The 288358-nt window shown below is 35.9% G+C and overlaps 2 protein-coding genes and 1 long non-coding RNA gene across 13 annotated transcripts; 2 read left to right on the top strand and 1 right to left on the bottom strand.

Annotated features, from left to right (window-relative positions):
• Nucleotides 1-56042: 56042 nt before the first annotated feature.
• Nucleotides 56043-206519, top strand: LOC143224815 (protein TANC2-like). Of its 10 annotated transcripts, none has more exons than XM_076453145.1 (26): nt 92524-92661; nt 126551-126683; nt 155909-156085; nt 158223-158390; nt 162062-162124; nt 162587-162826; nt 167020-167184; nt 168382-168474; nt 169426-169547; nt 170503-170629; nt 172130-172379; nt 174101-174332; nt 174539-174741; nt 175891-176077; nt 176839-177095; nt 178442-178682; nt 179003-179239; nt 179385-179564; nt 180917-181244; nt 182314-182489; nt 182921-183053; nt 184313-184404; nt 185603-185752; nt 195114-195214; nt 204456-204674; nt 204978-206519. In XM_076453145.1, exons 2-26 carry the CDS (start codon nt 126671-126673, stop codon nt 205129-205131), a joined length of 4308 nt encoding a protein of 1435 aa, XP_076309260.1. In that variant the 5' UTR covers nt 92524-92661; nt 126551-126670; the 3' UTR covers nt 205132-206519. The 10 variants fall into 10 exon arrangements, with proteins under 10 accessions (XP_076309261.1, XP_076309260.1, XP_076309259.1 ...); XM_076453144.1 differs by having other exon boundaries at nt 126551-126689; XM_076453143.1 differs by having other exon boundaries at nt 126551-126697.
• Nucleotides 206520-241157: 34638 nt separating this feature from the next.
• Nucleotides 241158-274443, top strand: LOC143224812 (uncharacterized). Of its 2 annotated transcripts, none has more exons than XM_076453142.1 (4): nt 241158-241309; nt 262062-262184; nt 263741-264286; nt 274026-274443. In XM_076453142.1, exons 2-4 carry the CDS (start codon nt 262062-262064, stop codon nt 274029-274031), a joined length of 675 nt encoding a protein of 224 aa, XP_076309257.1. In that variant the 5' UTR covers nt 241158-241309; the 3' UTR covers nt 274032-274443. The 2 variants fall into 2 exon arrangements, with proteins under 2 accessions (XP_076309257.1, XP_076309256.1); XM_076453141.1 differs by having other exon boundaries at nt 263741-264302.
• Nucleotides 241468-287174, bottom strand: LOC143224813 (uncharacterized). The gene is made up of 3 exons (XR_013013457.1): nt 286905-287174; nt 242598-242727; nt 241468-241742 (listed from the first exon to the last, which is right to left on the bottom strand). It is a non-coding gene; the product is annotated as an uncharacterized LOC143224813 (long non-coding RNA).
• Nucleotides 287175-288358: the final 1184 nt, after the last annotated feature.

Below are 288358 nucleotides of genomic sequence, written 5' to 3'. Positions count from 1 at the left end.
TAGAATAGCACGATACTTACTCCATTATATAGTTTTGAGGTTATGTAATGGATGAATAGACATGTCGGGGAAGCAGTTTGTGCATCCTTGACTCATCAATTATCGCTTTCTAAAACGGATATTGTTCTTAAATATATTGCATAATGTTGCTTAGGCCACTCTTCTTTGTGTTTGTTGGATTTTCACCTGGTAAAAATTGTCACACTTTGTTTGTCATGGCTGAGGTACGACTCTTTGCTGGTCTTTTTTTTTTTTTTTTATAGTTCTGGTATCTCAAGTTGATTCATATTCCTTTTTTTCTTATGCCATTCAGTTCAAGAGATATCCCTGTTGGAAAGATCATCCTTATTATCTGAAGGCCCTCGCTTGTGTATAAGTGACTGGATCTTTCAGCAGGACAACGCTGCAATCCACAATGCCCGCAGGACAAAGGACTTTTTCATGGCGAATAACGTGATTCTTTTGGACCATTCAGTGTGTTCGCCCGAACTGAACCCCATTTAAAATGTTTGGGGTGGATGGCAAGGGAAGTCTATAGAAATGGACGTCAATTCCAAACAGTGCATGATCTTCGTGAAGCCATCTTCATCACTTGGAATAACATTCCAGTCATCCTTCTGCAAACACTTATATCGACCATGTCAAAGGGAATGTTTGAAGTGATTTGCAATGATGGCCGTGCAACTCACTACTGAGGTCTTTTGTTGGGCATTTCCTACCCTGTTTAGGACTTTTTTTTGGTATGGTCTTAACCTATTGACCAGCTAGTATTTAGGCTAATTTCATAGTGTTCACATTTTTCCTATTAAATGCTAAAAAGTTTTTTTTATTTTCCCTTTTCTTATTTTCATCTTTCAAAGTTCTACTCAAATAAGTGGTTGAGTCTAACAACGCAAAATGCATATTTTTTTCTTTATGTCCACTAACCTTAAGATTTTGGCCAGCAGTGTATGTGTGTGTGACGTTGTGTAAATGCTTAGAGATATTGAGAAAATATAACATGGTTATAATTATTACATGTTTTAATCTTTCTAATTTAAACTGTGATTAGTATCAATCAGATAAAGTGATTTATTTCAATGAGGTTTTCATTCAATTTGTTTCTTTGTTTTAAATTCAAGATATATTAAATAAATATTTTTATGAACGTCCTTAATCACATTTTGTTTAAAATAGACCATTCTTGTATGAATAAGGAACCGATATTTCTCTACCTTTTTGTTTAGTACATAATTTATCCTTGTTATAACAAGTCTATGTAGTGTGACGTCATTATTTACTTTTCCCTCGGGAAGGAATTATAACAACCTTTACTGACGCAAAATATTTTTTATACTATAACCATAAAGTTGCGTTCAAAAGAATGTAGGTGGTTAATAAGTTCGACTCGTAATCTGAGGGTCGCTGGTTCGAATCCCGGTCGCACCAAACATGCTCGTCCTTTCAGCCATTGGAGCGTTATAATGTGACCGTCAATCCCACTATTCGTTGGGAAAAGAGTAGCCCAAGAATTGGCGGTGGGTGGTGATGGCTAGGTGTCTTCCCTCTAGCCTTACACTGCTAAATAAGGGACGACAAACGCAAATAGTCCTCGTTGAGTTTTGCGCGAAATTCAGAAACAAACAAACAAACAAATCAAAACAGGAAAATATCTTCAAGTGAATGACATTAGAAAGAAATATGGATCAGCTTGAGATATCAGATATCAAGTCATAAATGTTTGGTTGAAGAAACTCAGTTACCAGTATAATAAGGATGATGCATCTTGTCCAATCACTTTTATTCTATTGTGATTTCTATCAATAAACCAAGAATATTGTGAATATGTACACACCAATTGAATGTTTCTAATTATAGTTACTGATGTGAAGGGGACTTACTAGGAAAATTAATACAACTGATTAGAGCTCCTTGGGTCTCTCAGGTATCAGGGGGTTAGGTTCCCCTCGGTGGACCTAACAGATAGCATGATGTATCTTAAAGGAAAGAATAACGTTTCGACCTTCATTTCTCAACCTGAAGATGACCTAGGAAGGTCGAAACGTTGTTCTCTCCTTATCAATAAAAGTGTTAATACCCATACCAGCCGTTCTGAGATAGAGTTTTATTTCAAGTTGGTTTCTCGTCATCAAGAGCTAGCATGATGTGCTATAAAACCACTACACACACGTTGTATATCCTCTCGGGTCCCCCTGGTGGAGCGCTGGTAATTCTTAGGATTTTCAATTAAGGGTCTGATGCAGTTTTGCTATAAACACACACACGCATTACAGATCCGAAGTAGTAGTCAAGTGTAAATAACATTCTAAATAAGACCCAGCATAGCCAGGTGGGTTAAGGCGTTCGACTCGTAATCTGAGGGTCGCGGGTTCGAATCCTGGTCACACCAAACATATTCGCCCTTTGAGCCGTTCGGGCGTTATAATGTGACGGTCAATCCCACTTTTCGTTGGTTAAAGAATAGCCCAAGAGATGGCGGTAGGTGGTGATGACTAGCTACCTTCCCTCTAGTCTTACACTGTTAAATTAGAGACGGCGAGCACAGATAGCCCACGAGTAGTTTTGCGCGAAATTAAAAAAAAAACGACTCTAAATGAGATGGAAGAAACATATCATTGCACACAATCTGACGTCACATTTAGGTGTATGTTTATAATTCCTGTTTATTTATTTTGATATTTAGGGTTACGGAAATAGCTTCCGTTTTTTTATGAAATATTTCCTGTGTATTTGTTGAATCAAGCAGCCGTTTCGCCTGTTGTGCCGACATGATAAAACGAAATCATTCATGACGCGAGTGGCAGCTAATTGTAACAATGAAGTATTGTGAGAAAAAATCACATTAACTTCACTTTAGAAGTTCAAGTGATAGGAGTGACAGTAAGAAAAACAAAGTTCAACTCTGATCATTCTGAAATGCAAGAGCGTCGGCTACACATATTACAGCTTCAAAGAGCCATTCGATTGTGTGTGTCATGCTGAGAAGGCATATTTCTTTCCTCGAGGCTTTCAATGACGAATTTGAAATTAGAGAAACAGAAGAAAGTGATCACGAATCACTAACTATTGGACGAATAACGTAAATTCTGTTCAGCACTTCTGTCTTCAGTCTTCGGGTAATGACGTAAACAGCTATTTAAATACCTTTAAACTCTATTCGCTCTGGGATTTAAGCCTATTCTTTAGGAAATGTTCATATTAACAATGTATTCTTCAAACACACTGCTTCTTCACGACGCTTGTTAGGTGTTGATATTGCTAATGTACAAACCGTTAAAAACTGCAAACTCGTGACTGTTTCCCTATCTCTCTACATCAAGAGATTGTATTCTTGAACATAAAGTTAAACGTTAACAAAACGTGAATTATGTCATGAGAAGGTTTCTGTAACTGTTATTTAACCTCTATTTAGAACTACAGTAAAAAGTACGGTTGAAATTCATTAATAGAGACGTCGCCTTATTATCGTGTGTTTCCTTTCTTATTATCGTATTATGCTGACGTATTATGTTGCATATCACAATTATGCAATTCTAGGTTTTAGGTCCTTAAAAAGGAAACAGTTTGCAATGTAATCACGTTTTTTCTAAATGTCTTTTGAAGTCATTTTGTAGCTGAAACAAATACTGTGATTTCTTATAACAAAGCCACCTCGGGCTATCTGCTGAGTCCACCAAGACTTACCACCGCACCAGCGCGTGAGAACAGGTACAGCCCACATGAAGAGATTTTCATTTTAAAGTTACAATTGAAAGTAGTAGGTAATTAGTCAGGCACAGCTATTTTCATATCAGGCCTAAATTATTAACATATAATACTTAGTATCTTTCCACAAAGTAAAAGTCTCAAACAGACAATATATTTTTTATAAATAATAGGTGAACCATGAGAAGTCATACTTTCATAAAGTCAATGGTTTCTGGAATGAGTTTTATACACAGAAAATGGGAAAATTCATTACCCCCATAGGTAAATATTCTCTCACCATGTTTGTCTTTCAGAATGAAATCTTGTGGACCAGGGATTATAAGACATACACGATTCTTATGTAAAAGCATTACGTCTGAAAATAAGCATATAGAGAAATATTTAGGCCCAGCATGGCCAGGTAGTTCAACACTTGACTCGTAATTCAGAAACAAACAAACAAATCAAAACAGGAAAATATCTTCAAGTGAATGACATTAGAAAGAAAGAAATATGGATCAGCTTGAGATATCAGATATCAAGTCATAAATGTTTGGTTGAAGAAATTCTGTTAGCAGTAGAATAAGGATGATGCATCTTGTCCAATCACTTTTATTCTATTGTGATTTCTATCAATAAATTAAGAATATTGTGAATATGTACATATGTATATTCTCAATGTAAACATAATTTTAAAATGTACAAGTTGGTGTGTCTGTTGTTTCTTTTGAGGGGAGGATTCCACATAATTTCGTCCATGATCAGAAGATTTACGCCATCACATGCACTACAAAAATACGATGAGAGAATGTTAATTTTTAATTTCTTACTTAACCTAGTATATATTGCATAAAACATGTTTTTTTATTAAATTCATTTTGGTGCATTATAAATGGGTACATTACCTAAAGATAACAGTGTTCAATAGAAGAACCAACAAAAACATGTTCATGTCTTTTTAGACTGTTACCTGGAAGTAACATTGTGGAATTGAAGAACCAACAAAACATAACTTTGTTTTGTCTAGACTGTTACCTGGAAGTAACATTGTTGAATTGAAGAACCAACACAAAATAACTTTGTTTTGTCTAGACTGTTACCTGGAAGTAACATTGTTGAATTGAAGAACCAACAAAAATAACTTTGTTTTGTCTAGACTGTTACCTGGAAGTAACATTGTTGAATTGAAGAACCAACACAAAATAACTTTGTTTTGTCTAGACTGTTACCTGGAAGTAACATTGTTGAATTGAAGAACCAACAAAAATAACTTTGTTTTGTCTAGACTGTTACTTGGAAGTAACATTGTTGAATTGAAGAACCAACACAAAATAACTTTGTTTTGTCTAGACTGTTACCTGGAAGTAACATTGTAAAATTGAAGAACCAACAAAAATAACTTTGTTTTGTCTAGACTGTTACCTGGAAGTAACATTGTTGAATTGAAGAACCAACAAAAATAACTTTGTTTTGTCTAGACTGTTACCTGGAAGTAACATTGTTGAATTGAAGAACCAACACAAAATAACTTTGTTTTGTCTAGACTGTTACCTGGAAGTAACATTGTTGAATTGAAGAACCAACACAAAATAACTTTGTTTTGTCTAGACTGTTTCCTGGAAGTGACATTGTTGAATTGAAGAACCAACACAAAATAACTTTGTTTTGTCTAGACTGTTTCCTGAAAGTGACATTGTTGAATTGAAGAACCAACACAAAATAACTTTGTTTTGTCTAGACTGTTTCCTGGAAGTAACATTAAACAAACAAACAAACAAACAAACAAACAATTAATATTTATTACGTTTAAGACGTGAGAGGGTACAAGAAAATGTGACATCCATAGTTTAAATTACAGCTTCATTAACAATAAAACTTTTAATGAGATACAAACATTTCTTCACAGTCTTCTATCATAGAACAACGTCTAAAAATTTTGTAAGGCCTAAGATATACATTAATAGTCACTTGTAGACATACTTTAATTAACATTTGAATGTTATCTCGGTGTGACTGGTTCTAAAGTTTAGCACTCTTTGCATATAAATCTGAACGCAATCAAACAACCCATCCATCATGGATGCAAATATTACCCATGGGGCCATATATTTTATTGCTCACTTCTCTGCTTACTTCGACACACTGGAATCAGATAACTTGGCTTATTATTTTATCTAGTTTTCTTATGGGTATCAAGTTTAATGGAATCGATCAATTATTTTCACCACGCCGAAGTTACTGAGATACATTTGTTAAAGACAGCTCGTTTCGTTTCGTGAAAGAAGTGGGACGTAAGTTCGTTTGTTTGTTTTTGAATTTCACGTAAAGCTACAGGAGGACTACCTGCGCTATCCGTCCCTAATTTAGCGATGTAAGACTAGAGGGAGGGTAGCTAGTCATCACCACCCACCGCCAACTCTTGGAATATTCTTTTACCAAGAAAGAGTGAGATTGACCGTAACATTATAACGCTCCCATGGCTGATAAAGCGAGCATGTTTAGTGTGACGGGATTCGAACTCGCAACCCTCAGATTACAAGTCGAGTGCCTTAACCACCTGTCACTTCTCTTCTATTGTAAGAGTATTTGATAAAGAATATTAAATTTATTGGCATAACACATGTCTTGCAGGTAGTTATAAGTTATTATGGCTTCTGAATAGGAGTCATCTGTTCATTTATGCTCAAAAAATATTATGTAATAATTACTCTTCGGAGTTGAAAATACACGAATGGGGCAGTTTTAATAAAAGTTACAAAGTGTCTGTCGTCATAAAGCAAGACTGAATAAAAAGTCTTCAGAAATAACCTTAGGTTTTATATTTATCAGATATTGAAATTAACATAAGTATTTGTTTGCTTGAAGTTAAGCACAAAGCTACACAATGGGCTGTCTGTGCTCTGCCCATCACGGGTATCGACATCTGGTTTCTACAATTATATGTCCGCATCCATTCCGATGTACCAATCGGAGAGGAGGAAGTTAACATAAAAAAATTGTATAGTGATTTGTGGTACATATTGTAGTAAAAATTGTATTAAAATGTACAATGATTTTAAACAATTAATAAACATGTTCATCTCCTCAACTAAATACCAATTTGAATATCGTAGCTACAAATGACTGAAATACTGTAAGATTTAAATTATTTTCCTTGTTGTTTCTCACACATGTGTCAGTAACGCATTTATTTTACAGGATTTGTAAATATAGTAAAGTAAAAGATGTGACACTAATTTTGGTGTGGTGAAGTAACGCATTTCTTCATGTGAGATGTTTCCTTGAAAGTGTTCTGTTAAAGTGTTCTGTTTTCACTTTATATGAATAAACCTCAAACATAAGTCACTTACTTTACATAAACAAATCCAAAAGTTTGTTTGTTTGTTTGTTTTGAATTTCGCACAAAGATACACGAGGGCTATCTGTGCTAACCGTCCCTAATTTAGCAGTGTAAGACTAGAGGGAAGGCAGCTAGTCATCACCACCCACCGCCAACTCTTGGGCTACTCTTTTACCAACGAATAGTGGGATTGATCGTAACATTATAACGCCCCCACGGCTGAAAGGGTGAGCATGTTTGGTGCGACCGGGATTCAAACCCGCGACTTTCAGATTACGAGTCGCACGCCTTAACACGCTTGGCCATGCCGGGCCCCAAAAGTAAATTTGTTACTTTGTAGTATCCTGCTGGGACAGCGGTAAGTCTTTGGATTTACAAAGCCAAAATCAGGGGTTTCATTCCCCTCGGTAAACACAGCAGATAGCCCGAAGCGGGTTTGCTATAAGAAGACATACACACAAACTATCACTTTATGAAAACCTCAAACTTAAATCTATTATATTATAAGTAAAACAATTTTTACTGCTTCCGTTTTATTAATGAGGCTTTTAAATCTATCATATAAGATCGTTTCTGGTATGTCTGATCCAACTAAAGGAAGAATATAGTTTTTTATATGTCGTTTCGTTTTTTAACCAAGACGAAACGGGATTTCGATGTCGTTTTGTTTTTTAACCAAGACGAAACGGCATTTCGAACTTTCAGAAAAAAAATATCCCACCCGTTAATCAGTCACACAAAAAGCATGACTGAAACGTTTCTCACATAGCAAACGATACAAAATATAACTGCTCATACAACGTTTCGTATGTTCTAGTAGTTAGAAAATCATTTGTTATTGTCTCATGAACGTTAACTATTATTACACCTGTTCTTTTATACGGTAATATAATAACATAATTGGTATTCTATAATGTTTCTAATAATAGTACAGACAGATGTTGCACAGTGTAATACTGTTAAAGTATAGTGGCACAAATAAGTTGCATATTGTTACAACCTTGCTGTAATAGTCATATTGTGATACACAGCTGTACGTTTTTGTAACATTGTTACAGTATTGTGTCACTGTTTCATGTATCGTTGCAACAATGCGAAAGTAGCGTGGTATTTATAGTGTCGAACAGCTATTTGTTCTGTCAAGAATTTTTAACAGTTACAAGTGAAATATCAGATAACATGTAAAGTTTCAATATTTCTAAATGTTTTATTTTATGTTAAACTCGTTAAAGATATAAATACTATTTTAATTATAGAACACGATTCCATTAGAATTACCATCTAATATATTAAATGTTTTCTGGATTACATGAACTCATTTTTTTTATAAAACTGATAACTGTCTGAAATTACCCTTATCTGACTTCGATCTTTGCTGGCTAATGCTGCTAGAAATGGAGTTTCGATACCATTGATGGGCAGAGCACAGATAACCATTTGTGCAGCTTTCTGATTAATAACAAAGTGCAACTACAACAACAACTCTAACAATATTTTCTTGGCACATCCACATGACAGACGAACTGGAGTATACAGGTAACAGCTGACGTCATCAGAAACGCCTTTACCAAATGTACCATTGACATACTTTTACTATATTCTGAGATTTACCAAACAAATATATATTTCTATGTTGTTTAGTAATATCATTCTATCATATATAAAAACATAATTATATCATGCAGAATTACTTAAACTCTCGCTAAGAAAAATAAACTTAATCATTTGGGGTTACGTTTAAGAGACTTAAATTCTTAGAACTTGTTTCATCTTAATGATGTGTTCACTGGTTGCTAAACGGTAAAATTGATAGGAAGTAACTCTAAAAAGCGGGCTTCGGTTTATTTATTTGAATTTGAATTTCGCGCAAAGCTACACGAGAGCTATCTGCGCTAGCCGACCCTAACTTACCAATGTAAGACTGGAGGGAAAGCACCTGGTCATCACCATTCACCTCCAGCTCTTGGGCTACTCTTTTACCAGCGAATAGTGGGATTAACCGTCATATTATAACGCCCCCCTGGACGGAAAAGCGAGCATGTTTGATATGATGAGGATTCGAACCCGCGACACTCAGATTACGAATCGAGCGTCCTAACCACCTGGCCATGCAGGGCTCAGGCTTCGAACTGAGCCGTAGGCACAGTGCAGACTTAGACAACTCATAACAAAGATAAAATTAACATGTCTAAAATAAAACGTTTTTCAATATTTTATTTTGTGCGACGTTTCGAGCAGACGTTTCATCGAGTTGTAAAAATAGAATTAGTTTCAGAACACGGTTTCTACAGCCCGACTAGAAAAAATGTTCGTTTATTCGCATAAGTTCATATCTTACTATCGTTTATCCAGATTTGTTTGCTTTCTCGTACGTTGTTTGAGGAACAACACTCAAACAGCGTACACTATTCTTGTGCAGTTTTCCCACTTAAGAACAAAATAAACAAACTTACAGTCCTAGTTCTAAAATGAAAACCTTATAGCCGTAGCGCTTTCGAAAGCGCCCTTTTTACTTTTTTGTCAAATGTGACAAGTACTTGATCGATCAAAAAATCACTTTAAATTTTGAAAATAAAGATTATCTCTTTCCTATCTTATTAACCTTTTCTTATAACATAAGAATAATCTTACTATTATACTCTCAGGCTAAAGTATGTGTCCTCTTGAAGGACAGCTGTAAGTTTATGGACTTACAACGCTAGAATTCGGGTTATATTCCCATGATAGATGCAGCAGTTAGCCTAGTGTGACTTTGATCCAAAAGAACAAGCAACTAAATCGCCCCCTCACTGGAATATTGGTAAATCCCATGACTTGGAACCCCGATATTCGGGTTCGATTACCCGAGGTGAACACAACAGACAGACTAATGTTGTTTTGTTCTAAGAACAACATCAACAAGTAACGTGAATTTTGTTATTATATACTAAGCTTCATTCCTGATAAAGTTTATGGTAACATTTCATGTAAGATGAGATACGTGGATGGCTGAAACACGTATTATATGACGTTAAGTAAAAACAACAACAAAAACAAACATAAACTCACACATCTTGAGGTTCAACCATCTAACTACATAACTCGTGGGACGTAAAACCATTATTTTGTTTCAAACCGGCTTTAATGTTAATGATTTAAACTTAGATTGTTGTAGATTTTTTATTCTTCTCTTATGGTACATAAGACCACCACAGCTTATTGTCGTTTTAATAACAATTATGTTCCAATGAAAGTTAGAGTAGCTGGAGTTAAATATTACTGAATGTGCTTTAATCGCCAAATATTGCCTTGACTGTAAGACTAATACATGACGAATCGACTTAATAATTTCTTGGCATGAATTGGTGTAATATCTGGATCAATGTTAAATTATACAACCAACCTTCTTCAGTAAAATAAAACTGTACTTCTTCGTTTTTTTGTTTTTAATCCGCGCATAAATATTCGAAAGCTGCCTGCGCAGGCCATCCATATTTAGCAGTGATAGATTAGAGTGGAGACAGCGAGTCAACACCACTTATCACTAACACTTGGGTTATTGTAACTGAATAGTAGGATTGACAGCACATTATAACGCCCACCGAGACTCAAATGGTGAGCAAATTCAGTGACAAGATTCGAAATCAAGACTCGCGTATTACGGGTTCACAGCTGTAACCATGTATTCAAGTTAAAACTAGAATAAATAAGGTGAGAGTACGTCTGAACAAATTGTTTGCAAAGATTTAAAAGAAAACCGCATTGCCAAAAGCAAAATACGAGAAGGATGGTAGTGAGGGAGACCTAGCAGAAAGAGTTAGAGAAACATTACTTAGTTTGTTTGTTTTTGAATTTCGCGCAAAGCTACACGAGGGCTATCTGTGCTAGCCGTCCCTAATTTAGCAGTGTAAGACTAGAGGGAAGGCAGCTAGTCATCACCACCCACCGCAAACTTTTAGGCTACTCTTTTACCAACGAATAAGTTGGATTAACCATCACATTATAACGCCCTCACGGATGAAAGGGCGAGCATGTTTGGTGTGACGGGGATTCGAACCCGCAACCCTCGTATTAGAAGTCGAGTGCCTTAACCACTTGGACATGCTGAGCCACCGAACATAGTTAAAATGCACCACAATATAAGTTAGTTTGATATAAATATTACACCAACCAAGACTGTAAAATAATATTAGTTCACGTATGCAGCAAGCAATACAAACAAACGATTGGAAAGTTTATCACAACAAAATAAATGTGTAGAAATGTAATCGTAACTGAAAATGTCAGCACAGACACTTACTAACATTTAACTGATTTTGAAACAAAATTGCGCCAGCTGTACTCATGAAAGCTAAAGTTTATAAAAAACCCACTGAAATTGAAATAAATCGATATATTTATATATCACAAAAGCACTAGCACAGCTTTCTTTAGATTATAGCTTTCAACGTTTGTTGGTAGCCCTAAACTTCACCAGCGCATTACACACTGTTTGCGAAATTCGAGGCCACTGTCTTACACACTTTTTGCAGTTCATATAAATCAATACTTTATGGCTGGTTACATCTCTTTTCAGGTTAAGATCAATCGAGAGCATTTCGGTCGAACTGAGATCATGCAAGCGAAAGGCAAGTGAAACCTTTCTCTGAGCAAACTTCACGGTTCATTTGACGTTATGTTTAGAGACGTTGTCGCAATGGAAACTGAACCGAAGGTACTATGGTACTTTCTAGGTACATGAAACGTACGTTCTTCATTCAAAATACCTTTCCCTCCTCCACCCCCGAGCGGCTTGGCGGCTTATCTGACGGCTTTAATACTAAAAAACAACAACAATTTATGATAGCCGTGGCTGACTGAGATAGATCATTGTGTAGTTTTGGTCTTGGCTGCAAACAAACTGAGCTACAAGAGTTTGATTGAAGTAACTTACAAAATTCTCAACATACTTCTTGGTGCGTCAAACACGGTTAAATGATGTCTATTAATACTTAATACATACTGATGCATGACATTATTTATATTTGACATTTTTCAAGGCTCGATATATATTAATTACTAACATTTGTTAATATTTGATATCTATTAATGTTCGACACGTATCAGTACTTGATATATATATTGATACTTGACATCTGTTAATATTTGTTATGGTTTAATGTTTGACAGCTATTATTGCATGACATCTATTACTGCTTGATGTCTATTAAAACTTGGGCTGCTTTTTTACCAAAGAATAGTGGGATTGACCGTCACATTATAACGTCTCCACGGCTGAAAGAGCGAGCATGTTTGGTGTGACGGGGATTCGAACTCGCGACCTTCAGATTACGATTCGAGTGCCTTAACCACTTGGCCAGGCATGGCCTCTTCCGGTTATGCGAAATCGCAGTTTTTACACTAATACATCTTCCGCACGTTGTTTTTGTTTTGTTTGCGTGGTTCAAGACTATTAAAATTTTACTCCAATAATATTATTTTCATTTGTTTTGTACATAGTTATCTTCAAATGTGCATACAGGTATCAATTATATTACATAACATAAGGAAGTTTTTAGTTACAAGAATACCTTGTTATTTTCTTGTTCGTACTAGACTGATATACTTTATCACTGAGAAGCTATGGGGGGCCTGGCATGGCCAAGCGCGTAAGGCGTGCGACTCGTAATCCGAGGGTCGCGGATTCGCGCCCGCGTCGCGCTAAATATGCTCGCCCTCCCAGCCGTGGGGGTGTATAATGTGACGGTCAATCCCACTATTCGTTGGTGAAAAAGTAGCCCAAGAGTTGGCGGTGGGTGGTGATGACTAGCTGCCTTCCCTCTAGTCTTACACTGCTAAATTAGGGACGGCTAGCACAGATAGCTCTCGTGTAGCTTTGTGCGAAATTCCCAAACAAACAAAAAATACAAGCTATGGCTTTGTTGTGACGCAATATATTCATGAATTTTAGCCGCGGCATAAAGCGGCTCGGAAAACGTCTCTGAATTTCCAAAGTACAAACTTTTAGCTCACAGAGGTGTCATTTCTTGATTGATTTTAGATCTAATTACAGTTTTGAACTCAAGCGGTCACACCCTTTTGATTGATGTATTTGACCACTCTCATGGCTTAATTTTACTCAAATTCATACACAGAACTTTATGTTTTTAAATTGGACAAAATGTTAGAAAAATCAGTTTGTTGGATAACAACACCTTAAAATCTTAGAATATTTGTGGACTTAAAATTATATTACATAATCTATTTCTTTCACAGCAAATTAAACAATATAATTTGAGCATTCTTAGTGGTTACAGCTGTATTGATGCTGGTTTAAGCTGTACAATAAGTACAATAATACACATGTATCAAGAATACTGTACGGCACAAAAGGATTATATGTACAGAATGGTATGCTATAATTATATTATGGCTCTAATTTAGCAGTGATAAACAAGAGGTAAGGCAGCTAGTCAACACCATCTGTCCTTTCACCCGTGGGGGCGTTGTAATGTTGTTCGTTGGTAAAAGCGTAGCCCAAGAGATGGCGCTGATGTTTAGCTGACTTTTTTCTAATCTCACACTGCTAAATTAGGGATGGTTATCACATATAGCCCTCGTGTAGCTTTAAGTGAAATTTAGAAAAGAAACAATCGAATAGTGGCATTGACAGTCATGTGATAACGCCCCAACGGCTGACAGTTGTGAAACCATACAAGGTGAGGTTATCATTTATAATAGTGCATAGTGAACGCATTTCGGTTAGTAACTCATTTGTTGGATGAAAAGCAAAGCCTAAACATTTATTTCACACTAAAACATCCATAAAAACTCAAACAGTTGATTTTTAATAGTTGAATAGGTTTATGTTTTAATGTTATCATCCTATGTTTGGCGGTAAACGCAACTCACAGCCCTAACTTTTTAGTTGAGAAATATATAAAACTTGAAATGTTTTTATAGGGGTGACTGAAAACTCTTCGAAAAAAAAAATATTTTCTATAAAAACTAAAGTCTGTTCTCACAACCGTTTAATGGTGAAAGCTACATAACTTAAAGCACAATAGAGAGGAATGTGTTAATGTTTTTTTGGAATTTAGCACAAAGCTATACAATGGGCTATCTGTGCTCTACCCACTAGGGGCATGGAAACTCGGCTTCTAGTAGTGCGAATCCGCACACGTACAGCTGTGTCACTTCAGAGGCCATAAGGGAAAATGGTATAGTTGTTAGTTTTGTTTAATTTGATTTTGAATTTCGCGCAAAGCTACTCGAGGACTATCTCCGCTAGCCGTCCCTAATTTAGCGATGTAAGACTAGAGGGAGGGTAGCTAGTCATCACCGCCCATCACTAACTCCTGGAATATTCTTTTACCAACGAAGAGTGGGATTGACCGTCACATTATAACGCCCCCACGGCTGTAAGTGCGAGCATGTTTGGTGCGACCGGGATTCGAACCCGCGACCCTCGGATTACGAGTCGAACGTAATCTAACCACTTAGCCATGCCGAGCCACCTGTGATTAAATCAATAAATGTTTCTCTATCTCTTAGGCGTAATGCACTTTATATTTTACTTTGCATTCTAGTCACAAAAGCACTGATGTTAAAATATAGAGACTACAATTTTGTATTAGACCAGCTGAAGTACCTGTCCTCTGGACAGAAGATATGTAAATTCCTGATTAATAAAAGGTTATCTTAGGACATGAAAAGTTCAATCCCTTATACGTAATTGTAAAACAAACAACGCGTAAACGTCCATGAAAACTACAAAACAAAAACATGAGAAACCCACAACCCTTAATGTCAAATTTGGTGAAGACCCATCATCAGTGTGCAAAGCAGTATTAAATAACGCATAAACGCCCATAAAGACCGCAAAACGCAAAATGCGAATGTGTAAATTCGTGTAGTCTCGTACGGAACTAGAAAAGTTATGCCAGACCCATCTACACCCTGCGAAGTGTTGTTTTTTTTGTTGTTGTTTTTTTTAAATTTCGTACAAAGCTACTCGAGGGCTATCTGTGCTAGCCGTCCCTAATTTAGCAGTGTAAGACTAGAGGGAAGGCAGCTAGTCATCACCACCCACCACCAACTCTTGGGCTACTCTTTTACCAACGAATAGTGGGACTGACCGTCACGTTATAACGCCCCCACGGCTGGGAGGGCGAGCATCTTTGGCGCAACGGGGATGCGAACCCGCGACCCTCAGATTACGAGTAGCACGCCCTAACACGCTTGGCCTGCCGGGCCCCCTGCGAAGTAGCTACGTGGACATACAACAGACAGTACTGTTGTATTTATATAGATGACATAGAAGAGACAGTACAATTTATAGAAATATAGAAAAATAAATATAATCTGGAGTTAAAACAATTTCTAGCTATTCTCTCAGACCTTGTTGTTGTTTTAAATATTATTCTATGACGTAAAATAAAATATATGTTATAGTGATTAAACACGTGCTTGATTTCGAGAGCTTTATATTGTAATTAGAAGATTTTGATGATTGTTTTTTGTAGTTTTATATTTGGATAAGTTTAATCTGATCTCTCGTCATTGCTTTATGTACATGATTCATTAAACTCGGGTTATGTTTTCATTGCGCTAGACTCAGTTCCATCACCACTGTATCTGAGTGGGTGTTCCATTATATACATAAATCTCTTTATGTCTGTTAACCATTTCTCTAAAACTATCATAGAAATGTTTATTGAATTTCATATCAAAGTTTGCGTCGTTCGTTTACCAAAATTAATTTCTCACTGCAAGTTTAAACGAGTTTGTTATGCTTGAAATTTCTGTTACGTTTTTATGACTATAATTTACAAAATAAACACTACAGCAATAACTAGTGCAGTATGAAACTTGAAGTCTATTTTAGTAAGGGGTTGTTGGCTGTTATATGGAGCCATTAGAGTTCTATTACGTAAGAAGGCTTACGTTCTCTCTCAAGAAATATTCGATATTTTAGTAAGAACATACTGAAGTGAAAATGAATAGGTTTCAATTAGTGTTAAGCATGTATCTAAAGCTAATGGTATATAATTAACACTCTAAGACAATTTACCTACTTATATTTTTATTGTTTTAGATTACTGTTGAATGACTTAAGTTTGTTTGCTTATAGTAAATTAGTTCGGTTTGTTTTGAATCTCGTGCAAAGCTACTCGAGGACTATCTGCGCTAGCCGTCTCTAATTTAGCAGTGTAACACCAGAGGGTATATCCCGGCATGGCCAAGTGTGTTAAAGCGTTCGACTCGTAATCCGAGGGTCGCGGGATCGAATCCCGGTCGCACCAAACATGCTCGCCCTTTCAGCCGTGGGGGCGTTATAATGTGACGGTCAATCCCACTATTCGTTGGTAAAAGAGTAGCCCAAGTGTTGGCGGTGGGTGGTGATGACTAGCTGCCTTCCCACTAGCCTTACACTGTTAAATTAGGGTCGGTTAGCGCAGATAGCCCTCGAGTAGCTTTGTGCGAAATTTAAAAAAAAAAGCAGAGGGAAGACAGCTTGTCATCACCAACGAATAGTGGCATTAACCGTCACATTATAACGCTCCCACGGTTGAAAGGGCGAGCATGTGAGGTATGACTGGGATTTGAACCCGCGACCCTCAGATTACGACTCAAGTCCCTTAACCTCATGACGAGTTCTAAATTGGAATAAATATATTCTTGTATTACTTAGCTAAGATTTCAGAAAGATATGCCATGGTCCGTGTAGAGCATTCAGATAATATTGGTTTCTCAAATAGTTCATTTATCCCCCTATCCATTCAGATATTTCAAGTTGTCAGTATTAATTTCTTTTTATAATAAAAAGACAAGTTGGATGGGTAAGAATCATTCCTTTTTATAAAATTAAACACAAATATAAACCAACTACTACATTTTTAGTGACAATTTAAAAATGACTTGTTTTCTCAAACGTAGAGAAGCAGCGTTGATATTGAGAAATCGTTTCAAGCATTTTTGTTTCTCTAAGTCAACACAGATTTTTGTTGTTTTCTCATATTTTTTTTTAATAACTTGGCGATCTGATTCAAGAGACGAGAACGAACGTTTTGCTCGCTAACAGATAAATCAAGATTATTAGACAACCCACTTGTTACTGGACGTAAACGTATATCCTGTCATAAATGTCGCTGGTGTAATCTAATACATTTAATGGAACTTTCGTGTTCCACAAACAAACATTAAAGTTTTTCATTTGTTGCTGGTTGTCTCGATTGCTTTAATCGTTGAAATGAAGCGAAAACCACTAGTATTAATTAGGATACGACATGGAACACTGTCTAATTACCTATTAATACAGTAAATATATAAATGTAATTCTAAACAGTGTTGTTAGAAGTTCTTGTCTGGTAATCATGCTTCACTGAAATTATCATTTACGTCACACATTGTTATTATTGTGTTTTGATTATAACAAGAAACAATTAGAATTCCTTTCAATAAAAAAAAGAAATTATGGATTTTTTTGAAGCATAAATAAAATAAATGTTACCATATCTTACATTCTATTCTGTCATGGGTGACTTATGGTTTGGTTTGGTTTGAATTTCGCGCAAAGTTAGACGAGGGTTATATGCGCTAGCCGTCCCTAATGTAGCAGTGTAACACTAGAAGGAAGGCAGCTAGTTACCACCACCCACCACCAACTCTTGGGCTACTCTTTTACCAATGAATAGTGGGATTGACCGTCAAATTATAACACCCCCACGGCTGAAAGGGCGAACATGTTTGGTGTGACAAGAATTCGAACCCGCTATCCTGAAATTACGAGTCATGCCGGGTCATGACTTGTGGAAATAGTTTTGTCATACATCAATGTTCCCTTTACTTTCTCTAACAAAAATGGGTTAGTTTTATTATATTAATTGTAGTTTGAAAACACATTAAGTTGAAACTATTCAATTGAATTATTTGTGGAAAAGTAAGAAAACTTATTTCTCAACGAATAAGTTCACATACAGTAGCTTTACTCTTTATAAGGCCCAGTATGGCCAGGTGGTTAAGGCGTTCGACTCGTAATCCGATCGTCTCGGGATCGAATCCCGGTCGCACCAAACATGCTCGCCCTTTCAGTCGCGGGGACGTTATAATGTAACGGTCAATCCCACTATTCGTTGACAAAAGAATATCCTAGTAGTTGGCGGTGGGTTGGGATGGCTAGATGCCTTTCTTCTATTCTTACATTTCTAATAAAAGGACGGCTAGCGTAAATAGCCCTCATGTAGCTTTGAGCGAAATTGAAAAACAAATAAACGAAACCCGATTTTCAGAGTTATTTGCTATCAGTTTTACCGCTCAGCAACCAAAGAACCAACAAACAAACGATTTATAAGCTATTCAGTTCCTCAGTATAAGATTACTTATTTCTGTGTTACAAACCCAGAAAATAAAAGATTTGCCAATCAGACTTTGAAAATCACTTTTTTTTTTCACATCAGCGTGTGTGTGTTTTTTTTTCTTACAGCAAAACCACAAAGGGCTATCTGCTCAGCCCACCGAGGGGAATCGAATCCCTGATTTTAGCGTTGTAAATCCGGAGACATACCGCTGTACTAGCGGAGGGCTTTTTACATCAGCGTAGCTATTGAAAAATCTTTATATTATATCATGCTACTTAATATACATCACCAAGAATTAATTAATGTACGTAAATTTAGGATTGCGTCTTGTATGTTCTATTAAAGGGAGAGTTTTGTGTTCAAATTATTATCTCTTTTTATTAATTCTACATTTTGAATCTTAGCTTTAAATTGCCTACTGTTCATAAACTGGACTTTATGAACAGGCCGAGCCATCAGTGTACTAGATGCTTGAGAAAAATATTTCACTGTTAAGACAATTAGCTAATTTACATCTTATAATATTTTTATATCACTGTTTTACAAAAGTATTGTAGCCCGTTTAAAGTGAAATAATTAATTAGTTTGTTAATGTTCTGTTCTTCCCCCGAAATAATTCTAAAATTTTAGAATAGAGTTTCTTTACTCTTTTGTAAGAAGAATCAGAAAGCGTAGGGTGGAGCTACATAAGATCATAAATCAAAGAACCATAGTACGATGTACTCCTAACGATATCAAAGAAGTATCAAACATGCGTGTGAAATATGGAAATAAAAAAGGAGGCTTAGGCAAAACATAAGGAACTGCCTTATCACGATGAAAAATTAATAGGCTTAGGCAAAACATAAGGAACTACTTTATCACGATGACAAATAAATAGGCTTAGGCAAAACATAAGTAACTACTTTATCTCGATGACAAATAAATAGGCTTAGGCAAAACATAAGTAACTACTTTATCTCGATGACAAATAAATAGGCTTAGGCAAAACATAAGGAACTACTTTATCTCGATGACAAATAAATAGGCTTATACAAAAAATAAGGAATTACCTTATCACGATGACAAATAAGTAGGCTTAGGCACAATATAAGAAACTAACTTATCAAGAGGACAATGGCTTGGAAAATAACATGAAATTCACGTATAAATTTTTCAATAAAGGCGTCGAAACAACAGTAGAAATACATTAACATAAAAAAAAATTATAGAAGCGAAGGCAAAGAAAATCCCTTCAACAACTGTTCCAAATATTTATTTAACTTACAAAAATAGAAAGTTTGTTTGTTTTCATTTTTCGCGCAAAGCTACACGAGAATTATCTGTACTAGTCGTCCCTATTTTAGCAATGTAAAACTAAAGGGAAGGCAGCTAGTAATCACCACTCCCCGCCAACTCTTTCTTGAGCTACTATTTTACCTACGAAACCTAGTAGGATTGACTGGCACATTATAACACCCTCACCCACTGAATATTAGTTCAGGGATTAAGTAGAACTGTCTTTATTATTTTTGATTATATATAGATATAGATATATATACAATTATCAGTGATAAAGTAATTGAAACAGTACAAAACAACTGTGTAAAACACCTAACGGCGGCCCTGCATGGTCAGGTGCGTTAAGGCGTGCGACTCGTAATCTGAGGGTCGCGGGTTCGCATCCTCGTCGCACCAAACATGCTCGCCCTTTCAGCCGTGGGGGCGTTATAACGTTACGGTCAATCCCACTATTCGTTGGTAAAAGAGTAGCCCAAGAGTTGGCGGTGGGTGATGATGACTAGCTGCCTTCCCTCTAGTCTCACACTGCTAAATTAGGGACGGCTAGCACAGATAGCCCTCGAGTAGCTTTGTGCGAAATTCAATAAACAAAAACAAACAAACATAGTGATAGCCTAGGACCGTTAACATTTAGAAGGAACGTTTGCAGGTTCATATAAAAAAATGTATTTCATTCAGGTAGTTTTGAAATACATTGTAAAAGCTATGTTATGGAGACAAAACTCATGGTTGAGAAAATAACCGGAGATCTATCGAATAAATATTATTTGTTTGAGCTAGCCGTCCGTAATTTAGCAGTGTAAGACTAAAGGGAAGGCAACCACCCACCGCCAACTCTTGGGCTACTCTTTTACCAAAGAATAGTGGGATTGATCGTTACATTATAACGCATCCCAGCTGAATGTGCGAGCCTGTTTTGTGTGATGGGGATTCGAATTCGGTGACCCTTCGATTACAAGTCTAGCACTTTAACCTTGCCGGGCTTCTCTAGCCTTGGACCTTTTGATCGGTTATCGTGTTACTTAAAAGAGTAATATACATGTAAATGTACATGTAAAACATCTAGTTAGGGTTGAGAAATTTTTATGTAGAAGAACGAACAACGTTTCGACCTTCTTTGGTCATCGCCAGGTTCACAAAGAAAGAAAGAGGTAACTGACCGGTACTGACCACATGTTTGAAGGGGGTTGTGTAACTGAGTATAGGAAATTGTGTTGGCTTTTTGCATTTTTAGTATTATATTGTTTAGTTGCGTTTCGTGTGTTTTTGTTAGTTTTATGTGTATTGGTTTAAATTTGTTAGTGTTTGATAGGATGTTCTTCATTTTTTGGATGTATTCATTCGTGTACATTATAACCATAGCGTTTCCTTTATCTGCTTTTAGAATTTTCTATGTTTTTGTCTTGTTTTAGGTTTTTAATGGAATTAATGTTTCTTTTTGTAAGATTGTTTCTTAGCTTTCTGTTTTGTGAAATTATGTTGATGGTTTTGTGAGAAAATTCTTTAAAATAATCGTTTAAGATGTTTTTAGGTGTTTCTGGAAAATATTAATTTTTAATTTTTTCTGGGAAGTTTGGCTGTTGGATGTCAATAGAATTGTCGAAGTTGTCTTCTTTCTGTTGGTTGTTTTTAGTTGTTTTCTTGTTTTTGTTTTCTGTAGAAAGTATCACAAGTCTCCTAGTTACGTGTTCTAAACATGTTTTAATTTCTAAGGTTGGAATGTACCTAGGTGCTATTGCGAAGTTGAGTCCTTTGTTAAGTAGATGTATCTCGTCTGTGTTTAATTGTCGGTCGGATCTGTTAATTATGAGGTTAGTCAACGGTTTGTTGTTGTGGTGTCTTTTATGTTGTTTGCATCTTAGTTTTTCTAGTTTTTTGTTGTGGCAGATCTTTTTGTCTCTGTCGTTCTTAGTATTGATTTGGTTTATGTTTCGTTGTATAAGTCCGTAAATCTCTGGTTTAATGCAGCATGACAGTTGATGATCTAGGTTCATTTTTTGTAAGTTATGTAGTTCTTTGTATTTTGTGTTCAACATGGCTTTAAGTGGATTTTTCTGTAAACTTTGGATATTGTTTGTGTATTTATTAAAATTTTTTGATAGTTTTACCTTTACAGTGTTAGGGGCTAGTTGTTTCTTTCTACATTGTTGAATGAAATAGATGTCATTTCTTCTATTGATAATTCTTTGGTTTAAGCACCGAAAAATCACCCATACTGGACTATACGTTCCTTGGGACTCAGCACATGAAACAAAACAAAAACTCAACATACTAAGAAACCAAATAAACACAGCCATAAAACTATGCTCACCAGATAAAATTAACGATGAATTAGACAAAATAAAACAATACTTCATCAACATCAATAAGTTTCCTCCACAAACCGTAGAAAAACATTATACGCACACACCTAGACAGAAAGCAAAATCAACCAACTAAAGTAAATATATCTCACGAATCAAAAAATCACGAAACCATATACTGCTGTATACCATAAATTCCCGACATCAGCAGAAAAATAACCAACATTTGGCAAAAACTAGTAACAAAATATGATACTCCTGCTAATACCAAATTTATTCAAAAACGAGACGCAAAACTGAGGTTTATACTTCGTAAAAACTACACTGACAAACACCATACGAACATTATTTATAAAATACAATGTGATAACTGACACGACTTTTATATTGGAGAAACAAGTAGAAAAATGGAAACCAGATTCAAAGAACACAAAAAAGTCACCTTCACATGTTTTCGAGCACTGCAAATCAAATAAACACAACATAACCATAGAAAACACCTAGATACTAAATAAAGAAACAAACATAAACAAACGCAAAATTAAAGAAACCTTACTTATACAACAACTCAAGCCCAAAATAAACTAATACAAAGGAACACCTTTATACCTATATTAATAAATATAATCAAATATCTAAACACGCCCTCTACATTCCTATACTCAGTCACACAACCCCCTTCAAACATGTGGTCAGTTTTCTGTCAGTTATCTCTTTCTTTCTTTATGAACCTGACGATGACCGAAGAAGGTCGAAACGTTGTTCGCTCCTGTTTGTTTGTTGGTTGGTTTTTGAATTTCGCACAAAGTTACTCGAGAGCTATCTGTGCTAGCCGTCCCTAATTTTGCAGTGAGGGAAGGCAGCTAGTCATCACCACCCACCGCCAACTCTTGGGCTACTCTTTTACCAACGAATAGTGGGATTGACCTTCACATAATAACGCCTCCACGGCTGAGAGAATGAGCATGTTTGGTGCGACGGGAATTCGAACCCGCGACCCTAGAATTACGAGTGGAGAGCCTTAACCATCTGGCCATGGCGGGCCGTGAAGGAAGGTATGTTTACAAGTTTGCTGCAACGCTCTGCTTAGTATAAATAATTACCGGTAACCATAAACTTATAATACGATGTACTTATGCAAATAATTTCATTAAGTATCAAACACAGGTTGGTTTCATCTATAAAAATGGGTTTCTGTCATGAACATTATAAAAAAGGTTTTGTGGTAAATTATTAAAAAACAAACAAACATTGTATTATTTCATAGCTACACCAACCATGTGTTCGACCAACACGAAGAACCATGCGGACTACATAATATAACACGGTTGATTCGTGATTATCAGAGACCCACTTGAAGTACAAATGTATCTCAAGACGGCTGGTATAGGTATTAACACTTTTATCAAAGTGAAGCAGAGAACAACGTTTCGACTTCCCTAAATCATCTTCAGGTTAAGAAAAAGATTTTTAAACAGTTACATGAATAACTTAATTAGAACGTTACCGAAAGAAAATTTATTTACAATAAATAAATACAAAACAAGAGGGAATTCTCAACAGCCGCAGCACTTGAAATTCTCTAATTAGAGTACCTTTGTGCGCCGGTGATACCAAGCCCGGAGCATGCGTACACCCGATTCGATTCTATTACTCATCAGTTTCTCTACCAGTCTACCCTCAAATTGAAATTCTTTTAGACAAGACTAGAATAAATTAATTTATGAGACCTTGGGTGTGGTAAAGCAATCAATCGACAAGGTTTGGACTCCTGAGTCCAAACTTGTAATTAGATCTTAAATCGGCCTAGAGATAACGGAGCTACGAGCTAAAAGATTGTACTCGAAAACAACAACAACATCAGAACCTTTCTACGAGTCTATACCGCGGTTAACAAACAAACTTTCAGTTGTATTTTGCTAGAATTGCTCATGGCAGTCACGAATGTCATTCTAACATACAACCATGAAAACAAACAATGAGAAAGAAAACCATACATAAACTGTTTATTCTATTACTGACCGAAATGCTAAACGCAGTAGTAATGTACAAGCCAAACTAAATTATACACTCTTGTAATGCTCTTACTGGTCAGTCAGTAATAACTTTCTAGACTTGCAATGTTAAACTCCTTAGCTCAATTCCACGTGGTAAACATAGCGTAGATAGTTCGTTATGAATATTTGTGATGAATTTTTTTACCAGATGTCCATAATTATATTCAGTATTATTATGATTATTTATTGCTTTCAAAGTCACTATAAACAGAATGCTTACAGTTTTCGGTGGCCATAAAATAATATGTAAAAAAAAACAACTGAAATATAGTGAAGCATAGATTAATGAGCCCTCGGCAGTTCTTTGGTAAGTAAAGAATTTTTGTTGTTTAAACTATTATCATTGTTACCGTGATGATTTATTACTCTGAAATTCATTATAATTAGATTGCTTCAAGACTGCATTTATCCTGCTAAATATCAGGCTTTGACACCAGGGGTAAGGACAACACAAATAGCCTATTGTGTAACTTTGTGCTCAATAACAAATAAACAAATGTATTAAAAGATATTTTTTAGCACCAGATCATTAACCACTCCATTCTGTTAATCTAATATATTGCATTGTTGGCAGTTTATTAGAAATTAAGCTTTGTTGTCAGTCAAGTGACAAAGGTATATTTTTGAAATAGTATTAATTTTCATGTTTTTATTTGTTGGATTTGTATATTAGGTTTCAGTTTTACCAAGACACTGGCTATCTATTTAGGGTGTTGAAAATTGATTTGAAGATACGAATGTTGTATTTCCTCCAAAGATGGCAGCACAAGTTTGGTTTCCTTAGGACTTTTAGAGCACCAACAGTTTAAATGTTCAGATGTGTAAATAAGTCAAATGACAGCCAGATGAAACAATCGGAGGGAAGGCGAACTAAAGAAAGTAGAGGTATATGATGTAAAAAGCACACCAAAAAAAGCCTTAGAATAGAAACCAAATTTTCGATGTTATCAGACTTTTAATATGAAAAGCATTGGAGTATGATAGGAAATATACCGCAGGAAATATTAATACGATTCAAAATTCCACGAGAAGAGATGTACATGAATTTTAGATTAATAATTACGGGAAGAATATATTTTATAATCTAAGTTTTCTTTGCTTAATATAACATTAGAAATGTTTTTATTCTGAAAATAAACAAAAATAACTAATACGTCATTGCTATCTCCTTTGGGATCACATTAAGTTAAATATTAATAACAATAGTCTGCCATTTTCCTGTGTTCCACATACTTTTCTCTAGTATTCGTAGTCTGCCATTTTTCTGTGTTTCACATTGTTTTCTCTTATATTTGTAGTCTGCCATTTTTTGTTTTCCACATATTTTTTCTGGTGTTGGTATTGTGACGCTGTTCTGTGTTCTACATAGTTTTCTCTGGTATTCCTCCTGTGACATTTTCCTGTGTTCCACATAGTTTTCTCTTGTATTCGTACTATGACATTTTTTTGTGTTCCACATAGTTTTCTCTAGTATTCGTAGTCTGCCATTTTTTGTGTTCCACATAGTTTTCTCTAGTATTCGTATTATGACATTTTTTGTGTTCCACATAGTTTTCTCTAGTATTCGTACTACGACATTTTTTGTGTTCCACATAGTTTTCTCTAGTATTCGTACTATGACATTTTTCTGTGTTCCACATAGTTTTCTCTAGTATTCGTACTATGACATTTTTTGTGTTCCACATAGTTTTCTCTAGTATTCGTACTATGACATTTTTTGTGTTCCACATAGTTTTCTATAGTATTCGTATTCTTCCATTTTTCTGTTTTGCTTATATTATTCTCAATTAATGTTAATTTAAAGCAACAGAAGAGTTGCAACTGGCTGACTTATGCCAAGTCATAGTTCTGAATCTTCGAATCCAGTAGAAGCCAGTTGACAGTTAAACAACATGATAAAGACAAAAGGTCAAACTGGTGAATAGTTAATAACAAATAGAAAATTAAGTTCTACTGCTGGAGAATTGCTGAGAAGTCTAGTGAAGTAAGAAAATACAATAAAAGTGTTTGAGTTACTTCAAAATTATGGAAATATTTCTCCTAACCAGATGATTGTATTTATTCATGTGAAAATCTATAGATGTATGTTTATAATATGTGAAGTTCTCTGTGATTAAAATTAAAACAAGTGGTTTTATGTAGTGATGGCTAACAATGAGACAAAAGACAAAATGGTGGAACACAGAAGATTATATAATGCACAGTCTTATATGAAACAATAAAATTCATTTTTGCTTTGAGGAATATTATTAAATAGTGTTTCATTTCTGTTAAAACTAAAACGATACTGATGTAAAAATACACACAAAAACTTTTTATTATTTGAGTCTGTTTATCTGTCTGTATGATATTTGTGTGAAGAAACCCCGCAAAACTGTCGTGAAATAACTGATACTAGTGCCATCTATCAGATATTGTGTCAGATGACGGATTATTGTAGATTTTTTTCCCAAAAACCTGCCGAAAAAATGAACACTAACAACATACATAAAACTTACTTTTTTTTCGTTTTGTTGACCAGAACAAATGTAACTCTTGTTTGTAAATTTATCAAATAGAGCATTATAATTAAAAATCTTGTTTTTAGAACAAAGTATACTGAGATTGTTAATATTGTATTTTGCACACGTTTTCTTCAGAAGCCATTTTTAAATTTTTAAAAAGCACCTTACATTTAAGATCGTATCAAAATCTCATATTTATTTGCAACCTTTTAATTATTTTCATTGTTTGCTTGTAAGATTATAATACTGAATGTTTAAAAAAGAAAGTTTAAGTTTATTATATTTAAATAATTAACTACTTACGCTCTTAAACAATCTTAATTCAGAGGTTTTCCACTGTCCTTTTTTAGTGCTAATGAGAAGATACTCTGTATTACATTTTAGGTAAGTTCTAGCATTTTCAATCAAGTAATTATGCCTACTTCTTATAAGGAGGAAACCTTATTGTATTTCTTTCTTCAAGTTTGGAAATAAAGTTGGAGAAACAATCGTTAGAAATAAGTTTGCTCGTTTTCTATTAACATTAATGTCAAAATGTCTACACATCTTCATTTTGGAAAAGAACAGATGTCTTTCTTCTACATCCAAGTATTGGAAATGTTTTCCAATACTTTCCTTCTGTGCCGTTCGTCTTGAAACTTGGAAGATGGGCCAGGCATGGCCAGGTGGGTTAAGGCGTTCGATTCGTAATCTGAGGGTCACGAGTTGGAATCCCCGTCACACCAAACATGCTCGCCCTCCCAGCCGTGGGGGCGTATAATGTGACGGTCAATCCCACTATTCGTTGGTAAAAGAGTAGCCCAAGAGTTGGTGGTGGGTGGTGATGACTAGCTGCCTTCCCTCTAGTCTTACACTGCTAAATTAGGGACGGCTAGCACACATAGCCCTCGAGTAGCTTTGTGCGAAATTCCAAAACAAACAAACTATCCGATTCAGTATTATTAGTCCAAACACTATGAATACGATATACATTTTTTTTTCTTTCATTGCAACTGACAAGGATCAAGCTATACCAAGAAGATAATCGTAAAAACTTTCACCATTGGTTGGTTGTTTTCGTATTACGTTCAGAATAATAAAGTATGTTAAGCTGCTTATGTGACGTCAAGACCTGTACAGATGACAGGCTTATTTATAAGTCAATGACTTATACTCTCAAACCCAGTTTGTTTTATACTATTGACCTTTCTTCAACTTGTATTTCAATTTTTTTCGTTTTCTTAGGTTCTTTTATGTTTTATTATTCATCTGGGGCACGTTTTTTTTTTTTACATTAGATATTAAGGAAATTAACTTTCAAAACAGTTTTGAAAATCAAAACTGTGAAAGATTACTTTTAGATCTTTAATAATTAACTGAATAACAACATTGGAAAACTTCCACTTCATTAAGTGATAAAGTGAAAACGTATATCTCAGAAAAATATATTAGAGATAGGTAGCTGAAAATGGTCTCGGTGTAGCCTTGCGCTAATATTCGAAACAGTCAACCAATCTTGAGAGCTTATAGCTTTACAATTTACAGTTTGATTTCTGGGAGTAAGCATACAGCGTATAGCCCATTCTTCTACTTTGCTGTTGAAATTGTTTTTGTTTTTTTTATTTCGCACAAAACTACACGAGTTAAATTTAACAGTGTAAGACAAGGGGAAAGGCAGTTAGTCATCACTACCCACCGCCAACTTTTTAGCTACTCTTTTACCAACGAATAGTTGGATTGACTGTCACATCATAACTTCCTCACTGCTGAAAGGGCGAGCATGTTTGGTGTGACGGGAATTCGAACCCGCTATCTTCAGATTACCAGTCGAGTGCCTTAACTCACTTGGCCATGCAGGGCTTAATAAAATATTTAATTAAGGTACTATCCGGTTGGCTGATGTGTTCAAAACTATTGAACATATTGAGGATTTACGAACCTAAATTTGAATCTTCAGTGAGAGCGAATAAATTAGAATATTATATAATCATGGAAGTCACTAGATTCGATACAACTTTCTTTCTAAATAATCTAAATGTTTTATCTCCCAGAAGTATCTTAATCAAATTCCTAATCTGCCACCTAAAAATATAATTTCACCTTAAAGTGCACTGTTCATACATTCGCTCTAAAATTAGCATTTTTTTTTATGTTTTACCAAAGAAGCAAACTAGAGTAAACTAATACCTGTCTAGTAACTAAGGGAACTGACTTAATGAGATTATTGTTAAACCGGTGTGGGTTCTTTTCATACTTAGCTGACTCACGCCTTATCAATGTTCACCACAATAAATAGGCTTAACGAAGATCGACATAGTTTTGAAAAGAACTTGTTTAAAAGTAACATAATACATAAAGAAGGTTAAGGAACAATTTAAGTCTCAACACTGCATTCTTAAAAATAGTAAAGAAGGAGAAACTTGAATGAAAATCTGTTCTTTAGGCTTAGCCCAAAACCTGTTTTGTAGATAATTTTAAGTTGTTGATTTCGCACGCTTGGGAATCTTTATATTTTTGAGGTCGTTATTTTTGTTTATTGTACCTCTTCGAGGTACTAATCTTAGTTTATGTTCTTGGCGCGTCCACGTAAACTGGATTAACACCGTTTTATTTCAGCTAGTTTTTTTTAAAATTTAAATGAAACGCTTTAAACCGGCGACAGAAATGTGAGAATAAGAACCATCGAAACGATTAATACCTTTATAGGAACGATGGTTACTCAAATTAATACATGTTAAAAAATACAATTAAAATGTGTTTAGAACATGTGGCTTTATAATGAGAGATACAGGAAAACCTGGAATGTTGTTAGAGTTGTGAGGAGGTTATTAAAAAGGAAAACGAAATTTTAAAAACCTGAATTTTATTAACATTTGGAGATTGTTGTTAAAAAGGAAACCTAAAGAAAAATAGAGAATCATGCTCGAATCTCTCAATATTTTGTTAATGTCTGTGATAGTTTGCAAAATGTTCATTGATCGCAAATGCATCTGAAGATTTCATTTCAAGATTAAACTACAAAAGCTATTAATACTTTTTATCACCAATATTTGCCAGGTATCAGAAGATTGAGCGGATACTCGTTACCCCAATAAAGCCGTATAAATGATTTTACAGCTTCGGTCTGGTTTGATTTGTTTTGAATTTCATCCGAAACTACACGAGGGCTATTTGCGCACAGCCACGGCACGTGAAGCTTTTTAAGACAGGGTTAAGTAAATTAATCTGTGTTTTCTTTTTTACAACTTACGACTATATTTTGTGTGTGCCAGGAATACCAACCGTGGATCGCGCGTGTTGTTCTGGATCGATTTTATTACTCATCAGGATCTCTACCAGTTTATTGAAACTATTTTAGGTGGGATTAAAAAATTTCATCTGTGAGACACTGGTCTGTGATCTATGATATATATATATCAAATATATCAATTGAAAAAAAAATAGGATTAACATTCTCAATCGAAAACCACAATAAGATTTCAAATTGGTTTTGGTTTTGGTTACGTTTTAATTTCGTGCAAAGCTATACGAGGGCTATCTGCGCTAGCCGTTCCTAATTTAGCAGTGTAGGACTAGACCGCCAACTCTTGGGCTACTCTATTGCCAACTAATAGTGGGATTTACCGTCACATTATAACGCCCCCACGGCTGAAAGAGCTAGCATATTTAGTGTGACTGGGATTCGAATCCGCGAGACTTTTCAAATTGGTCAAGAGAAGACGGAGCCGTGAGCTGTAAAATTTGAAGTCGAAAAACTCAGAGCCGTTGTGCGAGCCATTCAGCCGCGGCTAAAAATATGGGCAAATTGACTGAAATGAAATGAAACATATCACGTTTATATTTGGTTATTCTGGATATTTGTGGAAAGCTACATAAGGGTTATTTCTCCCTAATTTGAACTGATAGACTATAGAGAAAGCAGCTAGTCAACTCTTGAGCTACGATTTTCTGTCACCTTTATGTTGCATCAACGTCCCTAAAATGTGGAGCACGTCTACTTTTCTTCATTTTTCCTTGCGGTTACGGGACGCTATTGATGGACCCATATATCTTCGCTCGCGCACACCAAGAATTGGGCCACGCTATGCTTGCCAATAATCTTGTGTTATTCTCTCAGAGTTTTTGATGTAATAAATGTTTCCTACTTGTAATGCAGTGTGTGTGTGTGTGTGGTGGTAGTTTGTCAGCAAGATTTATAAAAAAAAATGGCTGAAAGTTCACATGCATTTGGACTATGACCCAGCTTAGAAGTGATTAATTTTGGAGGAAAACGCAAAGATGGTTAACAAATCTTCATTTGTTAACATGGTGACCGATTTCCAAACTGATATTGTTCTGTAACTTAGTCTAAGTTCTACACTTAGACACGTGTAGAATGTAATAACTCATTGTTCTATCAGAAATGATAATGACGGACATACAGACACATTTTCGTGTGTTTTTTTTCTGGATCGAATAGTATCAACGCTTCTTGGCGGAGGCATAGACACTACCGAATGTCCGTCTTATTACAGCTCTGTTATAGATCACAGATAGCACATTGTGTAGCTTTGTGCTTAATTCAAAACAACAACTGTCATTCGTACTGTTGTTGAACCTTCAAATTGTGGATTTTAAGGAGTTATTTTCACACCTACCATTTGTTACGTTGTATTCTTTCTACTATGATAAGTAGGGCATTACCATATCAACTGTTCCACTGCCTCACCGGGGACATTTTTCTTATTTGTTGTACAGCAAAGCCAAATTGGACTATCTACCGTATCCACCTCGGAGAATTTAGCCCCGGATTTTTAGCGTTGTAAATCCGTAGACTTACCCAGACGCTTTTAATTATTGTTGTTGTTTGTTAATAAGCACAAAGCTACACAGAAGGTTATTTGCGCTTTGCCCATCATGGATACTGAAACCCGGTTTACAGCAGTATAAGTATTCAGACATACCACTGTGCCACTGGGAAGTCTGGAAGCATTTAAAAACAGTACATAAGAATGTAATTGTATGTATCTAATTAAAAACAAACGATGTGTTCTACTTTCTTTATTGGCCCGGCACATAATCTGAGAGTTACGGGTTCGAATCCCCGTCACACCAAACATGTTCGCCATTTAAGCCGTGGGGGCGTTATAATGTTACGGTCAATCCCACTATTCGTTGGTAAAAGAGTAGTCCATGAGGTTGGCGGTGGGTGGTGATGACTAGCTGCCTTTCCTCTAGTCTTACACCACTAAGTTAGGGAGTACAGCGCAGATAACCCTCGTGTAGCTTTGCGCGAAATTCAAAAACAAAACCTTCTTTATACACAACAAATGAAATCGCGTTTTTGATTACTCGTAAAATTATGATATTTTAAAAATCTTAGATTTTTTTATTAAGATTGTTTAAAATCGAGAAAACGAGAGAGAATCGTCAGACGAATGAGGCTTAGATTTAAAATATAAAGATTAAAATTTAAGAAAAACGATATAAACAGAATCGTATAAAAAGAGGTTTGAATGATTTTGTTAAGTCATATTTGTTTTCTTGCATCATACAAAACTTGTGTGTGACGAAACCTTTATAATGGAAACCTAAGTGGGTGATTTCCTATGATGTGTTATATTTAGTTATCATTCTAGGACTAAAACGGTCATCTCTGCTTATCTGCTTATTTATCTACTTTTCGAATGGACTATCTGGTTGTTTTATTTCATATTGTTGACACATCATTTTATGAAGAATAATACTGCCTAATTATTATGTAATCTAGATGGCGCTGTTTCTCTTTCCTTTTTTTTAATAATTGTTTTTGTTTACTTGTTGTAAAATGATAAGAATAATTCTTAGTTGATAATATGTTGAGTTATCGCTTGCAGTTCATGTTGATATGCTAGTTAGACACCTGTTGGTAAGTTAGGACACGCTCTCAACATTCTACAGCTTATTAGGTTAAAACGAGGACAACTTTTAGGTGTGGTGAGCATAATAAGTACCCTAAATGACGGGACATCAAAACAAATAAAAAAGTTGTCAAACGGAGATAGGTAGTTTACATAAAGATTTGGTGATACAATGTTACACCCGAAGTAACGAATACTTCTCTACAGAAATTCTTTCTTTCTTTTTCCACTTCAGATTTTCAAAAATTTTTGCTCTAAGTAGAATGGCCACTATACTATTACCATTAAAATGTATGGTATACTTCTTCATAACTCCGAGTACAACAACGAAACGAAACACCATTAAAACCTGCAAGAATGAGAGGATATAAGCCAATTAATTTACCGTTGATCGTGATTCAGTTAAAAGATGAATGAAACATTACTTTAGTCTATAATGGTGGGGAATATATTATATTGTGAAAAACTGGTGGTTTGTGATGAAAGAAGTGTGTGTTTTCTTATATCAAAGCCACAATGAAGGGAATCGAACCCATGGTTTTGACGTCATCAGTCCGTAAACTTACCACTGTACCAGCCGGGGACGTGATAAAAGGAAAGTGAGACTGTTCCTATTTTGTTTCGCAATGCTCACTAAATGACTGGTCTTGATTTTTAGTTTCGTTATGATCCAGAACTAATTGCCCTGATGAATGTTTTCAATAAGAAGAAACGACCTGGAGTTACATATAAAAATGTATCTGTCATTTTCATGAACATGTGAACAAAAAGAACCACAGGTTTTCTGAATCAAATGCCCCCAAACTGAATCATGAACTTAACATTTACTGATGAAAAATCAGAAATTCCATATGATTAATGTCAAACAATCCCACAGTTATAACATACACAGATACATCTTAATATGGTTTCAATTTTTCTTTCCCAAACATTCCTAATCAAGTGCAAATTTCTCGAACAAAATAATCTACATATTCATGTGTATTCATTTTTCCTTTGTTTGTTTTTTATGCCGAGCAATAAATAAATGAAGTGTCAATTGATGCGAATTTATATGCACGTGAATAATTAACGATTTTATTCATTTTCTAACTTAAGGCCCGGCATGGCCAGGTGGGTTAAGGTGTTCGACTCGTAATCTGAAGGTCGCACCAAACATGCTCGCCCTTTCAGCCTTGGGGGCGTTATAATATGATAGACAATCCCACTATTTGTTGGTAAAAGAGTATTCCAAGCGTTGGCGGTGGGTGGTGATGAGTAACTGCCTTCTCTGCAGTGTAAGACTAGAGGGAAGGTAGTTAGTCATCACCACCCAACGCCAACTCTTGGGCTACTCCTTTACCATCGAAAAGTGGGATTGTCCGTCATATTATAACGCCCCCACGGGTGAAAGGGCAAGCATGTTTGGTGTGACGGGGATTCGAACCCGCGACCCTCAGATTACGAGTCGAATGCCTTGACCATGTGGCCGTGCCGGGCCTGCTGTTGAGTGTTGATCTGAGTATTAAAACCTTCTTAACTTTTAAAACTTGCGTATTTCAGAATGGTCTCACTGGTGATAGAAACGTCGTAATTGTTTTAAAAATTATTCTTCACTGCTGTAAAAGCTGTAAAAGCTTATATTAAAACTTTTTGATTGAACAACAGATCATTGAGTTCCATATCGCAAACGTTCGATCATGCTTTATCCGACCATTGCACGTTTTGACAATAGCTCAGCAGCTATTATCTCAAGGCTGACCTGTTTGAAGCAGACTGCTTCTCCACGCGTATTTTCCACAATTCTTGTGTTGTAATAAGACGATGATTTGTCCGTTTGAACAGAATTACATAGGTCTTGTATCTGGAGATTTGACTGGTATGTTTTGTTACGAATGTCTCAATTTATAGTTATTTACAGTATGTGAAAGTTGAAAGGAAAGTTTCAGTAACGGACGTATTTTAATGGATCACCTGTCCTATTGGACTCGTTTTAAGAGGAATATCTTTTTTGATAAATTTACCTATGGCACATGAACGTCTTTCTCCATTTTACCTTTGCGGTTTTCCACCTTTGCTTACCATGGATGAGATAAGACTGTGAAAAATATTAATGTATTAAAAAGAAAACGCTTCGGGCAGATCATCCAATAGGAATGATGATTAATAATGACGTCATAATTAGAATAAAATTCTCGTTCTTAACAAGATTAGTAGACTTGAAGAGCAGAAGAGAAACAAATTACCTGACGTTAAATTATCACCTTACACACATAAATGTATAAGACTATGAATCACGGTATTTGAAACTGTGTGGTCCACCGGCATTTCTATCAACTTACAGAATGATGAGATGCTAGAATCGCGAATAAATGAAACTAGATTGCAGGCCACCCTCACTTTGTACGAATGATTTTGCTCGTATAACTGTGTCAGTCGCCACTTTCTGCGGACGTGTTTCCTGATCTGCATGGGTGGCTAAGTTTAAACATGTTAATAGCATAACTAAATAAATTCATTCACGTGTGTGGTATAAATTTTGTGGTGCATAGAATTGTGTTGGAATATTTCTTTATCGTTGGCTTGTGGTTACAGTTGTAACAAATAAAGTCTTGAAGGAAATTAGCATCATTAAATATTTACCGAAATAGTAATAAAACACGTAACCTTCCTTTGTGGGTCCAAACCGTATGCATTTAATTTAACCTTTTAACCTGAATTCTGTTAAGTATAATAAATGTATATACAATATTAAACTTATCAATGATAAGTCTAAGAAATAGTACTCTGTATAATTAACTGAAAAACTAAAGAAACATCTATTGCACAGTACTCTGTGTAATTAACTGAAAAACTAAAGAAACATCTATTGCACAGTACTCTGTATAATTAACTGAAAAACTAAGGAAACATCTATTGCACAGTACTCTGTATAATTAACTGAAAAACTAAAGAAACATCTATTGCACAGTACTCTGTATAATTAACTGAAAAACTAAAGAAACATCTATTGCACAGTACTCTGTATAATTAACTGAAAAACTAAAGAAACATCTATTGCACAGTACTCTGTATAATTAACTGAAAAACTAAAGAAACATATATTGCACAGTACTCTGTATAATTAACTGAAAAACTAAGGAAACATCTATTGCACAGTACTCTGTATAATTAACTGAAAACTAAAGAAACATCTATTGCACAGTACTCTGTATAATTAACTGAAAACTAAAGAAACATCTATTGCACAGTACTCTGTATAATTAACTGAAAAACTAAAGAAACATCTATTGCACAGTACTCTGTATAATTAACTGAAAAACTAAAGAAACATCTATTGCACAGTACTCTGTATAATTAACTGAAAAACTAAAGAAACATCTATTGCACAGTACTCTGTATAATTAACTGAAAAACTAAAGAAACATCTATTGCACAGTACTCTGTATAAGTAACTGAAAAACTAAAGAAACACCTATTGCACAGTATTCTGTATAATTAACTGAAAAACTAAAGAAACATCTATTGCACAGTACTCTGTATAATTAACTGAAAAACTAAAGAAACATCTATTGCACAGTACTCTGTATAAGTAACTGAAAAACTAAAGAAACACCTATTGCACAGTACTCTGTATAATTAACTGAAAAACTAAAGAAACACCTATTGCACAGTACTCTGTATAATTAACTGAAAAACTAAAGAAACATCTATTGCACAGTGCTCTGTATAATTAACTGAAAAACTAAAGAAACATCTATTGCACAGTACTCTGTATAATTAACTGAAAAACTAAAGAAACACCTATTGCACAGTACTCTGTATAATTAACTGAAAAACTAAAGAAACACCTATTGCACAGTACTCTGTATAATTAACTGAAAAACTAAAGAAACACCTATTGCACAGTACTCTGTATAATTAACTGAAAAACTAAAGAAACACCTATTGCACAGTACTCTGTATAATTAACTGAAAAACTAAACACACCTATTGCACAGTACTCTGTATAATTAACTGAAAAACTAAAGAAACACCTATTGCACAGTATTCTGTATAATTAACTGAAAAACTAAAGAAACATCTATTGCACAGTACTCTGTATAATTAACTGAAAACTAAAGAAACATCTATTGCACAGTACTCTGTATAATTAACTGAAAACTAAAGAAACATCTATTGCACAGTACTCTGTATAATTAACTGCAAAACTAAAGAAACATCTATTGCACAGTACTCTGTATAATTAACTGAAAACTAAGGAAATATTTATTGCACAGTACTCTGTATAATTAGCTGAAAAACTAAGGAAACATCTTTTGCACAGTACTCTGTATAATTAACTGAAAAACTAAGGAAACAACTATTGCACAGTACTCTGTATAATTAACTGAAAAACTAAGGAAACATCTTTTGCACAGTACTCTGTATAATTAACTGAAAACTAAGGAAACATCTATTGCACAGTACTCTGTATAATTAACTGAAAAACTAAGGAAACACGTATTGCACAGTACTCTGTATATTTAACTGAAAAACTAAGGAAACACCTATTGCACAGTACTCTGTATAATTAACTGAAAAACTAAGGAAACATCTATTGCACAGTACTCTGTATAATTAACTGAAAAACTAAGGAAACATCTATTGCGCAGTAGTTTATAGTAGACAAATAACTAGTTTCTTTTATCTCTTTCTGAGTTTGTTCAGTTAAACGTAAATGTTCATCTGAAACTAGTATTTCAAAAAACATTATATAAAGTTTAAATAACATAGATATTAAAAGAAAAAAAACATTCAATGGTGCACAAAAAAGATTTGACAATTTGTTATCACTAGTAAAATATCTAATCACTAATTTAAAACCGTGAGATTGGATAAAACTTAACTGTCCACTGTAGATTTCCACTTCTAACTCGTTACAAATGTCTTTACATTTAAATTACTTTTAACCTGAAAGCTAGTTTTAAAACACGCGACATTCTTACTCAAGATTAAACTTTTATTTTCTGAAACATTAAAAATCCTATTAAACGTTAGGTGAGAAAATGATAAAGCCTTTCTTTCTGGTCTTCATGAGAAATTTCTTCGCAATTGAAGCTATGTCATCTGCAAGTTGTATCAGCTGAAGTCCTACTTTAACTAGCAATGAAATACGTTAGCAACGAAATCGAGTATGTCTGAAGAAGGGGCCCTAAACCCTTAGTGACGTTACACAATGACACCAGCGAATCACGTTTTAGTTAATGGTTATATCGATCGATAAGACACTGAGAAATATCGGGATTGAATAGAATGTGGGTCACGTTAAATAGAAAAGTTTCGTTTTTTAGATTTTAGAAAAACTAAATTACAATGCTCTAAAGAGCTTCTAATAAGAATAATAGGTTGATAAAATTAATAGGTTTATTTTAGAAAGGCTTTAATTAAAATATTTTTTTTAAATAGCTGACACTTAAAACTGTCGGTATTTGATGAAACTCAGTAATTACAGAATTTAAGGGAAACACAAAAAAAACAATTCACCGTTTCACTAAAACTTCATTTATTCACGACGTTATAATAATCATAAAAAAGTGTTAGTTGTAAGATAAACGTCAATAATAATCCATAAACGTGTCTTATCTCACAAGTCGTATCTTTTCCATTATAAATACCTGCTTATAATGTCATGAATGCACAGATAACTGATTTTAATATCTTTTTACATATGTAATTAAAATAGTATACTTCACTTACACAGGTGTGCGATTCTATACATAAACTTACTATATCTTACACTTACATAAGTGTGTGATTCTATAGATAAACTTACTATATCTTACATTTACATATGTGTGTGATTATATAGACAAGCTTAGTACATACTACACTTACATATGTGTGTGGTTATATAGACAAACGTACTATATACTAAACTTACATATGTGTGTGGTTATATAGACAAACGTACTATATATTCCACTTACATATCTGTGTGTGGTTCTATATACAAACGTACTATATATTCCACTTACATATGTGTGTGTGGTTCTATATACAAACGTACTATATATTCCACTTACATATGTGTGTGTGGTTCTATATACAAACGTACTATATACTCCACTTACATATGTGTGTGTGGTTCTATATACAAACGTACTATATATTCCACTTACATATGTGTGTGTGGTTATATAGACAAACGTACTATATACTCCACTTACATATGTGTGTAATTATATAGACAAACGTACTATATACTAAACTTACATATGTGTGTGGTTATATAGACAAACGTACTATATATTCCACTTACATATGTGTGTGTGGTTCTATATACAAACGTACTATATACTCCACTTACATATGTGTGTGTGGTTCTATATACAAACGTACTATATACTAAACTTACATATGTGTGTGGTTATATAGACAAACGTACTATATACTCCACTTACATATGTGTGTAATTATATAGACAAACGTACTATATACTAAACTTACATATGTGTGTGGTTATATAGACAAACGTACTATATATTCCACTTACATATGTGTGTGTGGTTATATAGACAAACGTACTATATATTCCACTTACATATGTGTGTGTGGTTCTATATACAAACGTACTATATACTCCACTTACATATGTGTGTGTGGTTCTATATACAAACGTACTATATACTAAACTTACATATGTGTGTGGTTATATAGACAAACGTACTATATACTCCTTACATATCTGTGTAATTATATAGACAAACGTACTATATACTAAACTTACATATGTGTGTGGTTATATAGACAAACGTACTATATATTCCACTTACATATGTGTGTGTGGTTCTATATACAAACGTACTATATACTCCACTTACATATGTGTGTGGTTATATAAACAAACGTACTATATACTAAACTTACATATGTGTGTGTGGTTCTATAGACAAGCTTACTATATATTCTACTTACATATGTGTGTGTGGTTCTATATACAAGCTTACTATATATTCTACTTACATATGTGTGTGTGGTTCTATATACAAGCTTACTATATATTCTACTTACATATGTGTGTGTGGTTCTATATACAAGCTTACTATATATTCTTCTTACATATGTGTGTGTGGTTCTATAGACAAACTTACTATATATTCTTCTTACATATGTGTGCGTGTTAAGGCGCGCGACTCGTAATCTGAGGGTCGCGGGTTCGCATCCTCTTTGCGCCAAATATGCTCGTCCTTTCAGCCGTGGGGGCGTTATAATGTGACGGTCAATCCCACTATTCGTTGGTAAAAGAGTAGCCCAAGAGTTGGCGGTGGGTGGTGATGACTAGCTGCCTTCCCTCTAGTCTTACACTGCTAAATTAGGGACGGCTAGCACAGATAGCCCTCGAGTAGCTTTGTGCGAAATTCCAAAAACCAAAACCAAACTTATCGATTCTTCAACATTAGTTATTACGTTACTATGATCTTTGTGGATTCTGGAACAACAGTTACTACGTTACTGTGATTTCTTGTAGAATCCAGGGCATTCTGTAACCTAGACTCTGAAAAGGTGTTTACATTGATAGACGAAGTACGTATAACAGTTGTAACGATACTGTGTCTATAGAGTATATGTATGTGTTTTCTTATAACAAAGTCACATCGGGCTATCTGCTGTGTCTACTGAAAAAATCTAACCCCTGGTTTTAGTGTTGTAAATTTGTAGGCTTACCGCTCTACCAGAGGGGAACTCGTATATTTGTTTGTTTTGAATTTCGCGCAAAGCTACACGAGGGCTATCTGCGCTAGCCGTCCCTATTTTTGCAGTGTAAGACTAGAAGGAAGGCAACTAGTTATCACCACCCACCGCCAACTATTGGGTTACTCTTTTACCAACGAATAATGGGATTGAACGTCACATTATAATGCTTAGACGGCTGAAATAACGAGCACGTTTGGTGTGACGGGGATTCGAACCCGCGACCCTCAGATTATGGGTCAAGCTCCTTAACCCCCTGGCCATCTCGGACCAAATATTTTTGCTTTAAGTCTCTTTGGACAAAGAGCGAAGATAATTATCGCTACAAAATGACATACTTGGGATATAATTTTTGTTTTTTTATTTATAAATTCCTATAAGATAAATCAACACAATAGACATCAAAACAGTTTTAATGTCTCTGGACAAGAACATTCTGGTAAAGTTTAACATTCGTTGTTAACCAATAGCCAGTATTAGTGGTTTGAAAACGTGAAGTATACAGAAAAAGAAAGCTCTTAAATTCTAATCAATCATCAAACAAGATAAATTTGAATCGAAGAACATCATAGCATATCATTAGCTTCCTCACCTAAACCTAACTCCCTTTATTTGCTCTAGAAACTAATAGCTGCATTGCTTCACGTTTTATCACAAATCTAGTCACGTAAAGTAAACACATACGCAGAAATCAGGTGTAACCTTTTGATGAATAGCAATCCCTAGATGCAACAACGATAACGTTCTTCTAGGTGTAATTTATTGACCAGAAGTAAGTATTTTGTAATGATGATAAAACGTTAAGAGATGTCATGGGATTAATTTCTGGGGGGGGCATGCAGCTGAATTCCTTATATAAAAACTCGAATTCCACATAATTTAACGTAAGCAGTTTCAATAGAATTCCAAAGTTTTTAGTGTTTCCTAATTTAAAGATTCTATTCTATTTACCACGTATTTTTTTTTTTATTTTGTTTATTCTATTAATAGATAGCATCGTCACTAAGAAGGATCATGTGAAGACAAATGCTTTATTAATTTTCTGGGATGGGAATACTTGTGTGAGGATGTTTTAAAATGCTAGAAATAAACGAGTTTTTAACTCTAAATTTATTTTCAACCATTCACTAAAACACTAACTGTAAGTGACAATAGAAAGATGACATAAACTAATAAAGGTTGGTACTGTCAGCTGCGGTTTGTGTGTTAACGAAACGCTTCTGAGGAAGCTGTAAAGCGAAACGTTGAGTGCCAAATTAAAAAAACAAAACAAATTTAACGTTTAAAGTTCGTTTATTTCTAGTTTCGTCTCCCAGTGGTTCAGCGGTGCGTCTGCGGACTTACAACGCTAAAAACCGGGTTTCGATACCCGTAGTGAGCAGAGCGCAGGTAGCCCATTGTGCAGCTTTGTGCTTAACTCAAAACAACAACAACTTCCAGTTTCAGAATGTCTTTGATAAACTACTATTCACCACAAAAGTTAAGAAATGGATTATTTCGGATGTCCATTTGACATTCTTTAATACCAACAAAAATGAAATTGTAATACCAAAATTTAAAATATCTCAGTTATCGTTTTATCCTGTTTGTTAAACAGCCCAATGTAACAGTTATATTTAAGTTTTTGGGAAACAGTAAAATAATTCAAAATATCACAAATTAATATTCACAAACGGCAATTCGAACACTTTAGTAGTAGACACGAAAAAACAAGTAAACAGACTGTATCAGAAAAGAGCTAAATTACATCTATCAATAATAATAATAATATATTAATAATGAAACTCAGCACTCGTATTGTATCTTGAAACTAAACCTCGAAAACCTTTTTTTTACTATTTTTACAAATTACAACTTAGCAAATATATTCCAACTACCACAGTTTATCAAGAAGCCATTATTATCTCTCACGTGAATGACAAGGGCTAGCTTTAATCTTTTTATTTAATAATTTTAGTTTTCAATTCTCTTTCAGGACTATCACAACCAACATTTTATTATGGCATTACATATTAATCCTCAACAGGATCTTTTAAAGTCCCTCCGCTAGTACAGCGGTATGTCTCCGGATTTATAACGCTAACATCAGCGGTTCGATTCCCCTCGGTGGGCTACGCAGATAGCCCTTTGTGGCGTGGCTATAAAAAAAAAAACGCTATTAAAGCCAACGCTTTTTTCATGATACTACAATTTACACATATTCTATTTAAACCAATGTTACTCCAGAATATTAGTCTTAAAGTGATTAAAATTAGAACTATTTATTTTGTATCCTAAACTTATATCCTTACATAGACAACTTTCCTTTTTTACTTCATGTTAATCTCTCTAATCATTCTTACACACTCAAAGAACTTATCGTCAGTTATATTAACCCTCTTTTAAAGATCTCACTCAAATTAGATTTTCTACTTGTAGTTAACATCAACTCTTTGATATTTCAATCAACCCATCACTTCTCCAATTATATTCCATACTAAGTTCTTTTCAAGACTTTAATCCAACAACATTTTAAAATGAATTATTCTAAGGGATTTAAAACAACAAACTCTTCATATCATATCCCTTATTATCCCTCTTTAATGATTCGAATTTAATCGGAGTGATTTTCATTATATTTAATTCTGGCCAGTTTCAAACATTACAGTTTAATAAACTCTTTTATTAATGTATTATTGGCCCGGCATGGTCAGGTGGTTAAGGCGCTCGACTCGCAATCTGAGAATCGCGGGTTCGAATACCCCTCACACCGAACACGCTCGCCCTTTCAGCTGTGGGGGCGTTATAACGTTACGGTCAATCCCACTATTCGTCGGCAAAAAGAGTAGCCCAAGAGTTGGCGGTGGGTGGTGATGACTAGCTGCCTTTCCTCTAGTCTTACACTGCTAAATTAGGGACGGCTAGCACAGATAGTTCTCGTGTCGTTGTGCGCGAATTTCACAAAAATATAAACTGTTGTGTTTTAACCAATTTTAAAGATTTCAAACCGGCCTGCTCTTCTTCGAATGATTTTAATTCAACCAAACTATCCTATTATACGTCTTATCAAACCTTTATCTAGATTATAATTCAATCAGCTTTCCCACCATTGCGGCTCGGTTAGAGCACTCGACTCGTAATCCGAGGGACGCGAGTTTGAATCTCCGCCACACCAAACATTTTCACCTTTTCAGCCGTGGGTGCGTTATAATGTAACAGTTAATCACACTATTCGTTGGTGAAAGAGTAGCCCAAGAGTTGGCGGTGAGTGGTGATGATTTACACTGCAAAATTAGGGACGACTAGCGCAGATATCCCTCGTGTAGCTTTTCGCGAAATTCAAACCAAAACCTCCATTATTTTAGGCTGTTCCTTATTATGTGACGGTCAATCCCACTTTTCGTTGGTAAAAGAGTAGCCCAAGAGTTGGCGGTGGGTGGTGATGACTAGCTGCCTTCCCTCTAGTCTTACACTGCAAAATTAGGGACGGCTAGCACAGATAGCCCTCGAGTAGCTTTGTGCGAAAATTCAAAACAAACAAGAACAATCCTTTTACACTTTACACGAGTAATATTTTAAATAATACATCTCTCTCTCTCTCGAGGCTGTGTATTCCACAGAAACCTTCATTACGGATTTCAGTTTAACCACATCTTTTCCCACTTATACTTTGGTTGACAACGAATAAAACTTCACTTTATATAAAATATAAAAAGAAACCTATAGTGGATAAAGTATGAAAAATAATTAAGAGAATCCTTTGTTAAATTACCAGTTGCTCTTGAATGCTTTAGAGTTGAGAGGGCGTACGTAATTAGACACGTGCGCTAAAAAATGAGTGCATTTCTAGAGAAAATTGTCTCTGTTCAAACTATAAATTATTAGAAACCATTTTGAAGGTGAAAATGAACTATCTAGGCGTAGTTTGTGTAAGAAGACTGCACGAAATAGGTTATGTTTTACAGTGCACTGAAAAAAAAAAATCTTAAGAACCGATTTTGCAAGCCACCCCATATTTTGACAGCATGGGACATCTCGGTTAACCGTTGGCCTCATAATTTGTAGGTGTTTCACGTGGCGTGAAGCAGGCTAACATTAAATATTTAAGAAAAACAATTCCAGTCTTCAGTATGTTTTTTATTACAATAAGGTATGGCAAGTAATAAGTTATGATTTTAAAATGGCTGTTTTGTTTGCTATTAAGCACGACTCTACACTCTGCATCATTTCTGTTCTGCTCCCGCTAGGTATCAGATTTTTAGCATTATAAACCCCAAGACTTACGGTTGAGTCACCAAAGTGGACTAAAGATGACACGCACTATTTTTTCGTAATTGTTTGTTTTGGATATTTGCACAAAGCTACCTAATTTTGAGCTAATAAAGAGAAGGAAAAGTATCTGATGAACAGAAAACACCGTTAGCTCTTGAGCTACTATAATGTATAACACATAAAGGCTCCAAAGCTAAACGCGCGATGTTTGTGGCAAAAAATAAAGACAAACAAACGAACAGATAGATGTTCTGGATGCTACACCAACTTCTGCGACACTCTCAATAAAACTGTAATTTAGTGTATGGGTGAGTTATGTACAAGATTGAAAACTAGTTTTGTGGTTTTAAACGTTTGAGAAATAAGGCAAGCATAGTTATGACAAATAAAGAAAATCAAATATTGGACGTAACTACTTTGTTATTAACCCTCGTATGTTGCGTGTTAAATGAATATATAAATATGGTTTATTATGTTTCGATATTTCAGAGACCCTAACGTAATATAAGATAATTAAATACTACGTAAGACATTGGTTCAAGTTAGGGTAAATAAACTTACTTTTACCACACAGAAAAAGTTAATTGAACGATTTTTTTACTCATGAACGCATATTTCTTACACCTGTCATCAATTTTTTTAAAAATTGGCATCTCGTATCTTTAAGCAAACCAAACTTGTCTGCTGGTGTCCTTGGAAGATTTGAGTGAGATAGACAGCTATAAATCTTCACGCTTCACACAAACCTTGACAGACGTTGAAATATCCAGAGTCAAACCTTAAACTAACAAAGCTGTCATCTTTTTTGATACGTTTACAAGTAACTTATGAAGCTGTGAAAATGGTATAACCTGAAAATGGACAGCTAAAGCAATCTAATTTATCAATCGGAATAAACAAAATCAGTTTTCTCATTTGGAAGATAATATTTCTATTAAAGTATAGTTTATATAGCTTGTTGTGGCAGCTCGTACAAAATTATTGCTATAAGAAACTATCAATAACGCCCCTAATTTATAATATATCCCAAGTTAGTTCGTTTTTGAATTTCGCGCAAAGCTACATGGGGGATATCTGCGCTAGCCGTATCTAATTTAGCAGTCTAAGTCTAGAGGGAAGGCAGCTAGTCATAACCACCAGTCGCCAACTTTTAAACTAATTTTTTATAAACGAATAGCGAGATTGAACGCAACATTATAACTCCCCTCGGCAACCCTCAGATTCCGAGTGAAGCGCCCTAACCACTTGGCCATGTTGGGCCACGTCTAAAGTCAACGTTCAACTACAAGTAGATCAACTTAAATTTGATGATTTATTACACTTCAATATTTCTACTTTTGTGGTATTATTACTATTATTAAACTTTCAGGTCCCTGAATTTGCTCTAGTTAAATTAGTCTAAGAGTATTTCGTTTTGGTTTCCTGAAGGTTTCAGTGAACACTAATCGTTGTTGGTTTTTTTAACCACATACATTGGTACTTAGTTATCATTGGCTCGTGGTAGATACTTAAATGACTCTGAGCATCATGGCTTTCAAAATTTAGAGAATTTTTTTTTTAATTTTGAAATACTTCGTAAGTGTCAATAAGGTCATTACTGTATTTTTATCACATGATTAACCCTCATTGTGCTTTCTAATGCTTTACAGGAAATGTGCCCCATTTCTCCTACACTCTAAACTCACAATTCTCTCGACCCTCAGATGATTCTCCTTTGTTGTGGTAATGTTTGACGGTGGTCTTCACAGAGAAATAAAGTATCTCTTGATTTCTACCCAATCAAATTTCTGTAATGAAACGAAAGGACCAACGATATTGGTGAATTACAACGAATGTAACAGCTCCAGATGAATTACAACGAATGTAACAGCTCCAGGTGAATTACAACGAAAAGTTCTTAAAAATATCGTGCAGCATATTTATATGTCAATTGAATTCCTAATTAAACTTTGACCTATTTTGTGTATACTTATGTGGCTCAATTGGACTATATATACCAATACTTTGGTAACAATGCACCACACTGTATTAAAGGTTTGGTTTGTTTCGAATTTCGCGCAAAGCTACACGAGGGCTATCTGTGCCAGCCGTCCCTAATTTAGCAGTGTAAGACTAGAGATTAGGCAGCTAGTCATCACCACCCACCGACAACTCTTTGGCTACTCTTTTACCAACGAATAATGGGATTGACCGTCACATTATAACGACCCCATGGCTGAAAGAGCGAGCATGTTTAGTGTGACGGGGATTCGAACCCGCGACTTTCAGATTACAAGTCAAGCGCCTGAACCACCTCGCCATCCGGGCCTGTATTAAAGGACTGCAAGACGTGAAAAACTTATTACAATAGATATCACAGAATGTTAAAACACGCGTTGGTAACAAAAATGTCTTATATTAGCTATATTTTGGAACTATGTAATTTGTGAGGCGTAACTGCTAAAATTACAAGAATACAGAATGCTTAGAATTTCCAAGCATGTATACTGGTAGTTAGAACTCATACAAAGAATAGATTGTGATGCACGTGAAGAAAGTGAGAAACAGCAAACTCTGAAAGTAGAAAAAAATTCCTTCTTTACAGTGAGCGAAACCAGATTAAAAGTTTGTGCTAATGAACGAATCTTGTACTCAAGGCCAGAAGGTAGGTGGCGCTCGACACTGCTGGTTGTGATTCATCCCTTGTCTACTTTGGAATTCATTACTTTATATCTTACACGTGACTGCTCTTAGTTCAAGCATCGACATTCAGCGATGGTTGTTTCCATATGTTTAATTTATAACCACAGGTTTTCTGTGATTATTGATGAAGCACGTGTGTCAAGAACGGCCATATTGGAGGTCTTGGTTTTTCTCACTGCCTTGAGTCGATCATGAATATTCAAATAATCACCAGTAGATGGGAATAACTTCGCCCACTCATCGCACGAGAGCCACCTGACGGTTTCAAGGACAAAACATGCAGCCTGCAGGATTTTGGTATTGAGATAACTACTTTTTCAGTCATCCATTAAATAAATAATTACACATTCTCACTTTGTTTGTAGATTTGTTTTAATTTCTCAACAAATAATCTCCACTATGCTGCCCCTCACTGGCACAGTGGTATGTCTGAGTTTCGATACCATTGGTGAGTACAACACAGAATTTTGTGTAATTTTGTGCTTAGTTCCAAACAAATAAACGATGTTTTGTTACGTGTTTTCTGGAACTCGTGTTGTTTTTCCTTAAGCCTAAAACTGTATAATTCGCTCTGTATCCACTATGAGGAGTCGATTGGTTCGTTTTGTTTTAAATTTCGCGCAAAGCTACACGAGCGTTACCTGCGCTAGCCGTCCCTAATTTGGCAGTGTAAGACTAGAGGGAAGGCAGCTAGTCATCACTACCCACCGTCAACTCTTGTGCTACTCTTTTGCCAAGGAATAGTGGAATTAACCGTCACATTATAACGCCCCACGGCTGAAAGGACGAGCATGTTGGTGTGACGGGGATTCGAATCCATGACCCTTGAATTGTGAGTCGAGCGCCTTAACCACCTGGCCATGCCGGGCCATGACGAATCGAACCCTGGATTATAACATGATAGAGTGTTAAACTTTCCGCAAGTCTTTAATGAGAAACATTTGAGAAGATTGAAGTTCCGTATAACTTTCTTTGCAACCAATAGAGTTAACTAATGTACACTAAAAGTTTCAGAGTAAAAAAAAACATTCTTAATAAATGTAATTTCAATGGTTAGTAAAAGAAAAAACATTCTTAATAAATGTAATTTCAATGGTTATTTTAATTCCTATATCAAATATAGTCAAAACAATTATTGGTTAAATGTTTTTTAAAGTATTCATGGCTTTTTGTGTAAGATATAACATCATTGGAACGAAGCTTAAGAATCATTTTTATGAGCATGGAACTGTCTCTGATGTTCGATTCCATCATACTTATTTCCCATTTAAACAAATGCATAGAGATTTGTATTATTTAACTGGATAATACAGGTCCACGACTTTAAAATTTGTAAAAGTTGTCTTGGTTTTAATAACGGATTCTCCATAATTCGACTACTCAGACTTGGAAAATAATGCTTTTTTTTTTCTATCACGTTAGGGCTTTCTTACAAATCAGACAAAAACGCCTTTATTTACATCAAATTATTATTTCTTTTACATAACGAATACTTTTCGTTGTTACAGTCGGATTCTAGAACGATCAATAAGACTCTGACGTCACTATTCGTCTAGAGAAATCTATAACCAGTGGTTGTCAATGTTTTAGACCTAACAAAATGTGACCCGATTTCAATGAAGATGATTCACTTATGAAAAATTACGTATAACGTGTTGTGAAAAATCTGAACATGATGAATTAAAATGGATATTATATTCAGATTCAGAGAGTCCCCCGCTACTACAGCGATGTATATTTGGATTTAAACGCTAAAATTAGGGGTTAGATTCCCCTCGGTGGACTCAGCAGATGACTCAAAGTCACTGAGGAGTTGATGCCTTTTCAGAGGATTATTTAAAGAGGGTAAAAGCTAATGGAGATGGATCTGAAACTGTTGTCATGTAATAAATAATAATATAAATTGAATTTAACAGCAAACCGCTCTTATCGGACTTTGTAAAATGTCTCTAAAACTTGGTTGATGGTTGTAAAATGTCTCTAAAACCTGGTTGATGGTTGTAAACGGTACGTAACCATTCTTGCCAGAGAAAAAAAATATTCGTAACAGAGGTTTTTAACTCATGCAGGTTAAAACACACAATATTCCGAAGAAGGTGGTATTGATCCTTCTCGAAGAAAGTGAAAAACCTGCACATTAGAAGTTTAGGACAGCATGGCTTCCGAAAACACACCTCCAAATCATCCTGAACCAATCAAAAGCAGTACCCTCGTCCCTAAAGTGAGGACTACGATTTCAAAAGAGAACTATGAATTATTGTAGCTGGTCATGTGTCCTGGTACAGTTAACGACATATAAAACAAAATAGAATAAAACCTCAGAAGTATCCCGACGAAACCTAAAAGTCAACGGTGGTTTGATGAAAAACAAGATGGCCGAAGGAACTGGAATTTCAGCAAATATAACGGAATTTCGTGTTTTGGCTGCTGAAGCGTAAATTTTGAAGAAGCATACATGTTCATAGAAACCTGTATGACTATACTAAAAGAAAATTAACATGGAAGTCCCTCGAAGAAGCCCGATCTTATGACGTCATCACTTCAGGGTCATTAGAGGCACGAGAAGCAGGTAGAGGGTGACCATCAGTACTAGTATGCAACAGGTAACCATGATTTTTAAAACGTGCAAATTACCTATTGTGTCCGAGTCTTGTTTAGGTTTTAGCATTTCAAAATGCAATTTTATACATAGAAACGAACATGGGCAATAAATCTCGTCTGCAGACTCACAACTAGTTTTCGACACTGTGGTGAACAAAGCACAGATAGTGCATTGTGGTGCTTTGTGCTTAACTACAAACATACAAACAATATATATTTTGCTTCTTATTACCTACCTTATTGGTTTGTTTTGAATTTCGTGCAAAGGTCCTCGAGGGTTATCTCTGTTAGCCGTCCATGATTTAGCAGGGTAACACCAGAGTGAAGGCAGCTAGTCATCACCAACGAATAGTGGGATTAACCGTCACATTACAACGCCCCCACGGCTGTAGAGTGAGCATGTTTGGTGTGACAGGGATTCGAACCCGCGGCCCTCGGATTACGAGTCGAGTGTCTTAACCACCTGGCCACGCTGGGCTTCCTACCCTATTTTGTGACACATTATTTATTATGATAGTTGGTTTTGGTAATCCATATACTAAACGTTTAAAACATTTAACGTTAAACTTGTAAAATCGAGATATGTTGTGGATCCAAAGGTTCGTGGTTTGCGACCCCTTGCTGTAAAATCACTCTTCGCACTTTCGAGCCATGTATGAGTTGTAAGAATGATAGTCAAATCCATCTGTCAGATCATAGTTACTCAAGAGAGAGCGCTGTTGACTTACTGTAACTTATTAGAATTACTTACTACCTTCTGCAAGAAATTTCTATAATCTTACATTTTATTTTTTTCACTATCAGTGGAGTTCTCAAACAGTCTTAACAAATTATTCGACAGCGTTAACATTAAACACGTTCTTGCAACATGGAGAGATGTGGGAAAATTAGGTTTATGGTAAAAAGAGCGTTATCAGTGAAACAATCAATATCTGTCCTCCTTTCTCATGGAATACTTTATTTCAATCTATTCGATCATCTAGATAAACAGAAATTAACGCTACCGAAAAAAAGTCATCCTTAAGTTTCACTCCTACACATGATAGTTCATCAGGATTTCAATCAGCTGTAACGGGGAAGTGTTACTTGAGAAAACCTGATTAAAGAACTTAATGGTCGGGCCTTCAGCATCAGTGTTTATAGGCCGACGTTGACCAGGCGGAAGACGCAGTTTCCATGTTTGTGTTTTCCTTATGTATTGATTGTTTCATGAGAAACATGTGTTACACGGAGCGTTCTCCTAATGTTCGCTGTCCCTTGTTTCCTAAGAGATAGTTAGTTTAGCTTAAAAGTAGGTGATCAAGTCATTCGATCAAACCTCAGCTGGGTGTAAAATAATCAACTCAGAAGGTGCTTTAATGTACAAACCTGTTAATCGTAGATGGCAGCCACAAGTATTGGATAGTTGCGAAGGTGGTAAGCTGGTTCTGGAGAAATACCAGAAGAACGAGTTGGCACAAACATTTATTAAAAAAGGAGATAATTCAAAACTTTTCTTTAGTTTTTCTCTAAAGACGTGAAATGTTCTGGTAGTTTAGGGCTAAGTTTATCAAAATTGATCTCTCCATAACTTGTATAAAGGCAGGAGCCTATTATGATTATCTTAAGTTTTTATTTTCCATTTAAAACTGTTGAAAACTTTTTAAAATACGTTTTAGAACAGTAGGTAATTAAATCATAAGCAATAGTAGTGTAGAGGTTAAACAACGTATTATATAATATATAGAGCCTCAAAAGAAATGTTACAATATATTCATTTTCACATTATTTCACTTTAGTTGAGCTGAGTTGTACCTCGGTAACTGAAAGATTCGATGGCTCCTACTTCGAAAGAGGTCCTTTTTATATTATTAGTAAAGTAACTTGAAATGTTTGGTTTGTTTTACGTTTACCGAATAAGAAATATTTGTTTGTTTGTGAATTTCGCACAAAGCTACTCGAGGGCTATCTGTGCTAGCCGTCCCTAATTTAGCAATGTAAGACTAGAGGGGAGGCAGCTAGTCATCACCACCCACCGCCAACCTCCTGGACTACTCTTTTACCAACGAATAGTGGGATTGATCGTAACATTATAACGCCCCCACGGCTGAAAGAGCGAGCATCACCACCCACCGCCAACTCTTGGGCTACTCTTTTACCAACGAATAGTGGGATTGATCATAACATTATAACGCCCCCACGGCTGAAAGGGCGAGCATGTTTGGCGCGACGGGGATGACATATGGTAATATACAGGTATATTGTTTGTAGCAACTCCTGTTATTTTTACTTTTACTTCAAATTACACTGAGTTGATTAAAATAGAACTAGGTCCTACATTTCCTAGCATTCAGAGATACTGTAATGACCAGAAATGACGTATTTCCACTTGTTTTCTTTTGGTTCCAAGCACATTAGCACAAGAAACTTAGCAGTGCTTATTCCTAGTCATCGAATGTGCACAATGAGTTGGATAGTGATTACTTCGTTTCTTGCTTTTGAGACACTTGGTGAGAAACTGTATTTTACATTCTCTGATGACATTGAAGTGGAAGGCAGGGAGCCTTCCGAGTTTTGCATTTTTCAGTTTCCAGTAATACTAAGGAGAAATTAAAGAGGTGAGGTCTTACTCTCTTTAACGTTAGTTTCTACTAATACAAGAACTGGTCAAGTAAGACGTGTTTCTAAATTATCTAGGCTTTTAGTGTAAAAAAGAAAATAATAATTTCTACATTCGTTGGTATCCTATAAATATATCAGGATGAGTAAGAAAGGAAACATGTTCTTTATTACATAGTATTTCATTGTTTGTAGTTTAGTAGAAAACTAGACAAATGGCTATCGGTGCTCTGTCCACTACAAACATTGAAACCTGGTTTCTACCATTGTAAGTTCGTAGGCATACCGATGTGCTACTGAGAGGCCTAGTCTTTTATTCTATCAGGTGAGTAAAAAGAAATGGATTTCCTCTTCGTTCTCTTGTTTTTATAGACAGTTAAAGGACTTAAGATAAATAAGTTTCAGTTTTGTTTGCTTGTATGTTTTAGCGAAAAAAAAACCATTTAATTGGATATGTGCGCTTTGTTCCCCTCGGAGAATCAAATCTTGGATTTTAGCGTGATAGATCCGTCAATGTACCTATGAGCCACCAGAGGGTGAAAAAAATCTGAAGAATTATTCTATTTCTTCCCTCTCTCGTGGTTGACATTGGATTGGTTTGGTTTGTTTTGAATTTCGCGTAAAGCTACTGAGGGTTATCTGCGCTAGCCGTCTCTAGTTGACAGTGTAAGACTATAGATTAGGCGGCTAGTCATCACCACCAACGCCAACTTTTGGGCTACTCTTTTACAAACGAATAGTGGGATTGACCGTAACAAAACAATGTCCCCACGGCTGAAAGGGCGAGCATGTTTGGTGTGGTTGACATTGGAACCAATAAAGTCATATAGACGTTTCTCCACCTAGTGGAGGATCATTAAAACTTTTTTCGTATAAACGCTGAAGAGATAATATATGTTAAATTGTATTTTGTTTCATTCGAGTCATTTTAATAAACCCGGCATGGCCAGGTTGGTTAAGGCGTGCGACTCGTAATCTGAGGGTCGCAGGTTTGAATCCCCACCATACCAAATATGCTCTCCATTTCAGCCATGAGGGCATTATGATGTAATGGTCAATCCCACTATTCGTTTGTGAAAGAGTAGCCCAAGAGTTGGCGGTGGGTGGTGATGACTAGCTGCCTTTCCTCTAGTCTTACACTGCTAAATTAGGGACGGCTAACAAAGATAGCCCTCGAGTAGCTTCCCGCGAATTTCAAAAACAAAAACATTTTCATAATTCATTGTTTCCTCTTTGTAACCACTAGTTGTAACCATTCTTTGTAACCACTAGTTTTGTCTGTTTTCTCTGCTCCAATTATTCAACGTTTTCGTCAGATTAATGCACATCACACGCGTATTCACAAAACTGGTTTAGTATTAATAATGTAACTTGTCTTTCTGTATGATTTTGACAGTAATCATCATTAGTAATCACTGGCTAATTTGGGATTTTGAAACAAGAGGCATTTCCTTTTATAATCTATTATGTAACAGTAGCGTGTATCACGACGTGGTTCTACAAATGTTAAATGGGGCCGTCTTGTGCCTCCCAATTAGAAGTCCGGGAACTTTAATGGCTTGAATTCTCATGAGGCGGAACGCCGTTCCGAGCAGCTCTACTCTAATTTAACACCTGGTGGTGCAATTATGCGTTAGTTATCTTATTTTGCTTCTCAGTCGTTCAAAATCGCCGTGGAAGCTGCTATATAGGGACTTTATTATCTTCTTTATGGAAAATGTTAATATGCCCACATTCTCAAATTTAACGCGTGGTAAGCCCTAGGGATACGTTATTTTCCGTCAAAGTCCTCTCTAAAATGGACCCATCTTGACCATTTTACTCGTGACACATACAACTGCAATTTCTTCAACAAACCCATGGAAAGTTTAAGTAACGTTAACACAATTATACAAGAGTATTTATTAAGTTTTTAGGCATCCCATTTGTCGTCCTTTTAAATAAATGCGAAATGTTAATACCATTACAACATTACTTAACTAAATGAAATATTCGTTCTACTGTTAACAGTATCTTTAGATCTTACTTCAACGTCAAATAATATGATTTTATGCTACGTTTTATTATGCATCAATGTTTCTTTTATCTCCTAACTTAATAAAACATAAAATTCTCCTCTGAATTTTCTCCTTAATCACAAAAATCCAACCTTTCGAAAGATCTCCTTTCTTGTTCCGCAATTAAAATTATGTCTAATTTCTATATAAAACGACTATATATATTATAAGAAAATTAATTAAATAATCAACAATAAATATTAACTGTTGTTAAGAAACTGGTCTCCTGGTAAATTCTGTGAGTTAAAGCATTCTTTATTTCTGAGATGTTCGCAATCGAACTAAATATCGAATTTATGTTTTGTATTAGGAATACTAATTTTGTCAAGGATAATCATTTAACACCTTCTTTCAGTTCAGTATCGAGTAACAAGGCATCAATTTAGGTTCTACAGGTTTTTCTTAAGTTCACAACAGTCAGCTTGGGTTCTACAGGTCTTTTCATTAATTCACAACAATCAGTTTAGGTTCTACAGGTCTTTTCATCAGTTCACAACAATCAATTTAGGTTCTACAGGTCTTTCTTAAGTTCACAACAGTCAATTTAGGTTCTACAGGTCTTTCTTAAGTTCACAACAGTCAGTTTGGGTTCTACAGGTCTTTTCATCAGTTCACAACAATCAGTTTAGGTTCTACAGGTCTTTCTTAAGTTCACAACAGTCAGTTTGGGTTCTACAGGTCTTTTCATCAATTCACAACAATCAATTTAGGTTCTACAGGTCTTTTCGTTAATTCACAACAATCAGTTTAGGTTCTACAGGTCTTTCGATCTAAACTTAACGAGCAAGAATAAAAATACGAATAACTAGTGTTCTTTTAGAGTGTCTTCCTTCAAAACTGAATCGTTACTAAAGTAATATTAACTCGTATTTTATTACTTCAAAGTAATATTACTTTTATTGGACGTAATGTTTCTCATTGAGTAAGAAAGTTTGTTAATGTCCCTCTTTTCTCGATCTGTTAAAGTTCGAGACGAATGTCCTTCATATATATTTAACATGTTAAAGAACTTACTAAAATCATTGAACGATAAATTACATATTAAAATATTTATATAACCTTAAGTAGTATTATAAGTTTGTATACATATATATATACAAAAAAAAACTTGATCAGAGTGGAACTGAGAGAAGAAAAAATGTTATTATACTCTGAAAAGAAATCTATTATGAAAAAAAGACCTTCAACTTAACGGACTTTCACATTATTCATACTAAAATTTCGTTTTGTTGTGTTTCTACATTCGCCTAGCATGCTAATCATGAATACATGCTACCAACAAAAGTGTTTACGAACTGTAGATAACACGCTTTGGTTTTCCAAGTTTTACCTAATTACAGAGTGCGAGCGCCTATCTTCGTCTAAGTTCCATCCGCTTCCACTGATATAACTAAGGTTTTGCGGCTTTTTCTTACGCAAGCCTGTCACATTTATTAGAATTTAGAGTTTGAACTAGCCCCAAGTACATGTAATCGCCGGCAGGTGGATAGTTTTTTTTGGTGTGAAAGTTACGAGGACAACAGAGTTTGCAGTAAAAAGACTCAGAATATTGTCTTACCCTTCTAACTATTTATCACATGTTTTCTTGTTAATGAAGTGGTTAATGTAAATAATCATATGTCTGTTATGTAATCTACCCTGTTCCTCTAACTTTGACTTTTACGTTTTCTGTACTTGTTTCCTCGAGACGTCTCGCTACATTGGTTCTGCACTGAAACTGTTGTATGTGGTTAACGTTACAACAGGTTTCCTTATGGTAAGCGTTCCAATGTGCTCGTGTAACCATGAGAATAGACTTATTATGTTCGTATAATGAGTTAGTTGTTGGACAAAATACAGTTATTACGTTACTGTAGTTAACACTAATATCTAGTATGAAAACCTTAACAACTGTTTATCTCTTTCGAAATAAAAATGGTTTTAGGAGACAGAAAACATCGAAACTTGCTTTAACTATGAAATCTTCATTACAACTGTAAGTCCACTACATTTACAGTGACTGGTCTAATCGACTACCCTGGAAACCAGAGCTCACCGCTCCATTGAGTTCTACCTTGCTTCCTACAACTCAGAGTTAATTCGTTCTGTGGTGAGCAGAGAACAAACAGAGAGCCCATTGTGTAGTTTTGTGTTCAAAACATACGAATAATATGTTTTCCCTTTACACGTGAAATACTCGTAAGACAAAATCAACTAAGATTATCGGACATATGGAATCAGGTAAGAATTTTTCTATTGATTTTAGAATGTTCAAGGAAAGTTTTCTTTTAATAAGGTTTATTATTTTTTGTTTATTTCTCACTTTTAAAGAAAAAAAACTCCAATGGTCATTTAAAGGTCCAGTTATTGTTGCAAACTTCTTATTACAGCAAGAAACCTATTTGGATTAAAGCTAACACTCAAACCAGTAACGAGTATCACTAATTAAATATACTTTTCCTATGTTCTTAATTTCTGAGATTAAAATGTGTTGGTTCAAGAATTTTTCTTTCTACGTATATTCAGTTGGAAGTTTAACATGAAGATACGTCAGTTCGTCTCTCCGGAAACGTCTCACCTCATTCAGCTAAGATATTCAGTTCGATCTTTGGAAGCTTTCCTCAGATAGCTTAGTCTCCATTAGTTGTAAATATGACGTTAAGAATTTATTAAAGAATAATGTAGGTGTAGTTTCATTAAGCGCTTTAAAAAAGGGCGGGAGGTAAAAACGAAACCGAGTGTTGAGAATCACGGTAGTTTTAAAAACTTGTTTTAATAAAACTATAAGAACGTTGTATTTCAACTCACAAACACTTTGTAAGTTGAAATACAAACATTTTTTATTGCCATTCGCCGACTTTCCTTGCATTCTAGCTGGACTAGTATCAGGTTTTGGGCGTCTACATCTTTCCTTGACAACATCATATAGGACAATGTGACCTAAAATAAGTCACAACTGTCACCTTCAACAGGCTTGGCATGTTAAGACCATTAATTACTGCTAGAACTGGCGTGTTTGTTTCTTGTTTTAGTACAGTTTTGATTTTATCATTTCAGTCTTCCGACTTGGCGATTTATTGTATCAGGTGCGACGCATAAGCCTTTTTTATTAACACCTGTGTTGTTGTTTTTAAAACCAGCTAGCAATCCAAGCCTTTTATTTAACAAAAATCTCTGTTTGGTAGTTTTTGAATGTCGGTACACTACTAAAGTGAGTGTAACAAAAGTTACAGTATAAAAATGATTTACTTTTAAAAAATGATTTATGTGTAACGTGTTTGTGTTTTTCTTATAGCAAAGCCACATCGGGCTATCTGCTCAGCCTACCGAGAGAAATCGAACCCCTGATTTTAGCGTTGTAAATCCGGAGACATACCGCTGTACTAGCGGGGGGTCTTATATGTAACATTGATCATTGGAGTCCATGTACAACCAAATACGAGTCATGTGAGCATGGCTGTATTAAATACACGTACAGCCTGATAAGATTTACTTTCATATGACTGTAATAGGAGCACGTACAGCTTCACCAGATTCACTTAAGTATGGCTCAATCAAAATCAGTGAATCTCCAACAAACCGTAGATTGAAAACACAAAAGGGTGTTTAATTATTAATAGTAAATAATAATTCAGCGATAGTTCTGTTAGAATAAATTAAAAGAGGACAGTTATATTTTCATTGTATAATAATTGGTGCAATATCTCATTATACAAGTATGAAAATAGCACGAGATATAATGTCATATATATGTAACATTTATATGATAACAAGAGACTGAATATAGTAAATTAACGACAGTCAGTACTGCAGCGAGTGCGGCATGGCCAGGTGGTTAAGGCACTCGACTCGTGATCAGAGAGTCGCGGCTTCGAATCCAAGTCACACCAAACATCTTCGACCTTTCAGCCGTAAGGGCGTTATAATGTGATGGCCAATTCTACTATTCGTTGGTAAAAGAGTAGCACAAGAGTTGGCGGTGGGTAGTGATGACTAGCTGCCTTCACTCTAGTCTTGCACTGCAAAATTATGGACGGCTAGAACAGATAGCCCTCGAGTAGCTTTGCACGAAATTCAAAACGTACCAAACCAGTACTGCAGAGTAGGAGTGTTGAAGGTTTCACATCAGTTAGTGAACGTTTATAGCGAAAGGTGGGTAAACTGATTCAATAGAAAATACAGTCAAGTAATGACCGACCATTGATACCATCCGAATGAAATTACTCAATAAAAAAATTAAATTTCTAATGAATAGCTGATCATTCCGTTCTCTTATATCAAAACACTTAAATTACAATATTTGCATCAAACAGAATTACTATAAAAATCAGCGTATTACAATAAACAATCTCTATTTAAAAACCTAAAGGTCAGTGGAATTTCGTACTATAGAGTTATTGGTACTTTCTCAGTGGTGTCCCCCACTGGTGCGGACTCACAACGCTAGAAACTGCGTTTCGATACCTGTTGTAAGCAGAGCATAGATAGTCCATTGTATAGCTTTGCGCACAACAAACAAACAACAACAAAATTTTCAGTGACTCAGCGGTAAGTCTGTATGCTTACGGCATTAAAAATTGAGTTTCGATACCCGTGATGGGCAAAGCACAGCTAGCCCCCTTACGTATCTTTCTGCTTAATAATGACTAAGCCAAACCGAGTGTTGTTGGTTTAAGCTTACAAGGAAGAGTCTGTTTTTGTAATGATCAACATAAAATATTGAGTAATAGCATGTATTCTTATTACTGTCTTTAAAGGTTATAAGACATTTTAAATCCGAAAGAATAATTCGAAACGAAGTCAGTGTGTCCAGAAAAATACGTAATTAAAAACAAGAGGTGGGACATGGCTTGTACAGAAGTTACCTCTGGGTAGGTTCTCCGAAACTTTTTTTCCTTACAAATCTTCAAACAAAAGAATAAAAACAATAATGCATTTTGAATACAGTTTATTACCATGATAAACTTACTTACACAAAACGTGTATACCCTCTGATAACATAGGCCTAGTTAGAACAATTGTTATCCATTGAAATGCCTACTCTTACTTTTCTGTCTCTCTTTTGTTTTGTTTTTTACTGCAAAGTGCTTCCGTTGTGAACCATCTCACGTTCGTTGTATAGATTTGAAGCTCATACCAATTAGAGGAGATATCAGCCTGGAGAAAATTCCAGTGATCAATAGCACAGTATTTACTTCCGTTTTTGCAACAATAACATTTTAAACAGCTATGCAGAACAAAGAACTTGGCTATAGCAGGGCCCCAGTGGCTCAGTAGCAACTATGAAGGCTTACAACGCTAAAAACCCATTTGTAGCTTCTCGCTTAACAGCAAACAAACAACCAAAAAAAGTTCTAATCAACAAAATCATGAACTTCTGTCTCTTTTTGTTCTTCTTTGCAAATGTGTTTATAGCAATTCTAACTTACGAAACTTAGAGGTAAGAATACAATGGGAAAGAAACAGCAGTTGAGTCGTTACTCAAGAAATAACAATAAATAATCAACTCGCTTCTTTTGGTTCTTTCTTTTGTGTATAATTAAGTATAAGACTACACAACGGGCTATCTGTGCTTGCCCACCACGGGTATCTAAACCATATTTCTAGCGTTATAAGTCCAAAGGCATACCGCTGTGTGACTGGGGGGAAGGACATTACCTCGTGACGTGACCCTAAAATTAACACATGGGGGTCCAATTATTAACTTACATCAAATTACTTAGTTAGTCAAACCATATTGAATCTTATCAGAAAAGTAAACCGGAAGAAAAGCACTGGTTTGAGAGTTACATATTTTTTTCATAAGATAATTTAATTGTACGATGAAAATATACGACTTTTCATAGTACTGCTAACATAACAACTATTAATAGTAGACCGTGACGTTGTGTGCCATATGCTCCAAAGCTTATTAGATTTGTATCCTTAAACTTTCTGCTTTCGTGGGTAGATACTCTTAAGTTATTAAAATATAAAATAATGTTAAACAGCCCATCCCACAAGTTCATTGGTAAGTAAAAGGGTATTTGATGACCAATCATGTGATCTGAAATGCGTTTTATCACTGAGCTTATGTTATATTGAGTCTCAGTTGCTACTATGCGATAAAATAGAAAGATTAAAGTGTTTTAAAGTGTTTATAGGCAACGGATTTCCCTCAAGGAAGAAATCTGGATGTCTGATTCATTTAGAAACCATAGACGGATGGGAGCCGACCAATTTAGTCAGTTGTATCCGACGTATAGACAAAGCAGACCATTATTAATAACATAAACAGACGACTGCTATCTGTCGATTTTCGCTTAACGCTACTACAGGGTACCTACTTCGAGACTGAATCAGATGCTTGTAATCACAACTGGACAAAATTTCAGTGCACAGCCAAACTCACAATCCTCATTTCTCTCACTTAACACATAAAATAGTTATAAAACCGTCTCTTCAGATAAAAGAACTTCATCAGGTTTCATTCCCATTGAAAATACCTTAGATGCTAATAGAGGTTTTATCGATTCTATTAATTACAAAGTTCCAGGCTCTAAAGGTAAGTAAATAACCTAGCAGTGGTCAAGGATACCTCAAGACCTCATCAATATATTGTGCTTACACAACATTAATTCAAGGCTATTTCTGGCGAACCTATCTATTTTGAGATTACATTTTGTGAGCTTTAAGTCATCTCTACAAAATGTTTATTTGCAAATTTGGATTAAATGGCAAATAATTAATATTTCACATAACATTATGGATCGTAAGATTCTATTTGTATAAAGATAAATTGATGGTTATTGGCATTATGTTATAAGAGTGCTGTTTGCCTTATCGTAGATATATTATAAATTTAATATCTCATAACAAAGTCATCAGTTGGTCTGGCTAATAAGTCGTAATTAAGTTTAATGAATTGTAACATAAGCCTTATAAGTACAACAGGTACTGATGACTCCAGACCGTAACAAAACAAGATAACAAAATGCAGAAGCAAGTAATAATAATGAAAAAGGACAGTGCAAACGAGTTTTTAAAAGCAGACTTGACTGTTTAATGCGTTTAAAAACAATCAGGATTAGGGGTAGGTGAAACTCTATTAATTAGATGTTCTACACTAACGAAAATAAATCGATTACGTAAAATGCAGGCAGTAAAAAAAGGGAGAATTTCAAATAGATCAGACTTTCTTCATTTCATTAAAAATATTTTAATTAATTAACAATACACAGGTTTGATTGGACTAAAGCGCTTGTAGAAAACTTTATCCCTGACTTGATACAAGCGATACCTTTTTGAATCGCGTTTTAATATTTACTTTTTATTTGTTGAATACGAAGCGTCATGATCTTTTGATAAAAGGCTTCACAACTTACTAATTTTCCAGTTGGTTAATGTATAACATTAATCTATCATCAGGAACAACGCTACGTTTTTCATCTACGCTTGTGAGAACAACAGTAGAGACACACACACAAACGTTTAAAAATAATTATGATTAATGTTTTATTCGTGTAACTGTATAAATATTAACACGTCAAAAGCAGGTTTAATGTTTATTTTCCTAATCTCGAGGCATATGCATATAAACTAGCGTAATTATTTCCGTGACCTTATAATACAATAGGCGTGAATTGACCTACCCTCGTTCCTTCTTAAGATTGGTTATGTTTGACATATCTCTTTATCTCTTGTGACACTTATAATAAGACGTCTTTATAATTTGTTCTGCTATACAAGACTGGTATGTCATGACATGGTAAACTCTTCTGTTCTCCAATGTGAATTAAGACAAAGAGTGACAGTATTATTTTATTGAAGGCCTTCTCTATAAACTGGTATTTTAAAATTCTATTATACTTTCAAAATGTCTTCAGTTACAATTTATCAATAGCTCATTATTTTGTTGTTTAATTTGTTATGTAAGACTATTTTATTTTAGAGAGACAGCTGGTAATTTCTTTCCAATTGTGTGTTGTCTTATAACAAAGTCACATTAGGCTATATGCTATGACCATCAAGGGGAATCGAACCCACGATTACAGCGTTGTAAATCCGAAGACTTACCTCTGTTCCACCGGATTCTTTCCACAATACAATCCAATACTTATTTGTTATAGGTATTTGCCAATACAAAGTTGTCGTTGTCAGTCATAAATTCAGTAGATAACAATATTGTAAGAGAAGATAATATTTTAATAAGAAATCTATAGAGTAAACAGAAGGAAATCTATAAAGTAAACAGAAGGAAATCTATAGAGTAAACAGAAGGTTTCCTATTGATAAAAATAAAACCATTTTCTGATCTGTTTTTACCAGATAGCGTAAACAGCATCTCAAATTTCACAAAATGATTCACTTTTGAATGAATGTGTGATGAACTCTGTGCTGTTTATCATCCTTTGGTTTAAAGTTTCAATAGCTTCTGGTCACCAAAAATCTGTAGTGAGACAGTCAATGATACCTTATTTGTGTTTTTAGTTAGTATAGCTATTGTGAACTCTTAATATGAAGTTGAGTTCTCTTAGAAAATTTGAAATTTTATCATTTATTAACCCCTTTCATTCGTAATGAAAGATGTCCAAAATGGTGAATTATTTTGCAGTATAACAGTGTGCAAGAGTTGCCTCTTCAGTCATACAGACGTTTACTTCAGTAATCCAGGAAATAAATACATATTGCCAATGTAATTCTACGACAGGTAAGGAAAATATTTATTATTTAGTCCTCCTCGCACCAAGGGATAAGGCCTCACCAGCGCCATCTATCTTGAACCATTACTTGAACCTTTTTCCAGATTAAGTTTACTTTGGTTTCACTCCGGTCGGCCTTCGTAATGTTTTCATTATTTTCCTTTTCCTTTAGGAGTCGGTAACAGAACCTCTTTTATAACACTACTGTACTTTTCTTAGCACGTTGCTAATTCACACCTATTTCCTACTTGTAATCTCATGATGCTTTCCTGTTTTATCGGTTATAAACATTCATTTCTTGCTAGTGATATATACCATGATTCCTTTCTGTCCTATTGGTTATATACATCCATTTCCTGCTACTGGTATCTACCATGATGCCTTCTTGTTCTGTCAGCTATATACATCCATTTCCTGCTAGTAGTATCTATCATGATACCTTCTTGTTCTTCCAATTATACACATCCATTTCCTGCTAGTAGTATCTATCATGATGCCTTCTTGTTCTGTCAGCTATATACATCCATTTCCTGATAGTAGTATCTATCATGATACCTTCTTGTTCTGCCAATTATACGCATCCATTTCCTGCTAGTAGTATCTATCATGATGCCTTCCTGTTCTGTCAGCTATATACATCCATTTCCTGCTAGTGGTACCTATCATGATGCCTTCCTGTCCTGTTGGCTATATACATCCATTTCCTGCTAGTGGTATCTATCATGATGCCTTCCTGTTCTGTCAGCTATATACATCCATTTCCTGCTAGTGGTACCTATCATGATGCCTTTCTGTCCTATTGGTTATATACATCCATTTCCTGCTACTGGTATCTACCATGATACCTTCTTGTTCTGCCAATTATACACATCCATTTCCTGCTAGTGGTACCTATCATGATGCCTTCTTGTTCTGTCAGCTATATACATCCATTTCCTGCTAGTGGTACCTATCATGATGCCTTCCTGTCCTGTTGGCTATATACATCCATTTCCTGCTAGTGGTATCTATCATGATGCCTTCTTGTTCTGTCAGCTATATACATCCATTTCCTGCTAGTGGTACCTATCATGATGCCTTCCTGTCCTGTTGGCTATATACATCCATTTCCTGCAAATGGTATCTATCATGATGTCTTCTTGTTCTGTCAGCTATATACATCCATTTCCTGATAGTAGTATCTACCGTGATGCCTTCCTGTCCTGCGTTAACACATCCATTTACTACTAGTGGCACCTATCATTATGCCTTCCTGTCTTGTCGGTTATACACATCCATTTTGCTAAGATATCGTGGATAAATACAATTATCTTCCTGTCACTTTTTTGACCGTTTTGTAGTTGTCTGATCCATAGAACAGTATGGATGTTTTACATTGGTAATGAAGAGCCGCAGTCTGGTCTTGAGAGAAATCTTCTAGGACCTTAATAATGGATTTAGTTGTGGCAATTCATATCTAGCATTGTTGATCCAAGCATTCACATCAACATCTCTTCCTCTTCACTTGTCATTTACGAATACCAGGTGTGTAAACCGGCTAATGACTTTTACTTATTTCCTGCCCATTTATTTGCAGCTGTAACTGTGACTTTACCTCAGTCTTCGCCAATTCTGTCATGATGATGCTAACTTTCAGACTGGTCCTCTGAGAGTTGCTGCTAACACTCGAGGTTTTTTGTTTCATCTGGCAAAAGGTATTGGATATGATAGTACGTAGTCCAGATAGTACGTAGATGTCCATCCGATGTTTGTGCGCATGTCCCTTGTGGACTCCTTCATGGCCCAGTCAGTAACAATGAACAATAGAGAGCATACATCCTTGTCTAGCACTAGCACTTACATCAATCAAGGTGAGGTGGGGGTCTTCTTCCACGTAATATACTGCACATAAAACCTTCATACAGTGCACTTATCATTTAGATTACTTAAACGGGAGTATCATACAGACACAAGATGCTCCATAGACTCTCCTGATGCACACTATCAGTAACTTTCTTAAAATCCACAAAGTTCAGACGTAGCAAAAACTGTCATTCCAAAGACCGTTTTATAGTATTCCTTAATACAAATATTTAACCATTACAACATCTACCCCTAGACTTGCGTCTTACATAATTGCAAAAACGTTTTATGCGATAATGAAATACGCTGCACACAGACAAATCGGTAAGGTGGTAAAGACTTCAGAAGGATAGAAAGATACACAATCTAAGTTCACAATGCAGTGCATCCGGATGAAAGTTTCACATATAAACAGTTTGCGGTTGAAGTTCTTTACCCTAACTTTTCAAAATTTTTCATTTATGTTCACACAAACACTGGATTTTTTTAGTTTTACTTCACGCAACTTAATAAAACATTGATCTCGTTTAATAGCATATTAGCAAATTCGGCAAAGGGATACTGTTTACATAGTTTTAGTGTGTAGTCCATCTTAATCTGGGAAAATGTGAGACACATTATTATGTGAGGATAAATAACGCCAAAACAATTATTAAAACAACAACTACTACAACTGTGTTATAAGGACTTTCACATTGCAACTGTTATAAGAACTTTCACATTAGAACTGTGTTATAAGAACTTTCACATTGCAACTGTGTTATAAGAACTTTCACATTGCAACTGTGTTATAAGAACTTTCACATTGCAACTGTGTTATAATAACTTTCACATTGAAACTGTGTTATAAGAACTTTCACATTACAACTGTGTTATAAGAACTTCACATTGCAACTGTGTTATAAGAACTTCACATTAGAACTGTGTTATAAGAACTTTCACATTGGAACTGTGTTATAAAAACTTTCACATCAGAACTGTGTCATAAGAACTTTCACATTACAACTGTATTATAAGAACTTTCACATTGAAACTGTGTTATAAGAACTTTCACATTACAACTGTGTTATAAGAACTTTCACAATACAACTGTGTTATAAGAACTTTCACATAACAACTGTGTTACAAGAACTTTCACATTACAACTGTGTTATAAGAACTTCCACATTGGAACTGTGTTATAAGAACTTTCACATTAGAACTGTGTTATAAGAACTTTCACAATACAACTGTGTTATAAGAACTTTCACATTACAACTGTGTTATAATAACTTTCACATTACAACTGTGTCATAAGAACTTTCACATTACAACTGTGTTATAAGAACTTTCACGTTGGAACTGTGTTATAAGAACTTTCACATTGGAACTGTGTTATAATAACTTTCACATTACAACTGTGTTATAAGAACTTTCACATTACAACTGTGTTATAAGAACTTTCACAATACAACTGTGTTATAAGAACTTTCACATTACAACTGTGTCATAAGAACTTTCACATTACAACTGTGCTATAAGAACTTTCACATTACAACTGTGTTATAAGAACTTTCACATTGGAGATGTTTTCTTTATCAGTAGAAAACAGTTGCGACCGTATTCGATTTACTTTAAGTTACTTGTTTACTTCTCAGTTGTTTGTATTATAATTTTCAGCTCAGATTTGTGTCACAGCTGAGGTAACTATTGTTTCGGTACGAAATGTTAGCCAGTTCCATGTACTTAACATTTATTTAAAATTAGGGTTATATAACTATCCTGAGGCATTCAGGAATTTCACAATAGCTTGAGAAGTTTGCTTGAGGATATTTGCCCCAGTTTATTTATGAAAATATCAAATTCTGTTGTTGTGGTCAGCTCAGTTTCCAATGGTTCTAGAGCTTTAGTATACGACAACAACAACTTCTGTCAGGAACTGTCCAATTCCTAGACTTTATATGGAGAAAGACACTATTGGAAGTTTTCATTGCCGAATGACTCACAGGCTAAGCTCTGAGATCTCAGTAGCCGCTGCTATCAGATGCTGTAGTCCAGAAATAGCAGATTGTATTTTGGAATATATCTCTAAGGATATAGTAAGACGTAAAGTACAAAAATACGTTTGTTACACAAGGAGTGAATTCAAGTGAAATATTGGAATGATATCGTATCCCATAAAGATAGTTGTTATTTTTGAAACATCTATGTATCAACTGTAACCAATCTGAAAAGAGATAGAACAAAAAATACACTATATTAAGTATCTCAATACACTTTTTTATCTTGTTACTTCTCCCTATAGTACTTTCTTTATTAAAGATCGTAGTACAGTATAATCACATTATTAATAACTGTAGTACAGTATAAACCCATTATTAATAATTGTAGTACTGTATAAACCCATTATTAATAATTGTAGTACAATATAACCACATTATTAATAATTGTAGTACAGTATAAACCCATTATTAATAATTGTAGTACAGTATAACCACATTATTAATAATTGTAGTACAGTATAACCACATTATTAATAATTGTAGTACAGTATAAACCCATTATTAATAATTGTAGTACAGTATAACCACATTATTAATAATTGTAGTACAGTATAACCACATTATTAATAATTGTAGTACAGTATAAACCCATTATTAATAATTGTAGTACAGTATAACCACATTATTAATAATTGTAGTACTGTATAACCACATTATTAATAATTGTAGTACAGTATAAACCCATTATTAATAATTGTAGTACAGTATAAACCCATTATTAATAATTGTAGTACAGTATAACCACATTATTAATAATTGTAGTACTGTATAACCACATTATTAATAATTGTAGTACTGTATAAACCCATTATTAATAATTGTAGTACAGTATATCCACATTATTAATAATTGTAGTACAGTATAAACCCATTATTAATAATTGTAGTACTGTATAACCACATTATTAATAATTGTAGTACAGTATAAACCCATTATTAATAATTGTAGTACAGTATAAACCCATTATTAATAATTGTAGTACAGTATAACCACATTATTAATAATTGTAGTACAGTATAAACCCATTATTAATAATTGTAGTACAGTATAAACCCATTATTAATAATTGTAGTACAGTATAACCACATTATTAATAATTGTAGTACAGTATAAACCCATTATTAATAATTATAGTACTGTATAACCACATTATTAATAATTGTAGTACAGTATAAACCCATTATTAATTATTGTAGTACTGTATAACCACACTATTAATAATTGTAGTACAGTATAAACCCATTATTAATAATTATAGTACAGTATAACCACATTATTAATAATTATAGTACTGTATAACCACATTATTAATAATTGTAGTACAGTATAAACCCATTATTAATTATTGTAGTACTGTATAACCACATTATTAATAATTGTAGTACAGTATAAACCCATTATTAATAATTGTAGTACAGTATAACCACATTATTAATAATTGTAGTACAGTATAACCACATTATTAATAATTGTAGTACAGTATAAACCCATTATTAATAATTGTAGTACAGTATAAACCCATTATTAATAATTGTAGTACAGTATAAACCCATTATTAATAATTGTAGTACAGTATAACCACATTATTAATAATTGTAGTACAGTATAAACCCATTATTAATTATTGTAGTACTGTATAACCACATTATTAATAATTGTAGTACAGTATAAACCCATTATTAATAATTATAGTACAGTATAAACCCATTATTAATAATTATAGTACTGTATAACCACATTATTAATAATTGTAGTACAGTATAACCACATTATTAATAATTGTAGTACAGTATAAACCCATTATTAATAATTGTAGTACAGTATAAACCCATTATTAATAATTGTAGTACAGTATAAACCCATTATTAATAATTATAGTACTGTATAACCACATTATTAATAATTGTAGTACTGTATAACCACATTATTAATAATTGTAGTACAGTATAAACCCATTATTAATAATTGTAGTACAGTATAAACCCATTATTAATTATTGTAGTACTGTATAACCACATTATTAATAATTGTAGTACAGTATAAACCCATTATTAATAATTATAGTACAGTATAAACCCATTATTAATAATTATAGTACTGTATAACCACATTATTAATAATTGTAGTACAGTATAACCACATTATTAATAATTGTAGTACAGTATAACCACATTATTAATAATTGTAGTACAGTATAAACCCATTATTAATTATTGTAGTACTGTATAACCACATTATTAATAATTGTAGTACAGTATAAACCCATTATTAATAATTATAGTACAGTATAAACCCATTATTAATAATTATAGTACTGTATAACCACATTATTAATAATTGTAGTACAGTATAACCACATTATTAATAATTGTAGTACAGTATAAACCCATTATTAATAATTGTAGTACAGTATAAACCCATTATTAATAATTGTAGTACAGTATAAACCCATTATTAATAATTATAGTACTGTATAACCACATTATTAATAATTGTAGTACTGTATAACCACATTATTAATAATTGTAGTACAGTATAAACCCATTATTAATAATTGTAGTACAGTATAACCACATTATTAATAATTGTAGTACTGTATAACCACATTATTAATAATTGTAGAACAGTATATCCACATTATTAACAATCTTATTTATTATTATTAATAAATATATATATACTATAATAGTATAATCTCAATATCAATAATCATAGAACAATATAACCCCATTATTAACAACTGTAGAACAGTATAACCCCATTATTAATAATTGTAGAACAGTATAACCACATTATTAATATTCCTAGGACAATGTAACCCAATTATAAGGGTCCGACATGGACAGGTGGCTAAGGCATTTGACTCGTAATCCAAGGGTCACGACTTTGAATTCCCGTCACAACAAACATGCTCGCCCTCGTACCCGGCGGCTTTATAAATGTGACGGTCAATCTCACTATTCGTTGATAAAAGAGTAGACCATAGTCTTACACTGCTAAATTATGGACGGCTAGCGCAGATAGTCCTCGTGTAGCTTTGCGCGAATTCAAAACAAACCAAACTGAATTATAAAGTATAATAAGTATACAAGTTCTACTATTTAAGTAATATTGTAATTGGGAGTTTCTATTTGTATATTAAGAGATGGGGTTATTTTAACAGATTTCGAGAAGCAGAAATTCATACAAAATGGAATGAGCACAAAAAACAAACTGTAAACAAACAAAAATAATATATCATTCCCAGAATTAAAACATTGTAAGAAAGAAAACAAAGTAATCTGAACAAAATTACATTCAGCGACTCATCTAAACCTAAATATCGTGTGTTATGTTTTACATTTATAATAATTCTTAGTGATGTCGAGAAAACCCACTTGTAGAGAAATATGTATGCAAAAACGACTCGTTTGGGTTGAGAAAATATTTTACATAGAAAACGAGTTGCTTTATTGTAAACTTGTACCGCCGCTGGAATCGAACTCCAAATTTTATAATTAAAGCTTTCAGACTTATCCTAAGTCACAACTAGAAAAGCAACATCAACTACATGAAGTCAATAAAAATTTAAAATATGCCACCAATGATATCATTTTAATTTCTGGTTGCGGTCACTCCAGTGGTTCAAGGGAAATTTAAAAGCTTAAAACAATAAAACACCGGTGTTCGATTCATCGTCGTGAACATAGCGTACATAATATATATGTAAAAACGGCTGGTATGGATAGAGAAAGCACTATATAGAGGAGCGAACAACGTTTCGACCTTCTTCGGTCATCGTCAGGTTCACAAAGAAAGAAAGAGATAACTGACCGATAGCTGACCACATGTTTGAAGGGGTTGTGTAACTGAGTGTCGGAATGTAGAGGGCGTGCTTGGATGTTTGAATATATAATTGCTTATTTTATTATTATTATTTATTATATTATTTTAATATAGGTATAAAGGTGTTCCTTTGTATTGGTTTATTTTGGGTTTACGTTGTTGTATAAGTAAGGCGTCTTTAATTTTGCGTTTGTTTATGTTTGTTTCTTTATTTAGTATTTGGATGTTTTCTATGGTTATGTTGTGTTTATTTGACTTGCAGTGTTCAAAAACGTGTGAAGGTGACTTTTTATGTTCTTTGAATCTGGTTTCCATTTTTCTACTTGTTTCTCCAATATAAAAGTCGTGGCAGTTATCACATTGTATTTTATAAATAATGTTGGTGTGGTGTTTGTCAGTGTCGTTTTACATAGTAAAGACCTCAGTTTTGTGCCTGGTTTTGAATAAATTTGGTATTAACTGGAATGTCATATTTTGTTACTAGTTTTTGCCAAATGTTGGTTATTTGTCTGCTGATGTCAGGAATATATGGTATACAGCAGTATATGGTTTCGTGATTTTTTTGATTCGTGAGATATATTTACTTTGTTGGTTGATTTTGCTTTCTGTCAAGATGTGTGCGTTTTCTACGTTTTATTGAGAAAACTTATTGATGTTGATGAGGTATTGTTTTATTTTGTCTAATTCATCGTTAATTTTATCTGGTGAGCATAGTTTTATGGCTGTGTTTATTTGGTTTCTTAGTATGCTGAGTTTTTGTTTTGTTTCATGTGCTGAGTCCCAAGGAATGTATAGTCCAGTATGGGTGATTTTTCGGTGGATTTCTCTTTTGAATTGTGTGTCGGTTCTTGTAATTTTGAGGTTAAGAAATGATATTTGATTGCTTTCTTCCTGTTCACATGTGAAGTTAATGTTAGGATGTATAGAGTTAATGTGATTGAAAAAATTAAGTGTGTGTTCTGTAGATCTGAATTTCGCAACCGTATCATCTACATATCTGTACCAGTATAGTGGTGGATGTAATGCTGTGTTAATTGCTTGTGTTTCAACTTGTGTAATAAAATTAAACCGACAATTAAACACAGACGAGATACATGTACTTAACAAAGGACTCAACTTCGCAATAGCACCTAGGTACATTCCAACCATAGAAATCAAAACATGTTTAGAAGACCTAGCCAGGAGACTTGTGATACTTTCTACAGAAAACAAAAACAAGGAAACAACCAAAAACAACCGACAGAAAGAAGACAACTTAGATAATTTTATTGTCGTCCAACAGCCAAACTTCCCAGGTAAAATTAAAAATTTATATTTTCCAGAAACACCTAAAAACAACATCTTAAACGATTTTTTCAAAGAATTTTCTCACAAAACCATCAACATAATTTCACAAAACAGAAAGATAAAAAAACAATCTTACAAAAAGAGACATTAATTCCATTAAAAACCTAAACCAAGACAAAAACGTAAAAATTCTAAAAGCAGATAAAGGTAACGTCATAGTCATAATCAGCCGGGTCTTTCTTATTTAGAATATTGCATATGTACTTGACAGGTCATTACCCAAGAGTGGCTGAGCCACGAACTTTTTCTGTAACGTTGGACACGTAAAATCCGGTTACTGGTTTAGGTGGAAGCTAATAAAGGCTAGGCTAGTGTGTTGAGTGCTCGTATTAACACTTGTCAACTAGTAATTCTGTGCGGAGCCACGTGGATAAAATATCGTTGGTGATATATCTATATTTAGCGACGCAGATAAACAGAATTCTTCGGATAAATATATTTAACAGAAAGTATTTCCAATTATAGGTATAAAAAATAAAACAAAATAACACAGAAGATCGAAAAAAAATGACTTCTTATAAAGAAAATAAAAAGACGGGTCAGGTCAAAGTCGTTTTTCAGCTGAAACCAGAAAAAAATATTGTTTTGGAGATGGGTTAATATATAATAAGACAAAAGCTACCTAAATTTAAATTATACGTTTGTTTAGAAGTACACAATGGTTTCTCTCGCGAGGATTTTGTGAAACATAAGTGAATTGTTTGTTTTAAGGTAAGCCACAATAGGTTATCTGCTCTGTGTATACCGTTTACCGATATCCCACAGTATAACCTCTTTATAACAGTTTAATGCCTGTTACTTCAGTGGGAGTCTCAGAAGGTCTGGTATTAGGTTGCCAGGTTGGTTATAGTGAAAGATGTTGGATATGCGACTTTTAAAGAAATATTTAGTTTGGCAAGCGTTATACGCACGTTTTGCGCTTTGGACACGACTGACCTGAGGCTACTCTTTGTTTCTGACATAACCTCTATTTACAAAGTACAGTATTGTTTTTATTATCATTCAACAATACGAAACCAAGGAGGTTAATTGGTTTGTTCCTCGATAACCCTCCATAGACATGCTCAGACAAAAAACACAACACTTTTCATTCCTCTGAGAGGTCTTTGAAATACAAGAATCGTTAAAGTCACTGGAAGAAAAACTATTTAGTCTTATCGAAAGTACAGTCTCTAAAATCTCCAAAGTTGTTTCATGCTCTGCTAATCTGTTCCAATACAGTTTAGCCATAGAATCTAATACACATCCTATCAATTCGTAGGGCCCGGCATGGCCAAGCGTGTTAAAGTGTGCGACTCGTAATCTGAGGGTTGCGGGTTCGCATCCCCGTCGCGCCAAACATGCTCGCCCTTTCAGCCGTGGGGGCGTTATAATGTGACTGTCAATCCCAGTATTCGTTGGTAAAGAGCAACCCAAGAGTTGGCGGTGGGTGGTGATGACTAGCTGCCTTCCCTCTAGTCTTACACTGCTAAATTAGGGGACGGCTAGCACAGATAGCCCTCGAGTAGCTTTGTGCGAAATTCAAAACAAACAAACAAATCAATTCGAATATTTTTGTCTCTTCTTGATATGAGAAAATATAGTATTGTTCACGTAAATTTAGTCTTATTGCCAGCGACTTTTCAATACTATATCGTATGTTACATTATATTACACGTTATGTAACGTGTACTAAACATTTTTGTAGGTAATAGGAATAGAATGGTGATCTCTATAAACGTGTAATATTATAAATGTGCCACGAAAAATGTGTTTCAGTGAAAAAAAAAAATTCACACTTCGGCCTAAGCTGTTTTATAGGTATATGGACAACTTGTTCAGTTCTTTTAGAGTTAGTTTTATTTTTATGGAAGTTTTCTCAAAGGACTATCTCTGTATAGTCGTACATACATTTGGACTACTCTTGTCCATTGAATAGTGAGATTTTACTGTTACTCTTATCATACACACAGGGCTCCAATCTACAGAGTTCGTATATGTGACAACAGGACGTGAATCAAGGGCCTCTGATTCTTAGTTCGAGCCCACTAGAACACGTCTGCCCCCTTTCGAATTTATTGTTATAATCGTATAATAAATATATATTTAAAGTTTGATTTTGAAAGTTCAGTTTGGTTCGATTAATTAGAAAGTGCAGTCTTTGTTCAAAGTTGACTGTTTTTAACACAGTTTATTAAAAAAAACGCACTAAACGTTTTGTAATGACGCTCATAATACAAGAGAACGAGAACTCCAAAACTGACTGGAGTGATTTGAGAAACAGAAAACCGTACGTGTGAAAAAAATTACAAACGGTTTTGTTGTACATCTCGTAACAGTTCGGTCGAATCTGAAACAAGATACGTAACATTGTTAACCAACGTAATTCTGAAGTTAACACAAATACTACAACAATTAACACGTTTAAATAAAGCTTTTTTGTGTCCTGATTTCGTTTCAGAGCAGAAACACGTTTCTGACTTTAAGGGCTTACTGTGATTAACATTGCGTTTTCGCAAATGACATACTGAGCATTTAACGTTGTTGATGTTAAAATGAACAGTTCTGAATACCTTCTAATATTTTTTTATTACTACCATTCATAAAACATACACATTTTGGACAGACATAACTGCTATATATTAATTACTAAATATATCTTAAGATGGCGCCTCAAATACATCGCTTGAATTAGTTTTAACACTGTGGTTCGTTAACATACATCACAATAATTATCCGGCACAAAACTATTTAAACCTTCCATATAGTACAGAACAGTTATTTATTTCTCTTATGCTATAAATAAAAAACAGAACTGCCAAATATTTTTTTTTATTTTGACGACAGCAGATTTTTTCATTCACTTGGACTGAATAAAAGTTGAACAAAAAGAGTTATTTTCTTAGTAAATTTTGTGCAAAGCTATACTAGGGCTACCTGCACTAGCCGTCCCTCATTTAGTATTGTAAGACTAAAGGGAAGGCAGGTAGTCAACTATTCGTTGGTAAGAGACCAGCCCAAGAGTTGGCGGTGGGTGGTGATGACTAGCTGCCTTCCCTCTAGTCTTACATTGCTAACTCTTGGGGTGCTCTTTTACCAAAAATAGTGGGATTGGCCGTCACATATAACGCTCCCACAGCTGAAAGGACGAGCATGTTTGGTGTGACATAGATTCGAACTCGCGATTCTCAGAGTACTAGTCATGTGCCTTAATCACCTGGCCATGCCAGACCTCTATGTCTTACTGACTTTGTGAATTATAACGCTAAAATGTCATGTTCGATCTCGCGGGGAATAGAGCACTAAGTCCAATACTATGTCATGCGTCCAAATAAATAGAGGTGGTTCTTACAATTATATTTTAAGGTTTAATTTGGGACTCTGGAGAATCCAAGGATGGTTTGGTTTGAAAGAAAGGCAGCTAGTCATCACCACCCACTGCCAACTCTTGGGCTACTCTTGTAGCAATGAATAGTGGGATTGACCGTCACATTATAACGCCCCACGGCTGAAAAGGCGAGCATGTTTGGTGTGATGGAGATTCGAACCCGCAACCCTCAGATTACGAGTCGCACGTCTTAACCTACCTGGCCGTGCCGGGCGTCCTTAACCCACCTGGCCGTGCCGGGTCTCTTACATAATTCATACAATATTTTTGTACCATTACTAAATTTTATTCTGAGTTCCTACACCCATAAGACGATTTGTGATTTGTCATAATTCAAAACGATTTATCTTCAGTAATACATAAGAAATACTTAAATACTTAATTTAATATTATAAATTGCGGGTCGCGGGTTCGAATCCTGTCATCGAACTTGCTCGCCCTATCAGCCGTTGGGGCGTAATAATGTGACGGTCAACTCTACTATTCGTTGGTAAGAGACCAGCCCAAGAGTTGGCGGTGGGTGGTGATGACTAGCTGCCTTCCCTCTAGTCTTACACTGCTAAATTAGGTACGGCTAGCACAGATAGCCTTCGAGTAGCTTTGTGCGAAATTCCAAAACAAACAAAACCAACGAATAGTGGGATTGACCGTAACATTATAACGCCCCCACGGCTGGGAGGGCGAGCATGTTTGGCACGACGCGGGCTCGAACCCGCGACCCTCGGATTACGAGTCGCACGCCTTACGCGTTAGGACATGCCGGGCCTTTACATAATAGAGCTATGATTAAATAAAGCTACTGCTAAAATAACTGTGTTCGACAAAGCAGGCTATTATTTGTTCTAGGACTTGTAAAGGTCAAACAGGAGCTGGTTTCCTTCAAGTTCGTATTGTATTTCCTGGTTCTATGTATTATTGTGACTATTTCTACACTAGACAAGAAAATGAACTTACGCTTTCTTACACGGTCACAATTCTAAGGGTGTTTTAACTCAATTATATTGAACTCAGTTGAACGTTCACAACTTCTTGTAATTCAAGTTTATGGGAACTAAGATTGATTCCATGTTCCCGATTGTGTCTCGATAGTTATAAAACGGCAATTGAAATATATAGCCGAACGCGAATTTTATCAGACACTTATTTTATTCGATTTACTTGAGCACGTGGTCAGCACTCTGACGGTTCATAGCCGCAATAACTTCCTGCGTGTGTATGTTTAGAATTGATTACCTCCTCTGTGTGAATCTGTTTAAAATTATTGCCTCCTGAACGTGAGTATGTCCAAAATTATTACTTCCTGAGTTTGAGTTTGTTCAAAATTATTACTTCCTGAGTTTGAGTTTGTCCAAAATTCACCAGTTATTCAATTTATTTTTATTACTGTTTGTTACAACAACCTCAAAAAAGTTGTTTTAAGGAACCCCCCTCAGTGGTACCACAATACATCTGCGGACTTGAAACGCTAGAAACCGAGTTTAGATACGTATGGTTGGCAGAGCACAGATAACCAATTGTGTAGCTTTGTGTTTAATTATAACCAAACAAATAAGAGATTTTAGGAACTAAATAGAACGTGTAATAATGTTTAACAAGTTTCATATTGAATCATTATTTGTTTATAACTCAATACTGTATTTATTCTGTATTATTATAACTCAATACTGTATTTATTCTGTATTATAAAGTTATCTTGATATTCAGATGTTAATTCGTTTATTTTTTTTGCATTTGATGATATTTTTGGATATTCTTGCTGATCGCATTATTCGAACATAATTATTTGAGGCCCCGGCATGGCCAGGTGGTTAAGGCACTCGACTCGCAATCTGAGGGTCGCGTGTTCGAATCCCTGTCACACCAGACATGCTCACCTTTTCAGCCGTGGGGGCGTTATAAACTCACTGTCAATCTCATTATTCGTTTGTAAAAGAGTAGCCCAAGAGTGTACAGTGGATGGTGATGACTAGCTGCCTTCCTCTTGTTTTACACTGGTAAATTAGGGACAGCTAGCGCAGATAACCCTCGTGTAGCTTTGCGCGAAATTCAAAACAAACCAAGCCAATAATATGGGAGAAGATATAAACGTAATTCAAACAATAATATACTGTATTTCTATTCATATTTTCCTGAAAAGCGTTTGTATTTTTTCTTATATCAAAGCAACACCAGCCTATCTGCTGAGTCCACCGAGGGGAATCGAACCGCTGATTTTAACGTCGTAAATCCGTAGACTTATCGCTGTACTAGCGGAGGACTTCCTAAAAAACATTTTAAAATATATTATTACGAATAGGAACAAATAACTATGACAAGCAATATCTCTAACTGCAATCTCATTGGAATGCAAATCTTATTGTAATTTGTGTATTTGTTTATATCAATGTCACACCTCATAGTAGTTAATTGACAACATGTTAAAACGAGTTGCTTTATTGTAAACTTGTACCGCCGCTGGGATCGAACTCCAAATTTTATAATTTATATATAAGCTTTCAGCCTTATCCTAAGTCACAAATAGAAAAGCAACATCAACTACATGAGGTCAATAAAAATTAAAAATATGCCACTAATGATATCATTTTAATTTCTGGTTGCGGTCCCTCCGGTGGTTCAAGGGAAATGTAAGAGCTTAAAACAATAAAACACCGGTGTTCGATTCATCGTCGTGAGCATAGGGAATGCGGTTTGTATATTTCCGAGAAGGTAGTTCCAAAGTATAACTATATACAAATGCTTAAGTTTTGTTCGAAGTTTAAGTATTTATAAATGAAGGTAATTAAGACAGTGAAGATATATTAACTATCCTGTAGCTTTTATACCCAGTACCAGTTAGGCCTTTTCATCAATACATGGACTCCTCAAGTCACCAAAATGACAGATGCAGTCGCTGATGATCATTTAGTTACATTAATTTTTTTTCCATGTTAAAAATTATTTATTATTTATATTACTTTCACTTATCAATAACCATCCTTCAGATGTACTGGCGAATCAGGAGCTTATACAGGTGTGAAATAATATAACACTAAGTAAGTGTGAAATGATTTACACGTAACTTGCTCCAATATGTATATATGCATTAATATGCGATTTCTTAAACTTTCAGTGTCGTGATAATATAATAACTAGTGTCGAAAAAAAACCTAATCTTTTTCATTGCAACTGCAAGGTGAATAATAATAAAAAACATGGCCAGGTAATTAAGATGCTCGACTTATAATCTGAGGGTCATGGGTTCGAGTCCCCGTCACACCAAACATGCTCGCCCTTTCAACTGTGGGACTTTTTTATGTGGTGGTCAACCTCACTAATTGTTGGTAAAAGGGTAGCCTAAGAGTTGGCGGTGGGTGGTGATGACTAGCTGCCTTCCATCTGGTTTTTACAACGCTAATATCAAGGGTTCGATTCCCTTCGGTGGACTCAGCAGATAGCCTAATGTGCTATAAGGAAACACACACACCCTCTAGCTTTACACTGCTAAATCAGGGACGGCTAGCGCAGATAGCCCTCGTGTAGCTTTGCGCGAAATTCGAAACAAACAAAACCAATAATAAATAAAACTTTATTTTAGTTAAGTTACAAAACTAAAACATTCAGTACACATTTCATAGCTCCCAGTGGCTCCGCGGTATGTCTACATGCTTACATGGCTAAAATCCGGCTTTCGATACCCGTGGTGGGCAGAGCACAGGTAGCCCATTGTGTAGCTTTTTGCTTAATTAAAAACACAAACATATTTTGTAACATTAAACTAGAAATTCACACAGTCAAGTGCTATTATTTACTTTTCCTGAATACACTGGTGATACGGTTGTTGAGTCATAGGGATATTTATAATTTATGTCGTACAGCCATTTATTTCTTTTGTACAGCCACCATTCTGAGCAGAATGGTGCTGCCACGTAGCATATTCATTCGCGTAATGTTTATATATCATACTGAAAACATATCATCAACTGTATAATGATATAGAACATTCGAGATTCAGAAAAATTATCTTTTGGACACTAGATTTTTATCCTGAAAGCAAATAATTAATATTCGCGCATAACTTACTTCGTTATGAGAATTTTCAAAAGTACAGATTTTAAGTAGGCACATACAATGAGTAATTCTGAAATTAACATACTCAGATTTATTTACATAAACATGCCAACGAAATAACAAAAAAAAAAAAAATAGAAACAGACATATGTTTATAACCTTATACTATCTGCGATTTCGGTCGTTGTCTTCTTTTTAAAAAATACTGTGAACTGTTTGTTTTTGTTTGAACTTCGCACAAAGCTACTCGAGGGCTATCTGTGCTAGCCGTCCCTAATTTAGCAGTGTAAGACTAGAGGAAAGGCAGCTAGTCATCACCACCCACCGCCAACTCTTGGGCTACTCTTTTACCAACGAATGATGGGATTGACCGTCATGTTATAACGCCCCCACGGCTGAAAGGGCGAGCATGTTTAACGCGACGGGGATGCGAACCCGCGACCCTCAGATTACGAGTCGCACGCCTGAACGCGCTTGGCCATGCCGGGCCCGCTGTGAACTGAGAAATCATTATTTATTCGGAGAGAAGCCGTTATTTTTGTTGTATTAATTTGCTGTTATTTAATTGTTTAAAATTTAGTATAAAATATGTGGAATTTGCTTACAGCGTTAATTTTTTAGTGCAATATGTTGTTTCAAAATTTTCGAATGGAATTTTGAAAAGCGGGCAACTTTAATGTAAAAAAAAACAATTATGTCATAGTGATGTTAAGTACACAATATTAAAATGCTTTTGAAGCTTCAATACGTTATAATAACCCATTTCTCCATGTTTCTATCTGAAGATATGCTACTGACAACAGCCATGTTTTATGGTTTGCATTGAAAAGGCTTAGTTGCTTGGCTTTTATGTCCAAAATACATCATATCTTTCTTCATTATTATACTGCACAGTGTTTCTCTGGAAAACTAAGTAGTTTGCAAATTACCTTTATGTTTGTTTTTAATTTTCACCTGTTTTAAAATACGCATTATTTTATTTATCATGTCTATGGTACGACTTGTTGCTTGTATTTTTGTAGGTGGTCCTGGTACCCCAAGTTGATCCTCATTTCTTTGTTTTATAATGCCTTTAAATACAGAGGATATATCTGTCTAGAAACTTTTACATGAGCACATCTTTACGTTTTGAGAATATGAAAACTCTAAGCCTAAAAGGGTACATACCCTGCACAAAAATGATCAGTTAGTAGTGACATCCTATAGCATACGAACGCCAAATGCGTTGTTGTCAGGCTACTTTCTCACAATTTGTATTCTAGAAAATATATACTGCATAAATGGTGATGCATACACGACGTTTAACTCCTACACACACGCATATACATGCACAGACATATACCACAGCAAAAATATAAGTTGAAAATCCAGAAATTACGTTATTCGTATTTTTCACTTTTCAAATATAACACTGTTTTGTGATCTTCATGGACCAAATACAACTTAAACACGCGTTTTATTCTTCATGCACAGAATATAAATGTATTTTGTGCTCGATGTACAATGTAAAGCGATCGTGAAAACAGGTTTGTTTTGATAAACAAACTATTGTGATCCTGAAAACACGTTTCGTTCTCAATGAACGAATCATAATGATGTAAAATCACGTGTTTCAAGGACAAGAGATGACGGTCCCAAATAACACAGGTCTGACATAGTCAGGTAACTAAAGTCCTCGACTCGTAATCTGAGGGACGTGGATTCGAATCCCCGTCACACCAAACATGCTCGCCCTTTCAGCCATGGAGACGGTATAATGTGACGGTCAATCCAACTATTTGTTGGTAAAAGACTAGCCCAAGAGTTGGCGGTGGGTGGTAATGATTAACTGCCTTTCCTCTAGTCTTACACTGCTAAATTAGGGACGGATAGCGCAAATAGCCCTCGTGTAGCATTACGAGTAATTCAAAACAAACCAAACTCATAAAAAAGTTTCTCAACCCAAACCAGGCGTTTTTATGTACATATTTTTCTCTGCAAGTGGATTTTCTCGTCATCATTGAAACCAAATTCGAAAAACAATGTTTTCTTTTTTGAATATTATTTATTGACACTAAACCACCTGTTGGTTATATATAGAATTAAGTGGCACAGTTACTCTCGTCATCATTGAAACCAAATTCGAACAACATTGTTTCTTTTTTGAATATTATTTATTGACACTAAACCACCTGTTGGTTATATATAGAATTAAGTAGCACAGTTACTCTCGTCATCAGAATTTTTGTTTAATTTGCTTCTTTTAAATACAATTGTGAGCTGAACATAATCCAATATCTTCAGTATATCACTGCTTGTCTTGAAGACATTGATTTTCAGTAATTTATCGAGGTCATTAAAACCCCATAGTCTCATTTATAAAAAGGGCATGATAAGGTAACGCGTTTCTTTTCCTCTTGTTCACATATGTTAGAAAGCCACAAGAAGTAGGGACTGTGGGCTGTCTCTTGTAGACATATGTTAGAAAGCCACAAGAAGTGGGGACTGTGGGCTGTTTCTTGTAGACATATGTTAGAAAGCCACAAGAAGTGGGGACTGTGGGCTGTCTCTTGTAGACATATGTTAGAAAGCCACAAGAAGTGGGGACTGTGGGCTGTCTCTTGTAGACATATGTTAGAACGCCACAAGAAGTGGGGACTGTGGGCTGTCTCTTGTAGACATATGTTAGAAAGCCACAAGAAGTGGGGACTGTGGGCTGTCTGTTGTTCACATATGTTAGAAAGCCACAAGAAGTGGGGACTGTGGGCTGTCTCTTGTTCACATATGTTAGAAAGCCACAAGAAGTGGGGACTGTGGGCTGTCTCTTGTTCACATATGTTAGAAAGCCACAAGAAGTGGGGACTGTGGGCTGTCTCTTGTAGACATATGTTAGAAAGCCACAAGAAGTGGGGACTGTGGGCTGTTTCTTGTAGACATATGTTAGAAAGCCACAAGAAGTGGGGACTGTGGGCTGTCTCTTGTAGACATATGTTAGAAAGCCACAAGAAGTGTGGACTGTGGGCTGTCTCTTGTAGATATATGTTAGAAAGCCACAAGAAGTGGGAACTGTGGGCTGTTTCTTGTAGACATATGTTAGAAAGCCACAAGAAATGGGGACTGTGGGCTGTTTCTTGTAGACATATATTAGAAAGCCACAAGAAGTGGGGACTGTGGGCTGTCTCTTGTTCACATATGTTAGAAAGTCACAAGAAGTGGGGACTGTGAGCTGTCTCTTGTTCACATATGTTAGAAAGCATGGCACAGAAGTGTCTGGGACTAGTGGGCTAAGTATGTCTCTTGTTTAATCACATATGTTAGCATATTAATTTTTTTTTACAAGTCTATGTACGTCATTCATTTTCAAGTTGATTTCTTTTAAAATACAAGTATGTATTTTAATGGTTGATGGATATTTTTTATTTCATATTATTATTTCCTATTTGATTTCTCATAATGTTAAGAATCTCACTTTTCTATAACTAACTCTTTTAGGATCGAAATGACGGAGATTGGTATTACTTTAATCGTTTTCATGAAACTTCTAATGCTTGAAGTTCTATCTTACAAACATTTATTGGTAGTCTCATCATACGGAAAGCCTCGCAAAAAATAAATGGTTTGGTTGGTTTGTTTTGAATTTCGCACAAAGCTACGCGAGGGCTAATTTCGCTAGCTGTCCTTAATTAAGACAAGAGGGAAGGCAGCTAGTCATCACCACCAATTCATGGGCTACTCTTTCATCAACGAATAGCGGGATTGTTCATCACATTGTAACGCCCATTCAGGCTTAAAAAGCGAGATTGTTTGGTGTGACGGGGATTTGTACCTGCGACCCTCAGATTACAAGTTGAATGCCTTAACCACATGACTATGCCGGACCATATAGGTAGATGTATGCGATATTTATTTCACAGTGAAACAGTCTTCAAGTTGAACGTGGTAAAACATGGCGTTCAAAAAACTGACTGGCCTCTTTAAACTTTAACTTATTATTTAACCCACATTTTATCAGCCTTCAGATTTTCTAGATATATAGCCAAAGGCACATCTCCAGAATACGTGACCTCTCTGTTTTATAGAGGTTAGATACTTTCGTGTCACTTTTTCGATTTTTAAATGTACCTTCCTCAGTGAAATAAAAACCTCTTATCGAAGGTCATGCTTCATGTAGCAAAAACACGTTTTCGAAGCCTAATTTTAGGTGTTTATCACGAAGGGAACTAGCAAACTTATTTAAACCTTGAAACTATGCGAAGCCAAATAATAAAACCTGAAGATAGAACACAAACTGGTTTCACAAAGTGTTTGTACTGTTATTACAGTACAGCGAAACTTTCGGCAAAATTTGCGAATTGTGTTGAGATATGTTGAACATTTTTTTACGTTAATATATTTTATTCAAAAAACAACAACTTTATTACAAAAATATATTATATGAAAAAAAGAACTATACATACATGTGTATATATATATATATATAAGCTCTAACTAATCATATATATAATAAATGTATCACCCTTTGGTTCGTTATAACGAACAATATCAAGATAAGTTTTATCCAAAGACTTTATCAGTGTTCTTGTACTTCTATATGAATTAACAAGCTTACTTATATTAGAATTCTGTGAGATATTTGAAACCAAATTATAAACAAACTTCGTTGGACACATTTGAATATGTATCTTTATTTGAATTTATTCGCATAATAAACACTTCTGTTAGAGACATCGTTAGTAAGATAGCATTCAACTGATTAGACAAACAGAAGCTGGTTTATTTTGTGACGAACCGAATTCGATTTCTTTGATTGTTATTTTAGCGCTACACTGTACAATATGCATTTAAAGAGAGAATCGTACCACTAATTTATATATATGTATATATATATTAATATTTACTTTAGATTCTTTTCCGTAGGCGGCGAAGCATGGCCAGGTAGTTAAGGCATTCGAATCGTAATCCAAGGGTCGAGGGTTCGAATCCCCATCACACTAAACATGCTTGCCCTTTCAGCCATGGAGACGTTATAATGTGACAGTCAATCTCACTATTCGTTGGTAAAAAAGTAGTCCAAGAGCTGGTTGTGGGTGATGAATGACCAGCACTCTTCCCCCTCTTGTCTTTCATTGCTAAATTAGGAACGGCTAGCTCAGATGGCTGTCGTGTAGCTTTGCGCAAAATTCAAAACATTATATAAAACTATTTTGAATAAGCATATCATCAATTTACGTAAAAACTACAGCCGATAAAAAGTCGCAGTGGAATGTTATGTATCAATATTATTTCTATCAATGTTGGGCTTTCGCAGATAGTGTCACACACCCTTTCCAAAATTTGTCAATTTTGGGAAAGGTGTGCAACAATCTTTCCGACACAAAATATTCGTGCATTCATATCATAAAAATTTGTTTTGATCAGGGTTTTATAATTTCCAGAACTTGAATATCCCCTCTACTAAACAACTCTGGAAATCAAATGAATATGTATCAACTTGAGAACCCAGAACTAATTCACAGAAAGACCTTCAACAAGTCTTGTTCTAATATATTCCCAATATAGGTATTAGCACTTCAATTAAAATATTAAAATAATGTACAGAAGAACGTTTCGACCTTCTTAGGTCATCTTCAGGTTAACCTAAGAAAGTCAAAACTTTGTTCTGTACATTATTTTAATGACAGTATTAATACCCATACCAACCGTCTTGACAATACATTTTTACTTCAAGTGGAATTTTGGTCATCACGAAGACGTATCTTAGCTGTCCTAAGCAAAGTACAGCTTCTTACAACAAGTGAGAATACACAAATACAAAGATCAGCTGCAAAAGTTGTCCATATATCCTAAGCAATAGTATGCAACGTAATGAAAAAGGATCTCGTCATGGAAAAGTACCATATGTCACTTATACATAGGCTTTTTTTTTCTACGATCCTTTTTTGTAAATCGCGTATCTCAAACAACTGGAAAATGACGCCGATGCCCATGTTACTTCATAAAGAAACACATTAGTTAAGTTGCAGGATTGTTGAAACGATCACTAGAAAGCTGTCATCTTAGGTGTCTTATGGAAAGCTTGTAAGGAGGAGTAGCACGCTTTAGACATGGCATCCTCTTAAAGCTAAAAATGCACCGCAGTCGCGATACAGTAGTTTAAAGTGACTTTCAGATATATGTGTATTAATAAATATAACACAAACGAAACGTTAAAATACGTCCAACTGAAAGAGAACTGCGGCGAAACGACTTTTCTAAATAAATTCTTCTTTACAATAACTCCGAATCGCTAGAACGTATTCACGTTTCTCTCTCTGTCTTTATAACAGAGGTAAATGACCCTTGTATATGTATGGATCTTTATCTTCTGCCCCTCAGTGATATATCTGCGGACTTGCAACTTTACCAGGTTTCAAGACCCGTGCTTGACATAGCATAGATACCTCATTGTTTGTATCTCTGTGCTTAACTACGAACTTGGCATGGCCAAGTGGTTAATGCATTCGACTCGTAATCCGAAAATCGCGGGTTCGAATCCCCGTCACACCAAACATGCTCGCTTTTTCAGCCGTGGGGGCACTACAATGTTACGGTAAATCCCACTTCATTGGTAAAAGAGTAGCCCAAGAGTTGGCGGTGGGTGGTGATGACTAGCTGTCTTCCGTCTAGTCTTACACTGCTTAATTAGGGACGGCTGGCGCAGATAGCACTTGAGTAGCTTTGCACTAAATTCGAAAGAAGAAAACAAAATACGAACAAGCAACCTTATATTTTGTGGTAGTTAAACACCGACTATATGTATAGGATATTAACGCTGAGCTTTTTGATCACGTTATTATTGCTAATCTAGACCGGACCGAGTTTCGTACAAAACCTATTTTATATTAATAATGAACGTCTAATTATGAAACTACTAGATATAGGCCTACTCTTAATAGGTATCATTGTTCTGCAAACATGGGATCTTCAGGTTCTCTGTGTAGATCAGACGAAAAGTGTTTTTTTTTTCCAAGAAAAAATTATTTTTCATGAAGAGAAGTCGCATATGGTTGAGTTAAAATTGCTTTAATTTATATTTATAAATGCTTGGAGGGAATAGGATTGCACGACAGATGGCGCTAGCGCATGCCAGTGCCCGTGTTTATTTGTTTGTAATTTAAGCTCAAAGCTACACATTGGGCTATCTGTGCTCTACGTGTCACAGCTATCGAAACCCCCAGTTCCTACCGTTGTAACTGTGAAGACACACCGCTGTGCCACTGGAGAGCTGCTGGTGTCTCGCACCCGGCTGTGCCCTTAGTGAATTATTAAGTGTTAACTACCTACGTGAGCTTAATTAAACGAAGTGAGAGTGTGGGTTGTAGGTAAAGGACAATGTTAAAGAATCATGTATTTGTCTGGGACAAGCTTGTTAGAGGCATGTAGTAATTAGTCAAGATATTAAAACAAAAGAAACATCGATCTGAAATGTCAGGTGTACAAGAAAATAAAAGTGAAACCAGTTTGTTATTGGCTAATTTATCTTACCTTATCAAAAATAAATATTTAACCAATTAAATCAGGCCTAGCAGCACTTGTACGACCGAAAACGTTTTATTGTCCAGAGAGTCGTTTCACGTGTTTTCTTGAGTGACGGTTTAGTATAAGATAACATTGTAATTGGTTAAAGACGCAAATCGCAAAGTTGTTTTTGCTTCAACGTTTTAGTGTTATGAAACTAACGGTTGGATTTACATGGAAGTTTCTAGAAGTCGTTGCGATCACCAAGTCTCCGCCTTTTAAAAAAATAAAGCTTATTTATGGAATTTAATAAAAATAAGCAAAATGCGTGGAACGAAAAACAAGCTAAAACAGACAAGTGTAAAATATATTAGGGGATATCTATGGAAGAAAAGAAACTGAAACAAACACGGGTAAAATATATCAGGGGGACATACGCGTAACACAAACTAAAATAAATTTTGAATAGAAACTCATATGAGATAACGCCCTCCTCACCTGTCTAGTGACTCAACAACAAGTATGAGTATTTTATAGCCTTAAATACGGGTTTTAATACCCGCGATGGGCGGGTATACATTGGAGCTCTGCGCTTGACAATAAACAAACAAAGCGATGACAAGAACACTGAAAGTTGGAGTAGATTTGGTTGGTTCTGAATTTCGCGCAAAGCTACATGGAGGCTATCTGCGCTAGCCATACTTAATTTAGCATTGAAATACTAGAAGGAAGGCAGCTAGTCATCACGACCCACCGTCAACTCTTGGGACACTCTTTTACGAAAGAATAATGGAATTGAACGAACATTACGACGCCTACGTGACGAAAAGGGCGAACATGTTCAATATGACGGAAATTAGAACTCTCGACCTCAGATGTGAATCGAGCTCCCTAACCACGTGGCCATACTTTCCTCTGTACAATGTAAGAAGTTAATTCATTAGAGTTAACTTCGGTACTACTTAAGGAGTTGTCATGAAGTTTAAAAACAACATAAACATATAGTTGTGAAAAAAAACAACAAAAATCAATCTTCAGTGTGTTTCTTGAAAAGGAACAATTATTAAAAATGCAACAGAAGTTTTAAATAATATCAAATATGTATTGAGGGCGATACGAGAAAATAAAGAACTAAATCACCTGATAAATACCTGTATATTTTCTGTATGTTTCTCTTAACATAGCGACATCTAGCTATCTGCTGTGTCCTTACTTGAATTTAGCATTATGAATCTGTGGACTTACCTCTGTCCTAGCGGTGGACTGATTTGTTGTTGCTACTTGTAAAGGTTTCTTTGTTAAATTTCGTGCAAATTTGCACAAGGACTATCTGCGCTAGCTATCCCTAATTTACCAGTGTAAGACTAGAGGGAAGGCAGCTAGTCATCATCTCTAACCGCCAACTTCTATTTTACCAGCTGATCGAACGTTACAACGCCTCCACAACTGAAAGGGCGAGCATGTTCAGTATGACGGGGATTCGAACCGAAGACCTCGGATATAAGTCGAGCATCCTAACCATCAAGATATACCAAAACTGCATAAGGTGTTCTATTTTTAGTTGATATATTAGAGACATCGTTATAAAATCAGAGGGTTATCATATTCGTTAAGTCCCACTTCGTGTACTTTGTGGAGATCGATCGTGAAAGTCCTTCAAATTTAAGTCAGTCACTTTTTATGCTAATTACAGTAGATTTTCCGTATAAGCGTATCATGAATCGCTTTGAATTTGAAATACTTGGACCGAAACAAAGCAACAAAATATCCGTTATATTTCTTGAGTAAACAGTCAGCTAGAATCTGTCCCTTAAACTTCACGATTCCATACCCCCATCCCACGTATGCGTCACGCCCCCTAGTGAACTTCTTCACGACTGTAGCCGGTTACAAACTGACTCATGTCCTTGGATGGTATTCGTTGTGAATTGTGTTATTGTTTATTTTATGTGTAAAAACCCCCTCATTATGTAAGCTAACACTACTCAAGTTTGTGGCGTGGCTGGCTTCTTACGTATTAAATGATTCATTTTAAAGTTGCATTGTTTGTATAACGCCTTTTAGCATTGCGTAATTCGAACTGAAAATTTAATTATGGAAAAGAAACTGTCGAGCTTGTCCAAAAAATTAAAATCTTTGTTGCGTTATGTTGTAATAAACGTTTCTTTCTCTTTATTTTATATTCAAGAGAAGTGAGATACGATGCGAACTTTAAATACACAGCTTACCTACAACATATTGAAAGCAAGTACTCATTTGAACTGTTCAGAAACGCTCAGAGGTACAGTTCTTTATGTGCGATGCCACATATGTAATGAACACGGTAAAAATCGTGCATGCGAACTTTGTAAGTACAAACAGTTTTAAGCTGTATCATATCGAAACGTTGTGATAGAAATCCATCTTCTGATTATTTTTTCCGTAATTTAAGCTGAGACTTTGGAGACTTTGGTTTCGTTTTGAATATTGCGAAAAACTACTTGAAAACTATCTGCTCTAGTCGACCGTAACTTAGCAATAACAGACTAGAGGAAAGGAGGCCAGTCGACATCACCCACAACCAACTCTTGAGCTATTCTTTATCAACGAATAATGTAATTGACCGTTATAAAATAAAGTCTTCACGGCTGCAAAGACTACGATGTCTGATATGACTGGAATTCGAACCTTCGACTCTCAAATTGCGAGTGAAGCGTCCTAAACATCTGGTCATTCCTGGTCAAGTCGAACACAACTTGTTGAACAATGGAGAAGACTAAAAGACAACTAGGCCCTTTAAGGCTTTATTGAGTCCATGTCTAGCATGGAAGAATGTAAAAACAACTCATGTGTTTTAGATCCTTACTAAGGCTATATCTAAACTGGAGAAATCTGAATGATAACTTGATTCTTTACTTCTTTACTAATTCCTGTTTTAGATCCTTACTAAGGCTATATCTAAACTGGAGAAATCTGAATGATAACTTGATTCTTTACTTCTTTACTAATTCCTGTTTTAGATCCTTACTAAGGCTATATCTAAACTGAAGAAATCTAAATGATAACTTGATTCTTTACTTCTTTACTAATTCCTGTTTTAGATCCTTACTAAGGCTATATCTAAACTGAAGAAATCTAAATGATAACTTGATTCTTTACTTCTTTACTAATTCCTGTTTTAGATCCTTACTAAGGCTCTATCTAAACTGGAGAAATCTGAATGATAACTTGATTCTTTACTTCTTTACTAAATCCTGTTTTAGTTCCTTACTAAGGCTGTATCTAAACTGGAGAAATCTGAATGATAACTTGATTCTTTTACTTTTTTACTAAATCCTGTTTTAGTACCATACCAAGGCTGTATCTAAACTGGAGAAATCTGAATGATAACTTGATTCTTTACCTTTTTACTAAATCCTGTTTTAGATCCTTACTAAGGCTATATCGAAACTGGAGAAATCTGAATGATAACTTGATTCTTTACTTTCTTACTAAATCCATATCTAACAAGGAAGAATGCAAAGAATAAACCAGTCCTTTAGCACCTTTTTGAGTCCATATCTAAAGAACTACTTGACTCTTCAGCGCCTCATTGAGTCCATGTTTGAGAGGATTACGTTTTGAAAAATCCTGGAAGTGAAACTAGTAAATTCTGCTATCATAGTTTCTAGTAGACTGTTGAGATATCTTTGGTTAAATTATGTTTAATAAAGTTTCCAAATTATGTTTGTTTAGTTATGTCTTATTCCTAAAATTCTAAGGTTATGCAAACCTTTTGGTCATAGTTACAAATGCAAATAAGATTATATATATACATGTACCACAAAGAGAGTGAAGATTACCATTGAGAAATATCGTACGATAGATAATAAATGTTTGTTTTAGTTGTCTCATTGAACAAGCCTCGACATGTTATCTGTTTTATCCACATGAATTGTGGTGCACTGACTGATAAGATTGACCGTTTTAAAAGATCTTTCATTATCTACAGTCGTAACCGTAATGTAAGCTGTTGCATCAGAATGGTTGTTACTACAAGTTAGAACTAGTTATATACATTTGCTATAATTTTACGAAGGCAAAAACAAAGATAGTGATTTGATAAAAAAAATCACAATTTGCAGTTTAATTTTTCTTTTTTAATCACCTGACGAATGAACATCAGATACAAAATCTCAACAACAGTCCTGTAGGTGAAGGGTTATATTACGTAAAGGAATATTCTCAAACTAGGTACATAAGCTTTAAGGTGAAATTATACGAGGGCTATCTGCGCATAGTCATCACTAATTTTCAACTGATAGACTAGAGACAAAGCAACTAATGAACAGCACCCGCCGCCAACTCTTAGAAGAGTGTATGCGTGTGTTTTTCTTTTTGCAAAGCCACATTGGGCTATCTACTGAGCCCACCGAGAGGAATGGAACCCCTGATTTTAGCGTTGTAAATCCGTAGACTTACCGCTGTACCAGCAGGAGATCCAACTCTTGGGCTATTTTTGTTTAACCATATAGTGTGATTTGACAGAAACTACTGTAGTGCAGCCACAGAGAGTATTTACTGCAGCAGTGGTAACAGAAACCAGGAATCCTCAGATTATCAGTCCGGACACCCTAACCACTATATCAGTTTGCCCTCCCTCCATAAAAAACAAATGAAAAAATGACAGATAATGGAAGCCCACTGAGACTTTGAGCACAGCTTTACTGGAGAAAAGAAAGCAAAACAAATTGCAGAAGTAAACACACAAGCTATCGACCAATAAGGACAATAGAACAACTTTTCCACTACACAAAATTCATAACAATGAAATGACGTGAGTTACGGTTTGGTTTGTTTTGAATTTCGCTCAAAGCTACACGAGGGCTATCTGCACTATCTGTCCCTAATTTAGCAGTGTAAGACTAGAGGAGAGGTATTTAGTCATCACCACTCACCGCCAACTGTTGGACTACTCTTTTACCAACAAGCAGTGGGATTAACTATAAAATTATAACGCCCCCACGGCTGAAAGGTCGAGTATGTTTGGTGTGACGGGGATTCGAACCCGCGACCCTCGTAATCACGAGTCGAGTGCCTTAACCGCCTGGCCATGCTCATAAAAATGAAAAGATGCGAGTTACGGCAAGAACAGGAGATAAGTCCTAATGTTTGTCGTTGTTGTCAACTCTTTATGAATGTCACAGTTTATCTGTAGTACTTTTTACGTTCACATTCATAATGCTCGACTGCTACCCGGAGCTCCGATTACAATATTTGCTGTTTTTCTGAGTATCGTATAACCAGCGTTATAATTCATTTGCTTCGAACATATTTTGAAAATTGACTCTTTTACGTATTAAACTTAAAAACTTTTTAACGCTTTGAAACGAGTTAATAATATTTTCTCAGGTATAGTATATTTACCGAAAAGCTTGCCTCCGTACAAGCAGTCCAGCGGACTTACACAGCTAGAAACCGAGTTTCGATACACGTAGTGGACAGAGCATAGATAGCCCATTAAATTTCCGTGTACTCAACTTCAAACAAAACTTAGTACAAGCTGCAGACTTTGGCTTATAAACACAGCACGTGTCAGAAGTAGATGCATTGACTCATCAAACTAGTGTGTGTTACTTTAAGCCTCTGAGGAAGAGACGCCTTTGAAACGTCACAGACATGCGCTCTAGAAATCCACGTGAACTAACGGGAGGTGAATGAGTCTGATCAAATATCTTCATTCACTTGTCGTCAGTGAGTGTGGAAGGAAGAGACGAGTACTGGTTATTTATTTTCCGTGATATTCATAAAGGTATTTCAGCTAAATTGGTTTAAAACCAAGCCAAGGTAAGCATAATATTTAAACCTGAATATTTGTTTTTAGGTTTTCTGTAAACTATACAGCTGACGGTTAATTTTCCGTTTTTGTTATTTTTCATCACTGTCAGTTTGACACTGATAACCGTGTCTGTTTATTGAGAAATAAATATAAGCACACATTTTCCGTATACGAATTACAAGTCTTGAGTAATTTTTACCGGTTGAGATACTGCGAAGTAAAACCTAAAATACTATATTTTTCTACGTTTTATTCTTAGGTAATGCAGCTATTTAATTGTGAGCTTTAACTCAAGGTGTATCGTTGATATCACTTCTCGTATTTTTAACTCATTTGCACATGTGTAAGAATACCTTGCGACTGTGACTTGTCTTTAATAAGTGAGGTATGTAGAGTGTTTTCAGGAGGTTGGAAGCAAAACATTTGAAATTTTCTTTAAACAGCTAAGAACATGAAATAAGCGTCTCTGGACTTATTTAAACAGCTAAGAACATGAAATAAGCGTCTCTGGACTTATTTAAACAGCTAAGTACATGAAATAAGCGTCTCTGGACTTATTTAAATAGCTAAGAACATGAAATAAGCGTCTCTAGACTTATTTAAACAGCTAAGTACATGAAATAAGCGTCTCTGGACTTATTTAAACAGCTAAGAACATGAAATAAGCATCTCTGGACTTATTTAAACAGCTAAGTACATGAAATAAGCGTCTCTGGACTTATTTAAACAGCTAAGAACATTAAATAAGCATCTCTGGACTTATTTAAACAGCTAAGTACATGAAATAAGCATCTCTGGACTTATTTAAACAGCTAAGTACATGAAGTAAGCGTCTCTAGACTTATTTAAACAGCTAAGTACATGAAATAAGCATCTCTGGACTTATTTAAACAGCTAAGTACATGAAGTAAGCGTCTCTAGACTTATTTAAACAGCTAAGAACATGAAATAAGCGTCTCTGGACTTATTTAAACAGCTAAATACATGAAATAAGTGTATCTGGACATTCTTAAATAACTAAATACATGAAATAAGTGTCACCGGACTTCTTTAAATAACTAAATACATGAAAAAACGTAACTGGACTTCTCTAAACAATAACCGTGCACGTTCTAGCAGCACGTTTCCAGCCGGTTTAAGAGAAGGATTTTTACTTTTATTAAGGTCTTTACATTTCCAAATTTTTCACCACAATTCGTCAACTGAAGGGACGATTGCTCCCTTCCCTTAGCTACACTACTGTATGATATGTTCTCGTAAATCTGATAATTTGAATTTATTTTTACCCAAAACCTTTTTTTATTTTAAACCGTGATTGGTCATACTGTACAATGATATCAACCAATCAGCTTGTTCAAACTTACTGTTAATATTGTACAACACAACTTATCATTGGCGTCATTTGTGAATTAGAAACATTTGTCATTTCTTATCATCCTCTTCGTGTGATAAGACATATTAAGAAAACATTTCAATATATATTCTATTTACTGCTCCACCGTTTGTCTTTCATTTTGCTTGATACATATATGTTTGTATGTTTTTTGAGTTTTTTTTTTAAATTTCGCGCAAAGCTACTCGAGGGCTATCTGTGCTAGCCGTCCCTAATTTAGCAGTGTAAGACTAGAGGGAAGGCAGCTAGTCATCACCACCCACCGCCAACTCTTGGGCTACTCTTTTACCAACGAATAGTGGGATTGACCGTCACATTATAATGCCCCCGTGGCTGAAAGGGCGGGCATGTTTGGTGCGTCGAGGATTCGAACCCACGACCCTCGAATGCTTTAACCCACCTGGCCATGTCGGGCCGTATTTATTTGTAAGTTCAGCTGTACCTTCAAAGATCTGGTTCTAGTCCAAGGATAGCTGGTAATCCTCAGGTTTGCGAAGTACCGCCTTCCATGAGTAAAACGTAACGACATAATAAAATTGAATTACTGTATTTATTGAAATTCTTTGTTTGTTTTTTTAGTGTCTTCGAAAATTTTATCGGATTCTAATTGCTTTGGCAGAGAGTTTTTATGTTTTTCACTGAAAAAGCCAGAATGTCTTGTAACGGTGCGAAATATATTTCCATTCTCTGAATTCTAGGCTACTGCGTAAAAGTAACCAAAATGGTAGTATTTGTAACCGTGCCAGGTGGTTCGAGTACCCGAACTCGCATTTTGACGATCGCGGGTTCGAATCCCCCATCCCATCAAATATGCTCGTCATTTCAGCTGTAGGAGCATTATAATGTAACTGTTACTCCCACCGTTCGTTGGTAAAAAAATAGCCCAAGAGTTGACGGAGGGTGTTGCTGAGTAGCTGCCTTTCCTCTAGTCTTACCTGTTGGATGAGGGACGGCTAATGCAGATAGCCCTCTTGTCGGTTTGCGCGAAATTCAAAAGACACCAAACTCTATGAAATATAACGTATATTAGAATATGAAGATTTAAAAATTATTATGTTAGCAAAACAAAAGGAAGTGAAGTTCATCATGGCCTTCCACAAAGGAAATGTATCGACCAATCATATGCTCGATTAGAAAAATGATAAGATGCCGTTAGAGTTATGACGTGGATACTGGATATAATAAACAAAATTTAACTGGTAAACAACCACAGTTTCTAACAACTACTTAATTAATAGATCGTATATGATATTGTATGTTTGCTTTTCTTCCCTCTTTATCTGAAATGTTTTATATAAGATTACTAAATGAAGTGATGCATACTAAATAAGGTAGTTTTGGTCGCACACTCCCTGGCTATTATTTATCTGAAAGGAAGAATGGACATTCCTTGGTTAATGTCGTGCCCACTCATTTTATTAATGATGGACAGTGGCGACCTTTTCCAACTGGAACGGTTCTTTTAAAAGGTGCGTTACCAGTGTGACTCGTATCTTCAGTTAGTTATACTGGCCAGTCACGTATACTCTGCTCGAGAGAAAGGATTCCAAAAACAAGCTATGAGAAATGCAAATATGGAATGCTGTGTTTTATAGTCAGGTTGTTTTCATGATGTTTTGTTGTTGTTAGCATGTTGTGAAAACGAATTCAATGTGAACTTCTGTGAAACATGATTTTATTACTTGAAATCTTGCTGATAAACTAACCAAAGGATTTCAGATCTGGTATGTGTTATAAACTTTGTGTAGGTTTGTTTGTAGTTAATCGCAAAGTTACACAATGAGCTATCCCTGCTGCGGCCAATACAAGTATCGAAACTCGAATTTTAGCGTTATAAACCTTCAAATTTACAAACGTGCTACAAGAAGGCAATCGTTTGTGTTTTTAATGCTGCCACGAAGTTGCACGAGGACTATTTGCACTAACCCTGTCTAATTTAGCAATAGAGATTCGACAGCGATTCGAACCAAAGACCCTCAGTTTACAAGTCGAGTGTCTTGATCATCAGGTCATGCTAAGCCTTGTACGTTTAGTAGTTCCACATTAAATATTTCAGCTTGTTTTACCTCAAGACCAAGTAAATAACCAGATCCTTGTTTGGGACTAGCGTTTCTACTGCAGCTGCACTTGAGCGTGAGACGAAACTTTTCTACTGTTGCACTTGAGCGTGAGACGTAACTGGCGTTTCTACTGCAGCTCTTGAGCGTAAGGCGAAACTGGCGTACTACAGCTGCACGTGAGCGTAAGGCGAAACTGGCGTTTTACTACAGCTGCACGTGAGCGTAAGAAACTGGCGTTTCTACTACAGCTGCACGTGAGCGTAAGGCGAAACTGGCGTTTCTACTGCAGCTGCACGTGAGCGTAAGGCGAAACTGGCGTTTCTACTGCAGCTGCACGTGAGCGTAAGGCGAAACTGGCGTTTCTACTGCAGCTGCACTTGAGCGTAAGGCGAAACTGGCGTTTCTACTGCAGCTGCACTTAAATATAAGACGAAACATGTATAGAAAGAAAGGATCTAATTTGTGTATCGTCAGAAATTAAATCAGAGATAGAGTTAAGTTTACGGATTTACAATGCTAAAGTCAGGGTTCGATTTCCCTCGGTAGACACAACAGATACATTTACATAAGTTCACTAGCTTGAAGGAAGGATTCATGAGATCAAACGTGACAGGTAACCTATTTATCCCTATTTTCTCTCTATTACTTACATCATGGCAAGTGAAGACTGACATACCAATCATTTTGTTTCACCCAACAACTTCTTGAGATTAAAACCATCTGTCAGATGAGTCATTTGCAATGTGATGAGTTGAGGTTTCATACCACATCGCTAACCCTTACTGAATACAGATCTCTACGGGGTAATAAAACTGAGTTTATTCTCGCCTGTCATTCTAATCATGACTGTCATCATAAAGTTAAAACTTACACTTTAAAACGAGAACGCTATATAAAGTAATCCTTTTTCCTCGCAAAGATATTAAATAATTTAGGGTAAACACGAGAATGTCACTTGTTTATATGTTCCACTTCCTAATCATTGTGTTGTAAATATGAAGTTTCACTTTTTAAACAGTGTAAACATGTTTAATTGTTTATAAGGAATTTCTATTAGCACCAACCTATTCCTTTTTTTTTTTTTGCGAAGGGAAACATTATTTTTGAATACTCAGTAAAGAAGCAAACCAAAAAAGCCACCTAAAACAATATAAAACCGATGGCTCTTATTAAAACTGCGCAAGCGCATTGATGTTATATTTACCATATTCTCACCTGTTGTCATAACGCTCTCACAAACTGAAACTAGATCTGGACTGTAACAGTTGGTGACCCTTTGTTGGTTTACTGCACCCACAAACACGAGGAAACGCGATTTAGCACCAGGGCACCCTGGAAGCAAATGTATTTTTCTCTGTACATCCATTCTCACACCTCAGTTTTCCCATCGTAGTAGTGTTGGCCAAGAAACAGTTTGGAACACTGATCCACCCATCCACCCTCCCTTCGTTCAGAAAAAGCTATGAAATTTGATACAGAAGGTCTCGAGCATAGAAACACACAAATCTCCCGGGACAGCGTAAAGAAATTGTTGGCTTTTTTGAGCAAGCTTTTAAAACTTAGTTTCGTTTTTTGTCAGCTTCGCAACTTACAGAGTTGTGAAACATTATAAAGTCTCTGTTTCTATATATATAACTCAGTTTTTTGTAGTTTTGAAGTTTTAGTTTCTATACTTTGTGTAACATTAAAACTTTCTATATTACTGTAGCTGGCTAGACTATATATGTACCGACCCCTATTCATCTTTATAAAATTTATTTGTATGTTGCATTATACTTGTTTATCTCCTAAGCGAGTTGTGATAGCTTGAGGGATTCTTAAGATCAGACACTGTAACCATTAAGTTTTCTGGCAAAACGAATAAAATGTAGAGGTCGCTTGTCGTATATGTTTCAAATAGAAATGAAATTAAATCTTCAGAGTTTAGAAGTTGTAAATAATTGGAAATGTTTTTATACAAAGATTCAGACAGATTTATGAGTGCAATAAAAACCATATTTCTGATTGTGTGGACAAATTAGGTTTTCACGTCTGTGTGCGTTTGTGTTTGTTTGTATATTTGTCAGCCAAATTCCTCGAAAACGGCTCAATGAACTTGGACGAAAGCTGGTATACATTTGGACTATGACCAAACTTAGGAGTAATTGGATTTTGGAAAGACAGAATCACAAAATCCAGAGATTCATATCTGTTAACACGAGGAAAGTTTTTTTACACTATTTTTGCCATGTAACTCAATCAAATTAAGTCATATTTTGATGAAACATAATGGACACATGAAGGATATTATTTCCCTTTGTTCTATAGAAATAACAACAGACATCGGATACATTTTCGTATTTCTTCGAGGTTGAATAGGATCAACCCTGCGTGACGGACGTAAGGGTTTACTGAGGGTCTATTAGCTGTATTTTTGTGTGCCAACAATACTAAGCGTAGGGCGCGCCTATACCAGCTTTGATTTTTATTCCCCATCAGGATCTCTACCAACCTACCCTGAAATCTAATTATACGTCTAAAGTAGTCCATCGTTTGTTTTATACATGTATATTACTATTCCTTTCGGTACCAGAAAGGAATCATTGGAACCACAGACGGAAAAGTTATTTGAAAGAATTATGATGTAGTATGCATATGTGGAAAAATCACTCACTTAAGTGAAAGTCCGTTGAAATAACGAAATTTCAATTCGCTACATGAAGCAAATGCATAGCGATCCAGGTCGCTTTGCAAGTACAAGCTTTCGGTTCAGCCAGTCGATACTGTGAAATAGGCATTAATATTAGACATTTTAATGTTGGTTTTAAACGGGCGATTTTTACAGTCATCATTTTGTTACCTCTCAATCCCTATTATTAAACACTCTCTACTTAATGATTAACACTAATATTTCTATTATTTATATATAATATTGCTACTAATATTCCTGTCCCTCCTATGTAAGAACACCAGCGATGTTTGCATATATATATATATGTATAAACAATACAGTTTTTATGTATTATTTATAGTAACCAGCAAGTGTTAATCTAACTGTATAATTAGACCTTTTATTACTGTAAAACAACAGCACGTGGAATTCAGATGTCAAGTGCCTTTATTTACTTGTTACCGACAGATTTATTATCGACTGAACTTAGTAAATAACAAGAAGTGATGGTGAGTTCAAACCTTCGAGATTTCGTTATGAGAAAGAAAATGTTTGTAACAGAAGGTTGATTTGAATTTATGGAAAAATAACAACCAATCTTTTGTTTCTAGAAGCAGACGCAACACCTTATCGTTCCTACGGTAACCAGTAGCAACAAGCTTTCTCCAGGGCACGAAAATGAAAACCTTACACGTGTCACATTTTACTAGTTTTCATATCGAAACGGTGTTTTACCACCTAATTAGAAATAATTATAATTTGTTATGAATCAAATTTTTATAATGTTATAATTAATAACGTACTGGAAAAAAGAATAGAAGGATATGCTTTTTTCATATTCGTGTAAGAAATAAAACAAACAAACCAACTGAATCTTTTTTTTGTTGTTGTTCTGGCAAATAAAAATAGACTGTAGAGGTCGCCTTTTCAAGGTCACTTGAAGTTTGTGTTTCCATTCGTGATAAAATTAATTTCTTCCAAGTTAAAAAAATTCTGAATAATTTGAAGCGTTGTAATAGTAACATTTGAAGAATTCAAAAATATATATATCTATGTCCTGTATATATTTTCTTGATTAAAGCCAAAGTAGCCAGTTTTCAGTATTTGATTAGATCCTATTAAACGTCTTGTAGTTAAAGAAATTATTAGTGTTAATAATTCACGTTTAAGGCACTTCCAGTTACGTATGTAAAGTTAATCGTGTGTGTTTATTTTAAACCGTGCTTGGAAGAGTTGGTTCTTATAATATTTTAATTTTACTTCTATGTAGCCTGGCTGCTTAGGCTCTTGACTCGCAAGAAGCGGATCGCTTGTTCGAATTCCGTTACCGAACATGCTTGCCTTTTAGTCGTGGGAGCATTATAATGTTTCTATCAATCTAACTTTTCGTCGCTAAAGAGTAGCTCATACGTTGGAGGTGGGTGGTGTATGGAATGGGCGCTTTCTGTCTCTAATTTATCATTTCAAATTTAGGGACGGCTAGAGCCTTCGAGAAGATTTTATGCAAAAGTCCTAAAACGAAAAATCCAGATTTTTATACTTGGATTCTTCTGCTGTGATTGGTTGATATAGGATGGATTCTTCTGCTGTGATTGGCTAATACAGGATGGATTCTTCTTCTGTGATTGGTTCATACAGGACTATGACGTACATATACACGAGATTTAAATATCAATTTTTCTTTTTTTCCTTCCTTCCAAAACCTAAAGATTAGTTACTTATAGAAGTTTGTAGTTTTCAGGTTTTATTCGTAATATCGAGAACATAAAGAGACTTCAAAGAAGGGGGCCCTTTGGGTAACCTAGGGTTGAACACTCCCACTGTTGCTGCTGGTACCTGTGGATGTGTAGGCTGCAAGGAATGATTACCCGAGGGGTTTGGCAAGGTGCGCATCGGGCTTTTTTTTTTTTTTTAACCAGTTTCCAGTCGACATTCACCCTCTGGGTTTTAAGTGAAACACGTAAATGTGAAACGAATGTCTGAGAAACAACAGACGACACAGGACGGAATTTCTGTTATAGGTTTGAGTTTTTGTAACTGCGAGCAGATATTAGGCTTAATTAATGGAAAAGATTAAGAACAGTTTCCTTAATTGCGTTCAGTCTAGATTTTTGTTCGAATAAATTAATTTTTTACGTCATCAGAAAGTAAAAATGAAATATATATCAATTTTAAAAGAACAATGTAATTTTAATGTGTTCGAGTATTATTTGTATTGGTATATTTTTCTCTGCCCTACCACTAATTTACCGCGAACGTGCTTAAACAGCGATTGAACGCTACAAAACTAATGCAAGAGATTTTACTAACAATCATTTTCAACGTCATCGTGATTAGGGATAATATTAATATAAGGCATAATTGTATTATTCTGTGTCAAACACACGTGACATTATGGACTCGTCATGTTTTTATTTATTTATTGTTGGGCATAGAGCTCTAGAGAACGGACTGTTTGTTCTGTGCCCACAACAAGTATCAAACCCTGTTTTTAGCATTAGAAATATTCAGGTTTAAGCTGAGCCTCTGGTGGGCCAAAACCCAGTCATAATGGCATTGCCAGCAACCTGTACAAACATTCACCTCTTCATTGGTAAAGGCCCGGCATGGCCAAGCGCGTTAAGGCGTGCGACTCGTAATCTGAGTGTCACAGGTTCGCATCCGCGTCGCGCCAAACATGCTCGCTCTCCCAGCCGTGGGGGCGTTATAATGTGACGGTCAATCCCACTATTCGTTGGTAAAAGATTAGCCCAAGAGTTGGCGGTGGGTGGTGATGACTAACTGCCTTCCCTCTAGTCTTACACTGCTAAATTAGGTACGGCTAGCACAGATAGCCTTCGAGTAGCTTTGTGCGAAATTCCAAAACAAACAAACAAACAAAACAAAATTTATTGGTAAAGATAATGAAATACTAAATATACGTTTGCATAAGGGTCAGTGACCTATGTTTATATAGTTTCTGACCAATATTTTATGGCTGTTGCGACTTGTAAATACATCAAATATCTGATCGTTCTCAAATATGCTTTTTCTTTCGTCTCATGTCATATTCTGACCATTATAGCACAGTGATAAGTCTTAGTGCTCATAACGTTTAAGATCGGGTTTCTATACCTCTAATGGGCACAGCACAAATAGCCCATTTGATAGCTTTGTACTTATGAACAATATGTTTTGTTTGTTGTATTGTCTCGTGTCGTATCTTGATTCCTAGTAGCTCAGCCATACGTCTTAGGGCTTACAACGGTAAAGATCGGGTTTTTATACCTCTAATGGGCACAGCACAAATAGCCCATTTGATAGCTTTGTACTTATGAACAATATGTTTTGTTTGTTGCATTGTCTCGTGTCGTATCTTGACTCCTAGTAGCTCAGCCATACGTCTTAGGGCTTACAACGGTAAAGATCGGGTTTTTATACCTCTAATGGGTACAGCACAAATAGCCCATTTGATAGCTTTGTACTTATGAACAATATGTTTTGTTTGTTGTATTGTCTCGTGTCGTATCTTGACCCCTAGTAGCTCAGCTATACGTCTTAGGGCTTACAACGGTAAAGATCGGGTTTTTATACCTCTAATGGGCACAGCACAAATAGCCCATTTGATAGCTTTGTACTTATGAACAATATGTTTTGTTTGTTGCATTTTCTCGTGTCGTATCTTGACCCCTAGTAGCTCAGCCATACGTCTTAGGGCTTACAACGGTAAAGATCGGGTTTTTATACCTCTAATGGGCACAACACAAATAGCCCATTTGATAGCTTTGTACTTATGAACAATATGTTTTGTTTGTTGTATTGTCTCGTGTCGTATCTTGACCCCTAGTAGCTCAGCCATACGTCTTAGGGCTTACAACGGTAAAGATCAGGTTTTTATACTAAACGTTTATTTTTCGTGATTATGTGTGTATATATATATACGTAATTCATGCTCATTTGACAATAGCCCTTGAAACGTAGATGTTTAACATTGTCAGTGACTACTAGGCTGTATCAAATTTTTACAATGTTCGTAAACATCAAAATCGGGATTTTGTAGAAATTTCCTCGTTTATCATAACAATTTTTGTTGTGCTTGTGACTCCTGTCTTCTCTCAGTATCTTTAAGGTTAGCTTTATATAGTTTTACTTCTAAGCTTAAATACAAATCATTTGCCTGGGCCCTTGATATCATTAAGTTCTTTGTCTTCTTTGTAAAACTGAATGATTGAAATGAAAGACATCACACACTATATTGATGTTTAAAACAGGACCACCCCTCATTAAGTGGTCAAACAATTTGCTTAATGTGACATCATTCGACTACAATTATTTATTTAGTTTTGTTTAGAGCAAAGTCACATTGAGGCCGTGTCCACCGCCTGGAATCGAACCATGGATGTTTGCGTTGTAAGTCTATATAGGCTTATTACTGTCTCAACTTGGACATTACAATCAGTGAAACTCAGTTTACGTTTATTATATCCTATTCCTGTTTACTTTCTGCCCAAACTCTTAATCGCACAACAGTGAGATGGCGCACTTATAATGCTAGAAACCGGGTTTCGATATCCGTGGTGGACACAGCACCAATAGACCATTGTGTAACTTTGCGCTCAACAAAGAACAAGCATATTCTTGCTTTCCCTCTTAATACCTTGACATTACATCGCTAAACTGTCTCTAAGAGCACGTGAAGAACAAAAACGTATGCAAACACGTGCTCTTGGTTACTAAAACAATATTATCTTTAAACGTCGATTTTCAACCATCGTACAAAACATTAAAACTACAAGCAGATGAGAAGTTAACCGGTACTGGGAGTAATGTACTCTTTAAGTCTCATTTTGTTGTTATCAGCTTACGTTTTTAGTGGTAAAAAGTAATTGTATTTGTTCCTTTGATATGTAGAAACAGACAGAGTGGTTATTTCTTTACATTACATACGGTTCATCTGATGTAGCCAAGAAGACTTTCACACCTAGTATCTGGATTATAAAATAAGAAGCGGGAATGAAACCAATATTTTTGGGAAAGCATTTGTAACGTTATTCATCTTCTGCAATCGGCGTCTCCAGACTGTTCACGATTGTTAAGCCTAAATGGAAAATTCGATACTTCTAATTATATCATATTCCATTTTCTGTTGTTATTTTTTCATAACTTGTGATGATGAATACTTTCAACACCCTTTAGGCTTCATATGTACAATCCAAAACGCCAACTTATCACGCATTCATGCATCTGTGATACGCGTACAAGTACGCAGATAATTGTATTTATGCAATATACAACTTGATTGTTTCTGTTTTCAATTTCGCGCTAAGCCTCTAATTTGGAAGTGAAAGGCTAAAGCTAAGGTAAACAGTCATCACTACCAACCGCCAGCTCTTGGGCTACTCTTTTACCAACAAAAAATAGGATTAACCATCGCTTTATAACGCCCTCACGGCTGAAAAGGCGAGTGCATTTGATGGCACTGGGATTTCAACCCGCGACCCTTAGATTATGAGTAAATCGTCCTAACCACCAGGCCATGTCGGATCATACAAAATGAATAAGGGTCAAGATGGCCTAGCGCCTGTGTGCCGGAATGTACCTCGAATGTCCAGATTAAAATGGTAGTGACGTTATGGTGCAATGTTAACAGATAGCTCGGTCTTCATGAAGTATTTTGTTATTACGGGCTGTTGGTAATCTGCGAGGTTAATAGGCCTTTGATGGGGTTGCTATAGAACATTCAGCATACAGTCTTAAACAGGCGTTTTTATTTTCTCAACGTTATCTGGCTTTCTAACATTCGATATGAATAATCTGGGATAGAACATAAAAATGCATGTTCTTCAGTTTCGTTTCCAACTCTAACTGGGTCAGGCATGGTCATGGGATTAGGGAACTCGACTCGCAATATGAGGGCCACGGGTTCGAATTCCCGTCCCATCCATCATACATGCTCGTCTTTTTAGCCATGGGAATTGTTTAATGTGACGGTCAGTCCCACTATTCGTTGATAAAAAAGTAGCCCAAGAGTTGACGGTGGGTGGTGATGACTAGCTCCCTTCCTTCTAGTACTTCACTGCTAAAATAGGTACGCCTAGCGCAGATAGCCCTCGCGAAATTCAAAACCAACCAGATCTACTCCAGCTTTAGTGCTTTTCATAACTTTGATCTCAGTTAATTTCATTTAGCTTTCATTGCTTTCTCGAGAGGGTTAAAGATGTCTGAAGAGGATGTTACATCATTGCTCCATTTGCTCATCCTGCAAAGGATTAGTTTCAACTTCCTTTCAATTTAAAACGGGGAAAAAAATTATCTTATCCACTTTCGTCCTATCCAGCCACTTCAGTAATTTATCTTTTAACCACCATGATGCAAGACAACAAAGGAACTTTTTTTTTTCTCATCTACTGAACCTGTGTTTTATCAAGAAAATCTTCTTTGTTCTTGTTTCTACATGTTTGCTTTTCAATTTACATATAATCTAGCGGAAACTACGTCACTTGACTATGTTTCGGAATTTTTGTAATATTATCTGTGTAACAACTGATAATGGGCCTTATCTCACTCACAATGAAAGTATTGAAACCTAGAGCTAGCCAGTACTTGTATGTTAGCTTGTTTCATGACTGAAATGATCACATGCTAACCTGTTTCATGACTAAAATGATCACATGCTAACCTGTTTCATGACTAAAAATGGTCACATGCTAACTAGTAGATCTATTTGAAATTACTTGTAGGTGTCCCAGTTCTGTTGTAAACTTTTACAGGTAGACAATTAAACTTTTTTATGAATGTATAAACAAACAAATGTTTTGCTGTAATAATCCGGGTCACAGCTTACATTTAACTTTGGTACAATTAAAAACAGATTATCTTGGTAAGTGTGTGATAAATATTGTACAAGTGAAACGTGGTAGCATGTCAATTTCAAGACACTGCAGTGTGTCGTGCGGCTGAAACGACTTGTAGGACACAGAAGTCTAAATAACAAAAATATAATAATATTCCATTTTTTGTAGCTTGGACTACAATAATCCAAACTATCATATATGTTTTACTGGGCAGTCTCTATTAGACCCTTACTTCACATACCAATTTTAAGGCAATCTATTAATAAATACAGAATATATAAAAATATCTACTATTGATTGAATTTGTTCCAATTCGTTTTTTTTTGCATGGAAAGTACCGGAACTTTATTTGATAGTAAAACATATGTAACTTACGTGGACTTTCTTTTCAAACGTGGTACACTGATCTATTCAGCCTGTAATTAGATTTCAAATTTGGTCTAAATATAAGCCACATGTACAATTTTATTCTACAAAATCCGTCTACTTTTGATTTAAAATGTTTGCAGGTGCCTACTCAAAAAATCATGTGACCTGTCGGGTAAAAGTGGACCATTTTTAGTTGTTGTCATTCGGATTAAAGACGGCTGATTTAAAGCAGCAAAACTATACTGATAAAGGGCGTGCAGATACAGAAATATTAGTTGGGCCAAGCAAAATAATTAGCGATTTTTAACGCAAGTTTTAAAAACTTATTAGGGTGGACGGTTATTATTCATTATCAACTTTTTAAGCTTAAATTTGCTAAATATTATAAACTTGTTCTAATTAAAGAGCGTTTAGTGTCACGTAATTATAGTTTAAGCAATTAGCGTAAATAGTAATGCTTGATAATGTTGTACCAAGTGTATGCGGGCGATTACATGAAACTGTTGATATATCTTCCTTGGTGTTACTATAAAGAAAAGGATGTTGCCCACAAGTGATACAGCAGTATGTCTGCGGAAGTACAATGCTAGAAACTGGGTTTTGATACCTGTGGTGGGCAGAGAAGAGGCAGACTTTTGTCTAGGTTTGTGTTTAACTACAAACAAACACATATAAATGGTGTTATTTAACACTGTTTTAGAGAGGAAAACTATAGCTATATATTTTAATGAATCTGGTTGGTTCTGTAAAGAGTAACTTTGTTTCGAATAATAGGATTATGATTCGAAACCTAATTTTGTTAACTACCGAATGTTTGTTTGTTGGTGTGTACTGACAAAAAATCATGATATCTAATAAGAAACAACTTTAAAAGTGAAAAAAAAAATGTACAAGTATACGACTTAAAGGAATAAAATGAAAACTGGCTACCAAACTGACAGTTACTCTTATTGTACTGATTACAAGTTTACAGCAAATATTTATTCATTAACCGGCTGGGTCAAGTAATTTCTTTCACCAACTATCATGCCCCAAGTTGAGCACAAAACACGGCCTGGCTGATTACTGGATATTTGCTGTAAACTTCTTATCTTTGACAGTTTTGAGTTCATTCCTTTAATAGGACCGGCATGGCCAGGTGGTTAAGGCACTCGACTCGTAATCTGAGGGTCGCGGGTTCGAATCCCCGTCACACGAAACAGGCTCGCCCATTCAGCCGTGGGGGCGTTACGGTCAATCCCATTATTCGTTGGTAAAAAAAAAGTAGCCCAAGAGTTGGCGGTGGGTGGTGATGACTAGCTGCCTTTCCTCTAGTCTTACACTGCTAAATTAGGGACGGCTAGCAGAGATAGCTATTGTGTAGCTTTGTGCAAAATTCAAAACAAACCAAACCACATCTGAAATATCAAATATTTCACGTAATTTCCCTCTCGCTAATTCTTATCTTATTCTTCTTTGCTACTTGTTACAAAATAGAAATGTGTAGGGGAAATAAAGTTTAATATAATTATAGTAATGAAGTAAAGGTAATATTCTAAAATAGGACTTGGTAAAGATACAGGACTACTTTAGAATTTCACAAGGTGGATGTTCTATATAAAACAAAACAGTATAGGAATGGGATATAAATCTTCCTTATGAATAATGTGCTTTTAATGTTTGTGAATTTTCATTTATATTTTACACAAATAATGCTTAAATGAAGTTTGGTGTAGTATAAACCAAATATTTTACAGTTACAATTGTAAAAATATATTTGGTAGTGTTTCAACTTAACCCATTTAATAGCGTTCTTAAAATGTTAACGATAGGTCTAAAATCTACCAAACTTTTCTACGTTTATAGGCAAAAAAGTTGCCTTAGTTTTTCCTCGTGTTACTCTAATTCTCGTGATTTCGATCTGTAGGTCACGGGTTCCAATCCCCATTCTACCAAACATGTTCTCGCATTCAGAATGGGGGCGTTATAATGTGACGGTCAATCACATTATTCGTTGGTAAAAGAGTAATCCAAGAGTTGACAGTGGGTGGTGTTGACTAGCTGCCTTTCCCCTAGTCTTACACTGCTAAATTAGGGACGGCTAGCGCAGATAGCCCTCGTGTAGCTTTGCGTAAAAGTAAAACAACAAAAAAACAAAATTGTTTCAAGTTTTTTTTACTCAGGATTATAACTACATTATTGAAATAAAATATGATGCAATTTCTCACAAGGCTTAACAAACAAGCACCTCAAACACATAAAAGAAAAAAAAAGTGTTTGCAGTGCCACCTAGGAGGAACCCCTAATAGTGTCAACATTTTCTTCATAAATAGTTTTTCTTTTTTGCGTGGGTTTCCTCTTTGTTGAAAACCATCAGATAAGTTGAAGTTTGTTTGAACACAGCAGACTGTGTTAGTCTAATAGTCTAACACTTTTTCTGTTTCTTTACAATAGAGCGCCTGTTTTTTCTTCATTGTGTATAAGAAACGTTCGCCATTTGGCCCTGCATGGCGAAGTGGGCTGAAGCGTTCGACTTCTACTCCGAGGGTCGCGGGTTCGAATCCCTTTTGCACCAAACATGCTCGCCCTTTCAGCCGTGGGGGCGTTATCATGTGACGGTCAATCTCACTATTCGTAGGTAAAAGAGTAGCTCAAGAGTTGGCGGTGGGTAGTGATGACTAGGTGTCTTCCCTCTTGTCTTACACTGCTAAATTAGGGACGGCTAGCGCAGATAGCCCTCGTGTATTTTTGCGCGTAATTCAAAAAACAAACAAACCTTCGCCATTATAGTGTGCATTTTTTATTACAACGGAAACATAATTTACAAAACGGCGCTAAACGTTGAAAGATACATTGAAGCTCTGCTTAGTCTATGTAATGAAATTCTCCATATTTACTTTGTAGAAATGGGTAGTCACAAGGAGTATATTATGATAGTCATGTGCTAGTATGCGTTTTTTAAGTTAGTTCATAAAGGTCTTTTATAGACATTTAGCCTTATCTTGATGGTTCTGTGCTATGAAGCATTCAAATATATCCACAAAAGCAAATCCCATACCACCTCCCACACACACACAGAAAATTCAGCCTTTGTTGTTTTTTCACATAATATCATATAAATGTTTGTTCTATACCGCACATTCATCTGGTACGATATTTGGCTTGTTGTATTTTGTCACGCACTTTTATCATAGTAGTTAAAATAATAAGCTTGGTTTTACTTCCAGTTATCGGATATAACAAAAGCACGTGAGAACTAACTACACAAGGGTGGTTCGCATCACACATAACCTAGTCTAATTTCCCTACACTACTGCCCTTTGAGGTGGATTCCTGTTCGTGGTGAGAAGATCTCCCAGAAAAGGTACTGTACCTTTAGTTTACCCTCTTCGGGATCTTAATGTCCACTCGCTTGTTTGCCGTGCGTGGCGACCACTGAAAGGGAGGGAAGGATTCTATTGGTTGAATGTAACCCACCACGTTCAATTGAGTGGCTCAGGTGGACTAGGGTCAGCTTGAGTACAAGTGTTGGGCGACTATTGTTGACATTGTATTTGATCCTGGTGTTCGGGTTGAGTGCTCGTGAAACCTAGGCGTAGTTGCAGTGTCTTTGTTTGGCATTGTAGTGCATCCCCTCGTAGGGGCTCCATAGTGAGTAGACTCTGAATATTTCTCCTTATTCTGAATATTCTCTCGTAATAAAGATAGAATAATATATTACAACACAAAGGTAGGAGAAGATACTGAATAGTAGTAACCATCCCATTCTACACCTGTACCTCGTTTTATTATAGAGCATTCTTTATGAGAAAAACATGAGAACAAATGTCTCCCTTTTTTATTCACAATGAAATGCAGGAACTTGCTGGCTCTACAAAGTCAGTCAAGATGCTACGTTCTGGGAACATCCTGGTGGAAACATCTGCACCAATATACAGTGAACTCCTCCTGTACTTAAAAGTCGTTGAAAATATACCAATTGAGATTACTCCCTCTGCTTCTTTGAATTGTTCCAGAGCAGAGGTCGTTGAGAGGGATTTGAAGAACATCCTAAACTTAGAGATCCCGGTTGGATTTTCCAGCCAAAGCATTTCTGCCGTGTCTCCAAGGTAAGGATGGAATTTTGCTGAATACAGTTAATTTTATTTTGACGTTTTCATCACCATGTTCGCTTGCCTTTGTTAGGGTAGGGTATTTGAACTGTATATATTCCTAACCCTCTTCAGTGTTTCCAGTTTCAGTGATTTGGACATTCAAAGATATCGTGGTTGTTTGAGGTGTGCTTGTTGTGGAGGCAAAGGCACGATGCCTACGAGTGTTAGCTGCACCCTCACTGCGTCAGTTTTAGTGGTTCCTAGTCCTCTTACATTCGTACTTAACATGAGTAGAGGAGAGAGAGCCACAGCATTTATAAACTGTTACATGCTTATACTTTGACTCGAACTTGTACGGCTATACTATGTTCTACGACTGTAGTGGGTTTGCAGACAGGTTGTCGTGTGAAGAGTCTTTTGACCTCAATGGTTAATCGAGTTGACGAGTCAAAATCTACTGCTGTCTCTGTCCCTATCATTCCTTCTGGTAACTGTCTGGGTCCACTTTCTTCAGCCATGGTTTCTGGTATTTGCTTGAGTCCATCTTCCTTGGCTTCAAAATGCAGAACAATTATTCACTCACTCTCTCAGTTGCTGAAATCTATGTCTACTGATAGAGACCTGCCCACTCGACTCAGAGCAGGTTCCAGGAAGGTCGTCAGGCCTCCTTCTACTAAATAAAAACAGCGTGGTCGTAAAAATAAAAGGTTCTCCACCCAGTTCTCCTTCACTTAAGTAAGTATGTCCACTTTGATTCAGTGAAAATATCGAGGTTTCTGTTTTAGTCCGGATGACATTAAGGCATTTATTGATTTTTATTATCCTGTGTGTCTTCCCTTACAAGAAAAAATCCTGAAATCTGCCGATACTGTCACATTTCAGCAGTTTTCTTTATACTGCTAATGACAGGTTGTATGATGTACGAGTGCATGGAGGGATGGCAATACTGGTCAGCCAGCACGTGCTCACCCTGTCTCTATCTCTCAATACACCCTTGGAGCAGAGGCTATAGCCATCGATGCTTCCTTGAGTCGTATCGTCACTGTTTCTACTCTCTACATGCCTTCTGGAGAGATTTACAATCAATCATACCTTGATTCTTTCATATAACAATTGTGGTCTCCTTTATAACCCTGGGAGACTTTAATGGACACAATCTCCTCTTAAGTGATGCTGATATTAATGAAAGGAGTCGTTCCGTGGAGTGCATGCCCCCAGATTACGACCTTTAGTACTGGTTCCTTTACTTACTTCATGCACATTGATCTATCTGTTCCACAGTTTTCTCTCTCATCTCTTGGAGGGTTGACAGTGATAATTTACTGCAGTTTTGAGAAAAATTGGTCGTGGTTTATACTTTCCGACCTAAATGTTACAGTTAAAGTTGAACCAGGCTAAATGTATCTGTTTCACCTCTATTTCAGAAATTGATCATCATCCAATGGTATCATCATCCCTGGTGATCTCCGTTATGCCAGTAGGCACAGAAGGCTCAGAACTGGGACTGGTATACCTTTTGCAAACCCATTGCTTCCCAGCCCATGCCGATATTTAATAGGTCAGACATTTAAACCAGAAAAATCTTGGTTTAAATTTATCACTAACATCTCTTCTACCAGTTCCAAAGTCATACTAGACAATATTCGGAAGATAATTTTGAGATATCTTTCCATTCTCTTTCAGTCTTGCTCTTCAATGGACAGAAAGTTTCTGATGTGTAGAACATTGACAATACTCTCGACGAAAACTTTGCTCATCTTTTCAACACATCTGTCTTTTTCCTAATGTCTTGGCAATCAAGTCTTGGGCAGAGCAAGTGCCTCTTTACTTTTGGGTGGATTGTTTCTTTGACTTTAATCGCCCTTTACACTGGTGGAACTCGAGCTTGCTCTTCATTGGTCTAGCAGTACATCAGCTGATCCTGATGATGTCCACTATAAAGTTCTGTACTGTCTCTGTTTTCTATCTTGCTCTTCTTCTGGTTCTTTTTAACCAAATCCAGCAGGAGAACGTTTTTCCTGATATTTGGAGAGAGTGGTTAATGATCATCTTGTTATTGAATCAAAGAACCTCCTCTCATCTATCCAATATGGATTCCATCAACTGTGCTCCACTGTGGGCCATCTGATTCGACTTGAAAAGTCGATCAGGGAAGCCTTCCTCAGAAGAAGACATCTTGCTTCTGTCTTATTCGATGTTGAGAAGACTTATGACACTAGATGTAGATACCCCATTTTGCTGGACCTCCATTAATATGGGTTGTGTGATCATTTGCTTATGGACCGCCATTAATATGGACCTCACTTTCTATTCATAATTTTTACTCGACAGGCGGTTCCAAGTCTGTGTGGGTTCAACGTTTTTCATTTCTTTCACACAGGAACTTGGGCTCCATCAGAGCTGTGCTTTAAGTGTTAAACTTTTCTGTGTCAAGATCAACGCTTGCACTACACAACTTCCTCCTACTGTTACAAATGTTGACGGCTTCCACATTTCGTGTTGGTCATTGAGTATGAGGTTTACTGAATGGCAACTTCAGATTGTCCTCAATCACTGGTTGAAGTGGACCACAGCAAACGGTTTTACCTTTCCTTTTTCCAAACTCATTTACAACTATTTTTGCCATTAAAGGGGTCCAGACTTGGATTATTAGCTCCATATTTCCGATATTGTTCTTTCAGTGGTCCCGAAGGCAAAGTTATTTTTGCTTATTATTGACTATAAGCATACTTTCATTCCTAACAGCTACGAGTCAAACGTACTAGGACACTGAACATCCTCCATGTTCTCTCTTCCATCTCTTAGGGAATTGATCAATGTCCTATGCTCAACGTAAATTATGCCCTCAATTTATTCAAACTGGATATTATGAGTCTTTGGCCTATAGTTCTGCTGGAATCTTGTCCTTGAAGATGCTGGACCCCATTCAAGGAATTTGGGTCTGTATGGGGTCTTTCTGCACTTTTTCACTTCAGAGTTTTTTCATTGAATCCCACGAACTTCTTATTCACCTCAGCCATTTGCAAACTGCTTCTAAACTGTGATCCTAACCACAACATTACACCCGTGGTTATGACTTCCTTTCTTAGTGGGAATAGGTTGTCTCATTCTTCCTTAGGGTCTTTGTATCCAGGCAAAACTGGCTAAACTGGGCCTGTTATTGGGTGACGTTGTTGTCTTCACTGATTATCCAATCCTACCATGGCTTATTAACATCCCCATCTGTTACCTTTCTTTGAATCATCTGAAGAATACAGATACTTCCAATATGGAAGTACCGTCTTATTTGTGCTGAACATCTTTCGAACCACCCTTCTATTCTATGGATGGTTTGAAATCAGGTATCTCTGTGGGCCCTGCTATGGTTTTTCATGACTTTGATGGTTGCTCACAGAATCCCCTCTCCTGTTCGCTATTTCTTTTGCACTGGATCACGTATAAGCTATGCAGTATACAGATTGTACTATTCGCACCATCTTTCTTAGCTTGCTACTGGCACTGGAATCTCTCTGTTGATATTCAAAAACTACTGGCCCATTTTTCTTTATCTTCTTCTGTTTCTATCCAGTTGACACCACAGCTAAGACGTCTTCTCTTGTGCTGTCATAGCCGTGTCTTTTACACATACGGACTACGGTTCTGTATTAAAGGCTCCATTGCAGTTGGCAGTCGACTCTGTGTTAGCAACATGATAACAAACTTTTCAAGATCAAACCTTCTATGGCTCCTGGGCCCCGGCATGGCCAGGTGGGTTAAGGAGTGCGACTAGTAATCCGAGGGTCGCGGGTTAGAACCCCCGTCGCACCAAACATGTTCACCCTTTCAGCCGTAGGGGCGTTATAATATTCCAGTCAATCCCACTATTCGTTGGTAAAGGAGTAGCCCAAGAGTTGGCGGTGGGTGGTGGTGACTAGTTGCCTTCCCTCTAGTCTTGCACTGCTAAATTAGGGACGGCTAGCACAGATAGCCTTCGAGTAGCTTTGCGCGAAATACAAACCAGACTGTTGTTTAGATGATTTCTCTATTTGTTTCCTTGCGGTAGGTGAAACTAGCTCGTAATGAATGTACATTTTTTTGTTTTCGTTTCGACAATAATGGTCAATTAATACGAACCACATATTAAAATATTCTTATGACCAAATAGGAAGTGAACTTTACGTTCTTTGTTACCGTACGTTCATTGTTAGCATGTGTGCATTGTTGCTTGTCCAAGATGCCCTTTGATTGAGCAAGCCAAGACTCGGTTGCCACTGGTTGCTTGATCGGGTTTCACCAGCTTGTATGGAAAAGAACGCTAAGGTCAAACACAGCATGAAAGTGTTATAATGACGCTACGGGAATCTTCCAGGCATTTCAATAAGAGCGATCCGCCCTAGCTCTATATTTACAAAAAAATATATGTTTAAAAAGATCCAGGTGTCGGCGTTCTATCAAAATGGCACGACAATCCTTTTGGAAAAAACAAACAATAAAAACTAAAAGTACACGTCTGTTAGCACTTTAGTAATAATCGCAGATAAGTTAAACTCTGTTAGCTTTAAATGTCGCGCAAAGAAGGCTATCTGCGCTAGCCGTCCTAGATTTAGCAGCGATAGATTAGATAGAAGGCAAGTAGTCGACACCATCTTCCGCCAACTCTTGGGCTACTCTTTTACCAACGAACACTAGGATTGATGGTAAGAGTACAACGCACTTTCGGTTGTTCTTTATGTGTTTCTCTTTATAACTTCCATAATTTTCAATACTACAACAAAATTACATTCATTATGACAGCAAACTTATGCGTTAAGCCTTTCAAGTAATTTGTATAAATCACCGTTTTAATTGTTAAGTTATAAAAGATATTAGTTGCTATTTGGTATATCTTGCTATAGCACTTCTACAAAGACAGGTATATCCTTGGAAAATAGCACTAAAAATCAGGTTTCGATACTCGCGGTGGGCATAGCGCACATATCCTTTTGTTGTATCTTTAGGCGTAGGAACAAGTAAAACAAAAACAAATATTTAATTTTAATTAATCCAGAATATTCAAAACATTGAATCAAACTGGCTTGGTCCAGTGGTGGATCAGTGGATTTCTTGCTCTTTAATTTAGTGAGTGTGTTATAAAAGTGACGGCTAATCCATAGATGGCGAATGGTAACGTGATACCGACTGGCTGCCTTCCCTCTGGTCAGTGGTTCAAAATTAAGAACTGTGGTCGAAAGATTTCGTAACTTCTCCATAAATGCAAAATACAGCATAGTGTAGTCCCAAATATAAACAGTTAGTGTATTTTTCTTTTTATAAAATTGGCATAAGTGGAATAAATATGTTTCACACATTTTCACCACGATCGCAGCAGAGTTCAATCGAAATAGTAATATAAATTTCTTGGTTTCCTTTTTTTGGTTGTAAATATGTTTATTGTACAACGAATTAATACCTTGTTAAAGCACAACTGTTCCAACGTTTTTGTACCAACAGCAGACTAATTCGTTTTTCGCACAGTTTACTCTGTGCTGTAGATGTGAAATGGTTCTCTGCTGATAAAAGAAACTGATGGAAGGTGTTTGACGTACGAATGAGAGATGGAGGTAAAGAGGGTGAGGTAGGAGATAAGAATCGCCTTCATAGACAAAAGTACTGGGGTATGTGTGTGTAGTAATAAACTTTCTTGTTTGGATATGGTGTCTTGTCTACTTTCCACAACCATAAAACGCCCAGTCTGGCTAAAGTTCATTGCCTATAAGTGTATTGTTTACATCTTGAAATTCTCAGTAGGTATCCATATTCACCTTTGACCCCTGCTTGTAAAACAACTTGTACGTCATTAGGTTGTTGTGATAGGAATGTCTGTGTGTGTGTGAAAAACAGTAAACAGCTTAATTCTAATTGTCACGAGATACTGGTATTAAACCTACTACACACACACACACACACATAATTTTTAACCTACGTTTTTTGTTTAGTCCTTTAGGGTGTTTTATTTTTTAAGAAAAAATGTACTTCCAGCTCATTATGTCTGCCACATCTACTTTTCGGCTCACAATACATCTCATCAGACAAGCTGAGCCACTGGTTTGGTTGCTTTTAAGAGCAAAGACAGACAATGGGCTATCTGTACAACACTCACTACGAATATTGAAACCTGAGTTTAACCATCGTAAAGTTACAGATTTACTTCTGAGTCAGAGGCGGGAAGGAGGAGATTGGGAGACAACGGACACTATTTATAAAAAAATCATTTGTTACAACAACAACTATATTGTGAATGCTTTATTCCAAGCTAGCGAAGAGTGGTTATAATTCGTGTTATAAAATATTCATATTTGGGCTATTATATATCGCAATAATTAAAATATTAGAGATGTAAAGAAACGCAATCAGACACCAAACTATTTAAACATAATTTAATTATTACACATATATCTAGGTAACACTTTGAGACTGATTAACTGTGTATACTATTACTTACATGTAGCACATAAGTTTTAAAGAATACATTTAGAAGAAGTAACCATTGCCTATTAGATGTCAAACAGACATTCCACCAATTATTAATTCTTTCAGATCCACTAACTTAAGTGAACAAACATTTTCACGTCAGATTCTGTGTGAATAATTTTGACAGCTGTTAATGCGTGTATTTTCAACCAAACGCATAATTATATTCAGATTTCAGTGATGTCGAGAAAACCCACTTGTAGAGAAAAGTTTATATGAAAAAACGGCTCGTTTGGGTTGAGAAAATATTTTACATAGAAGAACCTGACGATGACCGAAGAAGGTCGAAACGTTGTTCGCTCTTCTATAGAAGAACCTGACGATGACCGAAGAAGGTCGAAACTTTGTTCGCTCTTCTATGTGAAATATTTTCTCAACCCAAACGAGCCGTTTTTGCATATATATATATTCAGATTTATGGCGACACCAGCGCTTTCAACCAATCGGCGATAAGCACTCAACTGTGGAAAATCCCAGCTATATCCAGTGATCTTGCTAACGTTTTTTTCAAAGGCACTATTAACTTTACATTAGTGACTGCACGATGGTGTTCATTGGATGGAGTTTCATCCAAACAACATTCCGTTTATTTGTTGTTGATTTTAGTTAGTTTTTCTGAGGAAGGGAAATAAAAGAATATTTTTTGAAATTATCAATTCTACCCTCGCACGTTGACACAATTTAAGGAAAGTTGGTTTCACGTTTATCTTATGAAACTGAGGGATAAAAGATGTTTTTTTTTATTTAAATGTTACTTTTATAAGTCCTCCAGTATGAGTTGTCCCGTGTGGCTTACTTCATCCAAGGTAATCCACGCGTCTTTTTACAGACTACTGGTTTCTTTCATCTCTTTAAATTGAGGTCCGAGGTATGTTGTTATCAGCTTAAGAACTTCTATTTATGTAACACTACTGAATCTCGTTGTCTCCAATAAAGTAAACCAGTTATTTACATATATAATGTGTTTCTGACAATTTTGTCGATACACTTCTGTTTCTTGTTTATAAGGGCTTCTGAGAGTGTCTCGTTAAGGGATCACGAAGGACTATGTTAGGTAATTATTTTATTACAAATAACAGCTTTTAAAGTAACGAAAATTTGTATTTAGAACAGGTAGACGTTTCCATCACTGATGAGGCCCGGCATGGCCAGGTGGTTAAGGCACGTGACTCGTAATCCGAGGGTCGCGGATTCAAATCCTCGTCACACCAAACATGCTCGCCCTTTCAGGCATAGGTGCTTTATAATGTTACGCTCAATCTCACTAGTCGTTGGTAACAGAGCAGACCAAGAATTGGCGGTGGGTGGCGATAATTAGCTGCCTTCTCTCTAGTCTTATACTGCTAAATTAAGGACTACTAGCGCAGATAGCCCTCGTGTAGCTTTGCACGAAATTCAAAACAAACCAAACCATCACTGATGAGATCATTCTAGAATTATTACATTAGTAATCGAAACGCTGTTTTAAAAACTAATCTTCCTTACAACTTGTAATTAAATAACACTTTATTTAACGTTTTCGTTCCGAGTTTGTTTATTATGTTCCTTCTTTTGTAATTGATTACCTAATGACCAGGATAACCTGCTTTGTGAAAAGCAATAATAACTGGTTCATTTAAATGATTAGAAACTTGTCTTCACATTAAAACCCAAACGTTTATATAAAATATAATTGTACTTTGTTTCAGAATGTTCTTTATCACTTTTTGTGAGCTACGTTGAACAGCTCTCAATTAATATACCAAAAGGTGGTATAATTGTTTGGTTTGTTTTGAATTTCGCGCAAAACTACAGGAGGCCCGGAATGGCTAGGTGGTTAAGGTACTCGACTCGTAATCTTAGGGTCGCAGGTTTTAATCCCCGTCACACTAAACATTCTAACTCTTTCAGCCGTGAGGTGGTTATGATGTGACAGCCAATTCCACTTTGTTGGCAGAAAGGGTATCCCAAGAGTTGGCGGTGGGTGGCGATGACAAGCTGCCTTCCCTCTAGTCTTACAATGCTAAATTAGGGACGGCTAGCGCAGATAGTTCTCGAGTAGCTTTGCGCGAAATTCTAAAACACTTGTAGCACATCCACTGTCTGAAAGTGCAACTCACGGTCCTGGCACACTAACCACTAAGTCTACAAACATTTTGACGAGAAAATGAACTATGAAAAGCTGTTGTAAACCAAAACGTGGATCTAAATACAGTTTCAGTACGTTATATTAAAATAACTTCAGAGCTACACCAACTGTTAGAGTCCATTTTCCTATATTCTACTGACAATTGCCATCTTAAGAACAACCCTGTAGCATGGTTTTCATTGACAAAGAATTCGTTTCAAGACTAGTATGCCTAAAACATATCACTGTTCCCTGCATACGTTCCTTAATCCATTTTCTATACAAGAACGATAGCTTTCAAGCAGCTGTTTCAATAGTATGATCACAGAGGACTCAATAAACACTGCATTCGGTCATTTGATAGGCTCGTCTTTATATGAATAACACTAGCAGCAGTTTCATTCTCCAGTAGCACGTGATATAACCTCGTGATGAAGGAGCTCGGCTCCTATTCCGCTGGTAGCGGAAACCTGTTTTTGAACAAACTTCACTTTCAGTCGTACGCTTGTTATACGCAAGGTCAATCCCACTACTACGTCCTCCAACTAGATGAGGTTTGCAACAGTTAAATGAATGAATACGTCGTGAAAGAAATTTGTGTATACGTGACCGTGTTGCTTTTTGAGATTTTGGCCTATCGTGATTATGTTTAGAGCTGTGTTTGTAGATTCTTGTATGTTACAAGACGCCGCACTTACGACTTGTTTCAAGTCTGTTTCTGGATAGTTCTGGGTTTCCCAAGTTAATGCAGTATCCTTGTTTTTAATATCATTAAATTGTGAAAACTCCGATTTGTAAATTCTAAGTTCACCATCTGAACACAACTTTATGATCTGAGTGTATAAAGATTTTGTTACATACTTTTCCCTAAATCGATTAGTTTTTTCGGTGGCACAACATTACTTAGGTAACGGAAAGAAAAACGTCCATGGAATTATACTTCGAATTTACTGTGGTTGTCACGTGGCTTAATGATTTGCGTATTCAAAATCGCTTTAATATAATAAAATACTGAACACCATATTTGTATGAACGTTTCCTTTGTAAGTTCTAGCACAGTAGCCCCTTAGGCCTAAATTATGTGGTAATTAGTCGCGATCCCCTTAAACAAATTGCGATAATTTTCACGCCCTTTGCTTTAAGTTTCTTCACTCTATCATTTTCACGCACTGTATTTAAGCTACGCTTTCTTCCAGGCATTGAGTATTAGACTGATAAATATTGAGCTATTTGAACAAAGTTTATAAAGTTAAACAAACCAATTGGGAAGACGTAACTTTATTAAATAAAGTTTAATTACAAATTTAGTAAATACAAATGTAGTAAAAGTTTTTGTAGTAGTGTATGAAACAAACGAAGCTAAATTATTGCAAAGGAAAGTAAATATAAAACTATAATGAAGTCAAACTTAGCTAACTATGCAGAAACGTCTCAATGCGTGTTCAGTATAAACATATGGTTTTGAACCAATTGTGTGCATGCGTATTTTTGACCTATATCAGTCGAGAAAAAACCCAAGGCAATTGCATTTAGTATATATTCATTTTTTTTTAAAATTAAATGCAGGTTGAGTGTTATTTTCGTGAAATACTTTGAAAATAAAGAAACCTAAAGCTGAAATCGAAGCGAGTCGTCACGTGATGATAACAAAACTATGCCATTGTGAAGCATATTCGTTTCAATTCAGAGCTTCGCTAAGCTAAAAACAGGTAAGGTGATTCTGATTTGAAATGCTAATATGCAACATGGAATTTTCAAGCAAAGGACTTTCTAACGTCTAGCGTTTGATGGAGAAACTTGCGAGAAAAATCCCGGACGGACAAGTGCAAGCATGTTATTTATATAGACTTTCTCTCATCTTTTTTCACATATATATATCGTGTACAATTTTGAAAATGTTTGTTATTCAGTAGGCTGTAAACACTGTTTCAGTTTTCGTTTGAGACTAGAATATATTAGAATAAAAAATTAAGTAAAGGAACAAATAACAAAGTAACAATATTACAATATTCATTGTAATTCTTACTTTGAAAATAAATTGGTTAAAGGTAGAAATTTATAAGGCTCTGTTATTGTTATATGATATTCTACCTCAATTACGAGTTACAACACACACCAAACGCTATAATTTTTTAATGGAATCACGCTCATAATACGATAACTAATAATAATTTTTTATTTACTAACAGATAAGAACGTTCTGATCTCTAAACAGAAAGCAAAATAAATTTGTTTTTCTTTTGTCAGCGGCCCGGCATGGCCAAACGCGTTAAGGCGTGCGACTCGTAATCTGAGGGTCACGGGTTCGCATCCCCGTCGCGCCAAACATGCTCGCCCTTTCAGCCGTGGGGGCGTTATAATGTGACGGTCAATCCCACTATTCGTTGGTAAAAGAGTAGCCCAACAGTCGGCGGTGGGTGGTGATGACTAGCTGCCTTCCCTCTAGTCTTACACTGCTAAATTAGGGACGGCTAGCACAGATAGCCCTCGAGTAGCTTTGTGCGAAATTCAAAAACAAACAAACAAAAATCTTTTGTCAGTTGGCACGGTTTTTTTTTTTTATACGTCCTTTACTAGTTATTAATTTATAATTTTCTGAAAGAAGATTGCTTTTACGAACTTATTATTGGCTAATTCGTACACTAAATAGACGAAGTTTATAAACATGGAAACATTAAAGAGAAAGTAGACATTTTAAATCAATGTACCTATTGCGTATTTCCGACCATAGTAGAGCCCAGCATGGCCAGCTGGTTGAGGCACTCGATTCGTAATCTGAGGGTCGCGGGTTCGAAACCCCGTCACACCAAATATGCTCGTCCATTCAGTCATGAGGGCGTTATAAAGTTACGGTCAATCCCATTATTCGTTGGTTAAAAGAGTAGCCCATGAGTTGGTGGTTGGTGGTGGTGACACTACTAAGTTAGGGATGGGGTGGTGAGTGGTGGTGACTAGCTGCCTTCCCTCTCTTCTTACATTGCTAAGTTATGGATGGCTAGCGCAGATAGCTTTCGTGTAGCTTTGCGCGAAATTAAAAAAAAAAACAACGCAAAAACCAAACCTAAAAAGTACCATTTACAATACTTTAAACAACAATAAGGTATTTCAAATCAACATTAATGATACATTTAGCAGTTCACAGTGATAGTCTTAAAAATCGTGGTTTATTTATTAATTTTGAACACCGTTTCTTGAAGACTCAACGTGATTTGGTTTATGTTACGTTGCTAAAGATTATTAAATAGCAAGATATTAGCACTTTCGTAAGAAACATATTGACGTGTGATACATCATCACTTGTTATGTTTTTTGCTCAAGTTTAATACACCACATTTGTAATGAGTACGGTATCTAATAAATGTGTTGGTAATTGAATCTCTGTAAACCATCACTAATAGCACAATATAATTATATTTTTAAAAGTAATTATTTTTAAATGCAATTATTAACACTTCATTGTATTTGAGAGAACTTAACTATAACAGATAATAACTACTATATTGTAAGTATTTCGATTTATGTTCTTGTTAAACCAACAATGTATTTAGGCTAGTGTGAAGAGACTTTAAGAATTTCGTGTGTACGATATAGTCATGATGATTTATATATACACATGAAACGAAGGCCGACTCGCTACTTTTATTTAAAAGTATACCAAATAACACCTCTGGTTACAAGTAATGACAGGACTAGCAGGTTTTCTTTACTCTGTATTGTGCTTCGAACAAAGAGCTCCGCTTACGTAGATTGGTATTCACTCGGCGACGAAAATGTAACACCTACGTCATCAGATCTGTCATAGCTGGGTGGAGTGAAAATGTAATCATTATATTCCATACTGGTTTACCATTGGTGGGGGAAACATTAATGCCTTTCGAACTTATCTTTTGTTTTTTTTTTACCTGACCGTAGGAATGACAGGAGAGACAACATGGTCAAGTGTCTTCTTTTCACATCGTACGTGTGTAACTTCAAGTCCTTTGTTTACTGAGTTAAGGGTCAAGTACTTTCGAATGAATTTATTGAGACGCCTCGATTTTGGCTGGAAACCAATTTAGTCCAGAACTTGTATAAAAAGAAAATAAATTGCACAACATCTCATGAGCGATTTACTTTAAAAGATGCGTTCAGAGGAGAAACATGTTTAATGCTATTTACGATAAGGCACTCGCTGAATTACTTTTAGATTTGATGGTAAAATTAGTACGCCATGGACTGTGAAATGGAAAATACAAAATAGTTAATAACCAGATGATTTTGTTGTTAAAGTTTTCCGTTTAGTGTCGTTTTGTTTCTATTCGCTTTTTTAACTTTAACTTTATATGTGTGATTTACGGATCACGTGCTCTCTAATATAATATCATGATAAAATCAGATGAATTTGCGCCTTCAATTTTTAATCAATAGTTTAGTTTGGTTTGAATTTCGCTCAAAGATACTCGAAGGCTATCTGCGCTAGCCGTCCCTATTTTACAGTGTAAGACTAGAGGGAAGGCAGCTAGTCATCACCACCCACCGCCAACTCTTGGGCTACTCTTTTACTAACAAATAGTGAGACTGACCGTGACATTATAACACTCTCACGGCTGAAAGGGCGAGCATGTTTGGTGCGACGGAGATTCGAACCCGCGACCCTCAGATTACGAGTCGAGTGCCTTAACCACCTGGTCATGCCGGGTCTGATCAATAGTTCTCAAGGTTTTATTGTAGTTCGTTACCAAGAGTAACTTTCCAGAAAAATGTAACTGATAAACGTAGCCAATCCTCTAAAGGAACCTTTTATTAGTACAAAGAGAGTTGTAAACAGCACAATTTTATGTCATTTTTCCTATAATTTTCATAAAAGATTGATTTTTCAAATATAAATATAGATTAAAACAGTTAAAACAATTAAAATATCTATATTCAAAACTTCATATGTTGTATAAATTAAAGTACGAGTTTCCCAAATCTATTAGGCCCGGTATGGCCAGGTGATTAAGGGGCTCGACTTGTAATTCGAGGAAAGCAGGTTCGAATCCTGTCAAACTAAACACGCTCTCCCTTTCAGCCGTGAGGTCGTTATAATGTTACAGTCAATCCCACTATTCGTTGATAAAAGAGTAGCCCAAGAGTTGGCGGTGGGTGGTGATGACTAGCTGCCTTCCTTCTAGTCTTACACTGCTAAATTAGGACGGCTAACGCAGATAGACCTCGAGTAGCTTTGCGCGAAATTCAAAACAAACCAAATCCAGTTTTGACTGGATCTATCAATAGCTGACTTTTAAACACAGAAGCATGAAACCTGTAAATTTAAAATTAGGTCAAGCACTAAAAACTGTGCGCTAAACGGAGGCGGTGAACCAATGCGACAACCTAATGTATTGACAAAATCGAATAGTAAAGTGTTACTCCGCGATATACTTTAAGGGAAGTTAAACGAAGAAACAGGGCCGTCGATTTATAATTGCTTTAGTAATTTTATCTTTCAATTCAAAACACTAAGAACGTTGGCACTCAACTATTTTAAAGAATAGCTTAAAATAAATAAACGTTTTTTTTTTTTCATTTTGTTTTTTAAGGGACAAGTAGTTGTTCACATTTATTTTAGTTTGGAAAAATTACGATATTTAATTATTTCTTGTGTATTGGAAGTCTGCCAACCAATAAGAAAATATTTTTCTTCATCTAATATAGTGTAATAATACGTACTTAAATTCACGTTCATGTAATTTAGGTTTTCTATCTTTGTATATATTCTTATTTCACTTGAAAACTGTGACTTTACTGTGCTCACTGGTTTTATGTGGCCAATGCTGGGCCGAACGTAGCTAACGGTTCGTTTGTCTCATTCTGTGAATCCTTGGTTCGTGTCCCGTTGCCACAGTCTGACTCCATGCCTTAAGGTTTTAGTTGTGGTGTAATTGAAACGGTCAAATTCCACTATTCGATTAGAGTAGTCCAAAAAATATCGACAAGCTGCCTTCTCTCCATTCTAGGTCTTTAATATTTAACGTAGTATATATCTCAAGCCACCAGGTGGCACTGACGTATAGACATTATGTGACATAATTTAATGGAAAAGCTCTACAGTTATGATTGAAGATCAAAATTAACAAAACAGTTGTTTCTTTATTCAAAGCGTGAAGTTCAAAGTTTTGCTTATCTGTATCCGCTTTTTGAGTGAAACTGCCAACCGCTAGGTGTCAGTTTAGGAGCACCTTACAACGAATAATCCAACATATAGAAAAGTTCCTGTTAGATAATTCATTGAAAAAAATTGATAAGATATTTCTGTGTAAGGATAATGTCCATGGTTTTGGTCACGTGTGTATTTGTGGACGGGGTTAAGGAAAAGCAAACAGAAGTTGACGTCATTGAAGTTGACGTCATTAACTTTAATATTGAAACCCCAATAAGCCAGCTTGTTAGGTAGGTAATGGTGATTGGGAATCTATAGATTATAGGTACTCGGTGAGGCTTGTTTTAGTAGTCTTCGACACTTGAAATTGAATGCTAGACAACGGTCTTTGCTTTATGATACGTGGTGAATTTATCTTTCATTTTTCGCGTGTAAAAACAACAACAACAACAACAGAACCAGAAAAACAGTTGCTTGTTATCGTTAGATCTAATTTAAAAACTTTATAGATGAATAGTTCTTCTGTAGAAACTTTTCCAGGTGTGGCTCAGTGGTTATAATGTGCCGGGCTGTGAATCCAATGGTCCTAGGTTCGAGTCCCGTTACCGAAAAAAAAACTGCTCTCCGCATCTGGGAAACGTGGGTGCATTGTAAGAGTAACAGTTAAATCCCACCATTCCATTGGAATGCTAGAACAGTTTGTACGCTATCCGAAACATTATTAAAACATTTAGTAAAAAGTAGTACAATCTAATTATTAATGATTTTATGTTTTGACTGTTTTTTAATACTTCGAAAGAACTGAGAAAAAGTTGTAGTAAACTTATGTCCAACCAGCTGGTCCTCTTCTAAAAGCCACCATCCCCAGTGGCACAGCTGTATGTCTGCAGACTTACAATGCCAGAAAAACGGATTCCGTGGTGGGCAGAGCACAGATAGCCTATTGTGTAGTTTTGTGCTTATTTAAAAACAAACTCTTCCAAAACAATTGAAGTTTTATTATTAATTGATTGATTTTCTTAGTAGTTAATTCCTCATAAAATTAAATATTTCTTGCTCGTCTATGAGGATTTGAAACCATTTTATGAAACGGATATCGTTGGAGAACAGCAAAATACAGTTAAGTTACTCTGTCATGTACGTTACACAGACTTTTAATGTAAACTTGTATAATTCTCTTTTATTTAAATCCTTGTTTTAAAAAATAGGTGGTAGTTTACAGAAAATATCGCCATTTTTATTAGTAACCTGTAGGTATGGTTTGCATGTTGATGGGTTTTATGTAATTTCTATGTAATTGTTCTATAAAATATTTTAAATACGGCGTGTTGGTTTGTTTGTTTAGTTTGTTTTTAATTTCGCTCAAAGCTACTAGAGGGCTATCTGCGCTAGCCGTCCCTAATTTAGCAGTGTAAGTCTAGAGGCAAGGCAGCTAGTCATCACCAAACATGCTCATCCTTTCAGCCGTTATAATGTCACGGTCAATCCCACTATTCATTGGTAAAAGAGTAGCCCAAGTGTTGGCGGTGGGTGGAATTACGAGTCGATTGCCTTAACCACCTAGTTATGCCAGGCCCGGCGTGTTGGAATACAAGTCAATTGTTTTTATTAAAATTACCTACTTGTTCTGGAACTTGACTCGTGACTTATAATCACTTGAACTAAGTTTATACTCGCATAACGTGCAATTTCATAATTGTACGACATTTAAGGTTTGAAATATAAATTAAAATTCATTTTACTCGCGAGCGAATTAATAACTGACAATTAAAAAAAAAAAGTTTATATTTGTCTTCTTTCAGATTTGTGTACAGAATTGAAAAACGCCTGATGGGAACAACGTACATGTAACTATCATATTATCTAGATTACAGTAATATTTAGGATTCTTAACACCATCATGACTACAGTGAACGAAGCGGATGAAGACGACGGGTATTGGTATAATGGTTTGTAGAACTTTTGTTTAGTTGAACACGTGTCTTTCTGTGTGAGGTCCGGCATGGCCACGTGGTTAAGGCACTCGATTCGTAATCTGAGGGTCGCGGGTTCGAATCCTCGTCCCACCAAACACGCTTGCCCTTTCAGCCGTGGGGGCGTTTTAATGTGACGATCAATCCCACTGTTCGTTGGTAAAAGAGTAGCCCAAGAATTGGCGGTGGGTGGTGATGACTAGCTGTCTTCCCTCTAGCCTTACACTGCTAAATTAGGGACGGTAGCGCAGATAGCCCTCGATTCGCTTTGCGCGAAATTGAAAACAAACTAAATTCTGTATGCGTAAATATATTTCTCTCAGTGACGAAGACGTAAGACCTAGGTCATCAGATCTGTCATAGGTTGGTGTACACATTATATTTTACACTAATTTATTATTGACCATCGCAAGGTATAAGAAGGGATAACTAATTTCAAGATGAGCAGTTGAAATAGATTAATAATAACTTAATTTTTCGCAGGCCAGGTATGAGCTAGAGAATAGCGTGCTAGAGTACTTATCGGAAGATCCATGGTTCGAACTGCGATATATCGCAGAACGTGCTAACCTTTTCCCTTTTCTCATCTGTGGATATATAATAATAGTATTAGTTCTTAAAATGGAAAAACAAAACAAAACGAGACACCAAATGAATTATATATATATTAACTTAAGAAATATTTGGTCGGTATTTATATTTCACAGACTGTTTCTCAGTCGTTTGCTAATTTATTTGCCTTCAGTAGCGGCGAGGTATTTGTTGAAGTTTTAATTTTAGTTGCAATTTATTATTTTGATGTAAAAGTCCGGAATTTGAGGTGACGTAATTAAAGAGCGATAAAAGCTTTCATTTCATAAGCTTATATTAAGATCGTGACACACGACGCCCACGATGTCAGTGGTAAAGTACTAGAAACCTGAGGAGAGGAATCTACGACTTTGAGAAAGAAAAATGTTGTTTTCAACATTTACATTTTATATTAATACGTGTAAGACGCGCACCTCTCACATTTGTCTCTGCTGACTATATTGATGGACATCAGAGTTGGGTACTGGAAAATATAAAGTGGAAATGACCACTACTGACCAACAGTTGTTTGTTTTACTAATTTAATATATGAAAGTTAGTTAATAAAAATTAGAATGGGTTACATTAAAATATATATCGCATAATCGATCATCATTTTGCATGTTTGTTGTTAAGTACACAGTTACACAATGGGCTGTATGTGCTGTGTCCACTACAAGTATCGAGTCCCGTTTTTAGCGTCTGCAAACATATCGTTTATTTGTTTGTTTTAGTAATTTCTCGAGTAATATTTCCAAATAAACTAAATCTAAAATAATGAGTCAAACCAAGCTCAGTCCTTATTTGTTTGTCTTTCAGTAGTTTCAAGCGAGCGACTTGCACAGCCGAACTGGTTTCTTTAGTGCGTGATAGCCCCAGGTATCGTTTACTGCAGTGACTATTATTTGAAACTTTATTTTTTTATTTTTCACTTTGAACGACAAACCACGTAGCATACTCTGTAATCTGGACAATGATACCAGAAGGTTATTTCTTTTGTGCTGTGGCTGTATTCAGTTATCAGCCATTCATCAGTTGAAAGCAATCCGTCATCGTTAAGACAGAAGATGGAACAGTTAAGACAAGTTTCGTTGCTGACATGACAAACACACTTGTTGCTATTATGGATTTTCGCGTGTAGTTGATGTTAAAAAAAATCCTTGAAGCGATCGCTAATAAAAAAAAAAGTGCATGTTGTAAAGAAAAAAAACGCACACAATTACCTGTCAGTCCTTCAGTTCTGTGGGAATTTCAGTCTGTTCCCATATTCTGGTGCGATTGGTTGTTGTTAAGCACAGTGCTTCACAACGGGCTACCTGTGCTCTGCTAACAACGGGTATTGAAACCCGGATTCTAACGGTGTAAGTCCGCAGCCGTACCGTTCTGAAAAATCCTGGCTCGGCATGGCCAAGCGTGTTAAGGCGTGCGACTCGTAATCTGAGGGTCGCGGGTTCGCATCCCCGTCGCTCCTGAGAAGGTAAGGGAAAAATATAAACAAGAAATATAGAAGAAAAAGTAATAAAGTAACTCCCAGCCGAGGGGGCGTTATAATGTGACGGTCAATCCCACTATTCGTTGGTAAAAGAGTAGCCCAAGAGTCGGCGGTGGGTGGTTATGACTAGGTGCCTTCCCTCTAGTCTTACACTACTAAATTAAGGACGGCTAGCACAGATAGCCCTCGCATAGCTTTGTGCGAATTTCAAAAACAAAAAACATCTGAAAAATCCAGTTTATATTTGAAGATTCGAACGCTTTGTCACGTGATTGAAAATAATGAGGATGCAAGTTAGGATATTCTCATTTCCAGGTTTCCGGTCTCTCTCTCTCCAGTGGCACAACGGTATGTCTGCGGACTTACACAGTTACAATCCGGGTTTCGATTCCCGTTGTTAGCAGAGCACAGATAGCCCATTGTGTTGTTTTTTTGCTAAACTACAAACAAAATAAAACAAAAACCCAAATCTCCAGTGTAACCAGTTGTGAAGACGTAAGTTTTGTGTTTGAATGGTATGAAACTATTTCTCTTCGTTTCCATATTTACATGATGAAAACTGACGAAGCTAGAATGTATGTACTCTGCAAATAGTGATAACGACCTTTCGTTTGGCTGTTTATCTTCCTGGATAAAGCAACGCTGTTCCGAACCGTTTGGATTCACAGTGGAAATGAGTACAGTGACGTAAAGCGTCTATTTCCTTCAACAAGTCCATGAACTGTCGCTTGTAAAAACGTCTTTCGCCACAAATGCGTAGTGTGGTTCGATGTGTACTGTACTTCATATTGGTCAACATATAAGTAGTAATTTATAAGCCATGTATAAATTATCAGCATCTGGGATTAATTCTGCGTCACTGTAGCGTGTAGGCTTAGCGTTTTATTGTCTTCATTAGCCTACTTCTTGGTGGGTACGAAGCTCAATTAGGACCTAATGAAGACACTTTTGCAGGACTTCAACCGAGTTATAGCATCAACTTCTCGTTGATAATATATCATTGTACATGCGTTAGCGGGCTTAACGTCAGCGTAAAATGTTGCCTTATAGAGGCCACATTCTGAGCTAGTTCCTGGTTTAAAAAAAACAAACAAGTCTGCATATACCGATTTTCATTTTTTTATGCTAGTATACTGAAAACCTCATAATAACAGATATTTAATGTTTCCTTGCAGTATATTATTTGGACGTGGGTGATAGCTAACAATGTTGAACCATTATTTGTACATCGAGTGCTAGCTAACAATGTTGAACCATACTTTGTACAGGAGCGCTAGCTAACAATGTTGAACCATACTTTGTACAGGAGCGCTACCTAACAATGTTGAACCATACTTTGTACAGGAGCGCTACCTAACAGTGTTGAACCATACTTTGTACAGGAGCGCTACCTAACAGTGTTGAACCATACTTTGTACATCGAGTGCTAGCTAACAATGTTGAACCATACTTTGTACAGGAGCGCTACCTAACAGTGTTGAACCATTATTTGTACAGGAGCGCTAGCTAACAGTGTTGAACCATTATTTGTACAGGAGCGCTAGCTAACAATGTTGAACCATTATTTGTACAGGAGCGCTAGCTAACAGTGTTGAACCATTATTTGTACAGGAGCGCTAGCTAACAATGTTGAACCATACTTTGTACAGGAGCGCTAGCTAACAATGTTGAACCATACTTTGTACAGGAGCGCTAGCTAACAGTGTTGAACCATACTTTGTACAGGAGCGCTAGCTAACAATGTTGAACCATACTTTGTACACGAGCGCTAGCTAACAATGTTGAACCATTATTTGTACAGGAGCGCTAGCTAACAATGTTGAACCATTATTTGTACAGGAGCGCTAGCTAACAATGTTGAACCATTATTTGTACAGGAGCGCTAGCTAACAATGTTGAACCATTATTTGTACAGGAGCGCTAGCTAACAGTGTTGAACCATTACCCGAAGTAACACATTTTGTTTCTGGATAGTATGTGTTATTTCTTAATTGCTTATGTTGTAAAAGTACAGAAAATGGCCATTATTCCCTTCAAACGTTGCTTTTGTGACCTGGATAATGAAATTTAGAAATTAACCTATTTTCTATGTAAAAACGGTCAAATTTGCACATTTTCATTTACATAAGGTCTGAAGTTTAGAAGTAAGTATTTTTTCGAAATTTGCAACTGTAATGTAAATCACTTTCACGTATCAGCTCCCAAATATAGTCTCCCATCATGTTTTTGTTATACGCTTCCAGGTCACAAAAGAGAAAAATAGGTCTTTTCCATTTACTTTAGCCATAAGTAATTAAGAAATAACACTTTTTGCCCAGGAACAAGAAAAAGTCAAACTTTTGTTACATAGTGTAATTTATCCAAAGCCAGAAGTCTTTGGATCGAAATATCGAACCTTGTAAGTCATTTTCAACACACTCTGTATCTCAGTTCACTTTATTATACTTCCTTCCCGAACATCGACTTTAATGATTAAATTACCAACAAGTTAGATTTGCTTGTAGGTTTTCGTTATTTCTGATAATATTATTATAAACTCTCAAATTCTGAGCTCATTCCCAACATATGGTCTCTTGGGTTCGCAAACAGAATTGAAACTTGACACTGTGACAATATTAACGATGTTTGTCAGATACACAAACTTCCCTTTTTTAAGTATATTTTTATTTCAACAGTTTTTATTTATTTATTAAAACAACGTTTAAAGGTCCATAATACCTTAGGGACTGTTGAAGGTACCAATCTTTATTAAAATCTGCATTTTGCGATGGGTCAGAGACTCGCCATCATCAGGAAGAGAAACAACAATGAAAAAAAATACGTTGAGGTGTTTATGTTATAGTATTTTGCATGGTAGAAATACATTGAACAATCATATTATATGTACGGTGCTGCCACCTATTATTTCTCTTTAAAGAAAGGATTCCCAAAAATGAATTCCTACAATTAGTAAACCTGCACATCTATTTAAAGCTAGATATAAATTCTTAAATATTTTTGGTGATTTTATTATATTTAGTTCATATTTTTTATTAATATATTTAATTAATTTGATATTATTCTATTTCGCACTATGAGAAATATGATTCTTAGCAGCTGTATCTTCTGCTAAAGCCAACTCGTTCATTTTTCGTTTTCCCATAGCTTTAAATCATAATTTTAAATTTCTGCAAGTTTGGTTAACATAAATTAGGCCACAGTTACAGTTAGCTTTGTTTATGCCATACGTAATTATTGAAGTAATTTTATCTTTAAAATTTGCTTTAGAGCAAAGCCACTGTTCACCGTGAGGAATCAAACCTCGGATTTGAGCGATATAAGTCCGTTAACGTACCTTTACCGCAGCTGGGGAGGTCAAAACGCTACCTGATAGTTAGTATACTCCTCAGACACGTTACCATTGTAAGGAAAATATCATTTGGACATATGGTATACGAACATTCCAACCATCAACCTGAGTAACATTAAATCAGTAAATTCTGTCAAAAATGTTTTATTAAATCTTTTATCAAAGGCGATTTTTTTCGTATGAAAATCTAGCTGCCTTCTCTCTAGTCTTGCACTACTAAATTAGGGATGGCTAGCGCAGAAAGTTCTCGTTTAGCTTTTTCGCAAAGTTCCGAAAACAAACAAACACATCTCGTGAAAAGTGATGTTCTAATTCTGTGACAGTAGTCGATGTGTAATGGAACACACGTGATGACACCAGGGCTTATTTCGTGTAGACGTTAATGTAGTGACAAGAGGTGAACAAATTATAATTATTGTGAACCGAAATGAGTAAAATTTATATTTCAAATAAATTGAGAAAACAAACAACAGACACAGTGTGATCGGATATCGTCACTAGTACCCATTGCGTCTTATTTTAAGTCTCATCAATTGTGAACTATAAAAAAATGCAATATATGTATATTGTATTATCCCTGGTACAGACCTGGGTATTTTCTGGTAATGGAATTTATCTTGGTTGCGTTCGACTTTTACCACTTAGGATTGCTCGCATAATAACGGGAAAACCAGTGTTTATAAAGCCTTGAAAACAATATACTGGGTATTATTAATATGTCAAAAAATAAAATCATTTTTTACGGAAGAAAAAAACACACTTTTATTCCCCATGAATAGAGAAACTCGTGCACATAATCTGATTCGAAGTGGTAAAGTGTAAATTATACCATAACAACTACGTACACACACGCAAAAAAAAAATTAATACAGAAGTTTGTTAAAACGCAAATAATTCATAAATAGAAATATCGGAATAATATTGTTATAATTGTCGACTGACGCCCCCTGCTGGAACACCAGTTAATCTGCAATTTTTTAACGTTAAAATCGGAGGCTCGATTTTCCTCGGTGGACACAGCAGATGGACAGATATGGCCTTGCTTTGAAGAAAAAATACCCATATTAAATGAGGTGTTGTGGGCTTACCCCGTGATAATTAAGTCATTCAGGTCATGCCCTATGAATGTGTTATTAAAACGTATCATAAACCATAGCAAAGGTGTAGAGAATAATAAATAAGTTTTAAACTAAACGTTGTGACAACCACCCCACAACAACAGTTAAGGGTATACACAACACGTGAGGCACATATCCTAACTCCACATATTACGAAAAGGCAAATAAACGTTAATAACTGTGTTTGAAATGCTGTCCAGATGTGATGGCCCACATTGTTATCTTTCTTTCAAAAACAGTTTAAATGTAATTACAAAATAGCTTTTATCTCTCTCTCTACACATACACACACGCACGCAGGCACGCACGTGGCCCGGCATGGCTAGGTGGTTAAGGCATTCGATTCGTAATCTGAGGGTCGCGGGTTCGAATCCCCGTCACCTCAAACATGCTCGTCTTTTCAGCCATGGAGGTGTTATAAAGTGACAGTCAATCCCACTATTCGTTGGTAAAAGACTAACTGCCTTCCCTCTAGCTATGGAAGGCTAGCGTAGATAGCCTTCGTGTAGCTTTGCGCGAAATTCAAAACAAACAAACAAACACACACGCACGCACACACACTCCTGAATAATTTAGAAGAATACTGCCAGAAATATAGAATAAAAATAAATATTTCGAAAAACCAAGTAATATTATTTATCAGATTAAATAAACTGAAAAAAATAACGCATCACTTTTACAGACTGCTACTTCGGCTCAGTTTATTAGGATTAACTTATGATACCAAATTAACGTGGATACAGCATACTAACAATATCCTGACTAGAATCTGGAAAAGAGCAAATTATATAAGAAGTCTTTCAGGTACAAAATCAAGGCACATCACTGATAATATAAAAAAAATCTACAAAACATACATTAGACCTATAATAGAATAGGCATGTCCAGTCTGGATAAACATAACCCAAAAACAATTACAGAAACTACAAAAATACAAAATTCAATCTTAACATCAGCCTATACAGTACCACGTAGAACTTCATCCACATTCATACATAAGTATACAAATATAGATACAATATCTGTAAGACTTGCATAATGCACTAAAGTATTTTAATAACAATTGGCATAAAAATGACTTATTATGTGATCTCGACAGATACTACGTACATGATGAACATAGTCCTAAGTACCTCTCTCATACGAATATATATTTAAGAAATATAAATCAAGCTGACCACCGTGCACTAGACACTTAAAACTAGTATAATATTCAGTTGTTTTTTTGTATTATTATTATTTTTCTTTCTCTTTTTCCGTTAAATATATATATAAATATATAAAATAAGAAAATAAATAAAAAAGGCAACCCAAGACATTGCCCTGAATAGGGCCGAAGTACTGTGGGTCACTCTGGCCCTAAAGCACTACAACTACAGTTAGGGATGGAGGAAGAGGTCTTGTGTACCTGACCCTTCTGGGTATCTGACATACCCAATATATCTCCAGATTTACAACGCTAAAATCAGGGGTTAGATTCCCCTCGGTGGGCTCAGCAGATAGCCCGATGTGGCTTTGCTACAACAAAAACACAGACATACCCAAATAACCACAAAGAAGAAGCGAAGCGAACACACATACACACACCAATATAAATATTTATATATGTGTTTAAATATAGTTTGCTATTGTGTTATTGAATATTTACAGAGGAAAATATTAGATTTTGATTCGATTTCCTGGACTCTTGTTCATAAAAAGCTACTTGGTTTTCTTCGAAAGTTTATTCTTACGAGGGTTTGCATCGCTCTGCGAGCTCGAATTGAAGGTCGACGGAAGAGACCACGTGATTTAATTTGAATTCGGTTGCAAGAGAAGATAATGAATTATCTGAGCATCAGGATAATGATAATAGAAGATGTAAAGCTAACTGGAGAAAACCCTTTAACATAGACGACCACTCAGGCATGAAGACGCCAACTAATCATGAATCTTAGATGTCAGTTCACGTGGGAATCAGAATGCATTCTCTTTCGCACCAAATGACGTAGACTCGATAGATAATCACTGGAAGTATCACGTGACTGAAGATGGCAAAGCTTTTGTGATGGCCACACATCAACTAAACACAATTCAAAATTAAATTAAATGAGATTTTTAGTTTATGAAAGGTAAAGAACCAAGTGTTATACAGTTTAAAATTAATAATGTGTTGATAGAGATGTCAGTAACTGAAGCACGTGGTCTGGCTATATGGATTTAAAGAAGAAATATTCGGCTCGCCAGCACTAACGAGTTTCACTGAAAGGCATACTGAGAATATTACCTTATTAATGGAGTGTTCAGTCTAGCCTTGTGTCAATTTCAAAAATATGCTACAGTGCGTTAAATGTAATTCAGTATTTAAAGAACTGCCAACAAATATTGTGCTTTATTTATTCGGCACCTTTTTCTCTGCGTAAAATGCGTGTATTATTATTCTAAAAACAAGGGTGAAATTTCCCAGGCTTATTAGTTCAGGCGAATCCAGGTGTCTGTTGTCTGCTCGTATCAGTTAACTGAAAGAAACAAGTATTATGTTATCTTCGGAAGGGGCTTACCTGGTGTGATTAAGTGTTTTCGTTTTGTTATCACTTACGTGAAATGAAAATAAATTTTTTGTTGAAAACCAGCTGTTCGTTAATTGTAGGTGTTCGTTATTTATTCTAATGGTCGTGTAGAATTTTGGTGAATGTAAAATGTATTGGATTTAGAGATATTAATAGTGTTGAATTGAGAAATTCATAAAATGTATCTTGCGTTTTTGCAGCATTTACGTTCTGGTAGCTCAGAGGTAAGTTTCAGGGCTTATAGCTCTAGAATTCGAGGTTTAATCATTGTAACTGACACACTGCAAATCGCCAATTTTACGATAAAATAACAAAAAAAATATTAAATATAACTTGAAAAGCATGACGTGGAAAAACCTAAAGAGTGGGAAAAAAACCTTGTAATCCAGCATCTTTTGCTACGTGAAAAACAGTTGTTTTCTACGAGGTTTACTAAAAATTATAAATTATGTTAATATTCAGATTGTATATGACGTCAATACTCTCAAACCCTAGTCCGTTGGTGAAGGAAGCAAACGATCCCATAATTGTGCATGAATGCAAAGTTAAGTGTTTTCACATATTTTTGTTAACCAAAGTAATAATTACTACAACATGAAGTATCTTAATTATTATCCATGTACTACATCTTCTTACTTGATTCAAATTATGTGTCCTTGATTGTAATTTCGTGTTTTTTCTTTATGTTCATTGGCCTTAAGATTTTGGCCAGCAGTGTATATTGTTGGCATGCCACACGTTACTACCCAGGAAGCCTGTCGTTAATACCTCAAATCTTCAGCTGGGGTGGACAAAAACTCACTTAATGTTTTCGTATTAAACAATAGAAGGTTGGCAGAGGAACGAAACCAATAAACATGATGTTAGTGATAAAAATCACACCAGATTTGTGTTTGTTTGTTTGTCACAAAATAGATTATCCTAGGAAACGCCTGATAGACAAGATAGTTAGGTTTTCTACCCAAATCATTAATCGCATATTTATAAAGGGTGCAGGAGAATCCACTCCCGGTAATTTCACTCCATGTAAACTTACTCCCTGTTATAAATTAAAGTCAAAAAATATATTTGTGTTTGGTAATCACTGCTAGCTGCAGTATCTGATGGAATGAATGGGTTCTGTAAAAACATATTTCGACGGTTGCACCACTTAGAGGCACAATGGTATATCCACGGACCTGTGCTGCTAGAAACCGGGTTTTGATACCTGTGGTAGGTAGACCACAGATAACATTCGACGGTTCTTACTGACCACAGTTGGCAGCAGTAGCTGTGAGTTCTTGCCAGATATGATCCAAAAAAACAAAATGGACGCTTTAAGAGAAATAACCCACAACTGTCACAACGTTAATAAATGTTACTTTTATTGCTGATTATTTGAAATTAATAAAGTTTTACTGGGAGTCAAATTATCGGTCACACCATTTACAGATCCTGTGTATTTATTAGTAGGAAAACTTCTGTCAGTTCTATCTAGATGTCCATGTTTAGATATAAACTTTCTAAACGCTTGCTATGTACACGTCCGTCAATTGTTCAATACGCTATTAGACTTTACGTGTTCGTCACCAAAAATGTTGTTATAGTGTGTGTTCGTGAATCCTTTGAACTTTGACGATGAAAACGGGTATTTGGATTTTGAGTTAACCGGTAAATAAGTATATATGTTTCATGAGTTATTGAAACTATTCAACTAGATTATCGTCTCACAAACTTTAATATAAAACTTGTCCTTGAGATTTTCTGGAACATTTCTGTGACGATACCTGCCGACGTAGTGACGACGTCACTTGTCGAGTTAATGAAGAAGCGGGTGTGGCCTTCTCTTACGGCCCTAGTTAGGAAATTCCGAATTGTGTCTGTGTGGGGAAACGTACAGAGCCTTAAATTTTGTTTCGCCCAGTTTTTGCTCCTTGACTGTGATTACATTGTGGTTATTGGTGATCGTGTGGGCTTAATAGGACCTTTGTTCACGTGACCGGATTCTTAAGATCAGACTGACTAGTGAACCTGTATTTTAATGGAATACAGTCAAATATCTGACAGGCTTTTCTAATGTGTAACAGGTATGTTAATCTATCGTGAATAGCATAATACACAACAATTAATATAACTAAGGGAGACGTTGTCTTTATGACTTTTCTTATGAATATAACTAAGGGAGACGTTGTCTTTATGACTTTTGTTATGAATATAACTAAGGTAGACGTTGTCTTTATGACTTTTGTTATGAATATAACTAAGGGAGACGTTGTCTTAATGACTTTTCTTATGAAACTGGTATCGGAAGAAGTTTCTAGTGTTGTTTTTTATTACTAATGATTAGTTTAATATTCACTGTACCCTTGCTTTAAAGAAACTTTTCAACCACTTGTTATTTGTTTCATTAGTTTAAAAAATAAGAAACTCCATACACAGTTAAAAAAAAAAATTCCATAAGAATGTGTCGGCATCTACAGTTTAATAGCCTATAAAAATGAGTCGGCATCCATAGTCTAAAAAGCCTATAAAAAATGTGTCGGCATCCATAGTCTAATAAAACCTATAAAAAATGTGTTGCCATCAACAGTCTAAAAAACTACAAACATATATCGACATATTTATCCAACCAATTTTACGATACAGTGTACTTCCACCGTGATTTTACTGAAATAAGGGTTAACATGAAGCACAGTAGACAGAGATGTCTTAAATTACGGATTTATGGTATGTTTATTCCAGTCTTTCGGTGAACAGCCATAAGTCTTCGGATTTACAACACTAAAATTGGAGGTTCGATTCCGTTCCCAGCTAGCAAATATTGTAGCCTTACTGTAAGAACAAACGAACGAAGTCTGTTTGAAATATAGTCGTTTAAGTTGTTAATAAGTGTTGGAACTGTTCTCAAATATCTTTGTCTAACATTTGAAAACCCTCGAGAAATTCTTCCATAGATCCTTTTCAAACGAAGAACTGTTTCCCCCAATATTTAATAAATACTGAGTGTTTTTATGGTTCATAAATCGTAAAAAGCAATCAACCATTATTTTAGCAAAACTCATTTTGTGGATTGATACTTCTTTCTGACACTTGTTAGTATTATAACTTTAATTTAAAGCGTGCTTAATATCGGGAATCATCTATAATTTCAATCGAAGTACAATAAACGCCATTGTGCTCTCAAGATCACTAGAAGTCAAATCGAATAGCATTCCCTTATTAAGATATTTACTAAAATAATAGTTTCTGACTCATGACAATCGTTGTATGCTGAGCGTTAAAAGTTAGGCGGCTACGCACACCTACGGTCTTCCTGTGACGGCTAAAATAACCGGTTACACCTGTTGATGGCTGATTCGCGCCACAAATATGAAACGAACTTTGAAACTCTGGCAAACTGTGTGTGTGAAAACTCGTGGAAAAGAAGACTTGGATTAATTAACCATTTCTTATGAGGTTAAACACGAAGGGGTTCTAAGTTAAACACGAGATGGTTTAGGTATCTCTTCAGTTGGCCGTATGTTTCAAAAAGTCATAAAAACGGATTTTGAAGAAACTGCATCTTATGTTGAAATCAGTTTGAAAGAAAAAGTAAGTTTTATTGAATTTACTGGATATGTAGTTTCAACCATTGATCTTTAGTTTACGATTGGACGCGTGACAGTTTGTTTTTATGCCGAGATTTAAGAGTTATATGTGACGAACTGAACTGATATAATCTTCGTACAAGTAGTCTACCAGCGTATTCCTACGATTTTGTTCTATTTCCAGCTACTGTACTGTCATCACCTGATCTGAGAAACGAGTTAATAATTCTTGTAACTATTGAAAGATAATTATTAACTATTATTATTATTATGGATATTTAATTAATGCTGGGATAGCTATTTTTCTCCCATTTCATTAGCCCTTGTCTCTTGAAGATACTATTATGATATACTACGATGTAATTACAATGAATATTTTATTGAACTATCACGTGAATTAGTTAAGACTGTTTAGAAAAGAAATGCCGACAGGTGGCAGAAGTATTCAGTAGCTTGCAACTTTCTTAGAATACAATTATGTGTTGTCATAATGTTACGGAATATTTCTTTGTCATTTGCAGTCCTCAGCTCTTAAATTTGTGTAAAATTGGTCTTGTTTGGACCGCAATTGGCAAATAAAGCTGAACAAGTGTAACTCGTTGTGATAATACATTATTGTATTTTAATAATACAATCTTAATATAACTCATAATATTAAAAGAAGATCAAGGTGTTAGTGACAGAATTCAGAATGTTTTGAAAGCACTTAACTTTGATTTCACTAATCATTAATACACTAAAATTCCTCCGAAATATGAATTAACACGCGAAGGAAATGATCCAGAGTTTGATACCTGACATTTCAATAACATGGTTATAACAACAGGTATTCCATTTGTTTAGATCGTTTTGTTGGTTAACACGCATATGGTATATATTGATAACATTCTTAAAGAAATTCCGATGAAAATGTTTTTCTATTTATTTTATTAAATACATTCTAATTGAGATCCTGACGAAATAAGGCATCTTATTTTGTTTCGTACATCCACGTGAAAGATATATATTTTATGAAACATTCTTTTGTTTGCATTTTTATTACCTTACTACATGTAACACGTGTTTAATTGAGGATAAGGGTTAAAATGAGACAGACATGACTGGAGCGTCTTTAGTTGAGGAGCCACATCACTTTCTATTCCGATGGTAAGTATCCGCGTGAAAAATAAAACCAACCAGTAGATAAGTTTTAAGTGAATTACCAGTCGAAGCAACGCTAAAATCAGTCAGGGATTCGAATCCTCGAATCCCCTTGGTGGACTCAGCAGATGCCCGATGTGGCTTTGCTATAAGAAGACACACACACACACATATACCAGTAGAAGAAATCAGAAAAGTTGTCAAATTGTATTTAGGAGTTGTATCCGTATATTTAACGACTTTATTTGTTTAATTACGTTTCAAAGATGTTAAGAAAAAGAATGATACGAATACCTAAGAATCTATTTTTTTTGGGGGGAGGGTAAGTAATCCTTTATCAGAAGCTCTAACTGCTCAAGATTCCACAACACGTTTTGAAGTATCGGGGTAAGTAATCCTTTATCCGAAGCTCTTATTGCTCAAGATACCACAACACGTCTTTGAAGTATCGGGGGTAAGTAATCCTTTATCAGAAGCTCTAACTGCTCAAGATACCACAACACGTGTTTGAAGTATCGGGGGTAAGTAATCCTTTATCAGAAGTTCTAACTGCTCAAGATACACAACACGTCTTTGAAGTATCGGGGGTAAGTAATCCTTTATCAGAAGCTCTAACTGCTCAAGATACACAACACGTCTTTGAAGTATCGGGGGTAAGTAATCCTTTATCAGAAGCTCTAACTGCTCAAGATACACAACACGTCTTTGAAGTATCGGGGGTAAGTAATCCTTTATCAGAAGCTCTAACTGCTCAAGATACACAACACGTCTTTGAAATATCGGGGGTAAGTAATCCTTTATCCGAAGCTCTTACTGCCCAAGATACCACAACACGTCTTTGAAGTATCGGGGGTAAGTAATCTTTTATCAGAAGTTCTTACTGCTCAAGATACACAAGACGTCTTGAAGTATTAATACGTTTGAAAGAAGCGTAATTCGCTGTTATATTTACAGAGGAACCAGTTACTAGCACGTGTAAACACAGTGCTACGTATCACTACGTATTTGGTCCCCGAAAGCGTTCTGTTTCAAGAGTAAGCGAAACCAAAATTAAAAGTATAAAATAGTTTTATTTCTTACATTTTGACGTTCATTTGCCACGCTGTGCTGCAGCCTGCATATTGCATAATACTTCTCGTGCTTCGTGGCGTAAGTACGTATTACTGACGTCACGACAGTACAAATAACAACGTGAAGCGTCCCTTATGTGATGTCATTTCAGTGTCTATTGACTGACAAACAGACAAGGCACTACTGCTTAAAGGAGTGGTTAAAGGAAGCTATCCCTCCATGGAAATTACTGTGTATTGCCTTACATTATCGAACGAGTCCGGTTTACTTTTCGTAGCGTCATCAACGCCCTCTGTTAAATGTGTAGGAGTTAACGGTGACGAATCGCTACACTCGTTTGCTGTAGTTTAAGATTTTACCGAATCGGCAGTCAGTTGATCAAGGCTGATGAAGCTACGTCTATTCTCATAGGCACAAAATGAAATCAATATTAAATTAATAAATAACAACTTGTAAGCGCAATAACAGTAAGTTTGGTACCATAGATATCAGTGTCCACAGACAGTCGTTTAAGTTACTACCGTATTAGCATAATGTTATTTCCTAGCCAAGCACACGTTTAATTCCAAACCTAGTCCATTGAGATTCGACCACCGGCCAGTGAGCTTTACAGTATCAAAGAAATGTTATTTGACTCTAAGTTGTAATGTACAAAAAATAAATTTGTTATTAGTAGGTTTCTCGCTGACTAGTCGTACTGTGTCATCTCTGCGGGTATGGTTAATGGCTTGCAATATACCACTTCGTATGTTACTGGATACTAGTACAGTAATATTGTAACGCAAATTGTGTATCTTAATTGTTTCTTCTTAAGTTACAAGATTTTCTGTAAAACTATTTTTTGATTGTACTACGCAAACGATGTCACAGGAGTTTGAACTCGGTAAGAGTAAACAAAATTAATACAAGTTCAACACCAGCGTAATTAGGCATAGAACAGATAATAATAATAATAATAATAATAATAATAATAATAATACATCGCTGAGGCTATTAAATATCTTTATTTGACCTGGCATGGCCAGGTGGTCAGGGCACTCGACTGATAATCTGAGGGTCGCGGCTTCGAATCCCCGTAATACCAAACATGCTCGCCCTTTCAGTCGTGGTGCGTTATAAAGTGACGGTCAATCCCATTATTAGTTGGTAAAAGAGTAGCCCAAGAGTTGGCGGTGGGTGGTGGTGACTAGCCGCCTTCCCTCTAGTTTTACACTGCTAAATTAGGGACGGCTAGCGCTGATAGCCCTCGTTTAGTCTTGCGCGAAAATCCAAAACAAACAAATAAACAAATATGCTTATTTATAAATAATTAATGTTTATAATCTCTGCGTGATATATATGTGTAATTTATAGACTTACGAAATCAGTTAGCCGTGAGACCATAAGTAACAACGTCCTTCTAGTAAGGCTGAAGACATTATGTAATAATATTAGTCTTGAAATTATCGAGGGTTCAAGTTCTTTTGTTTGAAATGTTAAAGGTAATGAATAAGACATAGATAATATAAAAAAGTTTTTTTATTAGTTCTTGAACGTATAACAGGTTAATATCATACGGTAAACATTTTATTTATGTTAAATCTCACGTAAACTTGATCAAAGGTTACATGTTCCTAGTGTTAGTTTGGTAAACTACAGGTGAGGTAGCTAGTCCACACCACACGCCGCCAATTCTTTGGCTACGCTTGTTACACCTCAAAGTAGGATTTGACCTTCACTCCTATAACGCGCCTATTTTGAATTTTATTTTATTTTTGCTGTAACCAAAAACGAATCACGGAGCATAAGATATGAAGTATACCGCGCTAGGCCTAATATATTCTATAACAATAAATCAAGTAGTATAGTATCAAACTGTTACATAAGTAGAAGATGAATTTATGTAGAACTCTAATATTTCAAGTACAACCTTAAAAACCATGGGTATATTTAGTACACGTTTCATAGGGATGATGTTTCAGTCAATATTTCTGATTCTGTTATGTTACTCTTAACATGTTGGTAATTTCGAGTACCCATAAAACGCTATTGTTTGTTTGTTATTGAGCACAAAGCTTTGTTGTTGTTGTTTTGAATTAAGCACAAAGCTACACAATGGGCCATCTGTGCTCTGCCCACCACGGGTATCGAAACCCGGATTTTAGCGTATAAGTCCGCAGACATACCGCTGAGCCACTGGAGGACAAGAGCACAAAGCTAAACAAAGTAAAGCGATCTCTGTGTTCTGGTCACCACTGGTATCGAAAGCCGGCTTCTAGCAATGCAAGTCAACAGACATACCGCTGTGCCACTGGGTTGGTTCATATAAATGTTTCTGTACCCCCCTTTTCAGAGTAAAACATATTAAAACTTAAGATATTTGGACTTGTTCACATGAACTGCCAGTTCCATACATCCGTAACTTGCCCATGTATAAACCAACAAACATTTTACATTTATTTGGTAACCGTTGTTCATCATAGTTTTAGCTCATCGTGATTGTTTCAATTATTCGTGTGGTTACAGTTCCGGTGTGTGATACCCGGGCCATGTTTTACTCACTGTTTAACGTGACGTTATAGTTTGGCCCAAGTTTCACGCAGTGGTTAATGTGATGTGATATTTGGTCCAAGCTTTACGCAGTGGTTAACGTGACGTTATAGTTTGGCCCAAGTTTCACGCAGTGGTTAACGTGATGTGATATTCGGGCCAAGTTTTACCCAGTGGTTAACGTGAAGTGTTAGTTGGCCGAAGCTGTATGCAGCGGTTAACGTGACGTGTTAATTTGGTCCAACGATGATAGATGTTTATGGTGCCAGACTCAAATATCTCTTCAATTTAACTTTCGTCTGGTCGTCGTTACAAAATTAAGTTTATTTATATATATTTCTTAAAATTTCATGACTTAAATCCATTTGACAATTTAAATTAAAAACAAAACAAAACAAACTCGCTGTACAAATCGAATTATGAATCAGATTGGATAGTTAAAGATCATACATGAATTTGTTTCAATAAAACTATTCGTTCGTAAAATATTACCTCCTCACAAAAAAGTGAATGTCTTATTTGTTCAAAGATGAAGATCCTTATATATAACCAATAAGATTTCACGACCTCTTTACAAGTACGTAATTGGTCAGTTTCAAACATGTCCTGAGAATAATTTTGTACTATAGTATAAAAAAAGACACTCTCGACTTATAATGTAAATATACACTTTCGACACCTAATGGCAGAACGCACTTGGTTGTTAACCGACAGCATTTATTATCCATTGCTGTGGTTCTTACAGGTGTGTTTGTAACGGGTAGCTGCCGCAGTGAAAACCAGACGTTGTTATCAAATATCGAGAAATATGGTCTCTCTTCCCCCCCCCCTTCCCACATAAACCTACGACTTCCGTTATTTGGTAAATGTAGATAAATCGCAGCTTATTACTTGGGCTGTTGAAACGACGTTGCTTCGAGCCTTGTGTGAAGTCGTACATCGAGCGATTTTTAGGACTTGCGTATATTAAATCACATTTTACGATTTTGTTAACTGTTAATAGATGTTAAACACTTAGACAAACACGCTTATATCTACGAACTTCAAACCATTATGTTGAAAAAACTTGTTAACACTTGACTAAAATTGGTAGAAAACACGCAAAATTTATATTTTGTTCGATTGTTTGCTTTTCAATTTCGCGCAAAGCTACACGAGGGCTATCTACGCTAGCCGTCCCTAATTTAGCAGTGTAAGAAGAGAGGGAAGGCAGCTCGTCATCACCACCCACCGCCAACTCTTGGGCTACTCTTTTACCAATGAATAGTGGGATTTACCGTCACATTGTAACGCCCCCACGGCTGAAAGGGCCATTTTGTTCGAAAGACAAAAGGTTGATAGATTGGAATTAAACACGAGGCTACACAAAGGGCAACCTGCGCTTTGCCCATCACAGGTATCGAAATCGCGTTTTTAGCGGCATGAGTTCGCAGACGTGCTGTTGTGCCACTGGGGCCAAGATGAGAGGAACAACCTGAATTTGATACGTTATAGAAACACATTTAACACGTTAATATTTGAATTTTACGTTGTAAGCGTCTGAGAAACAAGTTCCAGGAATTCACGCGTATTTCATTAACTTCTGAGTTACGATTTACATGATTTTCAAGGTGATTATAAAAAATCTAAGAATTCAGAGAAATTTCAACTGAACAGGAATATTTCGTGTTCTAGAAATAACGAGATTTTCTTGTACTACGATAGCTCTTTCGTACAATTCTAGCCTAGCATGACATGGTGGTTAGGGCGCTCGACTCGTCATCAGAGGGTCGTGGATTCGAGTTCCTTTTTCTCCCAAACGTGCTCTCCCTTTCAGCCGCAGGGGGCGTTATAATATAACGGTGAGTCCCACTATTTGTTGGTAAAAAGAGTTGGCTATGGGTGACGTAGACGAGTTGTCTTTCCTCTTGTCTTAAACTGCTAAATTAGGGACGGCTAGCGCAGATAGCCTCCGTACAGCTTTGCGTGAAATTCAAGAACAAAACGATCGTAAATGTCTTCAGCAAATCTCGTTTTTTATTTCACTTACGAAATACGAAAAATCTTTGGGCAACTTTAGCGTGTTAATGTAACCCGAGTCTCCTAACACAAAGGCGACAGTACGAGTCATGTACAGACTTAATTCTCCTGTCTCTGCCATCACACACACACACACTCAACCAGCCCTAGCTGACGACCAACATCTGTTTAACACACGCTCGTAATATCACTCCTGAAAAAAACAAAAAAACGGTTTTGATCCTGTGAACGTCTCGGAATCATATCTGTTAAAGACTCTGATTTGTATGTGTAAATTATATTTTATAGAATACATGCAGTTTTATGGCCGTGACTTAAACTCTCACGTTTCCGAAAAGTAGATTTGTCTTTTCGGGAATTAGTAAGCGTTCACCACAAAGTCTTGTTGTTGTTGGTTTTTTCCGCGGCATAGTGGCTCATAGAATGGATCTGATCTTTTATATAACCCTTGATTTCACACATGACAGTATAAAAATATGTTCTTTCCAAACTGTGCATTAAACATATTAAATTAAAATGTAGACATAATAGAAAATATTAAAATAACAATAAAGCAAGAAGCAATTCAACCAATATTCTTATACGTAGTATAATGCTCGTCCAGCAAAAATGTTGCATAGAAACTGGCCGGAATGGCCAGGTGGTTAAAGCGCTCATTCGTAACCTGAGGGTTGCGGGTTTGAATCCTTGTCCCACCAAACATGTTCGTCCTTTTACTCGTGGGGGCTTTATAATGTGATGGTCAATCTCACTATTCGTTGGTAAAAGAGTAGCCCAAAAGTTGGCGGTGGGTGGTGATAAATAGTTTCCTTTCCTCTAGTCTTACACTGCAAAATTAGGGACGGCTAGCGCAGATAGCCCTCCTGTAGCTTTGCGCGAAATTCAAAACAAACCAAACCCTGTGGTCAGTAAGTTCGAAATTAAGGAATGACTATAAGTTAACCCTACTAGGTTTCATTTAATTAACCCACGTGGAAAATATCAAATTCCATACTTTAACCCGTTCCTTTAATGAAGAGTTTTTTACGTTATCATAAAGTCTAAACAACCAGTACGTTCCCTACTTTCACTAATAACGTTTGTTTGTTTGTTTTAATTTCGCGCAAAGCTACCCGAGGGCTATCTGCGCTAACAGTCCCTAATTTAGCAGTGTGACTAGAGGGAAGGTAACTAGTCATCGTCATCCACTACCAAAGTTTAGGCTATTCTTTTACCAACGAATATGGGATTGACTCTCCCATTATAATGGTCCCAGGGCTGAAAGGGCGAGGATGTTTGGTGTGATGGGGATTCGAACTCTCGACCCTCAGTTACGAGTGGAGCGCCCTAACCACCTGGCCATGCCGGGGCCTACCTGTTATTAGTTTCTGTTATCTTAATTGCATCTGACTCACTACTCTTCTACGTCATAAATTTTCAGATGTGAAACTAGAGGAAAGACAGAAAATATTCTTAGATTTCAGATCCGTTTTCACAAGACGCCATCATTAACGGGTTCCTTAAAAACTTGTCTTGCGGTGGTAAGGGCCATTCTAATGACTCACCATGGTTTTGTTGTTTTATGGATAGAAGTTAGAACTTTGTCTGGCAGTATTCCTGAAGTTTATGTTTAGTTACCACTGGCACTTGACTTAGGCTATTCACAATAAACCTTCTGCTTCTCACAGGTGAAAATAATCAACTGAACGGTCTTGTATTAAACGTGTGTTTGAAAAAATCTTTTTTTTCGCTCTTTCACTCTTATCGAAGTTCGTGTTTATGGAACACTGAAAAAAAAAATATAACGTAATATACAAACATTATATTTTTGTTATAGACTAACTAAAAGTACAGGTCTTTATCAGCGCGTTTTTCTTTTGTTATACTGTCCAATAATGTATTATCTAGGGTAATAACATTGTTCGTTTATGTTGATAAATTACATTTATACTGATAAATCACCTTTACTACTGAAAAATTCTTGCAAAAGGAAAGACAAACATTTAAATTCAATTTGTGAGACTAAAATAACCTTCGCACTGTTAGGTGGTTAAGGCACTTGACTCGTAATCTGAGGGTCGGGGGATTGAATCCCCGTCACACCAAATTTGCTCGTCCTTTCAATTGTGGGGGCGTTATAAAGTTACAGTAAATACCACTATTTATTGGTAAAAGAGTAGCCCATGAGTTAGCGATGGGTGGTGATGACTAGCTGCCTTTCCTCTAGTCTTACACTGCTAAATTAGGAACGGCTAGTGCAGATATCCCTCGTGTAGCTTTGCGCGAAATTCAAAACAAACAAACAAACAATATTAAAATAATTTCGCGCATCCGTGGTTATACCCTTTCGTGTACTCTGAATGATTATAATAATTAATTATCCGTGTTAAAAATAAATAACATTGTTATTATTCCAGATCTTAATTCTGCAAATGACTTAATAAAAAAGGAATTCTAGTTCACACCATGATATAAATAGCGTCTCGACACTGTGAACAAATACCCTGACAGAAGTTTTACTAAGAGAGAGATTCACAAGGTAGTTAATGAACAATATAATTATTGCTGCTTGTAACTTGATATTGTTATTGAAAGTTGTTGTTTTAATATTGTATTTGCTGTTTTATTATTATTATTTGAATTAATTTTTCTTTCTGGTTATTTTCTCCTGATTCTATTTTTATTAACTAGCGTAAGTACGGATTTTCGCTCGGATTATTATTGCTGATATATTATGGATGACTATATCAGTGTGTTTATTCTGAACCCGTTTAGCATAGAAGTACAACCAACATACTTTTCGTGCTAAGCAAGATGACATAAAATACATTGTTACCAAAACACACTGGCGTTTCTATATGTTTGGTTTCTATATGGCTTTTCGTTTGTTTGCCTCATTGAAAAGATGCGCATGCGCGATATTGAGCAATAATACTTAGGTGCAAACCCTCAGGGTCCACTTAGTATGTGTGCAAAATTTCAGTTGTCTGTTTTTTTTCATGTTGAATATATGGCAGCCACATATACACACCTACATGCGCATGTACATGTCTGTATTTTTGTATGTATGTGATTTTTATTTCTAATATGAAGAACCACTTTTTCTCTGATTTTTTTGCCACCTTGCATCATTCGAAAGATGCATATGAGCCCACGCAGGTAGATAAGTAATACGCAGGTGCACAGTCTCGGAGTCAGCTTAGTACAGGTGTAAAATGTGAGGTTTTTCTTGGAGATATGGTGATAACATATTTTCTTCTATGTGGTTTTGTTTGCTAACTTGCCTCATAAAGATTCGCACGCGCATCTAATAATATCCAGTTACACACCCTCTTTTATTATTATAGATTTATAAATATTTGTGATAAAGGGCTTATTAATATTATTGCGAAATCTTGGCCAAATAATTGTTTATTAACTATATTTTGCTAAGTGTTGAGTTTATTTTTAAGTTTTTGTTTTTGAACCCTGATTGTGGCGGCGTGTTCATTTTAGACCTTTACAACACTACTATAATGTTTGTCGCACAAGAAATGAACTAGGTTTAATTATAACTTAGCATTGTCAAATAATGCAGTAGCCAAACTTTGTTATATTCTAGCATTGCTAATAAACACAACACACAAGTTAGACTTGTCTGTGCTCTAGCATTATCAAGACGAGGAAGAAATTAGGCTTGCTGATACTCTAGCATTGTAAAAAAAAACAGCAGAATCCAGGTTTGGCTCTACTCTAGTATTGTGAAGATCAGGTGGAAACAAGGTTTCATTGTACTTTCGCATTGCCAAGACCAGACAGAAACCGGGTTTGGTTGTACTCCAGATTTGTCAAAAGAACACAAGCCAAATAATGAAATGTATTCTATATTTGGCTTTTTTCCAATAATACCAAATTATCGAACAATTACTATTTCTTTCTGTTGTTTAATCTCTTATAGGGAATGCATAATGCAAGCACATCAACATTACTTTCAGATAATGTCCTTCCTACCCAATAATTCTGTTACACTTCTGCATAAAAAAAAACTGTTTACTATTGAGATCACTGTAAACCGCTGCTTAGTAAGGTGATGACAACCATTGAACGTCAATATTATAATGTTAGTTATTCGTTTGTCACTGAACTTCTCCCACAGCTGTGGAGCTTGCGGGACAAAACTTGCCATGTGCACTCGGGTTAACCTGGGGGGAGGGAGGCCTCTTATATAATTGGCATAGTCCCCTTCCCCACTAAGAGGGTCTACAACGCGCCCAGGAGGTCGACCAAGCATTATGGAGGGTCTAGGACCACGTTTTCAGAGTCGCTGAATCCGAAACTGGCATCGAATGTTGTATTTTTGGTCCCCCCTGTATTCGTATCTCTACTCACAAACAACAATAATAATAACAAAGCCCATGTAATACTGTTAAGCTGAATAAATTGTGAAAAACAAGTTTCGAAAACCTAATAATTACAAAGTTATCGTGGTCTGATTTTCCATCGACAATTAAATCGTGTAGAGGCGAATTACAATTTTGCCCTCATAAAAAAAAATTGGTGGAAACTGAACTTCTGTTTTAATGTGTATTCATTATTGTGGAAAACTAGGTAGTATTAATTCACTGTTGTGGAAAACTAGGTAGTGTTAATTCACTATTGCGGAAAACTAGGTAGTGTTAATTCACTATTGTGGAAAACTAGGTAGTGTTAATTCACTGTTGCGGAAAACTAGGTAGTGTTAATTCACTATTGTGGAAAACTAGGTAGTGTTAATTCACTATTGTGGAAAACTAGGTAGTGTTAATTCACTATTGCGGAAAACTAGGTAGTGTTAATTCACTATTGTGGAAAACTAGGTAGTGTTAATTCACTATTGCGGAAAACTAGGTAGTATTACTTGCCAAAGTGCTAGTGCAAGGTAAATGTATTATATTCATGGTCACAGTCGAAACGAGCCTTTAGTGTTAAACATTATTTATGTTGTAATTACTGTTCTTTAGCACGAAGTTACCCAATGCGCCGAGTTCGTCACGTTGTAGATTTTATCAGGCTTTTGGAATAATTTGTTGCGTTTAAGCCGTATTGTTGCTTTGTAATAAACTTATGAAAACTAGTCTTATAAGTGGGAAAAATTATTGGGAAATAAACTATTTTATGAGTTTTTTTACAGATCCGAAACTTTTGAACAATATCTTGGGAAACTCAGAACCACTTCAGGGCTGCAACACGTGATTTACCATGTTAGGGTTCGTATCAAAGTGGGGGTGGTGATAATGTTTGTTTGTCTTTCTGGGTGTATTCTGTGTTGATTTGACCAAATATCTTCACAGTCGCTGATCAGTTAGCCTTGCAACATGCCAGTAAATAAGTTACTGACTTTGTTCAACCAACCATTTGTGTATTTGTAACTAGTGTATCCTACACAATGTAAAGATGTGTGGCATTATTTTTGTAGAGATTTGTTCGCTTTACTTTCCCAGTTTTCTTTAAGATTATACAAAAATAAATATAGAAACACAGCTGCAGAAATAGGTGAACATAGGTGAACTGCATATTACTCATCTGTGGTTTTAAATATATTATTAAACCGATATAAATTATAAACTTCAATGCGGTAATTTTTTGGATTCGTACGGCCGGTGGACAACATGAGAATATTTTCACTCGCTATTAATACCTGATTTTGATAAACTCGCGTATTTCAATGTTAACTAAAATTCCAACTCGCAATATTCAAGATCAAACAGTCTGAACGATACGTTAAATTAGAACAACACACATTTAAATGTAAAAACTTCTCGTGTAAAAACTTAAACCAGTGAATAATGTTTATCAAAAACGATAAAAATAGATAGATATTTTACTGAATGGTTATGAACCCGTTTGGAATGCCAAAATAAATCTAAAAATTCTAACCAAATTCTTAAATATATTTTTCTCGGTTAACATTAAGAACTTATGAATCCGATATATAACAAGATTTTCCATTTTAGTTAGCCTTATTTGTGTAGAATGTTCAATTCCTTCATTATTAATTTATAATTACGCAATGCTAAGTTTTCTTATTGTAGTTGAATATCCTCACTTGTAGTTTCTTTCTTTTCGGCCCCCCACTGGCTTAGCGGTATGTCTGCGGACTTACAACGCTAAAAACCGGGTTTCAATACCCGTGGTGGGCAGAGCACAGATAGCCCATTGTGTAGCTTTGTGCTTAATATAAAACAACAATAACTTTCTTTTCGATATATATATATATATATATACGAACCAGCCCTCCCCTTTCAGTGGCACAGCGGAATATCAGTGGGCTTACAACACTAGAATCTGGGTGGTGGGCAGAGCACAGGTAGCCCATTGTGTAGCTTTGTGCTTAATTCAAAACAACAATAACTTTCTTTTCGATATATATACGAACAGCCTCCCCCCCCCGTTTCAGTCGCACAGTGGAATATCAATGGTTTGTTTGTTTGTTTTTAATTTCGCACAAAGCTACTCAAGGCTATCTGCGCTAGCCGTCACTAATTTAGCAGTGTAAGACTAAAGGGAAGGCAACTAATCATCACTACCCAACGCCAACTCTTGGGCTACTCTTTTACCATCGAATAGTGGGATTGACCGTCACATTATAACGCCCCCATGGCTGAAAGGGCGAGCATGTTTGACGCGACGGGGATGCGAACCCGCGACCCTCGGATTACGAGTGACACGCCTTAACACGCTTGGCCATGCCGGGCGAATATCAGTGGACTTATAACACTAGAATCTGGGTGATGGGCAGATCACAGATAACCCATTGTGCAGCTTTGTGTTAAGTTAAAGCAAACAGAATATACACGAACAGTAAAATACTGTATGAACAATCATTTTGTTTTTGTTAACAGTTCGTAAGAGTAAACCAATATAGTACATTGAAGTTGTCTCTGAAATAATAATAAACAAAAAACGCCAAAATTATTCGCGAAAGTTAGCCACGAAACGACATGTTTTCTAGTCATTTCAGAAAGTAAAATCCACCCATGGAATATAGGAAACACCTTGTTCCCACCTGAAATACCCGTTCATGGCCAATACGCTCGCTACCCTGGTGCTAACTTATGTAACTAATATACAGACGACAACTTCCTGGTAATGTAAAGCGCCTTATGGAATGGAAAATCTATATGTCTGCGTTTCTGTAAGCACCGCGAAAAATATTTAAAATGCCGCTTTTATTATAGAACAAAACCATAAAGTTTCAGGGCGATTAAGTGTAATTGACTTCAACTCGGCTACTTGTGTAGCTCAGCAAGACAGATGTAGCCTTGGGAAAACAAAATGTTTCGTTGTGCTATAAACGGCACATTTATAAGCCATTGTGCTTCTAAGGTTTATTTGAAAACATCGATAAGTATAAAACTGGTCCAGTTTGGTTCTAGCAATGACAGAACCTCGTATTAAAATAATTGCCGTTGACGCTGACTGAGAAGCGAATGAAGGAAATGGATATGCTGTCCAAATTTTGTTTTTCTTAAAGAAGGTGGCTTACCTTCTAAAGTAAGCCAGTTTCACTAACCATTAATAAATTTCCTTTGTAACACAGAGATCTATAATTCTATTTCTCGTCTGCACCCTTTAGAATTGAAAGTGTAATATTATATGGGTCATTATTTTGATGTTCCACCATGAAAAATAATGAAATCAGAACCACGAAGTTTACTTTCAAATTTTAAAGGAAAATTGAACTGGAATAATTCATCTACGTACGTATATGTGAAACAATTTCCGTTAAAATATTTCTGTTTCGTGGAGATAAAATAAAATTACGTTAAAGGTAAAATAAGCGTTAATGCATTCCTCGTACAGTATTTATTGTAGGTAATTATATTCCAGTTTTATTATTATTATTCTATAGAGTGGTGTTGTAACAGTGGTTTATCAGTGAGCTGTTTGTTTTGGTAACTTAAAAACAGGCCCGGCATGGCCAAGCGTGTTAAGGCGTGCGACTCGTAATCTGAGGGTCGCGGGTTCGCATCCCCGTCGCGCCAAACATGCTCGCCCTTTCAGTCGTGGGGGCGTTATAATGTGACGGTCAATCCCACTATTCGTTGGTAAAAGAGTAGCCCAAGAGTTGGCGGTGGGTGGTGATGGCTAGCTGCCTTCCCTCTAATCTTACACTGCTAAATTAGGGACGGCTAGCATAGATAGTAGTCCTCGAGTAGCTTTGTGCGAAATTCCAAAACAAGCAAACAAACAAACTTAGAAACATGGGTGTGAGTGACTCTTTAAGTGACTTTGTCTAATTTGCATCGTTTTAATTTTGTGTAGCATTAACACCTCTTAATAAAACATACACCCAATTATCTTCTAATACAGTGGTTCCCAACCAGGGGTGCGAGATAACATTTGTTTTGGCCACCTTCACCTTTATTCTCAAATAAATAATTAGTGTGAAAGGTGCGAGAACATATTAAAATATTTTAGGGGTGCGGGGCATAGAAAAGGTTGGGAACCATTGATCTAATAGAACTACTGCTCTTTATGGCTCTCCTTTCACATTCTTTACAGACCCCTGTATGCACCCCTGTATAACACGTTTCATTCAACTGAATCCTGGTCCTCGTGTTATTTCTTAACGTCCTGTGTTATTATTATTATTATCCTGTATCGTATTATTTTTAACATCCTGTTAATACTGTTCGTGAAGCTGAAATATTTACGATGCCATACAGATTGCTGCTTACATCTGGCATGTAGTTGCCGCAGTCTTTATATCTAGAAATAAGTTACTATCTCTACTCTAAACAATTATCAAATATTTGCCGATACCGATTTTCAAGTGTATTGCCATCATCTTTAAAGGCTGCTGAGAAATTCATTTCAGTATCATATAAGAAATTAGAAGGGCAAACTGTCAAACTGATGGACTGTTACTATTGTATTTACACGTCATATGATATATATATGGTTGGCGTTTTTTTCAATAAGAGACTAATGAGAGATTTTTTTTTGATAATTTTGAGCTTTTGAAAATCTCTTTGTAATGGATGACATTACTAAAACATTACATATTTTATTTCAATAAAAGAAGTTAAAAAGAAAAATTCAAGTGTTGCTAACTTGTTTATCTGTTTTTAAGATTCGATATAATTTCGTTAGAACTTTAAAAGACCTCACTTATAAGTTTTTCATGTTTATGCTTGATTAAATTATCCTTTGCTGAGTTGTGAAGGTTTATCTAAAATGGAACTGCGTTATACGTGTAGACATTAAGTACTTCTACCCCCTACCCTACCCCAAAAGTCATTTTATCGACACAGCCTTTTTGGTCTTAAGTCCTTAAACTTACCACTTACCAGATATAGAGGGTTTTATGGAAAGTCATTTATAAAAGTTTAAAACATATCTTCAGTTATGACTTCTCTGTTTCTTTTAGCGCAAAACCAGAATGCATTTCTGTGCTCTTTCTACCTTTGGGAATCGAATCTCGGATTTTAGCATTGTAGGCTTTTAAACGTACCGCTGACTCATAGCTAGAGACATCTGTTACTGGAAAAGATAAATGTTTATATTTTGGGATATTCCGTTAATTACATTACCACGTATTATACACAGAAAATTAATTTAATGCATTTTCTTTGGTCAAGTCTCTTAAACTGCACATTATTACAGTGAGGACTATAAAATTGATTAATATTGTACAATACGTGGACTCCGACGGTATTGAACGGTGTGTAAATACATCAATGGAGTTAAGTTATGCATATGTTTAGAACATGTGATGAAAAAATTGCTTGTGGCTTGCACAAGATGGAATACTGAACACTTTGTGTACGTATTTGTTTTCAAGACATCCACAACGTCAGGAAAATGATGATAGGAGCCGATCCCAGTATTCCCAGGTGTCCATCTTGTCACATGCCCTTTGACAAAGGAAAAAAACGACGCCTCATCGACAACTGTGGCCACGAACGTTGCTACTCCTGCATGTTCAACTCTGACCGATGTCCACAATGTACACTGGAACGTGAGTACTATTCTCGCCATTTTCTTTGTACAACAGCAGAAGACAGCTGTAATAGAGGTTTTTATCACAACAAGCAACAAGTAAATTAATATACGATCTTCCAATGATGTAGCAGGACATCCACGAATGTTTAGCTAAGTCAGATGCTCTTGTTTAAGCCTTTTTATAAATAAGTTACCTCTTCGGATGAGTAAAATGACGCGCATGCTCACCAACAACAGATAATTCCATTAACGTCGAAATCGGTTATATAAAGATTAATTAAAATCCATTAACAATCCAGTTGTTTGTGAGGATATCAAGTAAAATCTATTAAGTTACATTTGTTTGTCCGATAAAGATCACTGAAAATGAGACGAGAAAGGTTTGCTTAATCTACATCCTCAGTTAATCTTATAATTGTACGACCTCCGATGTAGACAGTCGGAAACGTACGATATAGCGAGCACAACAAATCCGTCAGTTTACTTTTTAAAGTTTACAAATGTAGATTGCTTCATTTAGCTGTACGGATTACAATGTCAACCAAAGTATAGATTGAAAATCGTTTTAAAATGTATCCAACTGGTATCACTTTATTTGTTTGTGTACTTTTTATTTCAACATTTATTTTGTTTTGGATACTTCTTAAGGCATTTCTACAAATAACCAACAATTTCTAATTCATGTTAAAATTTTAATATATATTTTTTCCTATTGATTTATTTGTTCAGCTCTTATGTGTTCATGGCTTTGGCTTGGTGGTTAGAGCGCTCGACTCGTTATCTGAGGGTCACGGGTTTCGAATCTCCGTCGCACCAAACACGCTCGCCCTTTCAGCCGTTTGGACGTCATAATGTGATGGTCATTTCCACTGTTCGTTGATAAAATAGTAGCCCAAGAGTTGGCGGTGGGTGGTGACGACTAGCTGCCTTCCCTCTAATCTTACACTGCTAAATTTGGGGCGCTCGCGCAGATAGTGCTTGCATACCTTTGCGCGAAATTCAAAACAAACAAACCTATTTATTTAGCTCTTATATGTTCATGGCTTTGGCCCAGTGGTTAGGGCTCTGGACTCGTAATCTGAGTTATACATTAAGGAGACCTGTGAACTAGGAAAATTAAACAAATGTTGCATTGTTTTTGTTTTTTGTTTGTCGTTTTTTTTTTTTTATTTCCACGTTAACCAGAGCTCTGGTTTGTTCAGAAAGAGATATCTTGAATTACAGCATTTATTTAATAATTAGGACCTTTCAATAACAAATAAGATTATCATGTTTGTTGTATCTGTAGGATAAAACATAGGTTTAATAATATGACAATTTTGTAGTTTGTTTTCTTTTCAAGGACGCTGTCTAAATGCGCTTAAATGATTAGTTATTACGCTATTACGTAAAGTTAATTTTAAATAGTTACCTAGTGAAAAGCTGTTTCAGGAACGATCATCAAATGGTATTAGAGCACAATAAGAAAGCCGAGTACACTTAGAGCACGTCAAGAAAGCCGAGTACGCTTAGAGCACGTTAAGTACGCTTGAATAATCGTCTTTCAGGATTTTTGATTAGCCTCCATTACATTTAATCTGTACAAAACAAGTGTTTCCACAGAATAGTTTAAAACTCATAATGTATATGCGACAGTGATTCCAATATTCAGAACCGATCGTACATGTTTGTTGGTCGAATTTCGTGCAAAACTATTTGAGGGTACATCTGCGCTAGTCGTCTATAACTTAGAAGTGATAATCATAGAGGGAAGATCGTTAGTCAGTACCATCCGCTACTAAACTTTTAGGTAAGTCTAATCAAATAGTGAGATTCACCGTCACGTTATAACGCCCCCAACGCTGAAACGGTGAGCATATTTGGAAATGAGATTCTGACTTAGACCCGCACCGAACTACCAGACCAGGAAAGACCTCGACTACGCGTGAAAATATAGAAGTTTCAACGTGTAAATTGCTGCATCTTTAACGTAAGGGTGAACGATTTCAAAATCCTCCTCTGCCCCTATACTACAGCCATTATTAAAAGCCACAGTTGCACCGTGTTAAAATAAATTATTTTATTTTTGTTTTCTGTGGACGTATAAATGTGGTTTACATGTAATGTTTACACTCCGTCATTTTCTTACATTCTGTCATCACCATCTTTCTCAGGATCCCCTTCTCTACAACATCCAGATGACGATATCATGTTCAACCAGCCTTCATCAACACCTGTTCGATCAAGACTCAAAACAAATGGCCATTTTACAACGTTCATGCAAGCCCGATGTGACCCAGGAAAACCTTCTCTGTTCAGAAAAAGTACCGACACCCTTGACTGTAAGTGTTAAAGAAATTCTCGAGATACAGTTTGTACTGCGACGTCTCCAAACGAATTCGAACTCCAAAACAGCTGACTGCTCTATTATTATTTATGCTGTTACGTGGTGTTAATGTTGCCATCCTGTTTGTTTTTCAGTCAGGTTAATAAACTAAAAAAAATGACCAAGAATTATCATATTAAATTTCTTTTATTTTTAAACTACTTTAAAAGTGAAGTGTTTCAAAATATTTAGTTTACAGAGAATTTAATAGAAATTAACTTCACAAAGTCACATTTTTTATTATATCTTCGGAATCCAAGAAAAATATAGTTTTAGTAATTAACAAAAATGAGGCTTAAGGCATCTGAGTGTCTTATATATTACAAAAATATCGTGCTACGAAACATTTGAAAAAAATAATTCAGGTGCCCCTAGCCCTAATTGAAGAGTGAGATGGAACTACTGACAGTATTTCATTTACATCTAAATCTAAACACCTCGCTTGCTGTAACTTTCTGGTTTGTACGTAAAGTTGTCCAAAGCTGTTCCTCGTGTCTACTTCATGTTTTATTTTTACACGTTGTTTTTCATTGTGTTTACGTACACAACAATCGTAGTCGTCCTTTCCCCTAATTTATTGTTTTTTTTACAAAATAAGAACAAGTTTGTTTGATAAGAAGAATGCAGTTAAAGACAAAATGGGTCCATGATTTTTTTGTATGACCAACCAAGTTCAATTAAATTAGACAACTTTCTATTTATCACGAACAACAAACAAAACAAACAGCTTCACAGTTTACCAGAAAATATAACTCCTTCATAACTAATATTATACATCTCTATGTAAACAATTCTGCCAAACTGTCAGTCATTTATATACCAGAAGAATCTAAAGAAAATTATGACATTTTATCCAATCCACCCTCTGTAAGGTTAACTACTAAGTTCAAATACTATGCTTTGTTAGAACGTGTCTAAGTTGATTAGATTCGGCCACGATGCCCAATTATAGGTCTTCAAAAATCAGGGCAGAAACTTTATAGCTTCAGAATCCAAAGCAGATGTTTAGAAGAGATCCTGATGCGCTGTAATATCTCCTCAGAATCCAGGACAAATGTTTAGAGGGATTCTGGTGCTCAGCAATATCTTCTCAGAAATTAGAGCAGATGTTTAGAAGGGATTCTGATGCTCAGTAATATCTCCTCAGGAATGAGAGTAGAAATCGAAGAGTGACCACATGTCCAATTTTTTTTCAGTATTCAGGACAGATGCCTCTAGCAGAATTAGTTAAATAATACACATTTCCATAATATACTATAATGGCAAGATTATAATATCCTGTAATAATTACCACTGACCATGTAGTCATAATAAAACAGCTTTCATCAGGATTGTCCTTATCTTTTTTCTATGTCATGGCCGCACAAAAATTATTCTTCCACCGAAATTAGTTGCATTTCATATGTTTGTTGGACATTTTTGTAAAACAAAAACGACTTTGTATAAGAAGGTGGCGGATAATTTAAAAGTAAATAATAAAGGGTTGTGCCATTCGTTGCTAGGAGTCTTTAACTTAACTTCTTACGAACGACAAATTACAACATGGAAGTCCTTAGTACCACTCCTTGAAAGTTCTGTTCCTAGCAGATCGTGTTGATTGTTTTTCATATATAATGATTGATGCTAATTCCAAGAAAACTGAAACGTATTCATTTGCTAGTACAATAAAAGTAAAAACATGTTATTTGTACTGTTCAAACGAAATTAGCCTAATTTTATCTTGTGACATTAGTTTGCTATATTAAGTCTATACATATATGTATATATATACACGTGCGTACAATTTCCGGTTATTAAGTTATTTCCCTATCCAAAAGTGATCATAAGAGAAACCATTTGTAACATTTCCCGCTAGAGTCTATACATTTCTCCTCAGTTGTTAGCCCCTAGGAAATTAAAAAACAAACGAAACAACACAACAACAACAACAAACGTTGGCAGTCTACTAAAATGGGACCATCGGTTGGTTAGTCCGAGGGTTTATAATGATAAAAGCCTTGTTTCTATACCCGCTATGGGCAAAGCACAGACAGCCAATTGTATATTTTTGTTATCAATAACAAACAAACTACCAAAGTGATTAGAAATGAAAACTTGGTAAATCTTTAAAAAACTGTATCCATTGTTTAAGTTATACCAGCTTCACGTCACACAACGATACTTGGAGGTTTCAACCTTACGTGTAACTTGACTGAGAATAGTACAAATAAGGGATTGTTGAGCAGATAGAATAATAAGGAACTGAATTTGTTAGCCCTAATGGCCAACCTTAGCTTTTCGCGCACCAAATGTTTTATTCATTAACAGTTTCACACGATACTCACTCTTAAGAATGTTTCATACACGTATAGGGACAGGTCGGCCTAATGCACATTTTAAAATGTATAGCTCATATTTCTTGTTGCAGTAAATGTGTGAAAACTTGTAGATGTTAGGTGTACCCGCCAAATTTTCTATAATGTATCATGGCGATCAACATTCTACAAACACAACCTTCATTTGGTATAAACTTTGTTTCTTAAAACTTTATAATAATGTTCTAGTTGATAAGTTTGTTTGGCTTGTTTTGAATTTCGCGCAAAGCTACTCGAGGGCTATCTGCGCTAGCCGTCCCTAATTTAGCAGTGTAAGACTAGAGGGAAGGCAGCTAGTCATCACCACCCACTGCCAACTTTTTACCAACCAATAGTGGGATTGACTGTCACATTATAACGCCCCCATGGCTGAAAGGACGAACATGTTTGGCGCGATGGGGATGCGAACCCGCGATCCTGAGATAACGAGTCGAACGCCTTAACCCACCTGGCCATGCCGGGCCATAGCTGATAAGTATATAAATATATAAATTTATATATAAATATATAAATGTTTATACAGAACTAGCCTCATAGTTGTCTTTAAAATGTGGCATGGCCAAGCGTGTTAAGGGTGCGACTCGTAATCTGAGGGTCGCGGGTTCGCATCCCCATCGCGCCAAACATGCTCGCCCTTTCAGCCGTGAGGACGTTATAATGTGACGGTCAATTCCACTATTCGTTGGTAAAAGAGTAGCCCAAGAGTTGGCGGTGGGTGGTGATGACTAGCTGCCTTCCCTCTAGTCTTACACTGCTAAATTAGGGACGACTAGCACAGATAGTCCTCGAGTAGCTTTGTGCGAAATTCAAACACAAAAAACAAACAATCTTTAAATGTATGATTACAATAGATGTTTATCGAAGGTTTTGTGAAAATAGTAGAGTAGCATAACGAATTTTGTTTGTACATGTTTTATTAATTTTTACAGTAATCAAGTTCGTACTATAATCTCTAATTTCTTCATAATTGGAGACATTTCTTACGAAAGTAATTCAACAAAAAGTTACAAAAGCCTTTTATTTTTTGTTAAATTTGTGAATTGTGAACTCGTGTACCATTTCAATTGCTTTGTACTTAACATACATTTATGAGACTTCCCCAGAGGAATTTGGTGGTAAGCTTGAAGACTTAATAATACTAAAATTCAGGGTTTGATCCCTGTAATTGACACAGTACAGATAGCCTGTTGCGCAGCACGAAGGAAAGCTGTTTAACTAATGCTGTATTTATTCCAATACTGCTGTAAGATAAATTAAGTTTTTCGTGTTCTAGGGAACCAGAACAGCTGTGGACGGTCATTGAAAGTCAACGCAGAAGTACACGGTCCACTGTCAGGTGTGTCTTTTTTGTTTTTTTTATTTTTTTTACGCTGGTATCTCCTTTGTTTTGAACGTACAGAAATAAATAGATCCACTGTATGCTCTAAGTTAGACGCACTTGACAAACACATTAAAAAGGATTTATAAAATAAATGACTCATTAAGTTGAACATATTCAAATTATCGTACAAGTAATAACTAACAGTTTAAAATTACAAACGTTTTTCTCACGTTTAAAAGACCAAAGAATATCATTTGATGTTTTGGAAACTTGGTAAGAAAGAGAAAAATTAATTTATATATAAACTTAATTCGGTAGAAATATTCAACTACTTAAGCACTAATACCTTTATTTTTAGTTTTATAAGGCAGCGAGTTAAAATTTATCGTTTAATTTTAAATGCATTGTAATAATATAACGGTGTAGGTCGCCAGTCATTCTGTAATTTCATGACGGAAATCGATTTCTTGTTTGCAGATGAAGAAAATGTACCGTATTCTGCTGAAAGAAGCGAAGATACGGCGAAAAAAGATCTTTTCATACGGTTTGGTTTGTTGCCTGGTGACAGATCTGAAACTGACCGAAATGCTCCATCGCCTCGGTCTGGATCAACCAATCAAAGCAGCCATGAGTCATTTGCAAGCATTTCTTCATTAGCGAGTAGTGAGGCGAATATAGCAGTGTCTACAGACACTAGTCCTATATCAACGCTAACAGGTATTAGTTTTCTTTCGTGTTTTACATTCGAAAACTGTTTACATTTCACGTCCTATCAACAAACATTAAAATTTAGTAACGAGCTAAGGGTAACACCGAACAGACACCTGTTTTACTTTCGCAAGCATGTTCAATATCCAATATTTATTATTTGCTATTAACCATGATGGAGTTTCGCTTCCTAATATGCAGAAGCGCGCTTGAAGAGAAGAGAAAAATCTCTTTCAGAAAACATCCGTTGTTTTTGTCTGACCGTTTTGTTGTTTTAAATGGAGTGGTTACTTTTTCAAGAGATCCATTGTTTTTGTCTGACCGTTTTGTTGTTGTTTTACATGGAGTGGTTACTTTTTTAAGAGATCCGTTGTTTTTGTCTGACCGTTTTGTTGTTTTAAATGGAGTGGTTACTTTTTCAAGAGATCCGTTGTTTTTGTCTGACCGTTTTGTTGTTTTAAATGGAGTGGTTACTTTTTTAAGAGATCCGTTGTTTTTGTCTGACGGTTTTGTTGTTGTTTTAAATGGAGTGGTTACTTTTTTAAGAGATCCGTTGTTTTTGTCTGACCGTTTTGTTGTTTTACATGGAGTGGTTACTTTTTCAAGAGATCCGTTGTTTTTGTCTGACCGTTTTGTTGTTTTAAATGGAGTGGTTACTTTTTTAAGAGATCCGTTGTTTTTTTCTCCCCCTAAGCAGATCACAATCACTACTTTACTGGTTTTTATGTCCATAACATCTCCACCCCACCCACCCCCACACACACAAGCGAAATTGTATACATTTTACCAACGAATAGTGGAATTCGGTGTCACATCATAATGATCCCACATTTGTGTGGTATTCCAACAGGTATCCCAAAGCACTTTGTTTTTATTTTCTATCGGACATGTTCGTAAACTTTAGAAAATGTTGCCCAGTAAAATCACAGCCGAACGGTCGTGATAAATGACCCAATGTTGCCATAGGAACAGTACTAACAACAGAATTTTGAGTCGCGAAATTTCACATTAACCCTTTTAAATCTTAGCTTTTATTAGTGTTTAGTTATTGAAGCACATCGTAAAATATTTATAATAGCCCTTTTCGTGGATAGAAAGAATCTTCCACTGACGGCTTTGCTGCACTGTGTATTTGATACTATATATTTTAACTTCCAAAAAATTGTTAATAAGGTGTTGTTACTATTATTGTTTTGTGAAGGTAACATTTCCCAAATTTCTACTAAATAGTATTAGAATCTAGGAGTAATTAAAAACTAATTTTATAAATGGTTTGTTTATTTGTTTTGGAATTTCGCACAAAGCTACTCGAGGGCTATCTGTGCTAGCCGTCCCTAATTTAGCAGTGTAAGACTAGAGGGAAGGCAGCTCGTCACCACCACCCACCGCCAACTCTTGGGCTACTCTTTTACCAACGAAAAGTGGGATGGACCGTAACATTATAACGCCCCTACGGCTGGGAGGGCGAGCATGTTTAGCGCGACGCGGGCGCGAACCCGCGACCCTCGGATTACGAGTCGCGCGCCTTACGCGCTTGGCCATGCCGGGCCTTTATAAATGGAATGAGTAACATCTTTCTCAATAAGAGAAACGTATATAAGTGTAATTTTACTGAAGTTGCCCTCAGTGGCTTAGTGGAAAATCGGAAGACTTGCACCTCTACAAATCGAGTTTCAACACTCCTGGTGGGCTCGGTGCAGATAGCCCCTTGTGTAGCTTTGTGCTTAACAAGAACCAAATAAGAATCCACTGAATTTGAAGTTTTATAAATCGGGTAACTGTGTTGAAAGTTAAATAAATACTACCTAATATTACACAGGTCATAATTTCCAGTAAAATAAACATGTATTAGGACTGCCATAAGTCCATATAAGACTACAGGACGAAAGCGAAATTTGTAACAATCCATAATTATAAAGGAAGTTAAAAGGTCTGTTTAGTTTAACCTTAATTTCAGAACAGTTACATACGTAGATTATACTGACGGGGCCCGACATGGCCAAGTGGCTAGGGCGCTCGACTCGCAATCTTAGAGTCGCGGGTTCGAATCTCCGTCATATCAAACATGCTTGCTCTTTCAGCCGTGGGGACAATATAATGTTACGGTCAATCCTACTATTGTTTAGATTGCGAGATAGCGCACGCGTGAAGCAGATTGTGTAGAGAATGGTGCAGCCATTTTATTTCCTTGCTCATCTTTCTTCTAAATATGGCTGCCTACATAACTTTCTGGCATGTCTGTAATAAAGAAGTCAGTAATCCTGAACGATAAAATGCACCACCTATCCTCTTCATGATGAAAAAAATAAATAAATGAGTGAGAAACGCGATTCTTGCCGTATCCGACCTTCACACCACACTAATGTGTAGTCTACATTGAGTTTGAGCCACTCATGTTTTATTTTCACGCTACTCAAAACGCGGACCTCTTCGAGAACAATCGAGTTGCGCTATTTATCAGTTCAAACTGGGGTTATTTTAATAGCTGACTTTAAATTGTTTAAAGGTGGACAATAAGTAACAATATATGACGTATTAACTAGTAATTAGTGATTTCTGTTTAGCGTGGAATGTTTGAAGTAACCCAGTGGCTCAGTGGACTTACAACGCTAAAAACCGGGTTTCGATACCCGTAGTGGGCAGAGCACAGATAGCTCATTGAGTAGTAGCTGTGTGCTTGATTCAAAACAACAATTTAGCGAGTACACTTAACTAATAGATCGGTGGACCAAACGACAAACATACTACTTAGCTACAACTTGAAATGTCATGCTAAAAATAAACAATTTTGATCGCTGTCACCTAAATGCAGAAGTATAAATTTAACTAACAACTCGATTCTTTATCAGAGAACAATTTTTTCATTTATTTTAAGTCTAAAGGCCGAGAAATCAATCTCTTCTTTTTTTTTATCGCTAATCACATTAGTTGTTATATTTGTACTGACTTGTGGCTCAATGGTAAACTTCGTGGCTTGTAACTCTAAATATTAGGGTTCGATATCCTTTCTTTGAAGATTGATGAGAATATCTGAGCAGTTCGTTGTATGAATTAGTTTCACAAACACCAGTAGAGGGATGAAAGAGGAAATGTATTCTAGTAACAAGGTAGCAACGACGTATTTGTTTAGACGGCCACAGTCGTCTAGTACCATAAATAAAGTCATTTTTCCTTCTTGAGGAAAAGTGATTACGCTTTCTTTCGTAAACTTTACGTGATAAATGTTTATTGATTATTATTATTATTAATTCTGAATTAACTTTCAATCACAAGAACTGACAAATCAATCTTTTTGTCTCCGGAGCAGACGATGTAACCACAGCGTCAACAGAGTGAAAAATACATCAGTAATTTTAATATCCGTGGGCGACATCAAACGAGAATGTTTTATAATATGTCAACCGCTCTACATCTGCTTTATTTAGTGCCGACGAAGCCTTTTGCCCAATGCCAGAGCTCATCAGACCAGTTACGATGCGACAACTATTGTGTTTTCATCGACCATATATCTCCGGATTTAGAACGCTAAAATCAGGGGTTCGGTTCCCCTCGGTGGGCTCAGCAGATAGCCCAATGTGGCTTTGCTATAAGAAAACACAAGCACACACATTGTTTAAGCCAACATTTTCGGCCAGGCATGGCCAAGCGTGTTAAGGCGTGCGACTCGTAATCCGAGGGTCGCGGGTTCGCATCCCCATCGTGCCAAACATGCTCGCCCTTTAAGCCGTGGGGGCGTTATTATGTGACTGCCAATCCCACTATTCGTTGGTAAAAGAGTAGCCCAAGAGTTGGAGGTGGGTGGTGATGACTAGCTGCCTTCCCTCTAGTCTTACACTGCTAAATTAGGGACGGCTAGCACAGATAGCCCTCGAGTAGCTTTGCGCGAAATTCAAAAACAAACAAACAATTCATCGACCAATGTGGAAATTTTTTTCAATATATCAGTTTAAAAGTAAACTGTGACTCCAGATGAGGAAATGATTTTTTAAGTATAAGCGAATAACAGCACATGAACAACTAACACAAAGATTGTATGTTGGATACCCGATTTCTTGCGTTTCAGTTTCATTCAAAAAAAATAAAATTGGTTGTCAGTTCAACATTAAGCATTTCTTAGCAACATTTTTTTTAATGTTTCACACACACTTGTTATTTATGACATTTCTTTCATTTTTGTCTTGTTTATGTTTTCTGGCCTATAGGTTCCTCTGAAGCAGAAGCCATAGGATCACTGGTAGGTTACAGGGTCAATACCCGCGACACGAGTTCTGACAGCATAGGATCTTTGATGAGTACAAGTAACAGCACGTGTCAAAGTACTTCTCCTATTCCATTGTGCCCGACGTTTCATCGCCAGCTCAGTGAAAGTGAGTATGGTACTGAAATACCAGTTTTTATGAACAAAGGTACTGTGTCATATTTTCTGCTAAAATCAGGGGTTCGATTCACCTCGGTGGGTTGAGCAGATAGCCCGATGGGCCCGGCATGGTCAAGCGTGTTACGGCGTGCGATTCGTAATTTGAGGGTCGCGGATTCGCATCACCGTCGCGCCAAAAATGCTCGCTCTTTCAACCGTGCGGGCATTATAATATGACGGTCAATCCCACTCTTCGTTGGTAAAAGAGTAGCCCAAGAGTTGGCGGTGGGTGGTGATGACTAGATGCCTTCCCTCTAGTCTTGCACTGCTAAAATTAGGGACGGCTAGCACAGATAGCCCTCGAGTAGCTTTGTGCGAAATTCAAAACAAACTACAATATAATTCTATGTTGGCATTAAGTAAGTAACAGTGACAATTAAGCAGTCTTTAATACTTGTTACTTGACAGTAATCATGTTGTGTCGACAGTGGATCTTGTTACTTGACAGTAATCATGTTGTGTATACAGTGGATCTTGTCACTTGACAGTAATCATGTTGTGTATACAGTGGATCTTGTTACTTGACAGTAATCATGTTGTGTATACAGTGGATCTTGTCACTTGACAGTAATCATGTTGTGTATACAGTGGATCTTGTTACTTGACAGTAATCATGTTGTGTATACAGTGGATCTTGTTACTTGACAGTAATCATGTTGTGTATACAGTGGATCTTGTCACTTGACAGTAATCATGTTGTGTATACAGTGGATCTTGTTACTTGACAGTAATCATGTTGTGTATACAGTGGATCTTGTTACTTGACAGTAATCATGTTGTGTATACAGTGGATCTTGTTACTTGTAACATGTTGTGTACAGTGGATCTTGTTACTTGTTGTGTATACAGTGGATCTTGTTACTTGACAGTAATCATGTTGTGTATACAGTGGATCTTGTCACTTGACAGTAATCATGTTGTGTATACAGTGGATCTTGTTACTTGACAGTAATCATGTTGTGTATACAGTGGATCTTGTTACTTGACAGTAATCATGTTGTGTATACAGTGGATCTTGTCACTTGACAGTAATCATGTTGTGTTGACAGTGGATCTTGTTACTTGACAGTAATCATGTTGTGTATACAGTGGATCTTGTCACTTGACAGTAATCATGTTGTGTATACAGTGGATCTTTTCGTTTCAGGAATTAAGGAACATGGTTTGTTTAACAGGAGAAATTCTGCGATCAGACGATCTGATAGAAGTGTTAAAAGTACAAACTGTTTGGATTCCAGAGGTAAAATTCATACGAAATTATATAGAATTATAGCCTTAAAATGTGCAAGATGTTTGGTATTTGTAACTTGATTTTGATGTACCTAACTAAATCCAGAGTACATCTGCTAGAAAAATAATTAATTTCTGAAACTCGCAAGTTAATTAGCTGTCACCTTTAAAAAAACACTTCATCTCATCGTGAATAACAATCGTCTAAAACACGCGTTAAGCCTAAAAATATTATTTTCCTATATTTCAATTACTTAGAAGTTCAGTTTTAATTAGGGTTTTAAGAAAACGTGATTCAGTGTACGTAAAAACGAAGCTGTAAAAGTTTGGAAATGACTAGAAGAAGACGAAATCTTGTCGTGACGTCATTTATTATTTTGTCGTTATTCAATCAAGCCGTCTCAAATATTTTAATTTTTAAAAAGTACGTTTCTCGTTATCAAGATACTTGTCTTGGATACTTCAAGACGGAAGTTATGTTTCAATTTTGGCTTCAGTAAAACGTGATTCAGTGTACGTGCAAACGGAAGTTATGTTTCAGTTGTGACTTTATGAAAAACGTGATTCAGTGTACGTGCAAACGGAAGTTGTGCTTTAGTTGTGACTTTAGAAAAACGTGATTCTGCGTGCGTGCAAACGGAAGTTATTTTTCAGTTGTGATTTTTAAAAAATGTGATTCAGTGTACGTGCAAACGAAAGTTTTTAGTTATACAAGTTCTTGTTTCTTTTAAAGAAATTATATTTCCTCCAGAAGGACAAAGTTATTTACATTAAATTATTTTGTAGAAATAAAGTGCTAGTTTTACATTTTACATTTTTTCCTTTTTACTTATGTTTAGTTTTCGAAATATTATCTGGTACTGTTCAAACTGTGTATAGTTGTAGGTAAACAGTTTTGTTTTAAACATTTTAAATGGAAAAAAAGCGATTAATACAGTTTTGTTTCATTCATTGCATATAGGGCTCAGCCACAGCTACAAAGGATGGCAGGTCACGTTACAACCTTTATTTTTTGATGTGTCACAAAGTGAACCAGACCCCATCTTTGTCGGCAGAAATTGGCTGTTGAAGGAAATTGAACAGGTAGTTTGAATATTAATTTATGGAAAATAAAATGATCCAATGGCATTTCAGTATAAAACAGAAAAGATCATTAGCGGAAAAACAAACTTAGAATTATTTAAAAAGATATCAACAGACAGGAGCTGATTGGATGCTTTCCGAGACATATCAGTACACCTTAACATTAATCTATAGAGCCTTCAGGGTTGTCGTGATTTGCTGGCCCAGTGGTTAGAGTGCTCAACTCGCAATATACGGATCACGGGTTTGAATTCCGTTACCGAACATTATTACCCCATTCAGCCCATGGGGCGTGATACTGTAACGGTTAATCTCACTTTTCGTTTGTAAAGAGTTGCCCAAGAATGGGCGTTAATTAGTTGCCTTCCCTCTGGTCTACTAGCCCGACATGTCCAGGTGGTTAAGGGAATCGGCTCGTAATGCATGGGTCGCGGGTTCGAATCCCTGTCAAGCTAAACACGCTCGCTCTTTCAGCCGTGAGATCGTTATGAAGTAACAGTCCATCCCACTTCGTTGGTAAACGAGTAGCCCAAGAGTTGGCAGTGGGTGGTGATGACTAGCTGCTTTCTCTCTAGTCTTACACTGCTAAATTAGGGAAGGCTAGCGCAGATAATCCTCGAGTAGCTTTGTGCGAAATTCAAAACAAACAAACAAAACCTTTTTTATTGTTTTAGCTGGTTAAATCCTATAAACATCACAGAGAGCCACCGTGTTTATTTACCCTTGAAGTCATTTACCAACCGATATTGTAAACTCCCATTTCATAGTTGTATGTTTGTTTTTTTTGTTTTCAGCAATAATGCTTCGAAAATAATACACGTTATAATTAGCTTTTACACGTTAGTTCCATGAATTTTCACTATTCTGTAAAATAAATAGTAAACGCCCTCTTGTGACAAGAACATACATTTCGTACATTCTTCTAATTCAGTTAGTAATTTCTCAACTTTTCTAGGTAATGTCTTCTGATAGCAATGGCGTCGTACTAACCGGCGGGCCAGGAACTGGAAAAACAGCCATAACCCTACAAATTGTGGATCACAGCGCGTTTGGTTCTAAGAAAGAAGAACACATTTACCATGGTTTGTAATAGAAACATTAATTAAAACCTTATCTGTTTCTGGTTTTTGACAAGTGGCCATATAAATGTAATTTTTTTTTTATACAACGTTTTTTTTCTGTAATACTATTATTAGCAGTTACGAAGTTTACATATTAATATTCATTTCACTGATTAAAAAGAAATGTAATACGACATTAATACTTTACATATCAGAATGTTTTAATTTGATATTCAAAACGTACTTATGTTTACATATCGAACAATAATATTTGTCAGTTTACTGAAATCTATAAGAGAAAATTATTCATTATTCCATTTTATTAGTCACGTGATCATCTGTCTGCTAGAAATGCTCAAGTTACTGTTGTTTGAACGTTGATTTATTATTCGTCAGAAATTACGGTTTCGTGGCCAGAGCGCTTTTCCCTCAATCTGCAAGGCGGGAGTTCGAATTCTCCTCACCGAACATGCATGCCCTTTCAGCCGTGGTAGCGTTGTGATATGACTGTCAATTCCACTAGTAGTTGGTTAAGAAGTTGTCAACGAGTTACCAGTGGGTGATGGTGACTTACCTTTGGTCTGTCGTTCCTAAATTAGGAAGGACTACCGTAGACGGCCAGGCATGGCCAGGTGGGTTAAGGCGTTCAACTCGTAATCCGAGGGTCGCGGGTTCCAATCCCGTCACACCAAACATGATCGCCCTTTCAGCCATGGGAACGTTATAATGTTACGATCAAACCCACTATTCGTTGGTAAAAGAGTAGCCCAAGAATTGGCGTTGGCTGGTGATGACTAGCTGCCTTCCCTCTAGTCTTACACTGCTAAATTAGGGACGGCTAGCACAGATAATCCTCGTGTAGCTTTCCGCGAAATTCGGATCAAACCAGTCGTAAAAAAAAATATTAATTCATTTCAACATTACCACAGTGTTCATCTAATTTATTTTTTTATATAAGTCTTATAGGAAAATTACAAGCAGTACTCTAAAGTTTATAATGTATGAACATTGTGAGAGATAATATCTCTGTTGTCTGAAGTATTCATGGTTTTAATTATTATCCTTGTGGTCTACTTTGTGAGAACTTCCTGCATGACAGTTGAAAGTTTGCCCTTTAAAGGTGCGAACCATCATTAATATTACACATATCATGCATATATTAAGCTTGTCATTACTTGATTGGCTAGCTTGTATCCAATAGTTGCCATTCGTGGTGTTGGTTCTTTCTGTGTAAGTACAAAATCAGTCTTTTTTTTTTCTGTATTTTTCCTGTAAGTGTTTGACGACTTGTTTCTTACAGCAACCATACAATGTAACAGACCAGTTGTACTTTTCATTGATGAGACCAATGTTGGTTCACTTTACTGTGAAACTTTATACAATGCTTTTGAGAATATTTACTGTATTTAAAAGTATGGAGTTAATTGTTGTATTTCTTAACTCAAAATAATTTTGTGGTTTTTATTTCTTCAGTAAAATTGACTTGTACATTAATAGTTTTTTTGTTGTTTTTTTTCTCAGATTTATCCAATGAAAGTAGAGATTACATGTCAATCAACAGTAATTCTGGCGCGTACCTTTACCAATCACGACTCAGTTTAACTCAAGAGACAGCTCGATCTATTGGTGGCCACGTGGTAGCGTACCACTTCTGCCAGGTCGACAATAACGTTACTTGTCTGGTCCCAGATTTTGTTCATGGCATAGCTTCGCAACTTTGCCTCGCCCCACATTTGGTGGCTTATAGAGAATTCTTAGTGCAAGAACCAAGGTTTGTATCTTGCAAACTTGACAACAAAATAAAGTCTACTATACAGAACTTGTTAAGCCTTTTTACTTTTAGTGATTCAACGTTTCTTAAATGAATCTTGAATAGTTAATTACCTGTGTGTGCGCTAGTGGCTATATATATTTTACCCGCCATCTAGTGGTGAATTATGTAAGTTTAGCCTATTTTTCTACTCTACCAGCTAAGATTCTGAATAGCGCAGTAATTACTGTGCAGTTTATTGCTTTAGTTCAGTTATGGAGAGAGAACAAACCGTGGTAATATTTTTTGCACGTAAATTTTTCCGTGTGTAAAGTGGATGACGATCTTAAAATTTCATAAACTTGAGTTACAAATAATATATCTTAAACTTTTTTCATAAAGTTATTGAAAGCTAACATTATGGAAAGGAATAGGAGGAAATCTGAGTTGGTTTAATCACGTATTTTGCGACTGTTGGAAAAAAAAGGCAAAAAAATCCTAGAGCAGGCGCTTAAATTAGCTCTCTAGAAATAAGTCTAATAGTAACTACGATATAAGATCTAAAAATAAAGATATTAATCATGAATTCCAGGATTTTTTAAATGAATATAGAGTATTATTAAAGTAAAGCTTTCTTGGAAAGGCTATTTCCGTATTTGAAACATTCGTATCCACTCTAATATAGAATAGTTAAAATCCAAAAACGTTTTGCAAATGGTTGGTGTTTTAGTAAGAGCTACGCTGCATTGTGTCAACTGCTGAATTTTACAGTAGACTGCAAGATGTATTAGTTGAAGGAAAGATGTGAGTACAAAGGGTAAAGAATGTTATATAAAAATTTTTCTCAATATGTAGATCAATATATAAATACAGCCTATATAAAGTTACTGTGGAACAGAATGTACCAGTACTATATTTTGACATTGTTTGATATCACCCAGATAATGTGATGTCACAGAGAAGTAATTGCTTTGTGAGTGGTACGTAAAATGTATTACAGATGCAAAATGTTCATTCACCCGCATCATAAAACGTGTTCATAATGGCAATTTAAACTTTTCAAGACACAGGATATCCTTTGATGTAGTGGCATTGGAAGTAAAGGAATATGGATTAACTTGGGGCGCCTGGACCATTCAGAAAGATACCTGTAACAAATCGTATCGCAGCTGTGGTAACCAAAGTATAGTGTCTTGTAGAAGATGAGAATTCAATAAACACGAAGGTCAGTGGTAATAGCGATGTTTTCCAGGTAACAGTATACAATATAGCTGGAAGAGGATCTCCAGCTAGAAAAGTGATAGAAATCTTGTGTACACAAGCTGCTTCCACAACGCGTCCATCCAACCATCGTACTAGTCCAGCAGTTGGAGGACAAAATGAGTATTCATGTTATTACATACGAAGACATCTTAGTCAAGTTGCGAGGCACGGTGCCTGTGGCCCTGTGATAAGATCTTGAAACGGTTGTTCGGAAAAAACTGTTGTCCTCGTGTACTAAATAGACTATGGAAAGCTGGTAGGGAGGAGTGATGAGCTTTGGACATGATGACATTAAGATGAGACCTTTTTCAATGAAAACTACGCTGCGGAACTATTGTCAAGATGCGCAATCGCGATATAAACTGTAACTGTGTGATGAGGCTCTTAAATCGTTTTAATACAACGTATTCATACACTACATATGTGTGTATAGATTTTTTTTGAAAGTATAGTTATGTGTAATTTTGTGTTGGTTACAGGTATCAGCAGCTTTTGAGCATGACCTCCTGTATTAGCAATGCCTCAGAGGCTTTCGTACGTGGTGTTCTCGAGCCACTGAAGACGCTCAAAAGATTTGGTAAGATTCCTGACACCACGTGTCTTATGGTGGTTGATGGACTACATGAGGCAGAATACCACAAGCCAGACTTTGGTGACACCATTGCGTCTTTCCTATCTAGACACATACATCATTTTCCCTCTTGGTTGAAGGTCAGCGAAACAGTTTATATTTCTATCATTTAAGTTGCTTTCTAAGAAATTCTTATGTTTGAATAAATTATAAAAAAAAATTATTAAATTTCAATAGAACTTAATAATCGGTAAGAAGAAATGTTCAAGAGATATTAATTATTTTAATAATTAATTAAATTAATGTTGGAAGGAAAAATAAAACATTTGTGTGTGAAATTTTATAGGTAATCGTCACTATACGCACGGCTTATCAGGAAGTCATAAAGTTGCTTCCTTTCCACCGGATCTCACTGGATAAACTTTCAACTAACGACCATCTGAAACGTGATTTGTACGACTACGTTATGTATCGGCTGGGATCCAGCCGTTCTATTCGGGAAAATATTACAATAAATAAGGGGCAAGGAGGGGCAGCATCCCATACGAGGTAAGGATATACCCTTTTATTTATCCTATTAAGAACTTCAGTATTGATAGGTTTATTGCTACCGGCGCTAGTCGTTGTTAATTCTAACTTAATAGTGGAATTTACTATCGGCCCAGAGGAAGAGCGTGTTTGATGACGGGTTTCGATCCCGCGAGTATTTATATAAGTCAAATATTCTGTTACTTAGGTTATGTTTTATCTGAAAGAATGTACGTTTTAACACTTGTTTGTTTGAAGTTAAGCACAAAGCTGCACAATGGGCTATCTGTGCTCTTCTCACTACGGGTATCGAAACCATGTTTCCAGTGTGTAAGTCCCCGGACATACCGCTGTGCCACTCGATGAGTTTTAATGGAATTAGCCAAGTTACTCATCTTCGTCAGCGTTCACTTTGTTAACCTATTTTTATGAGTTAAATTTATTTACGTTTTTCGTAAAGTAATTTTTTTTACCATGTTAACTCTTATCAGTAAAAGTCCATTAATTACAATTCAATTTAAAGAATGTAACCTATATATCCACGTTATTGTTAGAAGAACTCGTATAGCAGTGGGTCTTAACAGATTTCGTTCAAAATTTATTTTGATATAACCTACTTTTATTAGTATATTCGAACGGCCTGGCGTGGCCATGTTGATAGGGGATCTCGACTCGCAATCTGGGGTTCAAAATTTTGGATTTTTGTTCCACCAAGTATACACGCCATTTAATCCGTGGGGGCGTTGTAATGTCACATTCAATTTCACTAACCGTAGATAAAAGATTAATCAAAGTAATGATAGGTCTAGTCTTCCACCACTAAATTACGGACGGCTATTACAGATAGCCCTCGTGTAACATTGCGAGAAATTCAAAACAAAAAACAAACATAAAAATTATATAAAATTGTAATGTTTTAAAATATGTTCACTAAATTAGGATCTCAGTAATATTATTTCATTTTCCACAATTTCTTAACCGTTGATCTATTACTAATGGTTTCAACAATCGGTGAAATCAAAATTAAATGCACATTAAACATATTAGCATACCGTTATTTATGTGTAATTTTAAATCATAAAAGAGAGAATTTTCCAGTTTTTCTTTCATTGAACAATATTATTTATCTTCACCTGTTTTTATAACAGTAATTTCTTTCGTGACCACTAGGTTTGCCAACCATCTGATGTCATTGAGCAAAGGCTGCATGCTGTACATAAAACTTGTACTAGATCTCATTGAGAAGGGCCATCTAGTGGTGAAAAGTAGTAGCTATAAAGTGATACCTGTGAGCTTGAGTGAAGTGTACTTACTATCCTTTAATCTCAAATTTACCACAGTCACGTCTTATGAAAGAGTGAGTCAGTTTTATACTTGCTTTCAAACGATTTGTATGTTTATAACAAATTTATCGCAGAAAGATGGACTAGAAACATTTGCCATATCTCATGCACCTGGTACTTTTACAATAATTTTAAGCGACTTTTAGGATGTTAATCTTTGAAAAAAAACAACAACAAAAAATATTTTTTTTCTCGCCAGTTTTATTACTCCCTTAAAATGTCCGGTTGAAATGTCAGCGACTGAGACATCCGTATGGTAATGAGAGCTTTCGTCAACTGAAAAATAAAGTAACGTTTTCGTTATCACATCAAAAAGCTCCATCTATCGGATTCTGTTGAACTTTGGAGCTTGTTTTTATTTGTTGTTGTTTTTTTTTTTTCAGTTCAAATATTCCAACGGAATTAATACTCGTTTAACTATAAAACAACTCTTGTATGGTAATGAAGAAATTACAATTTATGTAGTTTCAATCTAAGGTCAAATATGCCTTTTTCTGGAGGTAAAACTACGAGAACTAGTTACACTTTGATCAATGTTTGGTTGTGAAGTATTTATTTGAAAATAAACGTTTTATAGCAAAACCTTGTGAAATATACCAACACTATTCTAAATGAGTGTGACATTTAGATTTAATCGTATCCCCTTACAGATTATCCAACAAAGTTATTATAAAAGTGCCGTAAGGGAAAATACTGTAATTTTTATTTTTCATTTATCGATGATGTGGTGCAGTTTCACTCAAAGCATTCATTTTTTTACTCCCCTTTTCCATAGGTCAGCCCTTTACTGCAGGTCAGTATAGCATCTCTCTATCCTCTGAAGCCAGTTGAGTTGTTTCATAGCGTGAATGCTGGGAGTTTTGACCACTCTCTCACGTGGGAGAAATTCTGCCAACAACTAGATCTGCTGATCAGTGGTCAGTTTTTGGTCACTCGACAGGACCATTCTTTGATGTTCTCTCACCCATGCTTACGAGAGTGGCTAAAGAGCAGGGAAGGAAATGAAAGTACAAAGTTTTTATGTGATGTCAAGTACGTCAACCATTTATGTCACCTCTGTTTACCATAGAGTGTTTTATAGCTTTTGATTATTCCAGATTTTATCGAAATTGAAAAATATCTTAAACAGCAGGAACTATTTATTTTCCAGATGTATATTTCTCCAGTTACAATACAAACATGCAACGATATTTTATCAATGATTTTGTAAACTCTGGAGTTTTTATTTAAGTGGAATACAATGAATGAAAGTATACAAAAAGGCTTGCTCTACTTAAATTTAGGCCCGGCAAATTAGCCAGGTGGTTAAGGCACTCTCGAATCTCAGTCGCACCAAACATGGTGCGTGGGGATGTTATAATGTCATGATCAATCCAACTATTCGTTGGTAAAAGAATAGCCATAGAGTTGGTGGTGGATGGTTATGACTAGCTGCTTTCCCTCTAGTCTTACACTGCTAAATTAGGGACGACCAGCGCAGATAGCCCTCGTGTGGCTTTGTGCGAAATTTAAAAGAAACTAAAATCAACCACTTAACTTTTTCCTTTTTTCTTCCAGTAAATTATATCAAACCACTCATTCCATACAGGTTTCCTGTTGATAAGATTTGATGACTCAAAGTGCTTAATTTCCTAACTATTAATATACAAAACATAAAGAAATAATTAAGACACTATTTAACTTATTCTACTGCATATTATTTGAAACTTTATTGTCATAATATGATTTAATTTTCTCTCATTAAAAAATACACGGCTGTTTAGAAACGTTACGTTTTCTTAGGTATATGGGGGCCCGGCATGGCCAAGCGTGTTAAGGCATTTGACTCGTAATCCGAGGGTCGCGGGTTCGAATCCCGGTCGCATCAAACATGCTCGCCCTCCCAGCGTTATAATGTGACGGTCAATCCCACTATTCGTTGGTAAAAGAGTAATCCAAGAATTAGCGGTGGGTGGTGATGACTAGCTGCCATCCCTCTAGTTTTACACTGATAAATTAGGGACGGCTAGCGCAGATAGCCCTCTAGTAGCTTTGCGCGAAATTCAAAACAAAACAACTTAGATATATGGTATAACTTCTGGGATAACTTAAATCACTGATTTGTTTGCTTTGCTTTATTAATACCCAAAACATTTATGATGAGTTTAACTTAGGGTTTAAATGAATAACAGAAACAAAGTAATAAATATATATAGTGTGTGTTATTAAAATTAAACTCTTTATAAAAATGTATTTAATAGAAGAATACGTTCACTATTTCGTGTGCATGATAAGATAGCTTCTGTATTCATTACTTCCATTTGCATTAGTTTCTTTCCAAAGTTAAAATCGTTATTTAGTAATACTCTGTTTATTCTGCGATGCTTTATGTTTAACAGGAACGGTCATGCTATGATTTGTTTACGAATGAGTCGCTCAGAAGTACCTCTGACCCCAGAACAGTGTTTGGAGTTGGGCCATCATATGCTCATGGCACACATTTACAGATCAAGCGCTAGGGACACATTAATCCCAGAGTTAGCTCCTCGTGACTTGCAGGCGTACTGGATACACCAATGTACTGATGATGTTACAGCTGCTTTGACAGCTTCACGCAATGTGTACAGCCCCAATGTGAAGGTGACATTATTATTATATACTTACTAATGTGTGCTTTAACCTATGATTTATGATCACATTGTTATCAGAAATATTGTCTTGAAAGTTATTGGTATTTTGATTCAGAAACTCTGTGAGAGTCTGTGTAATTTTGAAACGACATCCTCTTCATCAGTAGATGGGCCTTATTTCGTTGTTTTAAAGAGGGCTTAATCGCCAGTATGTTCGTTATGGTGTTTTCTGGTTAAATATTATTACAGTGTGGTGTTTGACGTGTTATATTGGTGCAACTGACTAATACACGTGTTAGAGATGAAACATACCATCTCCTGTTATTGTAGGTTAGTCGATTACTTCTCTTGGCTAAGGCAGATCCAAATGGAAGAACTGGACAGATGGGAAATGCTCCACTTCTTGTAGTTGCTGCCTACGAAGGAATACTAGAAATGGTTGCAATTTTGCTTGAATTCGGTGCCAATCCTGGTGCTACTAATGACTTTGGCCAAGATGCTCTTTGTTTAGCCAGCCAGAGAGGTCACCTTGAGGTTATTTGTCTTTTGTTGAGCAGAGGAGCAAAGGTGAGAGGTTTATTTCGTATAAAACTAATAAAATAAAACATTTCAGATTTTATATTCAGTGTGTTAATTTTTTGTTTTATTTTTAACAGAAAATGTATTTTGAAAATAGTGTATTGTAATATAAATTCACAATCTAATTCAATAGATAAATCAAAATGACAAAGGAGGACAGTGTCCTTTGGTATATGCAGCTTTCCATAGACATCTAGAAGTCGTCAATTACCTTGTTCAGTATGACTGGTTATTGAACAGTACAGAAGGTCCTGAACTGGAAGAAGCTGTTCTTCAGTCTCTAGTATCGGCAGCTTTTAGTGGCCATATAGCGGTATGTTTACGTCATTGTTACGTCAAACCTTATTACGTCATGTAGCGGTATGTTTACGTCATTGTTACATCAAACCTTATTACATCATGTAGCATAAGGTCAACTCTGCTAAATCGTGTAGCATATGGTCAACTCTATTACATCATGTAACATATGGTCAACTCTATTAAATCACGTAACATATGGTCAACTCTATTAACTCACGTAACATATGGTCAACTCTGTTAAATCACGTAACATATGGTCAACTCTGCTAAATCACGTAATATATGGTCAACTCTGCTAAATCACGTAACATATGGTCAACTCTGTTAAATCACGTAACATATGGTCAACTCTGCTAAATCACGTAACATATGGTCAACTCTGCTAAATCACGTAACATATGGTCAACTCTGTTAAATCACGTAACATATGGTCAACTCTGCGAAATCGCGTAACATATGGTCAACTCTGCTAAATCACGTAACATATGGTCAACTCTGCAAAATCGTGTAGCATATGGTCGATTAGTAAAATGACATTGATTTGGAAACACCTACCATTCGCTGTTATGATATTAACCATTCATGTAACAATTTCCGAATACATTAATATGTTATTTTGAAACATTTGGATGTTTCATTTCCTTGTATGAAATTGTATGTTTCTCACACTATACTTTTATAAACGCTTTAATTTTGTTTCTTTTCAATCAAGGTTGCTGTTCTATGTCATGCTTATTTCAAGATAAAGTTATAGTTAAGGCTATCTGAAAGAGATTCCACCTAGTGATGACATTTTTCCAACTGCGTGATGTGACGGTAACGTATGTGTATCAATGATTTAAAACAAGGGTGACTGATTCTAATAGGCCCATGGCATGGCCTGGTGGTTAAGATGTTGGATACACAATCTGAGGGTCGCAGTTGCGAATTACCATCACCAAATATAATGCTATTTCAACGATAGAAACGTTATAATGTGACAGTCAATCCCATTATTTATCAATAAAATAGTAGCCAAGGGGTTAGTGCTGTTGATTATCTGCTTTCCATCTAGTCTTTCACTGCTAAATTACGTACGGCTAGCACAGATATCCCTCGTGAAGCATTGCGCAAAATTCAAAAGAAACCAAACCAAAACTGACTGAAAAGTGCCTGTTATTGATCTTGCATACTTTTATATTTGCACTCAGTGTTGTTTAGGATTCACCTGTTAACTCAAATATGACATCCTTACATAAATTAAGTCTTTATACATCTTTTGCGTTAAAAAAAAGGAAATTGGATCTTTAAAAAAATCCTCTTTTTTCGCGTTTAAAGTCCTAATTTTTATTTTCCATTCTATCCTTTTCTTCCATTCTTGTACAGGTTTGTGAACTTATATTAGACACAACCAATGTAGAAATTAACGATTCAGATGGCGTTACCGGTCAGACGCCTTTAACAGCAGCTTGTTTGTCAGGACAGAAGGAAGTTTGTAAAATGTTGCTTCGAAGAGGTGCAGCAGTCTCCATTACTGACCAGTTGGGAAAGCCACCACTTATGTGTGCTGTAGCTGATGACCACTGGGAAATAGCTGAACTTTTATTAAATCATAAAGCGTCTCTGGAACAACCCGACAAAACTGGCAAGACTTCGCTCATACTGGCTGCCAGTGAAGGACATTTAGGCCTTCTAGAACTACTACTAGCTAAAGGTATTAGAAAAAACAAAACTGGTTTTAACCTCCTGTTCTTTAATGTTATTTTTAGCCTTTAAAATATAAATAAACAAATATAGTAATATAACTTCCACATGTCCTGTGATGTGGTGATCCTGCTGTTTTTCCAAGTTCTTTAACTCGAATGTTATTTCTAGTCCATTTTGATTGTACTGATTGTTTTATATTGTTCTTGTTGTATATTATAAACAAACTGTGATGGTAGTACATTATTATAAGATACTCCAGACTGATGTTATTAGATTATTTGGTAATTGACTGATGTGTTATCTATCAATAATTTCATTTCATTGGTATTTATAATGCAAATGTATTATTTTACAATTGCTACTTTCACTGACAAGTAGACAGGGTTATCGTCTAGATTACAACACTTTCTCTGACAAGTAGACAGGGTTATCGTCTAGATTACAACACTTTCTCTGACAAGTAGACAGGGTTAAGATTACAACACTTTCTCTGACAGGGTTATCGTCTAGATTACAACACTTTCTCTGACAAGTAGACAGGGTTATCGTCTAGATTACAACACTTTCTCTGACAAGTAGACAGGGTTATCGTCTAGATTACAACACTTTCTCTGACAAGTAGACAGGGTTATCGTCTAGATTACAACACTTTCTCTGACAAGTAGACAGGGTTATCGTCTAGATTACAACACTTTCTCTGACAAATAGACAGGGTTATCGTCTAGATTACAACACTTTCTCTGACAAATAGACAGGGTTATCGTCTAGATTACAACACTTTCTCTGACAAGTAGACAGGGTTATTCTCCAGATTACAACACTTTCTCTGACAAGTAGACAGGGTTATCGTCTAGATTACAACACTTTCTCTGACAAGTAGACAGGGTTATCGTCTAGATTACAACACTTTCTCTGACAAATAGACAGGGTTATCGTCTAGATTACAACACTTTCTCTGACAAGTAGACAGGGTTATTCTCTAGATTACCACAATTTTTCTGAACGATAGACAGGGTTTATCTTCCCAATATTATAGGATCTGTATTGTTTGATCTGACAGTTCTTTTTATCTTTAGGTGCTCTTCCTAACAACACAGATAAAGATGAGTTAACTGCTCTGTCTTGGGCTTCTATTAAAGGACAGTTACAGGCTGTGCAATGTCTTTTAAACCATGGTGCCAACATAAATCACGTTGACAAAAATGGTCGAACACCGCTGGACCTGGCTGCTTACAATGGAGATCCGAGTATTGTAAGTCAACTGATAAGTAGTTTTAGTTGTTAAAACATAAGCAAGCTTTTACGTACTGTAATATTTGTAATATACATAGTTCTTCATATACTTAGTTTCCAGTATTTTTCAGTGACCTATGGGTTGTATATAACTTAATTATAAACAGAAATACAAGTTACTTGTTTGGCTTTCACAAAAAGTCCCATCTTTATTTTTCATAAACTAAAAATTACGTTTTTTTAGCCAGTATTATTTTTCCCATGTAGAAAAAAACGTGTTAAACTTGTGAACTATACTTTTTAATATGACTACAATAGTGATACTTCGTGAAGGTAAAATGAAGGTAATTTACATTTTTAAATTAACTACACGAAAAATAATTTATTTTATCAGTTCTAAGAAGTATGAATGTTTATAAACAGCTCTAACTATTATCCATTTCTGCGTAGGTAAAACTGTTGATGGATCAAGGTGCAGTTGTAGAACACGTGGATTACACTGGCACGAGACCTTTGGACCGAGCCATTAGTTGTCACAATTTGGCTGCAGTTAATTACTTTCTTCAGAGGGGGGCTAAAATTGGTAACAGTCCAGTTTTAAACTTGTAATTATAATCTATATTAAAAAGATTTTCTTCACAATAATGTTTTAAATGGATTTCAAAGAATATAAAATTAAGAGACCCGAGTGGTTCAGTGGTGCGTCTACGGACAACGGTAATAACCAAATCTTGAAACTCGTGATTGGCACACCTTGTAGCTTTCTGCGCAGCTCCGAACGAGGAAACAAACGAGCAAAATTAATGTTGTATTGTGGAAAGTTTTATTTTGAAAAACTATATCTCACGTTCTTGAGCGTGTATTAAACTGTATCGTGATATTCAACTTGTAGCGTAACGGATTTCAGACACACACACACACATAGAAACTCTCTTAACCTGTAAATATTGACAAGTTCAGTTTTAATAGTTGATCTTGGAAATACAAATGTTTGTTTGTTTGTTTTGGAATTTCGCACAAAGCTACTCGAGGGCTATCTGTGCTAGCCGTCCCTAATTTAGCAGTGTAAGACTAGAGGGAAGGCAGCTAGTCATCACCACCCACCGCCAACTCTTGGGCTACTCTTTCACCAACGAAAAGTGGGATTGACTGTCACATTATAACGCCCCCACGGCTGGGAGGGCGAACATGTTTCAGCGCGACGCGGGCGCGAACCCGCAACCCTCGGATTACGAGTCGCGCGCCTTACGCGCTTGGCCATGCTGGGCCTCAAATACAACTGATTTAATTACAATGTATAATAGATCTAGAAATGTGAATTCCTAGGCCTAATACTAGTGAAGAAAACCGCACTAATCTGTAGACGTTTTTCTTCGCAGTGAAACTGTAATGAGTTTACGGACTTACAATGTTAAAATCCGGGCCTCGATTCTCTACAGTTGGTACAGCAGATAAACCGATTTATATCTTATCCAGAAGAGACTAATAATTAAAAAAGTAGTATTTCAAAACAATAATGAATTAAGAAAAACATGTGGAAAAAGTCTTTCGAATCTGGTTTATTTTTACTACCATTATTAGGCCTAGCGGCTTCTCTGCTTTACCGGGTTTTGTTTATAAAATCATTACCTTAATCGCTAACTAGTTATCTGACCAGTTCTCACGCTGACAATTAGAATACTATATACGGTTAATATATTTGCTTATATTGTATTTATTTATATTGTATCTTACCCTTATCACACTTTTAAAACCACCAATATTAAGCACAGTTGACTATGATTGATGAATATTTATTTTTAACTGAAGCTCTGTAGTTATTGTGCTGCTATTTATTACTAGGCCCTCAGACCTGGGCTGTGACTGAGGGTAAGCCTGATATGTTGTTACTATTGCTGAAGAAACTTCATGAAGATGGGGTGACACTTTACAAGGTTAGTGTAGTTGCTTAATTTAACTTCTGGATGAGAAAATTGGAAGAACAGAGTAATTTCCGCATTAAAATATTAATAAGCAATTCTCAACGAAAGAAAATCAGTAAAAATTGAAGGCTTATAACGCTAGAAACAGGGTTGTGTTACACATGGTGAGTGCAGCATACAAACAAACCCAAGGAAGAAAATGAACATGGTGAGTGCAGCATAAGTAACTTATTATGCAATTGTGAGTTTAGCATACAAACAAACGTTAAAAAAAGTAGAATTATTTGTGTTACAACCTGAAATGTCTACATGAGATACTGATCATATCATAACACACGTTAAAAAAAAGTAGAATTATTTGTGTTACAACCTGAAATGTCTACATGAGATACTGATCATATCATAACACACGTTAAAAAAAAGTAGAATTATTTGTGTTACAACCTGAAATGTCTACATGAGATACTGATCATATCATAACACACGTTAAAAAAAAAGTAGAATTATTTGTGTTACAACCTGAAATGTCTACATGAGATAATGATCATATCATAACACACGTTAAAAAAAAAGTAGAATTATTTGTGTTACAACCTGAAATGTCTACATGAGATTGATCATATCATTTAAAAAAAAAAGTAGAATTATTTGTGTTACAATTGTCTACATGAGATACTGATCATATCATAACACACGTTTTAAAAAAAAAGTAGAATTATTTGTGTTACAACCTGAAATGTCTACATGAATACTGATCATATCATAACACACTGAAATGTCTACATGAGATACTGATCATAAAAAACGTTAAAAAAAGAATTATACAACCTGAAATGTCTACATGAGATACTGATCATATACTGATCATATCATAACACACGTTAAAAAAAAAGTAGAATTATTTGTGTTACAACCTGAAATGTCTACATGAGATACTGATCATATCATAACACAAAAAAAAGTAGAATTATTTGTTTATTTGTGTTACAACCTGAAATGTCTACATGAGATACTGATCATATCATAACACACGTTAAAAAAAAAAATGTAGAATTATTTGTGTTACAACCTGAAATGTCTCATTTGTTGATATATACAGAAGGAGTAAGAAATTCTAATACTTTGATTGCAACAGGTGCTTGGTATTGTGTATACATATGTCCAGTTCAGAGTGTCAGTTAGTGAACCATTTCAAACTTGTGCTTTGCAGAAGGGTCGACTTAAAGAAGCGGCTTATCGCTACCAGTATGCCTTGAAGAAATGTCCTGGTGAGGAAACCATGAAGGACTACCTCCAAGCGTTCCAACAAGTCAAGTTCCAGTTGTATGTGTTTCTGTCCAAATGCAAGCGGAAAATTAATGTAAGTGTTCATCTAGTTTTTCAAACATGTTAGTCTCAAATGGCCTGATGGGTAAAGCAATTGACTCACAATTCTGTGGTTTTGAATCCCGTCACAGAACGTGTTTGCCCTTTCAGCCGTGGGGATATTATGACGTAACGGTCAATTCCACTAGGTGTTGGTTAGGTATTTTCCCTTCGATCTATTCTTCCAAAACTATTGACGGCATGCACAGCTAGTACTCGTTTAGCTTTGCGCGAAATTCTACCAATAAACAAATCAAACGAGTTCTGCTTCTTTATTCCTTTTCCGTTCACGTAAGCCGATCGAGAGGGTGAGTAAGGCCAGGAGTGTTTCACTGATTTGTTTTTAATGAGATTAATGCTTCAATGTATGTTCTTTGTCAGTACAGCTTAGCTTCAAAAGTTAATATTTGGTAACTTTGTTGAAGCATTCTATAGGGGCAGAAAGTGTTATTTTCCAATTGCTTATGCCTAAAATAAATGGAAAATACCTATTTTTCTCTTCAAACTTTGCTTTTGTGACCTGGGAGCGTATAACGAAAACATGATGGGAGACTTTATTTGGGGGCTGATACGTCAAAGTGATTTACATTACAGTAGCAAATGTCGAAAAACTACTCGTTAAACATTTTTGTAAAACTTTAGTATAAATACATGTAAATCTTGATTCATATGTTGTTTTATTCAGACCTTATGTAAATTAAAATGTGCATATTTGCCCGTTTTTACAAAGAAAATACGTTAACTTCTAAATTTCATTATCCAGATCACAAAAGCAAAGTTTGAAGGGAATAATGACCATTTTCTGTACTTTTACAACATAAGTAATTAAGAAATAACACATACTATCCAGGAACAAAATTTGTGTTACATGATGTTATCAAATACTTTTCAAACTGTGTGGTCATGCATGTCCTTTACAGTTTAGCAGAAAATGGGTCACCAATATTATCTGAACTTCCAAATTATTCGGGGTATTTTTGTGGTTCTATAAGTAGACAGCTGTATACCATTCTCTGTCTTTCAAGACCCATTACCCCTCGGTGTGGATTCCTGTACGTGGTGAGAGGACCTCCCAGGGAAGGTTCTGTTCTGTCTGGTTACCTTCTCTGGGATCTAAACATCCATCCACGTGTTTGCCGTGCGTGGCGACCCGTGAAGGGGAGGAGAGCATCATGACAGTTGAGGGGTCCAACCTTAACACACCACTTTGGCCTTGAATTCCTGCAGACGGGCGTCCTTTGGGTGGCCCCCCTTGGGTCAATCGGCTGGTCCACTTGGGCTAGAGTCAACCAAGTACCAGTGTTGGAAGTTCTCAACGGGTGTTGTGGACATTGTGTCTGATGCTGGTGTTTGGGTATAGTGCTCACGAAACCCTGGCGTTGCTGCATTGCCCTTGTAGTGCGTCCCCTCGTAGGGCTCCATGGTGGGTGGGGTCAGTGGGTACCGAAATTTTCCTTTTTTCCTATGGATCCTCCTTCAAAAAATTTAAATAAAATAGTGAAAAAACAGTCAATAGGTAAGCGACCACGTCTTGAAGACTCTGAGCAGCAATCTTCAACATCTGTAACACATGTACCTCATTTTCTTATATTACACTCTCTTTCAGAAAAACCTTTAGGGCAATTATCCCCCTTTTTTATTCAGAAGGGACTAGAGGGACTTGCTGGCTCTCCAAGGTCAGTAAAGAAGCTTCGATCTGGAGACATATTAGTTGAAACATCCACATCCCAACACAGTGAACTCCTTTTGAATTCAACGGCAATTGAGGATATACCTAAACCCCTCCTACCTTGAATTCATCACGGCAATTGAGGATTTGAAGAATGTTCCCGAGTCAAAGATTCTCGTTGGTCTCTTCACTCGCAAAGATGGAGTTACGCTGCCAACAAATACCCTCGTTTTGACATTTACATCATCACGTGCACATGCCACCATCAAGGCAGGTTATCTAATTTGCGGGGTATGGCCATACATTCCAAACCCTCTCCAATGTTTTCAATGTTAGAGGTTCAGCCACTCAAAGACATCATATCGTGGTTCCCTGACATGTGCTCGTTGCGGTGGTAAGGACCACAATGTCTATGAATGTGACATGGACCCACATTGCGTCAACTGCAATAGTTCTCACCCTTCCTACTTTCGTTCTTGCCCAAAATGGTTGGAGTGAAAAGAGGTGCAGCATTTGAAAACGACTCATAACATTAGTTATCCTGAGGCTCGGAAATTGCTGTCCGCCACTCCATCTCGGACATATGCTGCTGCACTTCATTCCACAACTACAGTGGGAGTGCAGACAGATCTCTCTGTGCCTCCAAGAGAATCGTTTTCAAAACAAATGAAAAGCCTTTTGACCTTCATGGTTAAAAAGGTTGATAAATCGACTTCCACACCCATCTCTGTTCCTCCCACACCTTCCAACAAACCTCAAGATCCACGTCCTTCAGTTTCAAATACAGGTATTTCTTCTGATACATCTTTTTCTCCCACCCCAAGAGGCAAAACAATCATTTGTTCGTGTCCTCAGTTACTGGAATCCCCTTCCAACAACAAAGACCTGCCCAATTGACCCAGGGCAGGATCCATGGAGGTCGATAGAGCTCCTCTGAATAAGGACAGTAACGAAAAAGACATGGTCACAAACTAAAGGGTTCTCCAGATGGCCACCTTGATACAATGGGACAGTCAAGGTTTATATTCTAATCTGGATGATATCAAAACACTGATTGCTTCCTACCATCCTGTATGTCTTTCCTTACAAGAAAAATTTCTAAAACCTGCTGATACAGTCACCATTCGGCAGTTTTCTCTGTACAGAAATGACAGGCTGTGTGATGGACGAGTACATGGAAGGGTGGCACTATTGGTTGATCAGCATATGCCCATCCTGTCTTTGTCACTCAACACACCCCTGGAGGCCGTAAGGCCGTAGACATCCGTGTTTCCTTGGGTCATACAATCACTGTTTGTTCTCTCTACCTGTCCGCTTGAGAGACATATGATCAATCTGACCTTGATGCTCTCGTTGAACAGTTGCCGTCTCCCTTTCTACTCCTGGGGGACTTTAATGGACATCATCCCCTCTGGGGAAGTGCTGTTATTGATGGGAGGGGTCGCTCTGTAGAGCATATGCTCTCTGATCACAATCTTTCTCTTTTCAATACTGGTTCTTCCACTTATTTTCATGCACCTAGTCAGTCCTTTACCGCTATTGATCTCTCAGTTTGCTTCCCTTCATTATTCTCCCATTTTTCATGGAGGGTTGACAATAATCCACTAGGCAGTGATTATTTTCCTATACTTTTGAGAGAGACTGGCCGTGGTCGATGCCAACCTACCCGCGTGCCCCGGTGGAAGCTGGATCAGGCAGACTGGTCCACTTTCACTGCTCTCGCAGAACTTGATCCTGCCATCGTGAATCAGCCATCAATAGACGACTGTGTAGCAGCGGTAACTGACTGTATTACACAAGCAGCTGCTCAATGTATTTCTAAAACCTCGACACGTTTTCCACGATATCCTCGTCCGTGGTGGAATCCTGCTTGCCACTTAGCACGGAAGGCTCAAAAACGGGCCTGGGATACTTTTCGTAGATATCCCACACTTTCGAACCGCGTCGCTTTCCAACGGGCCCGTGCACGTGCTAGGTGAGTAAGACGTCAAAGCCAGAAGGAATCTTGAATTAAATTCACAACTAGCATATCTTCTACCACCAGTTCCAAGGTCATATGGGACAGGATTCGAAAGGTCAGTGAGCACTACAATTCTGTCCCCCCTCTCGATCTTACTCTCTGATGGTCAGGAGGTGGCTGATGTCCGGAGCATTGCTGATACTCTAGGTGAATGCTTTTGCCAGGTATCTAGCACTTCTGCTTGTTCCTCCACCTTCTTGGCCATCAAGATTCGGGCAGAGTGTTCACCTCTTTCCTTTCAAACTGACTGTCTCTTTGACTATAATTGTCCCTTTACACTGGTGGAACTGAAAATGGCCCTTCATCAGTTTGGCGGTACATCTGCTGGACCTGATGATGTACACTATGACATGCTGCGCTATCTCTCTCCTGCTTCTCTTGATGTCCTTCTAATTGTCTTTAGCCGGATCTGGCAGGAAAATGTTTTTCCTGATGCCTGGCGCCAGGCTATTATTTTACCTTTCTCTCAGCCAGGGAAAGATCCCAAGATTCCTTCAAACTACCGTCCAATTGCTTTGGCGAGCTGTCTCTGTAAGACCTTAGAAAGGATGGTTAATGCTCGTCTTGTTTGGTTCCTCGAATCACACAACCTCCTCAGTGGGTAATTCAGTGGGTTCTGCCATGGTTTGCTGCGGTTCGGTGGTTGCGCACAGAATCCCCTCTACAGCTTCTGTGTTCACTGCTGAACTGTATGCCATATCTCTTGCCCTGGATCATATTGAAGCTGAACAGTACTCCAACTGCAGACACTGCAGTTAAATCTATCTGCTCTGGCACTATCACCACTGTGCCTATTCCGTACATGAACTATGGTCTTGTATTCAAGGCTCGGCTCCGTGCCAGCTGGCAGTCCATTTGGAGTGAGCAACGTGACAACAAGCTTTTTCAAATAAAACCCTATATTGGGCTTTGGTCATCTAGCTATGGTAAGGTTCGGAAAGAGGAAGTTGTTCTAACTAGACTACACATTGGTCACAGTTTTAACTCATCATTTTCTTTTACCTGGAACTGATGCACCAGTGTGTAGTTTGTGTAACACTGAAATCACTGTAAGCCACATTTTACTTTCTTGCCATCGTTACAACTCTCAATGACAGCAATATTTTAAACATGTTCTTTCCCAGGGTTTATCTGTAACATTGGACAGTGTTATTGGTGATGGTGACTCTGTCCACCTTTATAAAGTTTTTAGTTTTTTAATGGGCATTAATCTTTTTAATCTCATTTAAGTGTTGGATATTTATTCATTACACCTTTTTTAATTGTGGTTCTCTTTTCACAGTTTCATTCTCTCTAGTTCAATTCGACATTGAAAAATGGCCAGAACATTACATAACTCGACACAAGGACTGGAAAGGCCAACTTCAGGTGACTATAGCTGCTGTTTGAACTATCCGTTAGTCGTCCTGGCGAGTTGTTATTCCAATTTTGCTACATGTCTTTTAAACTTTTATTACTTTACCCTTTGGTATTGGCCATAATGACACATAACTCGGAACCAGGACTGGAAAGACCAACTTCAGGTGACTGACGCTGCTTCTAGTACTTGCCTGTTAGTCTTCCTGGTGGGTTATGATCATTACCATTCTGCTACAGAAGTTCTTTACAACTTTGTAGACTGGATGTCAATATTGGTTTTATGCAGTTTTCTGTTTTTAATTGCTGTTTTGTTTTTACCTTCGTTTACTTTTACAAATTTTACTACATTTACTTTACTTTTACCTTTTTACTGGACATTTGGCTACTCATTATTACGATTTTGCGGAGTGTCTTTTAAAACTTCTATTATTTTACATTTTGATAATAGCTGCTATGACACATAACCCAGAACCAGGACTGGAAAGGCCAACTTCAGGTGATTGACGGTGGTTCTTGAACTTACCTGTTAGTCTTCCTGGCGGGTTATGATCATTACCTTTTTGCTAGAGTAAATACCTTACAACTTCTCTTACTCTGCTTTCTCTCTTAACATTGTAGACTTGGTGTCAACATTGGTTTTATACTTTTTCTGTTTTTCAGTGATGTTTTGTTTTACCTTCATTTCCTTTTCTGTATTTTACTACATTTAATTTATTTTTCTTTTACCGGACGTTTGGCGCAGATAGCCTAGCTGCTTTGTGCCATAAAACACTAAATCAATCAATCAATCAAGACCCATTATATGGCTTTATTGTTTCATCGAGTGCTTTTGGGTGCTATGGTAGCGCCATCTGTGAGTGCAGGAAAAGAACAAGGATGCTCATTTAATTTATTTTTATCTTTTTACCGGACGTTTGGCGCAGATAGCCTAGCTGCTTTGTGCCATAAAACACTAAATCAATCAATCATCAGTGATGTCGAGAAAACCCACTTGTAGAGAAATATATATGCAAACGAGCCGTTTTTGCATATATAAGGATGCTCTAAGGAAGGTTGCCCCACAGAAGGGTTTTTGCTGCACCAAAAGTCAATCAAAACAGTTTCTAGGGCAGTAGTTCATAACCTTTTTCATCGTCTTACCCCCTGAGACTCTTCAGGGTATTATCGTGACCCCTATAATAATTTTTGTAATGGTGAACTTTGCGAAAAGGTAGAATAAAACAAAACTATATAAAGATTCTAATTTATTGAAAATGTTAAAATAAATGACCTTGAGAAATGTTACAAGTGCTAAACAAATACAAAATCCATGGAATTACTGAACATTATACAAAACCAACTTATTCACTCAGTGTGAGGGTTAATACATATATATATATAATGAGAAGATATACTAAATACGATGGAAACTTTAATATTTAAGTTCGATATATTAATATTATATAGTTAAAAAAAGTTAGGCAATTTAAAACGTTGTAATATATGAAAATGTTTACTCAAAATTCAGGTGGTTGCGCAACAAGCATCTCGACGTGGTTCAACTGCCGCACTTCAGCGTGTTTCTCATTGTGGGCAGTTACAGGCACTTGCCACAAAAACTACAAACTGCTCCGTGATTTCCCCAATAATTCCCAAACCATCCGTGATCCCCCGAGAAACTTTAAACGACCCCCCAGGTTAAGAACCACTTCTCTAGGGTATGGAATCTCTTCCAAAAGACAGGAAGTTTGAACAGTGGTGGTGTTCAGTGAAGGGTGACAACGCATCAACATGACCGATACTTTATTACATCAGCAGATACAAAATGGATTTTGAATGCACAAGTCTTTGGAGAAACCTCAGAAATACTTCCGAAGTTACTGTATTCATCTAGACAGAGAGAAATAGACTCTATTTAGCCGACCTGAGCTCAAGAAGACCACGAGTTTGAGTTCCAATGAGAACCAGACACCAAAAACACAGGATTCAATGGTGTAGGGAACATCTGGACCAGTCACAGGATCTTTGGTGAAATGTTCTCTTCACAGAGAGGGTTTGGGATGGTATCAGTCTCAGGATTCATACAGACATGTAGATCGTCAGCAATGGGGCTTTGAACAGAGAAAGGTACACGGATGATATTCTAGATGTTTTTGTAAGGCTGTATGCTGAAGCTTGATGTCTAAATTTCATTTTAATGGTTGACAGTGCAAGACCACACAGGGTCAGGCTGGTGACCAAGTACTTGGAGGATGAAAATTTCGAGAGAATGGACTGACCAGCACTTCCACTTGACCTCCATCCTACTGAACACGCTTGGAACATACTGCGAGCAATATCATCATCTCGTTCATCTACTAGCTTGATGAAGTATGGAATTTCCCTCATGGAAGAATGGAACAATATGTCCTGACAGGCATTCACTGGATTAATGCAGGGCACGTGAAGACGTCGTCAGGGTGTCATTCATTAATACGCGGGGAGGACACACCCATTATTAAGTTCAAAACAGAACATCCTTTGCTGAATCTGTGGACTCTTTGGTATTTTCAATATTAACCATTACTTTTGGGGGGAAACCCAAGTTATGGACATTAATTTTGTTATTATGTCTATTTTTGCCAAAGTCGATTAGTGTCTTGTTGTCGAACGCAAGTAAACACTTTTACATTTTATTTGAACTGTTTAATATTCCTTGTAATATTGCAAACTTATGCTGTGATGCTCAAAAATATTTCGGTGGTGCGTTTGAGAGACACCATTAAATCATGCAGTTCCACTTCAACTAACGTTAGTTAGTGACTTTGGAAGAATGGATAAAAGAATATGTGAAAAATTAATGACATATTTCTACAAGGACTATCTTTCCTTTCTAAGACTCTCTCCATAATGAAATAAATTAATTTCCATTTAATGCAACATGAAAGTAATCAATTAATAAGTCGAAAAGCGTGAATTTTCACCTAAATAAAGAACTGATCGAAGCAAGAAAATCTGAACTTGACTTGCATATTAGAGATGTTTGATGCCAATTAACACTAATATTGTTAGTGCGTAGGGCAGGCAGTGTGGTGCCGTCACCAATTCCAAATTCGATCACTGGAACACCACCTGTTGGCAGCATTTACTTTTAGTTCTATACATTTTTATAACTCATTATGTTAGGTTAATGAAAAATTAAATTCATAAAATTTTAATAGTCCTCTAATAAATGCTAAATCTTTGATTTTGTTCTAAAGCAGAACATTAAAGATTGATAACTTACAAACGCACCACCGTTGAACGGAAATTATATATATTAACGCCGTTAGATGGGGCTACGTCAAGGTTGCGATTGGACATTGTTTTTTTTTTTGTTTTAACTTAACACCTTAAATCTTGAAAGATATATTTACTAAACAGTAATTAATGGTTAGTAATTAATTACTGCACTTCAGTAATGTAGTGCTTATGAAATACTTGTAGCAAACTAAAGTTTTCAAATGTTTAATTAATGTAATAAAGAACACATTTTGTATTTTATTACTTCATAATTATACTGTAATTATTACAATAACTTACTAATAGCAGGTTTCTTAATACGGTCGTTTCCTGAGCAAACCTCAAAATAATTTATATCTTTAAGAAACCTAATTGGAAAGAGTGACAAAAATAAATTAAATAATTTTATAATTAAAATCGATGTCAAATTAATTTGAGAACAGTTGAAATTATCGGCAGAAATGAAAATCAAGTATCTTTTTCTATTTACAGTATATATCAATGCTAGATGTCACTAGTGTAGTTCTCACTGGAAATCGTAATTAGTTGACAGTGAGGTGGCGTTTTAGTAGACTGATCAAAGTTAATTGTTGTTGAAGTGGTATTAATTATGTTGGTTATATTAATATTACAGTTGGGACTTAGCCGAAAGGGCCTGAAATTTCTTAATATCGGCTACATTTAACGCCCTCATGTGGTATAATTTTACTGTTACTTATAGCGAATTAATACAATTTCTGGTACAAGAGAGAACAAATTATCACGTTTTATATTTTTTTTCATTTTTATTACATTCATCAATATGCTAGTCGACGGTTCTAAAAGGCAACAAGGCTATGAAAAATTCATGTTTAAATCTTAAGTTTTTCACAACACAGAATAAAACCAAGTCACTATAAACTTTAAGAAAGTGTTTAACGAAGGGATAAAACTGACACTTGAAATTTAAACTCTCCTAATATAGACGTTTCGCAAAATAAGTATTTGTTAATTGTTTTTGTACGTTAGTGTCAGTGTACAGTAGACGTGTATAAACTGACACATGAGTTAATTGTATTGCCTTTACAGGACTTTGATGCTGCTATTGAAGCAGCTGATCAGGCGATTTTAATGAAACCGAAATCCATTGATGGTTATTACACCAGAGCACGTGCTAAGCATGAAGCAGGGTAAGTCTTTAAACATCTAAGTGGTAATATGTGTCTATTTGTATGTAAAGTGTGGTACATAAAGGAGAGTGAAATTTGTGCTAACGTTACCTTGTTTGTTTGTTTTTTTGAATTTCGCGCAAAGCTACACGAGGGCTATCTGCGCTAACCGTCCCTAATTTAGCAGTGTAAGACAAGAGGGAAGGCAGCTAGTCATCACCACCCACCGCTAACTCTTGGGCTAGTCTTTTACCAACGAATAGTGGGATTGACCGTGACGTTATAACTCCCCCACGGCTGAAAGGGCAAGCATGTTTGGTGCGACAAGGATTAGAACTCGCGACCCTCAGATTTCGAGTTGAACGCCTTAACCCACCCAGCCCTAACGTTACCTATCTATACATGTACAAAACATAAAAAGGAACTAGTTTTAAATGCATTTTTTCTTAAACATTGGTCGTTTCTTCTTTTACTACTTTCTTTTTAAAATTATTTTTCACATCATTGTCGGTGTATTAAAATAGAACCTTATTCAAAGCTTTTTTATGGTTCCTCTGGGATTTCTTCAGAGCAAGTGTGTAATTTAAGAAAAATATATTATTCACAAATATTAGTTCAAAATTGTGTTTTTCTGTTTTTCTTTTACATATTTGTACAATGTTCTATGATTTATTCACTCTTCAATGTAATTTCTATATTTATTAAAAAATAGAAATATTTTATTCCTAAACAATATACAATGCAGAGGTCGCTGCATAACCAATAACCACAACCTTTACTACAGCAATGCAAGTAAAATTTTCTACAATGTGTATGTTTCATTATTTGATTTCAGATCAATGAGCTATCCTAACAATTTGAGTTGTGAGTGTACTACATTGTGACGATAAGTAATTTGTTCTAGGTGAACAAATTATAATCACTTATAATTACTTTATTATGTCGATAGATTACAATGTGTAACCGAAATTTTGTTCGTGGATAGTATGTGTCATTTTTTAATTACTTATGTTGTAAAAGTACAGAAAATGGCCATTATTCCCTTCAAACTTTGCTTTTGTAACCTTAGAAATTAACCTATTTTCTATGTAAAAAACGGGCGAATTTACACATTTTCATTTACATAAGGTCTGAATAAAACAACATATGAATCAAGATGTGCATGTATTTATACTAAAGTTATACAGAAATGTTTAGAAGTGAGTAGTTTTTCAAGATTTCTAACTGTAATGTAAATCACTTTCACGTATCAGACCCTAACTATAGTCTCTGTATTCCACTTTGTTCGACCAAGATCTCTGATCAAGTCATTGAGGTCTCTTTGGTTGAGGTAGTATGGGTTTCTCTCACCAGCTGCACCTCTGGAATTGTAATCTGGATCTTCAAGGTTTATCTCATCTTCTGATTTGTTCCTCTCTTCTGAGGATGGCTGCTTTCTCTCTGGCAGAATGGGTACAGGGAGCTCAGGGCAGTGTGGCAGTGGGGCGATGGATGATGGAGGTCCAGATACATGATAACAGATGTATTCTTGCCAGCCTGACATTTGGAAGTGTCCACCATGCAAAAGTAGCAATTGTTTGAGTGGTCAGTGAGTTCATGCCAAATTCTTGGAATAGATAACTTCACGGCTCTCTTTTCCCTTCTGTACCATCCTGTAAAATAACAAAATAAAATTGTTATTATGAAGAATAAATTTATTTCATCCAGAACTAATGTGTAAGAGGTTCATGCAAAATATTTTATATGTGATATTTTTCTATACTATTGGAAATTTAAAAAAATTAAAATTTTAAAAGGTCAAAAATTTGAATAATACTTCAATACTTCTTACTATTCAAGCAAGCAAAAATTGTCCGTCTTACTTTCTGGAGTTTTTTTGCAGTGCTCGCAGGTAAAATGAGGTAACCAGGGTTTGTTTTGATCTCTGACAAGCATGTTGAAATATGCCTTGTAGGCTTCACATATTTTAGCAGACGCTGTCACAGAGTACTTTTTCACTGTTGTCTTGATAAATTGGCCACACATATAGCAGAATTTGTCTGGAGAATGCTTGCAGCTTCTTGATGCCATCTCTAATAAAATTAGATAGGTCTATGTGTTCACTTAGGCAGCTAGAACTAAACTGAAGTGGTGAGCCCCTGTATATATATATATATAGCTATGGAAAGGTCTAGAAAATTCTCGTAAGCTGTACAACATTCTAGAAAGTTTTTGAAAATTCTTGTAAGTTCGAGAAAATTCTCTATCAACTACTCAACACTGAGTCTACCTGGAATGTTCTGGAAAATGGGTAAATTTAAAAATTTCATTACCCAGGTCACAAAAGCAAAGTTTGAAGAAAAAAATAGGTCTTTTCCATTTACTTTAGGCATAAGCAATTGGGAAATAACACTTTCTGCCCAGGAACAAGAAAAAGTAAAAAAATTTTTGCATAGTGTTATCAGCCTATTTATCTGATGTGGTAAAGTGTGATAGAATTATAAATTAAAAATCACTACGTAAGAATAACTCGACAAGCACAAAAGATCAATCGTGTATTAACACGCATCACTAGATATATAATCCATCTCACTGCTGGTAACTTAGGAGAATAAGGGCTCTATACGTGTTAAGTCCTTACATTTCCTGGAAAGCTAAAGAGGATATTTGAATGAAAGGTTACCAAGTTTAATGCAGAAAAACAAAACAAAAAACAACAGTTAGTGAGTATTTTTAGATTACATATTGTCAACTTTCATGAAAAAAACTAACAAACACAGCTAATGAGTATTTTGTGAATGACCGATTACTAAGTTTCATGTAAAAAAACTCAAAAATGACTAGTGAGTATTTTTGAATGATCTATTGTCAAGTATCGTGGAAAAAACGCAACAAAAAAACAACTAGTGAGTATTTTTGAATGACCTACTACCAGGTTTCGTGGTTAAAAACACAACAAAAACAACTATTGAGTACTTTTGAATGACCTATTACCAAGTTTCGTGGAGAAACACACACAAAACGTATATGAAATCAATTCAAACTTACGACATGTGTATTTCTCATTTAATAAAAAGTTTAGATATGTTATTGGTAATTTAGGAATCGGTTTAGGAGCCCGGCATGGACAGGTGGGTTAAGGCGTGCGACTCGTAATCTGAAGGACGCGGTTTCGCACCAAACATTCTCGCCTTTTCAGTCGTGGGGACGTTATAATGTGACGGTCAATACCACTATTCGTTGGTAAAAGAGTAGTCCAAGAGTTTGCGGTTGGTGGTGATGACTAGTTGCCTCCCCTCTAGTCTTACATTAAATTAGGGACGGCTAGCGCAGATAGCCCTCGAATAGCTTTGCGCGAAATTAAAACAAAACGAATAAAACAAAATCGAACAAACAATAATCGGTTTAGGTACCGTACCACTAAGATTATTATTTGTAAGTAACTGATACTGTACCTAGTATTTCAAATTATTAGCATTTATTGTTTTAGGGATTTAAACTTTTACATTAGTACAAAAGTGAACTAATACCTAATACAACTAAAATAGCTCGTCAGTTCTTCTTAGTACGTTAATGTTATCACGTGGTTAGTTCGACCAAAATCTTTTTAAAATTCACAGGTTTTATTAATTTCTGCTCTTGGGATTTCTAAGAAGGTTCACTCTTTTTTTTTCTTACTTGTTACGTACACAGTAAAAACAAGAAAGAAATAATACAGACCTGACCCAGCTAAGATTCGTTCTTGGTAGCTTATTTTCACACTTTCATCGGTAAAATAAGTGACATGGCCATACAAGGTTGAATATGTTGTATTAAAACTATTTTAAGAGACTCCCCAAGACGTTACAGTCCATGTCACTACGTTCGGTCATGCTCTATCTGAAGACCATGCATTCTGACCCTGCATTGCAAAAGGCTCTGTGTTTTATTCTTCGAAGTTACAGTAACAGTTAAAATTAGGTATTGCTATTAACTGTTCTCATGCTTTTGCGCGTGTGTTTGTGTGTGTTTGAAGTGGAATTAGAGAAACTGACGCCAACTACTAATTAGATCTCTGTCAAAGAGATAGGTCAACTGCATGAACCTTTTTTCATATATTTATAAGTTACATAAAACCTGCTGTTATAACCTCCTCTTATCCAGAGTTCCATTTCCTGATTCTCTGCAGAATTATAGAGCGTGTTTGTATTGGGTGTGTCCCGTTGATTTTCAGTAAATATCGGTATTAATTTATTCAATTTCCCATTTCACTATGGACTAATTGCTTTTGGAATGTATGCACACACTAAACAACATTTAATAGTATCGCTAGAAAAATACAACGTGAATTATGAGGGAAATACATAAGTTGCTGATAAAAAAATACATAAGTTGCTGATAAAATGTTTTTGTATTCAAATTAGTTTGTCAAGTTTCTCCAGTTTCAAAAAACAACAACTAAAAACAATTTAATTAAACGTTTTAGGGAACGCCCATATTCAACTTCTGTCTCCCAGAAGTCAAGTGTTATATATCTCTGTGAGAAGCACAAAGTGTGTTCGTTTTTCATTTATCTATTCAAAAGTGGATTGCTTTGAATTGTACGACCGGTAAAACAAGTAAATATATTTACACGCTAAAGAAATCGAGATAAAATGAGTTTTTTTACCTCCAAATTTAGTGCGTTTTTATCCTTATATATATAGTGTTAGGAAAAGGTTAAAAATTAGATTTCAGACCTATTTTCAAAGAACAGTGTAAGGTAAATCACAGGTGAGACAACTGTGTAAGGTAAATCACAGGTGAGACAACAGTGTAAGGTAAATCACAGGTGAGACAACTGTGTAAGGTAAATCACAGGTGAGACAACAGTGTAAGGTAAATCACAGGTGAAACAACAGTGTAAGGTAAATCACAGGTGAGACAACTGTGTAAGGTAAATCACAGGTGAAACAATGTAAGGTAAATCACAGGTGAGACAATGTAAGGTAAATCACAGGTGAAACAATGTAAGGTAAATCACAGGTGAGACAATGTAAGGTAAATCACAGGTGAAACAATGTAAGGTAAATCACAGGTGAAACATCAAACATATCAATCTTCATATTTAGAAGAACAGAAACTGTGTGGACGTGCTTGAGTTCAGTTAACAGGTTATGACGAGAAACCCACTTGAAGTAAAAAGGTATCTCGAAACGGCTGGTATGGGTATTAAAACTTTTACTAATAAAGCAGAGAACAATGTTTCGACTTTCTTAGGTCATTTTCAGGTTGGTTTAAGAACTTCGAAACGTTCTTCTCTGCTATATTAGTAAAAGTGTTAATACCCATACCAACCATTCTGAGATAGAAACAGTTAATATTGTCTTCCATTTTTACTTTAATAACTGCAGAAAGTCTTTCAGGCATTGTTACAACATATTTAATCAAAGTGTTCTTTGTAAGTAAATTTGACTTGTCAAATGTTTGATCAGTCAAATCCCATATCTACTTGATTGGGTTAATACTGGGACTCTGTGTGGCCCATTGCACCATTTAATAATTCCAACAGCATCTTTCTTAGTTATGTAATTTCTATATAGATTGGATGAGTGTTTGGGGTCGTTATTTTCATTTTGTTGTTGTTATAGAATCATGTACCAATAATACACAAACCACTGGGTGTATACCATAACGGACCAATATATGATGGTACTTGCGCTATTCCATTGTTCCATCTATTTTGTGAATATTACCTGATGTCTCTGAAACAACAAACTAAAAAACACCCCCAAACCATCACACTGGCTCCCTCGTGCTTTATGGTAGGTGCTATAAATTGAGGTAAGTATATTTCACCATTCTTCCGCTGGATGTACAACCTACACTATGAACCAAATATTTCAAACGCGGACTCGTTCATCCATAACATCCTTTTCCAATTATCAACAGTCCAGTTTTTGTACTTTTTAGGAAGTTTCAATTTCTTGACAATATTTGAAAATCAAAGTAAAGTTGTTTTTTTAAAGTTGCTACATGATCAAATATTTCACTATCACGAGTCTTCTAGATACTGTAGATATGGACACTTTTCTATCATTTGGTACGTGGTTGTTTATTTCATGTTTGAAATCAGTAGTAGTCTTCCTTCTGTTCTGGAGGCTACATAAACAAAGATACTTAACATCAGTATCACTGAGTTTAGGTGTTCTGTCTCTTACTTTCTTATTTTCAAATTTACCTGTTTAGGTCTCACGATCTATGGTGTACTTGACAGTGTTTGGGGAGCATTTCAGGTCTGCAGCAGTTTCAGTGATGTCGAGAAACCCACTTGTTGAGAAATTTATATGCAAAAACGGCTCGTTTGGGTTGAGAAAATATTTTACATAGAAGAGCAAACAACGTTTCGACAAAGTGAACCTTTGTGAACCTGATGATGACCGAAGAAGGTCGAAACGTTGTTCGCTCTTCTATGTAAAATATTTTCTCAACCCAAACGAGCCGTTTTTGCATATAAATTTCTGCAGCAGTTTGTCTGAGGGTCCAACCAACATTACATAAATGTTTTATGCTAGTTCTCTTCTCTACTAGCAATTTTCTATGTAGGATGGTGGTATGACAACAGAACGTAATATATGGAGTTAAACACTGTTTTTATCAAGTTTATTTATGGAGTACTATTACATTGATTTCTTCTAGTATTGACTGAATATGCTAGCTTTTCTCTTACTTATTTCTCTATAGTTAAGACACTACATGGGGTACTATAACAGTTATTTCAGACACTAAACTTGATCAGTGTGATTATTCAACCAGAACCATTATAACATGCCCTTAGTACAAGAATATTGTAATTCAGAGATGCCAACTATTTCAAATGACTGAGCGTAATGATTGTAGACAGAGCCCTTTATCATTTGCGGCTTCTAGGCCTGACCAATGTCTCTAAGCTGTTTATTATTATATTATTATTATAACTGTTGTTATTTATTACTGCTATAGATTGCTCATTTATGACTGTGTTTTGTGTATTTAATAAATAAATTTTAAAATTTTTTTTTTGAAATTATGCCTTTTATTTAGTTCAGAGTAACAAACATACCGGTAAAACAACATTGAACATGCACAAACAGTAAGCAGAAAAAGCCTTTGTGTAAGGACTAGTTTATATCATGTTTATGACACTTATTGTAATAGTTTTGCAGCTGTTGCAGCCTTTGCTTACATGAGAATGTATCTGGATGGTTGGGAGTTATAACAACATTGTCCATTTGACTGCATACACATCTTGTGTGTTATAATACTGCTCAAAACTGAGGTGCTCAAGTTTGATCTGATCTTGCTTTTGTTTTTAGTCACTAAACTAAATATCCTTTCACTGTCAGCATTAGAATGGAAGATTGTAAGAATTCCAAGCATAACCCTACACAGAATGTCATACTTCTGATTACCATTTCCATCCTTAACTGTAGACAGCTGAACCCAAAGCTTGTCAACATTCAACTGAAGGACAGTTTCTGAGAAAGTATCAATTTGATAGTTCAAATATTGACCTTCCAACTTGTCAGTAGTGTCGTGCTCATGTGTATTGACAAGGACAGGATACCTGTCTGTGAAGAAGCGTAGAGAAGAGACATCTTTGCTGACTTGGATCAGCAACCTCTACGTGAATCAGAAGTTCATTATTTAGAGGGAAATGCTTGATCATGTAATTTGTAGCTGCAATATAGTATTTCTTGACACTGGTGTAGAAGCTGATCAGGTCCGGGTCCTTTAACAATGTATTCCTTGGCAGCATTTCCAATAGAAACTGCCTCATCAGATTTGTGTAAGGATTCATTGTTGTACTCAAGTTCAGTGATGTTACCTTCACTGGCTTGATGTATCTGACAAGTATATTTTAACTTGTGTAATCAGAGTTCTATGCATAATGTGTATGCAAGGTTCTTCTCTTTGCAATATCAAATTGGCTTGCTCAAATAGAGGAATTGGAGACTGAAGAAAAAGACAAAATAACAAGTTCATTTTGTTGTCCAAGAAAACTGTTAACTTATCTAACTTGCTCTGCACATAACTTTTCTTGGTTACTTCCTTGCTAGCTTTGGTTTTCTTCTCTTTTCTCATTGATTGTCTCTTCTTTAGTTCAAGGTCAGACTACCTAAACATATATTGAGTTATATCAAATGTTTCTTTGTCTGCTTTTGGAAACTCTTGTCTTGTGTCCCTGTGTAGCTGAGAGGATGTCTTAACTGTGTCCCTGTGTGGCTGAGAGGGTGTCTTGACTGTGTCCCTGTGTGGCTGAGAGGGTGTCATGACTGTGTCTCTGTGTGGCTGAGAGGGTGTCTTTACTGTGTCCCTGTGTGGCTGAGAGGGTGTCTTGACTGTGTCCCTGTGTGGCTGAGAGGGTGTCTTTACTGTGTCCCTGTGTGGCTGAGAGGATATCCTGACTGTTAAAGTCTTGCTGCCTGACTGAGCTGCACGTTTAGATCCTTTTGAATCTAGTTTCTCCTTTTCACAGTAAAAATACTTCTTCAATGACTTCCACATGTCCAATATTCTGTCGAAGCACACCCCAAGTGATAGCCATCTTGTGTTAACAAGTTGTAGAATTTTTCTTGTTTCTTTGTCATACAGTCCTAAAACTCTTTGAAATGTCGTTTTCTGCTAGCGCTTTTGTCCAGAAAATAGTAGATATCTATCAATATATCAGAAAGTAGCCATTTGGACTATGTCTTTTATTTATTATCAAAATTTATTTGTTTCTCACTAGAAATTTTCTTTTCACCCCTTTCAATCCCTGGGGTACAGTTTAACACTTTACTGTATAGACCTATATAATATATAATAATTTGGGAGTTGCAACAAGTCGTAATATTTGTCTGTATGAGCGTATAGTCGTAATGTATACACCAAAATCGTAATGATTACGCTTAAATCGTAATGGTTGGCATCTTTGGTAATTATAAATAATAATAAGTACTCTCACTCTGGTTCATTCAGTTGTCAACATGGATCAGTGAAGCGTTACCATAGTGTTGAAAGTTACAGTCTGTAATGATACGGAAGAATTAGGCCCATGAAAGGAAAGAATGATAAAATATTCCCTTGTCCTGATACAGTACTGTACTATATATACAGCTTTACAAACTACACACCGCCTGTTATACGGACACCTTAAGTCAATCACAAATTTGACTTAGGTTTAAACTCCTTGGCAATTACTGGGATGCCATTGAAGCTTTAGTAATGAAGTCGATCAAATGATTATTTTCAAGAATGGACATTTGTAAAAATCAGATTCTTTCTCATCGTCTTTCAATTTCAGCCAAACGGAATCCGCCCTTCAAGACATTGACGAATGTATACGTCTTACCAGTGTAAGTCACGAAGCAAGGAAAATTTTACTCAGATTTAAGGAAGAGATCAACAGCAGCCACGGAGGTACATCACTTCCGCCTAGCCACGAGTACATGTCACTTCCGCCTAGCTACCAGAGTGGAGAGGAAAGTTATGCAACAGATGAAAGTTCACGTGACCGAGAGAGGTAATGAGACAGTCAATAAATTATTAGTGCATCAGATTTATTTGACATTTAAAAAATCCTTCTGTCACTGTCAGAAACTGTTCATTGTCATCTAAATAGCTGACACTTGTTTTATAAATTACATTCTCCCAGATTCAGTTTTCTGTAATTAATTACATACAAACGTTTCTAAGACGTTACGATTTATTATACTAAGAAATCAATTGATATTAGGGAGCAAATCAGTTACTGGCAAATTAATGGCCTTTTACACGTTTCTTACAAATTAAGTGTAGTTACAAAATTAATTTTGCTTCATTTCAGTTCTAGAAGGCTGACTAACCTGAGAAGCTTCAGTGTATCTACGGACACTATTGACCATCTGTATAGTTTGATAATTGGACCCAGTGACTCCGCCCAGCGAGAGCCGAAACGATCAGTCGATCCGAAACTTCATGGTTTTGAAACAGTTATTTGAATGTTACAGTCAATATATCGTGTGGATGGATAAAAATTAACACTTGAAAACACGTGTTGGTGACTAAAATTGTGCATGTATTGGAAAAAAACCGACTATAGCACACGGTGCAGTTATTCTAAGTTATGTGTGCGTGTTGCTGTTTTTGTCTTAAGCTATTTTCCTGAAATATAATAGGCTGTCCTTATTTATTCACTAGTCTCAGAAGCATCTTCTCAGAGCTTGAGTGACAAAACTGAGTACCATATTTATAACTGTCGCTGGCGACAAAGTGTGGTCGTTCAGCTTGAACTGTTAAAAAAATAGGTTAAAATGAACTTCTCGATACATAAAGATTTTCGTGCGAATAGTTTTATGTTGTTTGTAGTAAGTAATAATGGCGTGGGTCACGTGGAACATTATTAGTTGAACCCGGTCCCTTGTTAATTGTATATGGTGCATTCCAATTAATCCATTAATAGATCAGATGTTGTGAGATGTCACTAGTGTATAGGTAGTTTAACTTCGTTCAAGTTTATCAGTTGTCTGATATCTCTTATATGTTAAATTTTTATCTCTACGCATTATGTGGAATCATTTGAATATAAATTGAATTTTAAAAGTGCATCCAAATAATAATGTTTAATAATGTTTTTAGAATAAGCTAAGTTTCGTCAACGCGTGCTTTGTACTTAAAATAATGTTGTGGACGAGAGTAGATTTAATCTTCTAGTGAAGGCTCACGTGACGTTAGCATGGAACCAATAATATAAAGCGATGTCCTGAAGCAGCAGTTGTATGTAGCATATGTTGCACAAATGACGTTTATTTTTTCCATAATGTATATAAAATGTCAGTGTTTGCTACTTTACGTAAAGCCATAAAAATGTATGGCAAAACGATTTTGCTTTCGTTAAAATCAATTTTTGTTTAGATAGTTTTATTTACTGGTTATTTCAGTTGGGATTTAAATAAAGTATAATTCTAGTAAGGTATATAAATCTGTGTATATGTAGTGTATCATGAATAATATGACTCAGCATGTATGTAACAAAGTTGGTAAATTCTGTTTTACGTTTATCCAGTTACTATTCTATTTTATATAAGCTTCTTTCAGATTAGACCACGTTATTGCATTGTAACTAATATGTGTATAGCCTTAGATCTCAGTTTTTTCGTGTTAGGAAGTATTCCAGTCACTATTCACCAATTATCCTTTTCTTCAAATTTTCGAAATTCATTAAAACAACATCAACTCATTAAGTGAAAAAGTGTGATGTTTTTAATACGTATAGATTTAATCTTATAAGAAATTGTTTCAATTGTTATGTATTGCAATCTCAAATAGTCTGAAACTGAATTAATTGATAGTTTAAATCTAAAAGTTAAATAAATGCCGATATGTACCCTGAATAATTTATTATATTTTCTTTTTTTAATACAATTATATTTTAATATACAGACAATAATACAATTTACAATAACGGATGTTACGGATAATGATCTACGGACGAAAGTTTTAGAAACTTACAGACAATATTGAATCTTTTATATTGTCTGGAACTTCCTTTATCTTAATGAGTGCTCATAATGAGTGAGCTTATTTCGAGTTGATGGAGGTATAATTCACTCAACAGGAAGATAGCTAGTTCTTTATTATTCGTTGATCACACGTCGAGTTTTTCACCGCTGAAGTTAAACGGTTTGTAATGTTCGAAATCTATAAACGCTCCTGGACAAATATCCGAATATCTCGACTAATAAGCGTTAATTGGAGTTACAGCTTCCGAGATTTATAATGTACCAGTTAATAGTAAACCAGTAATACATATATATGTAAAAACGGATCGTTTGTGTTGAGAAAATTTTTTACGTAGAGGAGCGAACAACGTTTCGACCTTCTTCGGTCATCGTCAGGTTCACAAAGAAAGGAAGAGGTAAGTGACTGGAAGCTGACCACATGTTTGAAAGGGGTTGTGTAACTGAGTGTCGGAATGTAGAGGGCGTGTTAGATGTTTGAATATATAATTTTATATTATTTATTTTATTATTATTATTTATTATATTATTTTTAATACAAGTATAAAGGTATACACGAATCGAAAAATCACGAAACCATATACTGTTGCATACCATACATTCCCGACATCAGCAGACAAATAACCAACATTTGGCAAAAACTAGTAACAAAATATGACATTCCAGTTAATACTAAATTCATTCAAAAACCAGGCACAAAACTGAGGTCTATACTACGTAAAAACTACACTAACAAACACCACACCAACATTATTTATAAAATACAATGTGATAACTGCCACGATTTCTATATTGGAGAAACAAGTAGAAAAATGGAAACCAGATTCAAATAACATAAAAAGTCACCTTCACACGTTTTCGAACACTGCAAATCAAATAAACACAACATAATCATAGAAAACACTCAAATACTAAATAAAGAAACAAGTTTGTTTGTTTGTCTTTGGAATTTCGCACAAAGCTACTCGAGGGCTATCTGTGCTAGCCGTCCCTAATTTAGCAGTGTAAGACTAGAGGGAAGGCAGCTAGTCATCACCACCCACCGCCAACTCTTGGGCTATTCTTTTACCAATGAAAAGTGGGATTGACCGTCACATTATAACGCCCCCACGGCTGAAAAGGGCGAGCATGTTTGGCGCGACCGGGATGCGAACCCGCGACCCTCAGTTTACGAGTCGCACGCCTTAACACGCTTGGCCATGCCGGGCCTAAGTAAAGAAACAAACATAAACAAACGCAAAATTAAAGAAGCCTTACTTATACAACTCAAGCCCAAAATAAACCAATACAAAGGAATACCTTTATACCTATATTAAAAATAATAAAATAATAATAATAAAATAAATAATATAAAAGTTTGTATTCAAACATCTAAGCACGCCCTCTACATTCCGACACTCAGTTACACAACCCCTTTCAAACATGTGGTCAGCTTCCGGTCACTAACCTTGTCCTTTCTTTGTGAACCTGACGTTGTTCGCTCCTCTACGCAAAACTTTTCTCAACCCAAACGAGCCGTTTTTACATATATATTGTTCTCTACAAGTGGGTTTTCTTGACATCACAAACCAGTAACACATACTGTCTTTGGGCGCGTCTTGATAATTACATTTATAGGCGTGAGGGGAGTTTCTAGAAATTCAATACCACAAAACAATACATACGATACGCTAATGTTTACGTACACACATATATTGTTGATTTTTATACTCGAAAATTCTTCACTCACTCGTGGTGGGCAGAGCACATATAGCCCATTGTGTAGCTTTGCGCTTAATTCAAGACAACAACATCAAAGTACAATATTTTTTTAGGCAAATTCGTATTGCGTGCCAAATAAATAGCCACTTCTATACGTTTCATTGGCGGTTTTATCCGCTAGGAGAACAGCTTATCTTGACGTGTACCTATTTTTTTGATAAATAAAGATCAATGCGTTACTTCAACAGGAACTTCAGGTTATTACAGCAATCAAACAGAAGCGTGAATTAGCCTGAAGATAGTAGCTGACCCTGTATTTTCTGTCAACTGAACAAACAATATTCCCCACCTTAGGTCTCGAAGTATCGAATTCTATTTGGTTTCCCAGAAAACTGTTTTCACAAGTTTTGTCGTTGCTGACAACATGAAATTGTCTTCGAAGGACAGTAACTCCTCAGTGTAGTTACAGTTAGGTTTTTCTTTAGTTTTTATTGCTTTGGGATCTAATTGAATACACGTTTTATAGCTCAACAAAAAAGATAAAACAAACGGTTTATGTTTATTGTATTTATGTCAAGACGCAAAAGAAGTACACAGTCACAACTGTCGTTTTTTGCTTTCGTTTCTCTCCATACGACATAAATTCAGATTTCTTTCATCTGTATAGATGTTTTTGAAACGATCTACTATAATGTAACATAGCCATTTATGTGTTCTTTACTATTTGGAATACAGACGAAATGTAAAAATACCTAATGCAAAAATCTTAGGTGAATATGGGCCTGGAATAAACGCTTTTTTATGAAGCATATTTCTAACGCCCTCGTATTTAATATGAACTTTACGTTTTCAAATGTAAACTGAACTTGCACTGATAAGTCTATTGCATATTTGATAATGTTAAGGTAAATATAATCATGTTTGTAAAACTATATTAACCAACGGATACTTAGCAGAAGTAAGATCCATGTATGTTCTCTTGGAATTAACAAACCTGAACATCGAGAAAAAAACAACTTAGAAAAATAAAATTTGTATGTCCTTCATGATCAGGGGCGTAGAGTTTTTACACCCGATGGGGGGGGGAATTTTGCAACCACTTATGTAGACTGTTCAATTTGCAAATTGATAATCTCTGATTACGTGAATCTGAAAGCTGTAAACATGCAGTCACAGAGTAATCTTGTTGCCACGATACTTGCATGTATACTTAGGCCTACTGACTGATACTTAAGAACTATCGCGTAGATCGAAAAGCTTAGAAGCACTCCTATATTAAATATGTACATTTCGGCTACTGAAAAAGCCTACATCTAGGCCTAATTATGTAATTCGATTGGTAAGAACACGAGAATCATAAGAACAAACACACAATTTGTAGGCCTGTGATGCAATAAAACATTTCAACAGACCAAACTGTAGGGGGGGATGATTGTATGCACCATACCCCCAACCTAAAATGAAGGCGGGATGTATCCCCCCCCCAGGATCTACGCCCCTGCCTTCATCTTACAGTGGTGCTTGTGATAACAACGTGATAGTCGTGTAGATCCGTCGAAGTTAAAAGGTTTGTAATGCTCTAAATCTATAAACGTTTCTGAACAAATATCTGTAGTTTTACGATTAATACGAATTATTCAGGGTTATAGCTTCCAAGGTACCTAGTATAGCAGTTCGTACTTTTAATACCAGTTAATACTGTTAATAGTACCAGTATAAGAATGATATTGGTACAATAATAACAGTAACAGTACCTAATATGTGAATTAAAATAAAGCTTCAACACAGATTGAATCCATAGGTATTTGAAAACAACAATTTCCTAAGAAAGTTACAGATTTTAATCAGCTAATATTAAGTACCAGACATATTGTTACACCAGTCGAGGTAAAATTAAATAACTTATTTCGTTTGGTACAGAAAATAAAGAATACTGGAAAAAACACGATGTGTTTGAAGAGGGTCTGTTGGTGATATTAAGGAGTGGTCACAATTTGGCCAAATTTTGAATGAAAATAACAGGGTCATAACCAAGTGGATGAGTACCTTTTCAGTTTGGCCAAATTTTGAATGAAAATAACAGGGTCATAACCAAGTGGATGAATACCTTTTCAGTTTGGCCAAATTTTGAATGAAAATAATAGGGTCATAACCAAGTGGATGAATACCTTTTCAGTTTGGCCAAATTTTGAATGAAAATAACAGGGTCATAAACAAGTGTGTAAGTTTAACAGTTCTGAAACTTGATAAAATTACCTTTAAAAAAAAAACTGGATTAATAATTGATATGTTTGAAAGTTTAACGTATTTATTTTGATATTGGCTCCATTTTAATACGAATTTTTCGGAACAAAATTTAATGTTAATTCACAAAATTTGTTGTAATTATACTCACCACCAAACTTTTCACTTATTTTTCAGTTTTCAAATTTTTTATTCATTTTCATTCTTATGCAACGTTTGTTTTATGTTTTAAATTATAACTTTTATAAATGATGACAACATGGCCACTTGACATCGCAATTTATTTTCGGAAACCTTTGGTAATATTCTTTGAATTGATAGGTAATTATTAATATGATATAGATTGGAACTTGTTGAGAGTAATACCAAATACTTTCTTGCAATGTAAACTTGTGTCTCTGATGATTTTAATTATAACCCTTAATTCATTCAGGACCCGTCGTAGCCAGGTGGTTAGGGCGCTCGACTCGCAATCCGAGGGTCGTGGGCTCGAATTGATTGTTTGTTTTTGATTCGCGCAAAGCTACACGAAGGCTAACTGCGCTAGCCGTCCGTAATTTAGCAGTTTAAGACTAGAAGAAAGGCAGCTAGCCATCACCACCCACCGTCGACTTTTGGGCTACTCTTTTAATAAGGAATAGTGAGACTGACCGTAAAATTATAACGCCCCCAAAGCTGAAAGGGCGAGCATGTTTAGCGGGACCAGGATTCGATCCCGAGACACTTAACAACCTGGCCATGGCGGGCAGGGTTCGAATTCCCTTTACACCAAACATGTTTGTCTTTTCGGCCGTGGGGGCGTTATAAAGTTACAGTAAATTCCACTGTTAGTTGGTAAGACTAAGTCTTTTACTATGTGAATAAGCAAATCTATCCAAAGTTATATAAAACAAAAATAATTATAATTTTCAAAATGTATTTTGTATGTGTGCACAAAAATAAGACCTCGGTAATACCATTATTTATTTTTTATTATTTGTTAATAAACCGGCAGTAGGCACAGCAGAGACGCCCAATAGATCACACTAACAGAAATGATATTTTGTTCTTCATGACAAGAAACCCATTGAAATAAAAATGTATCTCGGAACGGCTGGTATGAATGTTTACACTTTTGTGGATAAGCAGAGAACGTTTCGACCTTCCTGGGGTTAACAAAGAGTTAACCTGAAGATGACCTAGGAAGGTCGAAACGTTGTTCTCTGCTTATTAATAAAAGTGTTAATACCCATACCAGCCGTTCTGAGATGCATTTTTATTTCCTTTTGCTGTTTCAATGTAACAATCATATATCAAAGTTAATAGCGTTAGTTTAGCATTTTCCGCTGTTTTCGGCCCTGACTTGGCTTTGTTTTTAATTTAATCAAAGTGTGAATCTGACGATTTATATATAATTTACACCCTCTTGCCACAAAAACAAACAAACAAATCGCCTTCAGCACAGTGAAACAGTGGATGCTATATGAGGATGAATGGTGGGATTTGGCAGTTAATTGGACTAGACTTGACGGTGTGACCTTTCATTTATATAATAGTGTAGGTTTGAGGATGAATATGCGTAGATAGCCCTTGAGGAACTTCGCGCGAGAATCTAAATCAAACAGATCTCTACGTGATGCAATTCGTGAAGACGAGAAACCCACTTGAAGTAAAAATGTATCTCAGGATGGCTGGTATGGGTATCAATACTTTTACTAATAAAGCAGAGAACAATTTTCGACCTTCTTAGGTCATCTTCAGGTTAATAAAGAGAGTGTTTGCAACTGACCTTTGCCGCGCACACGTCTAAGGGATGAGAGTATAAACGGGTACGGGACCGTAGGGGGCGTTGAAGTTAGATGATTGGTTATTAATTAATTATTTTATATTTGTACAAAAGTGAAGTCCATACTGTGTAAAAACTGCACTGAGAAACACAACACCAACATGATTTATAAAATACAATGCAACAACTGTTACAACTTTTGTATTGGAGAAACAATAAAAAAAAAAAGAAATCAGATTCAAAGAACACCAGAAAAAGAGCCTTCACACGTTTTTGAACACTGAAAGTTAAATTAACATAACCATAGAAAAGACCCAGATACTAAGTAGGGAAACATATAGAAACAAACGCAAAATCAAATAAGCCCTACTTATACCACAACTAAACTAATATAAAAGGCGTGTGTGTGTGTGTGTTTTCTTACAGCAAAGCCACATCGGGTTATCTGATGAGCCTACTGAGAGGAATCGAACCGCTGATTTTAGCGTTGTAAATCCGTGGACTTACCGCTGTACTAGCAGAGGACCTAATATAAAGGAACGCCTTTATATCTATATTAATGAATAACCTAACATCTAACAGCAACGCCCCCTACAATTCCCTACCCGTTTGCACTTTCTTCCCTAAGACGAGTGCTCAATAACGGTCAGTTGCAAACTTTCTCTTTGCTAACCTGAAGGTCACCTAAGAAGGTCAAAACGTTGTTCTCTGCTTTATTTTGGAAAAGTGTTAATACCCATACCAGCCATCTTGACATAGAAACAAATATCTTATTTAATATGACATACCTATCAAGTACGTATGATAAATGTTTTTTTTAAAAAAAGCATATAATGTTAAGCTTTAAAAATCCACCTTTCCATGGAAAACAGTTTATTTCCATCAAGATATCGTGTTCGCAAAGTGTTCTAAGAACACGACTGTTTCACGTATTCCTTGATACATTAAGCAGTTGAATTTTCAAATAATTCCGAAAAAAAATGTTTTTGTTTGAAACTACAAACTGTTAGTGACAGGACAACATTGACCAGTTATTTTGTTCTGTACTTCTTGTTGATTTTGGTTTCAAACGAATATAAGTTTTATAACTCAAATAAGTGTTTCGAAGCTGAATTTTAAAATACTTTAGATGGGTTTCTATAAACCGCAGTATGTCATCGTAAAGGCTTTATTAGAAGTTTTAGATACATAAAATACGATATTCTATTTTATTACCAGTATACACACACACACACACATTTATATATACACAACACAAAGTATTTCGAACAAGACCATAAAACTAAGGTAGAGTCCATGACGTTAAATCAAATAAAGGCTTCATTATATGGCAATTAACAGTCGTCCCCTGTAACTCCGAAATGGCGTTATATGTTGTTAAACTTTCTAATCAAGAAAGCTTTCTCATTCACATATGAGGTTATTGTTTCACTGGAAGGTAGTTTTCTTTATACAAACTACAACATAGAGTCAACCTTGTTTATAGCATAATCTTTCATGGCATGGTACAGTTAATTCGAGATTTGTATTCAAAACGGTGTTCGTGAGGTAGCTGTCAATATAATAAGTAGAATATGGTGTAATGTTTCCTAGTATTTACTCTCTGTAATAATGGAGCTCCATTGATATTGGTGAACGATGTTAGGGTTTTCTATTGCGAAGTTAATAACTGTTTTGGTACGAACTACTTTTTCATAAATATGAAAGCTCGGTCTAAGCACAGGAATTAATATTTTCTGGAAAATATATACATTATATATCCTCGCTTTTCCTTTCTGGTTCCATTTTCGCTTTTCAGAATTTCTATTTTGGAAGTCACTGATAAACTCCATAGGAAGAAGACCACACTTTTTTTTTTTGTTAAATCCAGAAAATACAGTTGTTAGTTACTTTTCACATATTACACATACGATTAAAATATTTGTTTGCTTGGAATTTCGCGCAAAGCTACTCGAGGGCTATCTGCGCTAATCGTCCATATTTTTGCAGCGTAAGACTAGAGGGAAGGAAGCTAGTCATCACCGTCCACCGCCAACTCTTGGGCTACTATTTTACCAACGAATCGTGAGATTGAACGTTTTTTATGACGCCCTCACGGCTGAAAGGGTGAGCATGTTTGGTGCGACTGGGATTCGAACCCGCGACTCTCAGATTACGAGTCGAGTGTTTTGTTTTTGAATTTCGCACAAAGCTACTCGAGGGCTATCTGTGCTAGCCGTCCCTAATTTAGCAGTGTAAGACTAGAGGGAAGGCAGCTAGTCATCACCACCCACTGCCAACTCTTGGGCTACTCTTTTACCAATGAATAGTAGGATTGACCGTCACATTATAGCGCCCCAACGGCTGAAAGGGCGAGCATGTTTGGCGCAATGGGGATGCGAACCCGCGACCCTCAGATTACGAGTCGAGTGCCTTAACACACCTGACCACGCCGGGCCTAACAATTAAAACGACCATGATAAAGAATTATGACTTAACAAGATCTTAACGTAAAGAGTTTCCCAGTACACGTGCAGCTGATCCTCCGAAACGTAAAGAGTTTCCCAGTACACGTGCAGCTGATCCTCTGAAACGTAAAGAGTTTCCAGTACACGTGCAGCTGATCATCCGAAACGTAAAGAGTTTCCCAGTACACGTGCAGCTGATCATCCGAAACGTAAAGAGTTTCCCAGTAGACGTGCAGCTGATTATCCGAAACGTAAAGAGTTTCCCAGTACACGTGCAGCTGATCATCCGAAACGTAAAGAGTTTCCCAGTACACGTGCAGCTGATCATCCGAAACGTAAAGAGTTTCCCAGTAGACGTGCAGCTGATCATCCGAAACGTAAAGAGTTTCCCAGTACACGTGCAGCTGATCATCCGAAACGTAAAGAGTTTCCAGCACGAAAATATCGACATCGAAACCTAGACACGTATTTTCCTGCTGTTATTCTCAAGTGTAAAATTTTCCAAAAACCATAATTTAGATTATTATTCTGATCATTTTATATTATTATTATTATTATTATATTATTCAGTCAACCCAAAAAACACTTAAATCTCTTCTGCTCATATTTCATGACCACTTTGGAAAATTTTGTTTATATTATATGGAGATGAATACGCGAAAAATTGTGGGTAAAGGTTGAAAATCAATTGGCCATAGATATATATATATCATTGGATATAATTGTACTGGTACAATCTGCATTTTAATATAAAATACAATATCAGTTTCAGGGATATTGTCATTTTAATATGAAATACAATATCAGTTTCAGGGATATTGTCATTTTAATATGAAATACAATATCAGTTTAAGGGATATTGTCATTTTAATATGAAATACAATATCAGTTTAAGGGATATTATCATTTTAATATGAAATACAATATCAGTTTCAGGGATATTGTCATTTTAATATAAAATACAATACAAATATCAAGGATATTGTCATTTTAATGTGAAATACGATACCAATTTCAAGGGTAATGCCATTTTAATATAAAATACAACACTCATTTCAAGGACAATGTGATTTTTAATATGAAATGCGCGTTTTTTTATAGCAAAGTCTATCTGCTGAGCCCACCGAGGGGAATCGAACCGCTGATTTTAGCGTTGTAAATGCGTAGACTTACCGCTGTACTAGCGGGAGGTTATACGAAATGCAATACCCATTTTAAGGATGATATACAAACTTAATACACAAATTTAAATTGGGTTAAATACTGTACTTCCATGTGGCCCTACGAAACATTTCTTTATTTGTTGAATTTAGTGCAAAGCTGCTTGAATTATATCTAAGCTAAAAGAAAGGCAGTAAGTAGCATCACCATCGGCCAACTTTTGGACTACTCTTTAACAATAAATAGTGTCATTGCCCACTACAATTTTGTCGCTCCATGGCTTAAAGGAGGTCCATGTTCGATGACCCTCGATGACATGTGTAGTTACCTAACTGCTTGGTCAGCCAGGCCCTGACCCAAGTGCCATTTATATTTAAAAATCCTTCATCAGTTAAAGTAACGTTTTCACGTATTTCTCCAAGTAACTACAGTAGAATAAGAAATCGAAATTCTTAGATAAACAAACACGCCCCTTCCTTTTACATCTTGTTTGTTTGTTTGTTTCGAATTTCGCACAAAGCTACTCGAGGGTTATCTGTGCTAGCCGTCCATAATTTAGCAGTGTAAGACTAGATGGAAGGCAGCTAGTCATCACCACCCACCGCCAACTCTTGGGCTACTCGTTTACCAACCAATAGTGGGATTGACCGTAACATTATAAAGCCCCCACGGCTGAAAGGGCGAGCAGGTTTGGCGCGACGGGGATGCGAACTCGCGACCTTCAGATTACGAGTCGCACGCCTTAACACGCTTGGCCATGCTGGGCCCCCTTTTACGTCAGCAATCGTGTTCAAATAAAACTCTTATTACACTAAATAAAGCAGTAAAAAGACTGGTAATATTATTGACACAGCCTTTTGAAACACTACGATAACCGTTGTTTTCATTATGTGCCACTACATTTATAAAAAGATTCTTTACGTAAGTTTCGGATTCAACTACACACACGAGTTCTTTGAAAGGTACAAAAGACTGAAATTACTTTTAGTTTCGTCATTGTTTATAACTAAATTATCGTATGTAAAAATTGAATAACTGACTTCTTCTTTATTGGTGACTAGGCCTGTTTTTTACCAAGTCCTATTTTGGTGTTGTAAGTTCGTAGCCTTACCGCTGTTGCATCTCGAGGTTATTTCTTATTGAATCACAAATGGTGTCTTTGTAATGATTAAGAAACTATTCGCAGCGAAACGTTAGGCTTGTTTACCTTATTATTACTATTATATTTAAATGTATAATCAGTGTGAGAAGAACTGTTGATAAGAGAACAAAGAAACACAATGGATATAAAAATATAAAAGACGTGAAAGATTGTAAGCTCTTGATGTGAAGAGTGGATATGATATGAGAATAGTAAGAATTCTGAAAAGAGAACGAATAATCTGAGAATCATGCTTGGTTGACCAATTTGATGTTCTATGTTCTAAGCGGAGCAACAGAATAATTCGATGTGCAAAAATGGTTAGCTGTGTTGATGAACAATGCATTGTTCGTTTGAAGTTAAGCACAAAGAGATATCTGTATTCTGTCCACTACGGGTATCGAAACCCGTTTTCTCGCGTCGTAAGTCCGTAGACATACTTCTGTGCCACTAGGGGGATCAATGAATGAAGAATAATGATTCCTAAAAAGATTAATGTATAAGAAGGTAGGTAATATATACAAAAAATAACTATAGAAATTGACATAAACTGCAATACCATAAGTGTCTAAAATATAAGAACGACAATTTGGTTTATTTTGAATTTCGGACAAAGCTACACGAGAGCTATCTGCGCTAGCCGTTCTTAATTTAGCAGTATAAGAATAGAGGGAAGGCAGCTAGCCATCACCATCCACCGTCATATCTCGGGCTACCCTTTTATAAACGAAAACATTAAAACACATCCAAGTCGGAAAGGGCGATCATGTTTGGTACGATAGGGATTCGAACCCGTGATCATCAAATTACGAGTCAAGTCCCTTAACCACCTGGCCTATTGTTGTAGCAGCTCAACAAAACGAATGATAAAACAGTATGTTATGACTAGAGCACGATATTTTTCTTGTGGATTAAACATTAGTTATGTTCCTTATTTATCGATATTAACATTTGTAGTTATGGTCTGTTTTTCACGAAAATTAAATCAAGCAACAAACCATATTTTATGCTCTTATATTGATAACAAACATGAACAAAGTTCTAGGTTGTTAGTTCCTTTCGTTAAAGTGATAACAACCACACGTGCTGCTCTAGAATCATATTTATCTGAATATCCTTTACATCTGTCTTACGTAAGCCTCATATCTAGCTTGATGATAACCACACACGTGTTGCTTAAAACTCGTATTTAACTGGACATTAGTCACGTGTGTGTTACATAAATTCCTTGTCTAGTTTGATAACTACACGTGTATTAAAACTCGTATTTAACTGGACATTAGTCACGTGTGTGTTACATAAATTCCTTGTCTAGTTTGATAACTACACGTGTATTGCCTTAAATCTCTTATTAAAGTTTTTACAACTGTACTTCAATTAGTGAAAACAATAAATGATAACATTAATATTACCAGCTTTAGTACACACAATGTTTTTTACGAGATAAAAATAGTTACAATATCAAGAGGTTTTTGTAATAATTGTAATATTTCAAATATGTCAAGCCTTGTTTTAATTTACTTTCAAAGAAAAAGCATGACTGATTTAAATTAATAGATATATATGTATATGTCATTTTAGCAAATAAATAATATCCATCTTAAATGTGTATGTGTTTTTATAGCAAAGCCACATCGGGCTATCTGCTAAATCCACCGAGGGAGACTGAAACCCCTGATTTTAGCTTTGCACCATCTTAAACGAAGACGAATAGCAGTTAGACAACACTGTTTGTTTTTATATATTTGAACACTTATTTTCTGACTTATCGTTGCCTGGTGGTTACGGAGCTCAACTCGCAACATATGTGTGTGTGTGTGTGAGGAGTTTAAATCCCGATTAACGAATATGCTTGACCCATATGGTTGTTACTGGGGTACAAATATTCTTGGCCTACAAAAACAACGGCCGACCCCAAACTAGTTGTGATTAAGGTTGTAAAAAAAAAAAAAAAAAAACAAGCTGAAAAGAATCATTTTCTCTATGTGTTTTCTTATAGCAAAGTCACATCGATCTATCTGCTGCGTCCACCGAGAGGAATCGAACCTCTGATTGTAAATCCGAAGAGTCCCAGCTGTCCCAGCGGGGGACTTATTTTTCTGTACGCTGATATTTGAGCAAGAAACACATCATGCTAACATAATGATAAATAAGCAAATAACAATTTATAAGAGTAATTACGTGATCTTTTTGTGGCGAAATACATACCAGTGTTTCAACAGAACATTGGTCTCAATTCTTCTAACGACAAAGCAGCATCTCTGCTGACTTCTAACGTTAAAAATCGGGTTTCGATACCCGTGGTGGGCACAGCACAGATCGCCCATAGTTTAACTTCGTGATTAACTGTAGACAAACAAACCACCATAAATAAGCCACTTTAATATGCTTAGAGATCCTTTTCAGCCTACTTATTTGTATATTCAGATATAAACCGTCTACAGGAGACTGTCACAAAAGGACATGGCTGTTTCTCTTCAGGTATATTCAGATGTAAACCGTCTACAGGAGACTGTCACAAAAGGACATGGCTGTTTCTCTTCAGTTACTATAGAATGGTTGTTTTGTAACCCAAAGAGTAATACGTGAATGTGGAACCATGTATATTAATATTATATTATTATTATATGTATATTAATTATTCATGATGTTATACAGACCACGGAGGTTCAATGTTCCATCAAGTCTTGATGGAAATGATTAAACACCCTACAACTCGAGCGCTTTCGATAGGTGGACATTTCTACTTCAGGGGTAAATAAGAAAAAAGTACATTTTTAGAAAGTGCTCGGGTTATAGGGTTTTTTTTTCTTCGTGTCTATTAATTATTTCATCGAAAACAAAACTCCCTTTTTGAAACTACGAACAAACATACTAAGTACCTCAAAAAGTTTGTTTTTAACAGTCTATGTTGGTTATTCCTCTTCGTGAAGACAATCTTGATTTATAGGTTTAGCTGATAGGTTTTAGTTCTTACTACCATCAAACTTACAAAAAGAGATTTACAACAACCGAAGTATTAGAACAAAAGTTAATCCATTGAAATGGATTGATTTAAAATAGACAATTTTCTTTTTCCTTTAACAATATTCAAAGATTCCGTGTTCATCTGGACAGGATCCGATTAACGTTTGATACGTAGTCTTTGATTTAGATTTAGATTTTTCCCTACACTTTTTTTTTTGGTCCAGGAAAGTAATGTTAACCCTAAATATCCTAAAATCTTGTGTAACGTCTTTTCCATTTCCTTTTCATTCTAAGGGAATAATGCAGAATCAATCACAGATGACTGGATCGTGCAAATTTCAGTTTCTGAGAAGGATATCGTACGAGTCTAGCGGATGAGTACAATGCATTTGAAATTTTAATGACCTTCCTGAAAAGGAATTCTATTTAATTATTCATTGGTAAAAGATAGGTTTCTTTCATATCCTGTTCTGTACAACAAGTTCTTCATCAGCCTATCATATTCCAGCCAATAAGAAAGGGATGTTATGTGATATGTGTCAGAAACCACCAATGATAATGTTTGGTTTCACTTACCTATTATGTGCATAGTAAAATAATTATTATGAATGCGAAACAAACAGTATTTTATTAATATCCAGCTTGAATACAAAGACAATGTTCATAATTTGGTTTGAATTTCGCGCAAAGCTACACGAGGGCTATCTGCGTTAATCATCACAGCTTGTTTTCAGTTTCGTACTTTCTACGAGTTTATTTTGAAGGGTTGTTTGTTTTCACATTCTAAAGAATTGTTTTCGTATATTATGTAAGAGTTGGCGGTGGGGTTGGTAGTGATGACTAGCTACCTTCCCTCTATTCTTACACTGCTAAATTAGGGACGGCTAGCGCAGATAGCTCTCGTGTAGCTTTGCGCGAAATTCAAAACATACCAAACCACATCGTATATTGCAGAGTTTATTTCTCCAGACATAACTTGATAGAAAGTAAAGACAAATAAAGAAAAAAACCTACAAATGCTTCTCTTCCAAACACAAGCAAAAAAAACCAAGAACTAATTCGGTTGATTCTACGTAATGCAAATCGATTCAAAAAATTCGTTACGATGAATCAACAAAAGTACTTGTTATTTAAGTATAGAACTTCAATGATGTATATTTTCGTAGTCGCCATTACGGCTATGATTCATACCTTGCATATAACCGTAAAGTGTTTGATGGGAATATTTTTTTGTAAGAAAAACACACTGGTCTTTCCAAGCCCTGAAACAGATTTAAAAAGTTATATAACATTCAAAACTGCGCACGTGCTGTCAGCACATTCTCTGAAGTAAACGCCGTTATCTAGTCACCAACTTGTTTAATTCAACCAGTCAGAGAAAAAGGTTCTCGACAACTTTGCGTTTAATCTTGACATCACAATGTTTTGTTCGTTTTATAATGGAAATTGCGGGGCTAGTCGGTAGAAAGCGTTAGGACAGACCTACTACGATAAGTGTGCTTTCTTCTACAATTGACCACTTCTCTTCCTGACCACGTGCACTAACGTCAATAAGCGCTAACGCAGTTGTGTTACTTCTTTTATTGGTGACTGAAATACTGTGTTATACAACGGAAAAACTTTTAGTATTTCGTGAACATTTCCAATTTCTAGTAAACAACAGTAAGAACACTAATGTGTTTTAAAACATTAGTAATTCGAATGGAAGTTTAAGGTAGAACAAAAACAGGAAAAATTTTTAAAAATTGAAAAGTACATTCGTTATACGTAAGGGCCAGCAAACTTGAAGGACATGAAAATATATATTTCATTCAGATTACATAATCGTAAAAGAGCAAACATTTTGAGGAGAATATAGAACTGGCTTTCTGATACTCAAACTAATTTAGTTGCATGGAATGTGCTAAGCATATCTGAGTGTAGTATTTCTTTAGACACGTATATTAACCTAGTTAATAAAAACAAAACATGTGAATGTTCATGGTGCCATTTTGTAGTTTAGTTTAATTTTAACACTTTTAACCTGGTTAATAAAAACAAAACATGTGTATGTCCATGGTGCAATTTTGTAGTTTAGTTTAATTTTAACACTTTTAACCTAGTTAATAAAAACAAAACATGTGTATGTTCATGGTGCCATTTTGTAGTTTAGTTTAATTTTAACACTTTTAACTTAGTTAATAGAAACAAAACGTGTATGTTCATGGTGCCATTTTGTAGTTTAGTTTAACTTTAACACTTTTATCCTAGTTAATAAAAACAAAGCATGTGTATGTTTATGGTGCCATTTTATAGTTTAGTTTAATTTTAAATCATGTCCAAAGTTTTCATTAACTATTTTTATGCCTAGTAATGTCTCCCGCTGGTACAGCGGTAAGTCTACGTATTTAAAATCCGGGGATCGATTTACCTCGGTGGACTTAGCAGATAGCCTAATGTGGCTTTGCTGTAACAAAACACACATGCTTAATAATTTATTTATTTATCTAATTTCTATAGTCCTATTGCCAATAAAAATGAATATCTTGACAAAATAAGTAGGTATATTTCTTTATCTATCGACTTATTATACTTTTTAGTTTGTTGGTTGTTTTCTATTCTATTCATTCGTATAGAAACAGATCCAAATAGTCATAGATTTCACACACAAAAGGCGGTAGAATGATGGGTCAGCCAAATTTACGAATTTATGACAATGCAAAAATCCCAGGTTCGATTCCTTGTGGTAGACTAAGAAAACAAAATCAAGTTTCCCGAGCAGAGCACAATAGTAGCGTATTTTTAGTGTTATATAATTGCTTATTATCATAAACAATTTTATATTACAAAACTTAAAACACAAGTAACATGTTAGAGCGTGCCATTGAAGATGGTGCAGTGGGAAAGGGAATAAAAAAGAAATTAGTTATCAGATACGTGAAGAACTGTTTATAAATGCCTTTAGTGTTCACGTGTCGTGTTCAAATAGGGTCTAAGGTTATCGTAGTTGAAAAGATTGTGTAAAATAAATGGCGTAACACAAGATAATTTACAACTTACCTTAAAACATTCATTTTGTAACTGTGTAAACAGGCATTTCTTTAATTATATTTTGATATTTAACTTACATTCGTTTAGCAACAACGTAAAAACAGAAATAGGTATCAACAGAACTATAATATAAAACAGTCAAACAGCCACATGATTATTCGAAAAACAGAAACAGCATAGGATAGCATAAACATGGGATGAGAGATTATATATACCAAGTTTGCGACTTTAGCATGCACTGGATAGCAGGAGTGAAAACTGTTTATTGCTGTAATTTGCTGTTCACTCCGTCCCACCACCACCAGTGGCACAGTGATACGTCTGTGGACTTACGTCGATAGAAACCGGGTTTCGATACCCGTAGTGGGCAGAGCATAAATGGACCATTGTGTAGATTTGTGCTTAACTTGAAACAAACAAAGTGCTTGTTAGTCTAAGAACAAAGCCACACTGGACCAGCTACTATGTCCACCGCGAGGAATCGAGCCCTGGATTTTAGCGTTATACGTCCGCAAAATTACCGCTTACCAACGGTGAGCTGGTGTCTTACACATAAAAAAAAAAGGTACAAAGGTTTTGATCACACATATTACTCGATAAATAATATTGATAGGGTTTGTTTTATCTTGCTTTTTAGATAGTCATATCTAAACCGGAAACATCAGTAAATCCGTGAATTATTTTGCGGTTACCAGGTTCGGAAGGTACTCTTGACAGAAGAAGGTTTAAGGCGATCAGATACAGATAAAAACATGGGAGCAGCGTGTTGAACAGAAGACTCTGCTAATGCAACAACAATCAAACATAATACATAGATATGTGAAGTGGAGCCTTTCATTAAGAGTGGAACAGATAATTTGTTTTTCTATAACAAGAAATACGACATCAGTTATTTAGGAACGATTAGAGACTATTCAGATAATCTTGTTTGTTTGTTTGTTTGTTTGTTTTTGGAATTTCGCACAAAGCTACTCGAGGGCTATCTGTGCTAGCCGTCCCTAATTTAGCAGTGTAAGACTATAGGGAAGGCAGCTAATCATCATCACCCACCGCCAACTCTTGGGCTACTCTTTTATCAACGAATAGTGGGATTGACCGTAACATTATGACGCCCCCACGGCTGGGAGGGCGAGCATGTTTGGCGCGACGCGGGCGCGACCCTCGGATTACAAGTCGCACGCCTTACGCGCTCGGCCATGCCGGGCCCAACAGATAATCTTAAAAGAGAATTTTAAAATACTTGTATGTTCATACATTATAGGGCATATCAAAGAATATATTAAAATTAATTTATGATTAGTTGATGGTATAAACAGGCCTGGCATGGTCAAGCGCGTAAGGCGTGCGACTCGAAATCCGAAGGTCGCGGGTTCGTGCCCGCGTCGCGCCAAACATGCTCGCCCTCCCAGACGTGGGGGCGTTATAATGTTTGGGTCAATCCCACTATTCGTTGGTAAAAAAATAGCCCAAGAGTTGGCGGTGGGTGGTGATGACTAGCTGCCTTCCCTCTAGTCTTACACTGCTAAATTAGGGACGGCTCGGTGCAGTGGGCTAACAACCTACTTACTTAAAATACTTGTTGAAGAATCCGCAAGCGACTGCGGCCCTATGTTCCTAGATGGAATCTACTGGTGATAACTAACTAACTTATGTTATAAACAATTTCTCGCTAAAACATATGTAAGTAAAAAGACTTACATGACAACCTCGATGACAACCTGGGAGCACAGCAGACAGCCCCATGTTTAATGTAAACAGCCTCCAATCACTATTACCTCTGGAGTTATTTTCCAAACTATGTTTAGATTGGAATTTATCAGTATGCTGTTTGTTTGGTGATAAACTATTTCATATGAAAGAAAAAATCGTAATGTTAATAGTAGAAGAAATGCAAGGAATATTCTGCTTTAATTAATCAAAAATATTTCTTCGTCGGTGTCAAAAAATGATTTGTTATTTGTGTTAGGTAAAAATAAAATATTACTACACTAACTAATGTGGTGTTTCTATTGTCTTTTCTGGAGTTCGACCTTTGTGACTATTTATAAATATTTGAATATTACCTAGTTATTAGTGCATCTCGTGGTATTTCGTTAATAAAAGTAATAATTGTTTTTTGTTGTTTTTTTTAATTTCTTGCAAAACTACATGAGGATTATTTGCTCTGATCGCCCCTAATTTAGCAGTGTAAAACTAGTCTTAAACTTCTAAATTAGGGATGGTTATCGCAGATAACCTTATGTAGCCTTGCGAGAAATTCAAACCAAACCAAAACAATGTCCTTGATTTTATTATAGGTTAAATAATTGTCAAGTTTTTTTTTATACTTTTATTGAGAGACTATAACTTTTCGAGATGGCGCTCCCTGTCAGGTTGTGTAGTTTACAACGAAAAGCACGTCCCACCAAACATGCTCGCCTTTTCAGCCGTGGGGGCGTTATAATGTGACTGTCAATCTCACTCTTCCTTGGTAAAAGAGCAGTCCAAGAGCTGACGGCGGGTGGTGAAGACTAGCTGCCCTCCCACCAGTCCTACACTGCTAAATTATGGACGGTTAGCTTATATAGCCCTCGTGCAGCTTTGTGCGAAATTCAAAAACAAAGAAACAAAATACGACTAAAAGCGCCAGATCGAAACAACTTCCTCTTTAGACGAAAATAATAAAAACAGATTGTTTAACATATTTATTACTGATATCCTTATTACCTGTGAGATTAACCATATATATCTGTAGGTTTCCTTGATGCTTGTTAAAGTCACCCACCTAATAATTAGAATTAAATCAAATCACCTATCATATTTTCGTAGAAATGCCTGTCCCGCTGGTGGTACAGCGGTGAGTCTAGGGATTTGCAATGCTAAAATCAGGGGTTCGATTCCCCTCGGTGGACTCAGCAGATAGCTCAGTGTGGCTTTGCTATAAGAAACACACAATGCACAGAAAGGCCAAATTGTTTATTTAAATGGGTAATTCAGAGAAACACGTTTCACAAATATCGCGTAAAATCTGTGAAACAAAAACAAACCTCTCAGTACACAGAATAATAATTGATTGACGTTTTAACATGTTTTAAAAAATGAACTAAAATTAGCGATAAGATATAAAATAAGTGAGGGCTAAGGGGCAATAAAGCGGGTTGCATTAGGACATTATCAATACCTAACGGTTCAATCATAGGTCAGGATGGGCTGTGTTTTTGTTGTTATTTTTTAGCACTTTATAAAATCATACGGTGTTAATTTCAGTGTTTATATTAAACTAGTTTTTCCTGCCAATCCAAGTGAATACAGAGCACAAGTGTAATTTGGAACGTATTTACATTGTTAGTAAGGGTATTAATAACATACGGTAGCCGCGGTAAAATAACAACCTGACGTTTTCCCATCATTCCTTGTGGAAAAACTGAGTCACGTGACAAAACACTAAACGTGAAACGGTATAAATTGATTTTTATCAAACCAATGAGAAATGCTTGTTTTTGTTGTTATTGTTGTCAGTGTAGGAATATTAAAGATGGCGATCGAAAACAGATAACAGAGAAAGTTTTATTTTTTCTTTGCTCATCAACTGTTGAAATAAATGGACCTTTTTAAACGAGAAGAATCTTCAGTTTGAAATTTGGATTAAAATCCTCTACCCCGTTCCAGTGGCATTGGGAACCTATACTGTGTAAAATCGGGTTTCGATTCCCGTGGTGGGCAGAGCACAAATAGTCGTTTGTGTATTTTTGTGCTTAATAAAAAATATCACCACCTAAATAATTAATGTTTGTAGAATATCTGTGTGCGTGTTTCTTAACAACAAACAATAAATTCGGTTTAAAAAAAAACAACCTTAAAATTTGTTATTCTTTTCTTCTTCATATAAATATTTTGTTTACTATAAAAGACACAAATTTTATACCTATCTCTATGTGTGTGATGACTTACAAGTGTTCTCACGTTTTCAACAATATTTCGAAACCTTTAATATATATGTGTATACAGATATTTAAGGAATAACTTGTGATTTTTTAGTTTCCCCGAAATGGGGCCAAAGGCTGTCTCTGCTCACTTGTTTTAACCACCATACAGTAATGTGTTGTCTGTCAGTCAGTCAGTAGACGCTAAAATGAAGTCATACAAAGTACGCTTAATGTTGTAGTTTCTTCCTCGTGACGTTAGTGTAGCATGTATGCACACCCTATGAATCACGAGAAGAAATATGCACTTTGTAGACATACGAAACTTCAAAACGAAACCAAAACTATTAGTTACTCTTCATGTTCGTTTTGTTTGCTCGTGAAACAAAATACTTTTGTGAACCACGTGGAAGTATATATAGCCTATAGGTTGTACATGAGGCTAGAAAATAACTCAAAATGGCGGTTTATTTTGGTGCAAAGTCGCACAATGGACAATTGAATTATTTTCAACACGGAAAATCAAGATACGGATTTTAGTATTGTAAGTCCATAAGCTCACCATGGACACATCGAGATAAAATACGTACCGAGTTTTGGTTAGTTTGTTTATTTTTTGAGTTTCACGCAAAGCTACACGAGGGTTAGCTGCACTAGCCGTCCATAATTTAGCAGTGTAAGACAAGATGGAAGGCAGCTAGTCATCACCACCCACCGCCAACTCTTACCAACGAATAGTGGGATTAACCGAGGATAATATCGCCCCCACGGCTGAAAGGGCGAGCATGTTTTCTTATAGTTTCATTTAATCATATAACGTGAATGTAAAAATAAAGAAAAAGAAGTATTATTATTTTTACGTTCATTTTATATTTATATGTGTATTTTTATGTTAATTTTATATACGTATATGTATGTAAATATTTTCCATTTCAGGAGCATATAGAATAACGAAGTTTCCAAAGTTATACTGATAATACTAGAAATGTTTGATTGGAAGTGCTTCAAACATAGATTTTATGGTAAAATCGTATTTAAATGTTCCATACATCATTGTTATCAGCCGAGTTTATCATTGTTACAAAGTTTGCCAATCAGAAACTTCAAAATGTTCTTAACGTTGATCGTGTTATATGAGTATTTAATACAGGGGCTAGTAGAACATTCTAGAGGTTCGTGTATAAAAATAGGATATGGTCGAAAGGGGAAGTTTTGCAGTTTCAGTAAATGTCTGAAATCAGAAAACTTTAAATCAAAACTTTAGTGATTTTTTCTGTATCTGCTTCTATAACGGAATTAATTATCACCCACTTTGCTACAAGCATAACATCTAATATATCTTATAATAGGTTTTTATGGAGCTGCCACATCATGAACGATTGATGTCTCAAAATAGAAATGATGTCATTCGAGATAGAGCATATAAAGAAATAAGCATTTTAACTTTGATTTAAAGTTTCCTGATTTACAAAATTCGCGGATATCTCATTCGTTGTTCCCTGGATATGTCAGTTTCATTGTTAACCAGTTAAAGAAAATTTATCGAAAGGATATAGAAATCACTATCTTATGTTCAAAACTTGAACATATGTTTCTTATGTTCAGAAAGTAAATGCAAAACAAAAAGTTATGTTTCGGGTCATAAAAAAATTGAAAAAGAAATCCATTAATTTTTTTTAAATGTTCCGTGTCGTAAAAACTTTAAAAAATACATCCATTAATTTTTTGCTGTCTTGGTTAAAGCGTAATAAGTAGGCCTTGCTGTAAAATGTGTATGTTACTTTAATTCTAACATACATAAGCGACAAGAGCACTCTTATTTAATGAATCATTCGAAATATTACTGTATCAAAAATTATATTGTAATGCTTTCGTTCTCTAGGGCTGACGATAACAAAGTACTTTACAAACTGAGTTATTTAATATTCCATATACGACGTCTATAACAGGAAAACGACGAACCACTATGACGAGTGTGTTTGACTTTGTTTCCCGAAATATCAAACAGAATAATTTCCCTGGAAATCAACAGAACTATTCATCACTAATTTATTTCATTACAAAATGTTAAATTAATTTTAAAACTTCTAGCTTTTGAAGCATTATAAAAACCCAACTATAATGACTTTTTTTTTTTTTTTACATTCAATTGTAAAGTCCATCTCAACGAATAGTAGCAGTACAGTTCTTGGCAAATAAAATTAGATCGTTGAAGAATTCTAATTCATATTGGTAATTCCAATTATGACTTTACTTCGAAGTGCGCCGCCACACTCCTCGCGGACTCAGCAGCAAATCAGAAGGCTTGAAACAATAAAAATCGTGTTTTGGAACCTTTGGTGGGGAGAGCACAGGCATACGTAGCTCTGTACTTAACACAAAACAACAAAGTATCTCTCAAGAATACAGAACATTTGTTATTTCATATTGTTTGTTTACTCAAAATATTTTATTTTTATTTTACTTTTGTGTATTTTTTTTTTTTTTAGTTTTACACATATTGAAAGCAGTTTGGATTGTTTGTGTTGCACTTCATTGTGCATGGCCAATCGTGTTAAGTTGTTCGACTCGTAATCCAAGGGTCGTGGGTTCGATTCCCGGTCGCACCAAACATGCTCGCCCTTTCAGCCGTGGGAGCGTTACAATGTGACGGTCAATCCCACTATTCGTCGGTAAAATAGTAGCGCAATAAATGGTGGTGGGTGGTGATAACTAGCTGCCTTCCCTCTAGTCTTACACTGCTAAATTAGGGACGGCTAGTGCAGATAGCCCTCGAGTAGCTTTGCGCAAAATTCAAAACAAACAAACACATGGGTTGAAACTTTAACACAAAAGTATTTTTCTACTTATCACTAGTAAGAAATCCTATCGTTAAATTTTCGTTTTGTTTGCACAAAATATTGGTTGAATTAGTAACGAACGTTGGAAGATGTAAACACAACAGATCGTACCAAAATAAACATATTTTAATATGTTTACTAATATTTGAATAAGTCATTATAGATTCGAAAATCTATACATGAATATATATGTTCGGACTAATACAAAAGACTACTCTTGAAGAGTGTCCATGGTCTCTCCTAAATTTAAATTTTCTAAAAAGTTATTTTTAAGGCAGCAAAAATACAAAAGAATTTGTTTATTTACACGTAAAGCTACCCAGTACGCCATCTATATTGTGCCCGCTAAAGGGTATCGAACCCGGCTTTAGCGTTATAAGCCTACAGACAGTAATAACACTGAAATACTGGTTTGGTTTGTTTTGAATTTCGTGCAAAACTGCACGAGGGTTATTTGCGCTATCCGTTCCTAATTTAGTTGTGTTAGACCGTAGAGAAGGCAGCTGGTCATCATCACCCATGAAATGGTGAGATTGACCGTATCATTATAACGCTCCCAAGGTGAACGAGGGAGCATGTTTGGTGTAAAGGGTATTCGAACTCGCTTCCCTTAGATTTTGAGTTGAGCGCCTTGATCACCTGTTTATGCCGAGCCTATGTTATCTGTGCTAAAAATGCGGGGCCCAGCATGGCCAAGCGTGTTAAGGCGTGCGACTCGTAATCTGAGGGTCGCGGGTTCGCATCCCGGTCGCGCCAAACATGCTCACCCTTTCAGCCATGGTGGCGTTGTAATGTTACGGTCAATTCTACTATTCGTTGGTAAAAGAGTAGCCCAAGAGTTGGCGGTGGGTGGTGATGACTAGCTGCCTTCCCTCTAGTCTTACACTGCTAAATAGGGACGGCTAGCACAGATAGCCCTCGAGTAGCTTTGTGCGAAATTCCAAAACAAACAAACAAGCCTAAAAATGTGCTCGCACCTATTTAAATGCACGCGCGCACGTGCACTGATAGGATGTAAATAAAAGGCGGATGCAAATATACTTTAGTAAACATTTTGTACAACAACAAAGTAAAATCTAATAAAAGTTTTCAAACTGTATAAAGTTTCATTGAAGAATAACGTTATTTTATTTATTGGTCGATAATATATATATCAAGTACGTTAAAGTTAAGCCCCAGTTGTTATTACAGTGTTAACTTTTAATCGAATCTAGGCCGTCCTTAATAAAGGCTTAAGTAATACTAATTTGTCCGCAGATGTTTCGTGGGTCTATGCTTATTACACTGGTGATCACAACGCTATTATTTAATATTGGAACAACAATCTCATCAAAACACACACGGGCCTTTGAATAATTATATCAAGGGAAGTTGGATTGCTTATTTTATACCTTTTAATGCAACGTGGCCATCATAAAAGTAAGGCCCGGCATGGCCAGATGGGTTAAGGCGTTCGACTCGTAATCTGAGGGTCGCGGGTTCGAATCTCGGTTGCATCAAACATGCTAGCCCTTTCAGCCGTGGGGGCGTTATAATGTTTCGGTCAATCCCACTATTCGTTGGTAAGAGAGTAACCCAAGAGTTGGCGGTGGGTGGTGATGACTAGCTGCCTTTCCTCTAGTCTTACACTGCTAAATTAGGGACGGCTAGCACAGATAGCCCTCGTGTAGCTTTGCGCGAAATTCAAAGCAAACTAAACCTTAATACTTGGCCTCTCAGCACGGGAAAGAGCTTCATTTAAGTTTTCAACAGTTTATATGAACATACTCCTGTATATATACACATTCATTTATGTGTTGCTGTGTTTGTTGGTTTTCTTTCAGTGATTTTGTATTCTCCTCACGAAATCTCTCTACTTACTATTACCCGTATAACTTCTGAAAAATTTAGGAGTATCCACCGCCCGCATTTCCAAGTCCTTTCGAAGGGACGAGTCAATTATAAACTAAAGCGAACAAACACGAACTAAGAAAATAAGTGAAATCAGATAACTGACTGTTTGGAAACTTCACTGTTTGAAAAAAAATACTGAAATAAAAGTGGAAAAAAGAACTGGAAACCCTTATGTTTACATAAGATGTTGTTGTTTTTTTACAAAATCTTATTAAACGTTTTGACGTACACGAAGTAGTTTCTTGTTTAAAGTACTTGTTTTCTACCCATAACGGGTATCGAAACTCGGTTTCTAGCGTTGTAAGTCCGCAGACATTCCGCCGTGAAGAGAGAAATGAACACTAGTAATAAGACATAGGAGTTGTCCTTAAGACTCCTGACTCGATTCATTTTACCTTAATATAAACTGTATTTTTTTCTATGTTTATTTATGAATGGAAGAAATTATTTTTATTATAAAAAAATGTATTTCAGGTTATGTTCCCGGTGAGTCAGTATCAACTTTATATTGTTATAACGCTAAAATCTAGGATTCATTTTTTCCCCCCATAGGCACACATACACACACAATAGTTTGTTTGTTTTTTTTAGAATTTCGCACAAAGCTACTCGACGGCTATCTGTGCTAGTCGTCCCTAATTTAGCAGTGTAAGACTAGAGGGAAGGCAGCTAGTCATCACCACGCACCGCCAAATCTAGGGCTACTCTTTTACCAACGAATAGTGGAATTGACCGTCACATTACAACGCCACCACGGCTGATAGGGCGAGCATGTTTGGCGCGACGGGGATGCGAACCTGTGACCCTCAGATTACGAGTCGCACGCCTTAACACGCTTGGCCATGCTGGGCCCCATGTACAATAGATTGCTCAACATAACTTTGATTTCAAACAAGTTTGTTCCACATATCCAAGACCTATGCTACTTCTTTTCTGTATGTATATTTGTAACTTACAGCGATATTTCTTGTACACTTTTAATTGGTAGCTGCTTATCTGAAAGGGAAACTTGTTTCTATGTTTAATTAATTACTTCCTATACATTTATTCTGTTTTTTTATCTACTATATATTCAATGTAGAATCTTCTATGGTTTCTTTATTTTTAAATTTCGCACAAAGCTACACGAGGGCTATCTGCGGTAGCTGTCCCTAATTTAGCAGTGTAAAACTAGAGGAAAGGCAGTTAGTCATCACCACCCACAGCCATCTCTTGAGCTACTCTTTTACCAACGAATTGTGAGATTGACCGTCACATTATAAGGCCCTCACAGCTGAAAGGGCGAGAATATTTGATTTGACGGAGATTCGAACCCGTGAACATCAAATTACGAGTCAAGCTAGCTCTAACCACCTAGCTAGGCCAGGCTGATCTTCCATCGTGAATGACCCCTTTTAAGGCACATTCATACCTGTAACCCATGTCATTACATCAACCAAATGACCCGAGAGTAATGATGACCATGAAATAATTCAATAACATCCATCAGTGAGTATATAGCCTACATCAAAAATATTTATATGAAATAACTGTTGAGTGTCGTCAAACGTCCCCAATACACTGGAAAACAAATCATTTGCTACCAGATAAAACTCAAACGATTAGGGGTAACATGTCGGAATATGTAGCCAAAATTTATCTATCGACTCTAAATTATGAGTTACAATAATATCTATGAGCACTATGTGAATGTATATACCATGCAATAAACTCAGTACAATAGAGTACAATCTAGTAAATCTACTACTATGGTACCTCAACAAGACCTGCCTGAGCTGGTCACACAAAAAGAAATGGTCTGATTGGTGGCATGTCTCTATCAAAGTAACATAGGAAACTTTCTGCCTCAGCTGGTCACACAAGAAGATATGGTCTGATTGGTGACATATCTCTATCAAAGTAACATGGGGAACTTTCTGTCTCAGCTGGTCACACAAGAAGATATGGTCTGATTGGTGACATATCTCTATCAAAGTAACATGGGGAACTTTCTGCCTCAGCTGGTCACACAAGAAGAAATGGTCTGATTGGTGACATATCTCTATCAAAGTAACATGGGGAACTTTCTGCCTGAGCTGGTCACACAAAAAGAAATGGTCTGATTGGTGGCATGTCTCTATCAAAGTAACATGGGGAACTTTCTGTCTCAGCTGGTCACACAAGAAGATATGGTCTGATTGGTGACATATCTCTATCAAAGTAACATGGGAAACTTTCTGCCTGAGCTGGTCACACAAAAAGAAATGGTCTGATTGGTGACATATCTCTATCAAAGTAACATGGGGAACTTTCTGCCTCAGCTGGTCACACAAGAAGATATGGTCTGATTGGTGACATGTCTCTATCAAAGTAACATGGGGAACTTTCTGCCTCAGCTGGTCACACAAGAAGAAATGGTCTGATTGGTGACATGTCTCTATCAAAGTAACATGGGAAACTTTCTGCCTCAGCTGGTCACACAAGAAGAAATGGTCTGATTGGTGACATGTCTCTATCAAAGTAACATGGGGAACTTTCTGCCTCAGCTGGTCACACAAGAAGAAATGGTCTGATTGGTGACATGTCTCTATCAAAGTAACATGGGGAACTTCTTGGCAAGAGTTTCAACTGACTGAAGTCGCCATCAAAGTCCTGCTTCTTACTACATCATAGAAGGTACTTTCCTTCTCTGTACAAATGTTAATGGAGTAATAGAAGAATTAGGTACTGAACACCATCCTCAAGAATGGATATTTTTGTTGTCTCATCAAAAATTAGTCTGAATGCTGTACTATTCTACATTAATGGGAACATTAATCCATCAATTCGTGTTGCTCATGTTTTGATCATGAAAGAAACTTATCAAAATATGCGGATTATGCTTAAGTCCATCAAATGTGATTAAAATGGGTGAAACATATGTGGTGATCTAAAAGTTGCTGCACTTCTGCTAGGCTAGCAGAGTGGAAGTATCATACATTGTTACTTTTTGTTTCTCCAGGACAGCCGAGATGATAAAAATCATTTACAAAAAGGAGTGGTCAGTGAAAGAATATTACATAACCGGAAAACAGAATACTGAGTGTAAACCTTCAGCAAAATGTGTTACGTAACTTCCTGAAAAAAATAGGCACGCTAAGTATTTAAGTACTGATAGTTAGGTTGCTCAACTCACAATCTACAGATCGTGGGACCGAGACCTGTAACCTCTCCAGTCGCATGGTTTTTTTTTAACGTAACAGTGAATCCCTCTTCTCATTGGTAAAATAGTAATTCATGAGTTGCTGATTGGTGATTGGTCGCAATTTTAAATTTAAGGGCAGCAACAGATAGAGAACATAGTTTTGCCAAGAAAAAAAAACACCCAAATTTTGCAAAATATAATCCTAATATAACCAGATATTTTGTATCCTATATAAAAGAAAATGGAGAGAGATTACATGTTTTTAACTAATGTTACTAAATTTATACAAGTGATTCTCGTACTGACGTCTGTATTAGTCCGCCGATGGGACAACGGCAAATCTTCAACGATAAAACCAAGGGTTCGATTCTCTTCTATGGACACAGCAGAAAGCTCGATATAGCTTTGGTATAATTGTCTATATTAACAACACCGGATTTCTCACACAAATAACATTATCACATTTATACAAGCAACTTTATGTATATATATATATATATGATTTATACGACGTAACTGTAAAAGTTTACGCTAAACTTCGAATGCGTGGTGCTGTTTATATAAAATGCCTTGATAATAAACAGAATTTACACTTTGTGTAGTAAAACTATAAGACATAGTTTCTACGTGTCTGGTGTTTCTGTTTATGAATGCACATTTCAAACTAATGACCAGCAAGCTAAAAACACTTTTAGATTATTGTGTTAAAATTCTCAGTGGAGATTCTGAAATCATCGGCACAAAGCATTTAATCTTTGATTAGCCATCAATAAATTCAGTTTTTCCTTGCACTATTAAAGCCCTCTTTAACCATTCTAAAACTTGTATCTCAGGACGGCTGGTATGGGTATTAACACTTTTACCAAAATAAAGCAAAGAGCAAGGTTTTCACCTTCTTAGGCCATCTTCAGGTCGAAACGTTTTCTGCTTTATTTTGGTAAAAGTTTTAACACCCATAACAACTGCCCTGAAGTAGACTTTTACTTCAAGTGTGTTTCTCGTCATTATGTCTTCTGAAACTTGTTGTTTCAATGAAATTAGGAATAACCTGAAAGTGAACAAAACTTATTAGAATACTTTTTACTAAATTCTAGGTATTTGCAAAGTTTTATGTATTCTTAATACTTCAAATACGTGTATTTATTTTTTTTTTAGTTTGCAGTTAAACACAAGATTACACACCGGGTTACTGAAACCCTCTTTTAGCGTTGTAAGTTCGCAGATGTGTCACCGAAAAAAGTAAGAAAACATTCGAAAAAGTAAAAAAAAATTAACGTTCGTGTTAAGTTTATTATAGTATATGAATAATTATTTAATTTAGCGAATAGCGTAAACTGCGTAAAAGTCTTTAATACAACATCAGTTGACACACGTGTTATTAAAACTCTCAATAATTTAAGCTAAAATTTTGTTTGTTTTTGAATTTCGCACAAAGCTACTCGAGGGCTATCTGCGCTAGCCGTCCCTAATTTAGCAATGTAAGACTAGAGGGAAGGCAGCTAGTCATCACCACCCAGATCCAACTCTTGGGCTACTCTTTTACCAACGAATAGTGGGATTGACCGTAAATTATAACGCCCCCACGGCTGAAAGGGCGAGCATTTTTGACGCGACGGGGATGCGAACCCGCGACCCTCGGATTACGAGTCGCACGCCTTACGTTAAGATATTGTATTGAATACATTCGTTGTACGGTTTAATATTGCAGTACTGTTTTAAGAACTGAATGAAATCAAAGCTTGATTACTAATACGTTGTGCGTGACTTGTAAAAGGCCCGGCACGGTCAAACGTGTTAAGGCGTGCGACTCGTAATCTGAGGGTCGCGGGTTCGCATCCCCGTCGCGCTAAACATGCTCGCCCTTTCAGCCGTGGGGGCGTTATAATGTGACGGTCAATCCCACTGGTCGTTGGTAAAAGAGTAGCCCAAGAGTTGGCGGTGGGTGGTGATGACTAGCTGCCTTCCCTCTAGCCTTACACTGCTAAATTAGAGACGGCTAGCGCAGATAACCCTCGAGTAGCTTTGTGCGAAATTCAAAAACAAACAAAACAAACAGACTTGTAAATACTGCTTGGTGCATGGTTAATGTCGTAAACAACAAATCTGCCAATTTTACTTCAGGTACGACGCAAAATAGCAAACAAAATTTTCAGTCATATATGCTACATTTAGTTACTAAGAAAAAGTACAAAAAAAAACTGAAAATATTTAGTTTTGTTAATCACTAGTGTAAAATCTGACCCGAGATGTGTTACATATTGGAATTTGGAATGACCTAAAACTGAGTTGAATTTTAATTTGGACGTAGAAGTTAATTAAATGTCAATAAGTATTAATTTTATTATATTTTTCAATATGATCGATACACACAGGTTTTGTTTCTTTACACAGATATATAATACTTTACAAACAATAATACAGTCTATAGTAACGATTATTACATATAGTTATTGTAAGTAATGAGTTATATACAAACGTTTTACAAACCTACAAACAATATTGATTGGGTCTAAAATTGAATATTTTATCGACGGTTCACGATAAGCGAATCACTTTTACGTTGATATCAGTACAGTCCACGTAAATGGTAGCTAGCTAGCCCTCTATTCTTGGATGGTCCTAGGCAAGTTTTTTACAGCTAAACATATACAATGTATTCTTAGAAATACTAACTTTCGAAGTTAATTCTCTGAAGTTTGTAATATTAGAAATCCATAAAATTTTGTGGTCAAGTATCTGCAGTTTTCCCATTAATAAGCATGTATCACAGTTACAGCTTCCAAGGTTTATGGTGTATACCAAGTGTATCAAACCAACAATATAAAACTGTCTCACAGCATTGCGTTGGTTACCTTTTATAAACTTTAGAGGAGCTTTGCTAGAAATTTCAGTTAAGACAACGGTTCATTGTTGATTCTTACGCTCGAGAATCTTTTAGAAATATAGCAAATAGGCGGGAATTTCGCAAAACCCATTTAACAGTATAGGTTACTCGCATTTATTAATTTATACTTAATTAAAACAGACATCGATATTAAAATAAATGAATAATAGTAAATCCGTTAACATAGGTTATGTTTTGAAACTCTACCCTGCGAGGTTATGTTTTCGTCACATCATAATAAATTTACCTTTCTGCGTAATCTGTTGGATCGTCATGCGAGAGCATCATAAAAGTTACATTTATTATATTTTCAACTTAAAAACACCTGGGCTATACGGACAGGTCAGAAACCCCAGATGGTTCAGCTCTAGTCGTCTCTCATTTTGAACTACTGACCAGAAGAAAGGTAGCCGGTCAGCAAGCAAACGAATAACGGGAATGACTGTTACTGTTATAATGTGACCAAAGCTGAGAGGGCGAAAGGTTCTGAGCAGTATCGTGACTCAAACCGTGGACCTTCTCATCCAACACATCAGTCCATTTTTTTCTGTTTACTTACATCTCCTCTTAAGAGAATTGAATGTTGTGGTTTTTATTTCTGATGTTAATATAACTCTATAATAAGGTTTACAAGAGAACACGTCCTTCTAAAATGTAATAACCAATGGCTAAAGAAAACGGAGTATATTACATTGAACATTTAATTATCTTCCACATTTACGATTTCTGTAGATGTTTAGCATATAGAATATTGTTCGGTAACCCGCTACGTTCTCACTGTATCTCGACTCACAAAATTACACACTTTTACATCACTTAACACATTTTAACTGCATAAAAGTATTCTAAAAACAGAATTTTAGTAGGAGAGTTATCATTCGTAATTACCAGATGATAGATAATGAAGTATTTGAATGAACTCTTTGAGTTAATTTCAATTATCACAGAAAATTATGTGGAAATTAATCCCCCAAACACCACTAAAATATTAATATTTTACTTGTTAGGTACATCATTACACGATGTGTTATGTGTTGCTTTGTGTATAGCCTGGCCAACTTACAATGCTATAGCCGAACCGAAGGGGTGTCATAAAATGTAAGAGGCTAAATAATTATCTGGTTAATTAACATTAACTATAATAAAGCTCAGTCTACGCAATATTTTAACTTTATGATTATAACATGGCCGCGAGGGATCTCGTCACGTGGGCAAAAAAACCGGAAGTATAAAATAATAAAAATACGTTTGCGTTTAAAATGGCCTCACCGCTAGTACAGCCGTAAGTCTACGAAGTTACAAAGCTAAAATCAGCGGTTCGATTCCCCATGTGGCTTTGCTCTAAGAAAAGCACAGAGCATTCGTAGTCTTAGCTGAAAACTGCCTTAATATACACTATATTGATCCTCAAAATCTGAATACGGCAACATGTTCAAAGCTTTATATACACTATATAAATCTAAATACGGCAACATGTTTCTATTTCATTTCAGCCTAAAATACAAACGCACATACAAACAAGCTCCACTTTTACTATCACCACGTATTCAGTTATTTCAGATCCACTTGTGTCGTTTAGAACGATGCTTAAAACGTTTGACTACATCACAAAATGTTGAATTAATTTATTCAGCTATTTTAAGAGAGATTTAAAATAATGTTTGTTTGTTTGTTTGTTTTTTGAATTTCGCACAAAGCTACTCGAGGGCTATCTGTGCTAGCCGTCCCTAATTTAGCAGTGTAAGACTAGAGGGAAGGCAGCTAGTCATCACCACCCACCGCCAACTCTTGGGCTACTCTTTTACCAACGAATAGTGGGATTGACCGTCACTATATAACGCCCCCACGGCTGAAAGGGCGAGCATGTTGGGCGCGAAGGAAAATAATAATGCCTGGATTTCTTATAGTCCTGCAAACCCAAAGTGTACGCGTGTTTTTTTTGTTTTTTACGTATCTCAGAACGGCTAGTATTGGTGTTAACATTTTTACTAATAAAGCAGAGAACAACGTTTTGACCTTCCTAGGTCATCTACAGGTTAACAAAAAATGATAACATTGTTCTCTACTTTATCAGTAAAAGTGTTAATACCCATACCAGCCGTCCTGAGATACATTTTTTACTTCAAGTGGGTTTCTTGTCATCATGAATTTTTTTATCGACAGCTCGACTAGATTTTTGATGAATAAATCACTATGATAATAGAGCAGAGAATGATTAACGTTTTCGAGTACTGTAAATAAAGTGGATTAACTCGCATTATCAGACATGTAAATTTATGTGTGAAAAGGAACACACTTACAAAGATGTCACGTAAAACATTTGTCAGAATTTTCAAGCACACTGGAGAGACAGCTCAGCAGGGTATATGTCCTTTCTTGTTACTGGCATTGTACAATCATACCAGAAAACGTGCACGTAAAATAAGGAGTAAAGCTGTAAAAATATAAGTTTGTAACATTAAAATGTTTAGTGTAAAAATAATTATCGTTCTAAGAAATCGTTATGTTGATGAACTTACGTTTAAACCGGTTGACTGTTTGTTTGTAATAAAGCACAAAACTACAAATCTAGCGGTGTGTCCACAGACATACTACTTTGCCAGTGGGGGGCGCTCCGGTTGATAAAAGTTCGTACATACTTGCTACACATAGTCTATCGATCTAACTGGTGGGTTTGTTTGTTTGTTTTCGTATAGTAAAGCCACATCGGGCTATTTGCTAAGTCCACCGAGGGGAATCGAACCCTTGATTTTAGCGTTGTAAATCCGTATACTTACCGTTGTACGAGAGGGGGATTAGTTGGCGTGACAGCATTTTTTTTTCTTTATAAGATAATATAGCTTGCATTTACTTCATAATATACATAGTTATTTTATTATCATAGTAGAACTAAACAAACCGTATTAATCAAGCTTCAGCTGTGAGCTCAAACTTTAATAAGTGACACAGGGGTAATCCGCAAGAGTCTCGAGCTATTTTACGGGTGAAAAAAAAAAAACATGACGCGTTGAAAGTACATCTGATTAAAGAAAAAAATATTTAAAAATGTACAGAATGTGAACATAACTACTTCGTACCTCGTGCTTTCCGTGAGAATGTTTGGAATATGAGTGAGATGTAACATTTCACGATCCAGCGAGGTCACGAAAGGTCGTTGCCTAAGAAGTAATGAACAGCTTTATCGGAATGAAACACGAAACGTTTAGGGTACGAAACGATTAGGATGTGCCTTGTTATTATACTCGACCTCACAAGCTTTCTCGTCGCGTATACGTTGTGCCCACTTGAAGCACTGCCACAAACTCTCATTGGCTAGTAACTGAGACAATGAACACACGTTAAAAAAGCACTATTCGTAGTGACGTCATGATTAGATTATGATAATATTTCTCGATGCAACAATATAAAGAAGAGGTTTATTAGTGCATCGCTTACTAACTTTACCAATTCACTAAGTCTGCAGTGAAACACAAAACAAGCTCTCCACTGAAGATCCCAGGCTTCGAGCCAATCCGATAACAGGTAAGTCAGTGCTGTGTGGGAAAGCTTATATTCAACCAAAGTTAAGACATCTTGTGAAACGTTTAACATCTGGTGCAAAATGTATAATAATGATTTAAACCTAGGTGATTTAGGTTGCTAATCTGAAAACTTGTTATTCGTTTCGCCGTTGCTTTTTATTGTAGATTTATTCATTTTGAACACGACTACGAATATCTTATTTATCATTTACATTGTTACTCAAAGTGTCATCAAGGCACATCGGAAAACAACAACAACACTTGTTAAACAACAACAACAACAACAACACTTGTTAAACAAAACAGGTTCGGAACTAATAACAAGCACACGACTTTTTCTTCTTCCGTGTAGAAACTGATGGTTAACAGTCGACAAGTGAAGTATCTTCAGAAAATAAGAGACCTTAACCTTTGACTTGCTGTTTCTCGTCATGCTAAAGTTGAATATCAGTTAGAAAAAACCTATTTTAGTTAAAATAGCACGTTTTAACTGTTTAACCAGTCATATATTTATGTACGAAAATGTTTTTCTTGTAGTACATTTCTGCTCTACTTGTATTTGATAAAGTTTTATAAGGTTATACTGGTGCATAACTTAAGTAGAAGTAGATGATGCAAATAACAAGAACCTGTGTTAGAACAAGGTGTTACACAGAGTCGTGATGTTCTTCTCATGTGTCAAGGTGTTACACAGAGTCGTGATGTTCTTCTCATGTGTCAAGGTGTTACACAGAGTCGTGATGTTCTTCTCATGTGTCTAGGTGTTACACAGAGTCGTGATGTTCTCCTCATGTGTCTAGGTGTTACACAGAGTCGTGATGTTCTTCTCATGTGTCTAGGTGTTACACAGAGTCGTGATGTTCTTCTCATGTGTCTAGGTGTTACACAGAGTCGTGATGTTCTCCTCATGTGTCTAGGTGTTACACAGAGTCGTGATGTTCTTCTCATGTGTCTAGGTGTTACACAGAGTCGTAATGTTCTTCTCATGTGTCTAGGTGTTACACAGAGTTGTAATGTTCTCCTCATGTGTCTAGGTGTTACATAAAATCGTAATGTTCTCCTCATGTGTCTAGGTGTTACACAGAGTTGTAATGTTCTCCTCATGTGTCTAGGTGTTACACAGAGTCGTAATGTTCTCCTCATGTGTCTAGGTGTTACATAAAGTCCTAGGATTTCGACATCCAATCACTATACAGAAATCATACTATAATAAGTTCCGATAAGAGTAAGATATGAAACTAGAAACTAACCTGACCATCATTTTAACTAATAAAATATCCTTGACTTACTATCTTCTCATAACGGTTGGACTGTATTGTTCTATCGGTTGGTTACTCTCGCTGTTAAAGACATTTTCGGTTGTAAATCCAATGATATTTCCATGGTTTCAAGAGATTTCCGTTAAATACAATTTCTAAGCTAAAGAGACAAATCAATCTTTTTAATAAAAATTGATAACTAACAACAAATTGTTCCAAAATAAACGTAATTCTATTCAATACAGTAATTAGTAATTAAACACAAAGCTACACAGTGGGGCTATTTGTACTCTGCCCACCATTGATATCGAAACTCGGTTTCTAGCATTGTACGTCCGCAGAATTACCGATGTGCCACTGGGAGGCATTATTATTGATAGAAACCAAAACTGAAGAAAAGGATATACAATACAGCAAGGTATACAAGAAAGCTCTTATTCTATATACAAGTCACTAAGTACTGTTTTTAACTAGTCACCAGGGGAAAATACTAAAATCATACCTAATGATTTAATAGGTAATATAAATTAGTTTTAGAGTTCTCTTTCTATTTTATTCCTTTTGCTGATGGCCCGACATGGCCGTTTGGTTAAGGCACTCGACTCACAATCTGAGGGTCGCAAGATCGAGTCCCCGTCATACCAAACATGCTCGCCCTTTCACTGTTATTATGTGACGGTAAATCACACTGTTCGTTAGTAAAAAGTAGCCCAAGAGTTGACAGTATGTGTGTGTTTTCTTATAGCAAAGCCACATCGAGCTGTTGAGCCCACCGAGGGTAATCGAACCCCTAATTTGAGGTTTGTAAATCCGTACACTTACCGCTGTACTAGCGAGGGGCAAAAGCTGACAATAGGTAGTGATGACTAACTGCCTTTCCTCTAGTCTTACAGTGCTAAATTAGTGACGGCTAGCGCAAATAACCCTCGTGTACCTTTGCGCGAAATTAAAAAACAAACAAACAAACAATCTTATAGTACATCCACGGTCTGAAAGTGTAACTCACGGTCCTGGCACACTAACCACTAGATCTACAAATATTTTGACTAGAAAATGAACTATGAAACGATGGTACACCAAAACGTGGATCTAAATATAGTTTGAGAACGTTACATTAAAATAACTTCGGAGCTACACCAACTGTTAGAGTACATTCTGCCATATTCTACAAACAATTATCATTTTAACAACAGCCCTGCAGCACGGTATTCCTCGTTTTAAGACTAGCATGTCTAAAACACACCACTGTTCCCTGCAGACTTTCCTTAATCCATTTTCTATACAAGAACGATAGTTTTCCAGCAGCCGTTTCAATAGTCTGATCGCAAGGAAGTCTCTAAACGCCGCATCCGGCGATTTGACAGGCTTGTCTTCATATTAAATAACATTAACAGCCATTTCATTCTCCAGTGGCACGTGATATTACTTCTTGGTTAAACCTGTCATCGAACAAACTCGTACTTTCAGCCGCACGACTGTTATAATGAGAGGTCCATCTAACGCTTGAACTCGTGTTGTTTTGCGCGAAAATTCAAAAACAGAGAAAAATCATTTTGTTTGTTGTCTGTTATAAACTTGATTATTGTGAAATAGCTTTTGATGTTAAAAGGCAGCTCAAAAAAACTAGATTTTGAAATAACAAAGTATCACGTTTCTTTATGGTTACTATTTGTTCTTTTGCTTGTTTTAAAAGCAAAGCATCACTGAACTATCTACTTGTCTAACGTGGGTAACTGAGCCCCGATTTGAGTACTGTAAGTCTGCTGACTTACCGCTGTCCCAGTGAGGGTTTCATGTTTACTGTTCAAGGTAACTGTGTTTTATTTGAATAACTCTGCATATTCATATGTTGTAACCCTTAATTTGGACGTTAATCTGAAATGAACTGATTCACTATTCTTATATACTTTATGGTCTCAACTGATTCATTATTCTTATATACTTTATGGTCTCAACTGATTCACTATTCTTATATACTTTATGGTCTCAACTGATTCACTATTCTTATATACTTTATGGTCTCAACTGATTCACTATTCTTATATACTTTATGGTCTCAACTGATTCACTATTCTTATATACTTTATGGTCTCTTCTTTGATGAAACAAACTTGAAAAATAAAAATAGTGTTAATAGAAAACTAACTGAGGTCGTAAAAACCTGGTCTTTTGAAACAGGTTCCTCGTAGAAACCTGGTCTTTTGAAACAGGTTCCACACGTGTAACCCAGCATGGCCAAGCGTGTTAAGGCGTGCGACTCGTAATCTGAGGGTCGCGGGTTCGCATCCCCGTCGCGCCAAACATGCTCGTCCTTTCAGTTGTGAGGGCGTTATAAGGGTAGGCCAATCCCACTATTCGTTGGTAAAAGAGTAGCTCAAGAGTTGGCGGTGGGTGGTGATGACTAGCTGCCTTCTCTCTAGTCTTACACTGCTAAATTAGTGACGGCTAGCACAGATAGCCCTCGAGTAGCTTTGTGCGAAATTCCAAAAAACAAACAAACAAACAAACAATTCTCACGTGCACTGCACCCGCACTCGTATATACACTCACAAACAAAATCATAACGACAAGGTTAAAAAAGATGAAGTTTATTAATCCGTATAGTTAGCTAAGCTTTTTTTTTATGAACATTCTTTGGTTTGTTTTGAATTTCGTGCAAAGCCACACGAGGGTTGTCTGCGCTAGCCGTCCCTAATTTAGCAGTGTAAGACTAGAGGGAAGGCAGCTAGTCATCACCACCCACCGCGAACTCTTGGGCTACCATTGTACCAACGAATAGTCGGATCGACCGTCACATTATAACGCTGAAAGGGCGAGCATGTCTGGTGTGACGGGAATTCGATCTCGCGGCCCTCAGATTGCGAGTCGAGCGCTCTAACCACCTGGTCATGCTGGTTCAAGACCTCGGAACGTTCACGACACCACTTTCGTGATTATGATAGAGATGTGTCGATACTTTCAGGGAACACGTGCAGGAGATGCAACAAATCTAATGGCGATTCTGCTTCTGGTCAACACAATAACCCTTCTCAATGCAAGGGATCTCCGAGCACTCTGTCAGAAATAACATTAAAGTGAAAACGTGACCATTTTCAAAATTTAGTTAATAAAAAAACAAACTTTTATGTCACTTCAAAACAGCAACAGCAGCATTAGTCTTAGTAACAGTTGTTAAAATCTGTCAGTGTTCACCTATAATATTCCATACACTGAAGTTTGAATTCACATATGTTGCTTATTTATACTTATTTACGAATTACTTGGATAAGAAGCAAATAGAGCTTGGGATATTTGAGTTTCTTTACAATACCGCATTTTACGCCTCGTAAGACGCACTTTTTTTCTTTAAAAATACCTTGAAAATTCCTCTTGCGTCTTCCAAACAAAGGTGATAGGTTAAGGAAAGAGCTTAACTGAGGGTCAACTCAAAAACGACCTCTCATACAGGTCGTAATCTCATTACTTACCAATTACAAGTATTCTCAACAGCATAAAACATTCAGTTTAACTAATATTGTCGATATTCTGTGATAAATATGATGTATTTAATTGTATTTACTCAGTAGGTTGTTAAAAGTTAAGGTCACATGAATGTGTTGATGGCCGAGTCAATTTCCTTTTTTTTTTTTTTCAGAATTTTCTTTCCAAAGTTAAAGCGAGTCTTCCACGATGTAAAATACGGTTGTTAGCACGCAAACATCAGAGGTGGTAAAAATACCACTCATTTGAACGTATGTATAATTTCCACACGTGGCTTTGTTCTCACGACCACCATAATTTCGTGAGTGAATTTACTAAGCTATCGAGTACAGGTACCGTGAAGGGAGAAGGGGGCTCTTGACTGTTCGGAACGTTGGAATTTGACAATGATACTGAACAATCGTTTTTATGAACAAAGAGTTTACTTTCTCCTTGTTCTGAATATTCCTTACCCATGTTACGTTTAGCATATTTCAAAATTGAATTCAATAAGAGCATGACATACACATGATCATTAAAGTTTGTTGTCAATTTCAGGATATGTAAACATCATTTTACAGATTTTTTCCATCATTCAAATGTTTATATGAGCGTGTTAATGATTTTTAACTACAGTTACGTGATCAGTTTGGCTGCTCTGAATTTTTGTTTTAAGTTTGTTGGTTTGTTTTTGAATTTTGCGCAAAGCTACACCAGGGCTACCTACGCTAGCCGTCCCTAATTCGGCAGTGTAAGACTAGAGGGAAGATAGCTAGACATCATCACCCACCGCCAACTCTTGGACTGCTCTTTTACCAACGAATAGTGTGATTGATCGAAACATTATAACGCCCCCACGGCTGAAAGGGGTAAGCATGTTTGGTGTTACGTGGATTCGAACCCGCGACCCTCGGAGTCGAGTGCCTTAACCACCTGGCCATGCCGGGGCCTTTGTTGAAAGAAAAACAAAATATACTACCAGAAATATCCTGTCCTTCTTACAGCATCATGACAACTCTAAAAATCTTTCTAAAAAGACGCAAGTTTTTCTTTATTCTTGTATAATAAACTAAGACAGAAATTTACATATATATAGGTATATATATAACTATTTGCTCCACATATTTCATGTATACCAATGAGAATTTTAAAGTACATTTTGAGTTTCACAAGCCTACCTAACCTTCTGGAAGGACCTCTCATGAACGCCAAACCGAAATGAGATTTTAAGTTTAACAAATTACCTGTCCTCTCCTTGGCATGCAAGACTTGTTCGAAAGCAAATTTTTTTTTCTTCTCCAGTTAATCTCAGAACTTGTTTATATAAAACCCGGAATGGTGAATTCCAACTATTATTCATAATTAACTACATTTATTTTGAGAAATAATCCAATATTACTGTAGTGTCTTGGGTTGGAAAGATTAAGTCGAACGTTCACATATACGTGCATTACGAATCACCTCGTCTGAGACTTAAATTTTGATCTTAAATGAACTCGAAATGCGTATAAGAATGATAAAGATTCTATTGATTATTCACCATGTATCAAGAGGGTTTCTCGTCAAGAAGAAGTCGATTGATTACTGTTGAGCTTCGGTCTGCTAATAAAGGTATTTTATTTCTGAAAACAGCAAAGCTGTAGTTCGTCAAATGAAGTCTGCATTGAACTTGCTAACACATAATTGTACAACTAATTACATTAGTTATGAAGAGTTTGTCTGTTTACCTTGAAGAAAGCACAAAGTTACACAATGGACTATCTGTGCTCTGCCCGCCACGGGTATCGAAATCCGGTTTCTAGCAATGCGAGTCTGCAGACATACCCGTTATGCCGCTAGAGGAATAGTCACGAATCCTAAAAAAATTTGTAATATATATTTGACAAATTACCAGCTGAAATCAGAAACTGAAGACTTCAAAATAGGTACACAATATTGCATGACACCAAATCTGTTCAAGCTCTGTGTTGTCAGTTGCAGTTTGTGCTTTACAGGAAAGTTGGGCTTCCTAACTTTTCACTTCTTATTACCAACTGTTAGAGCCTAAAGTGCTAAACTGTTCTAAAAACAATTAATTTCAAATATGTACATATATATTAAAAATGATTCAGTTGTGAGTAGACCCGTTTGTTTGTTTGTTTTGGAATTTCGCGCAAAGCTACTCGAGGGCTATCTGCGCTAACCGTCCCTAATTTAGTAGTGTAAGACTAAATAAAGGGAAGACAGTTAGTCATCACCACCCACCGCCAACTCTTGAGCCACTCTTTCACAAACGAAAAGTGTAATTGATCGTAATATTATAACGCCCCCACGGCTGAAAGGGCGAGCATGTTTGGTGCGACGGGGATTCGAACCCGCGACCCTCAGATTATGAATCGAACGCCTCAACCCACCTCGCCATGCTGGGCCGAGGTGACGTGTGCAAAAGCTTACACGATCATCCATAATCTCCTAGCCAGGAAGCTGAGTTACATCTATCGCTTTCGACTCCATTTTAATTAGTGAGATGTGTCCCAGAAAACTACGATCTGTGTTCTAAATCGTAAATTGTTTAAATAAAGAAAGTAAGGCGAGAAAAAATGAATCATTAATATTCGATATTCGTCACATTGTGAAAGCAAAAGACTGGACCCTTAAATGTTTTACATGCGTACATCTGTTTAGGGCCTTTTCATGTATGAATTAATGTGCGTATGTTTTTATTATTCTGTTTGGTGATTTTGAGCTTACAACACTATATGTTCGTGTGGAATTAGACATTAAGTGATCTGAGTTTAGAAATTATTGGAAGAAATTCCAACTGAGATAGAAATAGGGTTAATATCCCTTAGGTTCGCGTAGGCTACTTGTAACAGTAGTTAGGAAACACCACACGTCCAGGTGCTGTAAGTGTACATCTGAAATCTGAGACAACTTAGAGAGTTTTATAAGGTATAAACTATATGAATGTAAGTTCTCATATGAAATCTGAACATTATGTATAGGAGAGGTTTTTAAATGTAGGATCTTTAGGAGCGTAAGACTACATGTGAAATCTGGATCATTACATATATAGGAATTTTTAGAGGGTAGGCTCTTTAGGAGCACAGGTCTGCATGAGAAATCTGGAATATTAGGTTTTTGTCAGGAGTTGAGGAGAATTTACGTTTAGGAGATGCAGGAATAATGCTGGCATTTTCAAATTACTTTTTCGCCAATAACTGTACGTCAACGAAGCTGTGACTGAACGTGTCAGTGAGTGGTTCTACAGAAATGAAGCAATTCGATAAACAATCATGTGTGTTGTTTTTCAAGAGATTTCCCTACAAGCTAACATGTAAACAACAAAATTTTATGCAAAACGTGGGCTAGAGTGGCGCGAAAAGAACCTATTGTTTACCTGAATCTAGCTTTTAATTGTTGCGTTTGTTTTTAAATTTCGCGCAAAGCTAAACGAGGGCTATCTGCGATAGCCGTTCCTAATTTAGCAATGTAAGACTAGAGCGAAGGCAGCTCGTCATCACCACCCGCCGCCAACTCTTGGGCTGCTCTTTTACCAACGAATAGTGGGACTGACCGTAACATTATAATGCCCGCACAGCCGAAAAGGCGAACATGTTTGGTGTGACGAGGATTCGAACACGCGACCCTCTGATCACGAGTCGAGCAGGTTAACCATGCCAGACCTTAACCTTTAATACCAATTAGTTGATTTCTGTAGGCCGGATATTTGTTATAAAAGTCACGCAATTCAAACGTATTTATATTTGCCACTAAGCCTTCTGCTTTCGCTTCTTATGAGATGCAAATTACTCTGTTCGTTTCTTTATTAAGTTAAATATATTGTTTTGACAACATATTTGATTCCTGTTTTAGTTTCACTGTGTCACTTTAGTAACTATGTTTTAGTTTCACTGTGTCACTTTAGTTACTATGTTTTAGTTTCACTGTGTCACTTTAGTTACTATGTTTTAGTTTCACTCTGTCACTTTAGTTACTATGTTTTAGTTTCACTCTGTCACTTTAGTTACTACGACCTCATTAGCTTATTAATCTTTCAAATCTCATACAAATCTCACGCTGTTAACGTGACATGAATTTTATGTATATTAATTACTATCCACCAAAGATGGTTTGAAATATATATTTATACGTAACAAATACTCTCTTCGTAGTATAGTAGGTTACCATATAATTAGTGGTTTTTAATTAAGGTCTAACAGTTATTATCTCAAATCTCTATTCAGATGAAAATTCCAGTCTGTTATTGAAGAAAATTATGTTTACACTTGGCGAATTACACTGAATACATTCACAGATATTTCACGTGGCTGTTACTGCATGGTTTTACACAATGCTTATTCAAAAAGTAATTATCCAATTTGTGGCAATAACCGAGCAATCAAACACGTGGCGTGAGAATATAAGAATAGAATTAGTTCAGTGTTCCAAATTAGAATTATATGTACAATATAAAAGTTGTTAATATATGATACATATATTTAACAATACAATATTTTATATCAAAAGGAGAAAACATAGAGGGTCTATTCATTCGGCCAATTTAGAATTTTACAATCAACAACTAAAATAAATTGATTATTATATTAGTATTATGACTTTAGTTTGGTAGTTTGGAACGAAAAAAATATTCTACATTTGACTTAATAGCAGTGCTCTTTGGTCGAGACATATTTTAAATAATTTGTAAATAGTTAATTTGTAGGTGCTAAATATTCTACTTGTTTGTGTATATTGTATTACATCATAATATATTATAGTATAATATAAAACATTTTAATATATATTTATAGATCTCTTCCTATGGCCAGGTAGTTAAAGCACTGAACTCGTGATTCAAGGGTCGCGGATTCGAATTTTAGTCACACCAAACATGCTCGCCCTTTCAGCCTTGAGGGCGTCATAAAGTCAATCTCACTATTCACTGGTAAATGGGTAGTCCAAGAGTTGGCGGTGAGTGATGATGACTAGCTGCCTTCCCTCTAGTCTTACACTGCTAAATTAGGGACGGCTAGTGCAGACAGCCTTCGTGTAGCTTTGCGCGAAATTCAAAACAAACCAAACCCACTATTCATTGATAAAAGTGTAGTTCAAGCTAGTCTATCACTGCTAAATTATGAACGGCTAGGGCAAATAAACCTCGTGTAGCCTTGCGAGAGATTCGAAACACATCAAGTCAGTTTCTGACAAATTTTGTCTTATTTGTTGTTGATGAAAGCATAATGCTTGAAAGTATAATTGTAGTTATTAGAATTTTTTTTCCATTTACTTCTATCATAAAGGATACATATCACAACTCAGCTATTATGGTTGCTATCCTCAACAGAAATTTAATGTATAAAACAGTTTCCATTTAATACATCGTTTCCACTATTAATTAATCCCAGGTGATAACCCTTATTACATATTTCCATTACTTACAGTATGTTAAATTTCGTTCATTGTTTGCAGTTTTAATTAACATACCCTTTTCATGCCATGTCTAATTCATGGGGTAAGATTAACTGATATTTAATTCACAGTATTTTATGATTGTATTAGCGCGCCCTCTGTGTTTCTATCAAAAGTCCCCTGGAGTAACTAAACAAAATCTCCAATACATCCAAAAAGGAATACTAGGTCGGGTGATTTCTATGTGCGTTTGTGTTTTTGAATTTCGCGCAAAGCTGCACGAGAGATGTCTGCGTTAGCCGTTCCTAATTTAGCAGTGTAAGGCTAGAGGGAAGGCAGCTAGTCATCACCATCCACCGCCAACTCTTGAGCAATTCTTTATCCAACGAATAGTGGAATTGACCGTCACATTATAACGCTCCCAAGGCTGAAAGGGCAATCATGTTTGGTGTGACGGGGATATGAACCCGCGACCCTCGGATTACAAGTCGAGCGCCCTAACCACCTGACCAGTAGAACTTTGTAACGTTATTCAGATTAACATGAACCATTCTAAAGTAGGTACACGTAGTAAATACAACGATAAAATATCAACCTCTTCACGTTGTTAAGAACACTATTTGGATGACGACTATAGTAACGATGAATCCCAAAGTCGTAACATTGTTCTTGATTTATTATCAGCTAAGACTTTGCTTTTGGACTTGAGTTCCATAAATGACAGTGTATACGAAACACGCAGTACCCTTCTTTAATAGACTGGTCATAAACTATCAAATAATAACAACAACAGAACACCGAAACCCCTTATATAAACTGTGTTATCTAAGGCAGTATTAAAGATAGCCACAGTATTTACAGTTTTAACCTGAATGATATAAGACTACACTATACTAATTCTCTAGTTACTAAACTTGGTTTTAGGAAATAAAAGTTACCAGCAATTCCTTCCATTTCTAACTGCATCTACCGTTATGCATATGGAAATACTTAATACAGATAAGACCAATAAATAATGAGATATAATTTAGTAATATAACATCTATATACCCATGACCAAATCCGCTTTCAGAGTTTGTTTTGTTTTCAAAGGACGTGCCTTACAGGAGAAATTAAGTTTTCTAAATATATACAAGAGCATCAGTGATGTGGTTGGCCACATTTCGAGAGTTATTTGTATTAAAACATAGTTAGAGCCTCACCACGTCGTTACAGTACATGTCATTTTGTCCAGTCGTTCTCTCTCTGATGATCGTGTGTCTTGACAATAACTCTGCAACCGAGTTTCCATTGTTGAAGTTCACCTTGTAATAACGTCATGTTCAAATTATATCAATCCTTCTTATAGCTTTCCATAATCCATCAAATGTGTGAGGACGACGGTTACTTAGGACCTGTTTCAACAGTTCGATCGTACAGAAATCCACAAGCGCCGTGTCCGACATCTTGACTAGCATATTTTCGTATAGAATACTATGAGTACCATTTCATTCTTCACCTGTTTGTTACCACGATTGGATTAGGACTTGTTAAGATTTAGTTCATATTTTTTAATGTCGTTAAACACAAGGAATACCTATGTCTTGGAAACTCTAAATACCCGAATTCAATACCCATTTATGGCCTGAGGGTATGAGTTATGAGATTGCTATTGATCCAGACATAAGTAGCTTATATAAACATATATATATTTACTGTTCGGTCCACTTTTTTTCACTTAAAGTTCAATTATAATTAATATAAATATTTGTCTCCTGTTAAAGAGGTCTGCTGATATGTCAGCAGTAGGGTTAGTTCAAAGACTTACAACGCAAAAATCCGGGGTTCAATTCCCCACAGTGAACACTGAAGATAGCCCTCGGTGTCTTTGCTCTGAGACAAACAAACGTCTTACTGTATCTTAGGACAAATGATATGGGTATTAAACTTTTACTAATAAAGCAGAGAACAACGTTTCGACCTTCTTAGGTCACCTTCAGGTTAACAAAAAGAGAGTTATACCTATTCTAATTAATAGCCTAAGATCTGACTGCAACGCCCCCTACAATCCCTACCTGTTTATACTCTCGTCCCTAAGACATGTGCCCGGCAACGGTCAGTTGCAAACTCTCTAAGATATATTTTTACTTCAAGTGTTTCTCGTCATTACAAATGCCCTATTGTTATGTCTTAAAAGATTTAAACAATCATCTCATTACACGTGGCTTGCAAGATGACAGGGAAGTTAGAAAGTTTCCTAAGGCATTTAAAATTAGTTTCTGTCGTCGTATTAAGTATTTCCGCCGTGCTAAGGCTGTGAAACAGTGATTTTCAAACATTATTTGGTTGATCAATAGTTGTAAATACATTTAATAGGAGATTTTATCGACTGTGGGAGTCACGTGTGGTTCGGTGGTTAGTGCCAGTTCGGTGCCAGACTGTGGGTTGAAGAGTCTAAGATTCGAGCACACGACAATGCTTAATACGTTCCACACTTTGAGTTGTAAGTGCACTACAAATTACAGCCAATCGTGTTATTCGGTTTAAAGAGCCGAACAGTACTGCTTCCTTCGTGCTCTTCTGTAATTCAAAAATAAAAACACCTGAATTCTAGGGACCTCTGACGCAGTCGTACACTGAAAGGAACAACAAAAATAAAAACACATGAATCCTAGGGACCTCTGACGTGATCGTACACTGAAAGAAACAACAAAAATAAAAACACCTGAATCCTAGGGACCTCTGACGCGGTCGGACACTGAAAGAAACATCAAAAATAAAAACACCTGAATCCTAGGGACCTCTGACGTGATCGTACACTGAAGAAAACAGCCAAATATTTTAACATCTGAATCCTATGGACCTCGGACGTGGTCGTACACTGAAGGAAACAACAAAAATAAAAACATCTGAATCCTAGAGACCTCTGACGCGGTCGTACACTGAAAGAAACAACAAAAATAAAAACACCTGAATCCTAGGGACCTCTGACGCGGTCGTACACTGAAGAAAACAACAAAAATAAAAACACCTGAATCCTAGAGACCTCTGACGCGGTCGTACACTGAAGGAAACAACAAAAATAAAAACATCTGAATCCTAGGGACCTCTGACGCGGTCGTACACTGAATAAAACAGCAAAGATTGAAATACGTGAAAATGGTAGAACTGTTTGTGGCTGGGAAGAATGACACACATCTGTAAATCGCGACTGATTGGCACCTGTCAATATAATATGTAAATCACGACTGATTGGCACCTGTCAATATAATATTTTTATCTTTCGAATAAAATGGTCGAAATGGTACGAATTTAAATCGAAGAACCATATGTGTGTGTATATATATATTAGTAAAAATAATTATATTTTAATGAAGTTAAATATTAAAACTATAAGGAAGGTCAGCGTTAAAATCAGTAAGTCGAAACCTCTGACTAATTGTATAATTTATTATTTTAACTTAAAACGAAGCCGAAACTAAACGTTGCATCAACTGAAAATATGATCAGTAGGACTTTAACCCTGGTATGAATGGTTGAGTGAAGTTGTAAAAGAAAGATTACTGTGTTTATTTTACAGGTTTTTCCAATCTTTCATTAAAACTCATAAACAAATGTCAAATTATTAATAACTTGCACGAGTAACTACAATAAGTACATTTCCTCTAATAACAAATGTGAAAGAAAATTACACTTCTGGCCCTATGGTTAAAATTATGAACCCTGTTTTCATCATTAAAAAGTAGTAGAACTCTGGTTACAAGAATAAAGTTAGGTTTCCAAGGAAACATTTTTATGTAGAAATTATGCTGTGGAAACAATGGCATATGCTATTGACGCACTTCACCCTTCAGTTGTTGATAGTTTAGGGTTAGGTAGCAGGATCAAAATATATGATGCTGAGTATGATTGGTGTTTTAAAATATTTATAAACCTAATTTACATACAAATTATAGGCGTCACTCGCTTTTGTGTATGAGGTTTAGATTTCCAGTTGTCAAGTCAATTGTGAGTTACAACACTTCAAAGGTTTATAAAATGAAAAATGTTAAATTACTCAGCTGTTGTTTTAAGGTTTCCGTTTCTTTTTATAAAAGTTTTAAAGGATTTACTCAGTTTATGGATTTCGGACAACTTTAATTTCATTAACGGCTAATAATATGTTATGACCATATTTTATTACTTCATGTATAACCCTGTTTTATCGAATTACTTCACTCATTGTATTATATAGAAACGCCAGTCTGAAACTTACATGGAAACACATAAACAACAATTAAAAAGTAATAAATACATTTTGCAAAAATTACGTATGACATAGGAATGGCAGGTCAAAACATTACAGTAACAGGATATACAAAACCATACAAAAATCATTACATACATTGGCATGTTTCTCCGCGAACTGTACCTACAAAAACAATAGTGCTTAGTAGATAGTCTGACTTTTATTGTGATCAGCCTTAGATTATATAAGTGATATCCATCAAGGTCAATTAATCTTTAATAAATTTGGTAATTTTAAAACTATTATTATTACATTATAATATAGATTACTCGATTGAAGAAACAGATGCCATAAAATTATTTAGTTACCTAGACAACCAGATGACGATTATAAAAACAGACAGATGATGATTATCAAACATTATTTAGTTACATAGACAAACAGATGACGATGATTAAACATTATTTAGTTAACTAGACAAACAGATGACGATTATTAAACATTATTTAGTTAACTAGACAAACAGATGACGATTATTAAACATTATTTTTAATTACCTAGACAAACAGATGAAGATTACTAAACATTACTTAGAATTACCTAGACAAACAAATGACAATTACTAAAAGTATGTATTTACTTAGACAGTTGTTGTTTTGAATTAAGCACAAAGCTACACAATGGGATATCTGTTCTCTGCCCACCATGGGTATCGAAACCCGGTTTTTAGCGTTGTATGTCCGCAGACATACCGCTGAGCCACTGGGGGGCATTTACCTAGACAGACGGATGATGATTACTGAAATTATTTAGTTACCTAGACAAACAGATAACGATTACTAAACATTATTTAGAATTACCTATACAAATAGATAAAAATTACTAGAATTAATTATTTACCTAGACAAATAGATAAAAATTGCTAGAATTAATTAGTTACCTAGACAAATAGATAAAAATTACTAAAATTAATTAGTTACATAGACAAATAGATAAAAATTGCTAGAATTAATTAGTTACCCAGACAAATAGATAAAAATTACTAGAATTAATTAGTTACCTAGACAAATAGATAAAAATTACTAGAATTAATTAGTTACCTAGACAAATAGATAAAAATTACTAGAATTAATTAGTTACCTAGACAAACAGATGATAATTACTGAAATTATTTAGTTACCTAGACAAACAAATGATGATTACTAAAATTATTTAGTTACGTAGACAAACAGATGACAATTACTAAAATTATTTTGTTACCTAGACAAACAGATGATGATTACCATAACTATTTAGTTATCTAGATAGACAGATGACGATTACTATAACTATTTAGTTACCTAGACAAATTTTACTCCTAAAACTTCTTGTTAAAGTATTTTTAGTAACAGCTGAAGTGGGTCCGGCATGGCCAGGTGAATAAGGCACTCGACTTTTAATCTCTGTCACACCAAACTTGCTCGCCCTTTCAGCCGTGGAGGCGTTACGAGGTCACGGTCAATCCCACTATTCATTGGGAAAACAGTAGCCCAAGAGTTGGCAGTGGGTTGTGATGACTAGCTGCTTTCCCTCTCGTCTTATACTTCTAAATCAGGGACGGCTAGTGCATACAGCCCTCCTGTAGCTTTGAGAGAACGTTTCAATCTAATGAAGGAAACGCGAGAAACTGATTTTTAAGCATAATTGATTTGAATAACTTATTAAGTTCAATTATGAACGCCAATAATTGATATATGTATTATCAGAATGACATGACATACTCTAAATATATTGGCTCTGTTCACCTAACCAACAACACTCACAAGATGCTCCCAGTGGCACAACTGAATATCTGCGGACTCACACTGCTAGAATCCGGGTTTTGATACCCTTGGTGGACAGAGCGCAGATAACCCGTAGTGTAGGTTTGTGCTTAATTCCAAATAATGAAAATAATCAAATGAAAATCACTCACAAGATGAATCATATTAGTCACAGAAATAGTGTATAATAGTAAATTTATTGCAAACTGAGAGTAATTTCCAAATGAATACAAAAGGCTAATGAAAACAATTTGACTTTGTCTTCACGGAACTCTTTCGGTGCCACGTTAACACTTCTCACGAGATTTGGTTTTATAAAAAAATAATAGTTTACAAACGTAAAATGACGTCATTTGCTTGTTATCTTTCCAGCATGACACTGATATTGTCACATCTAATCTCTGTCACTCAGAATATTGACTTGGCGGAATGCGGTTGTTTAGTTTATCACAGTTCAGGGCAACGGATTATTTAACGTTTACCGTGCAAAGATATGGTGAAATGGCTTGGATTGTCTTACTTAATACAAAGAAATATCTTGATAATATATCAAAAATCCCATTAACTATTTATGGCATTATCTTCACTATTGGTTTATTTGTCAATCGCATGTATTTCGCTCACTTTAAACCGAAAGTGGAAAAAAAAATATCATTTCATAACGATTTATACACGCGAATGAGACGTCAAAATATCACATGTGACAACTATTATAACGCTAAACATAAATCGGAATCATACTAGCTGTGAAGACTTGGATTATTTTATTATCCCTTGAAAGAGTAGTCCCTATCAAAATCAAGTATCTTTAATAAATAAGCAGATATTTTGAAATCTGCAGTATATCTGATATTTATCTTGTGATGCCATCCATAACGGCCCGGCATGGCCAAGCGTGTTAAGGCGTGCGACTCGTAATCTGAGGGTCGCGGGTTCGCAAACCCGTCGCGCCAAACATGCTCGTCCTCCCAGCCGTGGGGGCGTTATAATGTTACAGTCAATCCCACTATTCGTTGGTAAAAAAGTAGCCTAAGAGTTGGCGGTGGGTGGTGATGACTAACTGCCTTCCCTCTAGCCTTATACTGCTAAACTAGGGACGGCAAACACAGACAGCCCTCCAGAAGCTTTGTGCGAAATTCAAAACAAACCGAACCATCTATAAATTGGCCAGGTGATTAGGACACCTCATCCGCTCAGCATTGGGTGCGTTATAATGTGACGAACAATCCCACTATTCGTTGGTAAAAGAGTAAGCCAAGAGTTGGCGGTGGGTGGTGATGACTATCTACCCTCTCTCTAGTCTTCAACTGTTAAATTATGGACGGTTAACTCAGATAGTCCTTGTGTAGCTTTGCGCGAAATTCCAAAACACATAAAAACATACATAACCAATAGTGCAGTAGTGAGGAAAATACGAAGTGGAGCTGTAACACTGATTTCAGCAACCCCCAGTTACAACACCAGAAACCGGTGACAAATAAACCAATAGTGAAGATAATGCCATAACTAGTTAATGGGATTTTTTATATATTATCAAGATATTTCTTTGTATTAAATGTGTAATATACACTACATGGCCAAAAGCATGTGGGCATCCCTTCCAATTAGTGGGTTCGGCTATTTCAGCCATACCCACTGTTGACAGGTGTATAAAATCAAACCTACAGCCATGCAATCTCCACAGACAAACATTGGCAGTAGAATGGATCGTGCTGAAGAGCTCAGTGACTTTTAACGTGACACTGTCATAGGATGCCACCTTTCCAACAATCAGTTCGTCAAATGTCTGCTCTGCTAGAGCTGCTGTTATTGTGAAGTAAAAAAAGACTAGGAACAACAACAGCTCAGCCACGATGCGGTAGGCCACACAGAACAGAATCGCAGAGTGCTGAAGTGCGTAAAAATCATCTATCCACAGTTGCAACACTCACTACTGAGTTCCAAACTGCCTTTGGAAGCAACGTCAGTACAAGAATTGTTCTTCGGGAGCTTCATGAAATGAGTTTCCATGGCCTAGCAGCCCTACACAAGCCTAAGATCATCATGCACAATGCCAAGTGTCTGCTTGAGTGGTGTAAAGCACACCGCCATTGGACTCTGGAGCAGTGAAAGTGCGTTTTTTGAGGTGATGAATCACGCTTCACTATCTGGCAGTCTGACGGACAAATCTGTGTTTGGCGAATGCCAGGAGAACGCTACCTACATAAATGCATAGTGCCAACTGTAAAGTTTTGTGACGGAGGAATAATGGTGCGGGGCTGTTTTTCATGGTTTGGACTAGGCTTTTCAGTTCTAGTGAAGGGAAATCTTAATGCTACAGCATACAATGACATTCTAGAGAATCGTGTGATTCCATCTTTGTGGCAACAGTTTAGGGAAGGTCTTTTTTGTTTCAGCATGACAATGCTCCCGTGCACGTAGCGAGGTATATAAAGACATGGTTTGCCGAGGTTGGTGTGGAAGAACTTGGTTGGCAAGCACAGAGCTCTCACCTCAACCACATCAAACACATTTGGGATGAATTGGAACGCCAACTGCGAGCCAGGCCTTCTCGCCTGACATCAGTGTCGGACCTCACTAATGCTCTTGTGGCCGAATAGGAGCGAATCCCTGCAACCATGTTTCAAAATCTAGTGAAAAGCCTTCCAAGAAAAGTGGAGGCTGTTATAGCAGCAAAAGAGGAAACAAATCCATATTAATATTTTTAATGCGATGTTCACCAAGCACCTTTGGGTGTGATGGTCGGGTGTCCATATACTTCTGTTCATGTAGTGTATATATACAAATATATATATAGTACATCGTAGTCCCGTGCTGAAATGCTTTGGATAAAGGCGTCAGTCAAATAACAGAAACTGTTGTAGATGATTATTATTGGTCCTCAAACTTTTATCTCCTCAGATGTCATTAACTATTCAAAACGACTTGATTCTTTCATCTTTTTAGTACGCTCGATTTTTTTGCGTGCAGCTATTTAGTATGACAAATGCTCATGACAATTGAGAAGAATTCGTACAGGTTGTGGGTTGATGTGAAACATTTGTGTTCATATTCTAGAGCATTGTGCACGTTAAAGCTCTACCATGACTTTATACCTCCTTATCTTGATTTTTAAAGAATACTAAACACCTTGTTAGACAAAACAGTGATAAAAGCTATGCTGAACATCGATTCTCACTGGCTTGAAGTTTTTTTTTAATACTTGATATGGAACAAAAGTGGGCGTTCCTTGAACGATGTGATTTGTATACGTACGCAGGAAGGCGTCTCCACTGTAACATGCACGCTTTTCGTGTAACAAAGAGAATCTTTTAAATAATTTTATTTAAATGTTACCTTGATCACAGTTAATATGGGCTTAGTACTAATTACTATTATTACTATACAGTTATTAATATAAATTCTAGCGAGAAATTATTTTGAATACATACAATAATAATTATAATTATTAGTAGCTGAGTACCATGGGACTTGAGGATGTATCGGAGCGCTGTTCCGCCCCGTTCCATTACATCCACGTTCGTAGCATTTGTAAAATTGTAGATAGCTCAGCGAATTTAGTTATTCAACACATTAATGTATTTGACAATCGCACATAATTGTGCCGGGAATGGCCAGGTGCTTCGGGTGCTCGACTCACAATATAAGGGTCGCGGGTTCGAATCCCCGTCATACCAAACATGTTCGCCCTTTCAGTCGTGGGGGCGTTATAATGTGATGGTCAATCCCACTATTCGTTAGTAAAAGAGTAGCCCAAAATTGGCGGTGGGTAGTGATGACTAGCTGCCTTCCATCTAGTCTTACGCTGCTAAATGAGGAACGGCTAGTGCAGATATCCCTCGTGTAGCTTTGCGCGAAATTCAAAACAAACAAACTCATGTAAATTCGATCTATGATTACTTCCATTTTCAGGTTAACTGAAAGGAACGAAACTTGTCAAATAATACTTCCAAATAGTTTACAAAATACGAGTTTTCAATACTTTCTCTAATTAAGCATCGCTGTCAGTTTCTGAAAAGCCAATCTGAGAAATTTATTTCATATTAAACTGTTTTATAAATCTAGTTCCTTCACAAAGAAAAGGTTATTGAGAAATTAAATTCATCCATGTTTTCTTATTCTGTTTTCAGTTGCAGTAATTCAAACCTGGAGTCGAGAGAAAGTCCATAGTTTTCATTCAGAGATGGAAACTTCGGTTAAGATAATGAAAAACGTTCTTGTTAAAATTATCATAAACACTATTATTGATCAATATTTCCACTCGTGTTTTTAACTTCCCCCGTGTACAAGTTTAACATGATAATATCACTCAACTTCATGCAAACAGTATTATCTAAACCACATAGTAATATCATGTTTTAACAATATATATATGGTCAATGCGTGAAGATAATAAACCCACATGAAGTAAAAAATGTATTCTCAAGACGACTGGTTTGTGTGTTATCACTTCAATTAAAATAAAGTGTGAATAACCACACCAACCGTCTTCAGAATACATAAATATTAATTATAATACATCTGTTAGGTCGTTTCATATCTATATTCGTACACAATATTTTATTAATAATTGTCGTAACATTAAAAAAAAGCCAACAATCAAAATTAACAAATAAATGTTTTCTTGTCCAACAGATGGCACTTCTGACAACTGGAATGTCAACTGTAGCCAGTATTATCGTTGCAGTGTTTCTAGTAACAGGCGGTGCTACGTGTGCTGAATCTTTATCTGATGACGTCGACGAGGAGGTGCTTCAAGTATGTTAACGTCGCGAATAAATAAATGAGTTTATTTTGGTCGTAAATATCCAAGACATATTGAACAGATTTTTTTTTCATTCTTATAAGATACGGAAAGACTGTAAACGTGTAAAAAACGTAAAAACTGACTGGCTAATCCAGTGTTCTGAAATCCATTGAAAAATCCAGAGATAAAGAGTAGATTTTTAAGAAAGGATCATGTTGAGATCTGAGATTTTGATCTAATTTAACATTCGTGAACCAGAGGTAACCAAAATCATTCCCAAGAAAACTTAGTTTAAAGTAAAAACAGTAATCGAAACATAATACATAAAAACAGTAAAATATTTTACCTAAAACAATTCACGTCTCCAAGAAACTTATATTTACAAATGAAGTGAGATAAAGGTCGATTATGCGAGTTTACTTTTCTTTATAAGTTTATACACGGTTAACGTTTCGGTCTGTATGAAAGTCTTCTTTTTCCTTTAATTTGTTTTTTCTTCGTTACATCTAAGCTACCATTAACGCGAGTTCATCACGTGACAATTTCATTTGCTTCTGAAACATGCAAAGTAATTTCGTGTACACACTCTCTCTTAGCGCATAATACGTAACATTTAAGCTTCTATAAATTATCCTACCATTTAGCTTTGAAGGTTTTGATTTAATTCGTGATGTGTCAAAACGAAAACTCAAAAAGAAAAAAAAACTCAACAACTCTCTGGCTTAGTGGAATGCCTATAATTACACACGTTTTATCAAACAGCGAGAGAGAGCGCAAGCTGCTAAATACACTTAATCGTGTTAAATAACAGAACAGAAGGAAACTCTGAATTATCCAGGTCTAAACGTATGTGTTGCAAAAACACGTTTTATTATAAAACATTAAAAGTAATTAGATAACTATAGTAGGTGAAAGTAATCTTTCTTCGTGAAAAAAACCTAAAGCAAAAAATAAATAAATTAGGTATTCATTATATTGCTACATTTGATTTCATAATATCCTAACGTATCTAATATATGACATATATATTTTATTTTCGTTTTTACCTGTACCCCAGGTGTGTTTACGGTAAGTTTGCGGACGTCCCCCAACGGGACAACGGTAAGTCTGGGGACTTACAACGTTAAGAACTGGGGGTTCGTTCTCTGCAGTGGACATAGTAGGTAGGCCAGAGCGGCTTTGCCCTAAAAAACAACAACTAATAAATAACCAAAAAGCTCACGGACGAACAACAAGTCCAGGGTTCGATTCTCCGTGGTTAACACAGCGCATAGCTTAGTGTGCCTTCGCTGTAAACTAACTATTAACAATTAAACAAACAAAGCATTTTTCACTAATTCTACATTACCATGTCATAAATGTAGCTGCTACATAATATTGGTGTGAATATGATACTATGCTTATGGTAGATAACAGTATGTTAGTATTTTATCAATATTTATACACTTCAAGCACATCTAGCCTTCCTCTATCAGACACCTCCTTAATTTAACAGTCTCCGCTGTTTGTAACTTGATGTTGTTTACTTAATTTGTACGAAGTTTTAAAACAAAAATAACATTTATAGAATCGGGATGTCCAGCCATTTGTCAACAAAGACGTGACCGACATACACAAGCGAGCCATGGCATTTTATCCAATGAGAGGCCGAAGAGGGGACGATGAACAAGGGATCAGACTGTTAGAAAAGAAAGGTCAAAGTGAAAGAATGATGAGATTTTCTAATATGAGAGGCAAAAATGACCAGTCCGATGAAACTAAAAGAGCGAGCTCGTTTTACGGTCTTAGAGGAAAGAAGGACGAATCAGACGAGAAAAGGGCTAGCTCGTTCTTTGGTCTGCGAGGAAAGAAGGGTGGCGAATGGAAACAGGGGAGCTTTTCCCACGACATCTCAAGAGACAACTACTATGGAGAGGAAAACAGACAAGAAAACCAACATGGTGTTGACGATTATGTGAAGAACTTGAAGCTAGCTTTCCTGAGAAACCAAGTAGACGAAACTGATCCTTATCTGCCACAGAGTTTGGGTGTTGAAAGAAAGCGAGCAGGAGCGTTCTTTGGGATGAGAGGAAAAAGAAGTGTAGAGCAAGATGATAAACTGGAATCGAAAGAGGTACGAATAGTTTCAGGTTGGTGTTAGCTGCCAAGATATAGTATTTGTTTCTACCCATATAACCTATAAATTCTAAACATGTAAAGTTAAAGGGTAGAACTATACGACTGAGCTAGCTAGACTTGCGGTACTACAGAGTTTCAGTTCGTTATATCAAAATAAGTTAGAGCATTAAGAAATCGGGCCGGCATGGCCACGTAGGTTAAGGCGTTCGACTTGTAATGTGAGGGTTGCACCAAACATGCTCGCCCTTTCAGCCGTGGGGACGTTATAATGTGACGGTCAATCCCACTATTCGTTGGTAAAAGAGTAGCCCAAGTGTTGGCGGTGGGTGGTGATAACTATCTGCCTTCCATCTAGTCTTACACTGCTAAGTCAGGAACAGCTAGCGCAAATAGCCCTGAAGTAGCTTTGCGCGAAATTCAAAAACAAACAAATTAACAAATCATTTTAGTTCGTGTCAGTCAGTACGTACCTTCATGCTTTATTTGACTACCATGTAGCATAGTTTTTATTTCAAAAGGATCCGTGTTAACAGAGTCATGTCCAAATCACCAATCCTTCCTGCATATTTTCCATAGTTCATCTATTATACGAATATAACTATTTTCTAATGTGCGTTTCAACAAAAAATCATTAGGTGCTACTATCGGTCACTTGACCGATATCTTTTGGCGTGTACACACTTAATTTGCTAGCCTTAATTAATCGGATACCACACCTTTACGTTCACTGATTCATTATTACTGTAAATACAGTTAGGCCTAAAGGGGAAAAATTAAGCCTAGCAATTCAGATTCGTATCTCTTTTTTTATTGTATTTTTAGGTAAGTGTCATTCAGAAAAGTTAATACAAACCAAACATATTTTGGTAAAATATTAATATTTATATATAACATAATTTTATTGTTACTTGTACACATTTAAAACATATAGATAATATTTAATGTAAACCACAGCTAAGAATTGGGAAGGGAAACATTTTAGCTAGTGCTAATTTCCTTCGTGTTTTTAAAGTTGAAGGGCAGTTGCTACTTAAATATGTTGGGCATTAGTATTCAGAGAAATTTGAAGAATGTTTTTAACAGTTGAAGAGCCCGTGCCAAAATTAAGTGTATAACTGACAATATTAACTTATTTTATTTACATTAGGTACTGAAGGTAGATATAAAATTTATCATCATCATTATCTACCACTCGATTCCGTCAAGGAGCATATGGCCGCAATCACTTGCGGTTTCATGAACAGGTATTTAAGTGAGTAGGTTGTTAGCCCACTGCACCGAGCCGTCCCTAATTTAGTAGTGTAAGACTAGAGGGAAGGCAGCTAGTCATCACCACCCACCGCCAACTCTTGGGCTACTCTTGTACCAACGAAAAGTGGGATTGACCGTAACTTTATAACCCCCCCACGGCTGGGAGGGCGAACATGTTTGGCGCGACTCGGGCGCGAACCCGCGGCCCTCAGATTACGAAGCGCACGCCTTAACGCGCTAGGCCATGCCAGGCCATAAAATTTATAAAAATTGTAATTAAGGTTAGCAAAATGTTAATATTAAGATAAAACAAATATCACAAATAAGCAATAAGTGACTTGTGGGTTAGAATTAGGGATAACACTACTCTACCTCGACTGCAAATTGATGAGACGATACGCCATTATTATGGAAAAAGACTATGGTTAGTCGACACGAGGGCCAAGAGTTGGCGGTGATCACTAGCTGCCTTTCCTCTAGTCTTACACTGCTAAATTAGGGGCGGCTGTCGCAGATAGTCCTTGAGTAGCTTTGCGCGAAATCAAAAAACAACAAACTAGTCGGCACGAAATTCCTCTAGCTGTGTAAATCACCAGTCACTCCATCTAGATTTTTATGATGGTCTACAACTTGTGAAGGATTTATCCTTTAAATATATTACAAGTACTATTAGTCACTTCATCAGATGATTATTTACTCAAATTTGACCAACTGCTAAGTACGTGTACAGAGCGCCACGAGCTTAGTTTACGTTCATCGCAATTTTAAAGAAAAATAGTTTAAAGTGCAGAATTATTTGTTTTCCCACTTACACACTTACTATGTGTTTATTTATAGGCTTAGCACAGTGCTACTGTGTTTCGAATACAGATTTAGTGTTTAGTTTTAATTACGTTGGAGTTACTGTGAACGTGTAACTTGTGTAAGTGGAATTGTAAGTAGAAAGAATGCTTTATCACTTATGTTAACATTGGTCTAATTTTGGTATATGTTCAAGCATAAGTTTGAAACATGGAATAATTCATTGGCAAGGAAAGTAAGTTCCAGTGTTAAACACCTGGATTTTAATTGTGTGAAATATTAGGGCAGACGAATCACTGGGTGTTGGATCAACAGCTAACACAATTTAGGTCTGTAAGCTGTGTTAGATAGTGCCACACATACTCGGTCGTTTTAAAGATCAACATGTGGAGGCAATACTTTGCCACAATCTCTTACAAGAGATCAGAAACAACACAGAGATGTCCAGTAAAACCCTGCACCAGAGGTTTCTAGTTTGTGGTAACGTATCTGTAACCCTACTGACCAGTACACAGCTCAATTCTAGACTACTATCACACTTGAGACATTAAAAACAATGCCCAGATAGGTGCCCCTACGAGCAAAATGGATTCATACACTCAGTAGAGGACCTCGACTGTCCAGCAGGAGACGAAAATGACTAATAAACCAAGGCCTAAACACGGAGCCGGTAAACAATGCATACGAAAATGGTGAGAAATCAAACACTGCATTCAAAAGACCAATGAGCTTTATAAAATCTTATCCATTCAGAAAACTAAACTCTGAGATCCCAAGAAGTTTACTCTCCTCGGGTTTAACTTTGTACCATACGCTGACCCGGAAGTTGAAATATCCATTGCACTTCGACAAAACAGCATCAACCATTATGTACAACACTTCTCAATAGAGCAACCTCCATTGTAAAATATAAATTTTCTAGACAAGATGAAGGTTGAAGGTTCTGACCTAGCCTTTGTAACAACATTTCAATCTTTCTAGTGGTAGCATATTTCACCACCAGACGTCCCCCTCCCCAAGGGATACAGATGAAAACCTGAGTAAAAAAATCACACTGTAGCTACTAAACTCGTGTTTCTAAACAGGAGTGTGTGTAAAAAGTATCACGTAGTGAGGAGAGGCTTTTGTTTAGACCTGGTTTTCATTACCACAACTTGAAGAAGACAAAGGGGTTTAAAACAATCGGAAACCTTCTGCAAGAACGTCAAACTTTGTGGCAACACTCAAACTCTCAAGCACCTCTCCACCATAAGGAAAAATCAAATCGAGAACTTCTGCAAAAGTAACGTCCATATTAATGGAATATTTATACTGATAAAGCCTATAAGAATTGAATAATGGCCAGAATAAATTTATGTGAATAAGGCATTACTCAGCTTGGTTCCCGATACGCAAGAAGCTACCAACACACACAACCTGAAATGAATTATGCAGGAAAGCCACTTTCACAGTCACTTCGATCAAGCATTTGCACAAACTTATGGTTGCCACACGAGCCAAAATCATGCCAATGTCAGTCACTTACAATTATGATAGTACCTCCAATCTACAGAGATGAAGATGATACATTAACCAAAGTGACAAACAGGCAAAGTTCAGGCTACAGCAATCCCTATCAAAGCTACAAATACGCGCAGGTGTAAAAGCACTATTTAGATTGGAAGAAATACATGGAATTATAACCATGTCTTCAATAGGTTTAGTACCAGATCTTGATAATGCATAATTTCCCATGTTTGTAAAGGTCACACAAACCAAACAAAAATTAAGGTTAGTGTTGAATATCAATTTAATTGGGCAACATATGACCTTCCTTACACATGCACTGATGCTTTTATCAAATCTTTACCCAATCGTGTCTTCAACGTCATCAGATCGTTCTATAGAACATCATTGACAAAATCTCAAAATTAGAAGATTTATCTATAAATTGAACTACTAATACCGCCATCATTAAGTGATGGCCACATTAGGAGAGAAACTGGCTCTACGCTGCTAAATTCACGGTTGATACTTAGGAAAGTTTTGTAGTAGATCATAACATCTTGGCAGTAGTTTAAGAATAGAAAAATGCTTACATTTAGAACTACCTGCTTATTCTTGCTCAAAACAGACACCGTTGTAACGTGTCAGATTATTCATAGCTGCACTGCTAACTACCAGAATAAGCATAGAAACAGGCAATAACTATGAATCACCGAAATCACTGGTCTACTCGAGGATCAGCCCTCTCACTGGTACTGTTCCACATCTATTTTACAACTACACATTACGTATCAAAACTTGCCTCTTTGCATGTGTGTGCAGAGTTTGTGGTTAAAATGGCTCAAGGTTCAATCTCATAGCATTAAAGTTTCAGACCCCTCCCTTTGAAAGTGGTTTGTTGGTAGTGTGTTTTTCACTCACCTTGTGTCATAGTTTAATTGTGGCAATGACTGGTCACTCTGAAATACTTCCAACAACAATATACAAGTTTTAGTATGGTCACAGAACATAAATAATGTTTACAAAGCAAATTTTTTCACCGCCATTTTGCAGGGTAACGACCATTCATTCAATTCAAGCCATTATCTTTTCCAATTTCAACATTATAATTGCCCATCTACAATAATGCAGACACCAACCAAACAGAAAATTGCCTGAAAGATGCTTAGTAAGCAATCTTAAGTGAACAGGCACTATAGAGACATTACTTCTCAGACTTTCCCCTGTAATAAACATCTGTGATCTGCGGAAAACAAAACATTTAGATGTAAATATTAAAAGCAATCTAGTAGAAAAAAGCCTGACAGCGCTCAGTTAAATATCGTGGTGTCTTGATTGTCATGGATGGTTTCATAAGTGATAAACCATTCATTATCTTACGGAGTAGAAACATTCTACATAAAGCTGACGTAGTATTCAAACTTCCTACAAGCAACACAAGGCCAGAGCTGGAGTCCATGTAGCAAGCACTCCCACCCCCAGTCTGAATTTCTGAAAGCAACAAACTGTAAATAAACAATGCTACCAACATAGTATTTGTGGCTGACTCACAGAGGTATAACATGAAATTCAATGGTTGTTTCTCAGATGGATGGCAGAAAGCAAAACAACTGTACAGTGAGACAGTCATCAGAATATATGGACCAAGCCCAGCAGATGTAAAGGTGAATAAGAAGCACTTTTATCAAACTGAATACATATTTACTGGCAACATATCAACCTTCTCTTAACCACCTGGTCATGCCGGGCCAACAACTCTTGTACCTTCTCTAAGGAAGCAAGTCTTCACATAAGGAGTGCACACCTCAACTGTGTCACTTCTCCAAACAAAGATTATTCTTGAATATATTGTCCCTAACCTTTGTATTCTTGAATTCTCACCTGTTACAAGATGCTGTAAATTTCTTATTACTGTTGATATACGACTGGTTGAAGGTCTCTTTCTGAATGATTTCCATGTCCCAAATTGATCCACATTCCTTGTTTACCAACGATATTAAATACAACGTATATCTTCACCTTGGAAATTCTAAATCCCCAATTTGTTTTATCCCTTCTCAGAAGAAATCAATTTTCTACGACATCGCACATATTAAAAGGTAACAAATAACGTCAAAATGTAACTACGATCATGGAGTTTCACAGTAACTTTGTAAAATATATGGTTTTTGAGTAACTTTCCATTTGCTTATTCAAAATCGTTTTAATATAATGTACCAAACCAGGCTTGGCCAAACCTGCTTAACGTAAAACCACATACGATTGAACTTCAAATGTTTGAGAGCAGCGAGACATGGACAAATATTACACACAAGTTTTTATTGCTACATGTACATTTCGTAACATAAATTTTACATAAATATTGAGAAACACATGTATCTACAAATATTTACTCATTTATGTAGTTTTTAAACTGTTAATTTGTATTAGTTTTAGTAATCACAAAGTACACATATATATACAAAATATTTTCAAAATCCTGGCTGATTGTTTTAATTATATTGAGCGTATTTAATACGGTAATAAACTACAGAAACATCTAAGAAAAATATGCAAATTTGCATTTCATTAACATTAAATGAGACTTCCAAAAATAAAAGGGGTGAAAACAGATATTTGTAACGATATTTATTTGTTTTAGTAAATATCTGGTCAAAACTTAAAGGAAGATATGTAAAAAAAAAACTTAGAGACACTTTAATCAGATACCACCTTACAAAGTTTTATTCTTGTCATAATATTTTTCTGACACAAACAGACATTGTTACAATTATCAAGCCATTTACTGATAGTAGAGATCTTGTGAGTTTCCATCTTGGTTGTGAGTCATTAAAGTTCCGGCTAATATGTTGTCAAGGCTGTACGAATTAGCTCCATCAGGTGTTGATTTGTAAGGATTGCACGATGATTCGACTTCACAAACTTCATTACAGAGTACAGTGATTCACAGCAGTATGTTGTGCTGAAAATTGAGATGAGTCACACACTGGTTTTCTTTATTTCAGGATATTTTATTTCTGGAACTTGCTTCCAGAACTCAATTGTAGAATTGGATTTATGGATCATCTTTAGACCCAGGTTCTCCTGTAGTTCTATTAGTTCCATTTCCACAGAGGTTCGAGAAGTGGACAACCATCATTAATCATATCAACCATGAATGGATTTACAAGAAAGGCGAAGCAGAGCTTCAGCTTCTGCAAGTGCTTAAACCTGTCTTGAAAATTATCAATCAGTCCTTGTAATTTATCTTTGTATTCTTCCAGTTTGTGATCTTTTATTTCAATACCAGGGAATGTATTTACTCTCCTTTTGAGATTGGGAAAGTAACTCTCTGAAAAAGTCTTATTTTATTCTGAAAATTGTCTCAGTAAGATCATAAACAATCTTATCCTTCCCCTGGAGTGCTAAGTTGAGAGTGCATAGATTATTCATTATATCTTGCATCGATTCATCATTTCCCAGTTGAGGATAGAATCTTTTGTTTCTTCAAGAAAAGTAATAATAGGCTCCAACAGATCCACAAACCTATTTAAGACATGGCTAGTTGACAGCCACCTCACAATGCAATAGAAAGAGACATCACTGGGTTTATTTTCAAGTTCCAGTTCTTCAATAAAATTTTTAGACTGTCAGGGTCTTCCTATTTAAGTGTGTGAAATTCACAATTTCAAGAACAAATTTCATAACATCTTCATATTTGAAGTATCTGGCTGCCAGGTGTTCATGATGAACAATGCAATGTACAGGGAGAAACTCTGGAAAGCTGGGATCACTTTTCATAAATGCAATTAATCCTGGATTTGTCCCCACCAGTACAGGTTCTCCATCTGTTGCAACATTGAGGAGTTTATCCAGTGGAATATTAGCATTTGTTAAAACTCTGTCAAGTGCATTTTTAATGTCAACATCACGAGTTGTTTCTTTTAGTGCCACTAAGTCCAAAATCTCTTCTTTCACAGTTACATCAGAGGAAACATAACAAACAATACAGTTGTGGGTTGTCTTGTATGTCTGTAGATTCGTCAAGGGCTAAGCTGAATGCAAGTGAATTTTTTAAATCATTTTGCATTTTACCTGTAACATCAGCACTGATCTGAGAGATACGTCTCTCTGTAGTGTGACGTGAAGTTGGTGTTTGTGTTATTAGTTGCTGAAGTTTTGTGTTATTTGGATCTAACACTGCAACAACTACAGCAATATTCTTAACAAATTCACCATCAGAATATGAGCGTTTAGCACGAGCAATATTCCATGATATAACAAACTAGCTTCAGTCGTTGTATCAACTTCCTTACTGAACGTTGTCAACAGTGTCTGCTGACTATTTAGTGATGATTTTAACACAATTAACTTGTCTTTTTGTAATTCTGATTTAGGTGGATAATCAGACGAAACGTTTTTGTGATTTGTTTCATAATGGCGTCTCAAGTTACTGGCTTTGTAATGACCAAGTAACACATTACAGATAAGACACAAAAGTTTACCCTCTTTAACGGTGAATGTAATATATTTCTCCAACTCTGGCTTAAAATTTCTATTTTCATCTTCATACTTTCGCTTCTTGTAATTTGATGACGCCATCTTTCTTCATAAAAATTTCACAGACACTTCTAAAAATTAAAGTGAAAAGAAACTATAAGCTCCAACACGCGCAACGCAAACAAACTCTACAGCGCTCAGTATCACACTGACACTCCGCTGCCCGCAACACAGCCACACACGCCACAATAACGCGATCACAAGCCACACCCACTAAAACTAACATTGTCAGCACCGGCTCGTACAATAACTGATTCTTCAGCACAATTCCTCTGTAATCCTTGCTGATCCGAAATGTATTTAATTCTTGACTCAAACCTAACATTAGAATTAGGATTTAAATTATTAAATATATTTACTCACCATGAACATTAAACTTAACGTTTTAATGCAGTGGACTCTCAGTTTATATTCGGCACATACTTATGAAGCTCGAATTTGTTTTATTTATCTTTTATGTTAATTGTGATGTAAAAGGAGCTAACATATTAACACGAGCCGAACATTATTTATCAAAGAGCCGCGGTTTGGCCACCCCTGTATTAACTCTGCGTGTATTGAAACCTTTTAATGATTATTCTTGTTTCTTTATACTTTCTTATTACTGGTTACTCGTGTTTTTCTTGAATATTATTTACTCTATTATATATAGTAAGTGTTTATATAAGAAATTTCTGAAAGTAAACGTACCGATATATATATATATATTTACTCAAATCGAGTGAAAATAAATTAAAGTGTTTACGTGAATAACGCAAAGACGTTAATTTCAATATCGAAAAGAAAGAAAACGTAAAACAGCATCTCCTTATCGTTGATATGAACGGCAGACATATAAAACTGGAAAAAGAAGGGAAAAGATACTTTAAAAACTGGTGAGAAAGGGTGTATGTATTTTCTTATAGCAAAGCCCAATCGAGCTATCTGCTGAGCCCACCGAGGGGAATCGAATCCCTGATTTTAGCGTTGTAAATCCAAAGACACACCACTGTACTATCGCGGGGGGCAGTGAGAAAGGTAGTTGTGGTAACGATTTGTTTTGTTTTTGAATTTTGTACAAAGCTACACGAAGGCTATCTGTGCTAGCCGTCCCTAATTTAGCAGTGTAAGACTAGCGGGAAGGCTGCTAGTCCTAACTTTTGGGCTACTCTTTTATCAACGAATAGTGGGATTGACCATTACATTATAACGCCCCATGGCTGAAAAGGCAAGCATGTTTGGTGCGATGGGGATTCGAACCATCAGATTACGAGTCGAACGCCATAACTCACCTGGCTATGCCGAAGCCCTTGTGGTAACGAACCCACATAACAGATAACTAAATACAACCAAGATACAAAGTACAATGTGAGAGAAGTACCAAAGGTTTTGGTAAAATAAGTATTCATAGGGCTCCATAGAAAAATGTTCAGCGTGACAGGGATTCGAACCCGCGACCCTCAGATTAGGAGTTCTTCGCCCCCAACCACCTGGATGGCCATTGGTTCTTAGAAATATGTCGCGAAGCACGTTACTTTGGTGATGGTTACATTGCTACTTCTAACATTACAATTTGTTACAATGAATTTTTGGGCGTGTTTTATTTCATATTTTGATCTGTTTTTAACTACACGTACAGAAATTCTTAAATATTTACCATGTACGCATATTTTTTCCAGGAATGAAGAAATCAAGGTTCTTTGCTTCCCGTGGATAATACCGACAGAAGGAGATTTTATAATTGCCAACTTGAGCATATTGCTATAAGATACTACTAATTTATTGACATAAAATGATTATTTGAAAAATCTAGTTATATATGAGAACCGTATACTTGCTTTCTTTCTCCCAAATAGCTTTTCGTATCATACGTGTTTTTCATGTTCTTGTATATACATATATGTGCGTTGTTTTTTTTCATATTTTATCCACTATTGTTGGTACACTTACAACATATACCCAATTATAATTTTTTGGTAAAATATAAATTGAACAAACTCCGTTAAATAATAATTGTTTCTTGGTTGTGACGTTGCAAACACGTCATGCTCTTTGGTGGTGATGCGTTAATAAACATTTATTGCCTTGTGAAAAAAAGCTCCTTTGTGTGTGTATGTGTGGTTTATAGAAAGCATTGATTTCTCAGTGACTGACCCAGAGGTTCTGTTCTCAGGTGCTGACCTCTGACACAAAGGCTACAGAGCACACTGATGAATCATTATTTAATATACACTATACACTGCTACCAGCGTTTAAGAATATTTTTTCTTCTAATTTATATGTCAGATAACATACTTTCTGTGTTAAAACTTATTTTTAAAGCAGGGGGAGAAAACACGAATGTAGGAAAAACCAAAACTTCTGCCACGTGATCAAGACATTGGATCAAAAACGAGGATTAATACAAATGATTTTAATAACTTGTATACATGATCTAAGCTTCTATGAATATCTTTATGTCATTATTATTATTATTTAACTTTAAAATGATGTTTTTTTTTCCTTTTGACTAAATAGAAAATGATGGAATTATTTAATATTTTTCTATTTCAAGCTCATGAAAAATCATGTTATGACAGTTTAGTAGCCACACAGTATGTGGTCATTACATCTGATGAAAAAAACAACAAAAGAACAATTAATGCAACGTCGAAATATTAAATTTCAAAAGACAACAGCTAAGATTACAAACAAGGCTTTGAGACTCAAAACGTTTGGTTTCCTGTTGGGACAACGGTAAGTCTGTAGACTTACAACCCTAAAGTCCAGGGTTCAAATCCTCAAAGGCTTTGTCTTAAATAAACAATGTGTTATTAGAACGTTTCTCAACGGCTCAGTTTGAAAACTTGTAACACCACAAATTGGGTTTTGATACTTCCAGTGGACACAACATATAGGCCATTGTGCAAACTGGTGCTTAACAACAACAAATAATTATTAGGGCACACGATGTCAGCGGTAGCCATTTTCAAAGTTTTGTCTAAAATCTCTTTTAATACAGAGCAGACTACTGATGATCTTAATGTTTAAAAACTTGGCTAGATTATCAGATCGATGAACGTGTTACATCTTATACACATGAAGTATGTTTATCTATAGTTTACATTTCATATCTGAAGAAGTCAAATTGATTTGTAAACATTTTTACTAACTCTTATAGCTCAGATTACACTGTTCACTTCACAAAATAATTCAAACTTCACATGTTGTTACTGTCCATTATTATCATATTAGAATATACACACAAACATGCTTCAAAGTGACCTTCTTATCACTGACAGTTTACATCAGTCGTGCACAAACTTTCTGAGTCAGGGGCCACAAACAGACTTCTCGTAACCGTTAGAAGCCACAAAAAAGTGAAGATTAAAATCGACCCACAGTTGTTTCACACAAGATGGACATCACATTTAAGAACACACAAATAACGATTATATCAAAGAGTGTGCACATTATTCTAAGAAATGTTATGATACGTCAACTTTCACAAAGTCAGTGCGATGGATGGTGCTGCATGTCATCTACGAGCTTATAAATGGTCCGGCTTGATATTTGACGTTGAAAGACGCAAGACTGCTTCCAGATGATCATCAGTCAGCTGATTGCGATTGTTGTTTTTTTTTTTTTGTTCAGTTTCATATGCGAGAAAGTCTGTTTCCAGTAGTACATGCTGCCAAACATGCTGGTGTGGACAAATGCATTCTCTTTCAGATTATCAAATGTATCAAGCAATGTTTTGGAGAAGTCAAGCAAACTGTTTTCTCGGTAAATATCACGCAGTTCATCAGATGCCTGGAGATCAGTGAGCTCGAGCTGATATTCTGTTGACAAGTCATCCATTGACACACTTAACGGATCAGCAAAAAATTTCATTAACAATTTGCATTGGTCAAAGTCATGAAACCGTGAGTTGAAGGATTGAATCAAGGTATCTAGCTTCCCAACATAAACTTGTGTATCAATGTCCTGCTTCTTCTGTAGCTGTGACTGAAAAGTGGGAAAGTGCACGAAGTTAACTGATGCTGCTTGCTGCTGAAACAACTGCAACTTTGTCCTGAAAGCTGAGACGTGATTTACAAGCCGACAGACAAGCTGATTTTTGCCTTGCAACTTCAAATTCAGATCATTCAAGTGTTGTGTCATGTCGACCAGAAAGTTCAAATCAGCTTGCCATGCTGGATCAGTTATGGAAATCACTTCTGTGTCTTTGTTCTTGCTTCTGAGGAATTCTATCACATCATCAATCAACTGCCAGAATCTTCTGAGCATCTTCCCTCGACTCAGCCAGCTTGCTTCACAGTGATACACAAGGTCGCAATAGTCTGAATCAATTTCTTCAAGACTTCGAAACTGACGGTGATTGAGCCCTCGTGATTTGATGAAATTAATGGTTTTCGTCACTAATGCCATCAGCGCCTGAAAACCAAGTTCTTTACTGCACAGATTCTGTTGGTGAATAATACAGTGCAACTTCACCAACAGTCTGTTCTGCTTTCCTCGATGCTTCATCAACAGTGCTACCAGCCCGCTACTTTCTCCAGTCATGACTGGTGCTCCATCAGTTGTCACACTTACTAGCTTCGTGAAATCCAATGAAACACTACTACACAGTCGTACTGTCTCCTCTAATAGAGCAGACCCAGTTGTCTGAACCTTCATGAAACCCATGCCAATTAGTTCCTCTGTGATATCAAACGATGACGACACACCACGAACAAAAACTAGTAACTGTGCTGTTGAACTGATGTCGGTCGACTCATCTGCTGCCAAAGGGAAGTAGACAAAGTTATCTGCTTTATTTGTAAGCTGCCTTGTCACGTCTGCTGAGAGGTGTGAAATTTTTCGTTGAACTGTCGTACGATTCAAAGCCACCGTCTGTAGCTTGCGAACTGCTTCCGGACACAACTTTTCCGATGCAGTAATCATACATTGCTTGTCAAAATCACCATCAGTGAACGATCGGCCAGATTTCGCTATCATCAACGAAATATCGTAACTGACCTCACATGCTGCACCTAAATCTACTGACTGCTTTGAGAAAACGTTCTGCTGGTGATTCCGCGACCGCCACAGAGATTCAATTCGAGCTATTCGTTCATCACCGACAACGTTGTGGAAATCTTTCTGCTTCGACTCATAATGACGCTTTATATTGGATACCTTCGCCACTGCTACTGTCGAATGACACAGCAGACAAATCATGTTCTTCTGTTGTTGAACAAAACAGTATTGCGCAGTCCAATCATCATGAAACTGCCAGTTTTCGTCAACTTTTCTTTTAGCTGCCATTTTTGTTACAAAATAATATCAAAATAGGGCTCGTAAGTAAATCTCGAACAACAATTGGAACGCGTGATATTTCGTAATTATGGAAATATTACGTCATTGTGTCAATGATTAAATGCCTATGTGTTAACGAGATTTGCTTATTAAATTTTCTTTATTGCTCAACACAAATATGGAACTATCCAGTATCTAATCTAATGTATATTCTTCTATAGTGCTTAATCTTCGCGCAGGCGCGAACTCTCTATGTTTGACTTTCCCGTTGGACATCGTGGACCACTCGGCGAGTATGCTGCAGTGGTCAAGAAATCATCACACAGGCAGGAAAAATCATCACCAAGTAATAAAGACTCACCAAAACCAACTCAAGACACACATAAAACCACACCAACAAATACTGAAAACACATTAACAAATGCCATTACTTCTACTTTCTCTGAAATAATGGCAGAATACACAAATCCATACAATGCAAACAGTATCACAGACATAATCATTAAAATAATTTTGAAAAACATCCAAAAACACCAACCGCAAATTTTAACATATATCATGTACGCTGTCAACCATGGATAAATTCACAGTACTACACATCAATATCCATGGTGCTATTGCTTCCAAGAAACATGAGATTGGAGATATAACGAACTCCATAAAACCAGATGTTTTTTAATTAGTGAAACTGCCCTCTATAACTACCATAGATTCAAAATAAAAGGATACTCCATCATCAGACACGACAGGAAGGATAAAAGAGATCCCAACTGAGGAATATTACTATTCTATAGAACTGAACTTATAGTTCAGAAACTTAAACTACCTTCCTCTAACGAATCAGTGAGCATAAACATGAAAACGCAAAATCATGCTGATGTAACTGTGGCGGGCATTTATTGCTCGCCTAGCACAGTACTAGATGCAAATCTTTTGCATTCAATACATAATCAAAATTCCAATATAGTTATTACAGGATATTTAAATAGCAAACATATAACATTTAACTGTAGATGTCCAAAATAATTTATAAATTTCTAACTGAAACTAATCTGATGATATTAAATGATGCAACACCGACACATGTCTCGTACGCACATGGCACCAGTGAGATACTGGACCTATGCCTGTGTTCGTACAGCATGAGACGTAAATTTGTAAACTTTCTGTTGGTCACGATTTAGACAGTGACCACCTTCCAGTTTGGTGTATCTTCAATCTCACCTCCCACTTAAAGAAAACTAAAGATAAACTAAATTATAAAAAAACTAATTGGCCACTATTTCAAACTGACATAAACCAAACTTCCAACTGAAGTACTACGTTTTGCCGCGGAAGCATCAGATATAGATGTGTATAGTTATATAATTTCTGAGTGTCTGAAACATGCAGCCAACAGCTCGATACCGAAACAAAAACACAACATACTCATGGCAACCACATCAAGAAATAATACACTTAATAAAAGACAGAAGAAAGCTACGCAGACAGTACATACAAAATCGAAACCGCACACAAAAAACACAAATAAACACTATAAGAAATAAGATAAGACATCTAATCCGACAACAAAAACAAGATAGCTGGGACCCCTTCTGTTCAGAACTAAATCACAAAACAGATCCAAAACAATTCTGGACACACTTGAAAAGATATACGAATACAGGAACTACAAACAAAGAATACCCACCAACAGAACTAGATGGAAAAATAGCGTACACTAACATAGAAAAAACTGAGATCTTTAATAAACACCTAGAAAACACGTTCAAGACACATCATGAACCAGACATGAACAGATACTTGTATAATACAGTCAATAACTTTATTGATCATAACAAAAGCGTGTACACATCTATATTCCCAGTAAACACATTAATAAAACCAGAGAAAACAGTAGACTGGAACACTCATCAAATAATAAAAGACATCACAGTAATGGAAGTGGAAACTGCTATCAAAAACACAAAAAACTAAGCTCCTGGAGAAGATGGTATACAAGCTATCCTCCGAAAATAAGGCACTCAGAGATTATATGAACATCTAACAGCCTTATTTAACCTATCATTATCAGCTGGATATATCCCTGTTTCTTGGAAGGAAGCAGTAATATTAATGTTCCAGAAAGAAGGAAAGCAAGCAAATAAACCTAACAACTACCGCCCAATTAGCCTAACCAGTTGTATCGGCAAAATATTAGAGAGGATAATTAGTTATCGTCTATCTATATATTTAAAAGCAAATTCAAAATTATCTGAAATTCAAAACGGATTTCGAAAATGCAGACAAGCTACAGACCACCTGATTAAACTAACAGAATCAATTACCGACAGCTTCAATGAAAGCGAATGCACTGTAGTTAGCTCTCTCGACATTGAGAAAGCATATGGCACAGTGTGGCGTAATGGATTACGTCATCGGTTAGAAGAAATGGCTTTATCCCAGGGAATTATTCGCTGGCTATCCAACTTCCTGTAAAACAGAACATGTAAAGTAGATGTGAATGGGGCCCACTCAGGATCCTTTTCACCCAAGGTAGGAGTCCCACAGGGAGAGGTAGTTATCCCTATATTATTTATCATGTATGTATGTAATATGCCTCTGTTGTACCTAAATTTAGGTTTTACATTACAATTTGCTGACGATGTAGCAGTCTGGAAAAGTGTGCCCACTCCTTCAATTGCAGCAACAAGGCCTGGCATGGCCAAGCGCGTAAGGCGTTCGACTCGTAATCCGAGGGTCGCGGGTTCGCGCCCGCGTCGCGCTAAACATGCTCGCCCTCCCAGCCGTGGGGGCGTATAATGTGACGGTCAATCCCACTATTCGTTGGTAAAAGAGTAGCCCAAGAGTTGGCGGTGGGTGGTGATGACTAGCTGCCTTCCCTCTTGTCTTACACTGCTCAAATAGGGACGGCTAGCACAGATAGCCCTCGAGTAGCTTTGTGCGAAATTCCAAAACAAACAAGCAGCAACAAACCTTCAACCAGTCCTGAATAATATAGAAGAATACTGACAGAAATATAGAATAAAAATCAATATTCTGAAAACCCAAGTAATATCATTCAGCAGATTAAATAAACTGAAAAAAGATCCACCAAAGCTATACATGAATGGATCACTTTTATTGACTGCTACTTCTGCAAAATTTCTAGGTTTAACTTATGATACAAAATTAACGTGGATACAGCATACAAACAATATCTTGATACGAATTTGGAAAAGAGCAAATAATGCAAGAAGTCTTTCAGGTAAATATCAAGGTATATCACCTAATAATATAATAAAAATCTACAAAACATACATTAGACCTGTAATAGAATACGCATCTCCTGCCTGGATAAACATAACACAAAAACAATTACAGAAACTACAAAGAATACAAAATTCAGTTTTAACTTCAGCCTATACAGTACCACGTAGCACTTCATCCACAAGTATACAAACATAGATACAATATCTGAAAGACTAGCATAATGCACTAAAGTATTTTAATAACAATTGGCATAAAAATATTATGTGATCTCGACAGATACTACGTACATGATGAACATAGTCCTCAGTACCTCTCTCCTGTAAATATATATTTAAGAAATATAAATCAAGCTGGCCACCATGCTTGTTTCTTTGTTTGTTTTTGAATTTCGCACAAAGCTATTCGAGGGCTATCTGTGCTAGCCGTCCCTAATTTAGGAGTGTAAGACTAGATTGACGGCAGCTAGTCATCACCACACACCGCCAACTCTTGGGCTACTCTTTTACCAACGAATAGTGTGATTGACCGTAGCTTTATAACGCCCCCACGGCTAAAAGAGCGAGCATGTTTGGCGCGACCGGGATGCGAACCCGCAGCCCTCAGATTACGAGTCGCATGCCTTAACACGCTTGGCCATGTCGGGCCCCGAGAGAGAGAGAGTGGTACTTTTACTGCTTGCCCTCTAGTGTATTATTCCCAAACTAGGGACGACAAGCTGTCCTCTTATAGCTGTTCGCGAAATGTAAACTAAACATCGACAGCAAGGATGAGGAAATTCAGTTTGGGACACTGAAGAGTGACACACGTGAAAATCAACAACTCCGCAATATCTTTTCAAAAACACCGATGACCACCTATATTTCCTGGTTTAAAAGACACCTTCACCCCGGGGATACATCACCAAAACCCTCCGACGAGTCAACGACAGAAACCTTAAAAGAACGTCGCACCGTACGACAAACCTGCGAACTTCAAGTTAAACTAATCTACCAATAAAAGATAGGCTACGAGAACGGCGTTTCTGAAATGCCCATTTGCTGCATCAAATCCAGAATAAATAGCAACAACCCAAAAACCGCACCAAGAGAGTAGGGCATCAGACACAACTTCACAGCAGAAAAATAGTAGGTATAGTTTACTAGGTGAACCTTAATAACTCGTTTAAAATACTCTATTCTGAAGCAGAAATAACAAATAGCAATTAGACTCATTAGTGGAATAATATGGATAAGACGAAAAAGAAAAAATTGAAATAGACACACCAGTGGAGACGAAACACTCGCAGAAAACAAACTAAGCGACTCCACAGACAATTCTGATATGTTCCAGAAGTAGGAGAAACATTGTTTGTTTCAGAATTTCGCACAAAGCTAAAAACGGGCTATCTGCATTAACCGTCCCTAATTTAGCAGTGTACGACTAGAGGGAAGACAGCTAGTCATCACCACCCACTACCATTTCTTGGGCTACTCTTTCAGCTACGAATAGTGGGATTGACCGTAACATTATATCACTCTCACGGCTGAAAGAGCAAGCATATTTGATGTAGCAGGGATTCGAACTACTAACTTTATAACAATGTGAAACTGCATGATTACAGAAAACTGAATATAGCACGGATTCGAACTACTGACTTAATAACAATGTGAAACTGCATGATTACAGAAAACTGAATATAGCACGGATTCAAACTACTGACTTTATAACAATGTGAAACTGCATGATTACAGAAAACTGAATATAGCACGGATTCGAACTACTGACTTTATAACAATGTGAAACTGCATGATTACAGAAAACTGAATATAGCACGGATTCAAACTACTGACTTTATAACAATGTAAAACTGCATGATTACAGAAAACTGAATATAGCACGGATTCAAACTACTGACTTTATAACAATGTAAAACTGCATGATTACAGAAAACTGAATATAGCACGGATTCAAACTACTGACTTTATAACAATGTAAAACTGCATGATTACAGAAAACTGAATATAGCATGGATTCAAACTACTGACTTTATAACAATGTAAAACTGCATGATTACAGAAAACTGAATACAACAACTAAAGCGAATCTTTGTAACCCTACTCTTCAGCAACATAGATATTGAATATTCAACACAAATCAGAATGAGGGTTCGTATTTTCTCAAAACTTGTATGCTGACTATACAGAAAATGAAATGGGTGATTTGGTGTCACTGAATATAGTAACAGTGATTACATGTAAATTATTATGAAGTTATGTAATAATTTTGGTTCTAAATGAATAAAGTTGATTAGTACTTTCAATAATAACTTATACTTTTTGTAATGATATATGAATATTTTGTGTAGAAATAGAAAACAATATATAATATAGAAAGAGAAAACATCTATTGAACATTAGCTCTAATAAATCAACAATAATATAAGAAAAGAATCTTCACATAACCTCATTATAACCACGTACAAGACATTAAACTGATTGGATGATAAGAAATCAAAAACAGATAATTATAATCAGCTGTCATAAAGCAAGTAACAAATTATTAGTAACTTTCTAACCTAACTAAACTCACCAGGTCAATAATAAAGACATAATTTAATTACAGGAAATATTATATATTCCACTTTCAATGAGTCGCTTTGCTTAACTTTCTTAAATATTTAACAAAATCATTTATCAATTTATTAAAATTGGTGAGTGATGCAAGTGCCTTAATAGAAATAAAGAAGATAAAACTGAGTTTTTCTTACCATGCAGTTACACTTATAATACCATTATTTATGATTAAAGTTTAAAAAAATCAGATGCACCCTATCAGTAATGACTAATGATTGCAAGGCACATCAAACCATAACAGTAATTGTCTATAAAAAGGGAAGATCTAGAGAGATGATATTCTAATTAATACACATGATCAGTTCATTATACTGGAATGTTTTAATGATCTAGTTGTACTTAAAATAACTGTTACTTCTTGATCAAAACAGTAAAAGAAAATGGTAAGACAAACATATGACAAAAAAAAAAGCTTTGTATCAGAAGGAAAACACCGTTAATGAATGGCTTTTTCTACTTAGTAGTTGCAAAAAATAAAGCTTTTAATCAGTCTTGAACAGTAACAGAAGAGATCCAAAGAAAAATATTTGATTGGAATTTCATACATTACACAAGTTGTGGAATATTTTCCATTAGATCAACGACTGGGATAACTTCGTCTGGACAATTCGTTATGAATGACTGACCCCACAATCAGAGGAACAGAGCAAGACAACACTGCGTACATTGTCTTAAAATACAGTTCTTACTTATAAAAACAGTTTGCTTATGACCCCAAGTATAATCCAGTACCTAATACACCAAAAGTAACAAGTACATTCAGAGATATTGTATACATGGGAAATTTACATACAAAGCTACTAGAATTGGATCGATGAGGTAACAACTGACCATTGTTTTATCAAATGGATAGCAAATTGAAAATATAGGAAGACGATAAAAACATGTACTCTGTTGTAATCAGACTATAATACAATACCATTATAATAATACACAATTTGAAACTTATATAACAGTTAGCTATTTTAAATAAAATGGACTAATCTGACAAGGAAGAAAACTGTGGGATAAAAAGTTCCTTGTGGCCGTCACAGAATGATTCAGTACTTGACCGACAACAAGGCCAAATAACTGGGGTATAAAAACCTATTTTGGTTATAATAAACATACTAAAGAGGATAGGAAGAGAATTCTAGATCCTCTACGAGAGAAAGGATGATATAGAAAAAAACAAAACCTATAAACTCCTATAAAAAGATCCAAGAAGAATCAATTATATAAGTTGGATAAATGGCAAACAGTTGAAAAGAAACAAAGCTTATGAAGGCTCACATACAATTAATATTAAATTATTTAAGACTAAACCAAAACTAAATTCAAGAATTTCACTACTTGAGGTGGAAGATATTAATAAAATATTGAAAAACATGATGTATTAGCCCTCTGCAAAGTCCAGACTGTCCTACATCCTGATGAAGAACATGGAGAGTGAATTAAAACAGAACTTAAATACGAGTTAACTGGAAATGGCTCCAAGAAACACAAAATTATTTAATTATAACAATATTTCATGAAGTGCATTTTATCAGACATTAAGATTACAATCCTAGTTCAGAAAGACTGGCAGTAATCGGTGAAAGAAATTCGAGTACACAAAATAAAAACATTTTCAACAACCAAATGGCTGCAGGTTAAAAAGTCGTGAACTAGGCTAAGATTAAGTTTAGGTTTGATTTGAGACACAGTCTAATTTGTGGATGATTATGGTAATATGTACAAGAAAAACTGAAAATTTCCAAAGTCATTAGAGAAAACTGATTTGCCCAAATAGTTACTATGAAATAAATAATAATCCAAATAACAATTACTGTGCTTATAAATATCACTGAAAAGCTAAAAGTGTGATATTTTCATATTATAATGTATGAAATGCAATATCTGGTTTCAACTCAGAAATCTAATAAAAAAAAACACGACTTGTTTGTTCAAAAAACTTTGAATACTGTAGACTAGGAAAAACAAACAACAACAAAAAACCAAGTATTATGAACAAAGATTAGATTTCATTTAACAAGAATAACATATTATTAATCAATCTTCTTCATACAATAGGTAACTAGGATAGAAAAATGAAAAGAAAACATGTCAGTATCATTTAATAAATTATTTTGGTGATTAAAACTTGAAAGGTAAGTGGGTCTATTTATGGTAAATTACTTTAAGTGAGTTGTAAGTCAGTCTAAAGAATTCAACACTTTATATATACCACTTCTGTAACCATAGTTTCCTAACATGTTAAATTATATCTACATAGCAAAGCACACAGAGAACACAATATGTAAAATTTGTTTGTTTATTTCAATGCAAAGCCACGCAGTACTCTCTGCATGTTGTCCACTGTAGGAATCAAACACCAAATTTTAGTTTGTTAGCTCTTAAGTTTATCACTGACTCAACAGGTAATTTCAGGCTTCTCAACCAACTGTTCACGTGGGATATATTTATTTATAACACTGAATCCACCCATAAAATTACATCATGTTTTATGTCTTACAGCAGCACAAGTATGTTTAGCATAAAATGATTGTTTTGGTTGTTTGTTTGGAATTTCATGCAAAGCTCCTCAAGGGCTATCTGTGCTAGCCATCCCTAATTTAGCAGTGTAAGATTAGAGCTAGTCATCACCATCCACTGCCAACTCTTGGGTTACTCTTTCACCAACGAATAGTGGGATTGACCATCACATTATAATGCCCCCACGGCTGAAAGGGCAAGCATGTTCGGTGCGATGGAGATTTGAACTCTCAAATTACGAGTCAAATGCTTTAACCCACCTGGCCATGCTGGGCAGCACAAGATGAAAAATGTATAATAGCCATTAATATCAACACTCTACTACATGTTTTATAGACTACAGATACAGTGTGAAACACCAACAACATGTGTGGTAAACAGTCCATCAAATTACTGACATTTAATAATGCATATACACACTGAAAATGTTGGCACTATTCAAATAAACTGCTGGATATTTTCTATTAAGTCTGTCGGTGTTCTGTGACCTTAAATAAACCAAATATTCACAAATAAAAATAATTAAAATGTACTCTTAATAAAGGTTAAATGATCAACATATTAACCATCTTATTCTTTCCCTCAAGATCTAATTTAGTGATTTCTTACATGTTTTTGGACTGTTAGATGGATTTATTATTCATAAATGCTAAGTAAGTGAATAGGGTAACAAATCAGTTACTTAAGAACCATAACTACTAAATATAACCATCACTATATTTGGTGTTTTACTTCATATTTAAATATACAAAAATCACTCATAATCAATAATTTCACAAAAGTCTCTTGACTACATTTCATTATAATACAATGGCAAAATGTGCATAATGGACCCTATTTAATTTCTGTAAATAAATCTTCATGTTACGAGCAAAATAAAAATGGATGGTCTTGACTCACCTCTGCAAAAATAAGGAACAGAAGTGCATTGAACATTCTAACACTACTGTTGGTTGTATTCAATAGCTTCATTCCACATAGTGGACAATTGTTACTACACATATACTTTACAACAAGTGGTCATCTGAAAATATTGATGCAATTATTAATTAACAAGGTAACTTTTAGTAAAATGGTAGACTTTTATAAAAAAAATAACTTTTATATATGAAATCAAAAACCATGTTATAATAACATTAATTATTTTCAGTTCACAAACTGGTTATCTGATATTTCTCTTGTTCAATAACCAGTTAGCTGACCCTAACCCTAACATGTGTACAATAACCAGTTAACCAATACTACTCTTGGTACATTTATGTTCTAAACATTCCGGGTAGTGTAGATTGTATAAATATGCAAAAACATACGAAATATTATGAAGAAAAATACGATTCTATTTTAACAAGAGTAACAGACTAAATGAGTCTCCTTTAAGCATTAAACAACTAGCGCAGAAAATGTGGATTATGTTATATATGCACCAGCATATTTATAGGAGTCACTGTGGCTCCTATATCTTTGTATAATAGTTTGTTACAAATATGCTGAACTATTACCTTTTTATGAATAAACAACATAAAAGTACTGATGATACCTGCTGTTAACAGTAACAGTTTGATGATGTAATACAGTAAGATATGATTTACAATATACAGAATAAAAACACAAAATGGTAATCTTGAAAGCACGAGGTAAGAAAGCATCAAATTGTATTTTAATAATTTTTAATAACAATGTTACACATCCATTAATTTCATAAAACTCCTTGGCGTTGTCTGACAATAAATACTAACAATGTCTGATTTGATAAAACTTACAAAATCAACTCCAGTAAAACATATAAGCTGTCAGTAAAAACATACAGAACATGAAATTCATTGACAGTGTAATGTGAAAAATGTAAAATATAAATTATTACAGGATGGCCGAACAGTTAAACCAAACAAAAGAAACTGTACGAGTGTTGGGATTATGATAAGAAAAGATATCTATCATCCAAGGCAACACCAGTTAGATTTTATTTCTTTTAACAAATTGTAAAGTTTGAACACGTTCATGTCATTTCAATATTGCTGGTTACACATATAAACAGTGCTAATAAATCGAAGAGTAAAGTAATTTTATATCGTAAACCCAAGTACAATTGTTTTAACCTGAATTAGTTTATCAGATATTATTAGATATGTTACATATGTTATTTCAAATAAGTTTCCAATTTATTATGCTACGTATGTTAACATATTACGATTTCAATAATAATCAGAAATTTGAATTGAGAAGTTAATTAAACGTTAATAGAGCAGTGGAAGGTAATGTTGTCAGGTGTCTAATATCGTCACCTGTGACGTAAATAATTTATTATGGCCTGGCATAACCTAGCGCGTTAAGGCGTGTGCTTCGTAATCTGAGGG

Source organism: Tachypleus tridentatus, chromosome 9 (assembly GCF_004210375.1).
Source record: "Tachypleus tridentatus isolate NWPU-2018 chromosome 9, ASM421037v1, whole genome shotgun sequence".
NCBI lineage: Eukaryota > Metazoa > Arthropoda > Merostomata > Xiphosura > Limulidae > Tachypleus > Tachypleus tridentatus.
This window is presented reverse-complemented; position numbering and strand designations above follow the sequence as displayed.

Excerpts from the sequence above, each read along its gene's own strand:
- LOC143224815 (XM_076453143.1), top strand. The coding sequence starts at position 126,649 with ATGACTACAGTGAACGAAGCGGATGAAGACGACGGGTATTGGTATAAT. Across the intron at positions 184,405-185,602 it reads ATGGGGTGACACTTTACAAG|AAGGGTCGACTTAAAGAAGC; the intron begins GTTAGTGTAGTT and ends TGTGCTTTGCAG. Across the intron at positions 195,215-204,455 it reads CGTGCTAAGCATGAAGCAGG|CCAAACGGAATCCGCCCTTC; the intron begins GTAAGTCTTTAA and ends TTTCAATTTCAG.
- LOC143224812 (XM_076453141.1), top strand. The coding sequence starts at position 262,062 with ATGGCACTTCTGACAACTGGAATGTCAACTGTAGCCAGTATTATCGTT. Across the intron at positions 262,185-263,740 it reads TCGACGAGGAGGTGCTTCAA|AATCGGGATGTCCAGCCATT; the intron begins GTATGTTAACGT and ends TAACATTTATAG. Across the intron at positions 264,303-274,025 it reads AGAGGTACGAATAGTTTCAG|GAATGAAGAAATCAAGGTTC; the intron begins GTTGGTGTTAGC and ends TATTTTTTCCAG.